General features: G+C 41.5%; 3 protein-coding genes across 6 annotated transcripts; 1 reads left to right on the forward strand and 2 right to left on the reverse strand.

Moving 5' to 3' along the window:
* Positions 1-54,533: 54,533 nt before the first annotated feature.
* On the forward strand, positions 54,534-161,117 carry RTN4IP1 (reticulon 4 interacting protein 1). Of its 2 annotated transcripts, none has more exons than XM_061207696.1 (9): positions 54,534-54,736; positions 119,866-120,017; positions 120,813-120,881; positions 121,795-121,919; positions 133,982-134,030; positions 143,821-143,957; positions 147,209-147,392; positions 151,732-151,824; positions 160,100-161,116. In XM_061207696.1, exons 2-9 carry the CDS (start codon positions 119,892-119,894, stop codon positions 160,205-160,207), a joined length of 891 nt encoding a protein of 296 aa, XP_061063679.1. In that variant the 5' UTR covers positions 54,534-54,736; positions 119,866-119,891; the 3' UTR covers positions 160,208-161,116. The 2 variants fall into 2 exon arrangements, with proteins under 2 accessions (XP_061063679.1, XP_061063678.1); XM_061207695.1 differs by lacking the exon at positions 54,534-54,736 and adding an exon at positions 115,034-115,717 and having other exon boundaries at positions 160,100-161,117.
* On the reverse strand, positions 86,661-114,930 carry QRSL1 (glutaminyl-tRNA amidotransferase subunit QRSL1). 3 transcript variants are annotated; one of them, XM_061207034.1, is made up of 11 exons: positions 114,806-114,930; positions 104,908-105,067; positions 104,236-104,334; positions 102,878-102,974; positions 100,592-100,768; positions 95,922-96,097; positions 95,723-95,835; positions 94,653-94,845; positions 93,991-94,108; positions 89,793-89,998; positions 86,661-87,111 (listed from the first exon to the last, which is right to left on the reverse strand). In XM_061207034.1, exons 1-11 carry the CDS (start codon positions 114,827-114,829, stop codon positions 86,894-86,896), a joined length of 1,581 nt encoding a protein of 526 aa, XP_061063017.1. In that variant the 5' UTR covers positions 114,830-114,930; the 3' UTR covers positions 86,661-86,893. The 3 variants fall into 3 exon arrangements, with proteins under 3 accessions (XP_061063017.1, XP_061063018.1, XP_061063019.1); XM_061207035.1 differs by lacking the exon at positions 89,793-89,998 and having other exon boundaries at positions 87,004-87,111; positions 94,035-94,108; XM_061207036.1 differs by lacking the exon at positions 86,661-87,111 and having other exon boundaries at positions 89,918-89,998; positions 94,035-94,108.
* Positions 161,118-161,651: 534 nt separating the features above from the next.
* Positions 161,652-221,244, reverse strand: CRYBG1 (crystallin beta-gamma domain containing 1). The gene is made up of 20 exons (XM_061207694.1): positions 220,551-221,244; positions 213,159-215,448; positions 210,066-210,113; positions 209,861-209,979; positions 208,062-208,230; positions 204,693-204,832; positions 191,210-191,336; positions 188,349-188,384; positions 186,835-186,983; positions 186,001-186,127; positions 185,764-185,909; positions 177,895-178,021; positions 177,659-177,691; positions 176,632-176,744; positions 174,935-175,064; positions 171,500-171,639; positions 169,611-169,734; positions 169,019-169,177; positions 167,216-167,378; positions 161,652-163,537 (listed from the first exon to the last, which is right to left on the reverse strand). Exons 1-20 carry the CDS (start codon positions 221,237-221,239, stop codon positions 163,449-163,451), a joined length of 5,118 nt encoding a protein of 1,705 aa, XP_061063677.1. The 5' UTR covers positions 221,240-221,244; the 3' UTR covers positions 161,652-163,448.
* Between the last annotated feature and the right edge of the window lie 67,114 nt (positions 221,245-288,358).

Here is a 288,358-nt window from a genome sequence, read left to right on the forward strand (position 1 = left end):
GGTAATCAAGTCAAACGGAAAGGAAAAAAGCTTATTGGGAAAGTCAAAGGGAAAATTGGTAAGTTTAGTTTCACTGTTTACACAATGACTTTTGTTTTGCTTAGTGACACCTGCTGAGTTTGTTTAGCCATCTATGGTGCAACTAAAAAGTCCTGAAAGTTTACTCTCATGTCATCTTTTTTATTGAGAACAGACATCAGTTACACTGTCATCCACCTGGTGATCTTAGAGGCACCCTGGCTGCCCAATAACCCTATTCATTGCCCTAGATGTGCTGAGAATGGGTAAAGGCAGAGGATGGATACCCACGCAGAAGTGAAGCGGGGATAGAACAGCACAGAGAAATCTTTGGAGGACAAGAGCAAAGGCTGTGACAAGGCCGAAAGATGTGAGAGGCGGACAGAAACCCTAGAGAACACTGGCCTAAACAGTCCTTGGTGGGAGGATTCTTTTTAAGAATCTCCAAACCAAGGGGTTTGGTAAACTAGGAAATACGGAGACAAAGGTAAAACTCATGCCAGACTCAGCAAACAACAGCTGGAAACAAGGAAGCCCAAGGACAGCCCTGAGCGTGGAGAAAATACTGCTGGTTAGGCATTGTTCTCGAGTCAGACCACACACACAGTGGGTCACCGTGGAAAGTGAAGGACAACTGGGGCTGGTGTATGTGTCTGTCTTTGAAAAGCAGTATAATGCTTTCTGGACTTATTATAGATTCTATACGTATTTCGAATCTTCCTAATGGCACCTTTTTTTTTTTTTTACAATCCGTGACCCAAACGTACTCAAGTTGAAGCCTCCCCCTTCATCCCTGGTCACTTCTGCTGTCTCTGCTTGCATCGGCCCCCTGGAGAACCTCTGTCTCCTGGCCTGAATTGAAACTCAGCTCTACCCAGAGGGCATCACTTCTTTTGCAGCTCTCCTAAGTATTCTTCTGCAGCCCACACCCCCAGGATGAAGGGTGGGAATAGCCCGCTCCTCGTTCCCTGGCGCAGAATCCAAACATTCCTGTAGAAATGGCTGCTCTCTGAAGTGCTGGTGCTGTTGGCAGCCACTGGCCGCTGGAACACTCCCTCTGCTTCCCTGAGAACTTTGCCTCCTAACTCATACTATTCCCTCACACCTCAACTCTGCCATATTCCTGGAAGACGTGAGGGTACCCACGGATGACCCAGTGCGTACTCTGGCCTCTCAGTTCCTTAATCTACCCTGCCACCTCCAGCACCTACTTCTCTGTCACACTGTGGACTTTGTCATCTGTCAAAACTCCCCTCTGTTCACAATCCCCTCTCATTCTAGTCTAGTCTGCTTGCTTACCTAGTCTGTGCCCCAACCTTACTGAGGCCCTTAGTCTCCTGGCCCCTCTACTTTTTCTTATCCATCAACCCACTCTATCTGTTTCCCTTTGAAGCCACGTTAGATACATGGTCCATTATGTCAATCACTATCTCACCAACACCCTAAACTTACTGGTCTATTTTGTCCTTTTATCACTTTCACCTGGGGAAAAAGTCAATCCTAGAAGAACTCAACAATAGCCCCTTTTCACATCTCTGCCTAGGCAGCAAAGCATGACTGGAGAAGAACCCCCCAGCCTAGCAGAGTCTTCTTCATGATCGCCTCCACCCCTGAGGAATCCCACTGTCCTCTTGTCCACTCACCTTTCAGTCTCTGAACAACCATTTCAAACTTTCCTCTTCAAGTCTTTAGCCCCCATCTCATCCCTCTCTAGTGCCAGGTGTCTTTGTTCCTACTTCACAGAAGAAATAGAGGCCCTCAGGTGGGAAGTACCTCACTTCCTGAAACCTGCACCCTTAACCCAGCCTGCACCTGTACTAGCTCCTGAGCCCATTCTCTGCACCTCCCTCCTGACAAAATGGAATTGATGTCCCTCCTCCCTGAAAGGTCAGTTCCCTTCCCGAGGCCATGGATTCCAACCTTCTCAGAAAATGTGTGTTACCAACCATCTCACCATTTCTAGCCTTGATCTGTTCCCCTCTAATGGATTCTTTTCATCAGCATCTAAACATGCTCTAGTTGCTCCTATTCTTAAAAAATCCCGCTCCCAGACCCCAAATTTCCTTCCTGGTTCTACTCTTTTCCTCTCCTCGCCTTCACACCCAAACTGGTTGGGAGAGTTGTGCATAGTCATTGTTTGCCCTCATTCAGCACCTGTTTACTTATCAGCCCCATCCAACTGGCATCCTCCCCTACTTCTCCGTTAAAACTATTTTTATCAAAGTATCCAGTGGCCTCCACACCCTTAAATCTCATGGACACTGCTGAATTTTCACAGTATTTGACCTCTCAGTAGACTTTAGCCAATTTAACCTTCCTTCTTTGGGAAAAACTATTTTTTCTTGGTATCTAAGCAGCCATATACTCTCCAGGTTTTTCTCCCACTTCTATGGCTCAATTTCTCTGTCCCTTCGCAGATTTTCCTCTTCTAATTGACCTTTAAACATTGGAACTGCTCAGGTTCAACCCTGGATCCTCTACTTTTCTCACTCTACACTGTCTGCCTAAGTCATCTCACCCATCTTCATGGCCTCATCTCTATGCTCTCAAATTTGTACAAGAGCTCAGACTTTTCTCCAATCTCCAGAGCTTCTCGACTACCTGCTTTACATCTCTGCTTAGATGCCACAAACACATTTGTTTAGAACTAAACTCATGGCCTTTCCCATCATGCCAGAGATCTTGCATTTTCCCCTCCAGATCTGCTTTCAACCCAGGAGGCTGATTTAGTTGACTATATCCACTGGCTCCCTTGTCTCTGGCTTCCACTTGGGTTTGGCCACTGGGGATCCCTGGGAAGAGGTTGGAAACTGGGGAGAGAGGGAGGTCAAGGTGTTCACTCCCTTAGCTCCCTGTCTGTGAGGTTGCCAGGAGCTGCCTGATTCTCTTGACTGAAGGTTGCTGCTTCTCTTAATGGGGCGTCTCTGCATGACCCTCCTCCTCAAGTCTAGGGCAGTTCTGCTCAGCTGCTACCAGCTCCTGGTTATTGCTTTCTCTCTTGTGATTTCCCTATATTCTGCCTACACCACTGTAAATAGTTCCCTCTTGAAATTATCCTCATTTGAACACCTGCTGTTTCTTTCTGGTACTCTGACTGATAGAGTAATTGATGTTAGAAGTTGCACCAGGAAATAGATCCTCATAATGTGCTTCTGGGATTGGGTTGATCATGTTTGAGGAGCTGAACGATATAACCTTGGGAGAATGCGGAGGTTCAAAGGATGGAAATGGACGCTCGTCATCCATGCATGCAGTAGTATCACAATCATTCAGATGATCAGCGGTCATAGCACGGCATGAAGAGTAAGTGAAGGGCAAGACATGGGGAGATCAAGAGGCTGTGGCACTTAGTTGCTCTGTCGAAGGAAGTGATTTTAAAGATTATAGAGTCACCTAGGTTTTTCTTACAGCTCCAAAGTACATATATAGGCAAAAAGATAAGAGTATGAATATGTATATGTACATATATATACAATATATTTAAGAACACTTGTAGAGAATCGAACCTCCATGGCAAACTTGAAGAAATCTCTTGTCCTGAAGTTCTTACCGTGAACAGCCAAGCCCTGTGTCTCATTGCAAGGGTTGCAGAGTTAAAGTGCCAATTAAAAGTTCAACCTTTCTAGGTCTCTCATGCGAGTGTAAGGCACTGGTGGGACATGGATAAGGCTGAAAACTTTGAGCTGTAAATGTCCCTGAGCCTTCTTTCTGCAAAACAGTGTTTTCAGTGACTATACCTGGAGCAGTTGCCCTGAGAGCTGCTGCTTATTCTCGGGCCCACACTCTCTCTTCTCTGCCTCCAGCTCTGTAAGAAGAGTTAGATCTCAATATAGCCCATAAGGAGAAATAGAAAAGTCCTGCTCCAGGATAAAATAGTCTACCCACCAAAAGAGTTACAAGATCTTGACACATGGTATCTGGAGGAGTGGGAAGATCATATGTGGGAGGAGATTGTAAGGGTGTTGGGGGAAGATAGTAAGGCTCCATCAGGCTGAATGTATTGACATGGGATATCACCTAGGACTCAGGGTTGGCTGAAGTGCCAGGGAGTGGTGTGAATAGTATGTTGGATTGGATATTAGAGCCTGGAGTCTATGATGGTCTGTGGTTCTTTAGGTCAAAGTTCTGTAAATTCTCTGGCATAATGTAGAACAGTGGTTCAAACAGAGTGGTGACCACATCACCTGGGACCATCAACATCAACTGGGAATGTATTACAGAAATGGAAATTCTTGAATCTTACCCCAGATTTACAGAATTAGAAACTCTGGAGCTGAGGCCTGGGAATTTGCACTTTCAAAAACGAATCAGATGCCCATTAAAGTTTGGGAATCACTGCTGTAAAACAAATGTCAATGTGCTTCCGAGTCACCTGGGGATTTTGTTAAGATGCAGATTCTGCTTCGGCAGGTCTAGGACAGGCCTGAGATTCTAATGTGCTCTCAGGTGATGCCAAGATGCTGCTAGTCTGTGAACTGCACTTTGAGCAGCAAGGCCATAGGAGGGGAAGGAGTCTAGAGGCTCAGGGAAATGGGAATGTTGGAATGGATCAATTTCTCCACCCTGTTCAACCATCACCTCTTCAAATGCCCTGGGATGGGCTTCCCTGGTCGGGCAGTGGTTGAGAATCCGCCTGCCAGTGCAGGGGACACGGGTTCAAGCCCTGGTCCGGGAGGATCCCACATGCCATGAAGCAATTAAGCCCATGCACCACAACTACTGAGCCTGTGCTCTAGAGCCTGCAAGCCACAACTGCTGAGCCCACGCACCACAGCTGCTGGGGCCCGCACACCTAGAGCCCATGCTTCGCAGCGGGAGAGGCCCACACACTGCAGCGAGGAGTGGCCCCTGCTCGCCGCAACTAGAGAAAGCCCACACGCAGCAGCAAAGACCCAATGCAGCCAAAAATAAATAAATTAATTAATTTTTTAAAAAATGCCCTGGGAGGACCCACCAAGGAAGGAAAAAATGCATTGGTAAAGGGCACCAGAATCATTGAAGAGTTCTGAGGTGGCTCTCTGAAGGTCAGAAATAACAGGGGACTTCCCTGACAGTCCAGTGGTTAAGACTTCGCCTTCCAATGCAGGGGGTGCGGGTTTGATCCCTGGTCGGGGAGCTAAGATCCCAGACGCCTCGCGGCCAAAAAACCAAAACATAAAACAGAAGCAAAATTGTAACAAATTCAACAAAGACTTTAAAAATGGTCCACATCAAAAAAATCTTAAAAAAAAAAAAAAGAAATTACAGTGCTGATGTGGCAATGAAATTGGTTTCTGTGGTCTCTGGTTTCCATCAGAGACAAGGTAAATGCAATTACCTTAATAAGCCACAGGGATGGAGAAATAGAGTTTTGTATGCAGGGATCTGTGGCAATCAATGGCTAACTGATCACCTAAAATGAACTCGATGGGCAGTGTACTAAGTTACTTCCTTACAAATGTAGGGAGAAAAATTCTGGCTCTGCTGGGCAGAGACCAAACTTGCATCATCATATTGGGAATATATAGCTTCTTATCCAGTTCCCAGACCTAAGCCAGTTTGCAGACCAAGAACCTTTTGAGAAAGGACCCTGCAACTTACCTCAAGCCTAGAGGGACAAGTGACCATTTATCAGGGTGACTGAGTACAGGGGAAAGGGTACTTATCCATCTCCTTGGGGGATTGTTATTGAGCTTATGCTGATCCCTAGATCAGAAATGCCATCTGGGTTCACTAGAGGAATGGCTACTGAGATCAGATGATAGAGCCTTGACTTGAACTAACAAGGGGTCCAGCCAATGTGATCCCCTGTCCCAGAATGGATAGTTCGAGGAGATGTCCTCAGGAAATGGAATGCTCCCCACGGTGGTTCCCTGAGGGCTATGACGGCAGTGCCACCACCTCCCTGATAAATGATAAGTGCCCTACCCCAAATAGCAAACCAAAAGCAATATTTTATTCCTGTCCCCACTGGGAAACCCCCAAAGCATCCCTCTCCAGCTTCCCTCTTACTCTCGACTCTGCGTTTCTTCTCAGGATGCTCTTCCCTCGCTCAACCCTTCCCTTGATGCCTGTTCCGCTGCAGACCACTCCCCTTTCTACAGCCTTCTGTTCCTCTCTCAGGCTCCTGTGCTTCGTTGCCTTCACTGAAACTTGCCCCTCCACTGAGCACCTCCTTGGGCCCAGTTTGCTTGAGGAGATACAGCTTATACTCTAGAGCAGTTGGTTAACCCTCATGTTGGTATATTTAGTCTCTCCTTACAATTAAAAATTACTTAAATCACAGAAGTCAGACATGTTGATTGTAAAGCACTGCACCAATACAGACTAAATACAGACTAAAAATGGACTCCCTTTTCCCTTCCTTCCTCAGAGGTAAGCAGTGTTAAATTTTCTATTTACTCACATGCACACACAAGCCAATATATGGCTTTGTTTATCACAAATAGGATAATACCGTACCTATTACTTTGTGACATGCTTTTCTCACTCAACAGTATATCACAGACCTCATATTACATCATATAGATCCACCTTATAGCTTTTGAAAATTAAACTTTATGTTTTGAGATAATGGTAGATTCACAGGCAGTTGTAAGAAATAATACAGGGAGATCCCATATACCCTCTAGCAAGTTTCCTCCGATGTAACATCTTGCAAAATTATAGTACAGTATCACAACTAGGATATTGATATTGATACAATCCATCAGTCTTATTCGGACTTCCCTAGTTTTACTTGCACTCCTTTGGGTGTGTGTATGTGTGTGTGTTCTATGCAGTTTTATCACGTGTGCAGTTTCCTGTGTGAACCATCACAGTCAAGGTACAGAGCAGTTCCATCACCATGAGGATCCTTGTGTTGCCCTTTTATACCCACCCCCCTGCCCTCCTGCACCTTCCCTCACTCCTGACTCCTGAGAAGCACTCATCTGTTCTCCATTTGTATCCTTTGATCATTTCAGAAATGTTCTATAAATGTAATCATATAGTTTATAAACTTTGGGAATTGGCTTTTTCATTTAGCATAACTCCCTGGGGATTCATCCAAGTTGTTGTGTGTGTCAACTTTTTCTTGCTGAGTAGTATCCATGATGTGGATATACCAGTTGGTTTAACCACTCAACCGCTGAAGGACAGCTGGATTGTTTCCAGTTTTTGACTGTTATGAATAAAGTTGTTTTGAACATTCATGACAATTTTTGTGTGAACATGAGTTTATATTTCTGTGGGATAAATGTCCATGAGTATAATTGCTGGGTTGTATGGTAATTGCATGTTTAGGGGAAATGGGCACACTCATATGCTACAGATATAAGTGTAAAGCAGAACAATATTTTAGGAGAGTAAATGGGCAGTGTTTATCATTTTTTAAAATGCATATACATTTTAACTCAATTTTGCTTCTAGGAACCTATCTTATAGAAATATTTGTGTGTTTGCTAAAAGATATATGTACCAGGATGTTCATTACAGCATTGTTTGCACTGGGAAAAAATTTAAAACAACCAAAATGGCCATATAATACTGTATGCTATACCTCTTTCTATTTTTATTTTTGCCATTGAGTAGGTGCAAACTGTCATCTTGGTTTTTTTTTTGAGACTGAGACTTTATTTATTTATTTATTTTTGGCTGTGTTGGGTCTTCGTTTCTGTGCGAGGGCTTCCTCTAGTTGCGGCGAGCGGGGGCCACTCTTCATCGCGGTGCGCGGGCCTCTCACTATCGCGGCCTCTCTTGTTGCGGAGCACAGGCTCCAGTCACGCAGGCTCAGTAGTTGTGGCTCACGGGCCTAGTTGCTCCGCGGCATGTGGGATCTTCCCAGACCAGGGCTCGAACCCGTGTCCCCTGCATTAGCAGTCAGATTCTCAACCACTGCGCCACCAGGGAAGCCCTGTCATCTTGTTTTAATTTGAAACTCCTTCTGTAGGAACTAGAGTTTAAGCATTTTTTTCCCCAAGATTTTTGATTATTTGTATTTCTTCTTCTGGCCTAATCTTCACGTTCTTTGCACAAAATGCACACTTGAGTGATTGTTCTTTTATTGATTTTTAGGCATTTTTATACAGTTGATATTGTGGTGTTAACCCCTTACCTGTTGGCCTGCTGCTTGACCTTTGCAACCTAAAACTTTTAGAGTTCTGTGAGATCAAATCTGTCACACTTCCCTTTAAGGCTTCTTGTCTTGTTTGGGTAGAGGCTTTCCTACCTTCCATCGTGGTTTCATTCCTATTTTATTAGAGTTATGCTATAACATTAGTTTGTAAGATGCCTCAGATCCTTTTGAAAGAGACAAGGGATACATAGATCCCATAAATTAAGAAAAATGCTGTGTGCGATCTGAGAAATAATTTTTATTTATTCATAACTGTCATGTTCCTTGACAAATATAATTCTTGCTGTGCTATATACATGTTAGAGTGATGCCGGAAGGAGTAATTATATCATAACTTTAAAGGATTATGAATACCGCAGGGAATGGTGCTGTTTAAACACGCTGCTAATACTGTGTTTGCACATTTTTCAATCTGCTCCAATTACATCCACGTGGCTCGGCAGCCTGGCTTGGACTGGTCTCCTCTGAGAAGGATGGAGAATGAGAGGAGGTCAGAATCTTAATCCACGAGAGGTTGTTTAGGCAAGGAAGTCATTTATCTTGCTGTGGACACAATGAAGAGCTCGCCATCCAGCAATTTGTAATTGATCACAGTTATGTTGCCCAGTGCGGGGCAGAGGAGGAAAATGAAGGAAGGTGTTTGGTCAGAAGATGAGCACAGCTCTCGGAGTGTTTAGTCAGTCCCCAATTTAGGTTGATTTAGCAACAGCAACAAAAATGAAGTCATTCAGAAGAACCCCAAATGAAACAAAGACATGAAAATGGAGATTTATTCCACATGTTGTGGGTTGATGTTTCCTTGGAAAGAGCGGTCAGGAATTTTTGAGCCTTAAAGCAACCACATATTTAAGTCATTTAACTAATTTAGACATGCTTGCTGCTACCACAAAGAAAATAAATTATAGTGAGCTCTAGCCTGATGGCTAAAAAGCCAATTCACCGAAAATGGAAGAACGTTGATGGTACTCATATTAGGTAATCGGTACAGTATGTTAGCCCTAGTGGTCTGGTTAACCAAATGAATGCACATTTAGTGAAATTCGGTATAATCTTTTCCTAGAACTACCCCACTCAGTTACGGCGAAATAGGTTCTACTAATCACAGGCTGCATAACTTGGAGATTAAGCATGGTTTGGGGGACAGAGATGCTTTTTATTATATCGTTTGGTCTTTTGTGGAGCATAACGGAAGATGTGTCAGCGAGGCTAATGTGGTTTCTTTCTTTGCTTTAGGAATCCACTTAAGAGTTTAAGTGATCACAGGACTTGAACAAACTTCAGTGCTCATTCAGTCAACTCCTTTCATTTTACAAAAGAGGAAAGAGGAGAAAAAAGGCTGTGACTTGTCTGAGGTCATATAGTGAGTTCATGACAGCCTGGATGATACTTGGGTCTTCTGACGCCCAGACCTGTGTTCTTAACATTGTAAGAAAATGCACGCTCCAAAAGTCCAGGCTGGATGGGACCTCTGGCCCAATTTCAGGTAACTCAAGACATTTTCAAAATCTTTCCTGGATATAAAGCCATGTTGAGTTAATTCCATTGAGCAACTGGAGGAATGAAGAAGGGATCCAGAAACTAGGTCTCTGAACTTAAGGTTAAAGCTTTAGTCATTTTTCCTTCTTTTTGGAGCTGACTTGGACTCTTTGTTTCAGATGAAGACCAAGATGTGGTCACCTGTTGTGGAGAAGCCAGGTCACCCGCCTCTGCTCTCTCTTGCTTGCTCTCATTTGCTGGTGGCTTTGTAATTAGGAACAATGCACCATGGGCTGAAGGTTGGGGAACTCTGAGCTGGGGTAGGAGTGTCACAAAAGAGGGGAAAAGGGTAGCTAAATGCTGATTGAGCATTTAAAATTTTTTAATTTGCGATTTTTCTTTATGTATTTTGGAACCTGTAATTTCCCCCCGACTCTCAGATATTTCCTAAGGCCCTGAGAAGCTCACGGGCCCTAGGCACTATGCTTGTAGAGCCTGTGAGATGGGGACTCGGAAAGGAGTGCCATCCGGGTGCTGTGATCTTCTCTTCTTAGTTTCTGCAGTCCCCACCCTTCACATCCACCCAGGACTCCCTCAGTCAGGGTTGACTGCACGGTAAAGGGATCACGGAGTGACTCAGACTTGCTGAAAATGACAGACAGTTTAGCAAACATTGAGTCACACGATCTCATCTTATTCAAGTCCATTGGAAAACAGGTTAGCAAATCAGGTTTCATTGTCCTGTCAAATTCCCTTTCCCTCCCCACCCTGTAGGCCCAGGCCAGTGTTCTTTCACCACTTCTTTCCTAATTAACATCTTGGTGTGAAAGGAATGCTGTTGAAGGCAGGGCTGTGGTGAACATGCAGTATTTCTTGGGCTACACGACATCCATTCCCCCTCCCTGACGGCATCTGATTTCTTTTAGGGAATCACCTCCTCCCCACGTATGCAGTCGTAGTGGGGTATAAACCCAGGTGCCTATCCCCCTATGGAAACTCTAGGAGAGACCTGATTCTGCCTCTCCCAGCCCTGAGGGTGGACATATGGTCTAAGCCAACAAATCTGATAAGCTCTTCTGGAACTTTAACCTGGAACTCAGCAATAGTTGGCAGGAAGCCACGCTGAATAGGCTGAAGTGTCTGTTCCTGACCTCTTAGACCCTCCTCGATTCCTGCTCATCTCAAGCCTGGCCCTTGACACTCCTATCCATTCTGTGAGTACCCAGATGGCTTTTAATACATTCCCACTTGGTTGTCTTAGCTTGAACTGGTTTCTGTTGCTTGCAACCAAGAATTCTGGTACAAGATCCCTTTCTGGCTAGACCATCGCAGGTGGGTCTGCAGTGTTATCTTCACATCTACCCTGTCTAGAGTATTCTAGAATTAGCCTAAATTAGCTCTTTCTTCCACTGGTGACACAGCCTCCAGGATTGGTTTTTTAAAGCTGGTACTAATAGAAAATATTCCTCTAGCTTTCTAGCCCTTACAGTTTCTTGTTATTCAAACAAACACAGAACAAAACTCATCAGGACTCCGCTCCCATAGCTATCACTGATATGAGGGCTCCATTCTCCTGCTCAGAACTCCCAGCTCAGGAATCCACCTCTCTCAGGCAAACATATCACAAATATTTCTCTACCAGAATAGCTAAAATTAAAAAGACTGACAACACCCAGTGTTTGCAAGGATGCAGAGCAACTGCAACTCTAATATATTTGCTGGTGGGAATGCAAAATGATACAGTCACTTTTGGAAATCTGTTTGACAGTTTCTAATAAAGTTAAATATATGCCTACTCTTTGACCTAACAATCCCACTTCTAGATGTATATCGAAGAAAAATTAGTGCATATGTTTACAAAAAAACTTGTATAAGAATGTTCATAGCTACTTTATTCATAGTAGCCAGAAACTAGAAACAACCCAAGTGTTCATCAACAGAAAAATAAAGAAATTGTAGTATATTCATACAATGGACTACTAAGCACCGATAGAAAAGACGGATGACTCATACATGTAACAATGTGTATGAATCTCAGAAAAATTGTATTGAGCCAAAAGCTAGGAATTCACATGACTCCATTTACATAAAGTTGAAGACAGGCAGAACTAATCCGTGGTAATAGAAGTCAGAACAGTGATTATCTTTGTGGGAATATTGACTAGGAAGAGGCACAGGGAGCCTTCTGGAGTACTGGAAATATATTTAATCTAGGTGGTAGTTACATGGATGTATAAACATGTAAAAATCCATTAAGCTGTACACTTAAGACTTGTATGCTTTATTGTATGTGTTATACTTCAGTGAAAAAGATAAAAAGAAAAGGTAAAAGAAGAAAATGATCACATGGACATCAGCAGTTCTATAATTTAAATGTTTTGTTAATTCTGCATCCAGTCAAATTAGATGTATCCCCAGTCGCATGTATGATGTTCAGGAGAGAATGGAAACCTTTTGTACTTTTCCCCTCTGTGCTTTGTTACATCAAAGCATTAGGAAGCTAATATGTTTCCCCTTCCAGGAGGATTTATATGTTCAAAGGAAAACCATTGGGAGAAAGTAATGATTAACACAAAGGAATGACCGGTTCAATGGTGGGCTTTCAGGCATCAGTAGAGGAGGTATTTCAGGTCAAGGGAGGGTCAAAGGAAGCTCCTAGCATATTCCACACTGAATGGGTAGAAGTGAGCAATAAAGTCCTAATAGTCATTTCTGCTGATCTACTGGTGTGGTCAACAGCCTTTGGTGTTCCGCTTCTGTGATGGAAAAATCAACTGGCTTGTTTCCAACAGCCGAGAGGAAGCGTTTGTCTCCTGGGGTCAGTCTTTTCCTTTAAAGCTGTGGGGGAGGGTGGGTCTCTCGAGCAGCTTTCCATCTGCATTGAGAACGCGGACAGAAAGCAGGAAAAAGAGAGGCCAGGATAGAGGATGCTGAAGTGAGGGTGAAAGTGGAAAAACGCTGGAGAAAGTGAGTACAGGGCAGCGCCATGGGGAACAAACAGAAGACACAGCAGGAGGGGAAGGGAACCTGGCAGAGAGTGCAGTGAAAACGCAGTCGGTGTGAGTGGACGAGACCCGGAAGCCAGGGCCACTGTGCCCTTGGCATCTGCAGCCTGTGAATCTCTGTGCCCCTCGGGAAGCGGCTGGGTGGGCGAGCTGTCTCCTGGCTTCTTCCTCTCAGACTCTGAGCTCGCCCCTCCCTCCACTGTGCCTACAAAATAAAACCTCATCTGATCACATTAATCCCCAGATTAAAGTTATCTAATAGCTTGACATTATCTCTTTAAAAAGTCCAAGTTTCTTAATATGGCTTACAAGAGCCTTTCATGACACATCCCCGCTGGTTCCTCCACCCACATCTATTTTGTGAATAATGAGTAAATGTGTTAGTAAATTTTAGTTACAATCCTGTTCACAGAATCTGGCTGTCTAGTTCCACTTGAAGAATCCTAGGAGGGTATCGACTGTATTTACCCGGCCCAACTCCAGGAGAACACCGTGAGAGAGTTCCTGAAACAGGGGCCCTGCAGGACTTGATCCCTCCAGCCAGGACGACCTGCACCCTTCCCTGCTGAGTGGGCGCAGGAAGTTGGGATTACCCAATTGAGGTTTGGATAAAGAGATGCATCCTCACCCTCCGACTCTCATCCAGGACCCTTGTTCTGACAGAAAGTTCTCTCTTCTACCTTCCAAATCCTGGCTGCCCTTCAAGACTCACCTCAAATACCACCTCCATTATAGCCCACTCAGGCTCAGGAGTAAGGCTTTCTGGTATTTTGGCAGCAGACCTGGTCTGGGGGCAAAAGGAAGATCTTAGGACCAGAAGCTGACAGGCCTTGGGGTGGTAACGTGAGTGGATGCTAGTGGCCCAAGGTCCAGTTACCTGGGGCCAACAGCAGACTAACAGCTTAGTTCCCGTAAGCATCAGTCAGTAACCTGGAGGGTCCAGCTTCCTGCTGGGGCAGAGAGGCAGACGGTTCCAGCAGGGGGCAACAGCTGAAGTTAAGGGACAAGTCTCGTCAGTGTGGCTCCAGGTAACCAGCTCCCTTAGAGCAGGACCCCACCTGGGGATGTGGAACTACAATTCCTATTCCAAAGCCTGAGGGAAGAGGCAGGCAGGAGCAAGGCAAGATGTCAGGGCCCCAGCCTGGATTAGGAAAGTGACTCAGATCCCAACCATGCAGACCAAACGGACCCACCAGGGAGAGCTCAGAGAAGGTGGAAATTCCACGGGCCCCAGGTGGTAAAGGCCCATGGACACTGCCGCAGTGAACTATCAACAAACTATTCATTCCAGCCTGACCAGCTGTTAGTCATCCCAGCTACAGCTCAAGGACTAGGTATGGCTGAGCTTGATGGGGAGGGGTGCTGTGAGCTGCAGCCATTCTGGGCTGGGAGAGGCAGGGGCTGAACCTTCTCTGGGAACCTGCCCCACGCACCTCTCACCCCTCAACATAGTTGCTGGTGCCTCTCCTCACTTTTTCTGTATCCTCCTACTGTAAGTAACCCCTGCAGCATGTAGCAGAGGGCCAGGCACACACAGTGAATGTGAGTTAAGTTGGACTGAATTGCATTTAGGTGCTTGGCAGTGCAGGCCTTGATGTGGGCTCTGCTGTCTAAAGGAACCCTTTCCCTTGTTTCTTATATTGCTGATCAGGACGGTTACTTCCCATTCTCCTGGGACCCATAAAGAAGTGGAGGACAGTACGTGTACCCCACACCCGCCTTCCTCTGCCATCTCAGAGTTCAGCGCCTCAGCAAAAGTGATCTATTCCTTCTTCCTTTCTGCCCCTAACATCAGTGGAAAAACTTGATCTGGTTGCCATGGAGACCAGCCACTGACTTCAGAGTGCCTGTTTATTAAAGATGAAAGTAATGCATGCCTGGCTGATCTGAGCAGCTGTCAGAGAGAGATTCGGCTGTTAGCAAAGAAAGTCACTAATTTCGAGGCATAATCACTCAAGAGGGAGACGGCCCCCCTTCATCTTGCAAGTGGAGCTGAGCAGTGTGGGTAAGATCTGCCCCAGCAAACATTTCTTGTTCAGGTTTTTTGTTTGTTTATTTTATGATTAATATGGTAACTGTACTTCTTTTCCCCCTTATTTCCTACTAAAATATATAGCTTTTCAGTGGTGTGATAGATTAATTCGGCTTTGTGGGCATGCTCAGGAAACCCAAACCCTCTCATGACGTCGTTTCCTTTGGAAAACGTATTCTGAATTCCATGCCACCTACTTTCCAATGAGCTTGTCTGTTTATTCATTCAACAGTCTCCACCAGGTGTGTGAGAAGAAAAGAGGTGGTGTTGAGAGATACAGAGAGCAGACTTGTTGTGTTCTGTGTGTGCCTGGACAGATGGGAGAGAAGCGGGCACCTTCCCAGGGAGACATACATTCGAAGAGAGGTGGGGAGTCTCCCGTCTCTCAGCCAAAGGAGTTGTGTGATCAGAAAATCAGTCCATTTGCTTCTGCTTTTTGTTCTTTTCATTCGTTCAATGATAAAATCTGAGAGAAAATTTGAATTCCGAAATCCATTATTTTGATTCACCAAGTATTCTCTAAAACCGGCGAAGCAAACTGGGTTAACTCCTGCTTGGTTGTAAAGGAGCAGCACGGTCCCCACTGCAGCACTTTAAGATGAACAAACCGACCAGGGAGGCTGAGTGTTCAGAGAAGAGGCGGCTGGTAGCTGGTCCTTACGTCTAGAAACAAAGATCTAGCCCAGCTGTCTGGTCAGAATCCAGCCAAGTCTCTCATCCTTTCTGACCTCAGTTTCCTCATCCGAAAATGAAGTAATGAGCAAGCTGATCCTTTCCAGTTCTAAATTTTCTTTTGTTCTTGGTAGGGATTGTAAGTGTAGGTCTCCATAAAGAGAAAGAGCTCCTAACCTTGGACAGCTGAGCAAGGGTTAACTCTGGGTCTAGGTCCCTGTGAACCAAGGACAACCCACGCCTCTGGTCAAGGGGGTCTCAGGCCAGGGCAAGTGCTTGTTTCTAGTCTCTCTGCAGCGATGGCCAGGCATTTACGTGGTGGTCTAGGCAGCAGCTTCCACCCCGCTTCTCCTGAGCTGCCTGGTCCGTGGGAACAAAGAGTTTGCAGCTAAGGAATGGAGGTGGGTGTTGTCAGTGCCTTCAGAGCCCAGATCTGCCTGGAGCTCCAGGAAGGAAGCCTCTGGGCAGACAGGCCTCAGAAGTGCCAGTAGCCACCCCACTGAAGCTTTTATTTCTCACCCTCTCCATTCGTAAGGCGAGCAAAACTGCTGTCTCATGTCACTGAAATGCCTTCTCCTGAGCTCTTGCTGGAACCATGTTTCTCCAAAGGACATGCATGGATCTTATGTTTACATGTTTCACTGAGAGAAATTTGAATCCCATTCATGGGATGCCAAGGCAAGTCATAACACATTTTTTACACATTGATTTAAAAATTTTTTATGCCAATTGTATAAAACAGTAGAGAAAGGGAATAATATGCATTCATTCATCCATCCATTCATTTAGCAATGACTTATTGTAGGCACTTACTATGGGCCAGGCACTGTTCTAAGTACAGACCTGCCCTCAAGGGGGATACATTTATTTTTCTTAAAACCAGCTTTATTGACATGTAATTTCTACACAATAAATTCACCCATTTTAAGTGTAAAGTTTGATGCATTTTTAAATTTTTAAATTGAAATGTAGTTGATTTATAATATTGTGTTAGTTTCAGGTGTATAGCATTGTGATTCAGTTTTTTGTTTCTTGTTTTTTGGGTTTTTTGGGGTTCTTTTTGAAGATTATATTCCATTGTAAGTTGTTATAAGATATTGGGTATAATTCTCTGTGCTATAGGTAAATCCTTGTTGCTTATCTATTTTATGTATAGTAGTTTGTATTATTTTTTAGATTCCACATGTAAGTGACATCATGTAGTATTTGTGTTTCTCTGACTTATTTCACTAAGCATAATATTCTCTAGGTCCATCCATGTTGCTGCAAACGGTAGTATTTCATTCTTTTTTATGGCTGAGTAATATTTCAGTGTGTGTGTGTGTGTGTGTGTGTGTGTGTGTGTGTGTATTTGCAAGCCAATTGTCTGTTGATGGGCACTTGGGTTGCTTCCATGTCTTGGTTATCGTAAATAATGATGCTGTGAATATTGTGGGGCATGTATCTTTTTGAATTAGTGCTTTTGTTTTCTTTGACTATATACTCAGGAGTGGAATTGCTGGATCATATGGTAGTTCTATTTTTAGTTTTTTGAGGAACCTTCATACTGTTTTCCATAGTGGCTGCACCAATTTACATTCCTACCAATAATGTACGAGGGTTCCCTTTTCGCCACATCCTCTCTTGTATTTACTGTTTGTAGACTTTTTGATGATAGTTATTCTGACTGGAGTGAGATGATACCTCGTGATTTTGATTTATATTTCTCTAATAATTAGTGATGTTGAGCATCTTTTCATGTGCCTGTTAGCCATCTGTATGTCTTCTTTGGAGAAATGTCTATTCAGGTCTTCTGCCCATTTTTTGATTGGGTTGTTTGTTTTTTTGATATTGAGTTGTATGACCTGTTTGTATATTTTGGATATTAACTCCTGTAGGTCACATCATTTGCAAATATTTTCTCCCATTCCGTAGGTTATCTTTTTGTTTTGTTGATGGCTTCCTTTGCTGTGCAAATGCTTTTATATTTGATTAGGATCTATTTAATTTTGCTTTTATTTCTTTTGCCTTGGGGGATTGATCTAAGAAAATATTGCTCTGATTTATGTCAAAGAGTTTTCCCTATGTTCTCTTCTAGGAGTTTTATGGTGTCATGTCTTACATTTAGGTCTTTAAACCATTTTGAGTTTATTTTTGTATATGGTGTGAGGAAATGTTCTTTTTTTAAAAATTTTTATTTATTTTTTGGCTGTGTTTGGCTGCGCGCGGGCTTTCTCTAGTTGCAGCGAGCAGGGGCTACTCTTCATTGTGGTGCATGGGCTTCTCATTGTGGAGCACAGGCTCTAGGTGTGAAGCCTTCAGTAGTTGTGGCACACGGGCTCAGTAGTTGTGGCACACGGGCTTAGTTGCTCCACAGCATGTGGGATCTTCCCGGACCAGGGATCGAACCCATGTCCCCTGCATTGGCAGGTGGATTCTTAACCACTGTGCCACCAGGGAAGTCCTGTGAGGGAATGTTCTAATTTCGTTGATTTACATGTAGCTGTCCAGCTTTCCTAGCACCACTTGTTGAAGGGACTGTCTTTTCTCCATTGTATATTCTTGCCTCCTTTTTTGTCGATTAATTGACCATAAGTGTGTGGGTTTATTTCTGGGCTCTCTATTCTGTTCCATTGATCCAAGTGTCTGTTTTTGTGCCAATACCTCACTGTTTTGATTACTATAGCTTTGTAATATAATCTGAAATCTGGAAGGGATATACCTCCAGCTTTGTTCTTTTTCTCAGGATTGGCTTGGCAATTTGGGGTCTTTTTATGATTCCATATAAATTTTAGGATTATTTTTTCTAGTTCTGTGAAAAATGACATAGGTATTTTGATAGAAATTGCATTAAATCTGTAGATTGCTTTGCGTAGTATGACAATATTAATTTTTCCAATCCACAAGCATAGGACATCTTTCCATTTCTTTGAATCATCTTCAGCTTACTTCATCAGTGTTTTATAGTTTTCAGTGTATAAATCTTTCACCTCCTTGGTTAAGTTTATTCCTAGATTTGTTTTTGTTTTTTGAGGTGTTTTTAAATGGGATTTTTTCCCTTTCTCCTTCTGATATAACCACCACCACAGTCAAGATATAGAGCACTTCCATCACCTCAAAAAGTTTGCTTGGCTGCTTTGCAGTCAATCCCTTCCCCCCACCCTCAGCACCTGGCAACCACTGATCTGCTTTCTGTCCCTATAGTTTGCCTTTTCTAGCATCATATAAGCAACATACTTTTCAATAGCAAATACAGCTAAAAAAATAAATAGGCATGTGCACTCCCAAATGAGGCAAGAGCTTTGAAATGGGACACACAGACTGTGCTATTGGAGCACAAAAGTGATGTCAAGAAGGGACTTCCAAGCTGAGTGCTGAAGGCTAATAGCAGTTAATCAGGTGAGGAGGAGTGAGAGTAAGAAGTGTTCCAAGCTGTGGGAATAGGGACACATGAGGCCAAGAGGAGGGAGAGTGCAAGGCAGATTCGTCCAGGACCTAAAAGTTTTCATTGCTCAAGGTTGGAGTATGAGGGGGTAGGAGTGGTAAGTCAAGAATCCGAAGAGATAAACCTTCAAACAGACAGGGTCTTGTTTGGTCCTTATTCCCAGATGGGGGGGAGCCATTGCAGGATCTTAAGCAGGAAAGTGAGGGGATCAGAGTTGTATTTTAGAAGGATCACTCCCTCTGCATGTAGGAAGCATGGCAGGCAAGGCAGGAGGCGGAGGCTGATTAGGGGCTGGTGCAGTGATCCAGGTGAGAGGTGCTAGCAGACTGGGCTGGGGCAGTGGCAGGTGGTGGGAATGAAGAGAAGCAGGTAAATATGGGAGAGATTTAGGAGGCAGCAGTAAACAGACTGGGTAACTTACTGGAAGTGGAGCGAGTGAGAGAGAAAGGCATCAAAGAGGACTCCGTGGCTTCTAGATTGGATGCCTGTGAGGAAGATGGTGGCATTCGCTGAGACAGAGCACGGTCAGTGGAGCAGGGCTGGAGGGGCGGGGAGAGGAGACGACGGGCTCTGCTTGGGAAGCGTCGAGTTTGGGGGCATCTAGGAAAATGACTTCCACAGTTGGATATGTGTGTAGAGCTCAGGAGAGAGATCCTCACTGAGATTTCTCTGTAAACTAGCTTCTGGGTTCTTCCATAGAATTGACCTACAAAAGAAGGACTAAAGGTTTCATCCTGTCAAGTGGAACATTTGTTCATAGGAATAGAATTTGCTTCTTGTGTAGTTAGGTCTAGGGAGATTTGTTCCCACGTTAGGAAACTTATAAAACCTGTGAAAGTGTTACCAACTTCCAATGAATGACCTTTGCCCCACTCCCCTTTCCCAGTACAACCCGGGAGTCAACACTTGAGTATCTTTTTGATGAGGAAGCAGAAATGGAGTGAAGTGAGCACACCAAGGCCAATCATACCTGAGCTTTCTAATCCTAAATTACCCAGGGGCCTGGATGTTATATGTTCCATGACGCTGACAGTATTTGGTTGCATCTACAAAATGAAGCCCACAGACATGTTTCAATAAACTGTGTGGATTAGAGGGTCAAAAGAAACCCTTTTCTCTTCCAACCTCCTTTTCTCTCTCAAACTGAAAGACGTTAAGGAAATTCATTTCAATTTTGTTGTTGTTTGTTCTGTTTTGTTAAAGGAAGGCTGGAGAAACCTAATCCTAGGTGCTGCCATTGAGGCAATGACACAGAACTATTTTGGTGCGGGGCAGAGGTTATAGGTTATTACAAGATATTCAATATAGTTCCCGTGCTATACGGTAGGTCCTTGTTGTTTATTTTATATATAGTGGTGTGTATCTGTTAATCCCAAGCTCCTAATTTATCCCTCCCCCACCCTTCCCTTTGGTAACCGTAAGTTTGTTTCTCAGAAGCAGATAGTATTTTCTCTCATCTCAACAAGAACTCGGGCGACCGTGATTTTATCAGGCATGCGTCATTAGTCAGCTTATCAAAGTCTCACACGGGACTACCCTTAAGTGATCTGTGTTTCAAAAGTACCTCTCCCCTCTCCCTCCATAACCAAGAGGACGAGAAAGGGCAACTCAGTCCCTATGCAAACACCGTGACTCCTGAGACCGTGACTCTCTTGCCTGCCTGAGAACTCTAGTGTCTTACATGTTTGGTTCTTTCTCTCCTTTGCACTGACACTCAGGCCTCGTGGCTGTTTATCAGCTGTCTGAGGCTATCTTAAAAGATTTTTGCTTTCATTTATAACATAAGTCACACTCTTCTTGCATCTGTTGCTGCGTTTTCCAAAGGGGTATGTCAAAGGAAATTCAATACCCACTTTTCTCATTATTTGCTCATCAGCTTGCTTACTCATCAAAAGACCAATGCTATTTGATATTTCAGAAGATTATTTTCCCTGTTAGGTGATGTGTCTAAGGGAAGGGGAGCTGGCCCCAGCGTCAGGTGACTGAGTTTTGTTCCCAGTTCTACACTTGACTCAATACATGCCCTTGGGCAAGTCACTAAGCCTCTTCGTGCTGCGGTCTCTGGGGATGAAATTTGCCAACTGCATCATGTGGATTTGAACCTTAGTGGCCTCCAGGATAAAAATACGAGGGAGCCAGGTGTCCATGTGGGCTCAAACTGATGGGAGGAGAATGACCACAGGACCTCAAAAATGTCCTTGAGCTGCAAATTCTGCAACAGGGTCAGGCCACATTAGTGCCCTTGGGCATTTGTCCAGTGGCCTGTGGGGTCAATTCTAGCACTTGTATTTTTCCAGAAAAAAGAAGGAACTGCTTTAACCTCCCAGTTTGCATATCCTGTCTACTCCGTGTCCCCATGCCTCTGTACTTCCCCCGCCACGATGCTCACTACTGATTGTTGCTATTTGCTTGATCACTTGCCTCCTGGATTGGAAGCTTCTCGAGGGAGGGGATCATGTCTGCTTCATGCAACATTGTACCCTCAGTATCAAGCACATGCCTGGCAAATAGACGTTATGCCAGAAATATTTGCTGAATGGATGAATTCAACCGCAACAGAGTATCCCACTTCTGCATCACTGAGGTTGCCCATTCCTAGCCAAGATGTGGTGGGATCTGATTAACCCCATCTCCCCACAGCCCCGCCGTGATGTAATAATGAAAGTAGGTCTCAGACCAAGTGCTGTGACACACACATACGTATTTATCAGTAAGAAGATCTAAAAATGTTCAAGCAGCTGGTTCTGTAAGCTCAGAGAAGTCCCAGCCCTCTGACCTTTTAGGTGCTCTGTCCACACTTTACATGAAAGGTTCTCTTGAGAGTGACAGGGCACTATTCTAAAGACCAGATTTTAGTTAGCATCAGGCAACCAGAATTGTCTGAATCCATGGCTGAACACAGGACAAGTTCCAAATCATGCCTCTGACGCCATTCTGAAAGGTGACTGGTAAAAGTCTGGCTAGAATCTTATTCTCAGCTTACATAAGAGTAGACAGAGAGTATAGCCCTGATGTTTTAGCCAATGCTCATGTCTTGAACACCATTAAGGTTTAACGGTAAAAGCCCATGCATAATATCCTTTATGTTAATTAACAGATCTCTAATTTTGCCAACAGAAGCCATTTCTATCATTCATTTTGCTAATTAGCCAAGCTTCTGATTCCAGAAAAAGATCGTTAAAGCACTTGGGGCAACAACCTGAGTAAGTTTTTTATGGTGAACTAATGGATGCAACAGAAGTCACTGAGACTTTTAAAGAGCAATTAAAAAGGTCCATGGGGACTTCCCTGGTGGTGCAGTGGTTAAGAATCCGCCTGCTAATGCAGGGGATACGGGTTCGAGCCCTGGTCCGGGAAGATCCCACATGCCGCCGAGCAACTAAGCCCGCGAGCCACAACTGCTGAGCCCGCGTGCCACAACTACTGAAGCTGGAGCACCTAGAGCCCATGCTCCACGACAGGAGAAGCCACCGCAATGAGAAGCCTGTACACTGCAACAAAGAGTAGCCCCCGCTCACTGCAACTAGAGAAAGCCTGTGCACAGCAACAAAGACCCAATGCAGCCATGAAAGAAAGGAAGGAAGGAAAGGGAAGGGAAGGGAGAAAGAAAGAAAGAAAGGTCCATGAGACCCTGCTCTTTGAAAATGAAGAGAAGAGCAGCTGGGCCCTGGAGCTTTCCCCCTCGCCGTTCTTAGTGTGCCTACCAACCCTCTGGGGGATTTGGTCTACTCGCTGGCTTCCCCAGGTGGCTCTCAGTCTGGAGGTTGTAACTGGGAGTAATTTACCTTCTGAGTTCCCTTACAACCTCCTTAGCTAAGTAGGTAATTTTGAGTCCCAGAGGAAGATATCAGAGGGGCCCCAGAATCTTTTGGTTCTACTGACCACTTGGAAGGTTCCTCACCTTCCTCCCTTTTTTCTGATAAATACTTACAGCAAACATCAGCTGAAACGTCATCTGTCATGGCTGCCCCGATTCTGTACAAACTGCTGCTCCCTCCTTCTCTGGCCTCTGAGCTCTGGACATGGATGCATGCTGACCCTCCATGCCAGCCGGGAGCCTGAGCCACGTCACAGGCAGAGGTCTCAAGTTATTTGTGCCACTACTGACCCTTGGTGTTATTGCAGCTGATAAGTGTCCCCAGAGTTGTATCAGTGTTCTCCCCTCCACGCACACGTGTGTGCCCCACGCAAATTCCATAAGAGTGGGCCTCAATCTTGCGTGTCTGCCTAGCACTCCAGTTCCTCACTGGGATTAGTGGTTTGCTCTGAACTTAGACAACATGGAGATCCTGCCTTGCTCTGGTTGCTCCTCCCTATAGGACTAGAACCTACCCTGGTTATGATATAACCAATCACTGGCTGTCAGCAGACCCATCACCCAGAACCATGTTATCCTGCCTGACCGGCTGCCATGAACCCATTTGGGTACAATACACAGCTTGAAGCTGCTAACTCCTCTGGATATTGCCCTCCTGGCTGCCCCTGGGGGAGGGAGCCCTGCTGACAAGGGGTTCCCCTACTCCCCATCCTACCTGGTTATGGGTTCGTTTTCCCCACCACCACCTGTGCTGCCAAGCTTGCCCAGTGAATTTGGCTTGTAGTGTTATCACAGCAGAGGGTTAATTTTATATGTGTCTGTCTCCATGGTGAACAACTTATTCACATTATCTGTCATTCCCACTAACCCTGCTAGGGGAAACCCAAAGGAGCAGCTGTAAGTGGTTATGCTTTGTCCCGTATGACCCCACCCCTAGAGCTGATCAGTTCAGGGTGGACACCCAACCAACAATAGGCAGCCAGTCACTAGGCTGGTCAGCAGCTCATTTCATAACCTGGCACACACATGTATAAAAGCTGGGTTAATCCCCATTTCTTTCTTAGAAATGTAAACAGGGAAATGTCAAGAGAAAAAGACTTGGTAGGATGTTTAGAAACAAGGAAATAAGAGTTGAGGCCACAGTGAGTCATAATGAGCCCAAATTACAAAATATTGAAACTATGAGAAAGCAGAAGTGATGGAGGAGAGAAGAGTTTCAAGCCCAGCAGAGACTGAGCTATAGGTCAATAGGCATGACTCCTGCCACAGAGCCCAGCGGTCTCCTGAAACTAGAGTGGCTTCGCAGTGCCAGGAACTTGCCCCCTCCAATGCCTGTCCCTGGCCGTCCGTGAAAGACCAACCCCATTAATGCTCCACATGCAGTTTCACAAAAAAAAAAAAATTCCTCCTCCTGAGCTAGCCGGCCTGAACCTGCTCCTGAGGGTCGAGAACACCTCCAACCCCCACAGCCTTTACTGTATCCTCTCTGTAGGCAAAGACGGCGGCATGTATCTTTGTAGCTCTTTTCCCCTAATACAACGCATGGTAACTAATGGGTTCTCAGGAAATGAATGCTGATTAAGAGAATTTTTGAAAGCCCAAATGAACAGACAGGTTTATGCAATTATTGTCTTAGGTTGCAATACCTTCAGTTTGGCTCTCTCAAAGTTGAACAAAGGATGGCCATGTTTCCTAGCACCCACTCCCCTTCCCCAAGCCTTTCCTATTCCATGAGATTAGAGAAACACTGCCAATTTTTAAAAATATAAATCCTTAATCAGATTTAAAAATCTCCCTTGAGAAGGTAAATTCTCCTATCCTATTCTCAATCTAGTTTGTTGAACTAACCAACACACAGAGACACACGGAAACAGACATGGATAAACACACACACGCAGAGGAATTGTTTTGATTTTAGATGGTACTCAATATTTTTAGTACCCAATTTTGTGGTTCCAACTGATTCATCTAAAAATTAACCAGAACTGGTTTGAGATCATCTTCCCCTTTGGAAGTTATTTATCAACTCACTCTATTGTAACTTTGAAGGACAGTTAATTTATTATAAGGAAGCAGTAACCTTTTTTTTCCCATAGAAATAAAAATTAGTTTGGTTATAAGGAGAGCTTATAACTTGGAGCTATGGAAAATTATTTACTATAGGAGGAACATGTAGCGCTCCCCTAATACAATGATGAAAGCCACGATCCCCTCCGGTGGCTGTCAGTCTACTGGTGGAGGCTGTTCTCTCTGCTTTTCCCCACCATTCCCGGAGCAGAGGTAGCTTTCACTATACACGGCCAGTGGTAGCTTTCACTACACACAGCCAGTGGTAGCTTTCACTACGCACGGCCAGTGGTAGCTTTCACTACGCACGGCCAGTGGTAGCTTTCACTACGCACGGCCAGTGGTAGCTTTCACTACACATGGCCAGTGGGCTTCAGGAGAGGGGAGACAGCTTTCACTACACATGTGCCTGACAAGAGTCAGCAAATGTTTACTGCAAAGCACCAGATATTTTAGGTTCTGTGGGCCTTACAGTCTCCATCACAACTACTCCAATCTGCCCTTGGAGCACAAAAGCAGCCACAGACAACACGTAAACGAGTGGGTACTGCTGTGTTCCTATAAAAGTTTATTTCTGGTCCCTGACATCTGAATTTTATAAATTTTCATGTGCCACAAAATATCCTTTTGATGTATTTTCAGCCATTTAGAAATGTAAGCGCCATCCTTACCTTGCAGGCTGTACCAAAACAATATGAGAGCATAGATGCAGGTTTGAAGCGCCTGCTTCCTGCCCCGCCTGAGTGCTGGGGGTTTGGGGTATAGAATGGGTGCCTCAGATAAACGTGTGGGTAGGGGCTCTCAGGGCAGAGAAGGCTTGGGCTTTCCTCCCAGAGTGAGCCCTGGGGAGGCTGTGATCCCCCTGTGGAAACGCCACATGCCCCTCGGCACAGGCGCATCAGAGCAACAGCGGCCGAGGGACAGGCGCGGACAGAAGGGCCCGGCTCCAGCTCTGTGATAAGCGGCCAGAGCGCTGAGAGCAAAGCGTCAGAGCTCCCGGGGCCCCGTTCGGAGATAGTGTTGGGGGATGCTGTCTGGCAGCCAGCAGATTCAGAGAAGGCTGGGCTGAGAGGAGCGACCTGCCCAGACCCACAGCCGGAGGCCCTGGCAGGACAGGTGACCTCAGCAGGGATGGCAGAGGCAGTGGCTGACGCCCAAAGCCTTTGTGGCACGAGGCTCTCGGAGGAGGAGAAGCAGCCTGCTTCCGCTCCTCCGGGTTCCCCGGAGCTGATGAGGGTCAGGGAAGAAGGGCTCTTCTTGCTTGTGCTAGAGGGACCGGGGGGATTGCATGTTCTGAGCTTGCCAATGCCAGAACTGAAATTGAGCTAGGATCCGGTGTGTCCTCTTAGCAGCAGTATCTGCTGAGGACATTTTTATCCACACACAAGGAGGGATGTTGAAAAGCCACAGCCACCTCTTACCATAGGACAAGGAGGGCTTCCCAGATCAGCTGCAGAATGCCTGGCCACCCAAGGGGCTGCACATTCCGTCTGAGAAAGGGGTCACCTGGCAGTGGCAGGAAACCCAGCCAGCCCTGGTGTGCTGGACGCTTCCTGTGGGGCAGTCACTTCACCCTGGAGACAGGGGGCCGCAGGGAAGAGCTCCCCGTTCTGCAATTCAACATCCTAGACTGAGCAGAGCTCTTGTGAGCAGGACTGTGGTCTCAAGGGGGTTTTTCCAGAATCCCCTCAAGGTACTTGTTTAAATTCAGAGCCAGAATGCGCACCGGAAATGATGCGATTGCCTGCCATTCATTCACTTTGCTGAGAAGCAGAGCTTTTGGTTTCTTTATGCCTCAGTTCCTTTACCTGCCTTACGGTTATGTCATATTTATTTAATTCTCCCAACCCCTCCTTATGAGATTTGTTTTCTACTGCTGAAATCCAGTCTGCAGAAACTAAAAGCTGTAGAGTGGATATGAAATTTATAGAACCACTGTAGTTTGACATCTCAGATGCTTTAAAAGAAAAAAAAGGCAAGTATTTATTTCTACAGAACTGAACTTACTAATTCAAGATAACTTCTGCTTTAAAACTCAGACTCCTCTGAATAAATAGTCAGTTTCTGGATTTTTTTCCTCCCCCTGGTCCACCTTCTCCCTGGAGGCCATCCCAGTTCCTGTGCAGAGGGAGAGAGGGCACTGCAGCCCCCAGGCATTGGTGAGAGGGAGTTTCTGGCTTATTGGCATCCTCTGCCCCCCACTGGCATCAGCTCAGCCAGAATTCATCATGTCTTGTCCTCGTGGGCTGGGATCCACCATTCATGCCCCCAATCCCACCACGACCTCCAGCCAGCAGGCCTCCACATTCACATTCTCTTGATCTACATCTCAGATTCCTTTGGCTCTGCAAGCTGGAAGTGCTTGGCCACTTGGGCACACTTGGTTGCTTCCTCTTGCCCTTGCTGGGGGGTGGGCGTCTCTGAAACACTCCCTTGCCCCCTCGCCCAGTCACTGCTGGTGCCATGCCAGTCAGAGCCATCTCTTATATGCTTGCAGAGCTCCTGGGCCACACCCCGGGAAGTGAAGCACAGTTCCCTGCACGCTTGGTTCCTCCTTGACCAACATGGGATTTTTTAATTGCCCCACCTCCCCAGACCCAAATAAGGAGGCATAGTGAGAACAGGGTTTGGGGCCCGTTCAAAGATATTCATTCATAGCTATCTTAATTTCTTCTCACGATTCTGTCATTTCAGACATATCACGTCTTGGATTGCACAACTTAAATTATAAAGATATCAACTCTCTCCAAATTAATTTATAAATTCAGTGCAATCCCAATCAAAATTCTAGTTGTAGTTTTTTTTTTTTTTAACTTTTTTTAAAAAAAATTTATTTTATTTATTTATTTTTGGCTGTGTTGGGTCTTTGTTGCTGTGCGCAGGCTTTCTCTAGTTGCGACGAGCGGGGGCTACTCTTTGTTGAGGTGTGCAGGCTTCTCATTGTGGTGGCTTCTCTTGTTGCGGAGCATGGGCTTCAGTAGTTGTGGCACGTGGGTTCAGTAGTTGTGGCTCACGGGCTCTAGAGCGCGGGCTCAGTAGTTGTGGCACACGGGCTTAGTTGCTCCGCAGCATGTGGGATCTTCCTGGACCAGGGTTCGAACCCGTGTCCCCTGCATTGGCAGGCGGATTCTTAACCACTGCACCACCAGGGAAGCCCTATAGTTTTTTTTAGAAACTTAATATACTTATCCTAAAATGTATAAGGAAAAATAAGTTTCACAGATAGCAAAATCAATCTAGAAACAGAAGAATAAAGAGGGGGAAATTGCCCATCGGTTATTGAGACACAAAGTTGTTTTTAATGTGGCAGTAGAGTAGAATTGAGAGTGCACTGGTAGCCCTGTATTTACCTGTAAACTTCATCTAACATAGAGGTGGCACCACAGATCAATAGGGGGAAGATGGATTGTTTAGTAGGTGGTGGTGGGAAAACAGGCACTGAACGAAAGAATGGAGAGAAATAAAGTTGGGTCTCTATCTAACCCCACATACAAAGGAGATTTCCAGTGGATTAGAGACCTAAATACAAAAGGTAAAACTATAAAGTTAAACAGGTGAAAAGCGTAACCTGGGACAGGTAAAAATTTCTTAAACCAGACTTAGAAAGTACAAACCACAAGGCAAAATGATAGATCCGATTACATCAAAATTAAGGGTTTCTGTTAACGAGTGGCACCACAGTTGAATTGAATTTAAGAGATTGGTGACAGATTGGGAGAAGAGGTTTATGAGGTTTATGATGTCTAGAAGTGACAAAGGGTAGACATCTAGAACACACAAAGAACTCTTGCAATTCAATTAGAAAGGAGAATACACCAAAAGAAAAACGGGTTAAATACATAAACAGACGACTTAACGAAAGAGGAAATCCAAAGGCTTTACAAGTATATGAAAGAAATTGCTCATTGGTAACCAGAGAAATGCAAATTAAAGTAATGATGAGAGATCACCGTATATTCAAAGGGAGCAATAAGCTATAAGGCTTGCAGCTACTAGCCTAGCATATAGCTAGAAAGCTGGGTAATGCCAAGTGCTGGCAGGGTGTGGGGATAGAGATTCCTCTTGCTGCTGGTGGGAGCACAGGTTGGAGAATTATCTGTCAGTAGCTAATCAAATTAAGTATGTGGATACCTTATAACCCAGCAATTCCCTTCATGGCCTAGGTCCTTTAGCAATTCTCACGCATGCCCATTAAAGGGACACGTAGAAGCAGGAGTCAATTAGGGTTTGTGGGGCTTGAAGTTTATATAATTGGGGAACACTATTTGAGAAAAAGAGTACAGATTATAAACATAAAAATTGGGGGGCTTCCCTGGTGGCGCAGTGGTTGAGAGTCTGCCTGCCAATGCAGGGGACACGGGTTCGAGCCCTGGTCTGGGAAGATCCCACATGCCGCGGAGCAACTAGGCCCGTGAGCCACAATTACTGAGCCTGCGCGTCTGGAGCCTGTGCTCCGCAACAAGAGAGGCCGCGATGGTGAGAGGCCTGCGCAGCGTGATGAAGAGTGGCCCCCGCTTGCCGCAACTAGAGAAAGCCCTCGCACAGAAACAAAGACCCAACACAGCCAGAAATAAATAAATAAATAAATTAATTAATTAAAAAAAAAAAAATTGGGGACAGAGCTTTGAAAAGGATTTGTGCAGGTGAGAAGTCTCAAAGCTTAGGCTTGATCAGCCTCTCTGTGAACGTGTCTCTGTGTATGAGCAGGTTCACTGCAATGTTGTGGGCACAGTGGGGAGTTGAAATCTTCTAAGCCAACTGTGTTATCACACCTATGGGCTCCTTGGGGTAAGTAACAGGTGATACGATCTCAGCATTCTCTTTAATATAAAGACATCTACCTAAACTTTAAAAAAGAATGCAATCCTCCGGTAGGTAATGGAGATCCAGATCCCCCAAAAGGCTCAAATAATCTCCTGTCACTTAAGCCTGAGGGCTACTGGGTGTAAATATGCAAACAGACCCATAGAGATATAGTCAGGAAGTCCCCATGCCCCTGGCATGGCAGGAATATTCAGTCATACTTGTAGAGCGACAATATTTTGTGATACTCCCCAGCTTATTTCTTTTTAGAAATGCCTTTCTAGTAAGGAGAGTGCTTGGAAGAAGGGGCTCTCTGAGATTCCCTGGGATGTGCTGGGGCTTCCTCCACCCTGCAGGCTGAGGGTCTGGGACGTGGCCCTGGACAGCATGCTGAGTTTATCTGCTCCAGTTTTCTTGGAGGGACAGTGGAAGCTGGAAACACTGGAGTCCTCTGAGAAGCAAGGTACCCAGAGAACAGGAAGAAGCTAGAGGGCGTTGGCTTCCCCTAAGCGGAGCTGGCTCTAGAGGTCACTACTTAGGGGACCAGAATGTGCCACTCCAAAATATACCACTTTGATATAAGGATTATTTTGAGCTGAAGACAATTGAGAAACAGCAGATGCCAAAAAAAGCACTCTGCCCTCTTCTTCTATTTGCCTAAAAGCAGGCTTAGACTCCGTACCACCAGGGACTCTTATCAGTCCAGAGACAACAGGAGAGGAATCGACTTACTAAAGCAACCCTTATCTTCTATTAGTTTCCCCCATGTATTCACCTTCCCACAAGTTTGCTGCCCTTGGAAGCCTGAAACCTATTTTCTTTGTCTTGCAGCTTCTCTACAAATTTATTGATCTTTGTTAAGATGCTATATAAGCCCAAGTTCTAACCACCCCTTTGAGTTATGAATTTCTCTCGTGTGTGTGTGTGTGTGTGTGTGTGTGTGTGTGTGTGTGTGTGTGTGTGCTGCACATGTTAATAAGCTCTGTTTGTTTTTCCCTTGTTAATCTGTCTTTTGTCAGTCTAGTTTGCAGGGCCCCAGCTGGAAAACCTAGGAGGGTAGAGGAAAAAACTTTTTCTCTCACCTACACTACACACACACAAATAAAGAGTGAGTAGGAGATGGTGCAGTTATGTGAGTAAGAGTAACTGCAGAAGCAGGGGCAGCCAAGATAAGACTAAATGACCCAGCAGGGACCAGGCTACATTTCTGTGGCTGTGGTTGGTGTGTACCTGGCTTATTTGACACCCAGAACAGATACAGTTTTGTCAGTACTCACTTCAAGGGCAGACACTGCACTGTCTTTCTAGCCTGTTCAGCCTGGGGCTTGAGAAAGTGTGTCTGGGGAGGCCCCATTGGAAGGAGTAGAATGTACACACCCCCACACTTTTATCCACCCTACAGGGGCTGCCTGAGAAAACCAAGCACCAGATTGTGTCAAGGTTGGTGAGAGGGTACATGCTAGGTTTTTAGAGCCTGTTCTTAGTCTCTTCAAATAGATTTAAGAGGATCCCACTTGTTATGGCTTGAATGTTTGTTTCCCCCCAAAATTTATATGTTGACATCCTAATGGTATTAGGAGATGGGGCGTCTGATTACGAGGGGATTAGGTCATGAGGACGGAGCCCTCATGAATGGGATTAGGGCCCCTTCCACCATGTGAGGACACAACAAGGAGACAGCCATCTGCAAACCGGAAGAGGGCTCCCACCAGAACCCAACCGTGCTGGCACCTTGAGCTGGGACTTCCAGCCACCAGAACTGGCAGCAGTGTATTTCTGCTGGTTAGAAGCCGCCCAGTCTACGGTACTTTGTGACAGTAGCCTGAATGGACTAAGACACCACTGCAGAAAGGAGCATTCATGAAGGCGGTGCAGGAGAGCATAACTTGCCACCCCAAAACGTGTCTCTTTGGCACGTGGATTATTTCAAGCTGAAAATATGTAAGGCCCAAAAGACTCAGAAAGAACCTTTGCCCTTCCTCTTAACTGCCTAAAAGAATGTAGACAGAGGACCTGGTCCTCTAACTACATCATGATGTAGATAACTACATTATGAGCTAGATGTGTAGACAGTTAGGAACCCAGTAATGTCTGTTTATTATCATTCCTCTCTGTGTCCCATTGCCTCTGCCTGGCCCAGGAAACATTTGTTTACCTAACATTTGCTCTACCATCTCCATGTGAATTGCCTTCCTCCCTTTGAATCCCGAACCACTACCCCCAACTTCCTTTTTTGTTTTTAGCTGAAGATCGTGTTTAAGGTGTAGCTTCAGCCATTTTGGCAAGTTACTCAGTTTTCCTGGGTCTCCCTCATGTATGCATGTCATTAAAATTCATGTGACTTTCTGTTAATCTGTCTCATGTCAGTTTAACTCTTAGACCAGTCAGTAGAGCCTAGAAGGGTAGAGGAAAATTTTTTTCTCCCTGACAGCTGCCTGCAGTGGACCCAGTGGTCATCCATGCCCTGGGGCTAGTAGGGTCTGTGATATTGCATGTAACAGAGCACCAAGGAGGCACCCCTGGCCATCCTGGGTGGTGCTCAGGACAGATGGCGCACTCTTGTTGAAGGGCTGTCACGGTGTGTTGCGAGTCTGTGTCGTGTGTGTGTCTGTGTGATGTGTTGGGAGGTAGCCATTGCTGCTTCAGCTCCTGAGGATTCACCTCAGGCTCAGAGCACAAGGTCAGACAACCAAATCCAGCTGCCACCTGCTGGTGCAGCTGAAGTATCTCGTCAGGAGCTCAGCCTGCCGAGAAGGAGAAGCTGAGCAGAGCTGGCCAGAGTTACCAGAGCCCAGAGAAGGGCTGGACTCTGGCTTAGGAGTTGACAGCATTAACTGGTAATATTTCACCTGGAACTTGCCTATCAGGTACGGAGAAGGAGGAAACCCCAGGAGCCAAAGTGGAAGAGAGCTATTTTGTGGTCCCATTGGGGAATCCTGAATGGGTGATGGGCTGTAGGGCCAAAATGGTGCAAGAACACGGAAGGGGAATTTGGGGTCGGGTTGGCAAGGTCCTTGAATGCTTGCGGGCCCCAGAGTTTGGGCAATGAGAAGCAACAGAAGATTTTGAGAGAAAAGAAGGGGGGAATTAAATGTTTTAGAGCTATAACTCTGGAGTGGGGAAGAGGGAGAATGGGGGAGGGGAGAAGCTGATTGAAAGCAGCAAGACCTGTTATGAAGGTGTCTACAGAAGTCCCTGGGAGAGGTACCCAGGACCTGAGCTGGGGGCACAAGGATGGAAGGCCCAGATCCCCACTAAACCTGGTGTGGAAAAGATGAGAAAACAGATCAATATAATCAGTCATCAGACAGAGCCATGGGGACTATGGTGAAGCACAGACAAGCACCTGCCTGAGCAGGGAGCTCAGGAATATTGTAAAGAGATGGGGCATAAGCTGCATTCTGGAGGACGATCGGGAGTGAGCCAGGCAGGAAGGCCGAGCAGAAAGCATTCCGGGCAGGAGGAACAGCATGTGTGAAGGCACAGAAGGCCCCAAGAGCACGGGGCCTCCGGGGAACTGCAAGGGATTTGCTGTGTGTGGCTGGTGTACGGGTGTGAGCCGGGAATGTCAGTGGGGCTGTTTCACAGAGGGATTGCACGCACCTCACATGGCTCACTGAGGGCAAGTAGGAGTCACTGAAGGTCGCAGGGTTGAAATTTGGGTCTGGAGCTGACAAGTCAGGTTATGGCAGAAGATACAGAGTGGAGGGTCATTGTAAGCAAATATCCGTTTAGATTAGCTAGAGGCAAACTCCCAGATTTCTTCTCTCTGTGCTCTATTCTTTAAATTCTGTTTTATGTGGCAATCAATTTACTGGTACTTTGCCCCCAGTCTAGATAATTATTAAGTGTATAATTTTTGCCAGTTTGAAATTAACCTGTTCTGGGGAGGAAATTGCTTGCATAGAACAACCTTCAAACTTTGTTTCTATTCTGGCAGCCCCACCTCCAGAGGGTCTCAGGATATGCTGAATGTGACCCTGAACTAAGGCCCAGGTGGGCTACTGAGCCACAGGCCAAGGCTGAGGAGGGGGGTGGCTCCTGCCTTCACAGCGGGTCCTGGGAAGAGGTTCGGGGCCGTGCTGCTCCAATTTGGGTCTAGGCTTTCTCTGAGCTGCTCAGAATTCAAAGGGTCCTGCTGGGGCAAATTGTGGAAAAACAGAAAAGTGAGAGGAATGGGAGAGATGAGGCCTATTTCCTGCCAGTTCCGTATTATACATAGGAGTCGAAAAACTAATTTTTTTTTTTTTTTTTTAGCCCATAAGAAACTCAAACTCAGTGAAAGGGAAAAAACCTTGGCATTGCCTTAGCAAATTTCAAGTAGACTTCACATTCCACGAGAACGATCTAGAATGAATTTGCTAGCTTCTTCTATATTGCAAGTCGCATTCCCCGGCAGGCCAGCCTCACTTGGCAATAACACATTTAAAGAGAAACTGCTTCATCTCTGGGTTCTGTGCTCCAGGCTTGCTGAAAAGAGGAATCAAATTAAAATAGGTTTTGAACTTTTAAAAACATTAAAATGGCGGGCTCAGTTTATGCTAAGGTGTAAATGACTAATAACAATTGAAAATCTTATTTCTATGGAGATATTGGCATTTTGCCAGGCTCAACAGCCAGTGGAAGAGATGCAGCTTAAAATTTCTTGCATCTTCCAGATGGGGAAAATATGTGCACTTGTGTGTGAATCCCCCTAAAATTAATGTATTTATTTAATACATAGTTATTGAAGTCTATTACAGCAAAGCCTTAGTGAAATACGGGGATGGATATAAAAGTACACAGGAAAGAATTCACACAAATGGGGAAAATGTGGCCTGGAAAGTTAAGTAAATGTCTTGCCTGAGATTACCAAACTTACTTCTGCCAATCAATTCATAAATCACTCAAGTGTTTATTGATTATTTCAAGATGTACCTTTCACGATACAAAGAACCAGTGAGGAATATTGGAGAAATGTTACTCAGTCTGTGGCCTGAATTTACAATCTAGTTCAGGTTGCAAAAATAATATACATGAAGCAATTAGCCAGGGAGGCAAAATAATCAGTAATTAGGTGTTAAACTGTGTGGTATTAAAAAAAAAAAAAAAAGTTAGCAGAGAGGAAAAAAGGCCTTAGCATGGGCATCCTCACTACCTCTGCTCACACACCACACACTGGCTTGTTTTTGTCTTTTGAGGAGGACACATTTTTTTTTTAATTCTAGAAAGTACAAAGAATAATGTAATAAACACCTGTGTTCCCGTTACCCAGAATTAACAAATCTTGGCAAATTTTCACTTTTGTTTCAGACACTGTTTTATATGAAAGGAAGAACATTTCTTAAAGTTGACATTCCTTGTTCCACTCCCCAGCATTGCACCTGTGGGGTTCATCAATGGGGCTTCTGTTGATTTTCAGTGCTGAGTAATGGTCCATTGTGTGACTAGAACACCTTTATTCATTCTGCTATTGATGGCCATGTAAGTTGTTTCCATTTATTGGCTATTGCAAATAATCCTGCTGTGAACATTCTTGTACACATCTTTTGATGCCCAAATGCACTGGGTTCTCTTGGGTATATACATTGGAGTGAAAATGAAGCCTCGTGGTATACACATCTATTCAACTTTAGTAGATATTGCCAGTTTTCTAAACTAAATAGGTACATTGTCACCAATACTCAGTATTTTACTTTACTAAGTTTTAGCCTTTTAGTGGGTATATAGTAATATCTCATTTGTACCACCGTGATGACTAATGAGGTTAAGCTCCTTTTCACATATTTTCAGTCATTTGAACTTCCTCTCGTGAAGTGACTGTTCAAGTGTTTTGCCCATTTTTCTATCGTGTTGTCAGTTTTTACTTGCTAATTTGTAGGTCTTTATAGAGCTTGGATACAAGCTCTTTGTTATACGTGTCACAAATAATTTCACCCTCTTTGTGGTTCTCGTAATGGTGTCTTTGGATGAACAGACATTCTTAATTTTGGGTGTTCAATTTGTCAGTCTTTTCCTTTATAGTTAGTGCTTTACAATTCCTGATTAAGAAATCTTTGCCTACCTTGGAGGATATAAAATTATTCTCTTATGTTATTGTCTAGAATCTTGATTGTTTTACTTTTCAAATTTATATCTACAGTCTACCTGGAATTGATTTTTAGTATGGTGTGAGACAGGGGTCAAGTTTCAATTTTTCCCATCTTATTGATCTAGCACTATGTATTGAAATGGCCATTCTTTTACTACTCTTCAGTGCCACCTTTGTCACAATCAAGTGTTCATCCAAGTGAGCATCTGTTTCTGGATTCTCTCCTTCCTTTCCTTTGGTCTGTTTGTCCTTGGGGCTTGACTTCACATTCCAGATTTGTCCCACCAAGGGCTGAGGAATCTGGAATATTTATTCCCCCACTCCTCTTACTCATTGCTTAAAGATTGCCCCTGGGGACGTTGACTCTCTAGTACTGCTACCCTGCTCCAAGGAAAGCCCTTAGGGTTCACTTCCCCACTCACATGGTGGTGGTAGCAGCATATAACTCCTTGTGGTTATAGAACTAAGAGCTTTAGTCTTGGGTTGGCTGTTGGCCAGAGGCCACCCTTGGCTCTTAGAGGATGCTCATGGTTCTTCATTACTTGGCATTGCCCAACTTGGCCACTTACTTCTTCATAGGGAAAGGAAAACTCCAGTACAATGGGCACTGCAGTTCTGTGGAACATAATCACATAATCATGTACACATAATCACATATATCCTGCCACCTTTGCTCCATTCAAGTCACAGGCCCCACACTTACAGGGAGGGACATCCCACAAGAGGAAGAACACCAAGAGGCAGGAATCATGGGGCCACCTTAGGAGTCTATCTGCCACAGAAGGTATGGAAACTATCTACCAAGCTGAAGGTGACCTCCAGGGTGTGCCAAATAGATATTGGCAAGACACTTTCAGGGCCTACTCTATATCTATATCCTAAACCTTCCTGAATTTCAGAAGTATATACAACAGGCTACTTAATATCTCCTCTTGGACATCTAATAGGCAACTCGTCCTTAACACATCCCAAGCCAAACTTAATTCTACTTTTTCACACCACCAGTTAACAAATAGAAAAAAACCCTTGCATTCTTCCATTTGCAAAAATCCTAGGGGACTTCCCTGGTGGACCAGTGGTTAAGACTCTGTGCTTCCACTGCAGGGGGCGCGGGTTCGATCCCTGGGCAGGGAACTAAGATCTCGCATGCCGTGTGGCGCGGCCAAAAAATTAGAAAAAAAAAAAAAAATCCTAGAGGTGTCTTCGATTTTTCTCTTTTTCTTATAAACTGTTGGTTCTGTCCTCAAGATATATCCGGAACCTGACCACTTTTTTACCACCTCTACAGCTTTCATCATGGTCCAAGCCATCGTCATCTCTGGCCTGTTTCTACACTTTAACCCCCGTAGTCAGCGGCTAGAGGGATCCCGTTCCAATGTAAGTCAGAACATGGCAGTTCTCAGGTCAAAAATCCCTCAGTGGTCACCCAAGTTTCCCAGAGTACAAGCCAAAGACCTCACATGCCTACACACCCTACTGCCCCCTCGCATCTTCCCCACCGTCGTCTTCTCTTCACTCTGCTCCAGTCACACTGGCTGCCTTGCTGTTCCTTGTTCACTCTGAGCACATTCCTACCACAGAGGCTTTGTATTTGCTGTTCCTTCTACTAGAACAGTCCTCACCCCGATAAACACAGAGACAGGGGGTCTCTGCTTAAATGCTAGTGAGGCCTTCTCTTACCACGCGACATAAAACAACACCCTATCCCCCTTACTCCACTTCATTTTCCTCCATAGCAGTTATCACATAATGTGACATATTGTGTGTTTATTTTCTTATTTATTTATTATTTTTCACCCCCCATGAAAATGTCAGTTCCATTAGGTTAAGGACTGTCTTTCTAATTCATTATCGTATCCTCTAGACACAGCCTAGAACAATGTTTCACATGTAGCAGATGCTCAATAAATAATGGTTAAAGGAGGACTTCCCTGGTGGCACAGTGGTTAAGAATCTGCCTGCCAAGGCAGGGGACACAGGTTTGAGCCCTGGTCCAGGAAGATCCCACATGCCGCGAAGCAACTAAGCCTGCGAGCCACAACTACTGAGCCTGTGTGCTGCAGCTACTGAAGCCTGCGTGCCTAGAACCCATGCTCGACGACAAGAGAAGCCACCGCAGTGAGAAGCCCGTGCACCGCAACAAAGAGTAGCCCCCGCTCGCCACAACTAGAGAAAGCCCACGCGCAGCAAAGAAGATCCAATGCAGTCAAAAATAAAATAAATAAATAAATAAATACATTTATTAAAAAATAATAATAATAATGGTTAAAGGAATGAATGCTGGGACCTTAGAGGTCATCTGGTCTGGTCTCAATTCAGAGAAGGGACCAGGCTGCTACATGTTTAGTGAGTGGTAGAGCTGGAACAAGAACCCAGGTCTCTTTTTCATTGCTCTTCTTATTCTATGACTTTTTACTCATCCATGGAAGCTCAATACTGATAACTGCTAATTAAGAAAAATAATAGGGAATAGTACCGAACGTGTTCCTGAACATTTTGCCAAATAAAACTATGCTGTTCTTTTAATCTACTAACTTATTGTCCAAAGCAAATGTCAACAGTGAGTGGAAGGGGGCGAGGCGTGAGTTATTATAACTGATAAAGCAGCAGGTTACTGATCAAGTGAGTCATTGTCCTACCCCAGGGAACAATGCTCTGAGTTGTCTGCAAAGGTAAATGACTCTGGTAAAGAACTTGGTTTGCTCCTTCGCTGAACAGGTGACGGAAGGATCTGCTCAACGGCCCCTTTCACTGTGTTCTTTATCTGAGCAGTGACTCCATGAGCTGCTGTTAATAAGCTCAGTGTACACCACGCAAAGCCCAGAAAGGGAATCCCTCCTCTACGAAGTGGCTTGGGCTCCTTTTGCAGGGAGGATGCCTGTGGGGATGCCCCCCACCCATCTCTCTCCAATCCCTTCCTCTGTCCCATCTCTCATTATCCTTTCTAGCAAAGTCTGCTTTGCTAAGACAATTTAATTAAGCTAAAACAACCTCCTAGATCCCCAGGTCATTTCTTTCTCCACCTTGTCTTCACGTGCCTTTCTTCCTCTGTACTCTATTCAAATACATTTTCTGTAATGGCTAAACATGGAACTGGGATGTAAACTCAAAAAAGAATGCTACTATTTTATTTGCAAATTTCCATAATTTCTCCAGCAATATGATGGATGAGAGTAGTGGAAGGGTTTCAGATGTCAAATCTGCAGATAGGATGTGTCAGAAAGTTGTCTCTTTGGTAATTTATAATAATTCATTATAAACACTGTGATGCACATATGTGTAAATTAACTCTAATTTTCACTCTAGGAGTTACGGATAGCACGTGAAGGAAACTAATCAGGAAATCACCATCCAGAAGTGGTTATGTAAGCATTCTCAATATTGTGATAAAAATCTATTCCAGAGGGTATGTCAACTAGCCTAGGTGGTGTAAAAAAGACTTTTTCACTGGCTAAATGAAGAGTGTTCAAGCTTTGAGTTTGGATAGAAGACTGATAGGTCCCGTCCACCTTACATGGAAAGAGTATACATTTCCAGCAAGCCCACGAGCCTTACACGTTGGGGCAGTGCTCCAGGTCCAGAAATCCATCTGACCCTGCCTCCTTCCACTGCCTGGGGGGCTCTGCTGCCTGATTTCTCCAGAAGCCCAGCTGAGCAGCTGTCAGAATATTGGGATGTCCGCTCCTTCTCATGTAAGGTGCGTGTTAGTATCTGAGTGTGTGGCCTTGACCAAGATTAAAGGAAGGATATGATGATGGGTTTTGTGCCTGCTTGCTAACGAAGATTTTTTTAAGTACATTTAAATATTTATCCCTTCATTTGTAAAGTAAATTTTTAAAAAATTGAGATAGAATTGACATTATATTAGTTTCAGGTGTGCAACATAGTGATTCGATATTTGTATATTAATGAAGGTTTGTATGTGTGGCAGAAATTAGCCTAAGAATGACTTTCACCATGATGACCTGCCTGGGGGTGAGATGGTGGGGGAAAGGGATACAGAGGCTCCACCCTCTTCTAACCCCAGGTACTAGCACTATTTACCACAGGGATGCGATAATTACCAAATTGTCAAATGGCTTGGGTCAATTTGCAATCCACATCTTCAGCCGTGTTTTACAATTGTTCTTGATGAAGGTAAGAAGTAAGTAGGTCCTAGTGACTAATGGAGAGGAGCAGGAGGTTGTTCGAAATTTGTCTTTCGATCTACGTAAGGATTCTGATACTCCAGGCTTCTTGGTGCCTTTCATTTCCCTCGTCTGGGAATGTGGTGGACACAAAATGATGGGACTTGGGTTCTCCAAGCTAATAACTGCTATTTCATAAAGAAGAGTTCTCTCAATGGTAAATGTTAAGTCAGGCCTGGGGAGTTCAGGACAAAGGATCAAAATATTATTTTCAAATGTGATTTTTGGCATAGAGGGCATTGGTACCTGAGACCAGGATGGAGCTACAGAAGGAAGATAATGAGATGAATCTTCAACTGTAGCATCATCACAGAAAATGTTCCACCAAGGCACCCCTCCGAGTAGAGTGACTGAGGCATCCTCCTACACACATGGTTTGGGCTGATGAAGGGTGATTCACAGAAGACAAGTGATGACCCTTCAGGAGAGGTCAGGTCTTCAAGGGCCAGATGTGGGAGGGCATCCTTAGTTACAGACTGAGGAAGGTGGTGTCCATGCAGACTGAGTGATACATTTTTACTGATCCAGATGATTCCAAAACACAGAGAGATATTATCTTTGCCATTATAGTATTGGGGGGTGGGCCTTCCCCCAAGCACACTCCCCAAAAGAGTCCAGTGCTGGTGTGTCCCAGCAATTCTCTCTTCTGGCCTGGTAAGTGCGTGGAGGGAGTGGTAGCTACAGGCGGCTTTTTCTCTTTTTCAGTTTGAAACATTTGGGGGCAGATGAGTTGGTATAAAACAAACATAATTACATGTTGACTTCAAAGATGGAAAATACCATGTATGCAAAATTCCATAACCTGCCAGGAAGGAAATTATTCACATTGACCTAGTTTTATTTCTGATGTACCTACCATTGTTTAGAATAAAAATGTTGGTGGTTGACCTTATAATTCAATACTTCTATCAGAAAACATTTTTTTAAATGACAATATATTACAGAATGGAACATGCCTTGCCCCAATTACATATTTTATAAGTAACTGATAATTATGGATAGTGGGTGGCCACTTGGTAGAGAATTTAAAATCTTTTTAAAAAGAAAAACTATAGAATCAGCCATTTTTTGTCTTTAATTTCTTGGTCTTTTATTTTTATCATTATTATTCACTTATCATTATTAATCACTGGTTTTTATACCTTCTTGTTTTCATGCATTGACTCAACCTAGTTTATGTCTAAATTTCTGGTGAAATGCCACATTATTTCACAACAGCTTTCTGGTTCATTTTATTTTAGGTGCTAGGGAAAACACTGAAAAGTAGAGATCAAAGGAATCTTGGCAATCATTCAATTCAATCCCCTCACTCCAAAGATGAAGAAATCAGTGTCAAAAAAACTGACACAGCTTATCCAAGGTTGCACAGCTGGTTTGTGGCAAAGATGGATTTAGAACCTAAATCTCATGACTACTGGGCCAGGGCTCCTTCCCCCAAATGATACTGCTCCCAATTTCCCTGTCCATTCCATATTTTAAAATTCTGACTCTTCTCCTTTGAGTGAATTTAGACCTTTAAAAAATTTTTGTGTCAAGATGGAATTTTCCTCATCCGTACCTCTTGCCTTTTCTCTTCTCATACCTTGTGGGATCTTTGGGAGAAATTAAAAGGAGATTTAAAAAAATTTTGCTACACCTAAAAAAGTCAGGGGAGGGAGATAGCCAACATAAGCAAGACTTGCTTGTCATGTAAATGCTGCAGTTTGAAGAATCTGAAAGACACAAAGGTATTTACTTATTTATTTATTTAAATTGACGTACACTTGATTTACAATGTTGTGTTAATTTCTGCTATACAGCAAAGTGATTCAGCTATACATATATACATTCTTTTTTTTTAATGTTCTTTTCCATTATGGTTTATCATAGGATATTGAATATATTTCTCTGTGCTATATTCAACTATATTGAATATAGTTCTCTGTGCTAGGACCTTGTTGTTTATCCATTCTATATATAAAAGCTTACATCTGCTCACCCCAATCTCCCACTCCATCTCTCCTCCAACCCCCTTCTCCCTTGGCAACCACCAGTCTGTTCTCTATGTCCGTGATTCTGTTTCTGTTGAAAGAAACAAAGGTTTTTAAGATCAGCTAAGGCTCCCTGGTTGGAAACGAGGACACTTAGGTAGGATCTTGAGAACAGGCAGAGAATAATAACAGACCAAGGGGATGCTAGAGGTGCAGTTATGGAAGAGAAGCTAGAAAGAGAGAAGGGAATTGGCTTCCCATCCATGGAGGACCCTGTGTGGATTGATAGGAGAGATTTGGCACCATCCTTTAGACTCCATGTGATTGGGTGATTGGCTAATGGTGGGACTCTCTTTTTGGTAGTAGGCTCTATGTGTACAGTTATGAACCCAATTTAAGAGTTACCTTGAAAATTTAGGCATATTGGTAAGTTTGGGTTTTAATACTACTACTCTGCTATTTGGAACCCTGTACCACTGCAGCTAATCTGGGCTTTCCTAAAGTAGCTCTTATTATCGCTATGTCAAGCTGTCCCATAGGGCACTTGCTTAAGGAGGGTGCAGAGAACTGTACAGGATGCATAACTAGAGTGATGCTTGGGGTGCTTCTTTTTTTTTTTTTTTTCCTCAATCCACCCTTACCTGCTGACTTCTAGACCATTTCACCTTATATGAGCATAATGTAGTATAAAGGTTGTAGCCTTTGGCATTGACAGATCCAAATTCTAATCTCTACTTATTAATTCCTAGTCGAGGACAAAGTTTCTTTACCCAAATCTCAATTTTTTCATTTCTAAAATGACAGTATTGATATATACTCCGTAGGGTTATTGTGAGAATTAAATAATATGGGTAACTGTATGGTCAGGCCACTCAAGATGGCTGTCCTCTTGCTCTTTACGCATCCCCTGCTGGACCAGTCCCTGCTTCACCTGTACCCTACTCACATGACTATCCGATCCTCTTAATCGCAGGGCTTAATCAGTAACTACCTATGCTCTTGCCCCCTGCCCCAGACCCTGGTTTTCCTGGTACATGATAAGCCAACTTGACAACAGTTTCCCCTATAAATAGTAGCCTCCTTCTCCCCTGAGTGGCAAAGGTTCCTGACTGCATCCATACATGGTTGGGTATTGCTCCAGGACTTTGCTTCAGACTTATAAGATTCCCTATCCAATAAATGGTTGATGTCTCTGTCTCTGGGCTCTTTCTTGGGTCTTGCAGCCGGGCAATTACATGGCTTGCAGGCCTGCGGGGTGCAACCTAACAGTAATACACTGAGACAGTGCTTGGCACACAATTGTTGATAAATGGTGACTTTTATTTTTCTGGCACTACTGAGGAGAGGAGGGAGGGAGATGAATGTCCCGGGGGAAAGGGGCAGGAATTTCTTTATCCTTTGAAAGGGGGAAGGTTGGGAGATGGTAGGGATGCCTGGTAGGAATAATGAGTTGGCAAGAAGAAGGAATGGATGGAGAGAGGAAAAGCAGGATAGGAAAAAAGGATAGGGTGGAGAAAACAGACAAGAGCCCCAGAAGGAAGGGCAAAAAATGTCCATGAGCAGGTACAGAAGGTGTTTTCATAGCCCCTTTCTACTGAAAGTGTCCTTGTACTGGCAGCATTGACCTCACCCAGGAATTTGTTAGAAATGCAGAGTTTCGGGCCCCTCCCCAGACCTTCTGAATCAGAATTCACATTTTAACAAGATCTCAGGTGATTCCTGTGTCCACTAATCTGTTGATGTTGTTTTCCTCTGCTGGGGGTTAAACAGATTCAAATCAACAGGAAGGCCCCTGGGGCTTTGTGTGATCTGTGAATTTACCAGGAAGTTGTCCCAGTTAAACAGGTGGGGTCCAAGATCCAGGATGTGTCACTCCCCTTGGCACTCTGATCTGGACAGAGGTGCTCCAAGCCAGAGTCAGGCTGGAGGCTCTGAGGGATTCTTAGAACTTCTCATCTGGATCCAAAGTAACAGGCGTGGAGGAACTAAGGCGTGGTTAACATTCTTTCTCTATGGAGGAAACAGGAAGAGAGTTAGGACTGTCCTTTAAACATGTCTGGTCACCCAGGGGGGAACCCTGCCTGACATGCATGCTGCCACACGTCCCTTCAGCTCCTGCTGCCCTTTCCTGCCCCTGAACAATGGAAGCATTTTTGTCTGTGCCCTGCAGGGAGGGTCTGCATCACAAGTGAGTGGGAAGGAACACTAGGCTCATGCCCTGGGGCGACCACTTCCCTGGTCCCTGTTCCCTGACATATAATAAAACATTAATATTGTGATGCGAGATGCCCAGGGTTTCCCAGGGCAGTGGGGACTGGAACTGTGGCCTTCGGGAGACTGTCCTACTGGATTGCACCCCTAGGTCAGCAGGCAGGCAGGTGGTGAAAATGAGAGAAGTTGCTGGATATATAAAAAAAGAAAGTGTTGGGTCTGGGGTCAACAGGAGAGCACTTGCCGCCTCACAACAGTGGTGGCCTCCACTCAGACCTGCCAGCTGTCAGGGCCAGAGTGGCCAGATGATCTTTTTTTTTTTTTAAACCTTGTTTTTTTAATTAATTAATTTATGGCTGTGTTGGGTCTTCGCTGCTGCGCACGGGCTTTCTCTAGTTGTGGCGAGCAGGGGCTGCTCTTCGTTGCGGTGCGCGGGCTTCTCATTGCGGTGGCTTCTCTTGTTGCGGAGCACGGGCTCTAGGCGCGCGGGCTTCAGTAGTTGTGGCACATGGGCTCAGCAGCAGTAGCTCGCGGGCTCTAGAGTGCAGGCTCAGTAGCTGTGGTGCACATGCCCAGTTGCTCCGCAGCACATGGGATCCTCCCGGACCAGGGCTCGAACCCGTGTGCCCTGCATTGGCAGGCGGATTCCCAACCACTGCGCCACCAGGGAAGTCCCCAGATGATCTTTATTCCAAGAAAAACTAGAAGTCCAGACTTTCATGTTATATTTTCTGATTTTAAAGGCTGATGGTGAATTCATTTTTTTAAAACCCTGTTGCTCATACAAAACACATTTGAGGGCTGGATGCAGCCACAAGCTGCCAGTGTGTGACGTCCTTCCTAAGTCTCGTAAGAGAGGAGAATTGAAATTTTCACCAGACTGGAAATAGGCAAGCGAGACAAAGTCTCTTGCATTGCTGTTTGCCCCAGTGTGGTAGGCCCTGGCGATGACTACCTGATGAGGGTGAAGATGCTGATTTACCTTTCCAGATGGACACAGTTTGAATGAAATATGGCTGTCACACCCTTTTCATTGCAACTAAACCAAAAATACAAAACATTCAGTAAGTCACGTATAATGGGATGAGGAGAGCCTATCATAATTAGTTGATTAATCACAGTCAGCCTCTTGTCGTGTGCTGATACATGAGTAACGTATGTTCGGGGTATTGATTGCATCCAAGCTAGAATTCCTTTGAGGCTGTCACCTGAAGGACACTGTGACCACAGAGGTCCACCTCAAGTTACTGCCTTTTGCAAAGTGATAATGGGGTGCACAGCCAGGTGTAATTTAAGCACATCTTCCTACAGGCAGTGGGGGGTTATGGCTGCACCGCTGGAGCTGTATTGCTTTCAGCTTTCATGGGAATCTTTATTGAAACAGAAACCTAATTCCATTTAGGTTAATAATGTGCCCACTCAATCTTCCTTCGCAGAACTAGCCTGATCTTTAAACTTTCTGAGGGGAGACTGGCAGTGATTCCTCATTGCAGGTAGATATCTCAACAGATAAAGCAGGGTTAGGAAAGGCTTACATTTTTACTCTGAGTCATTTTGATTTTTTTTTTTCTTTCATGGTGAAAGTGCAGTAACTCTCTCTCATCTCTGAATGCATTGGTGCTAAAATCATGGTGTAGGACACAGGAGTTGGCATTTGCCTCCCAGATGGACCAACCTGAAGTTCAGGAGCGGGATGAGCTTGTATTCAGGTTTCAACCCAGGACTATAGCTTTTTTTTTTTTTTTTTTTAATTAATTAATTAATTAATTAATTTATGGCTGTGTTGGGTCTTCGTTTCTGTGTGAGGGCCCTCTCCAGTTGCGGCAAGTGGGGACCACTCTTCATCGCGGTGCGCGGGCCTCTCACTATCGCGGCCTCTCCTGTTGCGGAGCACAGGCTCCAGACACGCAGGCTCAGTAATTGTGGCTCATGGGCCCAGTTGCTCCGCGGCATGTGGGATCTTCCCAGACCAGGGCTCGAACCTGTGTCTCCTGCATTGGCAGGCAGATTCTCAACCACTGCGCCACCAGGGAAGCCCAGGACTAGAGCTATTCATTCCAGCTCTGCTCTTTTAATCAGGGCTCCCCTTGTGTGATTAATGGCTGTGAAAATAAAGTATGGGGGCTGAAGGGGAGTCTGGGAATATAACAACCGAGATGCAACTTTCATCTTTCCTACTCCCAGACCCCCAATTTCTTCCTCTCTGGAACCAAATAAGCTGCTAACTCCTGTGGGTGGCTGGGTGCGAGTGAGGCCTTGGGCTTTGGTGGGTTCCAAGCAGAGAGAATTGTGAGGTTCCTATTTCTCCCAGTGGGTTGGGCAGGTGCCTAGAGAATAATGTCAAAGGCCAGGAGTGGGAGCAGCAAACCCGGGAAAGAGTTGGGCTGTTGGGGATAAAGTCAACACAGGCCCAGCATGTCTGTGCTGGGCTTCCCACCCCAAGAGGCGAAGAAGGAACTGAATGGGGACTGGGTCCTCTACCCTGTAGCTGGGCCAGTGTGAGAAGTCTGGAGGGAAGGGTTTCCTGCAGCTTCTATGAGTCAGCCCGTGGGGACAGAGATTGCTCCTGCCATCTGTGGGATTCTCATCACTTGGGACTCATAAACCACCACGTCCTAAGACGTGAAGAGCTCACACAGAAAAATACCATGCCATCTAAAAGGGGCCAGCAGCCAGAGAGAAAAAGCAAAATACATTCCCAGCAAGATGAAGCTGTGAGAGGCGTGTCTGAGTGGGGGAGGGACAGGGATATGAGCTTCCATGACAAAATAGCAACTGCTGGTGGGTGGAAAGAGAGGGAGAAAAAAAATAAAATTCCAAAAGTCTAAGGGAGGAAAATGGAAAGTAAAATGATTCTAAACCTCTCATCTTATTGGACTGAGGGGGAATCAGAAGAGAGCTGAAGCATCTCTGTGGGGAAATGATGCAAATTGGGGAGGAAAATAATATCTTGTTCTCAGAAAAATATATATATAAATTTTTTAAAAATCTATATAAGAAGGAGTTAGGCTCCCAGGTCCCCTCTCTTGCCTCAACCAGGATGAGTGGCCCTCCACTGCCTCCTGGCCGAAGACTCTCTGAGAGGCTGAACCAGAGGGATTCTGGCCTAAAGGCCAGCAGGCGCTCCGAGGCAAGGAAACCACACTGAAAATGGGGACGAGGAGGAAGATGAGTTGCAGAAAGTTGGGATCCCTGGGCCCTGGTCTTCTTCTGTGCAGCACCTCTCAGACACTAGTAGCCATGCTTATCCCTCTCAGAAGGGAACTGGAGGTTTCCCCTTGGAGGACCTGACCAGCTCCGGGGAGAAGACCTAATGATATTGATAGTTAGAAACCCCCAATGAAACAGCACTGCAGGGAAGCCCACCAGTCAACAGACTCCACCCACACACTGAACTCCTAAACTGCCATCTAGTACAGCATTCTTTTTTTTAAAAATTGAAGTATAATTGATTTACAACGTTTCAGGTGTACAGCAAAGTGATTCAGTTATACACACACACACACACACACACACACACACACACACATATATACATATTATATATTCTTTTTCAGATTCTTTTCCATTATAGGTTATTGATATTCAAGATATTGAATACAGTTCCCTGTGCTATACTGTAAGTACTTGTTGTTTATTTATTTTATATACAGTAGAGTGTATCTGTTAATCCCCAATTTTTAATTTATCCCTCCTCCGCTTTCCTATTTGGTAACCATAAGTTTGTTTTTTGTCTGTAGTACATCACTCTTAAATATGAGCAAATAATCAATGATCACCAGATATGTGAGAAAAATCTAACATGAAAGGCAGAGACCAGAAAGAAAGATTAAAAAATTTGGAAAAAAGGAAAAAGTATAGGCAACAGAAGAAAACTTAAAAAGTCCTCAGTATCTCCGGAGAGAAAAAGTATTGTATTTAAGAAACAAAAGAAGCAATTAAAAAGTAACATTTAGAGAACAATTACTAGATACAGATATATATATATTTATTTATTGAAGTCTAGTTGATTTACAATGTTGTGCTAATTTCTGCTGTACCGCCAAGTGGTTCAGTTATACATATATATACATTCTTTTTTTAAATATTCTTTTCCATTATGGTTTCTCATAGGATACGGAATATACCTCTCTGAGCTATACAGTAGGACCTTGTTGTTTATCCATTCCATATATAATAGTTTACATCTACTAACCCCAACCTCCCACTCCATCCTTCCCCCAAACCCCTCCCCCTTGGCAACCACAAGTCTGTTCTAACAGAGATATATTTTTAATTGGAGATTAAAAATAGGATAGCAGAAAGGAAAAATTCAAGAGAAGAATTAGATGAAGTATTGTCAATTTTAGCAAACAGAAATACAGGACTCTCAGTTCAATCTGAATTTCAGAAAACAACAAATTTTTTCAGTATAAATATGTGCCAGGCAATACTTTGTTTGTCTGAAATTAATATTTACCTAAGTATCCTATATTTTATCTAGTAACCCTAGTTGCGAGATAAATTTGATGAAATCTCCAAGAAAATATAAGCAGAGAGAGAGAGAGGCATAATAAAATTCAAAGATCATTTGAGGAAGTCCAATATTTGAATGATAAGGAGTTCTAGAAAAAGAGAACAGAGAAAACAGACAGAAAAAATTATCAAGGAAATTTCCCAGAACTGATTGAGAGAGTCTACCCAGAGCCAAGCATAAGGATAAAAAAATCTCTGACAAAACACATCATTATGGGACTTCCCTATTGGCACAGTGGTTAAGAATCCACCTGCCAATGCAGGGGACACAGGTTCGAGCCCTGGTCCGGGAGGATCCCACACGCCACGGAGCAACTAAGCCCGTGCACCACAACTACTGAGCCTGTGCTCTAGAGCCCACAAGCCACAACTATGGAGCCCACGTGCCTAGAGCCCATGCTCCACAACAAAGAGAAGCCACTGCAATGAGAAGCCCATGCACCGCAATGAAGAGTAGCCCCCGCTTGCCGCAACTAGAGAAAGCCCGGTCTCAGCAACGAAGACCCAATGCAGCCAAAAATTAAATAAATAAATAAATAAATAAAATAAAAATTTAAAAAATCATTATGAAGTTGCATAGCACTAAGGACAAAACAGTGAAAGATCAAGCCACATACAGAGGATTAGGAATGAGAACGGCAAAATTTTTCTACAGAAAACAAGGGAGCAATGCCTTCTGAATTCTCAGAGAAAATTTATTTCTGGTCTAGAATTCTATACCCCAGCTAAACAGACCATCAGATCTGAAGGCAGAATAAAAATTTTATTCTGGAATCTTTCAAAAAACTTAACTTATATATACCCTTTCTCAGAAAGCTGTTGGAGGATGTGCTCCATCACAATGTAAGAGTTAACCAAGAAAGAAGATAAGGACCACAGGAGAGAGAGTCAGGCAATCCCTAAAATGATAAAAGATGGAGATTTTAGGGAGATAACTGAATAGATATATATACTCTTTTTCAGATTCTTTTCCATTATAGGTTATTACAAGATATTGAATATAGTTTCCTGTGCTATAGAGTAGGTCCTTGTTGTGTATCTATTTTATATATAATAGTCTGTACTTGCTAATCCCAAACTCCTAATTTATCCCTCCCCCTCCCCTTTTTCCCTTTGGTAACCATAAATTTTTTCTATGTCTGTGAGTCTATTTTTGTTTTGTAAATAAGTTCATTTGTATCATTTTTTTTTAGATTCCACATATAAGTGATATCATATTATATTTGTATTTCTCTGTCTGACTTACTTCACTTAGTATGATAATCTCTAGGTCCATCCATGTTGCTGCAAATGGCATTATTTCATTCTTTTTTATGGCTGAATACTATTCCATTGTAAATATATACACCACATCTTTGTTATATATTCATCTGTTGATGGACATTTTGGTCCTAAAAATATTTTAAAATAAAATTTAGCAGACATTCCTAATAAGGTAAATTAGAAACAGAAGAAAAATGATAAAATTTATAAAAATGATAAAACATATTAAAGACTACAAAAAATAAGAACAAATATTATCCTAAATGGCAAAAGGAGAATGGTAGGAGATTTGGTCTTGAGAGGTAGCAACTCCTACATCATAAAGAACTTTTTTGTGCCTGTGAAATTAAGAATGTTAAGCTATTTCTTTCCTAGAGTCCCCAAAATGTGAAGGACCACTTGTATTAGAAGCACTTGTTTTAGGGTCCCAGGAGTCTACATTTCAAACAAGAGACCCAGGTAAGTCTGTTTTGGATCAACTTTTTTTTTAATACTTCTTTTTTTTTTTGCTTTTAAAAAAAGTTTTATTGAGATATTTTACATAGCATAGAATTTACCCATTTTAAGTGTACAATACAATGAATTTTAGTATATTTACAAAGTTATAAAATCATCTACCAGAATCTAATTTTAGAACAACTCCATTACTCTAAAAAGAAGTTTGTGCCCATCTAGTCACTCCCTATTCCCACCTCTAGCCCTAGGCAGCTACTAATTTTCTTTCTTTCTTTCTCTATATATTTTCCTTTTAGGATATTTCACATAAGTAGAATCATACAATAGGTGTTATTTTGTGTCTGGCTTCTTTCACTGAGCACACTTTTGAGGTTTTGGATTAACTTTGAGAACCACTACTTAGGACAACAGAAGTTACCAGAGGGTTCAAACTGAGGAGCAACACGATCGGATTTTCAAAGACCTCCTCCTTCCTCTTCTCCCCCCAGCGCACCCATCCCCACGTGGAGGACCAGTAGGCTTGTTACTCTAACTACACCATTTCCTATGGAAAAGTTGGGTTATGTTGCCATTCAATGCCAGAAAAGTTACTGGAAGTGGCCTTGGTTCCTGGAGCATCAGGTTTCATCTCATTCACAGTAAACAGCAAGATAACATCTTCCTGGGACAGGGACAGAAATAAATGCTGAGTCGTGTCTGAGAATCTGAGCTGGTCTATCTTGGTTTTGAAAGTTTTGTTTTTTTTTAAATTCCATAATAACAAAACTTAAAATAGCTCTCAGAGGTGGTCAGTGTCATTTTTGCAAGTGCTGGAGGAAGAAATCAGGGCAGAGGGAGTCCTCCAGGTGGGTCTCAGAGCCCAACTGTCTTCATTCAGAACTTGGTGACATAGGAAAAGCAGATGTGCCATTTCTAGAGATCTGGGGAGCAACCGTCCTAGAAGCCATAGGGCATCTCAGGAAACTTAAATAGCAACAATGAAAACAAACCGTCTTTCTGATCAGTTGGTTCAACCAAGGGGACTTAGTGAAGCCTTTTCCAGCCCTGGGAGACTTTTTGAACAGAAACTCTAGGCAGTGGTTCTGAAACTTAGCCTATGTCAGAATGACCTGGAGGGCTTGATAAACACTGCTCGCTGAGCACCATCCCAGAGTTTCTGATTCAGTAGATCTGGGTGCAGCTTGAGATTTGGCATTTCTAACAAGTTCCCACGTGTTACCGAGACTTCAGGAATGACTGCCCCGTAGTAGGCAAAAGCAATCTGCTCAGCAACATTTTTTTGCTGGGCAATGGCTTTATGCCCCTACTGAAAGGGAAAACTAGGGATGCCAATGGGAGGCATGTTGGGGTCACACTCAGAGGTCTGCAGGGTTGTAATAAAACACTCCTCTCGAGGCCAAGGAACAGACTTGGACCTACTTGGACCTATGTACTTTTTTACAACAATCAAACCACAAATATCTGATCAGTGACTATCACAACTATAGCTCCCATTTATTGAGCACTATCTGTATGCCAGGCACTCCATAGACATTTAAGCTTCACAGCAGCCCTATGGCTCGCTGCACACTGACCCTGCCAGGCATATCCCACCCCAGGGCCTTGGCACCAGTGGGTCCCTTGGTCTGAAATGTGCTTCCCTCACATAGCTCTCTCTTACTGTCCTTTCGGGTCTTTGTACAAACACCGTCTTGTCAGGGAGGGCTTCCCTGGTCACCCCTTCTAGAATCTCACCCCCCACCCCTGCCCCCAAACTTCCATTCCCCACCTTCACAGCCTTATTTTCTCTCCTGAGCACTTATCACTAGTGTTCTATATATTTGGCTTGTTTTGTTTATTTTCTGCTTCCCTCATTAGTACGTAGGCACCAGGGCAGGGATTGTGTCATTGTTGTTTCTCTAGGGCCTAGAACTGTCTGGTACATAGTTCACAGTCCATACTTACTGGTAAAATGAACAAATGAAACCTTCAGAGCACTAAGCCTTACTTTGCAGGGACATGCAGAATTTGGTAACATGATGATTAGGGCCTGTCAACTAAAAAGCCTTCACATCTGGCATTATTTCATTGGTGCTGTTTAAATGCGAGGGAGGAAAATAAGTAGAAATTAGAACAAAGCGAGGATGGGAACTGGGGGTTAGGGGTGGGAGCAGGCTGGGCTGAGTAGAAGCCCCGGCAGTGGCACAACTCACCTCGGCCCTGAGGGGAGTTGCCCCTCAAGTCTCCTGCCGAGGGTGGCTCTCAGTGGGTGGGTACGTCCCCCGGGGCTCCTACTGGGGGCAGAAAACAGCTGCTGCAGTCGGCAAGCATGGAACACCCTGGCCAGCCTAGTTGCTGGAAAGCAGGACTGGTTTCTGAAATGACAAAGAAGGGTTCGTTGAAAAGAGTAGCTTTCACATATCCCAGCCAGCTGACACTGAAGGGGACCGGAGCTAGGTTTTCACCCAGAAGTGGCAGCTGGCACAGCAGCATGATGGCAGGAAAGACGCAGGGTCAGAGAGAGGCCGGCCGTGAGCCAGCAACCATACCCCTGAGGCAAAAGGAGGAATCGAGACCTATGATTTAACTGCGCAAACAGACTCTGATTGGAAACACTCTTTGATAGCGTCCATGCCACTTGGAAAATATGAAACATTTCCTTTCTTGGCACCTGTTTCTAAAGGACGGCTGCAGTGTTGACTACTTTGTAACAATATATATATTCAGTTCCTTAATGAACTCCAGGCCAACGTGGCTCTTCTCCTGTGTGAACATGAAAAAAAAAAAAGAAAGAGGGCTTCCCTGGTGGCGCAGTGGTTGAGAGTCTGCCTGCCAATGCGGGGCACACGGGTTCGAGCCCTGGTCTGGGAGGATCCCACATGCCGCGGAGCAGCTGGGCCCGTGAGCCACAATTGCTGAGCCTGCGCGTCTGGAGCCTGTGCTCTGCAACAAGAGAGGCCGTGATGGTGAGAGGCCCGCGCCCCGCGATGAAGAGTGGCTCCTGCTTGCCACAGCTGGAGAGGGCCCTTGCACGGAAACGAGGACCCAACACAGCCATAAATAAATAAATAAATAAATGAATAATTAAAAAAAAAAAGAAAGTGGCTGCATAGTTGAGTTCCTGGCGCTGTGCACACCGGCAGGTGCTAGGTCACGCTGCACAGCACAGCACCCCAGGGAAAAAAGAGGAAAAAAATATATAAAATAATGTGAAAGCCAAGAAACAGACTTCACCCACAGTGATCAACTGACCAACAACTGGATTCAATTCGATTTAATTCCACAAACAGTCACTGTAGAAATCAACTCAGGGTGGAAAGTCCTTTTCTAAATAAAATCCAAAGTGTGATAGTGATGATCGGGTCCCCAGTGTTAAAGGTCCTTGAAATGTCTAGGAGGTAATTCGGCAAATCTTACTTCCTGTCTCCATCAAGAGAACACGGAGGACCTACCGTGGACTGCAGAGTAAAGACTGCACGGGTCCCAGAGCGATAAAGGGCAATACTGCGATATGGTAAGCTGAGGGAGGAGCTATGAGGCTAAGGGCTTGGTCTGGGGGAGCGGAACTGTTGATAGAGGTTGTTTACTAAAGGGCGCCCAGGTCAAACATGCAGGGAACACATCAGGTGAAACAGGTAAATGGGTCTCTTTACTGTATTCTTCCATAGGCTAAGGTGCCCTGGGAATCTACGAGAAGACCACAGTATAGAGTGTTTCTCAAATATTTGACCCTAGAAACCTTTTTTCAAAAAACCTACATTAGAAAAAAAAACTGCTCTAAGCCTAGGTATCCCTCTGCACCTGTGCTTGGGAAGAAGGCTGTGGGCTAAATGTGCCGTTTATAAGCAGATTCTACTAGATTGGTAGGGAAGGACTTGTTACCACTGCGTTAGTGAGTTCTTGAAAGGGCTATTAAACTTCCTCAAGCCTCTAAACCTGACTGTGACAAACAGTGACCTGGAGAGGATGCCTTCCTGCAGATGGGAGAACTCAAGCTAGGCCTTTCCTGGATACGTTCTCACCAGGCAAAGCTTCAAACCATGCCATGGGAGTCGAATCTTTTTTTTTTTTTTTAAAGTGCTGTTTGCAACTCACCAAATTGATTTTATCAATCTCTAAAGGGTTGCAATTTGAAAAATACCAAATTCAATCTAAACTTAAGCATGTTAAAAGCCTTAGACCTCTTCCTCCAAAGAATTCCATGCTAATTATCTCCTGGGGTAGAATGGGCAGGATAGGCCTTAGGGCTGGGTTTTTCCTTCAGGAAAAGTAGTACCAAATACCTTCTTCGGGCAATACAAGATCTTGACCAGGCCCTGCTTTTGGAAAAGAACAGGGAAAACTGTGGTTAAAACTGTTATTAAAATGAGGCTTTCAAATTTTAAGTGTGATTCTGTCGTCTAAGCTATAAACAATTCACAGCTGTTCTCGAGATTTGTTCTAATTGAGATCACAGGTGAGAACCCAGATAAGGGGATGATTCGGATTCGGACTACGGCGACGGGAGTCTCCCGGGCAGTCTTACCTGAAGACACTCTTTCCTCCCTTCACCTCATAATTCGTGTCTGAATGCCACTTCCTGGACCCCGAGCCAGGCTCAGCCTCTGAGGGAGAGAGGACCTAACCAAACTGACCTAACTCCGGACCCCAAAAGGCCTCCTGGTGCCTCGAGAAAGGTAAGAAAGATTAGTGATTTTAAAAGATTCTGTTCATACCTTTCTAGCATATCAGAAAGGCCTGGACCCCCAGGGTGCGGTTCCCCAGGTCAGACAGCGCCTTCTCCCAACCCTTTGGTGCACAAAGGGCACGTCCAACAAAAGTTTTTTTAACTACCAATTGAATGTGATATTTTGCAAAGCACTGTGGTTTTTCAAGCTTTACCTTCGAGGGGTCTAGAAAATATTTGTGTTCTCATTTTTCCTTTTCCACTCTCTTCTGTTCTCGATTCGTTTGATTTCCTTCTGAGCATTTTGGCTGCAGCGTTCCCCATGATTGTCCCTTGGAGTAATATCTGGACTCTAAAATACAATCTTCTTGTTTGGAAAATTAAAAAGAAAAATAGAAGTGTAGGTACTGGGGCCTGAGGAGCAGCGGGAGAGAAATGGGGTGGTGTCGGGGGCTAAGGAGAAGCAGTAGCCCAGTTAGAATGGCAAAATCCACTGTAATTTCAAGACTGAAAAAAAGTGGATTTTACCGTGCTAAATCAATTTAACTGTTCAAATGATTATTGTTCTCCTGGTGTTTATAAAAACATGTGAAATGAATGGAGACAGATTCACAGAGACTTGAAGAGTTTTCGCAAACCATGAGTATACCCACAAGGTCTGCTGTAGTTTTGCCCAGTGTTGTGAATCTCATCAATTCTATTGTCTGCAGGAATGAGACAGTAAAGCCTGGTGGTCAAGGGGCGGGGGAGGTGTCTCTGCACTGATTCACTGTGTAACCTTGGGCAAGTCACTTGACCTTGCCAAGCCTCAGTTTCCTCCTTTTTAAGTGGGCATTACTCACAATTGTACCCACCATTTAGGATTGTTGTCAGGATTTAATGAAGTAATGTACGGAAAGCACTTACTACAAAGGCTGTCATATGGTGAATGCTGAATAAATTTTGTTATGAAACGCTACATGAATAAAGCTATTGCAAGTAAACCAAGATTTAGTTTTTGGCAGAGTTTCATTGAAAGCCATCTGAGAGAAGGCCGGCAAGGGGAAAAGTCCTTGTAGGCCTTTTGCTTCGTATATAAGCACAGCAGATTTCAACCAGGAGCCATTTGCCCTTCAAGAGACATTTTCTGTCTGAGATACTTTTGGTTTGTCATACTGGTGGGGGTGGGGAGAGCTACTGGCATCTGGTGGGTAGAGACTGGGGATGCTGCTCAACATCCTACATCGCACAGGACAGCCCCCATGACAAAGAATTATCTGGCCCCAAATGCCAATCATGTGAGGTTAAAAAAAAAATTGACCTAGAACTGTCCCGTTAACATCTCAGGTCTAGGGGTTATACTTTCCTTTATGGCTCCGCCCCAAAAAAAGTTGTAAATGAAATCTCAAGAGAATAAAATTCTCAATTCCCTAAGGGCCAAACCCCACTGGCAAAGAAGAGATGTAGCAAAATTAGGAAATGCAGATTTTAGTATCACCAGAGATAGAACCCTGGTATTTATCCACAGCTGTTTCAGGCTTTCAATGTTGAGGTGAATTGGTGGAATCACAGAGGCCTATGGAGGTAGGTTAGACCAATGAAAGCATGGGCTCACTTTGAAGAATTTAGTTTGGTGGGAAGAGAAATTTGTGATGTTAACTTGGGGCCTGAGATTAAAGCACAGATATGCTGAATCTAAGGGGAATATCTTGGTTGATAATTCCTCAGGCCTACTTAAAAATAAATATAAATCAGGGTAGATCCTTTCAGGAAGACTTGTTTTGATTCAAACAAATTTACGGCTGGCCCTTCATGTCTGTGGGTTCTGCATTCGAGAATTCAGCCAACTGGGGATTGAAAATATTCGGTAAAAATATGTTGAATAGAAGTGGTGAGAGTGGGCATCCTTGTTTTTTTCCTGAATTTAAGCAAGAAGGCTTTCAGCTTTTCACTGTTGAGTATTATGTTTCATGTGGGTTGTCGTAAATGGCTTTTATTATGTTGAGATATGTTCCCTCTATACCCACTTTGGTGAGAGTTTTTATTATGACTGGATGTTGAATTTTATCAGATGCTTTTTCTGTGTCTATTAAGATGATTGTGTGTTTTTTGTCTTTTCTTTTGTTAACGTGGTGTATCACGTTGATTGATTTGCTTATGTTGAACCATCCTTGTGACCCTGGAATGAATCTAACTTGATCATAGTGTATGATCCGTTTTATGTATTGTTGGATTCAGTTTGCTAATATTTTGTTGAGGATTTTGCATCCATATTCATCAGAGATATTGGCCTGTAATTTTCTTTTTTTGTAGTGTCTTTGGTTTTGGTACCAGGGTGACGGTGGCCTCATAGAATGAACTTGGGAGTGTTCCCTCCTCTTCAATCTTTTGGAATAGTTTGAGAAGGATTGGTACAAGGTTTTCTTTGTATGTTTAGTAGAATTCCCCAGTGAAGCCTTCTGGTCCTGGACTTTTATTTGCAGGGAGGTGGGTTTTTTTTTGTTTTTTTTTTTTAAAGCTATTTTAATTTTTTATTTATTTATTTATTTTATTTATTTATGGCTGTGTTGGGTCTTCATTTCTGTGCGAGGGCTTTCTCTAGTTGCGGCAAGTGGGGGCCACTCTTCATCACGGTGCACGGGCCTCTCACTATCGCGGCCTCTCTTGTTGCGGAGCACAGCCTCCAGACGCGCAGGCTCAGTAGTTGTGGCTCATGGGCCTAGTTGCTCCGCAGCATGCGGGATCTTCCCTGACCAGGGCTCGAACCCATGTCCCCTGCATTGGCAGGCAGACCCTCAACCACTGCGCCACCAGGGAAGCCCAGGGAGGTGGTTTTTATTTATTTATTTATTTATTTAGATTCTTTTCACTTCTAGTGATCAGTCCATTCAAATGATCTGTTTCTTCTTGACTCAATTTTGGCAGGCTGTATATTTCTAGAAACTTGTCCATTCTACATTGTTCAATTTGTTGCTTATACAACTCATAATCAAAAAAAGCAAACAGGGGACTTCCCTAGTGGTGCAGTGGTTAAGAATCTGCCTGCCAATGCAGGGGACACGGGTTTGATCCCTGGTCCGGAAAGATCCCACATGCCATGGAGCAACTAAGCCTGTGTGCCACAACTGCAGAGCCTGTGCTCTAGAGCCCACGAGCAACAACTACTGAGCCCATGTGCCACAACTACTGAAGCCTGCATGCCTAGAGCCTGTGCTCTACAACAAGAGAAGCCACTGCAATGAGAAGCACGTGCACCACAACGAGGTGTGGCCCCCACTTGCCACAATTAGAGAGAGCCTGTGCACAGCAACGAAGACCCAGTGCAGCCAAAAATAAATAAATAAAATAAAATAAAAAAGAAAAATGTTAAAAAAAAAAAAAAAAAAGCAAACAACCCAATCCAAAAATGGGCAGAAGATCTAAATAGACATTTCTCCAAAGAAGACATACAGATGCCCAACATGAAAAGATGCTTGACATTGCTAATTTTTAGAGAAATGCAAATCAAAACCACAATGAGGTATCACCTCATACTGGTCAGAATGGCTATAATCAAAACGTCTACAAATAATAAATGTTGGAGAGGGTGTGGAGAAATGGGAACCCTTGTACACTGTTGGTGGGAATGTAAATTGGTGCAGCCACTATGGAAAACAGTCTGGAGGTTCCTTAAAAAACTAAAAATAGAGCTACCATATGATCCTGGGCATATATCTGGAAAAGACAAACTCTAATTTGAAAAGATACATGCACCCCAATGTTCATAGCAGCACTATTTACAGTAGCCAAGACATGGAGAAAACCCAAGTGCCTATCAATAGATGATTAGTTTAAGAAGATGTGGTCCATATATACAATGAAATATTACTCAGCCATAAAAAAGAATGAAATATTGCTGTAACATGGATGGACCTATAGATTATCACACTAAGTGAAGTAAGTCAGACAAAGACAAATATCCTATAATATCACTTATGTGGAATCTAAAAAATAATACAAATGAATCTAATCTATATACAAAATGGAAACAAACTCACAGACATAGAAAACAAACTTATGGTCACTAAAGGGGAAAGGGAGATGGAGGAGGGATAAATTAGGAGTATGGGATTAACAAATATAAACTACTATACATAAAATAGATAAGCAACAAGGATTTACTGTATAGCACTGGGAAATATATTTAATATCTTATAATAACCTATAATGGAAAATAATCTGGAAAAGAATTATACATATAACTGAACCACTTTGCTGTACACCTGATACTAAGACAATATTGTAAATCAACTATACTTCAATTGAAAAAATATTCGAGGAAAAAATTCCAGAACGTTCCAAAAAGTAAAACTTGAATTTGTCGTGCTCCAGCAACTATTAACATAACATTTACATTGTATTTATATAACATTTACATTGTATTAGGTATTGTAAGTAACCTAAAGATGAATTAAAGTATATGAGAATATGTACATAGGTTATATGCAAATACTATTTTATATAAGGGACTTGAGCATCTACAGGATTTTGGTATCTGCAGGGGTCCATGGATACCAAGGAACAACTGCACTAAGTTGTGTGTGATTCTCGCAGATTTGCACAAATCAGATCCAAAGACTTTCTAGATTGCTGTTGACAATAGCCCCAAAGAGGGAGCTGTATCTTTATGTCTAGACAACCTCCTACCCTCTTCAACTTGAGATCAAAACATAAGACGAAGCAGAGAAACAGCTGAGAAATGATCTGACGCTGTGCGTTGTCACTGACTGTCAGGGTGTGAGCCTTATCCCTGGTCATCTCACGAGAAGCAGGTTAATGGACAGTGGGCTGTTCTGTCTTTGGGAGATGCAAACCTGTGTACATCAGAGTCCATCCTTGCTCTTGCCTAGCAGAGAGATGACCAGGCAGCAGCATTCTAGGGTGCAGGTTGGCAGGCCTAGCAGCCCTTCAGGCCATAGCCTCGTTGGCCTTTGCCTGAGTTGCATAAAGGCCAATCTCAGGACTAGCAGAAAGGAGGGTCAAGGATGGCAAGCCTGACAGGGAAAGGAGAGTCAAACAAAACCTACCAAATGGTACATGACCTTCCCATGTTAAACTTGGAATGTCAGTGCACCACTTCAACTACCGTTATAGCTTATTCCTTTTTCCGAAATCCTCCTGAGATGTTTCTTGCATTTAAACTTCTGTTGGAGCTTAACCAAACTCTCCAATGGCGATTTAAGGTTGAGAACATTTCAAAAGGATACAAAAATTGAATAAGCTTCTTGGTTTGGCAGGGGGTGATGGCAACATCAGGGGCACACTGACCTTGCCACTTTATGAGCAGAAGGCAGGAGTGAGCTTTCAAAATAATGTTCCAGAATATACACAGGAAGTGAATAAAGATTACCCTGTTGTCCCATTTGAATGCTATGTCACTGTGAACAGTGCCCAAAAGTTGGATTATATGGTCACCTTTGTTACAAGAATGGGACTTTGAGTGATTTTCATAACATTGATAGAAGTGGGTTCAATAAAATATTTCAAAGCTAGGATGTCCTCAGAGCACTGAAATTTTTGGTCATAGAAGGAAACATCTGCAAGCAGATGACTTTATGACAAGCATTATATTTTGAAGAGCTCCCTAACTGACCATGATATGATAGCGACCTCTATGGAACACTAAGCTCTGGAAAGGCTCTAATGGAACCTGGAAGTCTGTTTGGTCAGAAAAAAGTTTCCTTGATGCTTACAAGGGTGAAAAAGCACCATGGAATAATGCATGGTGGTAAAAAGAGCACTGGACCAAGAACCCAAAGACGGGCCAGCTTCTTACGTACTGCCCTTGCGATCTCAGATATTCTCCGGCCATAGGGTTCAGCCCCATCAGTAAAATGAAGATGGATGCTGGCATCAGCTGTGTACTCTACTGGGCTGCAAACATTTGAGAAAGCTTCATGAATCGTTGACTAAACAATGGGTGTCTTATGTTCTTGTCAAAAGGTAATGAGAGTTAGAATCAAATTGTATCCTATTAAGGAAATATGTTTATAACCAAATTATTTCCTAAGAACTTTGTGTTTCCTGGCATGGTCTTTCATTTCTCTCCTAATATAAAATTTGTCAGGAAACCTACGTTTCTCTGAGTAGAAAATTGCATAGCCAGTAAATATATTTTAAAATGTCTTATTTTACGGTCATCTAGATGTGGTCTTCTGGAGAGGGTCTTAGCCAGAGAGCTTTTTATTACAGGAGACAGAAACACATCCAAGTTAGTTCAAAAAAGAGAGAGCTTGTTACAAAAACAAAAGCAAAACAACAGCAGACCATCTCACATGCATTCCGGTCAAAGTAGAACTATTCCTCGTGCAACTGGGTTTGGGAAACCTCCCAAATCAAAGTGGTGCTTTTCTGTTTCTCGACGGCTTCATGGCTCGTTTTTCTCTTCTATATATCACAAACCCACACACTACAAATGTGGCCCAGCCAATACCCTCAAGTCTATATGACCTGTTGTTTTGAAGGGTAGGAATAGAATCTGAGGGTTTGTTTAGATGTAAGGTAGTTCTATCACCTATGCTGATTCAAAGGTTCAAACTAGGAGGTAGCAGAACCACCTTCCACCCCCTCCAGGTGTCCCCAGAGGCCGTCATCTTTTGGGAATTTGAATAATTGCCAACTCCAGGCCAAATGCACTGAACTCATCTTTTAAACTGGCATGCATGCAGGTGGAGCTCAGCATTGACGAGGGCTGGGGGTTGGGCCTCTAAGTTCATTCCCTTGGTCACTCTTTTTATCACTCACCGTTAGCATTTTTTCCTCTATTTCTCTGTTTCCCGAAGCAGTAAAACCCGTAATTTTCTGTGGGCTGCTTATTTTCCATGTGGGTAGATCTGGAAATTTTCCCAAAGAACCAGCTTTTGGTTTGGTTGATCCTGGGTGTTGTTTGGGGATCTGCTTTCTGCCCCCATGGCTGGGGTGGGGTGGGATTGATAGAGGGAGCGTCCAGGTTGGTGGAGGGAGACGGTGACGGTTCTCAGTCTGGTTGCTTGGCTGCGGCTTGGCCGGCGCTGCTCTCCTGCTCCAGAAATGGCGAGCTCCGGCCTTCCTTCTACACGCCCGCCTCTTCCCCAGAGGGCTGGTGGAGCCCTGCGAACAGCAAGGCGTTCCCACCACAGAGAAGGTGTCAGCATTCGTGCTGGGGGGTGGGAGTTGCCCTGAGGTTACAGCTGGGAGAAGGTCAAGGCCTCTTCCATTCACCAAGGCCGCCTCTTCCTTTGCCCCGACTCCCCATCTGCCATCGTCTCTGCCTCTTCACTCTGACTCTGCCACTTAGCTCTCTGGAAGTGAGACCCTCTCCCCCACTTTCTTCATTCTGAGCTCTAAACGTCTCTGTGGTGCCTTCAGAATGGGAGTTTTTTTTTTTTAATGCACACAACTTCATTTTAGAGGAGCACTTGTCTCAGGGTTCATTAATTAAGACATCACACTTGGGACTTCCCTGGTGGTCCAGTGGGTAAGACTCCGAGCTCCCGATGCAGGGAGCCCAGGTTCGATCCCTGGTTGGGGAACTAGATCCCACATGTATGCCGCAACCAAAAGATCCTGCATGCCGCAGCGAAGATCCCATGTGCTGCAACTAAGACCCGGCACAGCCAAAATGAATAATAAATTAATATTTTAAAAAAAGAAAAGAAAAAAGGCATCATAAAAAAAAAAGACATCCCACTTAACTAGAACGTTAACTCATTCTTGGCCGTGTATGTCCTCAGCGCCTGGCTCAGGACTGGAGCGCAAGCCGTAGTGGCTGAATGGTTCACGGCTAACACCCTGAAGGGAATCGCATCCCTGCTTGAGATTTGGTACTTTGTTTCCTAAGTTTGTCCCTTCAGCCTCTTCTCCCATCACAGACCTTATCAAGAGAAAACAAGAGATGAGTTTCTTAGAAATAGCTTCTGTCAACAGGCAGTCTCCCTCCCGCCCCCTCCTCTGTCCAAAGTGGTGAGGCTGTAAACAGCTTTCATCAGAAAACTGGCACGTGGAAAATAGAAAACCAATTAGGGAACTGCCAAATGACCCAGGAAAGTGTTATCAGGGAGCCAGGAGGGAGAACACACACATCGGACAAGAACCTGTAAGATGTAACCTTTCGGAAGACAGCGCTGATTGTAAATAGTCAGGTTCTAAGTTTAATCATTCACTAGCTACACAACTCCTTTAGATATATCTTCTTGTGCTTTATAAGACTGCTGGAATTTATCAAGGGGAAAGTCTACATAGTTCCTCAGGAAAACATTTTGTGTGATACTCTTTTACCTTGTATATTAACCTGCTCAGGCCGCCATAACAAAATATCATGACTGGGTGGCTCAAACAACAGAAATGCATTTTCTCACAGCTCTGGAGGCCAGAAATCTGAGGTCAAGGTTTCTGCAGGGTTGGATCCTTCTGTGGTGTCTCTCCTTGGCTTGCAGATGGTTGCCCTCTTGCTGTGTCCTCACATGGTGGATCCTCTGTGCTTGTGCCCCAGTATCTCTTTTTATAAGGATATAGGTTATGTTGGATTAGGGCCCACCCATATGACCTCGTTTAACCTTAATTAAATGGTCCTATCTCCAAATACAGTCACATTCTAAGGTACTAGGGGTTAAGACTTCAACCTATAAATTTTTTTTTTTAACATATGAATTTTGAGGGGGACACAATTCAGTTTATAACACCTTGTTTGGAATTCCCTGGTGGTCCGGTGGTTAGGACTTGGCACTTTCACTGCTGGGGCCCAGGTTCAATCCCTGGTCGGGGAACTAAGATCCTATAAGCCGCATGGCGCAGCCAAAACAAACAAACAAAAAACACCTTGTCTGCTTGTGGAGGTGAAGAGTAGCAAAATGTGTCACCCCCAAATATACCACTTTGTCATAAGGATGATTTTGAGATAAAGGCACTTGGAAAACAGCACATGCAAGAAAGGTGTGCTGACCTCACCTTTCTTCCTAAAAGCAGGAGATAAAACTCCCACATGAACGATGCCCTCCCCCCTACCAGGAGGAAAGAAACGTTCTTATCAGCAGAGATGGGAAGTTGAGGCTAAGAGGAATCTGTACAAACAGACCTTGTTAGGATAACCTTCATCTTCCTTTAGCCTCCACAGACATTTTAGTTACTTTTCCACAGTGACTACTTTTTGTTCAACCTAGTATATAAGCACTCAGGCCTAACTGCATTTTGGGTCTTCATTTTCCTGGGAAGGCTCCTATGTGCATGTAAAAATATTAAATAGAACTTGCTTTCCTCCTGTTAATCTGTCTTCTATCAACTTAATCCTCAGGCCCAGCTGGAGGCTGTAAGAGGGTGGAGAAAAAGTTTTGCCTCTCTGCAGAGGCTTGCTGAATTCTTTGTTTGTTTGTTTATTTATGGCTGCATTGGGTCTTCAATGCTGTGCACGGGCTTTCTCAGGGTCTACTCTTCGTTGCGGTGTGTGGGTTTCTCATTGCGGTGGCTTCTCTTGTTGCCAAGCGTGGGCTCTAGGCACACGGGCTTCAGTAGTTGTGGCACATGGGCTCAGTAGTTGTGGCGCACGGGCTTATTTGCTCCGCGGCATGTGGGATCTTCCCAGACCAGGGCTCGAACCCGAACCCGTGTCCCCTGCATTGGCAGGCAGATTCTTAACCACTGCTCCACCAGGGAAGTCCCAGCTGAATACTTTGTGTTGGGTGAAAAACAACACCCTTCCCCCCACCCCGCCCCACCCTGTTTCTGACGATTCCTAGGATTACTGAAACAGAAATGGGTTGTAAACAGGGGAGGGGATGGTACAGGGGACATCCAAGAGGGGATGTGTGAATATGGACACCATTCCAGGGTCCCTGGCCTTATCTCTGCTTTGCCTTTATCTCCCTTGAGATCATGGATTCTTCCCTTGCTCTGTTTGTTAGAGCAAAAGAAATTAGACTTCAGAGTCATTTGATGGGAGTGGAGGAGGTGCAGGAAAACAATTACTGGATCATTAATAATATTTTCAGAAGTTCTGTAGGTTTACCTCTGTGGAAACCCTGTGGGAGGTTGCGTAACAGTATTTTCATTGAGTGTAGGGCAAGGAATTGGCTTATAGCTACAGTTTCTCTGCAAGTCTCAGGAGGGGTAGCATTTCTAGCCTTTTGTCTTGAAGTGCTTTGTGTGGCATTAGAAACCGAAGCCACGCATGAAGGAGAGTCTAGAGCAAGCTGTCATGCGATGCTGCCAACTTGCTGTGTCACAACTTGCTGCCTTGACCCTGCTGCCTAGGAGTTCCCTCCCAGGCTGACCTCCAGCAGAAAGGCCGCCCTTACTGACACGCAGAAACCGCCTGACAGGCTTCACTCCTCAGTGCCATGGAGTAGAATTCAATGAACTATCTATGTCTCAGGTGGGAGGGACTGGAAGGGTTGACTTTGGCATAGATGTGGAAGATTGATTTTTGGTATTGCTGTGGTTATGAGAGCGCTATATTTCACTTCCAGGTCACAGCTAGGCTTTCTCGTTTCTCAAAAGGAAGAAATTCCCTGATAGTTTAAAAACCGATCAAATCTTAGGCAACCAATATACTTTTTTTGAAATGCAGTTGTTTATTTTTTTCTTATAAGAATGGAAAAGGGCATCAGAGAAAAATATGTATGTTTTTGCCTTTATCTTTATGTCAAGAACTGCTAAAATAATTTAGCTTCAGAATCATTTTATCTATAAAAAAACTATGATGACTGAGTCTTACATTTTCTTTCTAGGCCACACAAATACCTTTCTTTTCAAATTATAGTAAATGGAATTACACAATTGAAGCAATTATTTAGTAATGAATATACAAATTTAATCAAGATTTACTTATTGAGGTATTTCTCTTGTGTTTTTGAGAACCATGGAGGTTTTTCATGGAAAAAGACACATCCAGAAATGTTGGAGGAATATGTGTATGATTTTCAACCAAAGACTTAACTCTTATAAAGGGCAGTTTTGATTAATATACATATATTAATATATATGTATATTAATATATATACATATAGATACACACAAACTTGACTGAAAGTAAGAAAAAACTTACGGTTAGGAAAAATATTTTTAAAGAATAAATTTATAAACCGCTCCTTAAAGCTTCATTTTAACCTATATTTCATATGTTTGTTTCCACAAAACCTTCCAAGCTTACCTTGCAGAGGTATGCAAAATTCATTCTTGTTACTACAGTGTTTGATTCTTTTACTTAATTTGATTTTTTTCCTTCATAGGAATGAACTGATTTTCCAAAGCCCACTGGAAAAGTAACAATGATAAAATGATGTGTTTTTTAAAGCTGTTTTCTAGTCTACAGCAGTTTCTAATCATACTCTACAAGAACAATTTTGATTCCATATAAATAAATAAAGGAGTTTATTAATGTGTCAAGGACTTCATGCAAGTGTTACACCTTTAAATGAGAGTCCAGAATAAAAGACCAAAACATACCAATATGCCACAAAGTTCCCACTGACACATGGAGCTTTTAGGGGTCATCCCTGTGTAGAGTCTCCATTCTGTATTCCTAGACTTAGTTCCTCAAAAACTTCTTTGTTGCCGGCTTCCTGGGCTCCTGTCTTAAGATTCAGAGTAAATGCAGCAAGTCCTATGTGATCTAGTTTCGGTTTAAGCAAACTCCGCTGACCAGAACAACTGATGGGAAATGTCGGTAACTCTTGGAAAAGCATGCTAAGTTTAAATGATGATGCATGGAGCGGCAGGGTGTATGTAATGTCCTTCATAAAAATTCTGGTCAGCCCCTGTGAAGATTAAAAAGTATTTTATACATTTCAAGAGATAATGTAGAGTTTTTGCTCTCTGTAGCTTTTATTTATTCATTTTTTATTTAAAAAAAAATGACAGCTTGGGACTTCCCTGGTGGCGCAGTGGTTAAGAATCTGCCTGCCAATGCGGGGGACATGGGATCGAGCCCTGGTCCGGGAAGGTCCCACATGCTGCAGAGTAACTAAGCCCGTGCGCCACAACTACTGAGCCTGTGCTCTAGAGCCTGCAAGCCACAACTACTGAAGCCCGTGCGCCTAGAGCCTGTGCTCTGCAACAAAGAGAAGCCACCGCAATGAGAAGCCCGCGCACCACAATGAAGAGTAGCCCCCGCTCGCCGTAACTAGAGAAAGCCCACGTGCAGCAACGAAGACCCAACACAGCCAAAAATAAATAAATAAATTTATTTAAAAAAAAAAAAAAAAAGACAGCTTTCCTTCAGAACAACTGTATGGAATGTTCCATAAGACCCAAAGTCCATTTCTTACTGATTCCACATGCATCCTGTTTCACTCTTTGGTTCACACATTCTTCCTAACACTAACCATTCATCTAAGCCAGCATTTGAGACAGGAATTGAAATATTTTCAACAAATCCAAATTCAAATTCCACCATATGAGTTTTGGTCAAATGTGCCAGTTAAACAATTATGTTTACTAGGACTAACTCTTAAATGTCAGTAAAGGATTTTTAAAAGGCATAAATGTACAAAACCTGAGAGTGGAAGAAAAAATGAGGTGGCATCCAAAAACTAGAAGCTAGAAGAAATATTTGCACTGAATGATTTAGGTCAGAGTTTCTCAACAGGGTATTGTTGACATTTGGGGCCAGCTAATTGTTTATTGTAAAAAGCTGTTCTGGGCATTGTAGGATGTTTGGCAGCCTCCCTAGCTTCAACCCACTAGATGCTGGTAGCATCTCCTCCCCAATTGTGACAACCAAAAATATCTCCAGTATTGTCAAATGTCTCCTGAGTGCAAAGTTGTCCCTGGTTGATAACCATTGATTTAGGGAATTAGAAAAAACCAAAAGTATCTCTAAGGGAGAGTCCAGAAGCAGGTTTGCTCTCACCAGAGAATTCCCCAAAGGCTAGGAGCAAGAGGCACCAGGCAGAAAACCCTATCCTCTGGCTGCCAGCAATTCATTCTTTGGAGAGGCTGATTCTGAGAAGGTGAAGTAAAGGTTTCATACTGAATGTGGGTATTATGTAAGAATCTAATAAAGCCAGTGGGATTCTAGCCTCTTGCTCGACTCAGCTCTAAGAACGTAGACATCCACATATGCATTATCCAGGCACGTGACTGGAGGATTCTTATGAGAAACTGACCAAGCCTGGCCAGATCACCCTAAGCCCTACAGTAGAATCTATCAGTCAATAATCTCTCCCTCCTCTCCTTCCCCATAGCTTCTAAACATAGATTTTCAGTGCCCCATTCTCATGAAACAGACAGCTGAGGGAGGCCAGGTATTTTAAGAAAACCTCCAGTATGAAAGAGAAAAAAAGAAACAGGAAGAAAGAAGGAACTTGGAGAAAACAGAAATATTATAGGGAGCAGTTGAAGATTTCAAAAACATTATAAGTGAAGCTTCTTTTCCCAGATCTTGGTTTCTAAATACCATTCTCCATGGGACTGGGTACACAGAAACATCTTCTTGCGCCAGAAAATAAAGAAATGCTCAAAGAACGATGAGACCATGAAAAACCAAACAGGAGCTATCTTGAATGGGTGTCTCCTGGCCAAAATGGGGACAATTTGAGCATAAAAATAAGAGTATTAAAATAGGAATCCATGAGTCCAGATTGAGATAGACAAATGAGGGAGAAAGGAAAGCCCTTCCTTTCATAGAATATTAGCTAATAATTGTAGAAGGAATATGGAAATAGATAAGCACCATTTGGCAACCCACTCAGTGGTAGCTGATACAGACGAAGTCATCAATGGAGGCTAAGGCTGGTGGGTGGATGTTTGGTGAGGAACAGATATTGGCATACTCTCAGAATATCTTTGCACAAAGTACCAATCAAATACAAAGGGGGAAGTGGTGACTTCACAGTGGAGAAAACTGGCAGATACCAAATGATAGGAAAACAAGGTTAATATCACCAGTAGTGGGATGGGTCCACATTGTTCACCTGATGTGAGGTACCAAGAAAGAGCACAGCATCATTTTTGTAGTATCCTTTCCAAGAGTCTATGGCTCAAGTCCGGTCATGGGGAAGCATTGGACACACCCAGGATGACGATCAACCTATAAAATGAAAGGCTTGTGCTCTTTTTTTTTTTTATAAATTTGTTTATATTTTTGGCTGCATTGGGTCTTCGTTGCTGTGCGTGCGGGCTTTCTCGTTGTGGCGAGTGGGGGCTACTCTTCGTTGCGGTGCATGGGCTTCTCATTGCAGTGTCTTCTCTTGTTGCGGAGCACAGGCTCTAGGCATGCAGTCTTCAGTAGTTGTGGCATGAGGGGTCGGTAGTTATGGCTCGTGGGCTCTAGGGCACAGGCTCAGTAGTTGTGGCACATGGGCTTAGTTGCTCTGCAGCATGTGGGATCTTCCTGGTCCAGGGCTCGAACCCTTGTCCCCTGCATTGGCAGGCGGATTCTTAACCACCGCGCCACCAGGGAAGCCCCTTAAGGCTGTTGATGACTTGAGAGACAGGGAAAAACTGTGGAACTGTTTTAGACTGACACATAAATATGATTCCATATGAGATTCTAGACCTTAAAAGAAAAAGAGGGGCTGTTTGGACAGTTGGTGGAATTTAAATGGGGTCTAGGAAATATACCACATCTGATACAGCCTCTGTAATCAGGGCTACTTCTTGTTTACATTTAAATAGTCCACTGTTACCCTTCAAATTCTGGTTTTGTTTTTTTGTTTTTTGCAGAGGACAGATAGGTCAATTTAAATGGAGACATTATGGGGTCCACACACCACCCCTGCATTCTTTAAGTTTTTAAGAGTGGCACTAATTTCTGCCAGAGTCTCTGTGATGCAATATTGTTTTTTATTTACTATCTTGGCTGTGTGTGTGTGTGTGTGTGTGTATGTGTGTGTGTGTGTGTAAGTGTAAGAGGTTGGCAGTTTCAGCGCTCTCCACTTGGCCGTCTTCACTGTGATAGCTCTTATCCCACAGGCCAAGGAGGCAGAATGGTGCTATGTCAGTTACTGGGAATGTCTATCCCAAGTATACAGTCAGAGACCAGCAAAGTATTACAGATGGGTCTGCAGACCCAATAGATGCACAGTAAGCCACACCTGGGCTAGAGCTCCATTCATTTCCAGGCCACTCATATATTCCCACTAGGGCCAACTACATACTTTGCAGGGCCCAGCACAAGCTGAACATGCAGGGCCCCTTGTTCGAAAGTTATTAAGAATTTCAAAAGGGCAATATCGGAGCATTAAACCAAGAGCTAAACCACACTTAGAACCTCACAGGTCACACACACATCCATGACACTGGCCCCCACTCTAACAGGGTTCCATGCTGATGTTTCAGGGCTCTGGGCATTAATGTCAACCTGGACCCTGTGTCCAACAGTCCTTATAGTGTTTGGGTCTTCCACTTCCCCCAGTGTAGAGTTACCCAAGTGAATGTCCATGGATCCCATTGGGGAAGGACTAGGAAATCATTACTATGAACACTTGTTGTGCCTTCCTGGGCACCTGGCCTCTCTTAATTGATGAGTTCTGGGCCCCAAAGCTGGCTCGGTTCTGTAAAATGGGCAAGGCATCCTGACTTTTCATTGGGATGACTGCCTTCATCCTCCATCCTTGATTTCTTTTGTTTGTACAGGTTAAGTAGTACCTTCTTTGGCTACTCATGCGTTTGCTTCTGGGAACACTGCACTTATTTACCATCTCCATAACTCTATGTAGGTCAGGCCTCTTGGCTGCCACTTCAACCCTACCGCTCATTACAATAATTGCATCCACCTGGCTTCTGACGGCTAAGTACCACCACGGGCCTCTATGAGGACGGGGCTGGGGCAAAGGTGGGAGTTGTCCTATCCCTCTCACTGCTGTCAGTGAGCCGAGTTCTGTAAAGACAGCACTTCATCCCTGGTCTGTGGAGGAGAGCTACCACTGAAGTCTTAGAGCCATTGGCACCCCTCTTGCCAGCACATCGCTTATTGCTTTGGTAAATCGTGTATACTCTGGTGCCGCCCCCGAGCACAGTCATCTAGGCCTTATAGAGTACATCCACTCTAACACGCCCACTTCTCTGAGCCTCTTACCCCTTCTTCCACCATCTGACAGGGCAATGCTGGCGTTTAAACCTCACTTGATGTGGATCATTGCTTTTTCCTTACTTCCTGGGGTCATCCTGACAGCATGCTTGCACCATCTCCTGGGGTTCCTGCCAGGGTGTTGAATCCAAAGTAATGTTTGCCTGCTTTGATCCAACACCCTCTGAATCCTGTCCCGTGGATTCTCTCCCGGCCCTGCCAGGACCTGTTTGCTGAGTCCTGCACTCCTCAGCTGAGTTGTGTTGTGACTTAAATCTAGTGATTGGCCTGGTGGCCAGGCTGGGAGGTTGGGGCAGATCTCAGGGGGTCGTGCCGTTTCATAGGTGTGTGGCCTTCAAATTGTCTTCTAGAAGAGGGGAGGACTAGCCCATAATAGGGAGGGATGGACCAGTTCTGCAGGTGCCTCAATCCAGAGGTCTCCATCCTATCCTCAGGCTCCTATTGTTGTTTTAACCAGGGCCCTGACCTTGGCAGAGCAAGCCTGCCTTGTCTGAGAGATTGACTTTTTTGGAGCTCTGCTACCCTTATGATTAAGTCCTGAGCCTGGTCCTCAGCTTTCTCTACATCTTTGCTGCAGGAGAAAAAAGGTTTTTTACATGCTACCAAGGAGGCCTTCTGGCTTTCACATTTTCACACTTTATAAAGTCAATTAATCACTCTTAGTCTGTTATCTTTTTCCAAAGCATGAATTGAGTTTAGCGATAGCCACTTTCACTGTCGTTTTATCAATATTATCATTTTCCCCCTATTGCTCAAATGCCTGATACAATGCATCAGCTAGTGCTTTTGCTACCACCAGTGAATGTTTAACAGTTGCACTTGTTACCTTGTGCTGTCTGCTTCCCCTTCCACCAACACTGGGGCTCTGCCAACCAGACGGCAGATCCAGCTCCAAAATCCCATCTTAGCAACTGCTTTCTCAGACCATTTCTGGCACCCACTGTCACAGGTTCCATTCCTTGGAAGGAGCCTCGGAGACAGAGATTGGCGGGCAGGAGGTTTATTAGGGAGAACTCTTGAGATCAATACCTGTGGGAAGGAAGAAAAGCAAGGAAGCAGGATTGGGCAGATGAAAAATTTGGCCTTGATAAAGGCCTTAGCTGAACCCATAGGGAGCTCTAAAGCTGGGCTGGCCCTTGAGAATTGTCCCAAGTTGCAGTGAGGGCCTTTTACCTCCATGCTGAGCAGTCATTGAATGACAGCCACTCACCATGTCTGGGAAGGGGTCTTGACATCGGTGAGCCGACTCTCAGAAGCTAATTCCAAGGCTGCCGGTGGAGAGGTGTCTGCCAGCAGTGCCTCCAGCTGCTGGGGGATATATTCTGTACTAAGGAGGGAGCTGGGTGGCTCACCACAGCATCCACTGCAGCTTACTTGTAATAATGTAAATGCTAAATTTTTATCTAACCAAAAATTATGCTGTAATTGAGAGAAGAAACGTGTGTGTTTTGTGTGTGTGTATGAGGTTGAGGACTGTAAATTTAAAAACCTCCCTTTACATGATAGGAAGCCAATAGATTAGATCTCAAATTTTGTTTAAAAAATTAAAACAAAAAAATCTGTTATGACAGAGACTCCACAAATGGTGTCATTTATTCAGGTATTCCTCTTTTCCCCTTATTACAAACACTGCTTTGTCTACCCACCAGGATAATGTTATTTCTAAAAAATTTTTCCAGTAATTTTTTAATGATAAAGGCATCTTGTATCTAGTTTTAAAATTTTCCTTTTGCTGGACAGAAAGCTAAACCACAATTCAGTGCTGGACACTTGGCAACCTTAGTGCAGGTGAAGACAAAAAGAATTAAACAAATCTGATATATTTAGAAGGGATTAGTTGCCTCTTTGTTAACAAGGAATGATAATGGGCCACTTATGTGGCCCACTTATATTATCTGAACGTAATACAAATATTCTTTCCCATTAACTAAATAGTATTAAATTGAATGTATATACCATGATTATTTAATCATTAAAGGGCCTTCAGGTTGTTTCCAATCCTTTGCTACTATAAGCAAACCTGTAATAGGGCTTTCTTTTATGTTTACATCTTTGCTACATTTGGAATTTATTTTGGAGTAAGAAGTGAAGTAGGGATACAGTTCTTTTTCTAGAAGTCTAGTCCTAACGTGATTTATTGAATAATTCCTCTTTACCACTGATTTGACATGCCTCCTCTATCACATGCAAAATTTTTATAGGTGGTGGAGTAAGTTTCTAGAATTCCTATTCTGTTTTATTTATTATATAGCAGTCTATTCAAACACTTTAATTATTATAGCCTTGTAATGTGTTTTAATATCTTATAGGACTGTTCCCCTTATTACTATTCTTTTTCAGAATTTTCCTGGCCTTTATTGCTTGTTTAGTTTTTCATAGGGCCTATGGAAAATAATTCCAAATTGGCTCTTTCCCTCCAAATTTCAAGTGACTATTGAGGACTTGGGATATGACTAATGTTACTAATCAACCGAATTTAAAATTTTCTTTCTTATTAAAATTTAAATAGTTACGTGTGGCTAGTGGCTGCTGTGTTGGACAAAGCGGTTCTAACAGATTCTTATTTGTATATAGAAAGATTATTTATTTCTGAATATTAATTTTGTGTCCAGCCACTTTATTCAATTTTTGCATTATTTAGAATAATTTTTCATTTGATTCTCTTGAATTTTCTAAGTATGCAATTAGTATAATCTAAAAGTGATCATTTTATCTCTTTCCTTCCAATTAATATAACTTCTGTTTATTTTATTTTATTATTTTAACATCTTTATTGGAGTATAATTGCTTTACAATGGTGTGTTAGTTTCTGCTACATAACAAAGTGAATCAGCTATACATATATCCCCATATCTCCTCCCTCTTGCGTTTCCCTCCCACTCTCCCTATCCCACCCCTCTAGGTGGTCACAAAGCACTGAGCTGATCTCCCTGTGCTATGTGGCTGCTTCCCACTAGCTAGCTATTTTACATTTGGTAGTGTATATATGTCCATGCCACTCTCTCACTTCATCCCAGCTTACCCTTCCCCCTCCCCATGTCCTCAAGTCCATTCTCTATGTCTGCGTCTTTATTCCTGTCCTGCCCCTAGGTTCTTCATAACCTTTTTTTTTTTTTAGATTCCATATATCTGTGTTAGCATACGGTATTTGTTTTTCTCTTTCTGACTTAACTTCACTCTGTGTGACAGACTCTAGGTCCATCCACCTCACTACAAATAACTCAATTTCGTTTCGTTTTATGGCTGAGTAATATTCCATTGTATATATGTGCCACATCTTCTTTATCCATTCATCTGTCGATGGACATTTAAGTTGCTTCCATGTCCTGGCTATTGTAAATAGTGCTGCAATGAACACCGTGGTACATGTCTCTTTTTGAATTATGGTTTTCTCAGGGTATGTGCCCAGTAGTGGGATTGCTAGGTCATATGGTAGTTCTATTTTTAGTTTTTTAAGGAACCTCCATACTGTTTTCCATAGTGGTTGTATCAATTTACATTCCCACCAACAGTGCAAGAGGGTTCCCTTTTCACCACACCCTTTCCAGCATTTATTCTTTCTAGATTTTTTGATAATGGCCATTCTGACTGGTGTGAGGTGATACCTCATTGTAGTTTTGATTTGCATTTCTCTAATAATTAGTGATGTTGAGCATCTTTTCATGTGCCTCTTGGCCATCTGTATGTCTTCCTTGGTGAAATGTCTATTTAGGTCTTCTGCCCATTTTTTAACTGGATTGTTTTTTTTGATATTGAGCTCCCTGAGCTGTTTGTATATTTTGGAGATTAATCCTTTGTCTGTTGTTTCATTTGCAAATATTTTCTCCCATTCTGAGGGTTGTCTTTTTGTCTTGTTTATGGTTTCCTTTGCTGTGCAAAAGCTTTTAAGTTTAATTAAGTCCCATTTGTTTATTTTTGTTTTTATTTCTATTACTCTAGGAGGTGGGTCAAAAAACATCTTGCTGTGGTTTATGTCAAAGAGTGTTTTTCCTATGTTTTCCTCTAAGAGTTTTATAGTGTCTGGTCTTACATTTAAGTCCTTAATCCATTTGGAGTTTATTTTTGTGTATGGTGTTAGGGAGTGTTCTAATTTCATTCTTTTATATATAGCTGTCCAGTTTTCCCAGCACTGCTTATTGAAGAGGCTGTCTTTTCTCCATTGTATGTTCTTGCCTCCTTTGTTGTAAATTAAGTGCCCATATGTGTGTGGGTTTATCTCTGAGCATTCTATCCTGTACCATTGATCTATATTTCTGTTTTTGTGCCTGTACCATACTGTCTTGATTACTGTAGCATTATGGTATAGTTTGAAGTCTGGGAGCCTGATTCCTCCAACTCCGTTTTTCTTTCTCAAGATTGCTTTGGCTATTCGGGATCTTTTGTGTTTCCATGTGAATTGTAAAATTTTTTGTTCTAATTCTGTGAAGAATGCCATTGGTAGTTTGATAGGGATTGCACTGACTCTGTAGATTGCTTTGGGTAGTATAGTCATTTTCACAATGTTGATTCTTCCAATCCAAGAACATTGTATATCTCTCCATCTGTTGGTATCATCTTTAATTTCTTTCATCAGTGTCTTATAGTTTTCTGCATACAGGTCTTTTGTCTCCTTAGGTAGATTTATTCCTAGGTATTTTATTCTTTTTGTTGCAGTGGTAAATGGGAGTGTTTCCTTAATTTCTCTTTCAGATATTTCATCATTAGTGTATAGGAATGCCAGAGATTTCTGTGCATTAATTTTGTATCCTTCAACCTTACCAAATTCATTGATTAGCTCTAGTAGTTTTCTGGTAGAGTCTTTAGGATTTTCTATGTATAGTATCATGTCATCTGCAAACAGTGACAGTTTTACTTCTTCTTTTCCAATTTGTATTCCTTTTATTTCTTTTTCTTCTCTGACTGCTGTGACTAGGACTTCCAAAACTATGTTGAATAAGAGTGGCGAGAGCGGACATCCTTGTCTTTTTCCTGATCTTAGTGGAAATGCTTTCAGTTTTTCACCATTGAGTATGATGCTTGCTGTGGGTTTGTCATATATGGCCTTTATTATGTTGAGGTAAGTTCCCTCTATGCCCATTTTCTGGAGAGTTTTTATCATAAATGGGTGTTGAATTTTGTCAAAAGTTTTTTCTTCATCTATTGAGATGATCATATGGCTTTTATTCCTTAATTTGTTAATGTGGTGTATCACATTGATTGATTTGCGTATATTGAAGAATCCTTGCATCCCTGGGATAAATCCCACTTGATCATGGTGTATGAGCCTTTTAATGTGCTGTTGGATTCTGTTTGCTAGTATTTTGTTCAGGATTTTTGCATCTATGTTCATCAGTGATATTGGTCTATAATTTTCTTTTTTTGTGATATCTTTTTCTGGTTTTGGTATCAGGGTGATGGTGGCTTTGTAGAATGAATTTGGGAGCGTTTCTCCATCTGCAGTTTTTTGGAAGAGTTTGAGAAGGATAGGTGTTAGCCCTTCTCTAAATGTTTGATAGAATTTGCCTGTGAAGCCATCTGGTCCTGGGCTTTTGTTTGTTGGAAGATTTTTAATCACAGTTTCAATTTCATTACTTGTGATAGGTCTGTTTATATTTTCTAATTCTTCCTGGTTCAGTCTTGGAAAACTGTACCTTTCCAAGAATTTGTCCATTTCTTTGTGGTTGTCCATTTTTTTGGCATATAGTTGTTTGTAGTAGTCTCTTATAATCCTTTGTATTTCTGCATTGTCAGTTGTGATTTCTCCTTTTTCATTTCTAATTTTATTGATTTGCATCCTCTCCTTTTTTTCTTGATGAGTCTGGCTAATGGTTTATCAATTTTGTTTATCTTCTCAAAGAACCAGCTTTTAGTTTTACTGATCTTTGCTATTGTTTGCTTCATTTCTATTTCATTTATTTTTGCTCTGATCTTTATGATTTCTTTCCTTCTACTAACTTTGGGTTTTCTTTGTTCATCTTTCTCTAGTTGTTTTAAGTGTAGGGTTAGATTGTTTATTTGAGGTTTTTCTTGTTTCTTGAGGTGAGATTGTATTGCTATAAACTTCCCTCTTAGAACTGCTTTTGCTGCATCCCATAGGTTTTGGGTTATCGTGTTTTCATTGTCATTTGCTTCTATGTATTTTTAAATTTCTTCTTTGATTTCTTCAGTCATCTCTTGGTTATTTAGTAGCGCGCTGTTTAGTCTCCATGTGTTTGTGTTTTTTAGTTTTTTCCTGTAATTGATTTCCAATCTCATAGCGTTGTGGTCAGAAAAGATGCTTGATATGATTTCAGTTTTCTTAAATTTTCCGAGGCTTGATTTGTGATCCAAGATGTGATCTATCCTGGAGAATGTTCCATGTGCACTTGAGAAGAAAGTGTATTCTGCCACTTTTGGATGGAATGTTGTAGAAATATCAATTAGATCTATCTGGTCTATTGTGTCATTTAAAGCTTGTGTTTCCTTATTTATTTTCATTTTGTATGATCTGCCCATTGGTGAAAGTGGGGTGTTAAAGTCCCCTACTATTATTGTGTTACTGTCAATTTCTCCTTTCATGGTTGTTAGCATTTGCCTCATGTATTGAGGTGCTCCTATGTTGGGTGAATATATATTTATAAGTGTTATATCTTCTTCTTGGATTGATCCTTTGATCATTATGTAGTGTCCCTCCTATCTCTTGTAACAGTCTTTATTTTAAAGTCTATTTTATCTGATACGAGTATTGCTACTCCAGCTTTCTTTTGATTTCCATTTGCATGGAATATCTTTTTCCATCCCTTCACTTTCAGTCTGTATGTGTCCCTAGGTCTGAAGTGGGTCTCTTGTTGACAGCATATATATGGGTCTTGTTTTGTATCCATTCAGCCAGTCTGTGTCTTTTGGCTGGGTCATTTAATCCATTTACATTCAAGGTTATTATCGATATGTATGTTCCTATTACCATTTTCTTAATTGTTTTGGGTTTGTTTTTGTGGGTGTTTTTCTTCTCTTGTGTTTCCTGCTTAGAGAAGTTTCTTTAGCATTTGTTGTAAAGTTGGTTTGTTGGTGCTGAATTCTCTTAGCTTTTGCTGTCTGAAAAGCTTTTGACTTCTCCATCGAATCTGAATGAGATCCTTGCTGGGTAGAGTAATCTTGGTTGTAGGTTTTTCTCTTTCATCACTTTAAGTATATCCTGCCTCTCCCTTCTGGCCTGAAGAGTGTCCGCTGAAAAATCAGCTGATCACTTTATGGGGATTCCTTATGTATGTTATTTGTTGTTTTTCCCTTGCTGCTTTTAATATTTTTTCTCTGAATTTAATTTTTGTTACTTTGATTAATATGTGTCTTGGTGTGTTTTTCCTAGGGTTTATCCTGTATGGGACTCTCTGTGCTCCCTGGACTTGGGTGACTATTTCCTTTCCCATGTTAGGGAAGTTTTCGACTGTGTAATCTCTTCAAATATTTTTCAGACCCTTTCTTTTTCTCTTCTTCTTCTGGGACCCCTATAATTCGAATGTTGGTGCATTTAGTATTGTCCCAGAGGTCTCTGAGACTGTCTTCAATTCTTTTCATTCTTTCTTCTTTATTCTGCTCCTTGGCAGTTATTTCCACCATTTTGTCTTCTAGCTCACTTATTTGTTCTTCTGCCTCAGTTATTCTGCTATTGATTTCTTCTAGTGTATTTTTCATTTCAGTTATTGTGTTGTTCATCTCTGTTTGTTTGTTCTTTAGTTCTTCTAGATCTTTGTTAAACATTTCTTGTATTTTCTTAATCCGTACTTCCATTCTATTTCCGAGATTCTGGATCATCATTACTATCATTATTCTGAATTCTTTTTCAGGTAGGTTGCCTATTTCCTTTTCATTTATTTGGTCTTGTAGTTTTTTACATTGCTCCTTCATCTATGACATTTTTTTGCCATCTCATTTTTTTTTTAAATGGGTGGGATTGTGTTCCTTTCTTACTGGTTGTTTGGCCTGAGGCTTCCAACACTGGAGTTTGTAGGCTCTTGGGTAGAGCTGTGTCTTGGTGCTGAGATAAGGAACTCCATGAGACCTCACTCCAATGAATATTCCCTGGGGTCTGAGGTTCTCTGTTGGTCCAGTGGTTCAGACTCGGAGCTCCCACCACAGGAGCTTCAGCCCTACCCTGGGTTCGTGAACCAAGATCCCACAATCTGCCTGGGGCAGGGGGGAAAAAAAAAAAGAACAATAACGAAGTAAAAAATAAAATTAGACTAGGAAACTAACAGATATGTTAGGAAGAATTTTAAATTAAAATATAGATGAATGAAGGTACATCAGTACCACAATAGTAAAAAAGAGAAGGAGGGAAAAGAAAAAAAAGGGGGGGAGGCCTTGGCTGTGGAGGGTGGGGCCTAAGCAAGGGCGAGGTTTGGGTGGTGGGAGGGGCCAATGCTCAGGACCCACAGGGCTGGAAAAGGCCCTGGGGGCTGTGGGGGGTGGGGCTTAGGCTCAAGGAACAGAAGGGGCCCAGGCGTGCCCCCCACCCCTGGTCTCAGAGGGCGGAGGACCTCACCTGGAAGCCCAGCAGGCTTCCTGGGCTCGAGTGGGCAGGGCAAACACCCTCCTCTCTTCTCCTCTCCTGCTCCTCCCAGAGGGCCCCTCCTGCCTGCCTCTCCTGATCTCCCTGGCCTCCCTCCTATGCCCCCAAGGACCTACGTGGCCTGGAGGGGGATCTGAGGGCAGGGGATCAGCCTGGGAGTCCAGCAGGCTCCCTGCCCGAGTGGGCCTGGCGATTGCCCTCTGCTCCTCTCCCACTCTTCCTGGAGAGTCCCTCCCGCCTGCCTCTCCTGATCTCCCCAGCCTCAGAGGCACCAATCCTGTCTGGCCTCCACTTCTCCTCCCCCCTCAGTCCCCCTATGTCCTACCGGTTCACTTTGGGGTTCCTCCCATCTACTTGGGCGTCAGTGTCCCCCACCAGCAGCCGTTAGGCCCCCTAGTTGTGGGGAGACGCTAACTCTGTGTCTTCCCACCTGCCATCTTGACTCCGCCTCATTACAGGTACATTTGATATGTGACGCCAAAGGCAAAAGCCACAAAAACAAAAATAGATACATTAGCCTTCGATAAAATAAAAAACTTTACTGCTTTTAAGAAAACCATCAAGAACATGAAAAGACAATTCACAGAATGGGAGAAAATATTTGCAAATCACATATCTGATAAGGGACTTGTGTCCAAAATATATCTTTTTAAAAACCTCTTAAACTCAACGATAAAAAGACAACCCAATTTTAAAATGAGCAGAGGATTTAAATACACATTTCTTCCCCCCACCAAAATATATATGTGTGTGTGTATATATATATATATATATATATATATAATTGTCCAGTCAGCACATGAAAAGATACTCAATATCATTAGTTATTAGAAAAATGCAAATCAAAACCACAGTGAGATATCACTTCACTCTCACTGGGATTGCTAAAATAAAAAAGACAGACAATAACAAGGGTTAGCAAGAATATGGAGAAATTGGAACCCTCATGTATTGCTGGTGGGAATGTAAAACGGTGCAGCCACTTTGGAAAAGTTAGGCCATTCCTCGAAAAGTTAAACACAGTTGAGGATACGGGGAGGGGGAAGGGTAAGCTGGGACAAAGTGAGCGAGTGGCATGGACATATATACACTACCAAATGTAAAATAGATAGCTAGTGGGAAGCAGCTGCATAGCACAGGGAGATCAGCTCGGTGCTTTGTGACCACCTAAAGGGGTGGGATAGGGAGGGTGGGAGGGAGGGAGACGCAGGAGGGAAGAGATATGGGGACATACGTATATGTATAACTGATTCACTTTGTTATAAAGCAGAAACTAACACACCATTGTAAAGCAATTATACTCCAATAAAGATGTTAAAAAAAAAAAGTTAAACACAGAGTTACTATATGACTCAGCAGTTCCACACCTAGGTATATATACAAGCAAAATAAAAACACATGTACATGAATGTGTACATTTGTACATGAATGTTCATAGCAGCATTATTCATTCCCAAAATGGAAACAATCCAAATGTCCATCAACTGATGAATAAATTAACATGTGATATATCTACAAATTGGAATATTATTCAACCATAAAAACAATGAGATATTGATACATGCTTCAACATGGATGAATCTTGAAAACATATTAAGTGAAAGAAGCTAGACACAAAAGGTCACATGCTGTATGATTCCATTTATATGTTATGTCCAGGAGAGGCAAATCCATAGAGACAGAAAGTAAATTCGTGGTTGCCAGGGGCTGGGAGTAGAGTGGAACGGGGAGTGACTGCTAATGGGTGTGGGGTTTCTTTGTGGGATAATAAAAACGTTCTGGAATCTCGTGGTAATGGTTGCACAACTATGTGAAGTATGACACCATTTTTATTAATAAAAATAGATATGTATATACATATACATACATCTAGATGGTGAGATAGTAAGTGATTTTTATTTTTTTGTGCATGTGCTTTTCTGTTGTCTCCCACCAGGGGAGAAGCATTACCTTTGTAACTAGAGAAAACAAACCTCTTAAAATCAATTCAAATCAAATTCAAAAACTGAGATCTTGCATTTCCTGAATAACATTTTAGGTAACCCAGTGCAGATTACATTCATATGAAATTCTAGAATAAGCAAAACTAAATTGTGTTGGGAAAAAACCCCAGAAGAATGGTTGCCTCTGGAGGGGTGGGAGCAGGAATTAACTAGGAAGGGGCATAAGGAAATTTTCTGGGGTGACAGAAATTACAGTAATGGTGTATATGTTGACAGGTTTATGTTACACAGGAGCATGCATTTGTCAAAACTCAGGGAACATACACTTAAGACTTGTGCATTTCGTTGTATATAAGTTTTACTTAAAACCCATAAACAAATATTGAACTCAAGTTAATGATAGGTACACTTAAGTATTTAGGGTAAACTGTACTTTGAGATATATATTTTTAAAATAAGGTGGATTAATGGATGAATAGGGATAATAGAGGATAGATATGTGATTAAATGAATACAGTAAAATGTCAATGGTAGAATATAGCTGGTGGGTATGTGAGTGTTCAGTGCTTTGTATTTGAAAATTTTCATAATTAAACATGGGGGGAGGAGGGATAGACTTCACTGTCTGTCCTGACTCCCCAAGCTCCATCTGTCTAACTTGCCTCTTTTCCCACTACCTGTTAGGTACTTCTCCTTGATTGTGGAATTCATCTTCAGCCCCTGCAGATCATTCCTGCTTTGCTTGTTTTTATTAAGGTTAACATCACCTTTCTAGTTGAGAGCGCTTCTCAGTATAAAAATCATGTTTCTTTCCCTCCTTTCTCCCATACCCTCGAATCCAATTGGGCTCTAAATTCTTCTGATTCTCACTTTATAATATCTCTCTCTCTTTCCCATTAACACTACCTTAATTCTGCACCAATTACCTGCATTCTAGTGGCCATTTCCATGGAGGACTAAAGTGGGATAGCTAAGAAAATAATTCATATGTAACTTGCTCCATGTCTTTTTACATGCTTGTGATAGAATTGTTCAAATAGTATACTGTATTAGAATTTATTTGGTTATTATAAGCCTTAAAACTCTGAATTCCGGCCTTGTATCCTTTTAGTTTGTATGTTAGTGATTTGTATGTTAGTGATTTAGATGCATACACTCTTGTCACAGAGAACAGAAAGATAAGAATTCTATACTGTGATTGGCCTCTGAAGACAACTGGTCCTGCTATATGAACTATGCTAGAGTTGTCAATTTTCACCTTGGCAGATACCTGATGCCAATTCTATCATATTATTCTGCAGGTCCGTTTTACAACTAATTTCTCTTGGAAGATTCACCAAGGAGTGAAATTGTTTAACCAACAGATGCTCTAGGGGTACTTCATTAACTTTTCCCCCTTTATGGCTAGACTAGCTGGCTGTAGGGAACATCAACCCTAAATTTTTCCCATGTTAAAATAACTGTAGCTAAGATGTAGTATTTCAGGGCCCCAACGATCTATGTATCTATGTGTTGGAATGGAACTAAGTTTTATGAGGAAGAACTTGGCTCTGTCGAAAGCATTTTCCCCACAGGATATGGGATAGCCACATTTTGGGAGGCTTCATTCTTAACATGTCGGTCCTGCTTTCACTTGGTTGGCAGAGCACAGGGGCCTTTTAAAAGACCTCCAGGCAGATGAATGGATAAAGAATATGTGGCACATATATACAATGGAATATTACTCAGCCATAAAAAGAAACGAAATTGAGTTATTTGTAGTGAGGTGGATGGACCTAGAGTCTGTCACACAGAGTGAAGTAAGTCAGAAAGAGAAAAACAAATACCGTATGCTAACACATATGTATGGAATCTAAAAAAAAAAAGAAAAGGTTCTGAAGAACCTACGGGTGGGACAGGAATAAAGACGCAGAGAATGGACTTGAGGACACAGGGATGGGGAAGGGTAAGCTGGGACGAAGTGAGAGAGTGGCATGGACATATATACACTACCAAATGTAAAATAGATAGCTAGTGGGAAGCAGCCGCATAGCACAGGGAGATCAGCTCGGTGCTTTGTGACCACCTAGAGGGGTGGGATAGGGAGGGTGGGAGGGAGACACAAAAGGGAGGGGATATGGGGATATATGTATATGCAGAGCTGATTCACTTTGTTATAAAGCAGAAACTAACACACCATTGTAAAGCAATTATACTCCAATAAAGATGTTAAAAAAACAAAAAAAGACCTCCAGGTCTTTGAACCCTGTGTTAGCCAATTCTTTATTATAGGCTCACGGAAATTGCTTTAAAAACGCACAGTCCATCAGTTCTTCCAGATATTTTAAACTTTATCTGCAGAGGAAGCCAGATCATCAGAGAGCTATATAGCTGGTCTCTAGCATAAGTTTTCAGTAAATTGCAATTTGGCCATGTTAGTTTAATGTGTATCTATAGCGTCCATGGGAAAATGATAATTTCATGATTGTATGCATATATTTATAGCTCCAAACTTTTGAATACTTATTCTGTGTTGTTATGCTGGGTGCTTTAAGTGCATCATTTAAATTTAATCCTCCCAACCCTCCCTTGGAGTAAATATTACCTCCATTTTACAGGTCAGGATACTGAAGCTCAGACAGGTTACACAGCTCATAAATGGCAGTAGTAGGATTCAAACCCAGGTATATCTGATTTTTAAATCTGGTGGCCTTACCCACTAGGAAAGCAATTGGGAAATTTCCCACCATATCACACTGTACAGCCGTAGCACTGTATAAATACCTTGACAAGCATTGTTAACTTGTAATCTTATTCCTGGTTTTAACCTTTTCCCCTATTTTTATCAATTCAGTGATTTCCTCAACTATTTACTTTTACACCATTGTAATAATATATTTTTAATAAAGTTCCTAAAATCCTTTTGGATTTATATTCCATTGAGGTACAAAGAAAAAGAAATGAAAGCCCCTCTGAAATCCCGTAATTACTTCTATATAATGTTGGCTGGGGTTTTCTCGTGTTATTTGCTTTCATTAAATTTTCAGGGTTTTGTTCTAGTGTACACACTGCTTAAGTTATGAAATAACTGAGGAAAGCCTTCTACTTTAAACTGTCCTCTGGTGCTTCTAAACGCAATGAGTAAATTTTACCCTAGGCTCGCACAGGCAACACATATTTAGCCTCAGCATAATCAGATATTTGAGGAAAGGGAGGGAGAGTAAAAGTAGTTAATAAATCGAAGTTCATAATAGAAACTATTGTGAAAACCCCATTAGTTTGCTCCCTTACTTAAACTGGAACAGGGTATGACACAGTTTACAGAATCCCCGAGGTCTACTTTTTGGTGCCCTGTAACCAGATCTCTTTTCACTGTTCTTCAGATCCTGTTCTAAAATCCTAAAGATATATCTTGTCCGCTGTAGAAGATGCAGGTGATTTCCTCATAGGAATCACCATTCTTCGTCATTTTTAGAAGCTCCTCTTCTGTACCATGCTGTCTTTTCTAGATGGCCCACAATCCTGTGTTCCCAACCACCTGGTATCAAATAGCCATTCAAATAGAACATTCTGCCTCCCTGGTTTCAAGCGATTTTCTTGGTAACGCTAAGTGTTGGTCAACACGGACCTGGCTTGGATTTGGCTCTGTGTGGTGTCAGGGTGCGAAGTTTTGTGAACACATCACATTTTTTCACTCTAGCAATGCTTTGTTTTGCTGTCTTATCAAGGCTCTCATCTTACACTTGCAGCCACCTTCGCCTTTCTGACGTGCTCTGCTGTGGCAGCCCTGTTGCCAACAATTTCAGGGTTTAATTAGCTGAGACACAGAAACCATTTTCCCCTTAAATTCCCAGACAGTGATTTGGCAAAATGAGATCTACTAGATTTAGGGTAAAGATGGAAAAGAAAGAACAGATTAGGTATCATTTCATGCCAGTTGGGTGTTATTACGTGAGAACAGTAAATGTTTCACTTCGTTATTTCCAGTTCAAATCTAGTGCAACTCAAGCAGAGATATAGGAATAAGAGAAATTACATAAATATTCTTAGAAAAATTTTTATTTTGAATTATACACACATAAAAAAAAGACGGGCAAAGATTCATCTGCTTGCCATTTGCATCATACTACCTCCCCCAACTAAGAGTTTTCTCGTGTTATAAAGTAAAGCAATTCTCTGTCATGAATTTCTTCCTTTTTCAGGGACTCATGTCAAAATATTTAAGAATCCTAGTGAGCCTATGGGCCTGGCACAGAAAACTTTTATGTAAAGTTTATCAGATAGAGTATTTGGGAGTGGGAGGATCCCAGGGGGAGAGAAAATTATTAATGAAAAGTACCAGGCAGGTTAAACTCCCACCACTCAACATCCTAGTGGTTCCGGGAAGGTTCTGCCTATGTTTTTCCTTCATGTCTTTCATATTTAGAAAGGACTTTTTTCTTACTAAACAAAGTGAATCTGTTAAATAATAATTCAGCTCCCCACTTATACTTATCAACAATAAACAAGTGTCAAATTAGAACACATGATAAACATGAGATGACAATGGTGTTCTGGCAAAGACAAATCCAACGATGAAACTTTATAGGGGGTAAACATATGATTTTCATCAGATTTTTTTTTTCAGATTCTGAATACATATTCCCGTTAATGTTTCTTTGTGCTCAAGGAGCCCAAAGAGAGAGCACTTGTAAAGAAAGTCAAGAGGGTAAGAAAACCATAAGGAATAGAGAATCTGGGGTAAGGGAGGAGGTCCATGGGCTTCTTCTCTTTGGCATCCTCACCAAATTATATACACGTTTTTCATATGGGATCTTACTTGTGTATCTTGAAACTTTCTCACTAAAACCATGCTCCACTAGCTACCAAGTTTCGAGTCCAGTGTGGTCTGTTAGGTCACAACAAATGTCTCTGTGGCATCACTGAGCTTGTTTGTGATGGAACTAGAGTGAACTCAGTGTAACATGGAGTTACTCTGGTTCCTTGGCATGGGGCTCTGGAATGGCAGAAGTGGCATTTTAACTGTTAGCAGGAAAGGAAAAAAGTTCTCAGTCATTGCAGCTCTATTCTTAGAGGAGAGTCCGCACCTGGGGCTCTCCCCCGAGGGAGGCACACCCCCGTCTTGCAGGACTCTGGGCCCCAGCAGGTTGCGCTTCCTCCTGTGCTCAGAGCTCCTCTTCTACCTGCTCTGCTCAGACTTAGAAGTGGATATTCCCATTTTATTGTCTTTGTGCAGTTTTAACATCCGCTGAGGCGGCCTCCACCGCATGTTGAGCTGCCTGTCGGCTGGGCTGTCCAGGTTATCTCTGGAGGTACCACTGACTGTTTTTGTTAGTGCTTTGGTTACAACGATGTACAAGTTTTGAGAGGTTTACTAGTACTTAGATTGCTTACAGCACAGTACAGCACTAGTACTGTAAGCAGTGTTCTTTTTAATGAACATTTTTACAGAATGCATCATTTTTCAGGAACATGTATCTTGTATTATAATAGAAATCCTGTACTTTGTTTCTACTTAGTGGATGCTTAATAAATGCTGACAGATTACTCATAAGTAATTAACTATATCACAAGAATTTTAAAAAGCGATTCCAAGGAATGACTGTGTTGACAGTGAACCAAATTACAAGATCACTTGACTTTTCTAGAATATAAAATCTTTAAAAGTCATTATAATTTGCATGATAGTTATCACTACTATTTTAGAGAAACAGAAGCTAACTTTTCATTTTCAAAGATTGATGAACGATCATCCATTAGTTCCTGAAGCGGAATAACAGGAAACTGTACTCGTTTTTCAAACCATTTGGCAACTGTAAGAAGCTGCTGGTCACAAAATGCACGTCCAATAAACTGTAGTCCGATTGGCAACCCTTGGCTTGAGAGGGCCACAGGGACACTCACTGCTGGCAACCCTGAGGAAAAGAAAGAGACCCATTAAATGTTGATTAATTCTCCACCCTAAGATGCAGAGACCTCTTCCACTTTCCAGTGCCAGTAGGTACAAGACAGGATAAGGTTGATAAAAAAGAATCACAAAAATTCTATGTATGTTTCTGTATCTTCCTTTGTTCACTTAATATATCTTAGAAATCACTCTATATCTGTTCGCATAGACCTTCTTCATTCCTTTTTTATAGTTGCATAGTATTCCATCATGTGGTTTTACCATAATTTATTCAACCATTCTTCTGTGGTTGGAGATTTTGGTTGTTTTCAGTATTTAGCTATTTCATGCCAAGTCCCAGTGAATTACCTTGTGTATTTTTTTGGTATTCCTGAACGTTTCTCAGCTGAAGAGGAACTGTTTCATCAAAAGATAAATGCATATGTAATTAGATATTTTGCCAACTTTCCCTCCAAAAAAGTTGTACCTTTTCAACTCCTATCAGCAAAATGAGTGTTTTCCTACAGCCTCACCTATAGAGTGTGTTGTTGAGTTTTTGAATTTTTGCCAATTTGTTAGATGAAAAATAGTAATTCAGGGTAGTTTTAATTTTAGTTTTGGGGCAGAGAAAGTAGGAGAGCCTGGGACATCTTGTTATGCCATAAAATAAGAAAGTTTTCAAAAATGAATGGGGGCTGGTCTAAAAGATACACAACTGTTGGTTAAATTTGAGCATCAAAAATAATGACAGTTAATTACTTATAATACATTGAATTTTTTTAAAAAAGGAAAGCTTTTTTTAAAAATTATTTTTTCTTTTTTTAAATTAATTTATGTATTTTTTGGCTGCGTTGGGTCTTCGTTGCTGCGTGCGGGCTTTCTCTAGTTGCGGCGAGCGGGGACTACTCTTTGTTGTGGTACACAGGCTTCTCATTGCGGTGGCTTCTCTTGTTGCAGAGCACGGGCTCTAGCCGCGTGGACTTCAGTAGTTGTGGCACATGGGCTCAGTAGTTGTGGCACATGGGCTCAGTAGTTGTGGCACACGGGCTCAGTAGTTGTGGCACGCGGGCTCAGTAGTTGTGGCTTGCGGGCTCTAGAGCACAGGCCCAGTTGTTGTGATGCACGGGCTTAGTTGCTCCGTGGCATGTGGGATCTTCCCGGACCAGGGCTCGAACCCATGTCTCCTGCATTGGCAGGTGGATTCTTAACCACTGCGCCACCAGGGAAGTCCCAAGAAAGCTGTTCTTTAGAGAAGGTTGCTAGCTAACATATGTAGAAGGAATGATAGAATTAGAAAAGTCAGCATTTTGTAATTCTCTAAGTAATACTTAATTCAGGCAAGGATCATCAATAGATGCTAAAAGTGGGTTCAAGTTTATTGAGAAACACTGTCTCAAAGTATCACATCACCACTTGCTTACAACTGACAAAAGGAAAATGTGCCTTTATAAGGAAAATATCTGGTAGTTACTTCCTTAACCAAGGGATTAACTTAGCTTCCAAAAGTGGGACAAACTGATATTTAACTGTTTCTTGACATGAAGCATATGTAGTATTTGTGCCAAAAATTTTTAACTCGACCCAATCATGAGGAAGCAATATGACAAATTCAGATTACAGATGGGATATCCTACAGGTCAAGCGGACTAGACTCCTCAAGAGAGTCAATGTCACTTAAAACAAAAATTTTAAAAGGTGGGGGATTTCTTATCAGTAACTATGCAGGCCAGAAGAAAGTAGCAGGGCATTTTTTAAGTGCTAAAGAAAAGAACTGTCAAATCAGAATCATATATCCGGCAAAAATAACCTTTAAAAATGAAAGGAAAATCAAGACATTCTCAGAAGAAAGCTAAGAGAACTGGTTGCCAGCAGACCTACCCTAAAAGAATGGCTAACTGTTCTCCAAACAGAAAGGATATGGTAAAACAAAGGATCTGATACATCAGGGAGAAATGAACACAGTAAATATAAGTATAGATAAATACAACAGACTTTTCCCTCTGCCCTTGAGTTTCCTACATTATGTTTGATGATTAAAACAAAAATTATAACAGTCTGGTGTGGTTCAGACTGTTATAAAACATAGAGAACTGGGGAACTGTTCTAGACTTTAAGAGATATTATAAACAAATATAATATATCGGGGAAAAAACACCCTATAAAAGGCATTTTTGGTACAACTGAGGAAAGTTAAATATGAACTGTATTTGGAATATTATTGTATTTGTGTTAGGTTTCTTAGGTGTGATGATGGAATTGTGGTTATATAGGAGAATGTCTTTATTCTTAGACGATTCATGCTAAAGTATTTAGGGGTGAAGTAACATGATGTTGAAACTTTCAAATTATTCAAATAAAAGCTAAGAGTGTGTGTGCGTTTGTGTGTGTGAAAGAGAGGGAGAGAGAGGAAGGAGAAAGCAAGTGAGGCAAAATGTTAACAAGGATGAATCCAAGCAAAGGACATATGGGTATTCAGTATATGACTTCTTCAACTTTTCTAGGTTTGAAAATTAATGTATGTGTGTGTGGTAAGTGCAAGCGTGTGCGTGCCTATAAATACACACATGCACACACAAACACACATTCCTAGGCATTCCAGAAGGACAAGCTATTGCGTTTAGGGAACAATCTAGCTAGAACCTAAGTAGAAGACCAGGGTGTCTACCGAAAAATTTGAAGAAAACCAGAATGTTCTTGAGGGATCCTCACCTGCCATATTTACAGCCTGTGTAAAAATATCATCCTGGGCACTTCGTGTTCTATTGTCTTCTCTGATGAACTCCGTGTGTGGCACTGCCTCACTTAAGGTGGTAGGAGTTAGCAAGACATCCACTCCAGAGTTAAAAACATTCACAAAATCACGAGCAATGAGTCGTCTCACCTTCTGTGCTTTGACAAAATAATTCTCATAGTTTCTGTGGAAAAAAGTAGACAACACTTTAAGGGCTTTTTGTTATTTCTTTGAATCAATTCTCATGCATAAGCCTTGTTAAAAAAATAGATGACACTTTAAGGGCTTTCTGTTATTTCTTTGAATCAATTCTCATGCATAAGGCTTGTTAAAGAATCACTGGATTCTTGGCCTGTTGGAGCAGGCACCAGTAAGATTCCTAACAACACATAAAAATGAATTTTGTTCAACCGCGCTGTTACTCTAAAAGTTTGTATATCTGGAATTAATTAAAAATCACCAGTAGGGGCTTCCCTGGTGGCGCAGTGGTTGAGAATCTGCCTGCCAATGCAGGGGACACGGGTTCGAGCCCTGGTCTGGGAGGATCCCACATGCTGCGGAGCAACTAGGCCCGTGAGCCACAACTACTGAGCCTGCGCGTCTGGAGCCTGTGCTCCACAACAAGAGAGGCCGCGATAGTGAGAGGCCCGCGCACCTCGATGAAGAGTGGCCCCCACTTGCCGCAACTAGAGAAAGCCCTCGCACAGAAAACGAAGACCCAACACAGCCATAAATAAATAAATAAATAAATAAAATTAAAAAAAAAAATCACCAGTAGATGCAATTCTGCACATATAATCACAAAATATTAACACTTCCAGGGACATCATTAAACCAGAACATTCATTTTCAGGTGAGGAAAATCAAGTGCATAGCAACTAAATGACTCTCCAAAGGCTGCAAAGATTGACAGGGGTAGAGGAAGGACTAGAACTTAGGTCTCTGGAGGCTCATTCCAATCCTCTTTCTATTATTATAATGTTCTATTTCATCTATAGTTATAATTATTATAAGGACTCTGAAGTTTTGGAAAATTCTAACATGCCATCAGAATTAGACACTAGAAAGCAGGCTCTGGAAACAGTAACTGGGGAAAGTATGCAGTGTTTGCAATTTTGTACTTTACAGACAGGTATAGCCCAGGAATGGAAATGTGAAATTCATGAAAAGATGCTTCAGGCCTGCCTGCTGAATGGGAGAAGATATTTGCAAATGCTATATCTGATAAGGGGTTAATGTCCAAAATATGCAAAGAACTCATTCAACTCAACATCAAAAAAATAAACAACCAATTAAAAAATGGGCAGAGGCCCAGAACAGACATTTTTCCAAAGAAGACATACAGATGTGCCAACAGGCACATGAAAAGATGCTCAACCTCACTAACCATCAGAGAAATGCAATTCAAAACTACAATGAAATATCACCTCACACCTTTCAGAACGGCTATTATCAAAGACAACAAATAACAAATACTGGCAAGGATGCAGGAAAAAGGGAACCTTCGTGCACTGTTGGTGGGAATGTAAAGTGGTGCAGCCACTATGGAAAAAGGTATGGCGATTCCTCAAAATATTAAAAACAGAATTACCACACAATGCAGCGATTCCATTCCTGGGTATTTATCCAAAGAAAACAGAAACACTAATTTGAAAAGATATATGCACCCTTATGTTCATTGCAGCATTATTTACAATAGTCAAGATTTGGAAACCACCTAAGTGTCCATCAGTGGATGAATGGATAAAGATGTTGTATCAATACATATACAAAATGGAAAATTAGCCATAAAAAAGAATGAAATCTTGCCATCTGCGACAACATGGATAGACCTAGAGGGTATTATGCTACGTGAAATAAGTCAGAGAAAGATACTGTATGATTTCACTTATCTGTGGAATCCAAAAAACAAATGAACAAACATAACTGACAGAAACAGAGTCACAGATAAACAAACAGGTGGTTGCCAGAGAAGAGGGCGGTGAGGGGCAAGGAGAGAAATAGGTGAAGGAGATTAAGAGTTATAAACTTTCAGGTATGAAATGTACAGTTTGGGGATTATAGTCAGTAATTATGTAATATCTTTGTATGGTGACAGATGACAACTAGATTTATCATGGTGATCATTTTGAAATGCAGAAAAATATCAAATCACTATGTTGTGCACCAGGAACTAACACAGTGTTGTAGGTCAATTGTACTTCAAAAACAAACTCACAGAAAAAGAGATCAGATTTGTTGTTACCAGAGGCGGGGTGTGGAGGGAGGGGGAATTGGATGAAGGTGGTCAAAAGGTACAAACTTCCAGTTATAAAATAAATAAGTACTAGGGATGTAATGCACAACATGATAAATATAATTAACACTGTGTATGTTATCCACGAACGTTGATAAGAGAGTAAATCCTAAGAGTTCTCATCATAAGAAAAAAAATTTTTCTTCCTATTTCTTTAATGGTGTGTCTATATGAGATGATAGATGTTCACTAAACTAATTGTGGTAATAAAAAATAATAATAAAGGATATGGTTACTCCCCACCCACCCCCCAAAAGAAAAAACGCTTACTTTACTGAAAAGATTAAGGAATTAGCCAGACATAGGCGTGACTATAAGTCAATGATGCAAAGAAAGGGAAAAAGAAAATACTCCTTAGATCCTCCTGAAGCTGTTAATGAAGGCTGGCAAAAGTATTAACCATTCTAACTTCAGTTTCCTCACCTGAAAAATGGATATAACAACTCCAATCTTTCTGAGGACCAAATACAATGAGATAAAAATGTGGAATCTTTTTTATCCTGAAAGAATGCTATAGAAATATCAGATGTCCTTATTATCATTTGACCACAGGATCTACAGGGAGATGAATGCAGGCATCACGTATAATTTACCCAACAGTTGATGGCTTAAATAATGTACTAACAACATCTTTTTATAAAAGAACAAATACTTCTATTAAACTTCTTCCTACTTTAAATATGGTTCAAAAACCCAACTTCTGCTTCCATCAATGATGGGAATATTAGGGATGGATTTACTCTGCCATTTTAAACAACCGAAAACTAGACAAAATGAAACAACCATTTTCAGACATTAGACAACATTAGAAGGAAAGCAAATAAACAAAGCCCTTTGATTTCCCCATTAATCAAATAATAATTTTAGTTTCTGTTTTCCAGCTTTATTGATATAATTGACTATAAAATTGCTGTGTGTGTGTGTATATATATATATATATATATACACACATGCACACACACATACATACATACAATGGAATATTATTCATTATTATATATATATATATACACACACACACTGTATTTTCTTTGTCCATTCATCTGTTGACGGACACTTAGGTTGTTTCCATGTCTTGGCTACTGTGAATAATGCTTTGAGGCAGTGATTTCTTTCCTTCAGATATATACCCAGAAGTGGGATTTCTGGATCATATGGTAATTCTATCTTTAATTTTGGGGGGAATCTCCATACTGTTTTTCATAGTAGCTGTTCAAATAGTATCTTTGGAAAAAGTAATCCTAACTATTGGCCCTGAGGAGATGCACAGATGAATAAAATGCTATGTATGTATGTATGTATGTATGTATGTATGTATCTATCTATCTATCTATGGGACATAGAGCAAAACCCCAGGAAGCTATTCAGTACAACCACTCTTGCTTTTTCACACTTCTCACATCCTCTTAGACAGACCTGGTAGTATGTAAGATGAATCCTATTCACAAGATGGTGAACAAACTTATACTAAAGTCATAGTAATTTAAAATTCTTTTTTGAAGCGAACAGATACACGATGCAAGGGAAAACTAAGTTGATTCACTAAGTTTTTTAAGAGACACCAATGTAACTTCCTGCTTAAGGCTCTCAGAGCAGTCAATGTGGCAATAATAGGGGACATTTAATGAGGCTAAAATCCTTCAGGGCTTCCTACTTAGCTTGTACTAATCATTTAGCTAGAGCATCAATGATTTTGTTTGTTTTTGAATAACCAGGAACCAAAAGTACCATAAATGGGCCTTTAATTATGATTTCTAATTTAAATCATAAGGATTTTGCTTCCTTAGCAAATATCTCAACTTATAAAACTTGATAGACATGCTACTACTTTACTATGGAGTTTTCAAGAATGGGGAAAATTCCTAAGCTGATTATCTTACTCTTTTAATAAGAAAAAGTTTCCTGAGAGGATTCTTTCTCTCACCACATCATTGAACCCTTCTCGTCTGGTTGCAGCATACATGGCTTCAGTAGACACATCAGTGTCACATCTGTGACCTGATAACAAAAAACAAAAACAAACAAACAAAAACCCACAAAACATTAATTGAAAAGGAAGTAAAGTTTTGGCTGAAAAGCAGGTCTAGATTCACATTTGTGACCAATACTAAAATTTCATGAGATTGACCTTAATGGTTTCTCTTTTTTATCTGCCTTTGGACTGACTGACTTGTCAGGAATCAAGGAGAGAGAAGACGATAATGAAGAGGGAAACTTCAGTTGTTCACTCCCTCATTCATTCTTTCATTTTATTCAGATGTTTACTGAGCTCCTACCCTGTGCCAGGTACCACACTGTATGGACTGAGAATACAGAGCTAAAATACTCTACCTTCAAGATACAGTCCAGAGGGTGAGCTGAAGATACAGAGATATTATGATGAATAGTGTGAATGCTAAAATGACAAAGGTAAAAGGATTCACTGATTTACTTCTATAAATCTTAACATTATCCCTGGCAATAATATTTTTTGCTACTAATAAACGAACCTTTCAAATGTTTGAGACAACTTCCTTAAAAATCCAAAATACAGGCAACTTACCATACTCTAGCCCATCAAATCTTGCCATATTCGACGCCACTTCCGATGTACACAATACGTGGTAGCAGACAATTGAGTAACTGGTGTGGGGCAGGGACACTTCAATTACTTTGGCCCCCTCAGACTCAAAGAGATGAGCAGCTTTGGACCAAAGAGATTGTACTTCACTCGACAATTCTGGTGTAAGATATTCCTTAATGGAAAAAGTCAAAATACAGAAATTAGAATATCTGTGTAGATGGTGTTATAAAAATTTGTACTCCAGAAACTTTGGCAATACGTTAGAACATCTGATTAAATTGCTAGCAGGTAGCTAGAAAGATTGAACTAATTTAAGACTGTTTATGGCATGGCAAGCACAGTACTAGATACTGTGAGCTCGATATAATATTAAAGATTGGAGATCTGGTTGGAGAACTTATATTTGTTAAATGTTCATTATATATCAGGCACTCTGCTAGATACTTTCCAAAGGTTCTCTCATTTAATGCTTTTAACAGTCTTACGATGTAGGTATTATCATCCTTCTTTTTATTAATGAAAAATATTGAGACTAGAGAAGTTAACTAACTGTCCTAATGTTACATAGCAGGTAAGTAGAGGATCCAGGATTCTCAACTAGGTCTGTTTCTCTCTAAATCCTTAAAAGTAGGCACACCTATTACCTTAATTGAAGATTTTAAAGATTTTACAGTATTTCTCTACAGCAGTGGTCTCAACTGGGGGCAGTTTCCTCTCCTCTTCCTCTCAACCAGGGGATATCTGATAACATCTGCAGACAGTCTTGCTGGTGGGGCAGTGGTGGTGGTGGGGATGCTACCTCTAGGGTTAGAGGCCAGCGATGCTGCTGAACATCTTACAATGCACAGCACAGTCTCCCAGAACAAAAAATTATTGCTAAGCTCAAAGTTAAAATTTTAAAAGGTTAGTAATTTAACATATCTATTTTCATGTGCTCAGGTCACATAGCTAATAAAAGTGGCAGAGCAGGGATTCAAACCCAACCAGTCTGTTTCCCAAGTCTGTGCTCTGTATTTGACTTGACAGTACTTTTGTAAAGACAGACTTACCTTCGGAATTCCTATACACAGTTTGCTCACATCTGTCAAACTGGGAAGCGTAAATGGTTTAACAGGATCTTGAATTGTGGTAGAATCTTTGGGATCATGCCCAGCTAGTATACCTGTAAGTAGAAATATTTATGAGTGACAGACACAGTACTGAAGTGAAATAATAATGTTGTGAAACTACATGGAATTGCATAAATACCCAACACAATGGCTGCATCATCCACACATCTGGTTAGGATTCCTGGCACATCCATTGAATTCACCAGGGGAATGAGGCCATGACGAGAAACTAAGCCATAGCTAGGTTTCAAACCAACAACCCCACAGTGGGCAGCTGGATTTCTGGTTGATCCTCCTGTATCTGATCCTAAAGCCCTGAAATTTAAATGAAATTCTCTTTAGCAGGATAATATATCTCTAATTATATTTGAAATCTATCTTTTTAAATGTATATTTTAAAAATGTATTTCCTCCTGATTTTACAAAAAATAAAACGTGCTCATCTCAGAGAATTCTTAAAATACAGAAAAGTGTAAAGATGTAACAAAATATTCCACCACCCTGAGGCAAACACTGTTAACATTTTAGCATAGTAACTTCGTCTTTTTTTTAATGAATTTTTCTTTCGTTCAGGTCATTCTGTAATCATAAGTTTCCATCTCTTTTTTGCTTATCATGAGCCTTTTACTATGTCATTAAAATTACTGAAAAATTTAAATATGTATAATACTCTATCATATCAATTGGCAATTCCCAACTGATTCCCAATTTTAAAGTCCATTCTCCTATCAATATACATACAAATCTTTCTCTTAAGTTCTTTATTTTTTTAATTGAAGTACAGTTGATTTACAATGCTGTGTTAATTTCTGCTGTACAGCAAAGTGACTCAATTATACACATATATACATTCTTTCTTATATTCTTTTCCATTATGGTTTATTCCAGGATATTGGATATAGTTCCCTGTGCTATACAGTAGGACCTTGTTGTTTATCCATTCTATATGTAATAGTTTGCATCTACTAACCCCAAACTCCCAGTCGATCCCTTCCCCTCCCCACCTCCCCACCTCCTCCTTGGCAACCACAAGTCTGCTCTCTATGTCTGTGAGTCTTTCTGTTTCATAGTTAGGTTCATTTGTGCCATATTTTAGATTCCACATATAAGTGATCTCATATGGTATTTGTCTTTCTCTTTCTCTTTCTGACTTACTTCACTTAGTATGATAATCTCTAGTTGTATCCATGTTGCTACAAATGGCATTACTTCGTTCTTTTTTATGGCTGAGTAGTATTCCATTGTATACACATACCACATTTTCTTTATCCAGTCATCTGTTGATGGACATTTAGGTTGTTTCCATGTCTTGGCTATTGTGAATAGTGTTGCAATGAACACAGGGGTGCATGTAACTTTTTGAATTATAGTTTTGTCTGGATATATGCCCAGGAGTGGGATTGCTGGATCATATGGTAATTCTATTTTTAGTTTTCTGAGAAACTTCCATACTGTTTTCCACAGTGGCTGCACCAACTTACATTCCTACCAACAGTGTAGGAGGGTTCCCTTTTCTCCACACCCTCTCCAGCATTTGTTATTTGTAGACTTTTTAATGATGGCCATTCTGACCAGTGTGAGGTGGTGTGGTACCTCATTGTAGTTTTGATTTGCGTTTCTCTAATAATTAGTGATGTCGGGTATCTTTTCATGTGCCTATTGGCCATCTGTATGTCTTCTTTAGAGAAATGTCTGTTTAGGTCTCCTGCCCATGTTTTGATTGGGTTGTTTGTTTTTTTTGATATAGAGCTGTATGAGCTGTTTGTATATTTTGGATATGAAGCCCCTGTTGGTTGCATTGTTTGCAAATACTTTCTCCTATTCCATAGGTTGCCTTTTTGTTTTATGGTTTCCTTTGCTGTGCAAAAGCTTGTAAGTTTGATTAGGTCCCATTTGTTTATTTTTGTTTTTATTTCTATTGCCTTGGGAGACTGACCTAAGAAAACATTGGTACAATTTATACACATACAAATCTTATACCTTCTTTTAATGGCAATTTTATAATATGCTTTTACAAACTAAACACACCCCTCCCAGAAATTCAGATACAGCCATTCTACTACCCTATTTAGGATCATGGCTAGAAATGTATTTTAAGTTATTTAAACATTTATGTTGTTGCCAACTAGAATAACTGCATAATAAAGTACTTGTAGGGAATTCCCTGGTGGTCCAGTAGTTAGGACTTTGTGCTTTCACTGCCAAGGGCCTGGGTTTGATCCCTGGTTGGGGATCCCACAAGCCATGCAGTGCAGCAATCAATCAATCAATCAAGTACTTTGTAATAAACACCTTTAAACATAAATCTTTGCCCATATATCTGATTAAATTTTAGGCTAGCTTCCAAGAAGTAAGAGTTAATGGGACAAAAGGTCTACCTGTCATTATAAGTTCTTAATATATTTTGTCAAATTACTTGTCAGAAAGGTTATGCCAATTTATATTCCCAATTGTAGTGAATCGGATTTTTTTATGTTTCATTATCATCACTGAATACTAGCAGCTCTTAAAATTTGGTTAATTTGATAACCAAAAGCTTTGCTAATGTGCATTTTTGAATAATTCTTCACATCTATTTGTATTTGCATTACCCAACTATGAAGTGTCTGTTCATTTCTTTGCTTAGTTATCTATATAGTCTATGTTTTTCTTATTAAAAAAGAAACCTTGAGGACATTATGCTAAGTGAAATAAGTGAGTCACAAAAGCACAAATACTGCACAATTTCACTTATATGAGGTACCTAGAGTGGTCAAATTCACAGAGACAGAAAGTAAAAGAGTGGTGGCCAGGGGCTGGAGAGGTGGGGGGAGGGCAAATGGGAGGCTATTGTTTAAGTGGTACAGAGTTTAAGTTTTGCAAATGAAACAAGTTCTGGAGACTGGCTGTGTGATAATGTGGATGTACTTAACACTACAGAATTGTACACTTAAAAATAGTTAAGATGAGAAATTTTGTTATGTATATTTTACCACAATTAAAAATTTAAAAATTTTAACTATTTCAGGAAAAAAGGTTTTTCTGATTAGAAAAGTATAATGTCTACTGTAAAAATTAAAATATTTTATAACTATATGATCTATAAAGTGAAATTTCTCTTATAATCACTGCCCCCATAATAATCCTGTTATCATTTTTTATATATATTTATGCAGACACTTCCATGCAACTAACATATATACATATGTAATTATTATTTTTAACAGAAATAAGGCATGCTATACATACTGTTCTGCAACTTGTTATGTGTAATTATTACTTTTAACAGAAATAAGGTCATACTATACATACTGTTCTGCAACTTGTTTTCCACTTAACAGTGTATTTTGGATTTCTTCCCATGTCACCACATAGCGCTCTAAATCATTCTTTTTAGTGGTTGCATAGTATCAATACTCCTAGAATCTTCCTGTTTTAAAAACTATTATAAAAGAAACAAATCAATGGGGGGGAAAACAAATCAGAACACCTGACAGTTTGGGACCCATTCAACCTGGAGTTACTTTGGGTCTGTGCCTCTCTTGAGTACACCCAGAGTGAAGCTGTGGACTGAACAAGGCTCCTACATGTCACATGGCCCTTGCGCTCTACAGAAAATGCAAATTAGATTGTCTTTCTTACCAAGTCCACTTGAGCCACAAAATCAGACTGCTGCTTTCACAATTTCTAAAAGGACACATTTTCTTATTAGGATTCCCTGATGGCTGGGTAAAAGTAAAACCTACATTTCCATAGGAATTATGTGTCAAAATGCCATCTTCTCAAAGCACATTCAGAAAGATGAACACTAAGTGGGGTGAGGAGGATAGAAAAAAGCCCCTAATCTTGCAATCCTTGCCTGTCAGAACTCTCATTAATATTAATGTGGTGCTATAAAATTCCACAGAGATAAAATGAAATGGTTTTACTTGTTAACAAGATTTCAGGGAAACTTAAAAACCTGTAGAATCTATATCTCCATAGCTCTAAAAAATATAAACAAAGAGCTTAGTTTCAGTGGATAATTAGGAAGAGATAAAATACATATAGTACTGCTAAAGAAAACATTCTATTTGGTTAAATTGAGAACAATAAAATAAATATAATAACAGCAATATTTATTTACTCTTCTTTAGATGGTTAAGAAATGCTTTACAAATGGGACTTAAGACAAAGCATGATTGATGGATTCTTTCCAAATACAAAGTATGACAGTTGAACAAATCACCTCCCTACAAATTTGAAAAAACTTTATGTACTGATATACATTTTTAGTTGTAGGTTTAGAAAAACACTATTTAATATATTCTATTGATACATATTAGGAGCATTTTCTTCCTCCCTCCCTCCCTCCCTTCTTTCTTTCCTTCCTTTTTTTTTTTAAGTCAGATTTAGCTGAAGGATAAACCACAGCTAACAATTTAGTTCAGCAGCACTCGACTAAAGCCAAGGTATGTTAGTCTCTAAATATCTGTACAATCAGTGAGCAGATACCCAAATAAATTATTTAAAAATGAAATTCAATGAAGTCTATTTAAGCTAACTGCTTTATTCTGTAAAATCATGTTTTTAAGAGGACCATATACTGTAGAGGAAGAGTTTAAATGCTGTCTTAAATTGAAGTTAAATGTACAGAATACACATAAGTGTACCATAAAGTTGAGTGTTATTTAAGATATAATTTTGATACACCATTGAGCACAAGTAGCTCAATAAAGGGAAATAAAAATACCAAGGTATGAACGACTCTATTGTTGAATTTTGTGTATGGTTTATGACTATTTGTATTAGGTTGGGTTTTTAAAGTACAGATAGAAAAAAACATCTTACGCAAAGCACGTGAACGCTGACACAGCCGCCGCGCTCCCTCCTGAGCTTCCTCCAGTTATCAGCCAATCTGAATCCTCATTCTCACCATGAGACTTCTGCTTCCTCTTTTCTCTATATTGTTTTGAATAACTCCAGGGGTTTTTAACCGGTCCAAATATGCCATCTGTGCTTCCGGATCTGAGATGAAGAAGTGAAGCAAGATATCTTAATACAATTCATTTTATGTAAAATTTTCATCTCCTGATTGTATTATTTGCTTCTGACACTGTATAATCCACTATAACTTGAATTAGAAAAGGTAGGAAGCCTGCTTAGATGTACCTTTCTTTAATTAGACAGTTGAGGAGGTGAAGGATGGGAAGTAACAGCATTTGTGGTAGAAAGTAGGAAAAAACTAGTCTGCTAAGAAAAGAAAATTTTTATCCCAATTGATCATCTAATTCAGCTTAGGATGATTTCCTTCGTAAATTAAGGTCTTCCAGTTGAAGAGTGTCACAAAACATCCAAACAGTTAACAAGTAGTCTTTTGAAGGAATTCCTCTGTTAATCAGAAGTTTTAAGAGGCGAATTCCCCAGTGGTCCAGTGGTTAGGACTCCGCACTTCCACTGCAAGGGGCAAGGGTTCCACCCCTGGTCGGGGAACTAGGATCCCACATGCCGCATGGGGAAGCCGAAAAAATTTTTTAAAAATAAAAATAAAAAAGTCAATTACATTTCTATATACGAACAATGTTAAACAATTAGAAATTGAAAAGAAAACACCATTTTCTATAACATTAAAAAAACATGAAATACTTGGAGATAGATCAAATGTGCAAGATTTATATACAGAAAATCATAAAAATATTGCTGAGAAAAATTAAACTCTAAATAAATGGAAAGATATACAGAATTCATAGGTCAGAAGGCACATATTAAGATGTCAATTTTCTACAACTTGATCTATAAATTCAATACCACCACAATCAAAATCCTATCAAGCTTCTCTGTAGAAATTAGTGAGCCAATTCTAAACCTTATATGGAAACGCAAAGGATCTAGCATACGTAAAATAATTTTGAAGAGGAACAACAAAGTTGAAGAACTCTTATTACCTAATTTCAAGGCTTACTATAAAGCTACAATAATCAAGATAGCGTGATACTGGATATACAGATCAACAACAGAATCCAGAAATGAACCTATACATGTGTTCAACTGATTTTTCTTTTTTAACTAATTAATTTATTTTTGGCTATGTTGGGTCTTTGTTGTTGCGCGCGGGCTTTCTCTAGTTGCGGTGAGCGGGGGCTACTTTTCGTTGCTGTGAGCGGGCTTCTCATTCCGGTGGCTTCTCTTGTTGGGGAGCACAGGCTCTAGGCACGCAGGCTTCAGTAGCTGTGGCTCGCGGGCTCAGTAGTTGTGGCTTGCACACTCTAGAGCGCAGGCTCAGTAGTTGTGGCGCACAGGCTTAGTTGCTCCGGGGCACGTGGGATCTTCCCGGACCAGGGCTCAAACCCAGGACCGCTGCATTGGCAGGCGGATTCTTAACCACTGCGCCACCAGGGAAGCCCCTGTTCAACTGATTTTTGACAAAGGAATCAAAGTAATTTAATTTGAATTCTTATACAAATAGTCCCAGATCTACAGGACAGACATATGTAAAAAAAAAAATGAACTCTGGCTTTCTTCATATCATGTACAAAAAAATTAACTCAACTGGATCACAAGTTTAAATGTAAGAACTGAAACTATAAACCTCTAGGAGAAAACATAGGGAAAAAACCTTTATGACCTTGGGAAAGGTAACGATTTCTTTGAAAAGACAAAAACATGAGTCATTAAAGAAAATGATGAACTGGACTTCATCAAAATTAGAAACTTTCACTCTTTGAAAGGCATGTTCAGAGAATGCAAAGACAAGCCAGAGACTCAGAGAACATATTTTCAAATCACCTATCTGATAATGGACCTGAATCCAGAATATATGGAAAAAACTATTATAACTCAGTAAGAAGACAACCCAACTTTTAAAAAAGGGCAAAAGATTTGAATAGATACTTCACTGAAGATATATGGGTAGCAAAATAAACACATGGTGGTTAACATCGTTAGTCATCAGGGAAATGAAAATTAAAACTAAAATGAGATATGACCTATTAGCAGAACATAATCTCATGGAGGGTCTGAGAAACTGGCATTAGAGTCCTCAAGAAATCACCTCACTACTTTTAGGTACCTACACTTAATGAAATTAAAGACACAGATGAAAGAAATACAAGAAGAGAAAATTTCAATTTTACTTACCCCATAGCAAACTCATCTAAGTTTGTTTTTCCCATTAGTAGAGCTCCCTGATCCAACAACTTCTGAACTACTGTAGCATTATAAGGTGGTACATAACCTGAAAAAAATTCAGTTATTTTCTTCTTTTTTAAAAAAAATTGAGGTATAATTGATTTACAATGTTATATTACAGGCGTACAACATAGTAATTCAAAAATTTTATAGATTATACTCCATTTAAAGTTATTATAAAATGTTGGAATTTTATTATAAAATTCCCTGTGCTGTATAATATATTCTTGTAGCTTATTTATTTTATACATAGTAGTTTGTACCTCTTAATCCCCTCCCCTACCTTGCCCCTGTCCTCTTAAAAATTCAGTAATTTTTATCATAGGAAAGAAAACAGTGAACATGTAAATCATATAGAAGAAACAAAATTTTAAACTGCAATTAAGCAATTCGTATTGACATGTTAATTATTCCTAATTTAAGTAGTAGGTTGTACTTTCTTCTGAAAGTTAACTTTTTCTACTGCTAATTGCTATACGTTTTCCAAAGAAAGTCTATATATTCTGTCTTTACATCCTAAAACTATTGACTTTAACAGTTAGTACTACAAAGTATTGAATGAGATGTACCCAATTCATTTGAAACTAATCACAAATCATTATTTTGCTCATTGTGCTTGACTTTCTCTTCTCGATGTGCAATACCATGGTAATTTTTATCTATTTCCAGCAGGAATAGATCTTCGTTGTCAATTAAAATTTCCTCTCTCTAGTGTATATTCCCAGACAATTAACAAGTCTACCTATCAGAGGAACTTGGGGCATACACCTCATAGAATGTTAGTTTTAGTGCGTAGTACCCTAAATATGCTTTTTCCATTTCTTTTTCCTCCTTGGATCCAAATATCTTGATAAATATGATTCCTTTTTGACCTACTAAACTTTAAAAGATAAAACTAAGCTTCACTATACTAAGTATAGTGATAGATGGAGGAGTCAGGAGATAAAAATAACCAGACAGTAGATGCTAATAAATCCTCATACCATCTGCAAAAGAGGGGGGAATGACAGCCACTTTATACTTATTTCTATGTTACCAACGAGTGGGTGTTAGAGGTCACTTAGCATGTTTGTGATCAGTTATCAAGTCTTCCTAAGTAGGATTCATCCATTAAGCAGGCCTATCCCTGAAGAATAATTTTGCATTCTGAAAGAGCAAATAGTAAAAAGGTAATATTCTACCCTAAGTTATTTTCTTTGCAGATATAATCAGTCTGAGAATATCTTGGTGCTTTAGTATCTTATCTTTAATTTAAACTGAAAAATACCTATTTTTATAAAACAATGCTCCGGTCAGTTAAACTTTACCTTTCAGCATGTTTGATGCACATGTTGTCTCAATGCCGGCCGTGCTAAAGTTGTCTTTTACCGCAACAGGAATTCCATCTAAATCCCCGAGTGAGAGACCTGCATTAAAAAGCCAAAAGAATAGAAGACATATTGGGTTGGCCAAAAAGTTTGTTTGGGTTTTTTCATAGTATCTTATGGGAAAAGCCAAATGAACTTTTTGGCCAACCCAGTATCTAGTTCAAAATACAGACATTAACACTAGTTATTAACTACTAGTTTTTGCTAAAGATACGTCTTCAGAAATCAAATTTGTTAGAAATTATTACAGTTGGACATTATACCCGTTAGCCTCATTTTTATTATACCTCATGGCCAGTTCTTTTTTTAAAAAAAAGTTTATGTATGTATGTGTATATGTGTATATATATATATATATTTATTTATATTTTAAAATTTTTTGGCCATGCCGGCTGGCTTGTGGGATCTTAGCTCCCCGACCAGGGACTGAACCTGGGCCCCCAGCAGGGGAAGCTCAGAGTCCTAACCACTGGACCACCAGGGAATTCGCCAGTTCTTTAAATAAGGGAATTTTTTATGTTTAAAGCTCCACTTGCCAAATGGAGACTGCTATAACGAATTAAACTCTTTCTCTCGGGATGTCACAATTAAGTATAATTCAAAGTAATTTACCTTTCTTATATCTTTTCTCTGATTCTTCAGCTTGCTTTAAGGCCACCTCTTCTGATACAGTAATATAAGCATTTAGAAACTTGGTCTTCTTGATAAGGGAGAGACATCTTTGACAGAGCTCAGTTGGAGTAACTTGGCCTTGTTTCAGTGCCGCAGAAACCTAGAGCATACACAATTCAAAAACCCTTTGCCAAGTCTGCAGAAGTTTCAGATGTTACACTGAGGCGGGGAGATAGAGTGGTTAAGTATATAAATTTGAAGTGAGGCTTGGATTCAAAACCAAGAGAACCTATCAAGTCTACACTTACTTAGGATGGTGAATAAGGGTAACACATCGGTCAGCTGAAAGATGGGTTGGAGGACACCACAGTCATAGCCCTAGCTGAGGAACTCTACATCAGGCTTGAACAAACAAGATCACTGGTTTAGGTAAGCCGTCCTGTCTAGGAGAAGTAGAGGCCCAGTGTGGGTGAATCATGGGTTAGGGTAGATTGTGTACAGAGAAAAGCTTAGCTGCAACACAGGCCATCCACAATGCAAAAACCAGAATGAACTAGACAAGGCATTACAGGACTTTATGGCCCCAAATAAGTGATCTTTATTAAACAGACCTTTTTATCTATTGGAGAATTCAAGCAAGAGCCACTACAAATTGAGAGAAATGCTTGTAAAATATGGGTTCAAAAGCCAACTAAAAACAAGCTTTTCTAAAACCCTGTCTTTGATGCATTAGGAAGGCTAGTAAAGAACGCGTTAAAATAAACTGCACTTCAAGTGACCAGAACCTGTATATTGACAGTAAGTAAAGCCTAAGGTGAAGTGCTGACTTGTAATACTTCCTGTAGGAAGTAATAATAAATACTTACTAATTGAATAAAAGGAATGAATAACAAGAAGACAAAGATGATATCAAGTCTTTAGAGACCATCTGAAAAGAGTTGGGTAAGATGGTAGCTCAGACAAGGGGGATGGGGAAAAGTAACATTTGCTGAGTATTTACCAAGAGCCAGGCACTGTTGTTGCTTTAGATTCATTATTACTTTATTTAGCCCTTAAAACAACCACTTAGGGCTACCCTGGTGGCACAGTGGTTAAGAATCCGCCTGCCAATGCAGGGGACACGGGTTCGAGCCCTGGTCTGGGAAGATCCCACATGCCATGGAGCAACTAAGCCCGTGTGCCACAACTACTGAGCCCGTATGCCTCAACTACTGAGCCCGTATGCCTCAACTACTGAGCCCGTATGCCTCAACTAGTGAAGCCCGTGCACCTAGAGCCCGTGCTCTGCAACAACAGAAGCCACCGCAATGAGAAGCCAACACACTGCAACAAAGAGTAGCCCCCGCTCGCTGCAACTAGAGAAAGCCCGCGCACAGCAACGAAGACTCAATGCAGCCAAAAAATAAATAAATAAATTTATTAAAAAAAAAACAAAAAAAACCCAACCACTTGTTAGGTATTATTAACCTCATTTTATAGATAAAGAAACTGAAGCTAAGAGAGGTTAAGTGATTTGTCCAAAGTCACAGAAATAGTAAAGGGTAACTTAACAGGTAGTAATAGTAAAAGTTAACAGGTAACTGCTCCTTCACCATTTCTCTCTGCACCAGTGGAAGCTTAGCTCGTCCTGTATGCTGACTGTATTTCCACGTGTCCTATATAAATCAAGCAATAGGACTTTGCATTTAGGGGAAAATCTGCAAATGATCTGCTCTAGGCTGTTGAATAAATCATCAAAGTGGTGGTATTCTTAGGCCTGAGGGTTTTAAGCCAGAAAAGCAGTGCGAATAGGCCATTGAGAGGACCCCCTAATGCTGATGCACAAGAGGAGGAAAGGGCTGCCATGGGGATGCTGGGGGAGGGGTTCAGGATGGGGAGGGGTTCAGGATGGGGAGGGGTTCAGGATGGGGAGGGGCAGCTGGGCTCAACTTAAAGGAGGTAACCTAGCAACAAGAAGAGATATTTCTGTTGAATGGTTTGTATGAGATGTAAACTCTTTAGAAGACAGAAACTGGAGAAAAAGAAAAGACAGCAATGTATTGTAATATTGTAAACATGGAGTGGGCTTATGTAAATAGGCTGAGTGCAAGCGTCAGAACTAGCAAAAACAGAAAGCTGGAGACACAGAGAGGTATATAAACAGGCCTACTCCAGAGCGAAATTATAAAAATGAGGAAGATTATGCCTGCCATTTTCTCTTCTTCTTTGCCTCCCTTCAAGTCCTCTAATGCCCATTATCCTCAAGTTGCCTTCTGACTTGCCAAGTGATATGAGAATAAGAGGTAAGGAACTGCAGTTATGGTTACAAGGGCAAGAAATTAGACTGTCTGGGAGCATTCTTTTTATTTATTTATTGAAGTATAGTTGATTTATAATGTTGTGTTGGTTTCAGGTGTACAGCACAGTGATTCAGTGATACATACAAATATATCTATTTTTTCCAGATTCTTTTCCCTTATAGGTTATGACAGTATTGAGTATAGTTCCCTGTGCTATAAAGTAGGTCTTGTGGTTACCTATTTTATATATAGTAGTGTATATATGTTAATCTCAAGCTCCTAATTTATCCATCTCCCCCACGCCCTTCCCCTTTGGTAACCATAAATTTGTTTTCTTTGTCTGTGGGTCTATTTCTGTTTTGTATATAAGTTCATTTGTATAATTTTCTTTTTTTTTTAGTTTCTACATATAAGCAATATCATATATTTGTCTTTCTCCGTCTGGCTTACTTCACTTAGTATGATAATATCTACGTCCATCCATGTTGCTACAAATGGCATTATTTCATTTTTTATGGCTGAGTAATATTCCATTGTATATATGTACCACATGTTCTTTATCCTTTCATCTGTTGATGGACATTTAGGTTGCTTCCACGTCTTGGCTATTGTAAATAGTGCTGCAATGAACATTGGGGGGGGGGGGGGGCGTGTATTTTTTCAAATTATGGTTTTCTCCAGATATATGTCCAGGAGTAGGACTGCAGATCATATGGTAGCTCTACTTTTAGTTTTTTTTTTTTTTTTTTTTTTAAACCAAGTCATTTTATTTATTTATTTATTTATTTATTTATTTATTTATGGCTGTGTTGGGTCTTCGTTTCTGTGCGAGGGCTTTCTTCTAGTTGTGGCAAGCGGGGGCCACGCTTCATCGCGGTGCGCGGGCCTCTCACTATCGCGGCCTCTCTTGTTGCGGGAGCACAGGCTCCAGACGCGCAGGCTCAGTAATTGTGGCTCACGGGCCCAGTTGCTCCGCGGCATGTGGGATCTTCCCAGACCAGGGCTCGAACCCGTGTCCCCTGCATTGGCAGGCAGACTTTCAACCACTGCGCCACCAGGGAAGCCCTACTTTTAGTTTTTTAAGGAAGCACCATACTGTTCTGGGAGTACTCATTTTATTTTTTATTTATTTATTTTAAAAAAATTTTATTGATTTATTTTCTTTATTTTTTTTTTTTGGCTGTGTTGGATCTTAGTTGCAGCACGCTGGGTCTTTGTTGAGGCGTGCAGATCTTTCGTTGCAGCGTCGGCTCTTCGTTGTGGTGCGCATGTTTCTCTCTAGTTGTGGCGCGCGGGCTTCTCTCTAGTTGTGACATGCACGGGGTCCAGAGCACGTGGGCTCTGTAGTTTGTGGCAGGCAGACTCTCTCGTTGGGGCACGTGAGCTCAGTAGTTGTGGCACGTGGGCTTAGTTGCCCCGTGGCATGTGGGATCTTAGTTCCCCGACCAGGGATGGAACCTGCATCCCCTGCATTGGAAGGTGGATTCTTTACCATGGACCACCAGGGAAGTCCTTGGGAGTACTCATTTTAAATGGTAATCTTTGTTAGGACCATTTTTAGGAAATTTAGATTTGAGAAACTCAATAAGGGTATTGGAGAAGAGAAATGAAAACAAAGATGCTAATTAGCTAGAATGGATTAGACGTTAAGGATTATGACATATAAATAGTACAGCTCTCCTGGAGCAAAACTAAAGGTATCATATCTGAATATAAGACGAAATCAACTAGAAAAGTTTTCTCTTCCCTCTTTTCTCAAAACCCCCAGCTCATATGAAGCACAGGCCTTGGATAAGATTATATTACTCTCCTTGGTGTGTTAATCTACAGTCTCCCTGATACTCCTTTTCATTCACTGAAGTTTTTAGCAGCTGGTTTGCTGTAATCTTCTTTTCTATGGCTCCTATTGCTCTTTTTGTTGACTTCAAACTTCAAGTCAGGTACACGGACACCTGGCCTCTCAGTTCCTGACCTCACTTCACACAAACTCTTCCTTCACCTCACCCCATTACCAGCTCACATGGTCATTAGCCCAGACTATATCATTACCGACATCTGTATCATCTCCCAAACCTCAGTTCTAATTATCCCACATCTCTTGTCCCCTGAGCTCATTTACTCTACTACCCACATGGTCAGCAAGAAAACGGGGAACAGGGACTTCCCTGGTGGTGCAGTGGTTAAGAATCCGCCTGCCGATGCAGGGGACATGGGTTTGATCCCTGGTCCGGGAAGATCCCATATGCCATGGAGCAACCAAGCCCGTGAGCCACAACTACTGAGCCTGCACTCTAGAGCCTGCGAGCCACAACTACTGAGCCCATGTACCACAACTACTGAAGCCCATGTGCCTAGAGCCCATGCTCTGCAACGAGAAGCCACCACGATGAGAAGCCCTCGTGCTGCAACAAAGAGTAGCCCCTGCTCACCACAACTAGGGAAAAGCCCACGTGCAGCAACGAAGACCCAACACAGCCAAAAATAAAAATAAAAAAATAAAAAAATATTAAAAAAAAAAGAAAGAAAGAATATGGGGACCTCAGTCCTACAACCACAAAGAAATGTATTCTGCCAACCAGTGAGGTGGAAAGAGGATCCCAAGGCATCCAAAGAGACTGCAGCTCTGGCTGACACCTTGATTTCAGCCTTGTGAGACTCTGAGTAGAGAACCCAGCTACTCCATTCCTGGATTCCTGACCCACAAAACCGTGAGATGATAAGATTGTGTGTGTGTTTTAAGACTGTGTTATTTTAAGCTGAAAAGTTTATACTAATTTGTTACACAGCAGTAGAAAAGTAATATACCTTCTTAGAAAAATTAAGAAATCTTCCTCAGGAACCATTCTTCTTAGAAAACAGGGGAAGAGAAAACTGTAAATACATATAATCTAGTAATTTTGTCATTGTAACAAAATTAGTGTTAATAATGGCACTTGGTTCTAGGCATTATCCTAGATGTTTTTTTCCCCTCACTGATAGGTTTTTATTTATTTATTTATTTATTTTATTTATTTATTTTTGGCTATGTTGGGTCTTCGTTGCTGCGCGTGGGCTTTCTCTAGTTGTAGCGAGCGGGGGCTACTGTTCGATGCAGTGCGCGGGCTTCTCTCGTTGTGGAGCACGGGCTCTAGGTGCATGGGCTTTAGTAGTTGCAGCACACAGGCTCAGTAGTTGTGGCGCATGGACTTAGTTGCTCCGTGGCATGTGCGATCTTCCCGGACCAGGGATTGAACCCATGTCCCCTGCATTAGCAGGCGGATTCTCAACCACTGCACCACCAGGGAAGTCCCCTAGATGTTTTATATTTCATTTAATCTTCATATCCACACTAAGAGGCTGACATTATTTCCATTTTACAGATAAATTACTGAAGTTCCTGCTTAAAATCACATAGCTAGAAAGTAGCAGAGCTGGGATTCAACCAAAGCCTGATCTTGTTTCCAAAGCCCATGCTCTGGTCCACTATACTCTACTACTTCTCTATGCAGGCTGTTACAGCATTTACTCCTCTGTAGCAAATAGAGAACATTTTGTTAACTTTACACATAACATCAAAGCTTCACTTAGGAAAAGAACTGTCTTTCAAATGAAAAACTGTCTTGATAAATGCTGAAGGTATAGAAGAGCCCTTGAAAGCTGAGTGTCTGGTTGACTGGTACTCTCTTTAACACACTCATTTAACATTCATGCTTTTTGTCTCCACTGTTCCAAGAAACAGCACATCAAGATCACCAGTAACCTCCACATTCCTAAATCCAGCAGTCATGGCCCAGTCCAGCAGCACTCAGCATTCAACACAAGACATCACTCCCTCCTTGAAGCACTTCTTTTTCACTTGTATTTCAGGACACCAAGCCATCCTGGTTTTCCTCTTGCCTTACTGGCCACTCCTTCAAGTCTCTTTTGCTGGCTCTGCTTCCTACTGCTGACCCCTAAATGCTGGAAAGTTTTAGGCCTTGTTCTATATTTACACTCAGATGTCATCTGACCATATAACTTCAATTATGTCCTCTACTCTGGACAATTTATATCCTATTACCTAGCTTCTTTCTTGATCTCCACATTCCTGTATCTACCTGCTTAACTGACATCTTCACTTGGATATCTTTAGAAGCATCTCAAAATTAACATGTGTTGATAACTTTCTCCTCACAACATGCTCCCTGTAGAGTCTTTCCCATCTTGATAAATGTTACCATTTCTACAATTGCCCAGGCCCCAAACCTAAGCATCCTCCTTGATTCATCTCTTTCCCTCAAATCCCATATCCAATCCATCAGAAAGCCATACCTTAAAAAACTAACACCCGGGTTTCCCTGGTGGTGCAGTGGTTAAGAATCCGCCTGCCAATGCAGAGGACACGGGTTCGAGCCCTGGTCCAGGAAGATCCCACATGCCACGGAGCAACTAAGCCTGTGAGCCACAACTACTGAGCCTGTGCTCTAGAGCCCGCGAGCCACAACTACTGAGCCCACGAGCCACAACTACTGATCCTGCATGTCACAACTACTGAAGCCCACGTGCCTAGAGCCCGTGCTCCGCAGCAAGAGAAGCCACCGCAATGAGAAGCCCGCACACCGCAACGAAGAGTAGCCCCTGCTCGCTGCAACTAGAGAAAACCCGCGCACAGCAACGAAGACACAACCCAGCCAAAAATAAATAATAAATTTAAAAAACCCAAAAACAACAACAACAAAAAACTAACACCCACTTTGCACTACCTCTCCTCCCATCACCCTATCCATGCTGCCATCAGCTCTTGACAATGCAACGACCTTCTAACTGGTCTTCCTGCTTCCCTACTTGCTTTCCTATAAACCATAATCCTGAATAACACGAAGGAGCTTTTTAATTTTTAAATCAGATCATGTCCAAAGACTCACAACTTCCCAGAGGATTTGCATTACATGTAGAATAAAATCCACACTCCTTAACATGGCCTGAAAGGTAATCTGGCTCCTGCTTATCTATAACCTCATCTCCCACTACTCTTCTCGTTCAGTTCTCTTGGGTCTGCTGGCCTTCCTGCTATTCCTTGACCACATCAAGTTTGCTCTTGCTTCAGAGACATTGCACTTTTATTCTTTCCTCTGCCTGTAACACCCTTCTCCCAGATCTTCCCAGGGCTCACCCTTCTCATCCTTCAGGTCTACTAAAAATCACCCACTCAGTGAGCGAAACCTTCCCTGACCACTCTATCTAAAACATCCATCTCCCCAACTAATTCACACACTATAGCCTGCTTAATCTTTCTTCATAGCACCTACACTACCTGAAATTCTATTATTTACTTAAACAAAGAAACTTATTTAATGCCTGCTTCCCCACAAAAATGTAGGCTTCATGAGGGCAGGAACTTCTGTCTTCAATGCTAATCCCCAGTGTCTGGAACACAGAGGTGCTCAATAAATGTTAACTGAATGAATGAATTACTGAGTTGTTTAAAATTTGGAGTCTACTTTCCCATAGAACAGTAATTAAATGTTCTTAGGCTAGACCCCCAAGAAGCCTACTGGATATATAATTAACTTTCTTTAATATAACAATAATCAATTAATATAACTTTAGGGTTAATAATATTAGCCTGGCATCTGGTTCCTAGAAACACTGAGATCATGCCATAAAAAAGGAAGGTGAAAGTAAGACTCTTCCCCCTTACTGAGTGTACCTGGGTAAAATTTACAAGTAGCAGTTTTACCTCCTATTTGGCATTTTACCTCCTTTTAGCGCTTCCTCCTAGGGCTCCTCTACTGCCCTAAGCCTCCACTTAGGCCCCCAAATTGTCTCAAAATGCCATAGTTTCCAGCCCCTCCCTCAATCCCCTCCTCTGCAAAATTTCCCCTTTCTTTAATTGATTATCTCAGCCAGGGTGTGATGGAGAGAAATCTGATTGAACTATTATAATTCACAACAATGGATAAATAAATCAATTCAACCTTCCCAGGCATCTTTACATATTTAAAATAGAATGTGTACTAAATTAATTAATCTCTAATTGGTAGAATTTGGGGCATTGGTACAATGATGTGGAAAAAACAGAGTGGACAGAAGATATATTATGGGCTGGGAAAATAAGCAAATAATGTTTTCCACACAATAGGCATCAATAAATATTTGTTAAAGGAGTGATTAAGTGAAAGTAATCATGCCAAGGCAATTTCCTGACTACCCTTGGGTCAGCTTCCCTTTTCCCCCTTGAGGTAAAAGTTGTTTCTGACACTGGCTCACTGGACATTAGGAAGGGGTGGCACAAAAAAGGTAGTGCTGGGGGAAAGGGCAGAAAAAGAAAATACCGTATTTTTTAGGTTATATTTCATTTTAAAACAAGTTTGAAGTTAAAATTTTTTTAATTTTTAAAAACAAATTGGATTCTTCACTGATAGTATAGGCAAGATACAATTTAGGATGGTAAAACAAAAATGTATTTAGGGGAATAACTATTTATTATTTAAAACCTGTGGATTTAAAGTTCTCATAATTTACAGCTTTCTAAAAGGCTGCCAGCTGGAAAAAGAAAAAAAAAAAAACACTTCCCAGGTGAAGATACAAACGGAAGATGGAAGGCGGGGTAGGTCCTCAATGGCTACTTATCAGCAGAATCACCTGGAACCCAGGTTAAACCATATACTCTGGGCCTTACCATACTAACCTTCCTGAGTGGGACACAGCTGTAGCTTTAAGGCGGGCCGAGGTGATTCTGATAGCAGTGGGCCTGCAGACAGCTCTGCAGGTTGAGAGATCAGAAAGCAAGGAGATCTGAACTAAAGCCCTAACAGCAGGGATAAAGTGAGAGAACAGGTTCCCAACGTAATTTCAAAAGAGAACTAACACGGTTTAGTGACTTACTGGATATGATATGACATATGAAGAAGAATCTAAGGGCAACTGGGATAACAGTTGTGCCGCTAAAAACAGAATATTAAGAATTCCGTAATTAGGTTTTTGTTTGTTTTTTATGATGGAGGTTGAGACGCAAGAGGTGGTTCTGTTACAAGGATGAAGTCAACTTTGGTTAAATTGATCAAACTCTTGTGGGAGTTTTGGAAGAGATGTCCATTAGACATTCAGAAATATAGCCCAGAGTTCAAAAATGATGTCCAGGAAATGGAGACACGGGTAAGAGAATCATTGGTATCTTGGTGGTAGTTGAAGCTTGGAGAATGAATATATCCAGGGGGGGAAAAGCTAAGAATCACTAGTTTGGCTTTTGCAAGGGACAGATTTGCGGGCTTCTTAGTGAGGACTGCATCAGATGTGTGTAGCGGACAAGAGAGACTGACGTGGACCAGCCAAATCCCCCTTATCTGGCAGAGCCCACTTTGAGACCGGCCAGGGCCCCATGCAGCCAGAGCGAACGAATAATCGAGAGAAGCCACTGTTCCCTTCCACCCCACAGCGCGGCGGTGCAGAAGCCTCCCCCGCTGAGATCCTAACTCCTGAACGGATATCAGGAGCACAGCCTAAGGACCCGGAGGTCCGTATCCCCCATCAAGTTCCAGGAAAGAAGGCGGCGAGGCTGACCAAGATGCGCGCCGGCCGGGGGACGCCTCCTCCACGTGAACAAGGACTCCGCGAATCTTCCCGACCTCCCTGGGCCCTCAGCAGAGAATTCCACTCACTTCTCGGAGGGTCCGGCCCAACATGGTCCTGGTGTCCCACCCGCCACCACAGGAGCCTGGTGACAAGGAGGAAAAAGAAAGGTCAGCTGCCGCTGCTGGTATTACAAGGGCGCAGCCATTTGCCAGAGAACCTGTCAGCACCGAGTACTCAGATTGGTCGAATTGCAGCCCGAGGAAGATGATCTTTGCACGCGATTGGCTGGCGCCGCTAAGGAAGTCCTGCGGGGAAGTAGAGCTGGTGGCAAGGAGACTCCGGGGGTCGCGGCGGGAGCCTGGAAGTGTGTGAATTTCTCTGACATCCGGATCGCGAGCGGAGTCGGCTTGTCCCGCAGAAGGCTCCCGGGACAGGGCAGGATTCTAGCGGTTTTGTTTTTGTTTTTAAGGGGAGGGGGTGTAAGGGAGGAGGAGGATGGACAGAATACTGACTGGAACGTTAATTGGAGCATTTCAGATGTGAAGAGTAGAGTAGTTCCATACTCTTCTTTCTTCAGTTGCTCCATCAGTCTAACTTCATTTTTGAATGCTCAACTTTGAAACAGGCCAGAGTGTTTGGCAGAATTTGACCGAATTCAGGTGTGAGGGTTTGATCCAGTATAAGTGCCTTTTAATTAGGGCACGCAATTCAACCACTGTTAACGATGGGATTTCTGAAGACCTGTGTACTTAGAAGAAATGCATGCAATGCGGTTTGCTTCTGGAGAAGACAAGTTGTACAAAAGCCTTCGGTTAGAAAGATTAGTACTACCTCTCCAAGGAGCACTGTCATGCCCGCTTGGGTGATAGATAAATATGGGAGTAATGAAGTGCTTCGATTTACTCAGAACATGATGATACCAATGATACACTATCCAAATGAAGTCATTATCAAAGTTCACGCTGCGAGTATAAATCCTATAGATGTTAATATGAGAAGTAAGTTTCAAAAGACATTCCTCAATCACCTTTTTTTTTCCTTCAATCTCATCAGGGATTAGTTTTAAAAGGTCAGTTGTTATTGACTACACTTTTTGGGTTAACACAAAGGAATTGTTTAGGGTTTTGACAGTATCTCAGTAGATACTATTTTCAAAATTTTTGAAATTGCAATGTCCACGGTATGCTTTAATCTTTCACAAAATATAAGTTTGAATTGCTTCCAATACTACCTAAAAATGTAAATTGGGACTTGAGAATTGTATCCACAGCTAACTTTCTGGTACACTCTCCTGGGAACTTTGTGATATTCTGAGGTCCATCACAGGTTTTAGAGGTATGCTTATGTTTTCATATCAGTTCAGAATTTGCATTTTCATAGTAATTTTTATTTCCCTCCCACTAATCACAGCTTTGTTTAATGGTCCAGTGGACAAAGCAGCAAAACAGGATGCCAAGATATGGACACAGTACTTTCCTCATTTTTGCTGTTGCATTCTGCAAAGTTAAAATACACTTTTCTGTTATGTGCCATCCTCAATGGGAATAATGTTATCTTAATTTCTGCTGGTGAATATTGACAAAGCTTGGAGAGTACTATATTCCTTATGCAATTATTATAGTGCTGAAAAGATTGATTACTATTTGTGAATTACTTTAACTTTGGAAAATAATGACAAAAAATGAGCAATTGAAATGTGGCTAGTCGGGGATGTACAGTTAATGTAAAATATACACTAGATTTCAAAGGCTTAGTAAGAAAAAAATGAATGTAAAATATCTTATTAATAATTTTATGTTCATTACATATTAACCTGATAATATTTTGGATATATTAAGTAAAATATTATTAACATTAATTTCACTTCTTTCTTTTTATAGTGACTACTAGAAAATTTTAAGTTAGCTATGTGGCTTGCATTATATCTCTATTGGACAGTGCTGATCTAGACATGTGAAGAATAACTGTTACGTATTTCTTTGTGGGGAGGGAGTTTGGGGAAAGACTTGGACTCAAAATGTAGCTGGAAAGCTCTATTAAGAATTAATTGAAATGACTTTATGATGATTGCCTCATGAAATACACATTTGTATTCTTTTTGTTTGCTTTAAAGTAATAATTGCCATTACTAGTTGGGCATGTTGTTTCAGTTTATTCCATTTACATTGGGCATGAAGATAATTTAGTTTTTATCGGAATTATCTTTAAGTGGTAGATTTATACCCAGTGACCATTATGTTTTTTTCATTTCCTTGATTATAAGCTCTTTGAAGGTAGATCCCATGCCCTGTCAACTGTAGCCTGTTTCTGTGCTTCACATGTGTAGTTGCCATTCAGTCATTATTTTTAATGTCATTTTATATTTTCATTCTAATTTAAGGTTGCAAACTAAAATAAGTGGTTTTTGTCTTCATTTAGATCTGTTAACTTTTCATTTCTTTGAATGCACATGCACAATTTGTATTGTATACATTTTAACTTCAGTAGAATGGCTGGATCTGGACTTTCTAGGCTGCTATTTAGTGTAATATTATAACACATTTTACTTTTATATAGTATTCTTGAGACATCTTAGTTTTTTATGACTTGACTGGGTAATATTATTTGCAAGTTATCCTCTTTATTTCCTGCTCATGAATTCTTTTTGGAGAATGTGTGATTATCGTTGCAGAAGATACCTGAAATATGGGGAAATAAAATAATGAGTATAAGATCGTAAGCTGTAGGGAGCAGTTATTTCCCTTGACAAGAAAGCAAGGACATGTCTATTTTGAAAGATGAAAGCCGGCTGTTTTTCTGGAGATGTCCACTATTGTTGGACATAAAATCATAAATCATATAAATGGCTAATGAATAATGAATAATCTTAAAATAGAAAAAAAATACAGCCAACAGCATCATACCAACAAAGTTTGGTTTCTTTAGATGGAATTAAAACTTTTGAAACTGATGGCAGATTTAGGATTTTCCAAACCATTCCAACTCTGAACCAAAATGGTCACCTCTAAGAATGGGACAGAGCTCCTAAGGGTTCCCATTCATTGTGTCACCAAGCAGATTCTCAGTTCCTAACTACCAGCTGTTTCTGGATTTGGGGCTAGTTTAGCTGGTACCAATGAGCCAGAGTTACTCAGGTGATATCGAGGTGACCAAGAAAACAACCTTGCCCTGCAGGCTGTGTAGCTTAGAGAGGACTGAAGATTTTTTTTTTTTGCAGCTCTGAAACAGCAGCTAAAATTTGACATGGCTAAATGCCCGCTTCTGTTGATCAAACCACATAGGAATTTCAGTGAATAATTGTTTAATTGTGTTTGAGAGTGGAAAAGGAATGTAAGACAGGAAAGTAAAATGTGACTTTTGTGAGTATTACATGTGAAGTTTTTTTTTTCCCCTGATAGAATGCACTCGTAACCAGCCAGCTGGCAAGTATGTAATATTGGCATGGTGGCCATCAGCTTAGATTTTCTGGGACTTTCCCAACTTTCAAACACTTTCTTCCATGTGTCTTGATTTTTATTAAAAACAACTTCTGCAAGCTACCCTCCTGTCAGCCTCTCTCCCTGTATCCTCTACCTCCTGCTGCGTGGATTAACTGTCATTGCTCTCATCTAAGCCCAGCTCTCCACCTCGGTTCTAGACCCCATGCCCTCTCACCCACGGAGGAGCATTGTTTCAGCAGTTCTCTCCTGCGTCTTCAGTCTTTTCCTTTCCACTGGATCATTCCCATTGGCATACAAACTTGCTGTTAATTTCTCCATTCTTAAAGAGGAAAAAAAAAAAAAAACTTAAAAATCCTTCCTCTATCGCACTGGTCCCCCTCCAGCCACTGCCCCATTTCTCTGCTCTCCTCTGTAAGCAAAACTATTTGAAAGAGTTGAATGTTCTCATGGTCTCCAATTCCTCACTCCCATTCTCTCTGTCACCCCATGCCACAGCAACCGCTCCTATGAAGGTCACGAAAGACCGCTGTGTTGTTGGATCCAATATTTTGTTTTGTTTGTTTGTTTGGGAGGTTTTGTTTTTTAAAAGCCTATTGGCAGCTTTTGACCTTATTTGAAAAACTGTCTTCCCCATCAGCAGCATTTGACTTCTTTAAGTGACCCTCTTCACTTGGCTTTCTGAACACCTTTTCACTGGCCAAGCCTTCTCGGGCTCCTTTGCTGGTTTCTCCTCATCCTAGGATTTAATGAGGATGAGTGGGAGAAAAGGGGAGACTTACTGAGTGGTTTAGTGATTCTGGAGCATAAATTGTGGTACATGGCACTAGAAAGGTAAGCAGGGTGCTTATCTTGGAGAGCCTTACATAGCAGAAATGTTCTCAGAAGGATGTCGAGCAGAAGAGATGACAACAGTACTTTTGTGTCTTAGAAAAGCCATTTTATATGTTGAAGCTGTGTAGTAAACTACTTTGGATTATTATAGATATTATAGCCAATTTATTTGAACCAAAAAAATACTGATCAGAGGAATGTCTTCAGCTCTGTTTAGCTGATATTTATGTAAACGTTCTTAAAAATAAAATGATGTATAATAAAGCAGTCAACCTGATTTAACATATCAGAACTGATGCAGCCAAGTGGTTCTTTTCCATTTGGGAACCTTGCACTTAACCCAGAGATGTTCTAGAAACTTTTTTTGCGAGGCAGGGACAAGTACTCATAGACCAGTGTCAGTGTCAAATACTATACCCATGCCTTATTTATTTGCTTATTAACCAGACAACTTTAACATTATCTTCTTCACCGGACTTGGCTTCAGATGACTTTGTTGTTTAAAAAGTCCATGAATGAATAAATTAACAAAGAATCCATCTTCAAAGAACAAAGTAAAACCTATAAAAGAAAATACTGAAAGTTCTGAAGACAGTTTCAAAATTGGAATTTCAAAAACAGTGATTGTTAATCAACTATACTCCAGTATAAAATAAAAATTAAAAACAGTGATTATGACTTTCCAAATAATTTTCTTTGAAAGGAGCAACACTCATTGTTTTTATGCTTTCTTGTGTGATGGTAAAAAATTTATAAGGTTGATTACTTTATAATCTGCATCTTGAAGATCTAGAATTGTACCTGGCCTATAACCCTGCAGTAGTTTTAAAATCATCCCATTCTTTTGGAAGAAACAAATAAATTGTATTTTATAGGTGGCTATGGAGCTACAGCTTTAAATATGAAACGTGATCCTTTACATATTACAATCAAAGGAGAAGAATTTCCCCTGACTCTGGGCCGGGATGTGTCTGGTGTGGTGATGGAGTGTGGACTTGATGTGAGGTACTTCAAGCCTGGCGATGAGGTGAGTTATCACATTGCACTATTCCTTCTCAAAATTTGCAGATTTAATTCTGCTGCTTTTGGAAATATATTCCGTATCATTTACCTTTTTTTCTTCTTTTCAATAAATATACTGAGCTTTGGCTGGAGCCCTCATTTTCTTGGTTCAGTTCTTCTTTCTGTTGTTTCTAGTTCTGTCACAATAGCTTGCTGTGCTTGAACTTTTCTAAATCTAGTGCTTAAGAATTGCAAGACTTTAAGATATATATGATTGGGACTTTTTAAGTCTTTAAATGACAATGTCTACCTTATGGGTTAGATGGTTTTAAAATAGCTAAAGGTTGATATAATCACCTGTCCCTTGTCACTTTGAACTTTTATACCAAGAAATTAAAGTCAGCTTATAATAATAGCTAGCACTGTTCTAGTTGTTTTTCATAAAATAACTCATTTAATCCCTATGAAGTAAGTACAGTTAGGCCCAGTTTACAGGTGAGGAAATCAAGCTATAAAGAGATCCCACAACTAACAAGTGGTAGAGCCAGGATTCAGGCCCCAGAGACTGTGTTCTTACTGGTACTCTAAGTAGCCAGTAAATACAGCAGGATTTACTGGTATCTACCTCCAAAGTGGTTTGACTTGGTAAATCTAGAATCATACTAAATGATACATTGATATCATGTGAAAATAACTCTATTTTTTGCTGGATTGCTGACTTGTGCTTTTTTTCACAGGGTGGGGTATGTATTGGGGAACACTCTCATGCTTAGCTTTGGCTTAAAAAGATCTGTTTCTAACGAAGTTGTGTGTGTTTCAGGTCTGGGCTGCAGTTCCTCCCTGGAAACAAGGCACTCTCTCAGAGTTTGTTGTAGTCAGTGGGAATGAGGTAACTCACCAGTTCTGTGCTGAAATGCCACTGGAAAGTAGAAACAAAGACTGACAAGTATCTCTGAAATAATTGGAGTCTTTTTTTTTTTTTTTGAGATCAGGTTCAAGTTTTATGGGTAGTTTTGAAAGAACCGAGATAGAGAATAGGAATTTTTAAAAGATCTAAAAAAGTATTGGATGTCGTTTAAATAACACTGCCTGCCAAAGCGTTTATCTTTGTCTTGTGGAACAGGGATTTGGAGCAAGATCTAGAAACCCTGCTGTGTTTCTTGGTTTTATCCAGTATAAATAGTTGAAACCAAATATACCAAGTGGAGCATACCGATTCATCATAAACAGAAGCGTGGAAGTATCAAGCTGTTTCAGATAACTTTCAAAACAGGGGTCTAATCGAATCCAGTCAGGAGGCCTAACAATTTAATTAGAAAGAAGGGGGTTAATATTAAGGAAATTGCCTACAGAAGGGAGGGCAGGAAGGGAAAAAGGATTAGAAAAAAGATAAGATTAGAAAAAGTCTGGAAAGATTACCTTCCAGTAAATGGGGGTAAAGGAAACAGCTGATGACAAAAACAAATTAGAATGTATTTATGAGGGCTCAAGGTTTATTTGGGTTTATTTCTGGGTATAGTTAGGACTAATGGTATTGTTGAATGTGGTCTTTTTATGAAGCATTAAGCAGCAGTATCTGATAATGTAACCTATAAAACCTTACTGAACCTCTGCGAGGCAGGTTGAGTCATTTGGAGAAATTCCTTAGGGATAATCTTGGAGTAGGGTTTGCAATAACCACTGAACCTGGCCGAGTGTTATATCTCTGAAAATAGTTGGATTCCTGTGAAGATAGATGTACTTAATTGTGTTCATAGGTTTGCAAGTCATTGCTTATTTTTGACTGTTATCTTCAAATCTAGGTCTCTCACAAGCCCAAATCACTCACTCATACTCAAGCTGCCTCTCTGCCATATGTGGCCCTCACAGCCTGGTCTGCCATAAACAAGATTGGTGGCCTGAATGATAAGAATTGCACAGGAAAACGGTGAGTATCAGTGGTGGCATCTAAAACTCCCTTCTTTCCTTTGGTGACGTCTTTGCAGGAGATTTGTCAGAAGTATTAAAACTAGGCTCACTTACATGAGCAGAGTTGTGCTAACAGTTAAAACAATTTCCAAAGAACTCTTGTGCCAGTTTGTACTTTCTTAATCTCATTCTGTTGATTCTTAGCTCAATCCATTGAGAATTTTAAAAATACGTAGATGGATGTTAGGAGTCTGAACCTTCTAAAATGATGCAAAATTTTTGTATGTCAGTCTCTGGGAAGAAGATCCATAGCTTTCATCAGATTCCTAAAAAGGTTAAGAATGACTTCCTTACAGGTTTTAAAGAATGATGGAGTTGCTCTCACACTTGAAGGTTTCTATGAAAAACAGATATAAAGGGTTTGAATATTGTTGAGTTCTCTTAGGCTCTGTGCTCTCTCAGCCTCCTTTAGGCAGTTCTGGAGCTTCCAGGACTTGCAGGTGTGCTTGCTGAGTTTGCAAAAACACAGTGAGTGTTAGATGTTTTTGAGTTCATATTCAGATTCTGCTGCTTTCTAGCTGGGGGGCCCACTTGGACACTTCTCTCTTGTGAGTTTTGTTTTAGGGGTGAAATGAGATAACGCATATAAAATCAGTGGCACAGGTTGTGGCACACAGAAGGCACTCAGTACATGGTGGCTACTGTTCTTAGCAATGTAATTACTGTATTCTTTGTGTTTCAGAAAGTTGGCATCATAGAGAAAATGGATGATTTTATTATTTGGTGAGAAAACTAGCTCCTCAGAACCATTCAGTGATGGTGATGAAGGAGAGAGCTGTCGGTCAAATTTTGTTTTCTGGTTGCTAAAGATTGTGCTGGAAAAATAACAAGTCTGTGTCATTCTGTACTCCTGTTGTTATGAAACATTGCACTTGACCTTTAATGTGTTGGATTATAGACATTGAATTTAGTGAACGCTTAATAGCTGTGTTTCTGAAAGCAGTATAAAGGCTATTCATCTAATGAGGTGCTACCCTTCATCGTAGAATTCAAGGTAAATATTCTAAAGGTCAACGCTGTTTATTTTTTAAGCTTTTGGGCCTTACCATTCTTGAAGTTGCCATTTTGGTCCAACACTTTGTTTAAATTAAATCAGTTTGATCATGTAGATTTTTCTAATGGTTTGTCTTAATTAATAACCTTGCAAAAATCGTGTTCAGGATTTTTAGACATTTATTATTATTGTAGGCTCTGCAGTGACATTGATGCTTTGTTTTGTTTTTCCCTAAAAGCATTCAGCTTTCTGTGCCCCCATGACCACTCCAGATAGAGAGCTCTCATTCCTTTTGCTGGTTCAGGCCCTCCAGGCATACTTTTTTTAGTATTCTGTAGAAAATGAGTTAGAAACAGATCTAACTATCTCTTGTCTTCCCAGTTTATCGTTGGCTTTGTAGGTACTATGTTATCTTCTGTTTAAGCAGTAATGGCTTGGAGCTGGGGAAGTAGAGACCTGGGTTCCTCTCTCTACACGGCTACTAACTAATCAGCTGACCACATGCATGCTTTTTATGGTCTCTTTGCTGTTTCCACCAAGGTACTGAGTGTAGGACAATGTAGGCTGTTAGGCGAGCTTTGAGAAGTGGAAAGTTTTATACTTATCAAAGTGATTTATATGTTATATTGAGTTGGGTCAGTTCATTGATTTAGCCACTTGTTAACCACACTGGAATGAAATCCACTGTAAAGAGCCTCACTGGCTCACATCATGGACTTGTGTCACATTCCCACATGTGTGGTGACTCAGAGGATGCCTTTGTTCCGAGTGGCAGTGAGAGCTTGGCCCTTGGTGCTCTAGGAAATTTGTTTACTGAAATTATTACACATGGGTAGTAATAATGGCCTTCCTCTCCAACTCCTTATTTTTATTTTTTTTTAGAAATTTTAATTAATTTTTTTGTTTTGGCTGCGTTGGGTCTTCGTTGCTGTGTGCAGGCTTTCTCTAGTAGCGGCGAGAGGGGGCTGCTCTTCGTTGCAGTGCGCGGGCTTCTCATTGCGGTGGCTTCTCTTGTTGCAGAGCACGGGCTCTAGGCGCGCGGGCTTCAGTAGTCGTGGCTCGCGGGCACTAGAGCGCAGGCTCGGTAGTTGTGGCACACGGGCTTAGTTGCTCCACAGCATGTGGGATCTTCCCGGACCAGGGCTTGAACCCGTGTCCCCTGCATTGACAGGCGGATTCCTAACCACTGCACCACCAGGGAAGTCCCTCCAACTCCTTATTTGTGAGAATCACATGAGAGATGTGAGCACCTTAAAATACTGTAAAAATACTTTTACGTGAAGAAATTACTATTATAGGGGGATTTTACTAACTTAAATGCAGAGGTTCCGGTGTCCAAAGTAACTTTTTTCAGTTTGACTATCCTTTGTGATTGGTGGAGCATATTTTGGCTTCTCTAAGCAATAATTATTCTTTTACTGTTAGCTATTGGCATTAAGGCAGTCTTTAGTCTGCACAAAGCAAATCAGTGTTTGTCATCAAGGACCAACAGTGTTTTTCTAGCCAGTTAATTAAAAAAACCTAAAACTAACAATGACAAAAACACCCACCTTGAAAGAATTTACAGGATTTCTTTGTAACAAACAGCTTTTTGAAATTAAGACAAAGCTTTCTAAGGCCTGGATGGTGTTTTGCTTTTCCTTCTTTGTTCTATAATTATATTTCTGTAACAACTGAGCATCAGTTAACCAAGGGGATAATTTAATACTGACATCATGTGTCTTTTTTGCCCACGCTTTGGTATCACTAGAAAAGTCAAACAAAATGATTTCCCTGTTATCAGCCCATCCATAGTTTCTTCATGATTTATTCCGTAGGAACACATAGATAACTCAGGGTTCTCAAGATGAATAGAACTTTTTTAAAAAGTGGTTACACCAGATATTTTTGGAAAAGGGTTCTATTTGATGGTTATATTTATTGGTAGTGTCATGCTCTGCCTGAAATTCATCTCTTGCTGGGAAGTTGTACTTCACTGTTTGACAGAAGTATTAGAAAGTGTTAGAAATTGAACCATTCCTCCCCCGCAAAATAAATTTCACTTTTAAATTATGTATACTTGAAAATCAGTGAAGTGGATTTAGGAATGCTTTTCCCTCTTTCTTTTTTGAGATTAGGCTTTACGACAATAACACTTTGTCATGTAATTGTAAATTAGGTGTCTGATTAATTCTGTTTATAGAATTAGACAGGCTCAAACATAAAACATTGGATCCCCCCTGCCCATATGCTTATCCCGGTAATTACAACAGCTTCCTTCTTTCAGCGGCCTTCACCTGCCTGTCCTTCCCCCACCCAACCCACCTCTTCCTCCGCCCTCTCCACTCCCACCACCCCTGGGGACTTTGGGTTTTCATTTGCACTTTGACTAGGTTGTACGGGGAGAGGGGAAAGGGGAAGGAGAAAGAAACCCCTGTGGCCTAGTTGCTTGGAGAAATCCTGGGGTTGGGAGGAAAGGCGCTGGCTCTGGGCTGGCTGTGTGCTGCCCATGAATCGCCTCCACCCCAGGCCTGTTTTCCAGGGAGCTCCGGGACGGCTCCGTTAAAGGAATTAGTAGCAAACTCTTTCCGGGCCATTTGTGTTTTACAGATAGTTGCCCCTGTCACCTAGAAAACTATCTTGTGACGTGTAGGAGTCGTTCACTCTGCAGTGCACCGTAACCTCACTTCCAGCTTTGCCGATCAGCTGCAGGTGTTCTCACCGGGGTCATAGCTGACCGAGTTGCCAACCCAACGATACTTTTCAGTTCTTACAATTTGACCTCTGAAGTCTCTGGCGCTGTTGCCCACTTTTGTCATGCTCACTTTTTCCGTGGTTTCAGGGACACTAAACTCCTTTAGTTTTCTTCTTGCCTTTTGGACCAGTTCTTATCATTTTTAAAGGCTCCCTTTCTTCCCCCAGCCCTTGAACTGTACCTGCTTTCCCGTTGTCTCCCTCCATCTTTCCTGTCTCCCAGGGTTATCTCATCTGCTCCCAGTTTCTTTTTATATTTTGGTAACTTGCAGATCCTATTTCTGACCCCATCCTCTCTACTCAGCTCCATCCAGTTAGGTGTCCCCTTTGCAGCTGAAACTCAACTTGTGCAAAACAAGACTTACCGACGACCACCCTGACGCTTCCTCTATATTCCTACTGTCAGTTAACTGTGATTTTCCATAAGCCAAAATGTGGTGTTGTTCCCAAACCCTGCTCCCTCCCCTTCTGCTGTGCAACTCATTATTGTCCATGTCATGTAAAATTTAGGATTGTTGTCAGATTTGGAAAAATGTCTTCCAAGTTTCTTTACGAGTTGCGAGATTCCAGGGCATCTCACGTTTCCTTGTGCAGTGAATAAGCCCAAAATACTTTTGCATTTTAATTGACAACCTTCATTAACTAGCTTGTTGTTGATATCTTCCCTATAGTGGTGTCAAATGACAAAAATAATACAATTTAATAACCAGTTTAATATCCTTTATTCAACGGAAAACCGTCCACAAGCGGCGGAGCTCTCTTCCCAAGGGATTTTGGGCAAGACTGTGTTTTATGCAGCTTTAGAAGTGGCAACACAGAAACAAGGCGTGATTGGCTAGGAGGTCTGATTCCCCTATAAGGCTAGCAGGCCCTAGTTTCTAGGGTGAGGTGAGCTAAAGCTGAGTTGGAGGATGGTGATTAGTGCTAGGTTTCCTTGGCAGTGAGGCAGGCTGTGACATGGGCTGGGCCACTGGGGCGGCCTCCATTTTGTGGGTCCTGAATCACAAATTAACTTTATCAGTGATGTGTTGTAAGTTTTTACATGTCTTTTAATTGGAAGAATTTTCTACAGACCAGCTTCTGGTTCTGTACATTTCAGACTTCGCTTCTCTCTCACTGCTCATATAATCCAATGCTAGGTACCATGATATTCAGTCTTATCGTAATAAAATGTTATGATACCTTGTTGTGTTGACTTAGTAGGAAATAGGAATATTCCTGGAAGGCATTCTTAAACCAGGACAGCCTGTAATAACTTAACTGTACTCAGAAATTACTATGAACCACATCGGTATTTCCCACTAAGCCCAAAGCAGATGTATTTCCAAATCAAATCTAGTGTCACCTGACAAGAGAGGAAGTATAATGGAGAGGAAAGTAGGAGTGGAAAGAGGCAGCAGTTTTACTGATTGTGGTTAATAGGGAGGAAAGATAATTTTCTGTCTACGCTTCAGAGTTCTCTGTGGAGACCTCTGTAACAGAAGACAGGGAAACAAGAGAAAAACAAACAGAAGTTTATTAACATGTGCACCTCACGTATACACGAGAGATACCCAGGAAAAATGAGTAACTCAAAGAGTTAGCTTAGAATTCAGGCCAAAATGCCATCTTTAGTTCAAGACAAAAGATAGAGGAGTGTAGGGAAGGCCAGTTGTGGAAAGTTTACCAGGAAAAGCAAGAATAAAGTTAGTTATGCAAATTTAAATTGGTGCCTTCTCCACTGATAAGGGTCTACAGTTATCTCCAGGGATTAACCTTTGTCCTTCTTGGTAAAGAGTAAAGCAAGCACCTTTGTAAACTTCTGTCCTGCTTTTAGGCAAATAGGGGGAGTACAGAGATTTCTTACACCTACTTCTTCTCAGTTGCCTTCAGCTCTGAATAATCCTTATGCCTAAGTGGTATATTTTGGGGTGCCATATTCTTCTACCCTTCATTAGCATATCTTCTGCAAGTTTTACAAAAGCATATGTCTGTTACCCTAAAACTCGGTTCTCCTCTTGGTGGGTGTCAAGCCAAAAGACACAGCCACGCCAAAGATAAGGAGAAGGAAGGACTTGTAATATTATCACTTGCAGCAAGTAAGGAGAACGCCGGGGCTCTTTCCCAAAGCAGTCTCTCTCCAAACAGCAAAATTGGGTAAGTTTTAAGCTAAGAGAACATGAATATTCATGAAGGGGCTTGGCCTTTAGTTGATTGAAGTCACAAGGGTCAGAAAAGTGCAACATCATCATCCCTTAGGTTCCAGTTCATCTGGTGGTTGAGCGCTTCAGGCTGATCTTTATCATTGACAGAACTGGGAGTCATTACAACTGACATATTATCTTTGCTACTGTTACTTTTCTTGCCTGATAAGAGTTATTTCTGCTTCTTTTGTTCCCTTAAGATCGTTAATTACTGAGACCTGTTCAAGGGCAAGCATTGTGGCCAGGCTTATATCACAAAATGGTTTAGGCCAAAAAATGGCTTCTCTTCGGTCAAGAAAGCCCGGCCTGGTTCGCTTTCTCTGGGGATCCCCTACCCTATCTGCTTACATGTCCATTCACATACATTTCTGGGGCTCTTCTCCAGGCCTTGTGTAAATGGGAGGGACTGAAGCTTAAGCTTCACTGGCTCTGTAGGGGAGGAAAAATATCTCTTTCCTCTGCTCTTTTAAGTCTTGGCTGGGGCCCCCGTAACAAAAGGCAGATAAATTAACAGAGAAAAGCATACACATTTATTTGTTTGTAAGTTTTATGCAACATGGGAGCCTTTATAAGGAAATGAAGACCCAAAGAAGTGGTTAAACCTGAGCATTTTTTTTTTTTAATTGAAGTACAGTTGACATACAGTATTATGTTAGTTTCAGGTGTACGACACATGATCCGACAATCAAATGTATTACAAAACGGTCACCACAAGTCCAGTAACCATCTTTCACCATACAAAATTATTACAGTATTATCGACTGTATTCTTTATGCTGTATATTACTTCCCCATGACTTACTTATTTTATCACTGTAAGTTTTTATCTCTTAATCCCCTTCACCTATTTTGCCCAAGTCTACTTCCCTTCTGGCAACCACCTACTTGCTCTCTGTATCTGTAAGTCTGTTTCCTTTTTTTTTTAATTTTTTGGCTGCGCGGCATGTAGGATCCTACTTCTCCAACCAGGGATCGAACCCGTGCCCCCTGCACTGGACGCACAGAGTCTTAACCACTGGACCGCCAGGGAAGTCCCTGTTTCCATCTTTAAACCCGAACATTTTTACGCCAGCTTTGATGAAGAGTGGAGAGTCGTGAAAAAAAACGTGATAGGACAAACATATGCGCCAAGCGTAGTACACTGAGAAAACTTAGCAAGGCCTGTTCTGAGTCCTCACTGTGTCCCATCTTGGAGATAAGGTGCTCTTTTCCTCCAGGTATAGGGCACACACCTCTCACACGAGGGTCTTATGACCAGCTTCATGGGAGAAGATCAGAGAGTCCTTCCCTCACATACTGTTCCTCGAATTCCTTCAGCTTAAAATATTCAGTCTGCTAAGGTGCTGTATGTTTGGGTGGCACTTCCTGAATCCTGTCACTTCCATGGTAAACCTCCCCTGACCATGCTACTTCTCTCATCCATTCTCGTGTTGCCATCATAAATGAGCCTTCCCTCTGTCTTCCTTCCTCTGTTTTGCACCAGATGGAAGGAACCAGTGTCTTGGGATGGTTCCCACTGCCTGTCCCATTTGGGGAGATGTGTTACCAGTACCCCAGGTTGAAATTCTGAGAACATGTCCCCCAGAACCATCGTTATACTGTGTATGAGGTTCTTGGTCCATTATGGGTTAACTAAGCCTTTTTAAAGGGCTACCCTGGGCATCTTGCCAAGATGTATAAATAGCTTTGTTTTCATGGGAAAATGTGTTTAAAGTTCCGAACAACTAATTTACACATGAACTCTTCTGTAAATCGGGGAATGTCTGCATGAATTATGGAGGAGTAGAAGAAGGGGACACACAAACCCAGGCTGTCTTAGTCATGTTTGGTTGATTTATTTTGTAATTCTATTCCCCTTATTCAGATTAAGTTTCTCACTTAAGGGAATAAATTTAGCATATTATGATATGCTTTGCTATCTTTCACCCATTTTTCCTCTAGATTTAAAAGTAGTGTGTGAAACTAAAAAAGATGAGTTTATACATTTTCAGCATCATCCTTATCTTTTAAAGACCATTTATTTCTACTGATGGAAGATTTAGCCGTATTTAAATCAGCTTTGTTTTGGAGCCATTAGGACTTAATGAAGGGCACTCTACTCTTGTGACTTTTTTTTTCCCATTACAAGTATGTGGTCTGGGGGGAATCGTGAAGGTCATATACTTCTACGTTAGAAAGGTGGAGAAACTAAATATAAGCTTAAATTAGATTGAAAATGCCAATTCGCATTCACTAACACCTAGAGTACACCTCTGTGTTTATCATTTCATAGCTGATGAATATGAGGCCTAGAGATTCAGTTAATGAGAGAGTTGGGACTAGATCCCAGGTCTCTAGATATCTGGCCCTGGCATTCAGAGATTTCTGGGGCTTAGCCAGAATGTAGGAATTTGAAAGGCAATTCCCTACTTCTGGATCGCCTGCTGTTTTGTAGTATGTTTCATATATTTTTTATGTGTAAGGCAATTAGGGTGTTGATGCCTTGTCTCGTAAGATTGTGATACTGAAAAATGTGATTGTAGAGGACTTAGGTGCCCAGATGCTAAATACAAAGTGACTCAGTCATGGAAAGGAAACTAGTTGCTCTGCAGCACGTGGGATCTTCCCGGACCAGGGCTCGAACCCATGTCCGCTGCATTGGCAAGTAGATTCTTAACCACTGCACCACCAGGAAAGCCCTCTCTCATATTTTTACATCAGCTACAATGCAGTTCCCACTGACTGCCAAAGAAGCTTTGTGTGTGGACTTAGGAAGTAAGAGAAGAATGTGACTAAAATTCTTGGCAATTTTGAATTATAGTGCTTTTTGTAAAGAGAGTATTTCCTGGGCCCTTACTCTTTATAAACCAATAAGCAATACGTAGAAGATACAGCAGTACACCTTTCTTCACTCTACAAATAGGCTACTACTTCGGTGAAGTTTGAATATATTTCACGACCATTATAGCAAGCTGGGTAGAAAGTATTCCCACTATATAGCACTGAAGTGAAGGGCCACAGGGGTTAAGCAACAGCAGTATTTTCCCTTTGTATTGAAAGTGCTTTGAAGAGTACAGGAATAGTTCCTTCAGCCATAGGGCTTCAAACCATGGAGGACCAGCTGACTTATTGCTGGCTTGAAAAATATATTTGCCTGCTGTCCGTTTTGGGGACTTTCTTTGTTTAAAGAAAAGTACAGGCCCTGATTGAACCTGCACAAAACATGGAGTTTGCATGACCGGAGAATGAATGGTGTGCCCCCAGGGCTGCTTCACAAACTGACCTGCTGTCTGTAGCGCTTCTTTGGGCTTGCTCCTTGCCTGTTTTGCACTCGCGGGCGCCGTCAAGTGGCACCATCAGGAACTGAAGCTGCTAATGCAGAACCACTCCCTCTTCCACCAAGCGCTGCTAAGAAACACATTTTTGCTTTTTCATATGGAGGAGTGAGACTGCTTTGAATCAAGAGTTACGGGGAAGCTATGAACTGACAATAATGAGTTGGAGATGTGTCTGGCTATTGGATCCTTAAGCAGCCATTGTATTTGGTATCCTCTTAATTCTCAGGGTGAGAATTAGAAATTCATTTCAAGCTTTTCTTTATTGGAAGAAATTTTAATGCAGTCTTTCAAATAGCCAGGTGATTCCCTCATTTGGGGTAGTAGCAATTGTTGTGAATTGTAGGATATAATGCTGATTTAGATTATTTTTATTTATTTAGTTAATTTTTTTTTTGGCTGCGTTGGGTCTTCATTGCTGCGCGCGGGCTTTCTCTAGTTGCGGCGATCGGGGGCTACTCTTTGTTGCGGTGCGCGGGCTTCTCATTGCAGTGGCTTCTCTTTGTTGTGGAGCACGGGCTCTAGGCACATGGGCTTCAGTAGTTGCAGCGCTCGGGCTCCGTAATTGTGGCTTGCGGGCTCTAGAGCGCAGGCTCAGTAGTTGTGGTGCATGGGCTTAGTTGCTCTGTGGCATGTGGGATCTTCCCGGACCAGGGATCGAACCCGTGTCCCCTGCATTGGCAGGGGGATTCTTAACCGCTGCGCCACCAGGGAAGTCCCTAGATGATTTTTAAAGCCAAGCAACATTGATCAGGCATCTGCTACACCCAGGGTAGTATGGCTGGTGCTGGACGTAACATGAGGTCTCTGTCCTCAGAGTCTTGCAGAATGGCCTGGGCAGCAAGCATGTGAATGAAAGTTAACAATGTGTCCAATGCCAAATGCGGGCATGGATGTCAGGCTCAGGGCTATGTCTAGGGTATTGTGCAGGCAAACTGGGATTTGAGCCTTTGAGGGAAGGGAGACCTCAGCAGGCAGTGAAAGGCGTTTGAGAGCCTGAGGCATGGGCCAGCATGCATGGGACTTGGGGTTCCGAGTGAGGGGACTGGGGAGGCTCAGGTGGAGAGTTCTGTTCCAGAAATAGGGGAAATCGGAGTTGCAAAAAAGATTAGATTGTCAAGAACTTAAATGAGAGTTTGACTAGTTACATTTCTATAAGAATGTGCCAAAATAAGAGGGTGAAATATCCCATGGATGAACTAATTTTGGGATGTATCTGTGAAGCAGTCTTAGTGCTTCTCCTCTCCCCCACCGTGCCCCCATTTAGGAAGCATTAAAGCTATTAAATGTGTGAATTGAAGGATTTTGGAGGAGTTGATCTTTAAAATTTCTTTTATTCTTCACAATTTATAATTCCATGAAATTAAAAGTAACTCTTCTAAAAGGAACATCATTTTCAAAAAGACTTGTCTTAATTACATTTGATGGTAATTTGGTGGTAATTTCAAAGGGAATAGCTGGCTTACAAATATTACTAATAACTTCTAAGATCTAAAGGGTGACAACCAGCCTTCTGTGATTTGGGTAAGAGGGAAAAAAAAATAAAATGAAACTAGAGTTAAGATTGTAGACAGAATGTATGTTCCAGGTGTACCTGATTGAGATAGGTGGCAAAATTCCCTGCACTTTCCAGCAGCCAAGTCAAAGAGGGACCCACAACCTGCAGTTACACAATTTGCAGTGACAGATAAATAGAAGCATAGCTACTGCCACCAACTTAGTCTTCAGAAAAATGTTTTTTTCCTGTGGGCACTCATAAAGCGAATTCTCAGGAAGAATTCTCTCAACAGTATCTCCTTAGCTAATGTAGTGTCCAACATCAAACGGACACTTTTTATAATGTCTCTCAGCCTAGACTGGTAACAGAACACCAAAGTGCAGTTCAGTACAAACAATTTTCTGAGGACCTGAATCTGTGCAGCCTGGGGAAGGCAGTTCACTGGAGCTCTAGCTTAATTCAGAATAAAGTGTGAGAATATGTAAAGCAGAGATTCTTGACTAGTGATTTTCTTTTGAATCATGCCTTCTTTGGGAAATTGATGATAAGTCTGGATCCTTCTTCTTCCCAATGCACATATGCATGATCTCACCAAACTTTGCATGTTATTTCAGTCAGTTCACAATTTCACAGGGTTCACACCCTCACAGCTCTCACCAGCACTCATCCACAAACTCCAAGCTGCACATCCTTGGTCTAGAGTGGCAGGAAGACTACATACAGTAAGGAAACATGGTAAAAACCTGGAGCACAAGCATGTTTGTGCTGATAGAACAGATTCATATGCTTAACAAGAAGCCAAATTGAGATAAGATTGGTTTCCATTTATGAAAGCTGGTGAGCATGATGGGACGTGCCTGAACAAAAGACGTTTATTCCACTTTGGCAAGAATGTGGTCAGGAATGTGATTTTTCTTAGAGAGCAACTGAATATACTGTAACACACTAAAAAGGATCCCAAAGCTCCCTCTTATAGAGAAAGCTATGGTAATTTAAGCCTAGAAAAATTGTAAGACAGATGTTACCAAGAAGCATCTGAGCTACTTTAAAAAATACAAATCATTGGTATTTTTGGTATATTGTATTCTTGGCAAAGAGTTCATAGTATGTCTAACTTTAAGCACTTATAGGTTCTTGGTGAACCTAAAAAATCCTTGTGTAGTAGAATCTTGGGAAGCTGAATGATTTTGTTTGCTTTGGGGATTATCTTTGAGCCAGTTACATGTTGAAAATGTCTTGTTTGTTTATCCAGTTATGTTGGCTTAATATTTTCATTAGTTATGGTTTTTTTGCATTGCAGTGTTTTAATCTTGGGTGCTTCAGGCGGAGTTGGTACTTTTGCTATACAGGTAAGACAATTTCTTTATCTTGTGAATAGGAAGATTATTATTTTCATGAATTTATAAATTTATATATTGTGAACTATTTTTCCTTGAAAGGTGAGAGAAATTACATTCATTGTGATTTCAGCTTGCTCTTCTAAGAAGGAAATTTTCTAATGTAGAAGGAAGTGTTAACCTTTCCAGTTGTTTAATATATGAGAGAGTTTGTGGCTGTCCTATATAACAAATGTAGGAAAGCTTTTAAGGAAGAAGACCATGGGCAGTGAAAGTGGATGGAAGTTGGCAATTCTGTAGAAATTGATAAGCTGGTTCTAAAATATATATAGAAATGCAATAGCCAAAATGCTGTATAAAAATGACAATACTCCCCCAAAGTGATCTACAGATTCAGTGCAGTCTTATCAAAATGGCAGCTGCCTATTTTTTGCATAAATGGCCAAGCTGAACCTAAAATGCATATGGAATTGCAAGGGACCCCAAATTGCCAAACAATCTTGAAAAAGAACAAAATTGGAGGACTCACACTTCTCTAATTTAAAACTTACTTACAAAACTACAGTAATCAAAACAGTGGTACTGGCATAAAGATAGATATATAGATCAATGGAACAGAATAGAGCATCCAGAAATAAACCTATGGTCAGTTGATTTATTTTTTAAAGGTTTATTTTATTTTATTTTTGGCCATACCACAGAGCATGTAGGATCTTAGTTCCCCAACCAGGGATCCAACCCGTGCCCCCCTGCAGTGGAAGCACAGATTCTTAACCACTGGACCACCAGGGAAGTCCCAGTGGCCAATTGATGTTTGACCTGGGTGGCAAGACCATTAAACAGGGGAAAGAATAGTCTTTTCAGTGAATGGTATTGGAGCAACTAGATGCACATGCAAAAGGATGAAGTTGGACCTCTACCTCACGTCATATGTGAAAACTAATTCAAACTGGGTTAAAGACCTAAATGTAAGAGCTAAAACCATAAAACTCTTAGAAGGAAACATAGGAGTAAATCTTCGTACATTGGATTTGGCAATAGATTCTTAGAGATGACACCAAAAGCACATGCAAAAGAAGAAAAAATTAGATGAATTGGACTTCATTAAATTCAAAACTTTTGTGCATCAAAGGATACTATCAAGAAAGTAAAAAGACAACACACAGAATGGGAGCAGATATTTACAAATCACTTATCTAATAAAGGTATGGTATCCAGAATATGTAAAGAACTCTCACAACTCAACAACAAAAAGACAATCCAGTTAAAAAATCAACAAGGACTTGAATAGACATTTCTTCAAAGAAGATATAAAAATGGGCAGTAAGTCGATGGAAAGATGTTCAACATCATTAGTCATTAGGGAAATGCAAATCAAAGCTGCAATTGAATGATTGGCTTAAGGAGATTGTGTGTGTGTGTGTGTGTGTGTGTGTGTGTATACACAATGCAATATTACTCAGCCATAAAATATGAAATATTGCCATTTGTAGCAACGTGGATGGACCTAGAGAATATTATGCTTAGTGAAATAAGTCAGAGGAAGATAAATACTGTATGATATCACTTATATGTGGAATCTAAAAAAAAGTAATACAGATGAATCTATATACAAAACAGAAACAGACTCACAGACATAGAAAACAAACATATGGTTACCAAAGGGGAGAGGGGGAAGGGAAAAATTAGGAGTATGGGATTAATAGATACAAACTACTATCCATAAAATAGATAAGCAACAAGGATTTACTGTGTAGCACCGGGAATTATACCCAATATCTTCTAATAACTTATAATGGAATATAATATGCAAAAAAACCCCTGAATACCTGAAATTAACACAATATTGTAAATCAACTACACTTCAATTAAAAAAAAAACAACAGTGAGATATCACTTCACACCTACTAGGATGGCTATTAAAAAAATGGAAAATAACAGTGTTGGCAAGGATGTAGAGAAATTGAAACCCTCATATATTGCTAGTGGGAATGTAAAATGGTGCAGCTATAGTGGGAAAAAATTTGGCAGTTTCTTAAAATTCTTAATTCTATGTTGAACATAGAATTACCCTATGACCCAGCAACTCCATTTCTAGGTATATACCCGAGAGAAATGAAAACCTATGTTCAAACAAAAACTTATATACAAATGTTCATAGCAGCATCAATATTCATAATGGACAAAGAAATGGCAGCAACCCTAATGTCTATCAACTGATGAATAGAAAAACAAAATGTGGTATATATACACAATGGAATGTTATTTAGCCATCAAAAGGAGTGAAATTCTGATACATAATACAACATGGATAAACCTTCAAAACATTATGCTAAGTGAAAGAATTCAGACACAAAAGGTCACATTTTTGTATGATTCCATTTATGTCATGTCCAGAAGAGGCAAATCCATAGAGACAGAAAGCAGATTAGTGGTTGCCAGGGGCTGGGGGGAAGAGGGAATGGGGAATGATTGTTTGATGGGTGTGGGTTTATGTTTGGGGTAAGGGAAATGTTCTGGAATTAGATAGCGGTGATAGTTGCACAACACTGTACTAAAAGCCACTGAATTATACACTTTAAAATTGTTAAAATTATGAGTTTTGTGTAAATTTTACCTCAAACAAAACAAACAAAGCAAAGTACCCCAAGCCTCTAGGAACAGGATGGCACCTAGTGGCTGCTCCCATTGTGGTCACATGTTTAACTGGCCGGCTGCTGGGAGAGCAGGCTTGATTAAGCCTCCCTCAGGATGAGGGGAGAGGCCCTTTCCGCAATAGGGGCTAGTGAGCGCACTCAGAGGCTCTGCCACATGGCTTTACAGGAGGGAGAATTTGGGTGCTATCCTCCTCCCCAGACCCTGCCTCAGACCTTTTGAGGACCAGGATAGTGCTGGAGTTTCTCATCCACCCGCTCACTGAATTGGAAGAGAGGGGAAAGGACTCCCAGGAGATGCACACCTTGACTTCTTTCTAATTCACCATTAGATACTGCTATGGTCTGAATGTTTGTGTCCCTCCAAAATTCATATGTTGAAGTCCTGATGCCCAAAGTGATGGTATTGGGGCCTTTGGGAAGTGATTAGGTCATGAGGGCAGAGCATTCGTGCATGAGATTAATGCCTTTATGAAAGAGGCCCAGCAGTGCTTCTTAGCCCTTCTGCCATGTGAGGACACAGAGAAGGCACTGGCTATGAACCAGGAAGAGGGCTCTGAACACATCAAGGTGTTGACACCTTGATCTCGGACTTCCAGCCTCCAGAACTGTGAGAAATACGTTTCTGTTGTTTATACAGTACCCAGTCCGTGGTATGTTGTTATAGCAGCCCAAATGGACTAAGACAGATACCCAGGGCCTAATCCACAGATTGTCAGTAAATGTGGGTTAATGAATAAGTAAATGGAAGAAAGGAAAAGAGGGAGGAAGGGAGGGAGAAAAAGAGAAATATCATACCCTGCTGATTAGAGTGTAATTGGTACAACCAGTTTGGAAAATAATTTGGCACCATCTAGTAACTCTGAATATAAATTGCTCTATGACAACCTAACAGTTTTACGAATGTACTCTGTAGATAGGCATATGGTCATCCCTCAGTTTACCAACCTCAGAACCAACCTCAGATTGGTTCCAGGATCCCCTTGGATACCAAAATCCACGGGTGCTCAAGTCCCTTATATAAAATGGCATAGTATCTGTATATAACCTACATACATCCTCCTGTATAATTTAAATATTCTTTAGATTACTTGTAATACCTAAACACAATGTAAATGCTTTGTAAATAGTTGCAAGTATACTGTTAATTCAGGTTTTGCTTTTCGGAACTTTCTCAAATTTTTTTCCCAAATATTTTCAATCCCTGGTTGGTTGGTTGAATTCAACAATGTGGAGTTCTTGGATACAGAGGGTCAACTGTACATGCATGTTCACCAAAAGATATGTACCAGAATTACATGTATTATCTCCCAACTGGAAACAACTCAAATGACCATCAACAGTAAAATGGGGAAGTAAATTGCAGTATATTCTTACACTGGAACATTACACAGCCGTGGAAACAAACTATAGTTGTGTGCAATGAAGTAGATGAATCTTACAAGTGGGAAGAAGTCAGAAACAAGAGTACACCTTATATGGTTCCATTTAATGACACTCAGGAATGGGTGAAACTATACAATAGTGTTTAAGGCTGCTTATCTAGATAGTAAATCTCTTTACAAAAAGGGGGGGGTAGTTGGGGGGGAGGCTCATGTAAAAGTCCTGATAGTTATTGCTTCTAAGGGAGTGAGGGGGGGGTTTGACTGGGAGGGGGAAGTGAGGAGATGTTCTAATTCTTAATCTTGAGTGATGCTTAAGATAGTGTTTGCTTTATAATTGTTAAGCTGTACATTTATATTCCATGCACTTTTCTCTGTGTGTTATGTTTCACAATGAACATATTTTAATAAGATTAAACAGTTGAGTAATAGATAAATATCAAGGTAGAATAACGTATCTACAGACAATGAAAACACATTGGAAAACATCAAAATGAAACCTGCAATTTCAAAAACAAGCTAAAAAAAAGATTAAAAATACGATAGAGGGCTTCCCTGGTGGCACAGTGGTTAAGAAGTTTCGAGCCCTGGTCCAGGAAGATCCCACATGCCACGGAGCAACTAAGCCCGTGTGCCACAACTACTGAGCCTGCGCTCTAGAGCCCGCGAGCCACAACTACTGAGCCCGTGTGCCACAACTATTGAAGCCTGCGCGCCTAGAGCCCGTGCTCCACAACAAGAGAAGCCACCGCAATGAGAAGCCTGCGCACGGCAATGAAGAGTAGCCCCGGCTCGTCGCAACTAGAGAAAGCCTGCGCAGCAACAAAGACCCAATGCAGCCAAAAATAAATTAATTAAAAATAAACAAATTAATATATCTAAAAAAAAATACGATAGAGAGCATGAAAGAACGAAATAAATCATAATTGGAAAACTCAGAAAAAAAGTAAAACAAAAATTATTTAGCAATGAAGACTAAACTAGAAGGAACTCAATAACAAACACAACACATAATGCTGGCCTGATAGAAACAGAATGTGTAAACAGGAAAAATTGTAAATTACGAAAGAAAGGAAGAGATAAAAACAGATTCAGAGAAAGTGTCAAATATTGAAGACAGGAATGAAGATTGCTATATGGATAATAGGAGTTTCTGAAGAAGAAAACCAAAACAAGGGGATAGAACAAATACTAAAATCAGTAATTCAAGAAACTTCCCTGCTTTCCTGAAGTTAAATGATTTGAAACTACATATTAAATAACCAAAGCACTTATCTAAGAACATGGACCAGAATGAGCAATATCCAGGGGAACTCTAGTAAAATTACTGGCACTTAAAGAAAAAGGAGAAACAAACAAAGAAAAGCTTGGGACATTTTTTTTTTTTGGCTGTGTTGGGTCTTCATTGCTGCGCGCGGGCTCTCTCTAGTTGCGGCGAGCTGGGGCTACTCTTTGTTGCGGTGCGCGGGCTTCTCATTGCAATGGCTTCTCTTGTTGCAGAGCACGGGCTCTAGGGTGCGTGGGCTTCAGTAGTTGTGGTGTGTGGGCTCAGAAGTTGTGGCTCACGGGCTTAGTTGCTCCGCGGCATGTGGGATCTTCTCAGACCAGGGCTCGAACCTGTGTCCCATGCATTGGCAGGCGGATTCTTAACTGCTGCGCCACCAGGTTTTTTGTTTGTTGTTTGTTTGTTTTACAAGGGGAGGAAAGTAGGTTTATTGAGTACATACTAGATGCTAGATACAGTATCCTGGTGCATTTAATTATTTTAATGTCTAATCCTCTGACAAAACTATAAGGTGGGCATTACTATTCTTATTTCACAAATGAAGAAACCAAAGCTGACAGAGGATATAATGAAAGGGACTTGGAAAGAAAGATAATTAAAGTCAAACTTGGTCTTTATGATCTAGAATTGAGTCAAGTGGTTAAGTAGAGGAAGTTTCTCCATAGTACTGCCTTCACATTTCCCTTTTGGGACCGATTCTTTTTTTTTTAACATCTTTATTGTAGTATAATTGCTTTACAATGGTGTGTTAGTTTCTGCTTTATACACCAGGTTTTTTTTTTTAAGAAAAAAAAGCAACGTTATTTTTTTTTAAAAAAAGAGCATGTAACATGTAAGTAAAATTCAGTTATCAGCAGACTTTTTGACAACAGTGCTTTAATGCTAGTGGAGGGAGCAGGGATAGAGTAACATATTTAAGACACTTGAGAAGGAATATGCTAAGAATTTTATATACAGCAAAACTGGGCTCCATACACTAAGGGGCACATACGAACTGTTAATAACATTCAAGAACTTGGGGAATATGTTCTTCTGATCCCTTTCTGAGAAACCTGCTAGAAAATGAGCTTCTGAAAACTAAAATGGCTAGAGAGACATCGAACCAAGGACTGGTGGTAAATGTTAAATATAAAGTTATCTGTAGAACTAAAACTAAATGAGGGCTTAGAAAAAGAGAGTATAGTGTGTAACAGCCATATGCTCTGACAAGGTAAACAGTACAGCTGTTTTTAAAAAGCGGAGGAACAGAGAGCATATATTAAAATTATTTTAATCCTTTCATTAATCATATTGGTAGTGATATTAGTACTATTATTCAGAGACTGTTATGTTGTAATATACAATGGAACAGTTGGGTATTTATGGCATATTTTAATTCTGTCATCCCCTTTGTCTTTGACAACCAGGATTTTAGGAGTGGAGGAAAGGAGATACAGATGTAACAGAAAAGAGGTTAAGTAAAAGCTTGACAGTCTGGAATTTGAATTGGAAGTATCAATATGAACTCAAGAGATATTTTGTATATGTATGTATGTAAAGCTGTCTCTTGAAATATCATTGCTTACACACAGAAAAAAATGCAGCGCCTTGGAGAAATGGCGGATTCCAGATCTAGGGCGCAAAATGTACGAGAACGAGCCTAGAATATATTAATAGCAAGGAAGTTAGTAAAGACTAGTTGAGCCATGTCAAAAAGACTCAGTACCCAACTTGAAGAAACTCCCAAAGATTGTCAAAGAAGACAATTTGAGCTTCAGTAATCATAATGATAATTACAGTGGATTGAAATCCTTCAACTATATTTAAATCCATGAGTTCATGATGATATTTTTTAAAAAGTGGTCACTTTTGGAAGATGACAGGAAACCAATTTATTATTTTATAAACTGAAAAAAGGAAAAAATTATTTGCCTCTTCTATACGAACTGTACACCTGAGTAAACTAATATATGAGGAGAGGTGTTTCTTTATAAAAGTATTCCAACTAGTAAATGAAAAAAGGAGAGAGAGAATATCACCATTTTGCAACCACCAGTAGACAGCCACTGAGATAATAAAAAGGGCAACAACCAGATATGCTATGCATCCTATAATTTTGCCAGACACTATTCATAGTCTTGCTAAATGGATTGAAACAGAAGATACAGAGGACAGAGTAACAGGTAGAACTGTCCCAGGTGTGCAATCAGAAATTCCAGAGTTTCCAGTGGGAAAAACTCTGCAGGTCACATGGCCTAGATTCTTTCACAGATAAATTTTAAGAAAGTGAAGGGGATAGGGACTTCCCTGGTGGTCCAGTGGCTAAGACTCCGCACTCCCAATGCCGGGGGCCCGGTTTGATCCCTGGTCAGGGAACTAGATCCCACATGTTGCAACGAAGATCCTGAGTGCTGCAGTTAAGACCCAGCACAGTCAAATAAATCGATAGATAGGTAGGTAGGTAAGACTAAACTATGGTATCTAGGGAATGCATATATGGGTGATAAAACCTTTTTTTTTTTTAAATGCAAGGAGGTGATTACTATAAATATCAGGGTAACGATGACTTTTGGGAGAGAGGGTCTGGTGTGGAGACCGGGCACAGGGAAGAGCTTTTGGAGTGGCAGCCAGCTTGCTGTCTCTGTCTGAGTGGTGTCTGCCTTACAGACGTCTCTTGTACTTGTGTTTTAATTTACATAAAATAGTAAAACAACTAAAGCTGTTTTAAAACCTTTTAGTAGTGTGCAAAGATATTAGATAGTTCAAAGTGGGAGAGGAAAATCTAGAAATTTGGAAAAAAATTCATTGAACTGTTTCAAGATATGACAAATTCTTCCTGAGGATTTAATACTGTTTAAGGAAAACACAAATTAAATGTAGGTGCTTAGAACACAATTTCCTTTTTCCTTGACAGTTTCTTTTTTTATACAGATACTGGATATTCATCTTGGATTGTATTCTTCACATATTTGAATTTAGTTTGGGACTTGCTGTTGAAAGCAACATGTCATTATACTCAAGTGTCTCTGTTTGTGGCCCATAAACATAAACTATCATACATCATGTCAGTCCTAAATGTTTTAATTCCCCTCAGATTTCCAGGGCATATTCCTTGGTCAGTATTACTTTTTAAAAGTGAGAAATTAGATAAGATTTTGAGTAGTTTTTAAATCCTTTATTGTTTTTTGTATTTAACAGATCTCCAGCATCTGTTTGTACCACAGAATGGGGATTCAGTAGTGAACAGAACAAACACAGATCTCGTATATTCTAGTGAACCTCTGCAACTTATATTAAGGAAGTTCAGGAAATTGATACTGAGGACAGGAGTGAGAAAACAGCTGATTTGTTATGACCTATTACTGCCCATTTGAAGGTTTCTCAGTGAACTTCAAGTAACTGTTCTCAAACTTTGCTGATGATGGCTCCCTTTTAATTCTATGAAATTGTCATTATAGAAAGGAACTGTAGTAATTTTGGAGCATGATGCTTTCTGGATACTTAATCCTGAATCCTTCTTTTTTTTTAAGTCTAGTTATTTTTAAAATATAAGGTATCTGCATTTTAAATCCTCCAAACCATTTATTTAGGTCTTTTTACTCCAAAGGAGAGGACCTGATGCATGTTTTGAAAGTAAAATGGCCATGTTTTCTTCCCCTCTTTTTTTTTTTTTTTTTTTTTTTTTGCCTGTGGTGGGTCTTAGTTGCAGAGCGCGGGCTTCTCTCTAGTTGTGGCTTGTGGGCCTCTCTCTAGTTGTGGCTTGTGGGTTTTCTCTCTCTAGTTGTGGCGCGTGCGTTCTGCAGTTTGCGGTTCACGGGCTCTCTTGTTGAGGTGCGCGAACTCAGCAGTTGTGGTGCGCGGGCCTAGTTGCCCCACGGCACATGGATTGCTAGTTCTCCGACCAGGGATCAAACCCGTGTCCCCTGCATTGCAAGATGGATTCTTTACCACTGGACCACCAGGGAAGTCCCTTCTTCCCCTCTTTTTAAGAGCACCTTTCATTTATTACCCAGTACCTGATTACCCAGTTGTCTGACTCAAGATTATACTAACACTTACTGGAGATGCAAATGAAGAGATGTTGTGTTTTTATGTTCTGGGCGCATTTTAAATATTCATTTTCTGAGGACATGATTTTTTTTTTCCCATTTACCTTTGTCATCATTGAAAATGCTGAGCTTAAGGCCATCAACTCCTGTCTTTTCTGATGCTGGTGAGGCACTGAGCCCTTCTGTAATTGGATTGGTTATAACTTCATGACAGCAAGGTGACTAACTGTCTCGTCCAGGGAAAATGAGATCTATTTCTTGGATTTTTCTTAGTGAACAAAAGTTTAATCATTTTACTAGTCTCTGGCAGATAGCTTCCTGTAACTCTTGTTAAGACAGAGCACTTAGAATTGTCTAGAGATTAACCTGATATATGTATACATGGTGCCAACTATTTTTTATTTAATTCAGTTTTTCTACTCCCCTCCCCCCCTTTTTTCCTTTTTTGGGCAGGTAATGAAAGCGTGGGATGCTCACGTGACAGCAGTTTGCTCTCAGGATGCCAGTGAACTTGTAAGGAAGCTTGGGGCAGATGATGTAATTGATTACAAATCCGGAAATATGGAAGAGCAGTTGGAATCTTTAAAGCCGTATGTATTCAAACAATGTTCATATTGGGAAGGTGGGAACAAAGACAGCTGATAATGCAAGCCTGAGATGGTTGGGTAGCCTTACAGTCATGTTGGAATCTTAGACAAGAATCTACGAAAACACTCCGTGTCTCTAGAGGTTATTTAGGTTGGTTTATGTTTTAACTCCAGATGTTAATACAGCACGATCATGTCATGTAATTTGTACTGAGGAAGATATTTTGCTTACCTAGACTTCTGCTAATTTTTAAGTTAACTTCCTTTTATTGCTGGTGTGTAACAGGTCTGAAGGCAAAATTGGAAGTGTGTTCCCTCCAGGGGCATTGGACACCACAAGAAGAACACAGAGCAGTACGTGAAATACATGATTAGTGTTTTGGCTTCATAATGAGGGTTCCAGAGAAGCAAAGGCAGTATAGATATCAGTAATGGGAGTCCGTGGAGGTTCCCGGTGCGTCTGAATGCCAGGCCGTGGTTTGACGGAGTGTACCGAGTGAGAGCGGATTCAGGAATTCTCTCGGGCCCTGTCCCTCCTGACTGTGGCTCGGGCAGAGACGGGGGTGCTTAGGAGGAATCTGGTCTTCACCTAGCCCAGGCAAAGCTGCAGCGGAGAGCGTGCCTGAGGAGTATTTGGAAAGCTGTTTTACTGCTTCTATTTCAAAGATTTTTCCTTTTTTAAATTAGTTTTCAGAAGCTAATTATTCTTGCCCACTTTAAGTAGAAGTATATTTTCATGGGTTTAAAAGAAAAGGAGACAAAGGGAGCCCCTATCTGACGCAGCCCAGCCTCTCAGCCAGCACCCCAACTGGCAACAGTAGATGTTCGGCTGTGCAGCCAGGAGCAGCCGGCCACTCGTCATCCTGGAGCTGTTTATGGCACGTCCCTTCCTGCTCGGCGGTGCTCTAAGCACAGGCTAAGACGCAGTGGCGAACAAGACACGTTGCCCCCTTTCGTGGGCTTGTATTCTAGTGGTTAGTGCCCTCAAGAACACTGATGCAGGGAAAGGGGAAAAGAAAGACTGTTTTGGAGGGAAGAGGCTGTTTGCGATGGGGTGGTTGAAGAGTGCCTCTAAGTGAGGCATTTGGGCAGAGGCTTCGGGGAGCGAGCCAGGAGGATAGGACTATTTTTTTTGTTGGGGGCAGGGGTCTTGTTCCCTGCTGTATCCCCCCCGACCCCGGGATGGTGTAGTGACCTACAATCGATATTTGTTTAATGACTTGTCGAGGGGATCTAGGAGAGGAGCACTTGTTCCAGGTGGAGATAACACCAAACGTAAAGCCCCCGCGGCAGGAACACGCTCTACGGCACATTTGAGGGCTAACGCTGTCCCTTGCGGAGATCCTGCCTGTGTGGCAGGACCTAGGCTTCCAGACAGTGGTAGTTTCGGTCAATCACCTCTCTTCTGCTGCCTCTAGGACTAGCAGCAGAGACAGCCCAAGGCCCACCCTTTCCCGCCATCCACCTTGAGTGTTTTGCACGTCTGGAATCTTTTGCCAGAGAAGAGAGGCCCTGCCGGGTGAAGGCGAGAGTGCCCCCAGGTGCCTCCCGCCCGGGCGCCTCCCGCTCTTCCTCCGCGTCTCCGCCCAGAGGCCCTGCCCCTTCTGCTTGCTCTTGCCCAGTCAGGGGACCTCACCAGCTCGCAAATGCAGGCTGTTATTGTTTTAATGATCGCTGTAGTTAAAATTGATCTTTGTAACTTCTGCCTGGAGGTTAGCCTCTTAATCCACCTGGAAGAAATTTGTTCCTCCTTCCAAATAGCAGCCGTTTAGATTTCAATCCTAGGGTTTTACAGCAGGAAAGGGCTTTGAAATCCTTCAGTCCTACTCTATGGCGTTTATAGTCGAGAAAATAAGGGGCAGAGGATTTAGGAGTTTTTTTCTTGCTCAGGGTCATGCCACTTAATCATTAGTGGGAGAGCTGGGTCTACAGCCTGGTCTCTGGACTTCTTTTTGCAGGCAGTGCCAGTTCTATAATACCAGGCTGCCCTTAAGTTTTATCTAAATTAAGTGTCATCATGTTTGTTTATCCAAAATTTGGGAATGAAATAGGAACTTAAAAGTAAAAACTTAACCAGAAACTTAAACTCATAAAAAAGAATTTTTCTGTTCCTTTCTAATGAGAATAGTCATCTAGTAAGGTCATTCTCCTGCACTTCATATCTTTTAATTTTTATTTGCCCTTCTTTAGTTTAGTCCCATGAAAGACTCAAGAGCCACAAAGTTGGCCAAAGCTGGTTTTAGAAGCTTTGATGTTTGACTTCATCCAGATGAATTTAGGAGGGAAAAAGGATTTACCAAAAAGGAATTCCTCTGTTAATTTGCTTAATATATAAGCGTGCATTCTCTAAATAGATCTTTGTTTTCTAAAGTATTTTAAAGCTTCATTGGGTTTTATCCCCTTTAAGTAGAATGTAGCGATTATAGCAATTTTAGATTAGATTTAAGGAGTTGAATATCTGTCAGTTCCTGTGGATTCCATTATGACTGGATTTTTTTGGCATGTTAGAGCAGAACTGAAGACTGAGAGCAGGCTGTTGATTTGTCTTTTGCATTGTGCTGACGTGCATGAAACCAAAAGAAGAAAATTCCATAAGGTGAAGAGGATGCTTCTACAAGCAGTTCTGATTGTGGAGGGAATACAAGCAAATGACTTGTGTGGGTCAAAACCTAGTACACTTTTCTCTCAAGTATTCATGTGAACGAAAGAGTACTTTGACTTACATTGGATGGATAGCTTTGCAGTTTTCTATACAGCTTGAGTCAGGGTTTCTCAGCCTTGGCAACCTCAGTTTCTCAACTACTGACATTGTGGGCTGGATAATTTCTTGTTGTGAGGGGCTGTTCGGTGCGTTGTAGGATGTTTATCATCATCCCTGGCCTCTAGATGCCAGTACCCCCTTCCCACCACCTCCCCCAATTGTCACAACTAAAAATGTCTGTAGACATTGCCTTATATGTCTCCTGGGGGCCAAAATCACCCTTGGTTGAAAACCACTTGTTTAAGTCATTCTTAAAGTATTTGAAAATAATGATTTTATGATTTAAAAAAATGACATTGACTTACGGTGGAGAAATCCCAGAGATCCAGTAAGTGGGTGTGCCCTTTTCTCCTTTGTCTGGGCATCCACCCCCTGCTGTCTGCGAGCTGTCACGGAAACAAACCCTGTAGCTAACTGGCGCTGGGAGTGAAGGCAGCTTGGAGCCCTGGATAAAGGCTGACCAGGATGTTTTGATTTGATTCTTCCTCTCCAGGTTTGATTTTATCCTCGACAGTGTTGGTGGATCCACCGAAACGTGGGCTCTAAATTTTCTCAAGAAGTGGTCAGGAGCCACGTATGTGACTTTGGTGACTCCTTTCCTCCTGAACATGGACCGGTTGGGCATAGCGGATGGCATGTTGCAGACAGGCGTCACCGTGGGCTCTAAGACGTTGAAGGTAGGGGGAGAGTCTTGGTTGGTGAGAGCAAGCAGGCACCTGGGGCTTCTGGAATTTGGTTTCCTCCTAGCCAGTTTCTTTTCTCGTGGAGCCAGCACAGCACAGTGGCTGCCAGCAGGGCTCTGGAGTCACGTACTGATGGGGTACAAATTCTGGCCTCCACTTGGTAGCTGTGTAGCCCCGTGCAAGTTACTTATCGTCACTAAGCCTCAACATCTTCACCTGAGAAATGAGGCTAATGGTGTATCTCCCTTACTGTATGTTGTAAGGATTAAATGAGATAATCCACCCATGTGAAGAACTTGGCACAATGCCTGGTACCCAAGACGCTCTTATTAAATGTTAGCCTTTATTTATTTATTTATTTTTTAAATTTATTTATTTATTTATTTATTTTTGGTGCGTTGGGTCTTTGCTGCGTGAGGGCTTTCTCTAGTTGCGGTGAGCGGGGGCTACTCTTCGTTGCGGCGTGTGGGCTTCTCATTGCGGTGGCTTCTCTTGTTGCGGAGCACGGGCTCTAGGTGCGTGGGCTTCAGTAGTTGTGGCACACAGGCTCAGTAGCTGTGGCTCGCGGGCTCTAGAGCGCAGGCTCAGTAGTTGTGGCTCACGGGCCAAGTTGCTCCACGGCATGTGGGATCTTCCCGGACCAGGGCTCCAACCTGTGTCCCCTGCATTGGCAGGCAGATTCTCAACCACTGCGTCACAGGGAAGTCCTGTTAAATGTTAGCCTTTATTATTAGCTATTATTACCGCTCCTGATTCCATCTGATACACCTTCCGCTTTTTTCTTGTCTGCACCTGATGGCTCTCTGTTTCACTGTCTTAATACATACAGTCTCTTGTATATGAAGGCAGAAGCTTCATTAAGACAGCGTAGAGCTGGCTGTTTTCATGGTAGTAACACTGGGATATTCCAGTGATTCCCAGACTGGGGCTTTCGGACCTTAAGAGGTCCATGGGAATTTTTCTGAATTTCAAAAGCCTGAAGGAAGGGGCTTCCCTGGTGGCACAGTGGTTAAGAATCCACCTGCCAATGCACGGGACACGGGTTCGAGCCCTGGTCCGGGAAGATTGCACATGCCATGGAGCAACTAAGCCTGTGCGCCACAACTACTGAAGCCCGCGCGCCTAGAGCCCGTGCTCCGCAACAAGAGAAGCCACCGCAATGAGAAGCCTGCGCACCACAACGAAGAGTAGCCCCTGCTCACCGCAACTAGAGAAAGCCCACGTGCAACAACAAAGACCCAACTCAGCCAATAAATAAATAAATAAATAAATAAATGAAGGAAGGAAGGAAGGAAGGAAGGAAGGAAATTGTATTCTTCCGTCACTGAGGCTACAAAGACTAATGGAACCATCGTGCTTCTTCTGGAATTGTATCAACTTGTCTTGACAGTACATGTCCCATGTGAATCAGAAACTCTATTGATGGCATTCTGGGGGTTTCAAAGATTTGATTAGTCAGCCTGATTTTGTTAACAGGGCCGTAAGGAGCTATGTCACCCAACTGAACACATCCCGTGCATGGTGGGCCTTGAAGACTAGAGCAGATCAGCCCTAGTACAGGACTGATAGCAGAGCTTCAGAGTCTGCTCTCTACCCGACATGACAGTGGTGACAGAGGCTTATAATTTCATGTTATGCACTGTTGGTAATTATAGCTTATTGGTTTAAAATCTGAATTAGTGTTGAAATGGAATAAGTGACAAGAAAATATACATTCTGTTTTTTTTTAATTAGACAAAATACTTCAGGCTCAGGAAAAAGGCAGTAGAAGGTTCCTCAAGGGTGAAAAGGTTGTGAGTCATGTCGACCTAGCCAGCGCTGCCATGTATTTGCAAGATGACTGGCTTGATAATTATCCTTAGCTTCTCCTTGATTCTCGAAATTAATTTGGAACCTTTTGGGGGGTGAAGTTTAGGACTTTGGCCTCTTGAATGCTGTGTACTAAGTCCCTAGAGGTGGTGAAGAAGAGCTGTGATGGAGGAGACTGCTGCTCAGTCCTTAGGAGCTGGGTCTGGGTGACAGGAGTGAACAAACCGGGCGCTGTGCTCCGGGTTCTTTAGTTTCACTTGGTTCAGACAGCAGCCAGAAGCAGTGTCCACGGGGCGCTTTGTGGTGGAAGAAGGAATCTTAGCTGTCCTTTGTCTCTTCTTTCTCTTTTCATGAAACTCGGGCTTCCCAACTGCTTTAAGATATAAGTTTAAGTTTTCCATAAAATTTCACAGTTTGAATTGCAGTGAGACCTCTTACAAGTTAAGCTTCAGAGCTATCCTCTGAGAGTAAGACAGGCATAGCTCTCTTCGTTTCCCTTTCCCCCCGTCTTGAAAGATGATAGTGGTAATCTCACGTGAAAACCTTTTAAGTAGTTTCTGATGTCTTTCTGAGAATGTGCACAGTTAAAGCCTCATTGTAATGCCTGCCTGCTTTGGTTTACTCTCTCCTGTAATGGCCTGGAAAACCTACACAGACCTCTTAGAGCAGAATATAAAAATTCTGCTGTTGCAGACCAAATGTTTCACTTTACAGGGCAACCTCCTGTAAAGAATTATAGATATGGCAGTTATGACCACCACTGTTCCTCTTTAAAACTCTAAACAATGATCAGAAGGTTTTAATTATAGTCTATAAAACCAGTCCTATGGAGAAGTACATGAGCAGGTCTTCTGTGATTGTAATTAACTGGACCTGCTCTAAGCTTGGGACAGTCCCAGTGCCTCTGGTGTCTAGCCACCTAAGCCTTCAAATGTGTTTTGTTTGTTTGTTTGTTTTTAAGTTAGTTGTCTAGACCAGTGCTTCCTGACCTCTTTCATGCTCTGACACACAGAGAAAATGATAGTATTTGGATAGCGTATCGAGACCACTCTGGGCCAAGAGCAAACTACCTGGAGACTTGCGTTAGCCCAGGCTCTGCCCTGCTACTCCGAGGGCTTGTCATACCTATTCTAGGGTGAGCTTGGCTCTATTTACATCTGTGGTCCTGAGATAATGATCAATGGTGACCCCTTTAACTCTTACAGTTGTTCCAGGTTAGACAATAAGGGTCACTCAGCCAAACCAGTAAGCTGTTCCTGGCACACTCATTGCGAAGCTCTGCCTAGACTACAGCTTGGGTTTGTCTGTCTCTCCACAATCTTAAACTCTATTTGCATTGCTCCAGTCTTTCCTCGGTAAGCTTTACTTTCAGCACTAGGTAAATACTTATCGAATATTTTCGACGTGTCAGGCACCTTACATACATTCTCATTTAGTCCCTCCAGCCCCCCTGTCAGCTAGGTGGTGGTACCTCCATTCTACAGGCCGGGAAACAGGCTGAAAGTGGTAGCTTGACCTAAATAACACAACTATCAAGGCCTGAGGTAGGGTAGCAGGGGAGTTCCACTGCACCTGCCGGCTTCATGCCGTGATGGTAGCTGATCATCATGCTGAGGTTGTGCGGTGAGCTCAGTGGAGAAAGTCTGAGCTCGCCCAGCAGTTGGGGCAGGTGCAGGGAGGGAGGCGGCGGGGAGGTACTGGCTGGCCCCCCTCCTGCCTCTGGGTCGCTCCCGTCTGATGAAGTTTAGTTGGGCAGGTCGTTGAGGTATCACTGAGAACCTCAGCTCACTTGCTGTTTTGATAATGGCCTACCCTACCTCCGACATAATAATAATCAAAGTGGCTATGGCAGTAGAGCGGTCATGAACCCTCTTGGTGTAAGATTTTTGCCTAGCTTCCCCAGGGGGCATTTTGCCCCATGGTAGATTAGGTGGCTTGGGACTTGCTATAACTATGGGGGAAGATCCAGCCATGACGCACGAGGAACTTTATGCTTTGTTTTGCCTTTAAAGCTGTCTTAATTCCTCTCAGAGCCAGAAAAAAAAATTTGTGATTGGATTTCTTGTTTAAGATCATATTTTGGTGCCTTATTGCCCTTAAAGCATTCTTGAATTAGGTAAAAGCTCTTTTCTGGTGCCTCAGGGCTTTATTCAAACCTTGGTAGAGAAAGTCTAGAGGTCTCAGCCCCTCATATGTCCTAGGGAAGAAATTGAGTGTGTAAGATTAGACTGTCATTTTAAGAAGAGCTTTCCTGTGCTTACTTGCTTGTCAGTCACAACTTGGGGGAGAAGCCCGAGTTCACATGGGTATATCTCTGTTCATTCACTTATTTATGAAACATTTATGGAGCACCCACTGTCTGTCAGTCACTGTGCTGAGGTGCTGGGTGTACAGCTCATTGTGGCAGCAGGAGATGGGAAAGCAGTTTGTCTGTCTTAGTCATCCAGGCAATACTTTTCCCTAAATTTGCATTTAGTCAGATTTCATCCTTTCCTACATTTGACACGTTTTGTTTTCTTTTTAGCATTTCTGGCAAGGAGTCCATTATCGCTGGGCTTTTTTCATGGCCAGTGGTCCATATCTAGATGACATTGCAGAACTGGTGGATGCGGGAAAGGTAAGTGTATTGCCAGGGCATCCCTTGTCATCTTGGTGACCTGCCCAGCAAGCCTAGTCAATGGGAACTCTGCAGAGGTAGGCTCGGCCAATGTCCACGCTGCCTTACACGCCGAGTTTAAGTGCTGTGTTTTGGGTTCTGTCTCCACGGGAATCATAGCCATAGACTGCTGCATGTGAGACAGCGTACACCATCTAGTGCAACCCCTTTGGTTTGTAGATGAGAGGCAGGCCTAGAGGGCTTATGTGATTTTCCCAGAGACACTTGGTTAGATGGTAGCAGAGCTGGGATCTACAGCTGGGCTGCTGATATTTTCATAATGGTCCTGAAAAGAAGGCACCATGAAGGCAATTGTTGCACAAAGGTGGGGATACACTTGTGAGTTTACAATTGAGTTGCTTCTTGAGCTTCTTTAGTCCGAGGGTGAGGCTGCTTTGGAGGCAAGCAGATTTCCAGATGAGCAAGGAGATCAAACACTGTGGAATCTAAACAGAACTGGACTAGAAGTTAGGTCCCTGGGTCTCCTGTTCCCAGGCCAGTGTAATAAAATCGGCGAATAAATGGTACGTCTGAGAGGGTCAGTGGGCAGGATGTGATTCAGGACTGATGGCAATTTTGGTAGAGACAGCTGGTTGGTGTTTCTGTCTATTCGAGTCTGTCCTGCAGCGGACTTGGTGGGGAGCGACTACTGCTTGGAGCCTGGTCAGCCCTTTTTGGGTGTCGAAAGGCCTCTTAGGGCTGATGGCAGTTGAAAGACTCCTTAGCTACCACCTGCCTATTTAACTTCTTACATGGTTTTAATGGCTCAGACATGCCATCTCTGGAAGAATAACCCAGAAGGCAAACTCATATTCTGGCACTGATATTCGTGATTTTATTGAGAAATTATATGGAATTATAAATGAAGGGAGGGCTTCCCTGGTGGTGCAGTGGTTAAGAATCCGCCTGCCAATGCAGGGGACACGGGTTCGAGCCCTGGTCCGGGAAGATCCCATATGCCGCGGAGCAACTAAAGCCGTGCGCCACAACTACTGAGCCTAGGCTCTAGAGCCCGTGAGCCACAACTACTGAGCCCACGCACCTAGAGCCCGTGCTCCGCAACAACAGAAGTCACCACCATGAGAAGCCCGCGCACCACAGCAAAGAGTAGCCCCTGCTCATCGCAACTAGAGAAAGCCCGCAGGCAGCAACGAAGACCCAACTCAGCCAAAAGTAAAAAAAATAAATAAATAAAACAAATAAATAAATAATAAACAAATGATTGGAGAGGCTTATGCACCCTAGAGGGTTGCATGAAGTCATAGATGAAATGATTCTCATTTTATAGATGAGAAAACTGGCTCAAAGGGATAAAGGGACATGCTCAAATTTGTAGACGTGGGACCAGAACTCATACCTCTGACCCCAGTCCTGTGCTTTTCCCTCCTCACCATTAAGCTGCATTCTTCGTGCTTGAAGCTGATCTAGGACTTTAGCTTAAATTGACTTGTCCTTGTCATTTTACACTGGGCAGGGAAAGGGTCTGGAGCAAGTCCAGCATCACACCACGTGATCCTTGCTAAGCCATATGGGAAGAGCCCCTTGAAATGGGTTTTCTTGTGCTGGCACCTGACCCTTGCTGGCCCATCTCATCTTTCCATTTTGGTTTGGGAAAAAAAATGTTTTTAGGAACTACTGGCTGCTTTTTGTGCATTTAGTTTTTTTATTCTATTTCAGCCAAGGAACTTATGATAGAAAATGGCCCACTACTATTTCCCAAATATTTTGGTTCCAAGTTTGCTTGACTCTTCTCAGACTTCTAAGTCTTGATGTGTACTGGGTAGACAGGAGCTCAGCCCTGTTGTGACTGCAAGCTGTCAGCCTTGTTGCGGCTGCAATGTGCCTCTCTGTAGGGATCTCCCCATATCCCACAGGGATGCTTATTTTATTTCTAGGAAGAAGGAAATGAGCCATCATCAGATAATATGGCCCATAGTTCTGCATAGTGCTGAATGGGGATGGAGCCTCGTCATTAGAGAGGTCCCTGTCCTCCAGAAGTCACCACACTTGTCCTGATGTCTGTTCCAGACTGTCCACATGCTTATCATTGCTCTTTTGTGTTCAAAATATTGTGACGCTCTCTCTACCTAGAAATTACTATTTATGCAACAGAGAAGAGAGGTGTTTGTGTACATGTCCCTATTGAATTTGGTAGATAACTGGTGGAATGGCTAAAAGAGGACATGGTAGAAATAATGATGCCCTTCAAGTGTCCTCCTCCAAGGGTGAGTGAGGAGATGTTCCTTTGGCCTTTGATTCTCTTCTCACCAGGGTTATTTGGGCTCGGGAGTCATTTCTGACAGTGAAGGGCTCTGGGACTATGGTGGTTGATATGTGACACTGGATCCACGAAGGGGTCAGCTGTGCTGTGCATCCTGCTTCTTTGTGGGTGTGAGAGGTTGTTGCCTGTCTACACTGGAAAGTTGGAAAGGATAACAGAACAGATCTGCTTACACATTGTGTGGTTAGTAAAGACTGTTAAGTTGGATGAGGACACTGAAATCCTTCCAAGCTTTGGCTGAGTGCTTAATGAATCTAATTAGCAGGTATCCGATAGAGGAGCTGGAGTTGTTTTTTGACAGTGTGAGGCCATGAACCAAAAGAGGCTACTCTTTTAAAATACTTTAAGCTTTGGAATGAATAATACATTTGTAATATTCAAAATCCAAAAGGTAGGAAAAGTTATTTCATAGACTCTTCCTTTGACTCCTGTCCCTCGGTCATGGAGATTCTCCTTGTCAGGGCCCCAACATTACCAGTTTTTTGGGTATTCCAAAGATGTTTTGTGATTCAGTAGGGTGAAACAAAAAAATGATTTATAATTAGCACAATGAGTTTAATGGGCTGCTACTGAAACTGTGCCTTATGCCTGAAGTTTATTGGCATTTTCTCCTAAGCACAATAAACATTTCCTGTTTTTATACTATTTAGCAAACTGTTTTTGGTGGGGTGCCTACCACAATGCATGGGGCACACATATACAATGGAATATTACTCAGCCATAAAAAGAAATGAAATTGAGTTATTTGTAGTGAGGTGGATGGACCTAGGGTCTGTCATACAGAGTGAAGTAAGAGAGAAAAAGAAATAACATATGCAAACGCATATATGTGGAATCTAAAAAAAAAAAAAAAAAAGGTACTGATGAACCTAGTTGCAGGGCAGGAATAAAGAGGTAGACATAGAGAACGGACTTGAGGACATGGGGTGGGAGGGCGAAGCTGGGGCGAAGTGAGAGTAGCATGGACATATATACATTACCGAATGTAAAATAGTTGGCTGGTGGGAAGCAGCAGCACAGCACAGGGAGATCAGCTCGGTGCTTTGCGATGATCTAGGGGGGTGGGATAGGGAGGATGGGAGGGAGGCTCAAGAGGGAGGGGATACGGGGACATGTGTATGCATATGGCTGATTCGCTTTGTTGTGCAACAGAAACTAACACGGTATTGTGAAGCAATTATACTCCAGTAGAGTTCTATTAAAAAAAAAAACAAAACATGAAAGAAACTTGAAATACTGGTTGCTGCACCTGAGAGGAACTAGACGGCTGGGGATCAAGTATGGGAGGGAGATGGTCCTTCATACCCTTGCATCTTTTTGAGTATGTGTACGCACGTGTGTGTTCCTGTACTTATTAAGGCCATTGGAGTCCACAGGTCCATTCAAGATCCTAGGTGACCAGCCAAGCTTCTTGGTTGAGCGATGATGTGAGTATCTCGGTTTATTTATTTTAGCCAGCATCAGAATAGTTCCTGTGGAACTTATTTGAATTTAATTCAAAACAGTTACTGAGGGCTAGTGGGCACTTTGCTTCGCCCAGTAGGGTGTGGAGAGATGCGCTGGTCATGCTGAATTACATCCTGAGCAGTGCTGGCCACTAGAACTTTCTGCAGTGATGGAAATGTTCTCTGTCTGCATTGTCTAGTGTGGTAGCCACTAGCCATAGGTGGCTGTTGAACACTTGAAATGTGGCTAGTGCAACGGAGGGACTAAATTTTTCATTTTATTTACTTTTGATTAATTTAAATTTAAGTAGCCACATGTGGCTGGAGGTTAACCATTTTGGACAGTGCAGCTTTAGAGACAGTGTAATAAGTTCTGAGGCAAATGATTTCCCAGACCCGCCTTGGGATGGCCAGGCCCTAGTTTTGCAATGAACTGTATTCCAAAACTTTAAACTCCTTATTTGCAGCTGGATTTTTTCTCCCATAGAATGTAACAGCTAGGGACTGAATCCCTGGGACCACTTTGAAAGCGTTATCTTGCCAGATGTGGTAGGTACCTCACAGCCTTAATGCTACTGAAGTTTTCAGATGCTACTGAAATTGTTTCTATGGGGAAACATAGGCCGAGTTTCTCCCCTCACCTTCTGGCTGGAAGGAGTGCCTATTTTCAGGGGTGCCTAGGGACAAGTCCTGGGATGCACATTTACTGCCTTGGAGAGTACCCCGCCCGCCCAATCTCACCTCCTATCTTCCAGCCTTGAATTTTCCATCTGGGGCCAGGAAGTTCAGAAATAGTGAGTCCGAGCAAAGCCCACCTTTTCCTTCTTCATATCTGCTTAGTTTAAGCCCCCTTCTTCCCCTTTATCCCGACCCAGGAAATACTGATCCTGTGGCAGAGCTCGGGGCCATGACTGTCCGAGAGGTGGTGCTGGAGCTGTGTCCTGCCGCCCTGCGCTGGGGCCCGTCCACAGGTGTGTGGACAGGGATCGCCAGGGGCCTTTAGGTCTCCCTGGGTCTCTGTCATTGGTCTCTTGTCTCCTCACACTCCCCATCCTCTGAGATCAGTTTCTGTGCCCCGTGGAGGCTGCGGCCGAGGGTCTGGGGAAGAGGTGACAGACTCGGGCTTCCCTCCCCAAAACACCCCCATGCCATGCAGTGATGACATCGGCTGTCTGGGACCCTCAGTCTGCTCCTCTGCTAAGAGCTCTGACCTTGCACTTAGCACGTAACCACCTGCGCTTCCGTTTCCTCATCTATCCAACAGGCTGGCTCAGAGGCTCCCCCGCTTTAAGCTCTACTGTTCTGTGATTTGCGCAGGGAAGTGGGGATTGAGGGAGAGCCTCTCTGCAGGCCACTGTGCCTGCCTGGGTGCCATCCTCTCTCCACCAGCTCCCCGAAGCTCCTGTGCTGCGGGTTCCTGCCTGAGAAGCAGGGAGGCTTGCCCAGTGGCTGATGAGCAACAGTGTTCTGAGGCCACACCAGGGAGGCTGAGGTTCCCATGGTCCCTATTCTCATGGAAGGGACGTCAGGCAGCAGGTGCCAAACCCCGGGGCCTGGTTTTGTGCAGCCTTTGTTTAGGAAGGGAAAGGACAATCAGGAGAGCCTGAATTTGGGTCTGAGACTGGGATGAATGCCGCAGCCGTGGGCTCCCGGTCAGCTGTGCGCCCCGCGCGTCTGCGTCGCCCTCGAGTGTGGTATCAAGCCCGCCGCTTTATATCAGGGCTCCCTGAGCCGACCAGACTACAGCAGTGTCATCACATAAATGTCCCCACCTCACCGTGAGTAACCTTTCTTTCCCCTCTCTGGGTTTTTGCTCTGATCCCTTTGTCCATAGCAAACAAGCATTCCAGGTCTGATGTGAGGCTGTGTGTAGACACTGCCTCATTATCCCATTAATCTCTGTTTGCTGTCATATATTCAGCCAACAGTGGCATTTGCCTGCCTGTTAATTGAAAGCCTCTTTTTCATTGTCACTTACGGGAAGAACTGAATGCCCGTTATGCTACAGTCAGCCCTGTGGGATTATCCGCCACAATAGGCCTGACCAGCCAGATTAAAGTGCGCCGTCGCTGCGGGCTGCCTGGGTCATCAGTTCAGGGTCTGTCTCTCCGGTCAGGTTCTAAAGTGGACGGAGCTAGGTGGGCGGGCCGCTCATCCTGGAGTGGAGCAGGTGGATTCCCGCTCCTTTGTGACCTCTCGTAATGCCGCTGCTGGTGTCCGGTGCTCAGTGACAACGAATGGCTGTTATCACCTCCTTTCTTTTCTTGATGCCTCTCTCCGGTGCCTGCTTTGTGTGCCTGCTCTGCGTCAGTGCCTGGCACTTAGAAGGCAGACATTTAGTCTTTGTGGAGTGAGTGAATGTGCATGATTCAAGTCAGGAACCCTAAGCATAAGGCAAAAGGCTGCAGTGATTCCCTCCCTGATGTGCAGAAAACTCACCTCTACCCCTAGAGATTCTGATTTAGTTGTTCTAACAGGAGACCAAGGACTCTGCATTTTAAGCATGCATTCAGGTGATTCCTTTTCAAGTAATCAGCATCCAAAAAGCACCGTCCCAGCAGCTTGAAGGAGAGGGACGGGTTCGGGAGGTTTTGGGTGGGACATGCAGAGAACAACTTGGATGCATTCCACTCTTTTACCAGACAAGGCAAGCAGGTTTCCTCTAACAAGGCAGCTCAGATCTGTTCTGTTCACAGTGGCCGCCGTGCTGGGGGAGGTTGAGGTCACCCTCAGCTTGCTGGAGAGGGCCACGATTATTCATCAGTGGTGTCCTCCACAGGTGCAGATGGGAGTGGTGGCCTATGGACCATGCATCTGCTATCTTGGTGGCCTGGAGACTGGCTCCTCAGGTGGCGCAGTCTGTTAGCATGAGGCAGGCCAGCCAAGATGCAGGCTGTGATGAATCATTATAATCCTTGGCTACCTTTCCCTCCCCTTAAGATTTTAGGAGTAGATGTAGAAAGCAGCTGCTGATATATGAAAGGCTAAGTGCGTAGTGGAGAGAGCACAGACTCTAGCACCAGCTTGAATCCTGCTTTACCACTTAGCAGTTGTGGGACGTTGGGCAACTTATTTAACTCTGTGCCTTAATTTATTCATCTGTAAAATGGGAATAATAATAGTACCTACCTCATAAGGTGGTTGTAGGGATTAAACGAGGTAAAATATACACAGCACTTAGAAGAGTGCCTGGCACATAGGACAGTATGTGCTAGCTGTGACTTTTATGAGCTTATTGTGGTTTATGGGTACAAAAGAATTTTCAACTCTGGAGAAGGGAACTTTTGGAGTCTGAGACGCTCTCTGGTGGCAGGGCTGTGAAATTCACACAAGAGGAAGGTCCATCGGGTGCATCTGAACACCACAGAGCACGTACTCCTTCCTCTTGTAAAAGGAAAAGGGTTGTGAGATGTAGGCTTGTGCCTTCTGACAGCTTATACCTGCCTGTGGAGCAGTGGCAGGTAGTTCACTGAAAGAGCCAGTGGATAGTTACTGATTTTTGCTTGAAGTTTTGAAAAGGATGAGTTCAGTTGGATTCGTGCATAGGGAGAGGGCGCTAACTGGTCCTAGTTTCAAAGGAGGTTGCTGGCAGTACTAACGATACAGTAAAAAGAACCAGCAGCACTCAAGCCTTTATGCGCTGGCTGAGCTGGCGTTCCCGTAAATTCCAACTAGCTGCTCTGTGGCTTAGCAAAGCCCCCAGGGCAGCTGCAGCCAGGGAAGGGCCACAGAGCCCACACAGGACTCTCACTTCCCAGTTATCTTACTGGTTTTCACCTAAGTGACACTTGTTAAGCTCCTGCTGTGTGCCTAGCATTGTGCTGGGTGTTGGGGGGGCGGATACAAAAGAGGTGACTAGCCCACAGGTGCGCTAAGCTTTGACTGAGTAGACGGGCCAGACATTCAACAAACTGAAACAATCCGTCCCTCTTCTGTGCACTGCCTGTGAGGGGCCACGGGGACACACGCAGCGAGAACCTTGGGACGCCTTCTTTGGCATTTACCACGCAGGACGGTGTAGCTGAGACGGGCACTGGGCTGTAGCAGGCCGTCTGTGAGGAGGGCCACACAGGCCCTGCGGCGGTTCAAGAAGAGGACGCGCCGCAGGCTCGGGTTGGGGCACACACCCCACGCTCAGACAGTGGCAGCTAAGCCCATCTTGGTAACGCGGGGTCCACGGAGGGCGGAGGTTGGAACGGTAGTGGCCTCTGGATGCTGGCCTCGGGCGCCGTGGAAGGGCTCTGAGCAGGAGAGCGAGGCGCCCAGCGTGGAGCTGGAGTAGGGTTACTGGTCGGGCTGGGCTCCCTTACACAGGAGACGCGGAGAGGCAGGAGAAGCCGGGGGGCAGCCGTCGTGCCGGCCCGCCTTGAGTTCCTGACCCGGGGGCACCACGCAGACCAGAGAGAGGCCCGCCCGGGCTGGGCACGCGACGCAACAGACTACCGACGTCACCCGACTTGACCCACACGGCTGTTCTCACCTGCTCGTCAACCTTTCTTGTGTTTTACAGATTCAGCCAGTTATTGAGAAAACCTTTCCGTTTTCTAAAGTTCCAGAAGCCTTCCTGAAGGTAGAAAGAGGACACGCACGAGGAAAGACCGTCGTCAGTGTCGTTTAAATAAACACTCAGTTTGGTGCCTGTGGGCTCTTATTTGGTGAGTGCCTGTAGGCCCCAACTCTTTTCTAGCCGTCCCTTTCCAGCTTAGACCAGAAGTGCCATGAAGTACATTTAGCACACACACACGTTTCTGCCAGTCATTTCCTGTCTTCTGAGCTGAGCAGAGACGGATTTTATAGCCCCAGCCCCACCCTGTCATCACCCTGCTCTGCCCAGAGCGTTCTCGCGTCACCTGCCCCGACGCGCCCGCGCACTCCTGTCCGCCGAGCTCCTCCGTGCCAAGCGCAGGGGATACACACGTAAGCAGGGACACGACATGAACATCTCTGCCCTTGGACTTGTCTATAAAGTTGCTGAAAAGTGCCTATTGTGTTTTTCAAGCTGTTCTTTCACAGCAGATTTGCAGATTGTGGCAGCACCTTCTGTTCTAGTAGCTCAAACTCTGTTTTATCATCTTAATGATTGTGAGAGATGAGAACTTTCAGCATGTGGAGGGATGGCAGCATGAAGAGCTTACTTGAAGCTAATTCCTTCTTAGGGTCATGGTGAGCACTTTTCCCACTGGCCAAAGTTGCCTTTGATTTTTATTCCATCCGCTCCAGTGTGCGGTCATAACAGCCCTCAGAGTTCTGAATCTCTTAGGGTCATATGTAAAAATCTCGCCAGCGATTTGGTTGTTTACGCTTTTAGAAAATGAAAGGTGATGTAAAGTTTGTAACTTTTTAAAACCCTTACTTTTTTGCATAAGGCTAGTCCTCTTTCAGCAACTGAAATGTGCTTCTCTGGGGACTTTTCCATGGAAATTACCACCATTCCATTGGGGACCAAAGTTCTCCAGTTTGACCTGAAATGCCTGCGTTTAAGTACCTCGCCAATAAACCCGTTGCGGCTTTTGAGTCTCTCTCTAGTCTGTGCCCTCTGATCACTGACGGTAAGTGTCCAGTTCCCGCCACGATCCCCCCATTACTGCAGCTCAGCTGCTAGCGTTTGGCTTCTGAGGTAGACCTGTCTGTCTGAGTAGCCGTCTACTTGGTTTCTTCCTGCTAGACACTCGTTTGTAGTGTTGCATGAGGGTTTTTTCTCTAGAATTGCTGTTCTCACCAGTACAAATTTACCTCAAAAGCAAGATGTTTTTCCAGGTGTGAATGAGCCACTTTTGACTTCTCTGAATTCAACCTCAGCTCTTTCTCTTGGAGGCCTCCCAGTGGTAGTGAGGGGCACCTCTCGAGGGACGACCTCACTTACCCTCATGTCCACTCAGAAGAGTGGAGTGTGCCCCTTCACCACTGAGTCTGGAAGGAGGGTAGTCAAAGATCTCCCCCTGCTGTTATTCTAGCAGCTCTGAAACCCACCTTGTCCAGATCAGACATTTGTTTCTAATCTGCCTGCTGACCCTCTTTGAAGTGTTACGAGGGCTAGAATGGACTCTCTCGGATTTCATCAATACAGTTAACCAGAAACAAGTTTATTCAAGAGATGAATTCAACACAGACTAGACAGTCTTTCTTACCCCACCTTACTGTAGTGAGACACACAAAGGCCTAAGGCCAGAGCTGTGCACCTAAGAACAAGACGCGTGGCAGCTGCTGCTGGACGTGTGCGAACATCTTAAAACTGAAGGTAAACTACTCTGATGGCCGCCACTGCCCACCACAGGCTCCAGAGGATCAACACTTTACAACTGGAAACATACTGAGTAGCTGAAAAGGAAACAAGATTTGTTCTTCCACGAGGACAACGACATGAGGACAAAAAGAGGAAGCGTGTATTCAAGGAATGTTTGTTTAGCAGTTTTGTTCAAACTAGAATCACTGCTTGTTTGAACAGCACTGACCGACTGGGCCAGGGAGTGTACAATCAGCAGCTAATCATTTTCAATTTCCACTGAAATGCTTGCTGCGTCTCAGGGTTCTGAGATTTGGCCAACTAGGATTGCTTCAGTCTCCTCTCTTTCGCTTTCTGGAGAGAATTGCTGGTCATCCTCTTGAGCCTTCCACACCTCTCGTTTCTGCTCCCAGAAGTACATGACCTGAGGCTGTCCCCCAGCAGTCATAGCAGGTGCGGGGCCGTGGAGCCTCAAAGGGAAGGCAGCCCCGTGCAGGCCTCGTGCCAGTGCAGCTGGACAGGAGGGCAGGAAACTGGGCTAAAAGACCTGAGTTTATTTAGCAAAGGCCTGCGAGAACTACCTGTAGATGAGTGAGGACGGGCTCATAAATTAGGTCATGGTAATACTGTTTCAGTAGCATCTGCAAGAAAAGCACTACTCACTCACATGTGACATTCTAGAGTGGGTTAAAATAATCCAGATCCTGCTAATAAATGTTAGCAGACATGGACATGCTATCTTTGTAAATTTACTAGTTTTTTTTTAATATATTTATTTTTGGCTGCGTTGGGTCTTTGCTGCTGTGCATAGGCTTTCTCTAGTTGCGGCGAGCAGGGGCTACTCTTCGTTGCGGTGCGTGGGCTTCTCATTGCAGTGGCTTCTCTTGTTGCGGAGCACGGGCTCTAGGCACACGGGCTTCAGTAGTTGTGGCTCACGGGCCCAGCCACTGTGCATCATGTGGGATCTTCCTGGACCAGGGCTTGAACCCGTGTCCCCTGCATTGGCAGGCAAATTCTTAACCACTGTACCCCCAGGGAAGTCCCCTAATTTTTAATATTAACAGAAACATTTTGTTTATACTTAGTTGCTTAAGGTAGGTCTGACTAGATAAGGCTTTCCCCACTTTGCTATACGGCATAATTAATAAGTCCAGAAATCAGAAGATCAAGGACCAAAATTACAGGCCTAATAAATTATTTCTTCTCAGATGCTGAACAATCTCCTACCTTACAAACTTGAGCTTCTGTCCTTCCCTTTAAAGTGTACAGGACTTGTAGGTCTGCAAGGTCGGTAAGTTTGTTCTTGTTCTCTATCTTTGGAAATAATTTAAAATGTACATAATCTTGCTGCTAATGAGGCAACCTGTTTAAACAGCTACTGAAAAGAAATGAAAGGGATGAAACAAGAGGAGGATAAATGACTGGTTTAAAACGATTCCAGTCTTTTGAGAAGATGGGTGGTTGTCCTGGTCACGGTACTGTGATTCAAGAGAGAATTTAGAGTTGTTGAAGGAGCAGGTCCACTTTCTTCTTGGTGCTTCTGTCTGCAGTCCTTGTTTTTTCTGTTTTTTGTTTGTTTAAATAAGGTAGCCGAAAGACCTCCAGAAATATTCCTCCTGCATTCTTTAATTCAGGTCTATAGGACCATGGCTTCCCATACTTGTGTTAGCTTCTCTTCGCTGACACTGTTGAGGATAAGGTGATTGTGATCATACTGTGTACCCCCTGAAAGACAGAAGAGGAAAATGATAGAAGGAAACATGCCCACATGAAGGGGCTGTAGCAGACACAGTTTATCACAACACCAATGTAACAAGAGTAAGCAAGGTGTAAAACTATGTGCCTCGAGGAGACAAAGCAGGGAGGAAAGCCCAGAAACACACTGAGGGCTGAGAGGTTCCAGCCTCTGGGGGGTGATGTGTTAAAGCCCCATCATATGGCACCGGGTGGGGGGGGGGCAGAATCTAGAAATGGGAAAAGGAGTAAAGAGATTGTGACAAATACTCAGTGGTGGGGTTGTGGATTTGAGATTCCAGCAAAAAAAGCAGGCGGGCCTGAGTAGAATGGTCATCGGAACAAATTTTGCATGAACAATGAAAAATAGTTGTATTAGGTCAAAGGGGAGGTTTGAATGATACCCAGAAGTATAGGCAGGGCAGCACTCCCACTTCTGGGAATCCACAGGCTGTGGTGTATAAAAATTCATTGCATTTAACATGCTGAGTTCCATTAGATTGTAAAACTAGTATGGTTTCCCTTTCACCAGAATATTTTTTTCCAAGGGTGCCTACTAGATATTTCAGATTCTTCAGCCTCATGGCCTCTTCTTTCGGTGGAGAAGTATCATTAACAAAAGAAAGGGCCATGTGATTTTTTTCCAGTGTGGAGTAAACATCCTTTCAGATACCTTATCCTTTTCAGCATAAGCCTCTGTACCAACGTTATAGCACCAAGGACTCCATCAAAATTAAAATCTGTTCATCTCACTGCAGGGTAAGTGCGACTGGTATTGAAATCATAGTGCAGCCTCAGGCCAAGAGAAATTAAACGTTCTCTTTTAAAGCATTTACAAAACATCCAAAAGGTCTGAAAACTTACACAATAGATTTTGATAGGGAAGAAATCATCTCTTATGCATGCCCCTCTTCTAAGAAATTGGTTTATCATCATGATAACTAAGAGCCTCTGCACAGCTAGGTATAGGACAGAACACAAAGGCAAGGTGCCCTGGGCATTTTATGCTTAAGTTTGGAAAAAAAAGTCACCACCACCACAGACCCCACCGTCTCCACTGAGGCACCACACACAATACTTGCTGAAATCTCAGTGGAGTATAATCTTAAGGTCACAATGTCTTTTTCATTCTTCAAGATTATAGTATCTTAAACATACTTTCTGTGTATATTACATCATAATTCTAATTAGAGTCATGACGACTAGAAAGTTCTTGAGAAATAATGATTCATTCTTTGCCTTTGGGGAGGATTAAAATCCTCCCAGACTTTTTTAAAGTGAGTGTGAATATGCTGGTATCTCTTACACTGTTGTTATAATGTCTTTGGTCTGGAATAATACACGGATGTCTACCAAAACACCAGGAGATAGGTTAAAAGAAATAAATCTTACGGAAATATTAGTAGGTAACAAATGGTCAACAGTTGTAGCCAGTGAAAGTCACAGTCTCCTATTAAGTGCCCCTAAGAAAGAGATGTATTTCTATCCCCCTTGCACAGTATGTGGGATGTGTGGTCCTAGTCTCTCTTGTCCACAAGATGGCATCATTCTCCCACATTCTGAGACGTTTAAACCAGTTTAACAAGTGATTATTGTAGCTACCATACTCGATATACTGAGAGTTCACAAACATACAGAACAGTATCCTTATTCCAAAGGCACTGGACTAATTTATATTGCATTTTAGGAAGTGACCTTGGAGCTTTAAAGCGAAGCACTAAGGAGGAAGTTCCTGGAGTCCCACAGTCCTTTTCAGAGTCGAAGACTAGAAAGCCAGGTATCCTTACTCCTGGTCAACTGCCAGGGTAGCAAGTGGGGGAAAATCCCATATCCTTGGAGCTTCCAGAATGTAAGCGCTCTGAAGCCAAGGTACTGTCTTTTTTTTTTTTCCTTTCACTTTGATACCCCCAGTGTGTGGCACAGAGCCTGTCACATAGTGGGTACCCAATAAATACATGTTGAAAGAATAAAAGGAATGCTCTAAGAGACTAGCTCATAAAGATTACAATGACCTTAACCCTGGACATTGGAAGCTGATCACATCTGTAAGAAACATGGGTCCGTATTTTCCCCAAAATCCATGTTTCCAATTCAGTCTAGTCACATTTCTTTGGCTTCTCTGGAGGTTTTGAAACTCTATCTTGTATAGACTGAGGAGCTCCAGTTTAACAAGTTGTTCAAAATAAGAATAAAGATAGTGACTCTTAACAGTTTGAACCTCAGGTTGACCATCTAGAAAATGGGTATCTTACTTGTGTACATACTGACAGATCTGTCGTGCCAGCCTACAAGGCATTTGTCTCCTGCTTGCATTTTATACAATGTACGACTTTGGGCCCCATCCAGCCTGGAGTTAGATATTGCTTAGTGGTGCTCCCTAAATGTAGTGCCCTGCCTTTGCCTCATTAAACTTAGTTTGCCTCTGGGTACCTTTCTGTTCCTCAGATTCTTTGTGAATTCTAATCCCATTGTTAGGTGGCTTGGCCACTCTCCCCACCTGCAGATCCGAAGTGACAGCCACTTTTCTCCAGGGGCAGTCACCAAAGCCCCTGATGGAAATGTTCAGGCTTATTCTCCATCTTCCACAAAAGTTATTTTAAAACCAGGTTGCAGCTGTTTCTTTACCACTATATCTTAATTTTTAATGACAGCTTTGGCTCAGAACCCTGACTCAGGTAAAATTGAGCCAACTTTCTAGCCATGATTTAAAGTGGTGTGTGGTAATAGTATGGTTCCACTAAATTGATGAACATAACCACACTGGTTTCCTGATAGGGGATAGAAAGTCTCCATTAATAATTTAAAGCAAAATTACCCCATATGACATGAATAAAACACACTATCATCATTTGCTTGTCTATAGCAACAAAGGTTCACTGAATTCCCATGTCTACTTGAGGTCAGTTTTTTTGCTTTATGTTGTTTTAAAATTAATTATCATCAGTAGTTCTCGTAGACAGGCAGCATGGGCATTACCTGGGAACTTGTTAGACATGCAGATTCTTGGGCCCTACCCCAGACCTACTGAATCAGAACCTCTGAGGGTGGAACCCAGCAATCTGTGTTTTTTAACAAGCCCTCCAGGGGATTCTGATGCAGATAAAGTTTGGAAACCCCTGGCCTAAATTTATTTGCTCTTCCCCAAGCACCATCAATCGGTTTGCTCTGGATTAACTTCACTGAACAAATGTTAAGTTGAAATCTTTTTGGCTATGTTGTTTGTTTTAATTCCTTTTCAGTCTTAGATCTTTACAATGGAAGTTTACATGCATGTACATGAGAATCATCAACTATACAGACTGAGATCAAAGCCTTTTAACTTGTGAATTTTAGTCTAACATTGTTATAATAAATGGTTTAAAGTTGGCCCATGTCCGGATTCCACCTCAGCACTTAATGGGCGTGAGATTGTGGCCAAACTGATTAACTCCTCTGAGCCTCAGTTTGGGGGCTGTGAAGTGGGGGGAGGAGGGATAACACAGGCCTCTTGGGGCTGCTGTGAAGATCACGTGCGATAACGTATGTACAGTGTATAGCATTGAGGCTGGCACATAGTAAGGGATCACTTACTATTAATAATAGTACACGCATCATTTTGAAAAGTAAAGAAGAGCTTTTTAGTTAACTAAAGAAAGACACAACAAAGAAAATAAAGGAAACGATCCTTACCTTTGATATCTAAAACTAAATTTGGCTTCAGCTTGCTATAGATCCTGCCGTCAGACTTCATGCTCCAGAACTGACTGTCGACGCTCTGTTCGAGCGCCAGGCCCAGTTTAGAGCCAGAGGTTACTAGGCTCCCCGCGATGGTCAGGCAGCAGTCTTCTGCTATCTGCTCAGTGGAAAAGACAAGGTACCTTAGACATGGGTGGATATACATTCAGGTACCATTGTAAGCAATTTCCTGTGTGAGCTGATTTTTAAAGTTATCTTAGCCCACATGAGGAATTTCAGCTTTTAGCCATGGTAACTGGGATCAAACAAATATTTATGCCCTTCATTTCAGCTGACATAAGTGATAGAAAGTTCTCAATTCTTGTCCATTGTTAAGAGATTTATGCCCTTTGTGAGGCCCTCTGTCTTATAAGTAAGGGAAGCCTTAGAACACTAAAAATGCCCATCATGATATTTCCCCCCCAGAAATCACCATGATCTGAGGCTGGGTCTGTAGCTAATCTCCCCGACGTATCCACTCCACTCAGCCTGACCCTTCCGGAATATGACTGCATCTCTAATTTTGAAGGCTGCTGTGGCACTGAAGTTGCTAAAAGGGCATTTTATCATTTTAAAACTTGGAATTCCATTTACTAATTTCTCTTGTCTTCCTTCATGAGAAATGTCTAAAATTTTCTAAAAAGGCATGCTATCCAAGTATAAAAAGAGAAAACACAAATGCAGTAGAGTGTGTTCTAATGCAAAGATCTTATGGGTCCTTCTATGAACTGAATCTACCCTTAATATAATATAAATAAGGTATGATAGTCATGTTCATATGGCATTCACACATATTGCTATAGAAAATGCTTATGAAAAGTGTACTAGTCTACAATATATTGAGATAAAAGGATTGTGATAATCTAGGACACTTTCCTTTTTCTCATTGACCTACCAAATTCAAAGCTGTTAAAATAGTATCACTGTAATGTTCATTAGAAATAATTGCGGAAATATGCCATTTTCTTGAATTAAGATAATTCAAAGGCAGAAGTTTGCTTTTTCTATGCCTCTATATTAGTTACTTCTGTTTCTCATGCTATTTCTTCTATGCATGTCTAAATAGTACTTCTGTTTACTGAAAGGATGATTCTCCCTCAAGCACAACAGACCCAATTAACAAGTTGTACTTCTTTCAGCAGGCCGTAATGCCTTCTGCTGACTCACGGGGCACCAGGATTAAAAAAAATCAGGAGCAAACAGTCAAGCCCATAAAATCAAGGAGTTAAAAAGAATATGTACAATAGAAGTGTGAGCGTCTCTCATAAAATCTTACAACACTCAGCTTTTAAATGTGCATTGTGGTGGGAGTGATAGGAGGGAGATGGGCAATTTTCCATTTTACAAGGTGTGACAATTAGGAAATGGATTGTGTTGTACACAGGGTGGTATCTCTTCACCCTTCAACCTAGTCTGTGGGGTCCTCCAAAATGGAAACAAACCAAGAGTGATCTGTGTTGATAATGATGGGGCTTATAAATTTATTTCTATAACAAGTAGGTTAAGGAAAAAGGGGAGGGTAACACAGACACTTCCTTTTTCTATTACTGTATAAAAATCAAGTACAGATGTAAAGATTCTATCTTGGATCAGTGCTAGATTTACCTCCCGTTTAGGTTCCTAGACAGGTTCTATCAGAACTAAGAAATAGTTTCATGAAAAACCTTCTTAGTTCTGAAAATGCTCCAGGAATCGTGAAGTAGCATCTACTTGAAGAAAGATACTATTATAGACCCTTGTCTAATCCAAAAAGCTCACCCTGCATTTGATGCATCCTTCTTGGTAAATCCAAATCTGATCCTCAGCACCGACATCCTCCATGACCTGTATTCTGAGAAGCTTCAGATCCTCTAAGTTTCCATTGGTTGACATGAATAACCCTGTTGCTTTGTTTCGAAGTCTGAAATAAATTCGTTTCTAGAAGACAAAACCCCAGCAATAGTCATATACAAGCTGTACTTTAGAAGCACTGAACAAGCATCAGTAGCAGGGGCAGAATCCCAGATGAGGCTGGATAAGGGAAAACTGCTATATCTGAGAGTTTCAGAGGCTTTAGGATTTTCTCAATGAGGAGAGGTTGACAGAATTTCAAAGTGCCTGGGGCTGGGAGCCTGCCTATGGACAACCCAGGGCTTGGGACATACCACGTTTTGATGTCAGGTGTAATAACATTTCTGAAAGCAGTCACAACCTTTTGGCACCAGAAACACAGCCGAAATTCAGAAATTCTCGGGGGTGGGGTTGGGGAGAGGCCAATTTCACACTTAAAATTGAAACTAAAAAGTTAATTACATGTACAAAAAAGATTTCAGAGAAGAGTCTATTCAAAGCATGCAGAAGAAGAAAATACCTGAACAAAAGGTCGTAGAGAACCTATTTGGTGACAGCCACTGAATTCATACCAATTAGGTACTTCTGCTGGTGACAGTAGGAACTGTCGACCCCTGTAATTGCCATATTCATAAGTAACCCATCTAGAAAACAAAAGGAGATAACCACAGTAAGTAGCAATATCCATTTCACAGTGGGCACCAACTATATTTTCAGAACACTTTGATTTTTAGACTGAGCTTTTTATTTATTTATTTTTAATTTATTTTGGCTGTGTTGGGTCTTCATTGCTGTACTTGGGCTTTCTCTAGTTGCGGTGAGCAGGGGCTACTCTTCATTGTGGTGCGTGGGCTTCTCATTGCGGTGGCTTCTCTTGTTGCAGCATGCGGGCCCTAGAGCGTGCAGGTTTCAGTAGTTGCAACATGTGGGCTCAGTAGTTGCAGCGTGTGGGCTCAGTAGTTGTGGCACGCGGGCTTCAGTAGTTGTGGCTCATGGGCTCTGGAGTGCAGGCTCAGTAGTTGTGGTGCATGGGCTTAGTTGCTCCGTGGCATGTGGGATCTTCCTGGACCAGGGATCGAACCCGTGTCCCCTGCATTGGCAGGCGGATTCTTAACCACTGCGCCACCAGGGAAGTCCCTAGACCGAGCTTTTTATACTTTAAGTATATGTTGGAGGATTAAAAAAAAGGAAGCTACCTTATTATCAAAAACAGCTACAGCACCCGTGTCTTGACAAATAGCAAATTCATGGTACATGAGTATTTATGCCCAAAAGTTCCACTCTTGAAGAGAAATAGGTAAGTTTTTTCTTCAATAAGGCAATGAACTAGAGAGAGTCTTTTAGCAGGACAGCCCAGTACTTCCTGTGAACTTTACATAAAACATCTTCAGTTGTAATAATGGACCTTTATTTAAATGGTTAATACTTGTAAAGTTCTTACACAGGGTAAGTGCTATATAAGGGTTAGATAAAAATAAATAATAAAGTTTTGCTTAAAATGAGAGTAATCTTCCTCAATCCAGAAAACTACTAAAGATACTCAGGTCTCTTCCACACAGAGATGCTGGTACCCACACCTGAAGTCTGGGTTCCAGCTCAGACCAGCATGCAAGCAACACAGCAATCTTTCTCTCTGGTTGATGTATTACATCAAGGAAGAATGTTCTCTGTTTTTAACCCTGGAACTCTAAAATGTTATCATCGTAGTCATTTTATCATGAAAACAAAATATTAGTTTAAACCTGTTGGAAAAAAAAGTCATGCATAAAATTCTATCACCCTAATAATCCGAATTTGTTTTTTAAATAGCTATAGTCCTCTCCAACATTTGATGCCTTCAAACTATACCTATTGTTTTTGTGAGTGAAAGAAAAATACTTTTGTAAAAACACATTACATTGATAGTCCTTATTCATTTTTACATCTTAATTTCAAAATTATTCGAAGTTGAGAAAAATCTTCCCATGTTGACATTAAATCATTTTGCCTATAACATCTGCTAGTCACTCCTAGCTGAAGGAAAATCCCAACCATTACTCCAAAATCAAAGGACTTGGTCTTTCAAAAGGATAAGCAAAATCAGTTCTCTTTCCTACTTGCTAAGGAAGTGCTCAGTAAATTTATTGCAAAGCGTTCACCTAGGAACTTCGAGAGTCCTTATCTTAACTAAAAATCTGGATGAAGAGATGATGTCCCACACATGGCTTTTCCCAATAGGAAAAGTATACTATGAGGGAACATAAATATTAACACTTACAGAAAAATACTAAGAGGGAACATAAATATTAAGCCTTACAGAAAAAAAGGGGTTATACGTCAATTTGGTTAAGGTAACATAGAAGAGAAATATGATCAAACTTAACTTTTAAAATCTATTTTACTGAATAAACAAGTAGGTAACTCACTTACATGCCACCAATCACCTGAACAGAACGTATGTGCGTGTTGAATCCTAGGGATCGGAGATTAACTATTTCTGTACTAAATTCAATCTTTTTTCCTTTGAAGTCTTCTCTTTCAAAAAGAAGAATTGTTGGTTCAGAAAATTCCTGTTTAGGAACAAAAATAATGTTCTGTTACTCATCCTTGATAGTAATTCGAACTTAATGTGAAAATCATCTTGTTACAAGGACAAAGCACAAGATCTGGCCGGATTTGGCCTGCTCATATACTCCGTTTTCCAGAAAATCTGGGTGGTTATATACTCCAAAGCTAAAGCGAGGAAGGATGGAGGGCAGAAAGTTTTTCCCTTACATAGAAAGGCAGGTAAATGTAAAGTATTATAAAATGGGGAAAATATCCCAGGCATAAAGGAACAGGTATATATGCCTGGAATATCAATTCTAATGGAATTTATTTTCAACTTTTCTGTTTTCTATTGAGATAAGAAGGGGCTGGAAAGCCAAGGACATAAATGGCGAGGGTCGGGGGCTGTGGTGATCTTTGGGGGTCTAGTGGTAATCTGCCTAATAAAGGAACCTTCCCCTTGTATACATTTTCAGATGTCTTTTTGTTGTTGTTTTTAACTGTCAATAAGACAATGATTCTGTGTATTCCCAAACTTTCCTGTAGGAATAATTGTTAGGAGAGAAAAAATAGGATGGAAACCCCAAGTTCAAGTCCACTGATTTTCAGAAAAATGAAAAGTTGGCAGCTTATGGTTGTTTTTCAAATTACAGACCCTTATGACCCTAGACTAAGCTCTAATGATTATAATCCTAAAATCATAAATGATACATGAAAAATTCCCTAACTTGCTTAAAGTTTTGTGGCAACGGTGTGGCACCATACTGCTTCATTTATGTGGATGTGCTCTGATGTGTAGAAAGATCTTGACCAGTAAACAGAGCAGATCAGTGTGTAGAGGGGGTCTATATGGTCTAGAAATTAGGTTGTATAAACCATACAAGAAGGAAATGACAGAAACTGTAGTAGTATTACTACTCTGCACTTTCACTGCACTTTTCTCTGAGATGGTGTGCCAAAACGTTCCAAGCACTCTAATCTAGCGACAACCGCCAAACGATTTTGAAGTACTAAGTCACAATTAAAATATACGTTCTTAATATGGGTAAAGTATTCATTTCATCATAATCAAAACTTAAAAGAACATCATCTGTAAATGTCAAAAGTGATGTGAGCATACATGCTAAGTTCTGCTTGAAGAAAGGCATTTGAAAGCTTTAAATCTAAAGTGGGTTTGTTTTTTTTTTAAATATTTGTAGGTTGCTTTTAGAATTCCAAGCAGGTTAAATATCAAATTTTTAGATATTTTATTATTTGTAAGTTAATGAATCTTACCACATCATTTTATGTTTCGCTGCTACTATTTTCACATCTCAAGGAAGGTCAACATTTTTGTTATTTGAACGGGCAGGAGGGGATGAGAAAAAGCCAACTCACATATGTTCCTTCTACCTTTAAAGCTAAAATCACCAACTACATATGTTTAAAGCTTTTTATGAGATATCAGCTACCAAAAACTAACAAATACTTCCCACACTGTCAGATACACCCAGACTTTAACATCTGAACATTATTTTGCAGTATTGTTCTATTGAATATTGCTTTGTCTGCATTAAAATTAAAGATTTCTGGTCAAAAAGGAGCACTATAATCTGGATTGGCACATACATGAGAAACTGAGAAAAGTCATTTAATTGCAAATCTCTAAAACAACAGAGGAATAGATTTAAAAACTATAAGGAATTTCTGCAAATCAATAACAACAATGACAGGAAACTAAAGAGCTGGGCAAAGGATATAAATAGGCAATTCACTGAACAGAAAACCCAAATGACTAGTAAGTATATGAGATCTTGCCAACAGTGAAATGCAAACTAACACAACTTCTACCCCATTCTTTCAAACTGACAAAAGTTAGAATGTCAGAGACTACGCCATTCTTTCAAACTGACAAAAGTTAGAATGTCAGAGAATACTCAATAATGGCCATGATGCTGAAAACTGGAATCCACATGCACGGCCAGCAACAGTGTAAAGTGGTGGAATTCGGTGGTACTTACTGAAGGTTGCATATTCATGAATGTGAGATCCAGTAAATCCACTCTTTTTTTGTTTGTTTTTGGCTGCATTGGGTCTTCGTTGCTGCCCACAGGCTTTCTCTAGTTGCGGCGAGCAGGGGCCACTCTTCATTGTGGTGCGCGGGTTTCTCATCGTGGTGTCTTCTCTTGTTGCGGAGCACGGGCTCTAGGCGCGCAGGCTTCAGCAGTTGCGGCTCGCGGGCTCTAGAGCGCAGGCTTAGTAGTTGTGGCTCACGGGCTTAGTTGCTTCGCGGCATGTGGGATCTTCCCGGACCAGGGCTCGAACCCGTGTCCCCTGCACTGGCAGGCAGATTCTTAACCACTGCACCACCAGGGAAGTCCCAAGTCCCAATCCACTCTTTAATATATATCCCCAAAAGATCCCAGGGTAATCCATTATGCTGTATGTACATCTAGTTAATGATTATATATTGTATATACATATTACATCATGTGCACCCATTAGAATCAATAACTAGATGTACATACAGCATAATGGATGGCTCTCAAAAAATTTAATGTAAGGAGAGTTTTTATAACATGATGAGAACTATAGCATAATACTGTATATAAATTAAAAGCCTGTATACATATTTTTTCAAAACATATATTTTATAGGAATCCAAGCTGTACTCCAAACACATTAGAATGGGTACCTCTAAAGGTAGAGGTATAGAAGTAGGGCTCAGGGGGACTTCCCTGGTGGTCCAGTGGTAAAGAATCTGCCTTACAATGCAGGGGACACGGGTTCAATCCCTGGTCGGGGAACTAAGATCCCACACGCCGCGGGGCAGCTAAGCCAGCGCCCTGCAACTACTGAGCTTGGGCACCTCAATGAGAGAGCCCGAGTGCCGCAAACTACAGAGCCCACGCGCCCTGGAGCCTGCACACCACAACAAAAGATCCCGCATGCCTCAACAAAGATCCTGCAACTAAGACCCGATGCAGCCATAAATAAATAAATAAATAAATTAATAATAAATAAATAAATCTTAAAAAAAAAAGAAATAGGGCTCAGGTGTGAAATGGAAAAAAACAAAACGGAAGGGCCTTGAACTAGCCCATGATTGTGCACTGTGCACCATGACTGACCCAACACTGCCCCTGAAGTCTGAGAAAGCAGCAAACAGTTTACATTTTAAAGATCTGGAAAGAGACCAGGGTAGAAAGTTGTCCACGCAACTATTTTTTCTGCCTCCAACTTTGTCCTGAGTAAGCCTACCTGCTGGTTCCCTTGCTCTGTCTGTCAGCTGTGCGACCATACATCTCTGTAACGCTATATTCACCCTGACATACTTACGAAATCTATAAAACGAACAGACTTGAAAGTTGCTTCAGGCAGGCATCCCATTGCAGACAGCGAAGGATAGTGGCCTTCCTCCAACACGTACTGATTACCCGAGAAATTTTCTCCGTCATATGCAACCCAGCTATAGAGGAAAAACCACACACGTGTATAAAATGTAATTTGAGTCTTCCTAGTCAAGAAGTCTGATTTTTAGAGGTAGCTGCCATACAATAAACACAATGCTTATGGCTAACAGTGTTCTCTCTGCAAAAATGTCTGGATATATTTACTGCATTTCATCTTGTGGCAAGTTAATATTCATAATAAGTCATTTGGGAAATAAAACTTTTTTCTCCATGAAATTATTAATGCTTTCACCTCTCCACCTACCAGCATTCCTTGCACCTCTCATGGTGCCACCATTCTCCCAGCCAAGGTGGTTCTGTCAAGCCCTTGAGTCTTCAAGTCTTTTCTGGATATTCCTTCAACCTTCATAGCTAGTCAGTCACCTGGGTCTACTGTTTTCTCCCCAGATTTCTTCCTCACCCCTTTATCCTCATTTCCAACACCCCTGCACTGGGCCAGGAGTCAAAATACCACAGTGACTTAGACAAGTCACTTAGTCTCTCTAGCACTCAGCACTATTGATAAAATGGTGATTTATCATGCTTCCCTAGAGGAGTTGGGGGTCTTGTTTTGTTTTTGTTTAACCCAACACATACTTATTGAGGAATAATTGTGTGTCAGGTATTTTTCCACTGCTGGGGATATAACAAGACAAAGTCCCTGGTATCTTGAAGTTTACACCCTAGTGAGCTGAGACGGACAATAAATGAATACCAAAAAAGTACATGTCTGGTAGTAATAAATGAAGCAGCATATGGGACAAAGGGAAACTAGGACAGAGGTGCAGGTATGTGCTAATAAACAGTGAAGCTTTATATAAATCTATGCATTTGAATGCAAAGCCGGTGCTCTTTCCACTTTGCATTGCCAAATGGCATGATGCTGCTGTTTAGACCATGAAGAACTATATGATTAAAGGCATTACTACCACTACTGCTACTACTACTATTACTATTATTATTATTCAACTTAATTCATCACCTTTTGCACAGATTGCTCCAAGGGTTTCCTGATCTGTTTCCCTGACTTTGAGCTCCTTGCCTTGCCCATCTTGTGTTTTCCTTTGGCATCCATCTAAATTCATATGCTCAGGAGACTCATCACCTGAGCCCACCCTCCCTGTCCAAACTCACTTCCCCTCCCCCCAGTACAAAGACCTCCCAGCTAGAGAGGGCGGTGTGCCCCTCATCAGCATCTCCACTCCAGCCATGCACTTGCCTATCATGCAGAATGCCTACCCTACTCCTACCCACCTGTAAAAAAAAAATCTATCTTGGGAGGTGCCTTAGAGATGATCTAAAGTCCCTTTACAGATGACGGGAGAGGCCTAGAGAGCAGAGAACCTGGTCTGAGTCCCATTGCACAACGAGGTGGTGATCTTCAACTTCTCCCACCCACACTGATGTCCATGTCCTCTGACGCCCAGCACTCAGTGCTCTAAAGTCCACTTCAGTACTCGCATGGTCTTGTACTATGTGGTGGTCTCATGCGGTACCAAGCTCCTACAAGTGCATTTACTTGCTGATACGTGAATCCTGTTTTCTCCCACTGGTTGGCCTCTGCCAGTCCACTGTTTTGCTTACCTGCCTCCTAAAACTCTGCAAGACTTGGCAGAAAATGACTCATCAATTTGACTTGTTGTTTCTTCAAAACACTGACTGCGACCTTGAAACTGTGGTTCCGAAAACAAGTGAATCTTTGAAAAAGTAAACGGAAATACATAAAATTCTTTTCCTAAACACATTAACTCATTCAGCCTCTGAAATGATAACCAAACATGACCTGTTAACTTTTGTTACCATAAACTGGTATGAATTTTATAAACCCTTTAATTTTTCACTTCTACATTAATGATCAATTAGAAATACTTTGACTGCACCATTCGTGATTGTTTAATTTCATTCAGAGACATCAAAGGATAGTCCAACAATAGAGGCAGCTTTCTACAGAACACCCTCTTGTAACAAGCTGCAAGGCATTTTAAAGCTTTATTGTGGCCAAAAGTAATTGTTCACAGTTCTAACATTTACAAGAAACTATATTTTGGAAACATGTAGTGCAGTTTTCCTCCCTCTAGATGGAAGCTACCTGCTGACTTATTAGACTCTTTTGTATGCCAATAAAGGAGGCTACAGTGGTGTTTGTGCCTCTGTAATTATGGCTCTCTGAACACTTCCATTAAAAAGTCTTTAACGAATTTAACACTTCAGTTGATACAGAGAGTCAGCATTCAAAAGGCTTAAGTGAGACACCATATAAAAGACACTATAAAAAGCCTAATGCAGACACAGCAAATATGAACATTCATTTTACTGTTTTCCACAATAACTATATGCTATTGTTTGAAATACTAATCCTAGTGTATTAAACTCTGATCCACTGTAATGATATAAAAATTTAACTTTTTATAAGAAATATTTAGATATGGGTCAGTGCTATCAATTAAGCCTTACTGTAAGCTTAAATCTAATTTTAAAATATAGTTATGCTTTCAGGCACAAAAATGGGTAAAACTAACAGTATGTTCCCAAGTGTATGATGTTTCACACATAAATTCAGAAGGTTTTTAACAGAAGGTTTTTAATTATGAAAGATAGAATGTTAAGTTACCTGATTTCGTCTCCCTGGGCTGGTGAAAGAATCCTAAGAATTTTTAAAGGGAAGAGAAAAGGAAATGAGTAGGGCAGACATCTTGAAAATTTTTTCTGTGGATCATTAACAATTACCATTAAAAAAAAATAATCTCAGGATAGTTTCTATAGTTAAGTATTACATGAACCAGAAGCACACATTAAGGGAATCCAAAATTCAGTTAAATATTCTCAGAGAAAAATGTAACTCCTTACCAAACATATGGGTTGAACAGAAGAGATCTTACAATTTTTGCCTCCCCAGTCCTCAAAGCTGGTATAAAAGCCTTTATCCAGTATATACTGTTCTCCTGTGAAGTCAGGATTTTCATAGGCTACCCATCTAAAGAAACAAAAAACACTGACTCGTTATAGTTCATAGTTTACATTTACAATAAAACTATCACACCCATTTGGATAAATATACATTGTATAGCAACTTTCATTTGTTTTACTAATAAGTAATCTGAATAATTTTTCTGGTTCTCCATTAATCTTTTAGGAGCAGATAGATTTGTCTGTAGGACGAATCAAAGTGGCAAGTGAAAGAGTACCTTTACATGAACCTTTTGGTGTTCTCGCTTGTCAAATCTTATTCCCTGAGAAAACTCCAGTAAGGCTATTTCGCTATATTTCTTTCTAATTCTAGTCTAAGGAAACAATCTGGACTTTCAAGAAGTAGCTGTAAAAGTTCTTTTAATAAGCAAGTAAGAATTCTTTTTGTTATCAACATTAAAGTATTTTTCCAGAAAGATACTACAGGAAGCTATGTCTCTATTACACAACAAACCACACTGGAAAAAAAAAGCTGACATAAAAAAATGCTTAAAAAAAAAAAGATCATATAACAGCTAAATAATGAAAATTTTGTTTCAATCAGGATTTCCAACATGACACAACTATGTAATAAGCAAAATTGAACAAACTCTTGAGAATAATAAGAATGAATCTCTTTTGGAATGTTTTCATAATTGTTATCTTTGAAATGATCCACACTCAGAGAGGAAAATCAACAAAACCAACTTATTGATGCTATTTCTTATCCAAAGATAAAGTCTTAGAAGGGAAAAGAATTTTTCAATTCTGTTTTATTCAGGAGGTACTCAGTGTTTCCTCCTCAGTTAATTCATTGCCCTATATTGATCCTCTCACAGCTTAAAGGAATAATACCTTTATGCCCATATATATGCTCAGAACTTTCCGAAATGCATTCACATCTATTATCACATTTAATCTTTTTAGGGATGTAACACAGAATAACAAACCTGACTCCGTATTAGACCTAGTCCTTTAGCTCTAACCTTTGTGCTCTGTTGCCTGTGCTTAGTCATGCTGGCTCTGCACCTTTGTAAAGGAATGCTGCCTAGTGCCTGAAATATACATCATGGTCCATTCTCAAGGCTCTGACCTTTAAAGCTTTAGTGTAAAACTTTTCCATTCACATAGAGATAAATCAAGTTGCAGAACAGAAAATAACAACTGTCTTGAGGTTTCTAGGAACACTGTGACCAGATCTGCGTGGACAGCTGCAAGAACAAAGGATTCCAGCACCAAGAAGTTGGCAACAACCTACCACAGCCCCTCGCCTTTTAGTATAAAAGAAGCCTGAATTCTAAGTCGGGGAGGATGGTTCTTTGGGCCACTAGCCCACCATCTTCTCCGTCTGCTGGCTTTCTAAATAAAGTCACTATTCCTTGCCCTAACACCTTGTCTCTCGATTTACTAGCCTATTGCGCGGCGAGCAGTACAAGCTTGGACTCGGTAACAGGGAGGTACTGGTTTTCACATTTTCCTGAAAAGAAAACCTAAAGACACAGAAAAAGTAATTCATTTATTCATTCAACAAACTGACTGGCCATTTACCATGTGCTGGGAACTAGACTGGCACTGGGAATGCAAGATGAAAAAAAAGACAAAATCCTTGCCCTCTAAAGTTCAGAGATGGGTAAGAAGCATCAGGTGGTATTATTTGTTGGTGTTTGTTCTGAATGGGAAGTGACCTGTCAGTTAGTGGCCAGGGATGAATGAACCCTTGACCGAGTCTCCTGAGGCTCACCAGGTCTCTTCACCTTGTGACCCGAACTGCCACCTACCCTTGTAGTTTTTTCATTTACCTTTCCATAAGCCATACCTAAAACAGCCCACATGCTTCACAATTAGAACAGATTACAATTTTACTATCTAAAGGGCTTGACTTAAAAACTCAAGTGCAGTTATTACTTGGAAATGAGCAGCCATCAAGAAGAACACTGTAAAAATCTCAAGTGATAATTAGCTATGACAGCTAACATCTGTGGACTCATTTCTGGCCAGCTGAATGGAGAAACTGCTATAAGCACCAATCACAGTCTATTTCAGAAAATACCGCTTTCCCACTTCAGAACCTCATAAGCAACTTTAAAATCCTATTCTTCAACACTGTGAAGTGAGGAATTAGGTAGGAGGCCTGGTTCTAGGTGTGGTCATGACATTAACTTTCAGATAACTTTAAAGAGGTCATTTAACCTTTGTGAAAGTCCGTATTTTCATTTTTAAGTAAGGGCATTGACCAAGATCCCAGTGTTGACAGGGCGGGAGGCTGTACAGCTCACAGGTGCCTCTGTGTGTGGCCTCTGTTCACACAGCCTTTGGCTTATCACGAGTCATGAAGAGAAATGACAACAAAGCGTGAGCCCAGAACACTGCTATGTGGGGACGAATTTCTGCAGAGCAAGTAAATCTACTTTACAAAAGCCAAGACCTAAAAAAAAAAATTAAAGAGGATAAGACATATGACAAAAAAGTATTCCTGGCAAGGCTCTGGGTCTGTAGCAAGTTAGAGGGAAACAGAGGGGGTAAAGTCCTTTTTGCTTGATTGTTTGACTTTAAGGTTTAGAGGGAAAAAAGCCAGTGAGGAGGGAAAGACTGAATACGCAGGAGAGAAGGTGACAACTGAGCGAACCTTGGATGACACTTTAGCCAGTGCTTTTTTTTTTTTAAACAAGTGTGAGTACTGTATTTCCCTATAAAACTAAAATAAGTTACCTGTAAGAAAATACCCAACACCCAAGTATGCCTATCTAACCTGCTGAAGTTGAAAAGGAAAACCATTTATTAAAATGTCACTTGAATTGACAATAGTGTTGTTTTCCTTCCAAGATGCAGCCCCAAATCCAAAATTCATTTCTGAGATTCTCTGGTATATCTACGATCTAGAGTCTACTTATAACTTATACCTGAAACTCTTAAGAAAAAAACTCCTTCCTGTCCTTGTTTAAGCATATTCTGTACATGTGAATCAACACTTCTCTGTCTATCTATAAGATTGCCGAGTATAAGTACAAACAGGTCTCAGCCTGCTGGGGTCACTGCTCAGAATTTAAGGGCAGCAGGGCAAACCTGCCCTTCTGTGGAGGGAAAAGGAAAAAAACTCAAAACCAACACTTTTTTTAAAAATCTGGACTCTAGAAATATTTCATTTTGCTGTTGAGTTTTAAAAAAATTAGCCCAGTTTCCACTATTTGAACAAGAGGACAGCACAGAACTAGAAAATGATTAGGAGGGATGTGTAAAGGCATCTCTTTTGATGTTTCAACAAGAAACAAAATGCGGTTCCTAAATCCTCATTTGCTGGATTTGTGAGGATCCTTCCTGAAGCCTGTTCTCGGTTTCAGAGCTAATAATGAGTTTACCACCCAGGGAATTTATTACGCATGTGATAGTGGTACATCTCAACCTTCCTATCCTGAAGGGCTCAATTCCAATGCTACCTCCTCCAAAGTCTTCCCTGTGTCCAAACTGGAAATTAATCTCTCTCTGCCGTGGATCCCCAAAGCACTTAATCTTTGCGTATTTTGTAGCAATAATTAGGTTTCATATAAATACTGTAACTTCTTTGAGGATATAATACAATGCTTTGCACATAATAGACCTCAATAAATATTTATCAAACGTTCGACTGAATGAAATATGAGGAAGCAGCTGGCCCTGGTAAGTACAGAAGTGCTTCTACAACCACAGAATTTAAAAGGAAGTTGTGTGTGTGCACGCGCACACATGCATGCCTCCTTTCAACTTCCTCCCAACAACAAAACTCAACTGCTACAACCAAAAAAAAAAAAAAAAAAAAGCCTAAGCCAGGAAATCTAACTAGAAATGACTAAAAATAGAAACATATAAAAGCAACATTTTATAAAGGCAATGGATTTTAAGTAAATAAGGGCTGGTTAAAAAAGTGAGACTGGCTCCAGGCACAATAATTCTACAGGTGCTAACAGCATAATCCACATAAATGCCCTGAGGGAATTCCACCCAGCATCCTTTTGCTTCCTCTGCTAGGGTACATAACTGGGCTCTGACTAATGAAACCAGCACACCTGGTGAGTATGAAAATGTGCAACTGTTTCCCCACATTTGGCCATTGTTGGTCATCGTATTTTCCCTCTAAATAATTCACTTTAAAGGCAATCAAAAATACTATAGAGCCACAGCAATATTTCAGATAACTTCTGAATGCCGTATCATACCTTTTGTCTATGGCAGATTCTAACATGTTAGGGTTCCAGAACAGGACCCAGGAGAAGGCATTTCCTGCTAAGAATGGAAGCCCCAGAAGTCACTGAAGTCATTCTGTCAAGATGGTGCAACCAACACAAGAATTTAGTGAACATGACTAACACTAAAACAATATTACATTGTAGACACATCTCAAATATCCAGGGCTATTGTGGGAAGCCCCTTGAAATACAGTAGAGTTGAGGTTAGAATGACTCATAGTCTATGTTACTCATAGCATAAGAGCCTAACGCCAAACATTTTCAACAGAATCATTGTCAAATGATTTCATATGACCATTTAAGAATACTCTCACTTATAACAAATTATAACTGACATCAGCCTGGACCATAAAAATAATTGTGTAACTCACTTTAACAGACATCTGCTTTTGCCAATCCAGTATCTGTACCCACTCTTTCTGATGTTCCTGGGGAACTCCTCAGCCCTATTATACACTAGTAGTCCCCATGGGACTGACCCTGTATCTCAGCTGCAGGGCTGGGCATGTAACACAGGCACAGCCATCTCCTTGGCTACAGTAATTGGTTCAGACAGGTACACATGACTTAAGCATACAGAATCAAAGTCAAACCTGGAACTTCTGTGGGAAAGAGAAGCTTTCCACTAGAAGCAGTGAGATCTGAGAACAAAGCAAGATGCTGCTGCCACAGGTCCCAGATAGAAAGTATAATAGGGAAGAACAAATCTGACTCCATATTGGATCCTTTTCTTTACTTTAACCTTATTGCTTTTGCTACAAGTTAATCCCTAAAGGGATGTTGCCATAGCTTAAAGTAAACAAAATAGCCCACCTCTGGGAACCCTGCCTCCCATGCCCAAGTGTTAAGCTAAAATACTTTTGTTTGAGTTCACAGGAAACATCCCCACCAGGTCCACCTGACTGCAGAAAAGAAGAAATTAGCACATCCCTCGGGGAGGCTGGTTGGAACCAAGAAGTATCTGCAACAACTTATCAGCTTTTTTACTTTACCTCCTCACCTCCCCGTTTGTTCTATAAAAGAAACTAGCATCCAAAGCCCAGCAAGATGGCTCTTTTGGACACTGGTCTGCCGTCTATTCAGTCTCCTGGCTTTCCAAATAAAGTTGCTATTCCTTGTCCCAAGACCTCATCTCTCGATGTATTGGCCTGTTGTGCGGCGAGCAGTAGGCACTTCAACTCGGTAACAGAAAGTACCTGCCTGAAGTGAAGCCAGCATAGCAAAAGCGCAGTCAAGAGACAGCGAGAGATCAAGTCCTAATGACAGTGTCTGAATCCCTGCATTAGCCGTGACGGAAGCAAAATCCTTCCCAGGACTTTTCAGTTATGCACGTCAATATATTACATTTTTATCATTTATGCCAGTTTAGACTGACCTGCAGTCACTTGCATCCCAAAGAGTCTTGACTAATCATCTTTCAATAAAAACTTACTTTAGCATTAGTAAAACATTCAACTGCTAATTCCAGGTACACTGAAACAATTATTTTTATATTAAAATAACATAGAGCCCAGAAATGAACCCACCTACATGGTCAATTGATCTACGACAGAGGAGGCAAGAATATACAAAGGGGAAGACAGATTCTTCAATAAATCATGTTGGGAAAACTCAACAGCTACATGCAAAAGAATCAAATTGGACTACTTTCTCACACCATATAAAAAAATAAACCCCAAATGCATTAAAGACTTACAGGTAAGACCTGAAACCATAAAACTCCTAGAAGAAAACACAGGCAGTAGGCTCTTTCACATCAGTCTTAGCAATATTTTTTTGGATGTGTCTCCTCAGGCAAGGGAAATAAGAACAAAAATAAACAAAAGGGACCACATCAAACTACAAAGCTATTGCACAACAAAGAAAACTATCAACCAAAGGAAAAGGCTGCCTACTGAATGGGAGAAGATATTTGCAAACAATGTATCTGGTAAGGGGTTAATATCCCACATACACAAAGGACTCATACAACCCAACATCAAAAAAGCAAGCAACCCAATTACAAAATGGGCAGAGGACCTAAAGAGACATTTCTCCAAAAAAGACCTACATATGGCCAAGAGGCACATGAAAAGATGCTCAATATAACTAATCATCAGGGAAAATGCAAATCAAAACCACAATGAGATATTGCCTCACACCTGTCAGAATGGCTATTATCAAAAAGGCAACAAATAACAATTGTTGGTGAGGATGTAGAGAAAAGGTAATCCTTATGAACTGGGTGGGAATGTAAATTGGTGCAGACAATATGGAAAACAGTATGGAGGTTCCTCAAAACGTTAAAAATAGAACTACTATACAATCTAGCAATTTCACTTCTGGGTATTTTTCCAAAAAAAAAAAAACACCAATAAACAAAAATACTAATTCAAAAGGATATGTGCACCTCTATGTTCATTGCAGCATTATTCACAATAGCCAAGATATGGAAGCAACCTATTTATCTACATGGATAGACAGATGTGGTGTGTGTCTATATATATATATAAATAAATAAATTATATTAGCCATGAAAAAGAATGGAATTTTGCCATTTGCGACAACATGGGTGGACCTAGAGAGTATTACGCTAAGTGAAATAAGTCAGACAAAGACAAACACCACACGATTTCATTTATATGTGGAATCTAAAAAACAAAACAAATGAACAAACATAACAAAACAGGAAACAGTCACAGATACAGAGAACAGGTGGTTGCCAGAGTGGAGGGGCGGGGGAGGCTTAGTAAAATAGGTGAGGGAAATTAAGAGGTACAAACTTCCAGTTACAAAATAAATGAGTCACGGGAGTGAAATGTACAGCATGAGGAATATTATCAATAATTATGTTATATCTTTGTATGGTGACAGAAGGTAACTAGACTTATCATGGTGATCATTTTGAAATGCATAGAAATATTGAATCACTATGTTGTACACCACAAACTAACATGCTGTTGATAGTCCAATTATACTTAAAAAACAAACTCATAGAAAAAGAGATCAAATTTGTGGTTGCCAGAGGTGGGGAGTCAGAGGGGAGGGGGAGTTGGATGAAGATGGTCAAAAAGTACAAACTTCCAGTTATAAGATAAATACTGGGGATATAATCTAGAATATGATTAATATAATTAACTCTGCTGTACATTATACATGAAAGTGAGAAAGTATAATGGAGCAGGTGTAGGACCATAGGAAAATCAAATGGGACTTTGTCCCAACCTCAGGTTTCTAATGTTAGATCACTATTATTATTTGTTTCCCATCATAAGTAATTCATGAGTTCTTTCCATGAAGAATGACAAGGGAAGTGGATCTGTAGATTTCTATCATGAAACTCAAAAGCCTGCTCCAATGTTACATTACACATTAAAAAAATACTATATGAGAAAGATTTTAAAAAGCAGCTATAAAAATATAGTGGCAGTAATTATTAAATGGCTGACTTAATGTTTAGTTTTTGAGATATGTACTTATTGAGTGCTACTCTGGGTCAGAGACTCCATTACTTTAAAACAAACCAAAGTGAAACCCATATTTAAAATCCCAATTGGGTTATTGCACTTACACTCCACTCAGTACATTAACAGACTGTGTCTTCACTCCGTATCCAGTCTCCTTTAAATTAGCAACAATTCCTAATACATCAATACTGGAACCTTTGGATCCAAAGTTTTTTTCACTGTACATTATCATGTGAGCATTTGAAAAATCCTATTGAGAAAAAAAAATTCAAAATTCAAAGGCTGGCCGTTTATTATCCCAAAACGCTCAAGTATTAGCCATTAGCTTTTCTTTAACTTACACCTAATATAGGTCGTAAAGACTGAAGTTCTCCACTGTAGCCTCCCCAGGCATTCCAGTCCTTATATTCTCCTTCTTCAAGCAAATACTGATGACCAGTAAAGCCAGGCTTCTCATAAGCGACCCAACTACAACAAAAAGAACATGAAGGAGTAGAAATTTTCAGTAGTGTTAAAGTATCAGTTTCACTGACAAATATAAATAGCTATAAAGCTACACATGGACTCATGCATTATGACTATTGGAATGCTTCCCTAGCATTTAAGAGACTAACAGAATGGCCCCAAGAAATCAACCTAAGAAGCATACACCAACGTTCCGAAAAGGAGTATAGTGGGGTCAGTGTGCATGCGTACATGTGTGTCTGAACGTGTATGTTTAAGAACTGACTCAAAAGAACTTCAGCAAATAAAACTGAATGAACTTTCTTCAAATAGTAATTAAAATACTGTATATTTTGGGCTATTTACAAGCCATTTTCAGTGTACAATTCTAAAGGAAATATGTTAAGATCTATAAAGTGCAAAATATGATCCTACAAAATAGAAAGCAAACTAACAGTTCAATAGTTTGGAGCATAATATTAATAAACAAGATTGTAGATTTGATCAATCTGGATGGGCCAATTTATCAGCCTTGCTCAGCTGAATGACCCCAAACCAGCCCAGCAAACTGCTGTGTCAGATCCAGGTCACAACCAGCTGAAGAAAACATGTTTGAAATTCACTCTACCATACAATCTGGAATGCTATCTTTGGGAGAGAGAGAACATGTTTCTTTTACTTTATTAAAGGGAATCAAAAGAAATCCTTTCATGTCACTCCTGTCTACTTACATGCCTCTTAGAACTTTCATAGATCCCACTGATGTAAGGGGCAAATGTTCATCTCCAGTTGTTTCACCTTCTTCCATGATAAAATTACACACCTCTTTTTCTAGTTCCATACATTTTCCTTCAAAGAAAGGCTTTTCATAAATAACTACCTATAACATAAATGAGATATGCTAGTAATTTGTTAAAAGTTAAATATCTTAATAGCCAAACATTAAATTAGTCACTTAATATCACTAAGTCCTGGAAAACAAATTAAAATTTTCTAATCATATTTTTTAAATTAACTAAATAACAGTATCTTATAATTTTTTAATAAATTTATTCATTTATTTTTGGCTGCATTGGGTCTTTGTTGCTGTGTGCAGGCTTTCTTTAGTTGCAGCAAGCGGGGGCTACTCTTTGTTGTGGTGCGCAGGCTTCTCATTGCGGTGGCTTCTCTTGTTGTGGAGCATGGGCTCTAGGCACACGGGCTTCAGTAGTTGTGGCACACGGGCTTAGTTGCTCCGTGGCATGTGGGATCTTCCCGGACCAGGGCTCGAACCCGTGTCCCCTGCCTTGGCAGGCGGATTCTTAACCACTGCACCACCAGGGAAGCCCCATGAAATGTAATTTTAAAAATCAGAGGGCTTCCCTGGTGGCGCAGTGGTTGAGAGTCCGCCTGCCAAGGCAGGGGACACGGGTTTGATCCCTGGTCCGGGAAGATCCCACATGCCTTGGAGCAGATAGGCCTGTGCACCACAGCTACTGAGCCTGTGCTCTGGAGCCCGCAGGCCACAACTACTGGGCCCACTCGCCACAGCTGCTGAAGCCCGCACGCCTACAGCCCGTGCTCTGAAGCAGGAGAGGATACCACAGTGAGAAGCCCGCGCACAGCAACGAGGAGTGGCCCCCACTCGCCACAACTGGAGAAAGCTGCGCGCATCAACGAAGACGCAGTGCAGCCAAAAATAAATAAAATAAATAATTTTTTAAAAAAAAATCAGAATTTTTTTTCTGCTGTGGTGTAGCCTGAAGTCAAGGTTCAAAAGACAGTTTATGCATAATTGGTTTTTGTTCAATGTCTAGAACTGATATGTAGAATTTTGCTCAGGCCAAACTAAGGAACCAAAGTATTCTAAGTTGCTTTAAAAATGAAACAAACTACAGATCAAACTATGTGTCACAGATGTGTGAAGTAGAACTAACAGAAAGAGCATTTGGGAGTAGGGAGAACTTGTCTTGAAAAGTGAGGTTTTTCCTTGCTGACTGGCAAGTAGCAACAGGTCCTGCAGTTAGTAAATACAACCACAAACTACAAACTTAATACAACAACGAACCCTTTGAGCCACGGCTACGCATACTGTTAGGGATAACTGGTGCCGTTAGCATCACCTTCCAGTCTGAAGGATGCCGTGTAAGTTGGACAACTTCCTTTGGCTGCAATTATGTTTTATGGAAGCTGATATGTAAAATCACACAAGTATTACCTTCATAGAGATGGAATGGGAATAAATTTTTTTAAATATATATATTACCTTTGGATCTATAGGGAATTCAACTTTACGGCCACCCTGAAAAGAAAAATAACATAATAAGAAAAGCGGTTTGTCACTGATACGTTACCATTTTCTATTACCCACAGCAGTCTGCGGTAAGCCACGGAACTGCAGAGCAACCACATTCCTGTTTGTTTAATCAATGTTGAGACAGTTCTAAAATTACCAAAAATGCAGGGAAGATATGAGGAAGACTGTCTAAAGCAGAGTCTCACAGAGGCGGTCTATAAGCTGAATCTGTACGGTAGCTGTGCTTTTTAACCAAATAAGTGTTAGGGTTTTTTTTGTTTGTTTGTTTTAACTCAGTAAACTTCTCAAAAAAAAATGCATATTTCTCACTTACCTTAAAAAGCAGTCCTAAGATCTGACATCTCTGGACCCAAACTCTCACAGGCAGCAACCTTCACCTTCTGCACTTATTAATTGGGCTCACCCTCCAGCCAGGATACAGGCTCCAGTTTGCCTGTCTCCACCTCTTCCGCAGTTTAACTCCCTGCCAGCCTACTCACGCCTATTTGCTGCCTGGCCCCAGAGGCATTTGATTTTGCAACCGCTGGCTTACAAAACTGTTGAAGTTCCCTCAAGTTCACAATATGATCTGAAGGACTTTTGAAATAACCAGGTAAACTGTTAGATAAATTTAAAACATCCCGAAGGATGGGTCAATGGGGGTTGCTATACTTTTATAATAAAAATGTTTTTTTAATCTAAAAATCTTACTAAAAATAAACCATAGAAGAGGTATCTCATACAAATATTAAATAGGGTAAAAGTTAAAATCAGCAATGGGAAAGTAAGAAGGATATTTTTCACCTATATGTTTAAAAGCCTTAAAAAAAAGTACAGCCAAAGATGCTCAAATACGGCAAATGACCTGTAATTATAAAGGAATGTGGCTGATTTTATCAACAAACCAGGGCTCATACAGGCAAGTAAGTACGCTTTTCAAAAGTAATCCTTTTTGAATGCTGTGAACTTCACAGTGCTGCTGCTTATCATTAAAAACTGCCTTCAACCCACTACTGAGCATGTACCCTGAGAAAACCATAACTCAGAAAGATACCTGTAGTATGGGGTGGTGGTGGTAGGATGAATTGGGAGATTGGGATTGACATATATACACTAATTTGTATAAAGTATAAAATAGATAACTAATAAGAACCTGCTGTACAAAAAAAATAAAATTTACTTACGTAAAAAAAAAAAAAAAAAGGATACATGTACCACAAATGTTCACTGCAGCGCTATTTACAATAGCCAGGACATGGAAACAACCTAAATGTCCGTCGACAGACAAATGGATAAAGAAGATGTGGCACATATGTACAATGGAATATTACTCAGCCATAAAAAGGAACGAAACTGAGTTATTTGTAGTGAGGTGGATGAACCTAGAGTCTGTCATACAGAGTGAAGTAAGTCAGAAAGAGAAAAACAAATACCGTATGCTAACGCATATATATGGAAATCTAGAAAAATGGTACTGATGAACCTAGTGGTAGGGCAGGAATAAAGATGCAGACATTGAGAATGGACTTGAGGACACAGCGGGGAAGGGTAAGCTGGGACCAACTTAGAGAGTAGCACTGACATATATATACACTACCAAATGTAAAATGGATGGCTGGTGGGAAGCTGCTGCATAGCACGGGGAGATCAGCTCGGTGCTTTGTGACCACCTAGAGGGGTGGGATAGGGAGGGTGGGAGGGAGACGCAAGAGGGAGGGGATATGGGGATATGTGTGTGCATACAGCTGATTCATTTTGTTGTATGGCAGAAACTAACACGACGTTGTGAAGCAATTATACTCCAATAAAGATGTATTAAAAAAAACTGTCTTCAAAACCTGAGGCGATTCTTTCATACATTCATAAAGCTAACAAAACTTTGTTCTTTGAAAATGGATTTAACTTTAGAAAAAAGCCCAACATTATTTGCATGAAGACCAGCAGACATCTAGATAATTAGACTACAAGCTTTGGCAGGAGGGGTAAAATTAAGATAAAAAAATTATCTTCCTGCCTTTCTAATTTGTCTCAAACTGACTCAGAAGACAATCACAAAGTGGAATTTCAAGAACACGTCTGTAACAGGAGCCTCACTCATGCGGTAGGTTTTTAGTGAGCACCTACTACAATGCAGCTCAACATGGGGTCAAAAACAGGTGCAGCCTGGATCCTCCCAAGGCTTAGAGTCTTGCAGATGAAACAGACAAAGAACAAGGCAAAATACAGGGGAAGGAAGCACAGGCCCTTTCTAAGGCAAAAGCTTTGGAGAACAACACTCATTCCGACATCCAGCTCCAGGGCCCCCAAAGCTGCCGCCCAGCCTGGCCTCCTGTCACTACAACTACAACTGGCTGGTCCGCAGCAAGCCCCGTCCTTGCCCAGCTCCGCCCTGGATCATGCAGTGTACTCTGACATCTCCATCTAAATTAATCCTGCTTCGTTTATAAGACCCTCTTGAATTATCGTGCAGCTCTCCCAATTATCCCCCTTCTCTTTTCTACACACCTACAAGTTGGACTTTATCTGTTCATCCTCCTGTTTTTCCACAAAGGTTTAATTCTTCACTTTCTCATTTCTGCTCTGGGCTGAGCTTTGCACACACATCAGCAGCTCTGCAAGGCCGAGAACACCTTGAAGGCCAAGGCCATGGGCTTATCCACATTTTTTCATCTGTAGCATCTAGCAAGTTAACCTTTCTATTATTTCTATCTAGCAATAGGTCCCATCTTCTACATGTCTACTTTATTGCTTTAAAGTCACATCCCATGAATTATCAAAGTTAAGCAAAGAATTACTGATTCTAAGAACACATCGTTGGATTCCATCTTTACCATTTTCAGAGGCCGCATGGATCCAATGTACGCCTCCTCTGTATCCCAGAAGGATAAGTCAGGGTATTCACCAGGTTCCAGGATAAAAGGGACACCCTGAAATCCAGGCTCTTCATAAATCAGCCATCTAAATAAGTACCAAGGAAGGAAGAAATAGAGACAATTCATCATTTCTGTCAGTGGAACACAGCACCCCACTGATGAGAGAGGAACAGAACAGGAGAGGATGTGGATCTGGATGATGTACAGTTACACTTAGGTAATAGAGCAACATTAAACTCAAGGAGGAATAAGACATTATATGCACCTCTTCTTGAGCTTTTACTAGTCTCCTTGGCTTGGCTGTCTTTGTCCACTTATTTTACTTTCTACTATGAACTGCTTCAAAGTATAAATGTCTCTATTACTTCCAAGTAATAGAAGTAGTTATCTTTTGCACTATGTGTGTTTAGAGAGGCTCTACCCAGGAGATCTCAAAAGTTTTAAAAGGTTACATCTCATTTGTAACCAAAGAATAGGATGTTCCACCTAATCATTTTTCACAGTCAAAAATTAATAACATCTAGCAAAAGAGCTTACAAGGAACGCCACTCAGAATTCTCCGTAATCCTCAAAACAATGCTATTGGGAAAAAATACTATTGTCCCCATTTTACAGGTGAGGTTAAGTAAATTGCCCAGGGTCACACAGCTACAAGTACCAAATGCAGGGCTGATCCTAGCTGACTCCGAAGCCAAGCTTCCAATCATTCTTTGACAGCAATGCTTCTCCTTCCAGAGTGCACTGAACGTAATTTCACAATGACTCAAGGTCATCGCTGTGAGCATGACTCAATGCACGGTGATGTCTGTGGGGCTTTTGAAAGTCTAAGGCTGCTTGTTCCCAGGCCCAAAGCTTTTTGAGTTCTTGGACGTGATTTTTATGGCTTTTCAATAGCACACCCTTCTATCAGACTTGTCAGCTGTCACTTCTGCTGCAGTCAGGAAATCAGAAGCCTCACCCTCCTCTTCATAAACAAATAAGGAATTCTTGGTGATCACTTACACTCGACAATTCTTTATTAGTCTTGCTAAAGCATCCTAGTTGGGGTAACGTGACCATGTTTCCCAGAATACTGAACCAAGAAGAGGATGGCTGTAAAGGCAATCTTTTACCAGCAAAATGATTCTGATTCTCCCCTCTTTGTTTTTCTCTTGTTCACAATTTTGGCCCAAGGGCATATTTTTGGTGATGGTTTTTGTTAAAGATTCCCCTGGATAAATCAGTAACTTCGTTCGACTAATTATACGGAGTTTTATAATCAAAATCCCACTGAAGACCTGTCAACATACACACACATACACACACACACACACGAATGCTGAGAGGCTGTGTGTGGTGTATGGGTGCGGGATCAAAACTAATCCACAGGGTTAGAAGTCAGGATAATAGTTACAAGGACAACCAGGAGAAGGCAGGAATGAGGGGGAGCTTCTAAGATGCTGGTTATGTACTATTTCTCGATCTGAATGATGTTACACTTTGAAAATTCACTCAGTTTACACATGTATGATTTGTTGTGTACCTTTTAATACAAATGTTATATATACTTCAATAAAAAATTAAGGGAAAAAAGAGACATCTTTTAAATATCACTGCAATATCTCTAAACCACAATAAAGTAGAGGCTAAAAGTGGGGTCCTCTAAACCTCCTTTTGTTTAAAGCATGACAGTTAAGGATGCATTACATCTTTTTTGGAGCTTAAAGCTCTCACAGGCACACCACACACTGATGCCCTAGCTAAATAATGGCAGCTTGTCATAAATTGTGGTATTTGGCTAACTAGCCAAGGGCCTTGAAGTCTGACTCTTCACAAGTAAACAGGATGAATTTTTCACAAACACAATGGACAGCTCATAAACCAGTGATTCTGAGATTCTGACATGATGCTTACTGAAGTACCCTTTCATTAAGTCTTTCCTTCTATAGTTTGAGTTCCGAGGGTATGTATTCATCTGATACTAAATATCTCACTTTCCTTGAAGCACATGGTTTAGTCACAATAACATTCATAGAAGGAAGGTAATTTGGGGCAAAGGGTAATTTATCAAAAAACTGAACACATAAGCTGGCACACTTGAAAAGACTGCTGTTCTGAGGGTCCCTCCTCAGTGAGTGAGTGCTAAGGGCCTCCTGGGTAACTGAAACAGACATTTATGAATGTTGGGTGGACTTTGGAATTTGAAAACTCATATACAGAGTGTGATCCTTTTCCCCTAAATTCTATTCCAACAAGATACATTATTCACGAGGTGCTCAAGAGAGGAGGAAACTACCTTCAGGCAGTGTTATTTCATTTTCTAAAGGTATTCTTCTATTTTCCCATGTACTCAGGTAATGAGCTTTTGCCTATATTATGAATAAACAGTATGACTATAAAGAACTTTTTAAAAAATAACAAAAGTATACATACAAATGAATATTGTTGAACTAATAACAATGGCCATCCATTCATTAAAAACATTTGCATAATTACTCTTTCAGAAATACCCTTTGAGTCAGACAAGAAAAATTGGTCTTATCTTGTTCACTGTTCTTAAACAAACAAAAAAATAGTATTTCCGGCTGGATCCTAAGTCTTATTCTCCAGACATGGCTGCACATGAATGCTGGCTACGTACAGAAACCAACGGGGTACTCAAAAGATTAAGTATGAACGTGCCAACTTTGAGGTTATTCAAAGGAGGGTGAGCTCTGAATCTCAAGCGGGGAAATATGCCTTTACAATGGGGAGATGTGGGAAGCACCAATTTAACCAAGCAATCAAACTTGGGATCATTAATGAGAAGCAGGCTGGCATGTACCACAAGTTGTGATACAGCATGAATATACACCACTACCTATAGGAAGTAGCAACCTTGTCAAAACTCTTCAATCTGCATCTGATCATACCTGCAGACCTAACCACCTGTATACAGAAAATTCAGGCGACAGAAGAACGAGTTAAATGATAACATGAGGAAACACTCAGAAAATCCAGAATGTAGCACATTCTCTAAGCAGCTGATCTAAATTCTTCAAAAAGTCAGTGGCTGGGACTTCCCTGGTGGCGCAGTGGTTAAGAATCCTCCTGCCAATGCAGGGGACACGGGTTTGATCCCTGGTCCGGGAAGATCCCACATGCGGTGGAGCAACTAGGCCTGTGCGCCACAACTACTGAGCCTGTGCTCTAGAGCCTGCGAGCCACAACTACTGAGCCTGTGCTCTAGAGCCTGCGAGCCACAACTACTGAGCCCGTGAGCCACAATTACTGAAGCCCACACGCCACAACTACTGAGCCTGAGTGCTGCACCTACTGAAGCCTGCGCGCCTAGAGCCCATGCTCCGCAACAAGAGAACCCACCGCAACGAGAAGCCCGCTCACCGCAAGGAAGAGTAGCCCCCACTCACCGCAACCGGAGAAAGCCTGCACACAGCAACAAAGACCCAACGCAGGAGATTGGTTCAAGATGGCAGAGTAGAAGGACGTGCTCTCACTCCCTCTTGCATGAACACCAGAATCACAACTAACTGCTGAACAATCATTGACAGGAAGACACTGGAACTCACCCAAAAAAGATACCCCACATCCAAAGACAAAGGAGAAGCCACAATGAGATGGTAGGAGGGGCGCAATCACAGCAAAATCAAATCCCATAACTGCTGGGTGGGTGACTCACAGACTGGAGAACACTTATACCACAGAAGTCCACCCACTGGAGTGAAGGTTCTGAGCCCCACGTCAGGCTTCCAAACCTGGGGGTCCGGCAACGGGAGGAGGAATTCCTAGAGAATCAGACTTTGGAGGCTAGCAGGATTTGATTGCAGGACTTCGGCAGGACTGGGGGAAAACAGAGACTCCACTCTTGGAGGGCACACACAGAGTAGTGTGTGCATCGGGAACCAGACCTACCTGGTAGTGTTGGAGGGTCTCCTGCAGAGGTGGGAGGCAGCTGTGGCTCAGCAAGGGACAAGGACACTGGCAGCAGAAGTTCTGGGAAGTACTCCTTGGCGTGAGCCCTCCCAGAGTCCACCATTAGCCCCATCAAAGAGCCCGGGTAGGCTCCAGTGTTGGGTCGCTTCAGGCCAAACAACCAACAGGGAGGGAACCCAGCCCCATCCATCAGCAGACAAGCGGATTAAAGTTTTACTGAGCTCTGCCCACCAGAGCAACAGCCAGCTGTACCCACCACCAGTCCCTCCCATCAGGAAACTTGCACTAGCCTCTTAGACAGCCTCATCCACCAGAGGGCAGACAGCAGAAGCAAGAAGAACTACAATCCTGCAGCCTGTGGAACAAAAACCACATTCACAGAAAGACAGACAAGATGAAAAGGCAGAGGGCTATGTACCAGATGAAGGAACAAGATAAAACCCCAGAAAAACAACTAAATGAAGTGGAGATAGGCAACCTTCCAGAAAAAGAATTCAGAATAATGATAGTGAAGATGATGCAGGACCTTGGAAAAAGAAGGGAGGCAAAGATCAAGAAGATGCAAGAAATGTTTCACAAAGACCTAGAAGAATTAAAGAACAAACAAACAGAGATGAACAATACAATGACTAAAATGAAAAATACACTAGAAGGAATCAATAAGAGAATAACTGAGGCAGAAGAACGGATAAGTAACCTGGAAGACACAATGCTGGAATTCACTGCTGCAGAACAGAATAAAGAAAAAAGAATGAAAAGAAATGAAAACAGCCTAAGAGACCTCTGGGACAACATTAAATGCAACCAACATTCACATTATAGGGGTCCCAGAAGGAGAAGAGAGAGAGAAAGGACCTGAGAAAATATTTGAAGAGATTATAGTCGAAAACTTCCCTAACATGGGAAAGGAAATAGCCACCCAAGTCCAGGAAGCGCAGAGAGTCCCATACAGGATAAACCCAAGAAGAAACACGCTGAGACACATAGTAATCAAATTGGCAAAAATGAAAGACAAGAAAAAATTATTGAAAGCAGCAAGGGAAAAACGACAAATAACACACAAGGGAACTCCCATAAGATTAACAGCTGATTTCTCAGCAGAAACCCTACAAGCCAGAAGGGAGCGGCATGATATACTTAAAGTGATGAAAGGGAAGAACCTACAACCAAGATGACTCTACCCAGCAAGGATCTCATTCATATTCGACGGAGAAATCAAAAACTATACAGACAAGCAAAAGCTAAGAGAATTCAGCACCACCAAACCAGCTCTACAACAAGTGCTAAAGGAACTTCTCTAAGTGGGAAACACAAGAGAAGAAAAGGACCTACAAAAACAAACCCAAAACAATTAAGAAAATGGTCACAGGAACATACATATCGATAATTACCTTAAATGTGAATGGATTAAATGCTCCCACCAAAAGACACAGGCTTGCTGAATGGATACAAAAACAAGACCCATATATATGCTGTCTACAAGAGACCCACTTCAGACCTAGGGACACATTCAGACTGAAAGTGAGGGGATGGAAAAAGATATTCCATGCAAATGGAAATCAAAAGAAAGCTGGAGTAACAGTACTCATATTAAATAAAATAGACTAAAATAAAGGATGTTAAAAGAGACAAGGAAGGACACTATATAATGATCAAGGGCTCTATCCAAGAAGAAAATATAACAATTATAAATATATATGCACCCAACATAGGAGCACCTCAATACATAAGGCAACTGCTAACAGCTATAAAACAGGAAATCGACAGTAACACAACAATAGTGGGGGACTTTAACACCTCACTTACACCAATGGACAGATCATCCAAACAGTAAATTAATAAGGAAACACAAGCTTTAAATGACACAATAGACCAGATAGATTTAACTGATATAGGACATTCCATCCAAAAACAGCAGATTACACTTTCTTCTCAAGTGCACACGGAACATTCTTCAGGATAGATCACATCTTGGGTCACAAATCAAGCCTCAGTAAATTTAAGAAAACTGAAATCATATCAAGCATCTTTTCTGACCACAATGCTATGAGATTAGAAATCAATTACAGGGGGAAAAAATGTAAAAAACACAAACACAGGGAGGCTAAACAATGTGTTACTAAATAACCAAGAGATCACTGAAGAAATTAAAGAGGAAATAAAAAATACCTAGAGACAAATGACAATGAAAACACGACAATCCAAAACCTATGGGATGCAGCAAAAGCAGTTCTAAGAGGGAAGTTTATAGCTATACAAGCCTACCTCAAGAAACAAGAAAAATCTCAAATAAACAACCTAACCTTACACCTAAAGGAACTAGAGGAAGAAGAACAAACAAAACCCAAAGTTAGCAGAAGGAAAGAAATCATAAAGATCAGAGCAGAAATAAATGAAATAGAAACAAAGAAAACAATAGCAAAGGTCAATAAAACTAAAAGCTGGTTCTTTGAGAAGATAAACAAAATTGATAAACCATTAGCAAGACTCACCAAGAAAAAGAGGGAGAGGACTCAAATCAATAAAATTAGAAATGAAAAAGGAGAAGTGACAACAGACACCACAGAAATACAAAGCATCCTAAGAGACTACTACCAGAAACTCTATGCCAATAAAATGGACAACCTGGAAGAAATGGACAAATTCTTAGAGAGGTATAACCTTCCAAGACTGAACCAGGAAGAAATAGAAAATATGAACAAACCAATCACAAGTAATGAAATTGAAATTGATTAAAAATCTTCCAACAAACAAAAGTCCACAACCAGATGGCTTCACAGGTGACTTCTATCAAACATTTAGAGAAGAGCTAACACCTATCCTTCTCAACCTCTTCCAAAAAACTGCAGAGGAAGGAACACTCCCAAACTCATTCTATGAGGCCACCATCACCCTGATACCAAAACCAGACAAAGCTACTACAAAAAAAGAAAATTACAGACCAATATAACTGATGAATATAGATGCAAAAATCATCAACAAAATCCAACAACACATTAAAAGGATCATACACCATGATCAAGTGGGATTTATCCCAGGGATGCAAGGATTCTTCAATATACGCAAATCAATCAATGTGATGCACCATATTAAAAAATTGAAGAATAAAAACCATATGATCATCTCAATAGATGCAGAAGAATCTTTTGACAAAATTCAACACCCATTTATGATAAAAACTCTCCAGAAAGTGGGCATAGAGGGAACCTATCTCAACATAATAAAGGCCATATACGACAAACCCACAGCAAACATCATTCTCAATGGTGAAAAACTGAAAGCATTTCCTCTAAGATCAGGAACAAGACAAGGATGTCCACTCTCACCACTATTATTCAACGTAGTTTTGGAAGTCCTAGCCACGGCAATCAGAGGAAAAAAAGAAATAAAAGGAATACAAACTGGAAAAGAAGTAGTAAAACTGTCACTGTTTGCAGATGACATGATACTATACATAGATAATCCTAAAGATGCCACCAGAAAACTACTAGAGCTAATCAATGAATTTGGTAAAGTTGCAGGATACAAAATTAATGCACAGAAATCTCTTGCATTCCTATACACTAATGATGAAAAATCTGAATGAGAAATTAAGGAAACACTCCCATTTACCACTGCAACAAAAAGAATAAAATACCTAGGAATAAACCTACCTAGGGAGACAAAAGACCTGTATGCAGAAAACTATAAGACACTGATGAAAGAAATTAAAGATGATACCAGCAGATGGAGAGATATACCATGTTCTTGGATTGGAAGAATCAATATTGTGAAAATGACTATACTACCCAAAGCAATCTACAGATTCGATGCAATCCATATCAAATTACCAATGGCATTTTTTACAGAATGAGAACAAAAAATCTTAAAATTTGTATGGAGACACAAAAGACCCCGAATAGCCAAAGCAGTCTTGAGTGAAAAAAACGGAACTGGAGGAATCAGACTCCCTGACTTCAGACTATACTACAAAGCTACAGTAATCAAGAAAATATGGTACTGGCACAGAAACAGAAATATAGATCAATGGAACAAGACAGAAAGCCCAGAGATAAACCCACGCACTTATGGTCAACTAATCTATGACAAAGGAGGTAAGGATATACAATGGAGAAAAGACAGTCTCTTCAATAAGTGGTGTTGGGAAAACTGGACAGCTACATGTAAAGGAATAAAATTAGAACACTCCCTAACACCATACACAAAAATAAATTCAAAATGGATTAGAGACCTAAATATAAGACCGGACACTATAAAACTCTTAGAGGAAAATATAGGAAGAACACTCTTTGACATAAATCACAGCAAGATCTTTTTTGATCCACCTCCTAGAGTAATGGAAATAAAAACAAAAATAAACAAATGGGACCTAATGAAACTTAAAAGCTTTTGCACAGCAAAGGAAACCATAAACAAGACGAAAAGACAACCCTCAGAATGGGAGAAAATATTTGCAAACGAATCAACGGACAAAGGATTAATCTCCAAAATATATAAACAGCTCATGCAGCTCAATATTAAAAAAAACAAACAACCCAATCCAAAAATGGGCAGAAGACCTAAATAGACATTTCTCCAAAGAAGACATACAGATGGCCAAGAAGCACATGAAAAGCTGCTCAATATCACTAATCATTAGAGAAATGCAAATCAAAACTACAATGAAGGGCTTCCCTGGTGGCGCAGTGGTTGAGAATCTGCCTGCCAATGCAGGGGACACGGGTTTGAGCCCTGGTCTGGGAAGATCCCACATGCCGCGGAGCAACTAGGCCCGTAAGCCACAATTGCTGAGCCTGCGCGTCTGGAGCCTGTGCTCCGCAACAAGAGAGGCCGCGATAGTGAGAGGCCCGCACACCGCGATGAAGAGTGGCCCCCACTTGCCGCAACTAGAGAAAGCCCTCGCACAGAAACGAAGACCCAACACAGCCATAAAATAAAAATAAATAAATAAATAAGCAAAATATGGTTAAAAAAATATATTAAAAAAAAATAGAATTACCATATGACCCAGCGATCCCACTACTGGGCATATACCCAGAGAAAACCACAATTCAAAAAGACACACGCACCCCAATGTTCATTGCAGCACTATTTACAATAGCCAGATCATGGAAGCAACCTAAATGCCCATCGACAGACGAATGGATAAAGAAGATGTGGTACATATATACAATGGAGTATTACTCAGCCATAAAAAGGAACGAAATTGGGTCATTTGTAGAGATGTGGCTGGATCTAGAGACTGTCATACAGAGTGAAGTAAGTCAGAAAGAGAAAAACAAATATTGTATATTAACACATATATGTGGAACCTAGAAAAATGGTACAGATGAACTGGTTTGCAGGGCAGAAATAGAGACAGAGATGTAGAGAACAAACGTATGGACACCAAGGGGGGAAAGTGGCAGGGGGTGGTGGTGGGATGAATTGGGAGATTGGGATTGACATGTGTGCACTGATGTGTATAAAATGGATGACTAATAAGAACCTGCTGTATAAAAAAATAAATTAATTAATTAATTTAAAAAAATTATCACAATGGGGATGCTAGTTTCCACTTAAGATGGAGAAAGCTGAGAAGAGTGTTATCCTAACAAGAAGGAAAAGCTGGATAAAGTAGAAGATTACAAAATTTCTTGAACCCATCAGAGAGCTGAAATCTAAGAAAAGGTCATGCCTACAAGTAAGGATGTGTATGAGCACAGGTCCACCTGGGTCAAGGCAGAGAGGAAGATGGGGCTCCCATCCAAGTGGGCCTTCTTTCAATAGATGACAAGTCAACTGAAGGTACAAAATTGAGCCACACCTAAAATGTTAACCTAAAAGCTACCTTCAGAGGATTAATATTTGGAGCTTGACTGAATTCATTAGTCATAATTTTTACGTGTGGTTATAGAACATATAAAACTTTTAAACAATTCTAAAGAAAAGATCAATTCTTTATAGCTTTCTTTCAATGCAAAACATTTCTAGAGGCTAAGAGTCCTGTGAATAAAGTCCTATTTAAAAAAAAAAAAAAAAGACCCAATGCAGCCAAAAAATAAATTTAAAACAAACAAAAAGAGCAAGTACAGATATACTCATCAATATCGGTAATCTTAGAAACAATGTAGAGAAAAAGGAACAAGCCACACGGAAGTTTGATAACATATTTATAAAGTTCAAAAGCAAGCACAACTAAAACAGTGCAGGGACAGATACTATAGGATGAAACTATAAAATAAGGGAATGAGAAAAACACAAAATTTCAGAGAGGGGTCACACACGTAGAGGAGTCAGGGGGATGGGAGCAGGCGGGCTATGCCAGGTCCTGCGGCAGCAGTGGTAACGGTGAGGTTCTCAGTTGGGTGATGGGCACGTGGGGGCTTGATTACTAGGTTTCGTAATTCACATATACATATATTCTTATATATCAAATATTTCATAACAGCACTGATCAAAGAATATGTGGCTATTAAAAAATGTCCCTTGACTTCAGAACACCTGCATTCCAGTACCTGTTCTGCTGACGACTAATCCTAACAACTAATCCAACTTGAGCAAGTGACCAAAACCTGTCTTCCTTGGTTAAATGATGGTGTTGGAACAGATGCTCATAATGCTCCCTTTGAAGTTCTAAAATTCCTTAGCTTTGTTTATTGGAAATATACTCAAAAAAAGATGCACCCTCACCTCTACAAGGATGGGTACTAGGATTAGCCAGCTGCTTTAAACAAAGGTTTAAAAACAAATCACACGCAACAGAATCTGAAAGGAAAAGTGAGTTAGAAATGTCTCACTTTCCCAAATAAGAAACTGACAAGTAATACTCTTAATTTGTGTATGTGTAGCAAAACCTAATCCAGAGTGAATAGGCCCTGAAATAAATCTCCTAATGGAATCTAAACAAGTGCTGTGCCCCCTACACCACCCCCAGCAAAGTCTTCTCTTACAGCAGTTCAGGGGACTGCTGCACCAACAGAAGCAGCATGAGCTTGGGTATACCTGTTATCAGCTGAATTCTCCCAACCCACTGAGATTCTCCTTGGAGATCTATAAAAGTACTACTGACTTGGTCCCAAGATGACCAAGTTCAATGACCCCAAACTCTGAGCTGACATCCAAGGCAGCTTTCTATTATCCTAATGGAAATAAAGAACCAGGAGGAAAAAAAAAAAAAGTCTACTGCCATGCAAGCCCATCAAAACTTGTAAAACATTACTGGTTTGTAACTACCACCTATAAAACTAGGTTAAACTTACTGTCAAGGTTAAGAAACTTTATTTCAGTGTAGCTCATTATGCTTCCACATAGCCCAAGCCTGAGTCATGAACCTTCCAGACATGGAGATTAAAGTATTATGGCAGACGCCTATTTCATTCTTCTAAGGAAAGTGATATTTCTCAACATTAAATGCTTTGAGAAAAAAGATGTAGAGATCTCTTTGATGTGAAAAAAGTAAAAGGCAGCAAGAGATGAAGACACTTGTTTTGTTTAGATTCCTCCTTTTCTTACCAATCACTAGATACAAAAGTGCCCGAAGCTCAGATGCCTTTTCTGCTCTTTACACCCACTCCCCGTGAGATCCTGTCTAGCACCGGGTTCCGTGCTGATGACTCCTGATTTTATCTCCAGCCTCACCCCAACCCCAAGTTCCAGTGTCATGCATTCAGTCACCTTCCTGACCTCTTACCTGAATGTGCAGTTGGCATCTCCAACTTAACCTCACAAACTGAACTCCTGGATTTCATTCTCCCTCCTAGTTTTCTCCATTCCGGTAAATGCTGGGGTCCCAAACCCTGTACATTCCTCAGCCCCTCACACCCCACATAAAATCTGTCAGCACATGTTGGTTCTGTCTTCAAAATGTATCCAGAATCTGACCATTTTTCACCACTACTATCATGCCAAGTCACCAAAACCTCTTGCCTATGTAAATGCAGTGACCTCCTAACTGGTTTCGTTGCTTCCATTCTTACCTCTTTACAATCTATTTTTACACAGCAGCTAGAGTGATCCTCCTAAAACACAAGTTAGATCAAAATCCTCCAATGAGTTCTCACGTCACTTGGAGCCACCTAAAATCCCTCCCAAGTCCTTCAAGGTCTGACATGACACGAGGCCTCTCTCCCATCACTGGTCCTCCTAGCTCACTCTACTGCAGCCAGACCTCTGACCTGTTGCCCACACATCCCCAGGAGGGCTTTGCAAATGCTGGGCTTCCTGCCTAGGACACTCCCCTGCTCCGCCTCCCTCAGATGTCCCACAGCTGACTCCCTCACTTCCTCAGGTCTCTGCTTAAAGGTCACCAGGGACCTTCCCGACCACTCTCTAAAGTAGCACTTCCACTGTCCCTCTCCATAATTTATGTTTCTTGCAGTATTTACCTTCGGACTCATTACATATGTATTATCTTACGCATATTCCATTAATAAAATCTCTTGAGCAGTCTCTGAATATATAATATTTATAAATTATATATATAACCAGTGAACATATTATGAATTGATTAGAAAACATACACAAAGATAAAATTTGAAAAGAAGATTTTAAATAATATATAAAGAAGCTTTAGTGTTTTTTCCTGCATCTCAGTGGATGTCTGTCACATGCCCTGGGCTGTGCACTCCACTGCAGAAGCCACAAGCTTCAGTTCTGCAACCTGCACTTTCTAGCCTAATTTCTCCTCTGAGATATTCCCATTTCCTTCAAAATACCCTTGCAATTTCCTGTGATTTTTGAAACCAACATTCTAGGGGCTTTGGAAAGCATTGTGTGAAAATGTTAAAGGAAGTAGCATGCATGTTGGCCTCCATCCCACCTGAAATATCAGGGGCACACATGCTTTAATTACCTCCTTTGAATTACCCTGAAAGTATAATCTGCAACTCAGCTTTGAATGAATCAGGTTCCTTTGCAATAAGGAAATCCCCACATTAAAAATGCAGTTTTTGGACTTCCCTGGTGGTGCAGTAGTTAAGAATCCGCCTGCCAATGCAGGGGACACGGGTTTGATCCCTGGTCCGGGAAGATCCCACATGCCACAGAGCAACAAAGCCCGTGTGCCACAACTACTGAGCCTGCGCTCTAGAGCCCGTGAGCCACAACTACTGAGCCCGTGTGCCACAACTACTGAAGCCCGCGCGCCTAGAGCCCATGCTCCGTAACAAGAGAAGCCACCACAACGAGAAGCCTGCACACCACAACAAAGAGTAGCCCCTACTCACTGCAACTAGAGAAAGCCCGTGCGCAGCAACGAAGACCCAATGCAGCCGAAAATAAATTAATTAATTTTTTTTAAAAATGCAGTTTTCTCCCTGCACTTCCTCCAAGAAATCATCATTGTTTATAAGAGAGCTGAATCATAAGAACACAGGTAACACAGTAACCAAAAATATCAGATTTTTATGTGCCTTATCAAAAAAATAATAAAACCTTGTAGTCAATAATTACTCAACAGGACAACAAATCAGAGACAGAGTATCTTAAGTCCTCTTTTTACACTCAAAAAAGGGCTTCATTAAAATTGTATTGGAAATAAAATACTCACGTGCCCCAATGTACTTTAATGGAACAAGTCTTCTGCATCATACCAAACCCCTGCATTTCTTCAGTATCATCAAAGTAGGAATTTAGAAGTCCTAACCCTTCTGGCTCAGTAAATAAGTCAATTTGACTAACTCTGTAATCCTAAAAAAAAAAGAAAAATGAATACACGTATACATGTATAATAGTACACCATGTATTAAACACTACAGTGAGCTCATTATTCTTCTTTTCAAATAATTAAAAGAAGCTTTAAATATACACATAGATTGCACAGATCACCTGCCACTCTATCCCTTTCCTATTTTCACCCATGACCTAATAATATATGATCTTTCGGGGCAGACACATTGGTTTAGTCATATATCTCAGTGTTACATTCAAGCAAAGATCACCAGAAATGTATTTTAGAGTTTCAGAACATAGTTATTTCTCTCATCCTCACAGAAAAAAAAAAAAAAACTGCTTTGCTTTCCTTGGTAACATGAGTTTTAGTTCCTTTGCTCTCCTGTGACCGTCCACATCCAGAGATACTGGTTTATAGAGTGGTTGCACTTGGAATCTTCCTCAGCTGTTTTGTGCCCATAAGCCCCCTGCAGTAACTCGCCTTGACTATGATGTCGGCTTGGTCTAAGTCATAAAGGCAAAGGCACACGTTTATGGTGATTTAAATCTCTACACTTTGGTCACTATTCCATGCACTGCATGTCCATCAAACACTCTACAAAAGGCCTCCCTTGGCTGAGTGCCTGAGCCGTGATCGAATGTTTTTTGAACCTCTTCTGTGTTGCAGAGCGAGGTGAACTGAAGCACAGAAAAAACAGTAACACTTGGGTCAGTTTAGGGGCAGCTCTTTCAAACATTAACAAAAGGAACAAATTTAGTGAACTGAAAAGGTGACCCCCTTGAATATACGTTGTGACTTATGTTTATGTGTCAAGAAACCATAAACACAATCTGTAAAAAGTTACAATTCATCACATATTAGGAGCCATAAAAGTATTCCTTCTCTTTAACATGACACCATTCAGAAAAACTTACCACAAGGAAATAAATCAGAAAATGTATACATTATTAAATGCACAAAAATGTTCATGCAGTATTATTTAAGGTAAGTTTTTCCCTAAGTCCCACAGTAAGAAGAAAGGTAAAATAAATGATAGCGCATCATATCAATGCAATATGATGCTCAGTTAAACCCCAAACCATGTAATAACATGAAAAGCATTAATTCACCTTAGGTCTGCTATTATCAGGGGAAACAGGAGGCCTCTTTACCAATGTGCTTCATTTCCCTTAGCCCACCTTCCTGGATCCCTAAATCCCCACCCCACCAGATCCTAATATCTCCCCCAGTTGCAAATCATTGAGAGATGTTACAAATGGGAGTGTACTTCAGGAAAGTGGTATGGAGAGAGAAAAAAAGGATTGAGAATCACAGTTTTAAAGGAAAACAACACTGTACCTGTATTATGATTACAACTATAGAAACAGCAGATTATAACATGGCCAAGAAAGAGTAGAGAATTCAGAAAAATGAAGGGAGGACACTTCATGAGAGATGGGATTTTGGATGATAGTTTAAAATATTGTTTTATTACCGATATTATTTGAGTAATAAATAAAAACTGCAGGAAAATTATCCCACTATGACATTTTAAAATGGTGTTTCTCATGTCTTACATAAGGTTCATCACATTATGTACTTAAAACTAGTAAGAGATAAATCGTTTAGAATACCAATATTACCATCTAAGTCGCTCAGAAATGTTGACCCAGGAAACAGGTGACATTTTCCTCCGCCAAAAGCTGTTAGTCATTCTTACTCATTCTCATTTTGGAACGTGGCTTTTTTCCCTATTGTACCCCAACACCCATGTCTAGTACACAAGTGGAGTTTTTTCACTTGGAAAATACCTTTTCCTTTTTTAAGAGGTAAAGAATCATCAAATCCCAAGAACCATGAAGAACTGATACAAGTTCCTCAACAACGAATAAGGGACCAAGAAATTTTTACCCAATACATAAAGTGGCCTTAAATACCTATTTTTCTAAAAACCCACATGAAACGCCAGAGTTGATCAACTGAATTATCTTTGGATTATTTATTTTTCCAAAACAGAACTCCTGTAAGCCACTCAAGGTAATAAGAACTCGCACAGCAACCAAAAAACTAAGTAAAAGAAAAATCTGGCCTGTGCTCCGCAACAAGAGAAGCCACCGCAATGAGAGGCCTGCGCACCACAACGAAGAGTAGCCCCCGCTCGCCTCAACTAAAAAAAGAAAGCCCGCACACAGCAACGAAGACTGAATGCAGCCAAAAATAAATAAATAATAAATAAATTTTTAAAAAAAGAAAAGAAAAATCTGTTCAGGACTTCCCTGGTGGCACAGTGGTTAAGAATCCACCTGCCAATGCAGGGGACCTGGGAATATCCCACATGCCGCGAAACAACTAAGCCCGTGCACCACAACTACTGAGCCTGTGCTCTACAGCCCGCAAGCCACAACTACTGTACCCGCGTGCCACAACTATTGAAGCCCGTGCACCTAGAGCCCGTGCTCCGCAACACGAGAAGCCACCGCAATGAGAAGCCCGCGCACCACAACAAAGAGTAGCCCCCACTCTCCGCAACTAGAGAAAGACCACGCGCATCAATGAAGACCCAACGCAGCCAAAAATAAATAAATAAATTTATTTTAAAAAAAAGAGGGCTTCCCTGGTGGCGCAGTGGTTGAGAGTCTGCCTGCCAATGCAGGGGACGCGGGTTTGAGCCCTGGTCTGGGAAGATCCCACATGCCACGGAGCAACTAGGCCCGTGAACCACAAATTACTGAGCCTGCGCATCTGGAGCCTGTGCTCCGCAACAAGAGAGGCCGCGATAGTGAGAGGCCCGCGCAACGCGACGAAGAGTGGTCCCCACTTGCCACAACTAGAGAAAGCCCTCACACAGAAATGAAGACCCAACACAGCAATCAATCAATCAATCAATAAATAAATAAGAACGTGAATTTCTTAAAAAAAAAAAAAGAAAAGAAAAATCTGTTCATACAGAACTCATCAAAACTAGGTTATTAAGTAAAATACATTTGCAGATGGGAATGGGGGGCTGGAATGAGAAATTTAACTTCAGGATTTATTGTGAAAAAGATGACTAACCAATTAGAATGTTTCTTAGTTCTAATTCATTTAACATGTACAAACGTTTAAAATACAGAAAATACATCCATAAAACACCAAATATTTGTCCCACTTTTATCATAAAATGAAACTCTCTCTCAAAAGAATCATACCCAGCATTCAATAAATATTTGCTGAAAGAACGGATGAAATCCAGTTTGCCTTTATTAAAAGCTTACTAATTTTACCTACCTGGACCACAAGTCTGATTGAACCAATCACCACAGGCTTAGCCGACTCTGCCTCGTCATCGCTTCTTTCCAAAACATCTTCTATATCCCAGAGACCAGACAGTTCCAATTCTCCCTCTTCTAAGGGGATGGAGTTTCCTTCAAAATTTGGTTTCTCATACAAAATCCAGCTAAGAATAAAACATAGCAAAACTATTAGCCAGTCTTGGCTAGAGAGATTTTGAATACGCAAATATTCTGGCCAATAGCCACTATATATATACCATATATTAGTGGCCAATTCTCTAGCAATTAAAACAGCAAAAACTCTCCCTAAAACTAAAATTTCAGTGGGCATAATTAACCTCTGATAACTGAAGAATTTTATCAGGATTTTACAGAACTTTTGACTATCAATATGAACATTATAGAGCTACTAAAGTTTTATAGAATTGCCAGTTGGTGGAGACTTAGTAATGTGTCAGATAAATGGACGTTTATTGTAATTTTTTGCTTTTTATGTATGTAAAAAACACTTCTCTTGAGGGATTTTAACTTATATATTAGAACCGTATCAATGGATATATCGATACAAAAGACTACTACATGCATGTTAATGGAAAGCATTTTTCCAGTTTTATTGAGATCTAATTGACATATAACATTGTATTAGTTTTAGTTGTACAACATGATGATTTGATATCTGTGTATATTACAAAATGATCACCATAATAAGTTTAGTTAACATCCACCACCTCACAGTTACAATTTTTTTTCTAGTGATGAGAACTTTTAAGATCTACTCTCTCAGCAACTTTCAGATATACTATGTAATACTTTAACTTTAGTGACCCAGAAAGCATTTTTAAAGTATTCTTCCCAACAACATCCAAACACTAAAGAAAAACCTCATGACAATATATGACAGTGCTGGTCTTAAGAGAGAAGTCAACAAAAGTTGAAGAATCACTGTTCATTAAAAACAAAATTGTAACTTTCAGTTTTCAAATTTAAGAACAAAAGCTAATTGTATTTTTCTAATGAATATGTTGACTATACAGAAAAATATATTAAAATATCTAAAACCTAAGAGGAAAGATGCTGCATATTTAATCAAATAGAGACCTAAAGAAAAGCTTAATAATTTTTTAAGCCATAAATGTCTAGAGTCCTACACTCTTTCTTTTAAACAAGTTTATAAATAGGTACTAAAGATAAGTATTTATGCCAGGTAAGTGATTTTTTTTTAAAACCTCTTTTCTTTATTCAATTTCCTGTGTATTTCCTCGAAGCAATTAAGCTGGTAATATAATTGTTTCACCGGTTTCTTTACTTAATAAAAACTATCTGCTGTCAAAAAGTTAGAAAATAAAATTTAGATTAGTCCTTCACTGAACTGTCATTTAAAAAGTTAGCAAAGATGTTTTTTCTTATAGAATTTTAAAAATTCTATCAACATGACTATGACCTATCAACATGAGTAGTGCAATTCTTATCAACCTCATTGAAAATTCAAAAACCAAAAGTATATTATGGACTCTGGTGCTCATGAGTCCAAACCAACATTATGTGGGAAAGAGAAACTTATACTGTTGCACTTTTCTGATTTTTCTAACAACATGCATCATTCCTATAATCAGAAATAACATTATAAACCATATTTCTTAGACATGAATTTCTTTTAGTATTCACTATGACTAGTATTGTCTGCCCTTTACATTGCTAAGGGCATAATTTAAAATAAGTACTAACGACCAAAAGGGTAATTAAAAATGTGAAACACACACCCTCCAAGTCAGAAACACAAAGTGTCACTCTTACCATCCTCTAACAGCTTTTACCAGTATCACAGGAGAGAGGCTCCAAGAGCTGCAATCCTCAATGTCACTGAACACTTCAATGCACTCCTCTGAGACGTCGGGTTCGCCGTATATCACCACCTAAAGAAAGTGAGAGTGGTAGCACGTTTTACTGCACTTTAACAGATCAAAATGAAATCTAGACTAGGAAAAGAAAATAATCTTACCTTTCCAGGTCGGGGATTGATTTTATTCTGGACACTTCCTTTAAGTGTCTGTAATCAGATGAACAAAAACACAACAAATAATTAAACTTTATGTAAAGTCCTCTTTTCTCCTCCCGTGATCCTTTAAGATCGTATTTGCCTCGTATTTGTCAATTTGGAAACATGTCTACCTTGATCTATGCCAAAGTTGCCTTAAAACTCTCTTTGACGGGACTTCGCTGGTGGCGCAGTGGTTAAGAATCCGCCTGCCAGTGCAGGGGACACGGGTTCGAGCCCTGGTCCCGGAAGATCCCACATGCCGCGGAGCAACTAAGCCCCTGCGCCACAACTACTGAGCCTGCGCTCTAGAGCCCGTGAGTCACAACTACTGAGCCCGAGTGCCACAACTACTGAAGCCCGCGCACCTAGAGCCCATGCTCTGCAACAAGAGAAGCCACCGCAATGAGAAGCCCAGGAACCGCAACGAAGAATAGCCTGCGCGCAGCAACAAAGACCCAAGGCAGCCAAAAATAAAAATAAATAAATAAAAATGAACAAAACAAAACAAACTCTTTGACTCTATTAAAATAAGGGCTTTTTTTCCCCCTCTAACTGTATTTGACATTTCAATTTCTGCTCATTTAAATGCCTAGGATACTTCCACCAATCTGGAAAGTTCAGGGTACAAGAGTCAGACCTATGTTTTACATCAGTTCACAGAACAAGAACTCAGCTAAGAGATTATAATTCAAACAATCTCAGTATAATTTCAAATAAATAGAGAAATTCTAATGGATTAATCACTTATCTAGAATGAGCTGAATCCATTTTATGTGTTCATATACACATCTTATCTGAATCTATAATTACCGTTTTTTCATCACATAACTAGTCTAAATAAAGTGTTTATGGTATATTTCACAATGTACATTGCACATGGTTACTTTAATCCCTCCTTTCTGATGAACAAAATATATTTTTATATGGCTCCAAAACTAATCATTTTCAAGACCATCTGACAAGACCAGTAAAACCAGAAATGCCTAAGATAATAAAAATAGTAATTACACACGTAAAAATGTTATAAAACATGGACTACTTCCACTGCTGAACAGGATGCCTATTCTAAGGACTGCCTTTGATCTGATCGCTCTTGCATCACACCAGGGTGGAATATGCCTGAAAGACCATAGGAAGGGCCTCAGTAGAGCATTATTACAGATTAAAATGCCATATGCTTATTTATATATGCACATTTCAAGAAGACAAGCTAAAGAAAAAGCCTGATATTTAAATAAAATTCAGGTAAGACATTAAAGGGAGAATAGTTATATAGTCAACAAAGCCCAAGGCGTAAAGAAAAACACAAAGAAAAAAATTTTTTTTTAACCATAAAAAGGCCTAGAGAAAGTATAAAGTACTTTGTGTTTCTCCTTTTTACTCCATTTGATTGGGTTTTTCAAGGGACTCCATAGGGAAACTGTATATTCTGTTGTCAGACTCGTTGTCAAATAAGAGAGGTGATCTAAGAATGATTAAAAAGAGAGAATAATGTTGTAATGAATGGGAAGTAGACCAGTGGCAATTTTGTGCTTCAGAGAAATACTCAAAAATCTTAGGATTTCTAAGTGCTATAGGCTGATTCAGTTTTATCTGTTTACAGCAGTGGTTCTCAAAGTGAAATCCAGGGGTCCCTGGAGGGTCCCCAATAATCCTGCAGGGAGTCCATTAGGTCAAAACCATTTTCATAATAAGAAGAGGTTATTTGTCTTTTTCACTTTCTTTCTCTCACAGGTGTAGTGCGGAATTTTCCAGAGGGTCCATGACATGTGATGACATCATTGCTCTGATGGCTACAGGAATGTACATTTGTATGTTCTCATTTTTCTCAGTATTAATTTCTAATATAATAGATGCCAATAGGCATAACCCATATCAACAAAACTCTTTGGGGTCCTCAATAATTTTTACTTTATATCTACATCTCTGTGTGTGTGTGTGTGTGTGTGTGTGTGTATGGCATCCTGAGAGTAAAAAATTTGAAAACTTTTGAGAAGAGGGATCTGAGCCTCTGCTGGAAATCCAACTATACATTTTGAAAGAGCTTCCAGAATTGTATTCCATGATAGGCTTGTAGCAAAAGCTAATACAACAAATTCAAACATGGGGCAGTGCCCTGTACAAATGAGGAAGGGGGCAAGATATTTTCTGCCTGGATAAACTGTGTTGGATGTTGATCTACACTTGCCAGGTAGCCTGGTTCACGGGGTGGGCAACAGGAATACAGAGGCCCACTCCTGTTTCTGGGCTTAGCAGAGCTGAGCTCTAAACCTTATCTGCCTCCCTCTTTCAACTTGAGTATCAAGCTTGGTAACGGAAAGCCACAAATTCACATCAAAAACTGAGTAAAGAAAACAACTTCTAGCAGTCAGATAAAAGAAGATGGAGAAATCTTAACTGTTTCTCAAAATGGTATTTTGCCATCCTTTCTACTCTGTTACAGGAAAGTGCCAATGGAGACCAAATTCTTTACTCCCCAACAGCTTTGCAGGAAAATAATATTTCCCTAATGAAAACTAATTCCAGATAAAGAGAAAATACTTTATCAACCATGTGGGATAAACATCTATTGCTACTAAGGGGAAGAAAGAGTGAATCTCAAAGTACAAGAGAAAGGGTTAGGAACAAGATTCCTCGGTGGAGGCTTTTCCAGATAAAGGAAGCTGCTTCATAAATGTTCAAAATTCTAGGTATAGTATTGAGCATTTTTACACAGAACTAGGGAAGAAAAAACACCTTGTCTGTCTCTGAGCTCTCAAGGTACCTTATCTACACCTTTCACAGTACAACACATAAATCCACAAGTGCCCTAAAATATTTGTAGCTTATTTTCCTTGCTAGACTACAAATGCCTTGAGAACAGAATCTAAGAACCTTTTCTCTTGGACTCTAAAATCCCTTGTACATAGTAGGTTTTCAAATATGTGATGAATGAATAAAAAACTATCAGACACGAGCATAACCATTTTTAAACAAATAACATGAATTGCCCATCCTCCCCTTCTCCTCTGACTTAAAAATACCCCACATAAATAATACTATGTTGCTACTTACTGTTGTATCTGATAATGACATTCCAGAAAAAGAAATGCTTGGGTCAAACCGGGTGGATTTGAAAAGACCGGGGAAGTCTGTGTCACTGCTTCCATAGCTCGGCAAGTTCGATTTAAGAACACTTTCAATATCATTAGCCTTTTCCATATCACCACTGTTCTTCAGTTTTGAAAATTCAGAAAATGTAGTTTTTGGCACAGGTAGGTTGCTTCGTGAATCCAGATCTTTTCTGGTTTCCTCTTTTTGCAGGTACTTTTCCACGGAGCTCAGACTTTCCAATCCCGAATGAGACGTATCTGACGAGTTGAAATTGAAGACCATTATGTTGCTGGGTGGCAGATTTGGCTGCTCTTTCTCTGAACCACAGGGTGGGGCACCCTCAGCCACGGGCTGGAACACGGAAGGCCGAGAAAGAGAACTGTTGTGAGTGGTGTCGAAAGATGTGGTCATGGTATTGACTGATGTTACAGAGGGAGAAAAGATTTTGTCTCGTGGTAAAGAAGATAACATGCTTGAGAAAAGTGCACTTTTTTCTAGCCTCGATCTCTTGACTCCACCGTTTGTGACATCCCTGTTCTCCTTGTCATTTACTTCTGGAGCCGCCAGAGGCTCGCCTTTCCCATTAGTGTGAGTTTGCAAGGACTTGAAAAGGACACACTGTTCGGTGGATGAACGTTTGGGTCTCAGTTTGGATTTGGTGTCAAGATTCTGCATCAAATGTAAAGCCGGTGACATTTCTGGCTGGCCTTCCTTTTTCTTACCCAAACCAAAGGTAAACACGTTGGGATCAAACACCTTTTCTAAATTGTCCTCATGAATAGGAGGCATGGCGAAGTGAGGGGCGGGGGAGTTTGGCATCCTGGCCTTCTTTTTCTTCTGGGGCACACAAACTGCGCTGTCCATCTTTTTTATAATCTCAGTGAATTTTTCCATATCAGAAGAAGAATCGAAAACACTATCATCACTACCAGCAGAAATGTTCAAAAGGCTGGCAGGACTGTCCTGGCCATTTACAACATTTTGATCGGGTCTTTGAGGGGTTTCTAAATGATTTCTGTTGCCAGGGTAGTTGGTGGTGCTGGATTCAGTCTTCAGGGGTTTTCCGTTGCCCTGAATAGGCAGAGTTTTTTCTGATTCAGGCGGCATGACTTGTGGGCCAGATTTTGCTACATGTTCCTCTGTGCAATGAATGTGTTTGGGTGATGTGCTCTTATTGCCCTGTACTTCCTCTTTCTGGGGAGTACAACTTGCAACAGAAACCACTTCAGGTTCATTATTGTGACAGCTTGGCAACTGTGCTTCTCTAACTTCAGAGCTATCTGAGATGATCCGAGAGTGGACATCCTTGGTGTTCTCCACAGGGAGCATGAAGGACCTGACCTGGACAAGGACCTTGGATGAACACTCATTTCCCATAGCTGCCAGGCTGTGCTCTGGGGACAAAGGAGGGCTTCTTTCTCCCCCTCCTCCTCCTGCAAGTCTGGAGGGGGACATCTTCTCATTATTCTGATGAGACACAGGCAGAGTACATCCATTATGGTTTTCTGACACTTTTAGATCAGTGCACGGAAAACTGCTTACAGGAGCTTGAGCACATGTGTCTTTGGGATCATCCACAGGAATGGGGGCAGCCAGTGAAAGAGAAGGTCGATTAGATGACCCAGCTGGGTGCTGTGAGTCAGAAAATCCATCCTGTGGCTTTGGTATGGCTGTTGGAGGTGAATCTTTGGCCTCAAGAATGGCAGGGCTGTCTTGTGCTGTATCAGTCATATTTTCACGTTCAAGTCTTTTGCTGTCAGCAGCCTTTGAGTCGTCCTCTCCTAAGAGCTCGTGGTCCTTAACAGGAATCCGAGCAGTAGCCACTGGTTCAGAAGGGCAGCCAGCATCTGTTTGCCCATCTACCTTATCACCTTGGTTAAGCTGAGAACCAGGAGTCTCCTCTTCAGGAACAGTAACTTTGGCTTCTGCAGAGGTTTCCTTCCCCAGCACACCATTCTGGTGACTATTTGGCATCACCTTCTTTTCAGGCTGCTCCATTTCCTTGGCTTTTTTGACTAAATTCAGCTGTGCCCTCTCGACAAATGTTTTATTAGAGGCAGGAGTGTTCCTCGCACCTCGAATGTCAGTGTGTCTTGGGCTATTGTTTGGCCGCTTGTTTTCAAATAAGGAGATTTTGGTGGCAGTGTTTCCTTTGTGAACTGGCTGGCTAAATGGATTATGCCCGTCTCCCAAACTGCCAAGATTCTTAGGGGTTTTAAGATTTAGTTCCACATGTTTGGGCTTGGCAGGGCTGCAAGAATAAAGCAGCAAGATAAAGTTATTAACCTTCGTTTTAAAGTGAACATACCAATTTACTACAAAACTGTGAAAATCCAATATCTTTCTGATCGGTAACATTTTTTCATGAAACTATTTTTAAACAATTCTAAATATACTATCAATTACCTTTAATGGATGTTTTGCTTCCGTACGAGGGATGAAAAATTATATAGCTAAGAAAGGCTAGAGGTGAGAGGGTAACAAGTTTTCTAATAAGTTTATCATGTACCTAGTAGATAAGTACAGTGCTTGGCACTAGAGTTGGCACTGAAGAACATTAGAACAAATTTAAATACTTCATGCACTCCCATACTTTAAATATGTAAATGATTTCCCCAAAAATCAACTGTGTGTGTGTTTTTTTTTTAATTTTATTTATTTATTTATTTATCTTTGGCTGTGTTGGGTCTTCATTTCTGTGCGAGGGCTTTCTCTAGTTGAGGCAAGCGGGGGCCACTCTTCATCGCGGCACGTGGCTCTCTCACCATCGCGGCCTCTCTTTTTGCGGAGCACAGGCTCCAGACGCACAGGCTCAGGAGTTGTGGCTCACGGGCCTAGTCGCTCCGCGGCACGTGGGATCTTCCCAGACCAGGGCTCAAACCCGTGTCCCCTGCATTGGCAGGCAGATTCTCAACCACTGCACCACCAGGGAAGCCCGTGTATTTTTTATCATAACTTTTTTTAACATCATCTCAAAAGCGAGATTATAAAAAATATTTATCTATTATTTACCTCTTTGGATAGTTTATTCCCTTCATCCTTCCCCCATAAAATTTTTCTCTGACTACACAAGTGTGTTCACTATAGAACATTTAGAAAATATAAAGACAAAAAACCACTCATAATCCTACCACTCAAACACTATCCCTGTCAACATTCTAGTATACTTCCCATCTTTTTTGTATGCATAGGGAAATATTTTCAATAGAATTGAGATTAGTCTGTTCATAGAGTTTGGTATCTTGTCTTAAAAAAAAAAAAAAGAGATTTAACCTTATATTTAATATTTTTAACATTTTTCAAGTTACTAAAAAATTTGAAAAGTCTTCATAATGTCTGCATAAAAATCCATCATATAGATGTACCATAATTTACTTATCAATTACTCAGTTGTTGGTTTTGCCACCATTCTGGGGGCAAAGAGAGTCTCCCTTCTTTCTCACATTTCTTGGGTGTAATTACCCCCAATGGAAATTTTAAGTCTTTGAATGTACATACTGTTTTCTGAGGAAAAAAGTGTCCTCTGGCTCTGGTCCTGGCTCTTATACCAATTATCTGTGTGAACTTGGTCAAGCTACCTTAACTCTCTAAACTCTACCTTCTCTACCTGTAAAAATAAACAAAAAACTAGATAGTTTAGAACATGTGTGTGTACTGGTTTACACACATACATGTTATCATTGAAGATATCCTGTGGTTCTCTTCAAGGGCTGCAACAGGGGACAGTAGAAACTGGGGGATGGAACTGTTGGCCAACCACCCTCCTTTCAACCAGAATCACTCCTACTTATCTGTTTTATATATCACTCTTATATAAGCTTTCCAAGAAGAACAGACTCCAAAGCTAAAAACAAAAATGTCTAAAACATTAGTCTAGTGGTTTATAAAATGTAAGAGATAACACCCACTAACATCCACTGATCGTCAAGCACTTTCTATGGCTTGCCTCATGTGCAATTTTACACATTCTCTTTTAAGATGAGGAAGTTGGGGTCTAGAGAAGGTAAGTACTTTGCCTGAAGTCACACAGCTAGTAAGTGACAGAAGCCAGGTGTTCTGGTTTCAGATGCCATGCTCCCAACAACTCTACAATTCTGCTTCCCCAGATTGGATCAGACTAGATTCGCCTCAATGACCGCCTCTGGTTCTTTCCAGCTTTATGATCCAAGGAGTCAATAAATTATCAAGAGAGCTATAAGATAATCATACTTTAGAGGCCACCTCGATAATGAGAACACAAAGAAGGGAAGCATTAACATCTCACACTGTCTCCTGCATGGACTCACTGGCCTTCAAGAAGGCTGGGCCTGAGGAGCCTTTTGAAGGAACAGGCAGTAGGACCTTGGACGAAGACACTTTATCCTTCTGGAGAAAATGATTAGACTGAGAAGACTTGAGATGTCCTTCCCAAATACAGCATTAAGAATTCGATGTTCATTTTTAAATATTTTATTTAAATACTAAATTTGATATATTCTCATGAATTTCTCCTCGGCATTGCTTTCCCCAATATCTCCTTAAGATATCTAAGCTCCCTCACGGTGGGCCCTTATCTGAAATTCAGAAGCAAAATTAACTTACGAGCACTTCCTTAAAGATTAAATTCTAAAACCAGCGAGAGGATTAGAAATAAGAGAACTTACAAATGCTATCAGTTAATGAGGGATGTTCACATAGCAGGGAATATACATTTAAAAAATTCTCACTAATCAGCTCAAGGAACAGTCAAATATCAAAGTAGATCTTATGATGTAAATGGAAAATGCTCCAGGTTAGCCAATAAGCTACGTTAAAGACAGGACACACACATCTGCACATTAAACATTTACACCAAGATCAAAATACATTTTACAACCAAATTTTCTGTGCTATTAACTTCTGCTACAGAGAGTCACTACAATTAACCTGGTTCAAACTGATTAAAAGGAAGACTCCTATAATTCACGTTGTAATGCCTTCATTAAGATGTGAGAAGGGAAAATATCCTGGAGTCTAAGAAGCCATGGCTATAATATGAGAAGAAAATTCTCCTTACATACCATTTTAAGAATCTCAACATTCAATACTTGGTAGAACTGAAGACGTAATTTCTCTAACAGCATCAAGAAACATGCTGCTTCACAGTGATTATTTTTCAGGGAATATAAAATGGTTTTAACTATAAAATTTTAGATTCAAGTTGTTTTTAGAAATAATCCGTGTAACATCTCCAGTTGAAATACAATCAGAGGAAAAACTAAAGGGTCTGAAAAAAATCCATCAGTCAAACATAAATGGGTCAAAGGATGAGAAAGAATTATTAATTCTCCATTCCAATAGTTTGCCGATTCACCAAGTGCAAGGCCGTGCGCAAAACAGAATTAAACTGAGCCTCTGGCAAAGGAAAATTTTACGTCGGAAATAATCACTCCTTAGAAAAAGACATTTGGTTTAGTTCTGTCACAGGAAACAGCACATGAAAAAGAGTTTCATTGCAAGATTGCTTGGTTTGTTTACCCTATCCCTTAACAGTGTAACATTTCCGGTTTTTCCACTGGTGTATTCTGACTGGAAGACAGGGGAAGCACCCTTAATCAGGTACACAGCATAGTTTCTCTAAGGCTCACACTTAGGAGGTCTGAATGTTCAGTCACACTGGCCTTCTACAAATAATGGGCATCATTCACTCAGGTTATTTCTCCGATGCTGCTGTTGCAGAATAAATTGCTGACTCTATCAAAGTTCTCCAGGTTGGCAGCTGGTGAGGTAGCTCAAGTTATTCATTAAGCAGGATTTCCTCCCCAGTGTTTACCAAGCGGACTGCCTACTCTTAAGCTTACTTATCAAAGAATTCAAATAGAATGAATCCATTCAGTTTAAGAATGATAATGCTGTGGACTTCCCTGGTGGCGCAGTGGTTGAGAATCCGCCTGCCAATGCAGGGACAGGGGTTCGAGCCCTGGTCCGGGAGGATCCCACATGCCGCGGAGCAACTGGGCCCGTGCGCCACAACTGCTGAGCCCACGTGCCACAGCTACTGAAGCCCGTGTGCCTGGAGCCCGTGCTCTGCAACGGGGGAGGCCACTGCAGTGGGAGGCCCCCACTCACCACAACTGGAGAGAGCCCACGCGCAGCAACGAAGACCCAATGCAGCCAGAAATAAAATAAATAAATTTATATATATAAAAAAAGAATGATAACACTGTGAAAATCTCAGCTCTTTTAATAAATGTGTGAATGTAGGAAAAAGTTTAGATACTCACTTTCCACATGTGCTGAGAGACGGAGGAGGATGAGTGTGGGAAGGGGGAGGGTCTTATGAGTTTTCTAGGGTGCCCTCCCTGTCTTGTCTACCTATATAGATCACACTCACCATCAAGGCACAATCCCATTTCCTCCAAAACACCAACAGTGATTTCTTCCTCCTGTGCACACCCCCAGCCTTGGGGATGGTAACATCCATTTGGCAGTTTAATCAGATTATCACCTCTTATAGTTATTTGATTTGTCAGCATCTTGGGTGCCAGAATGTGCCATAAACTTTTCAAAGGCAATATATACTGAAACACAGTTGTGGCTTTTTTCCCATAGTTCCTAGCACACTACCATGCACAGAAGGTACTCAATAAATATTTGAGAAATCAATAAACTTAACAGCAAGTGGTCACAGTCTGCTGTTGAGCTTGATCCTTCTAACGTGTCCTTTCATTTATCAAATAGTCTCCCAGTAAAAACACTGATCTCTCATTTCAATAATTAAAAATTACTTTTCGACCTGGTGGCAAAAATATCACAAAACTACCTAACATTATAAAGGGGAACCAAGATACTCGTATTAGAGAATTTTTGGTAAAGCTTTAGGCCAATAATGCACCAAGTTCCATAAAAAGTTCTGTGAATTCTCTTAAACTCAGACACATCAAAGCTACTGGGTATACAGTACATACTAGTATTTGCTCCCTGTTTTCAAATTCATTTGTTTTAAGAATGCCCCACCCAGGAATGCTGGTGCATATTCTGAATAAAGAATAGAATTAGCTCGTCAAGCCATCCAGTCTTCTATTATTATTTTTTTTTTTTAGTCTTCTATTATTTATGTAAACACTGAACCTCCAGGGATATCTCACTTTCACATTCATTGAACTTAAAAGGCTTATATTAACAGGAATTAACATCCAACTAAGGCCCCGAATGGGTCCATCTTCTTAAACCTTAACTGTGCTAACTAGCCCTTCACTATCTTAATTTCACCACCGAGGAGAAAACCCAATGCACAGTTCTTCCACAAATGCAAAGAACCTGCGCCGCTCAAAGAGGCCGCCCAGCCCGCGTGCGGCCACCGCGGCTCGCCGGCCCAACCCCGCAGTTACTTACATGGTCACTTTAGTGGTCACTGTCCATCTGCCCACACCGAAATGGTTCCTGGGCTTCAAGCCGTCGGCGTCAGAACCTCCGACCGATCTGCCCAGCTCTTTGCTTCGACTTCCCTCTCCCCGGCCGTCGAAGAGGTTGGGGAGCGGCCCGCTCTTGGGCTCGGGCTTGATCTCGGGCAGCAGCGAGCTGCTCTTGACCATAAGCTTGCGGTGGATGACCCGGGCCGCCTCCTCCCCTCTCTCCTTGGCGGCCGGGCCGGGGCCAGGGCCGGGGCCGGACGCCCTCCTGGGAGTGGAGTCCTTGGCCGGAGCCCGCGCGCCGCCGGCGGGTGAGGTGGGCACGGCCTCCGGAACGCGGCTCCGGCCCCTCCTCTTGGTGGGGGACGAGGCGGGCGCCGGCTGTTTGCTCCGCTCCGACTCCCCTAGCGGCTGCCCTTTGGGGTCGGGGCTGGGCTTGGACTCTAGGCCGGAAACAGAGGCAACGCCCCCGTCGGGGGCCGCCCGCGGAGATTTCACTTTCTTTTCAGCAGAGCCGTTCTCGGCGGCCGCGTTTGGCGCCACCTCGTTGTCGAAGACCGCGTCGTTCCGGGGCGCGCAGTCGGGCAGCGGCGGGTCAGCACCGGGGCAGTCGGTGGATTTCTGCGACCTCCTCCGCCTCCCCAACTTTCGGCCGCTCGACCTCTTCTCCATATCTTCGCAATCGCCGCAATCTTCAGCCCCGGGACTGATCACGACCGGCTTGTCCACCCGGGCCACCTCAGCCTCACTCAAGTAGATGTTCAGAGTCAACACTTTGGCGGGGTGGGCGCGCTCGCGGGGCCGACAGTCTCGCCCCGGGGGGTCGGCTTTGCTGTTTGCAGGCGCCGAACCCGCCTGGTTCTCTGCGCCCTCAGCGGGACGGTGGCCTGCAGGAGCCGATGCGTCCTCGGGGGGCTGGCTCGGCGCGTCTTGGTGCTCCGGAGAGCCTCCTTGGGCACACACGCGGGCGGCCCCGTCGGCCGGCTGCTCCCCGGCGGGCGAGCCCGGCACGCCCCTCGCTCCCCGAGCTGGCTCCTGCTCGCGGCCAGCGCCGGGCGAAGCGTCCTCCCCCGGAGTACGGGCGAGCGTCTCTGCGTTCTCCTGCCCGGAGGAATTCTCTAGTGAGGAATGAAGCTGCTTGGCAGCGGTGGTGGCAGCTGGGAAAGTCTCTCCCTCTGCCTCCATTAGTTCTAATTGGGGTGAATCACTTTCATGGCCCTGCTGCACAGCCGCCTCCTTGGCACGGCTGCCCAAGCCAGGTGACCTCTCGGCGTCCGGGTGGGCCGCCTGGACGCAGCCCTCGGGGCGCTGGCCCTTCGGCTCCTGGCACTTCTCCTTGGGGGAGTCCTCCTCGCACGTGTCTGTCTGCTTTCGTTGGCTGCCCCGACGTTGACTCTTCTCAGTCTCTGTTTCGGGGAGTTTGGAAGAGGTTACTTCTTTGGGAGAGACTGATTTGGCATTTGAGCTGGTGGGACTTTCTAACCCGTTTCTGGTGTTCCTTCTCCTTCCTGCCGTGAACAGAGTGCCGAGTTTTCCCAAAACTGGTTTCCTTTTATTCTCTTCTGGTGGTTGTGCGCTGGACTGAAAAATATAAGGGGATGGGAAAGAGAGAACCTGAGAATCCGTTTTTTTCCTTTAGTAGTTAAGTATATTATGGAACTACAAGCCAAAATGATAATAGGCCAGAGTTTCTAACTGAAAACGAGATTTGTTTGGGAATTCATTCCAACAAAATAAACTCTTATTTTACCTTTTGAATTTTTCTCAAACACCATCTATGCTTGGCACTACTGAAGAGTAACATTAACTATAGAAAGAAAATTATGAAAGAAAATTCGGAAGGTCCAAATAATCACTCAAGCAAAATAAGCAACTCCCAGGTCTTTCTACGTTTTGCTTTTTACCTCCTTCCTCCGTAAAGATGCAATTGCAAAACAGCCATGCGTGACTACAGGGCAGCAGTAAACATACTAAAGGCGGAATTTTTTCTGAAATGCCGCCTTTTCTTTTTGTAGGAGGAAAGGAGTACGGGGAAAAACAGTCTTCTCCAGAACTGAAGGAAACCACTTGGGTTCAACATGACTGCAAACGAAAAACCTTGAGAAAACGAGAATTCGAGCCCCTGGGCGTGCCCTTGGCCAAGCCCGAGGTTCTCGGCGCGCCAGGCAGCGCTCGTCCAATGGGAGAAGCACGTGGGCATCAAACGCCCGCTGGTCCTCATGGAACACAGCTGACCCCTGCCTAGCTCACCCGAGAGGGTCTTCTCCGCGGGGAGTTCCGGGGAGTGTCAATACGGCGAGCACGTGCGCGAAGGAGGGCGAAGGTGCTGGGCGACCGCCTTCGCAGATCCCCACCCCCCGACCCCACCCCGATCTGGCCGGGGCTGACGGAAGCGCGCGGGGCTCTCCCACGCCCACCTCGGCCGGGGGTCGGTCCCTCACCACCCCGCTGGGCTCCGGGTGCGCACCGGGGGGGGGGACCCCAGGGGCCGACCCACCCATGGGAGGGGCCCTGGCCGCCAGCGACAAGCAGCCCGGGTGCCGGTAAGGGGAAAAACCTGCGCCTGTTACAAAGCCTGGGGCAAAACGGCCGGCATCTGGCGCCCGCGCGGGAAACCAGGAGGGCGCTCAGAACAAATCAATTAAAGCAAATCGGCCAATGGGCGCCGCGGCGCGCCGGGAGCCGGTAAGCGAGGTGCCCAGGCGGGCAGGAAGAGGAGGGGGCCCGCCTGCGGGAAGGAGGGAGCGCGAGCGGCGAGCCCAGCCAAGCTCCTAGCGGAGGGAAGCCTATTCCCGGTAACGAGCCCACGGCAACCCAGACCACACGTGTGGCTACAATAACTTAAGAATTACCTCTTCCACCTAAAACTCAGGAGCTAGCTTGGTCCCCACCTTTCTCGGAAGGTGAAGACTCAGGGCAGTTTTTACAATATTGACTGTTTACAGAGGGGTTCCTGAATCACTCTTTAAAGCGACTCCATTTCATTTGAATTATATGCAGCCAGTGGACGTGGGAGATGGTGGGAAATAGGAAAGACTGTAAGATAAAGCATGGAAGTAGCAGGGTCCACAAGCATTTACTGAGACAGTCCTGGCACTGTAACATCATGTCATTCTGCAACAGCCACGTGAGGTGCTTGTTACCCCACAGCAGAAATAAGGAAAGCAAAGCTCAGAGCAGAGAGACTTAAGGTGTGTTAGGGGTGGGGGCAATAAAGTCAGGATCCAAATCCAGGTCCTCAGCTTCCAGCCCGAGCACCCCCAACTCCCCACAGAGGACATGGCAGTGCAGTGGGCATCCCTGAGCCAGAGTCAGCCCAGAGGAGTAGACTGCAGGCCACACTTGCCCCAGAATCGGCTCCTGAGGAAATGCTCCTGAATCAGATTTACTGACAAACTCCAGAGGTGATTCTTCGTGCTTGAGAAGCCCCTGGTGGGAGCTTTGGAACTAGACAGCTGCTGCATGAGGAGAGGGACAATCGAATGTTGCAGCCACGGGGAGCTTTTGTGACTGAGTTGATACGCTTCTAAAATCTAACCAGATTTTGATTAATAATTATGCAGTGGTTATGTAAATAATATAGGAAGAATTCACTGTGTAATTTAAGAAAAAATACATTAAAATATTCTAGTCTCCTAAGGAATATATTTGGACTCTTTCACTATGAGTCAAAGGTTATTACGTGGTTTTTAAACGTAATAATTCCTTATGCACTAGACTTACTAAGTGATTTACATAGATTCTCATCAGAGACAGCCCTGAAGATAGGTAGTGTTTTTATGCTCATTTGCCAAGGTTCCTTATCCCTGCTCAAGGTCCCACAGCCAGTAGTCTTTCTAACTCTGGAAATGGAGCTCTTTGTCTCTGCTGCCTGGACAGGCCTTCAGACATATCCTAAAGAAGTAGCCAGGAATAGGTTTGAGTCTTATTGGCTCAATTCTAGCCCATGTCCATAGAAAAGACTGATGGGGGCCCATCAGTCTTCTTCCTGTGTACATGTTATCCTGTCCTGCCAATGATGTTGCAATCCATTTTTCCCATGCGGTTGAAAGGCATCTGATCAGCAGTCTTCTCTGCTCAGTACAGGTTTTTGTTTTGTTTTGGTTTTCATTTTTGGCTATAGCTGCTTTTTACAGAACCGGTTGTTCTTTGTAGTTTGATCTCATCAACTACTTGACTCCTTCTCCCCCCAGAGGGGCAGCCAGTTTGTCACCTGCCAAGCTGCTCTGTCTGTTGAACTTACTAGAATTCCAGACTTTTGTTTAGATGTGAATGTTCACAGCAGCTTCATTCATAATAATCAAAAACTGGAAACAGGGGCTTCCCTGGTGGCGCAGTGGTTGAGAGTCTGCCTGCCAATGCAGGGGACGTGGGTTCGAGCCCTGGTCTGGGAAGATCCCACATGCCGCGGAGCAACTGGGCCCGTGAGCCACAATTACTGAGCCTGCGCGTCTGGAGCCCGTGCTCCGCAACAAGAGAGGCCGCGATAGTGAGAGGCCCGCACACCGCGATGAAGAGTGGCCCCCACTTGTCGCAACTAGAGAAAAGCCCTCGCACAGAAACGAAGACCCAACACAGCCATAAATAAATAAATAAATAAAAATTAAAAAAAGAAAAAAGAATCACTTAGATCAAGTTGACATGTGTAGTAGTGGTAGTAGTAGTAGTAATAAAAAAAACAAAAACAAAAAACTGGAAACAACTTAAATGTCCCATCAGCTGGTGAATGGATCCAATAGTGGTACACCCATACAACAGAATGCTACTCAGCAATAAAAAGGACCAAACTTCTAAAACATGTAATGACATGGATGAATCTCACAAGCATTATGCTAACTGGAAGAAGCCAGACTCAAAAGGTACTGCATGATTCCATTTATATGACATTCTAGGCGATGCAAATCCAATCTGTAATCGTAGAAAGTAAATCAAAGGTTGCCTGAGGGCGGGGTGGGCAAGGAGGTGTGACTGGAGACAAGCACAAAGAAACTTTGGGGGATAAGGGCAGTGTTCCATATCTTGATTGTGGTGATGGTTACACATGTGTACATATCTTTCAAAACTCATCAAACTGTACACTTAAAATGGGGACAATTTTTATATGTAAATTATCTTAATAAAGTTGATTTAAAAATAAAGCTTTTTCCCTGGGAAGTAAAGAGCAGAAACACAATCCATCTGGCTCAGCTGCCCATTTCGTAGTTCTTAGTCAATGGGGGCCTCAAGTTGTTTCAAAGGCTACTTTCTCATTTACAGGGGAATGCAGTCTTCCCCCGAGGGGTCGGGGCCCTGCATCTCCAGCATCAGATCTCTGTGTAGGATCTCTGAGAGTTCAGAGTGCACCATTCCTCCTGAGTAAAGTTCACAGTCACATCTTTGAGGAACACCCCTTCTTAAAACAGGATACGTTTCTTTTCAGCCAGGGATTATTTCATTACAGTGTTCATGGAGGAAGGATGAATATAGTAGATGGAAAACAAAAATGAGATGGCCTGGGAGTTGTCTAGAGAGTAGGCACCTCCTTAAGTAGGAGCCTTTGCACCTAGAGTTCTAAACCTAGAATGGGAGGCCAAAGACCCAGCACCTTCCCCCTCGACCTTGATGATCATCGGTTAGGAAGGGGAGTGTTTTGCACAGAGGCCATGGGGTCCCATCAGTCTTCTTCCTGCTCCCCCAGGCTACTCCCCAGGCTCTCCTCCTGGTGTGGTCAGGGTCCTGAGAGTTCTCAGGCTGGGTGTTCTCGGACTGTAGCACAGCCATGCAAACCCGGGACCTCCTCTGTAGTTAGTTTTTTACCCTGTCCTTTCTGCCCACCTCGCTGTGCAGAAACCTGCACCTGGAATCCTCCTGTCACCCATGCCCTACTGAGATAAGCATAATCCACAATAGGATAATGTTAGAAATGGTCCATGGGTTGTGTGCTGGGATTCGTTTTAGTGTTCTTGTTGGCAAACATTACATGTGGCTCATTAGGGGCCGTGTGCGAGTATCTATAACAAGACCACAGCCCAGCAGTGTGTAGAGGCCCAGGCAGTACTGGCTGCAGTGTTGTTCTCTGATTCTCAACCTTCTTGGTATGGCAGCACCTACTATCAGGAGCTGCCACTAAATAAAAGCTCCTTGTACTGTTAAAAATAATTTAAGAGATCTCTTCTATCTGCTCACTGGTGGGGAACAAAAGGTCAGGAAATACAGGATAAATTGTTAATATACCAAAATGTTTGGATTACAGGCAAAATAGTTTATTGCTTTTTAAAGATTACCTTGAAGTCGTTGCTTTAAATTTAGAAGTGCTTCACCTGAAATCATGTTTGGAGGTTGAAGGAAAATACGTTGAGCATATTATTTGAAAATGTAACGAACAAATTGTTTAAAAATAAGTCTTTCATATATTTCCCATCTTTTCCTTGCACAGTGGAATATAAGCCCCTTAAGAGCAAGAAAATTGACCTATCTGTATTCCCAACACCTAGCACAGGGACTTACAGTAGACGTGGACATAAATTATTTGATGCTACTAAAGAATTAGTAACATCCCCACTCCCTTCCAAAAAGGAGTCATCAGCACTCTTGCAGACAACTATAAACATGGTTAGTTCTAAACAAAACAAAAACAGAATGGAAATCTTTTCTGCACAAGACTTAGTGTGGTTGTGAGCATCATACTCAATGGTGAAAAACTGAAAGCATTTCCACTAAGATCAGGAACAAGACAAGAATGTCCACTATCGCCACTCTTATTCAACATAGTTTTGGAAGTCCTAGCCACAGCAATCAGAGAAGAAAAAGAAATAAAAGGAACACAAATTGGAAAAGAAGAAGTAAAACTGTCACTGTTTGCCGATGAAATGATACTATACATAGAAAATCCTAAAGATGCCACCAGAAAACTACTAGAACTAATCAATGAATTTGGTAAGGTTGCAGGATACAAAATTAATGCACAGAAATCTCTGGCATCCTATATACCAACAACAAAAAATCAGAAAGAGAAATTAAGGAAACACTCCCATTTACCACTGCAACAAAAAGAATAAAATACCTAGGAATAAACCTGCCCAAGGAGACGAAAGACTTGTACTCAGAAAACTATAAAACACTGATGAAAAAAATCAAAGATGACATAAACAGATGGAGAAATATACCATGTTCTTGGATTGGAAGAATCAGTATTGCAAAAATGACTATACTACCCAAAGCAATCAACAGATTCAATGCAATCCCTATCAAACTACCAATGGCATTCTTCACAGAATTAGAACAAAAAATTTTACAATTCGTATGGAAACACAAAAGACCCCGAATAGCCAAAGCAATCTTGAGAAAGAAAAACAGAGCTGGAGGAATCAGTCTCCCTGACTTCAAACTATACCACAAAGCTACAGTAATCAAGACAGTATGGTACTGGCACAAAAACAGAAATACAGATCAACAATACAGGATAGAACGCCCAGAGATAAACCCACACACATATGGGCACCTAATTTATGACAAAGGAGGCAAGAACATACAATGGAGAAAAGACAGCCTCTTCAATAAGTGGTGCTGGGAAAACTGGACAGCTACATGTAAAAGAATGAAATTAGAACACTCCCTAACACCATACACAAAAATAAACTCCAAATGGATTAAAGACTTAAATGTAAGACCAGACACTATAAAACTCTTAGAGGAAAACATAGGAAAAACACACTTTGACATAAACCACATCAAGATCTTTTCTGACCCATCTCCTAGAGTAACAGAAGTAAAAACAAAAATAAACAAATGGGACTTAATTAAACTTAAAAGCTTTTGCACAGCAAAGGAAACCATGAACAAGACAAAAAGATAACCCTCAGAATGGGAGAAAATATTTGCAAATGAAACAACAGACAAAGGATTAATCTCCAAAATATACAAACAGCTCAGGGAGCTCAATATCAAGAAAACAAACAATCCAGTTAAAATATGGGCAGAAGACCTAAATAGACATTTCACCAAGGAAGACATACAGATGGCCAAGAGGCACATGAAAAGATGCTCAACGTCACTAATTAGTAGAGAAATGCAAATCAAAACTACAATGAGGTATCACCTCACGCTGGTCAGAATGGCCATTATCAAAAATCTAGAAACAATAAATGCCGGAAAGGGTGTGGTGAAAAGGGAACCCTCCTGCACTGCTGGTGGGAATGTAAACTGATACAACCACTATGGAAAACAGTATGGAGGTTCCTTAAAAAACTAAAAATAGAACTACCATATGACCCAGCAATCCCACTACTGGGCATATACCCTGAGAAAACCATAATTCAAAAAGAGTCATGTGGGCTTCCCTGGTGGCGCAGTGGTTGGGAGTCTGCCTGCTAATGCGGGGGACACAGGTTCGAGCCCTGGTCTGGGAGGATCCCGCATGCCACGGAGCGACTGGGCCCGTGAGCCACAGCTGCTGAGCCTGCGTGTCTGGAGCCTGTGCTCCACAACGGGAGAGGCCGCGGTGGTGAGAGGCCCACGCGCTGCGGTGGAGAGTGGCCCCCGCCTGCCGCGGCTGGAGGGGGCCCTCGCGCAGAGGCGAAGACCCAGCACAGCCAGAAATAAATAAATAAATACATTAAAAAAAAAAAAAAAAAGAGTCATGTACCACAATGTTCATTGCAGCACTATTTACAATAGCCAGGACATGGAACCAACCTAAATGTCCACTGACAGATGAATGGATAAAGAAGATGTGGCACATATATACAATGGAATATTACTCAGCCATAAAAAGAAACGAAATTGAGTTATTTGTAGTGAGGTGGAAGGACCTAGAGACTGTCATACAGAGTGAAGTAAGTCAGAAAGAGAAAAACAAATACCGTATGCTAACACATATATGTGGAATCTAAAAAAAAAAGAAAAAAATGGTACTGATGAACCTAGTTGCAGGGCAGGAATAAAGAGGTAGACATAGAGAATGGACTTGATGACATGGGGTGGGAGGGTGAAGCTGGGGCAAAGTGAGAGTAGCATGACATATATACACTATAGAATGTAAAATAATTGGCTGGTGGGAAGCAGCAACATAGCACAGGGAGATCAGCTCGGTGCTTTGCCATGACCTAGAGGGGTGGGAGGGAGGCTCAAGAGGGAGGGGATAAAGGGACATGTGTATGCATATGGCTGATTCACTTTGTTGTGCAACAGAAACTAACACAGTATTGTGAAGCAATTATACTCCAATAAAGATCTATTAAAAAAAAAAAAAAAGACTTAGTGTGGTCAAGAATTTGCAGCTCTGTTCTGCCCATGTGAGGATTCTGCACGGCGATGCAGCTGCTGGCACACAAACTTGGATTTCTTCAGGTTTACTGCTGGCTCCCAGCCTGAGTCTGACTTGAGAAAGCAGATCAAGATCTTTTACATGTATTCACATGTGCCTCTTGCTAACATGTGGTCGGTGATGTACAAAAGTAACTCTTTCTTTTTTTTTAAACACTTGTGATTCCCTGTGAGCTCACTATGGACTGAGATTTTGAATAGGCATTTAAAATGATCTGCTGTGCTCTTCATCACTCTATCTTTTTGGTATTGCTTGTGCTAATATATATGGCCCACTCTAAATAATACAACACACACGCACACAAAATGCAAAAGAAGAAATGTTCACATAAATACACCTTGACCTATTAAACACTGAAACTTTTCATTTTAACTTTTTAAATATTTTTTTTCACATGTTATCAAGTTCCCTCCCTCAGAGTATACTAAATATAATTTAGCTATGGCTTAATGATTCTGGAGACAGAACTATTTACATTTGTGCTATAATCATGATTTCTTCCGTGGCTGTTACAATGAGTATAGACTAAGGTTTGCACTAAATGACCCACAGACTATAATACTGTTTAATCATAAGCAGGCCTCTTACAAAGAGGCACAGGAAATTACTGCATTCAACCAGTTTTGATCTATGTACAATTTCATATGGCGCAACCAATAGTACATTGCATCAGACCTTCAGAGCCCAGAGCCTCTCTCCACTCTCACTGCTCCCCTGTCTCTCGGGGGGGGGGATGCTTGCCCCTGTGCAGTTTTCAATATCTGTCAGCATCCCACTGCCCACCCCATCTCTACTGCTCACCATTGTTCTCTCCTTTTTTTAAATCTCTGTCCTTTCTATTTCATGTGACACATACTTCTCTACTTACAACCTCAATGTTTTTTTTCTAATGCTGTCACTTCAAACCAAATGGCAATCATATCCTGTTGTATAGAATTATAGGTATACTATTATGTAAAAGAATAGGAGCAGACTTTTTTTTTTTTAAACTGTCAGGTTTAACAGCGTCCTGAAAAAGAGGTGTTATTGAATATGAAAGCCATAATTTAGGAAATAGTTGTATGTTCGTTATTCCAAAAGTATTCCCCACCCTTTCAGAGGGTTTGAAGAAGTAAAGAGTTTCTTTTAAAAAGTAGACTCCCAGTTCCAGCTAAGGATTGTCTTTAGGTCATTTACTGTTTGACAGAAGCAGAGTGAAAGCTAATTGTTTAAAGCCACTGACACTTGATCAATTAGAAAGGAAGGTAAGATCATAGAATGTTTGAATTGTAGGGTCGTTTACTCATTCATTCCGCTAATAATTATTGAGAGTCTGCTTTGTGTCAGATTTTCTTCTTACCTTAAAGAAGCAAACTGTGGCCCAAAGCATCAGATAATTTTCCTAAGACACAAGTCGGGCTTTCTAAAAGTTAGCTCAGTAACTTTTCCCATTTGAATTTATAGTATATCATTAGGAAAATAAGATTTCGTTTACTAGAATATGACTTTCGTACCACTTTTATGTACGTACTGACCATATAGAGTATGTTACACCTGTGTGGCATGCTTCCTCCTGAGCCTTGCAACATAATAATGGCCGGGATTGAGCTCTCACTTATGATGGAGTGCTGGCTGTAGAATCAGGTAACTCTGTAAACAGTGGGCACTTCTGTTTGCTCACCCTTTGTCACCCTTCTCTGTGCCCCAGGCCCTTGACCATGAGGAATATACAAACAGACTCCCTTACCCTTTGGCTTTGATAGGTTCAACCAGTAAAAGACACTGACAGGAAACCAAAGGGAGGGACTAGAGTGAGGTCAAGGTAATTCCTTCCCACCCCTCCCTCTCCTTGTTAGGCTCTGGGTTGGGTGTGGTCCAGCATGACCATGGCATCGGTCAGGCAGCCACCCTTGCAGCTACACTTCTGTCGCCAGGTCCCAGTAATTGCTTCCTTCTCTCACTCCTCCAGGCCTGGGATGTAAAGGGTCTCAGTGGTGATGGCCTGACAGTGCTTCACTATCCTTTGCTTGGGGTGGAACCAGGTTTTTTTGTTTTTTTATTTTTGGCTGCCTTGGGTCTTCGTTGCTGCGCGCGGGCTTTCTCGAGTTGCAGCGAGCGGGGGCTACTCTTCGTTGTGGTGCGCGGGCTTCTCATTGCGGTGGCTTCTCTTGTTGTGGAGCATGGGCTCTAGGCGCGCAGGCTTCAGTAGTTGTGGCACGCAGGCTCAGTAGTTGTGGCACACAGGCTTAGTTGCTCCACAGCATGTGGGATCTTCCCGGACCAGGGCTCGAACCCGTGTCGCCTGCATTGGCAGGCGGATTATTAACCACTGCGCTACCTGGGAAGCCCCTGGAAACAGGTTTTGTGGGGCATGAAGCATATATAATTTTGAGAGCTTTCTTTAAGAAGACGACGACATAATATTAGATTACAGATTTAGGGACAGAGCCTTGGAAGAGGCCTTGTGAAGGAAGAAATCGTGAAGCTTAAGCTTCTTTTGCCTCTTGTGGTTTCCTTAAAACTTTGCCCATGCTTTGTACATAGCCCCTCTTACTTAACTCAATCATCCAAGTTGACTGTGCCCTTTCCCATGCTGGGATCCTGACTAATATTTACTATGTGCTCAATCATGGGTAACAGATAACTCACAATGTTTCTCTCTGTGTAAACTGAACAGTTTCCCCCAACATTTTTTTTTCTCTATCACACTGAATTAATTTGCTTTACAGTAGAGATGTAAATATAATCCTAATTTGGTGAATATTTTTTTCCCATGTATAATGTATAAATTACAGGAGATATGGGAATTTGACATGGATAGCAAATATTTCTTACTACCTCCTGGATTGTGGGCATATTTCGATTAGTATATAATCAAATCACTGGCTAGCTAGTTCCTAGTTGGAGTAAAGAAGCTTAGCCAAACTGGAAAATGGAAGTGTGCTCATTGTCAAATTAGTTCCTTTTTTATTGACTCAGAACCAAAAAAGCATGTCCTTTATATATTTTAAAAAAGAATGACTTGTACAATAACTCAGGCCAAAGATCAAGAATAAGTACTTTAAAACACTAGAAAACCATCAGTGCATTGCCGAATCCAAGCGCTCAAGTCCCAAGGATTAACTTCCAGTTAGGTCATCCATATGTAGACGATGTGATGAGAGGGATAGGGATATTGGGGAGATGAGGGTGAAGCAGCCCAAGAGAGACTGACACAGCATGCCTGTCTCCACCAGGCACAGCTGGCAACCAAGAAGTCCACTAAGGGGACCAGGATAAGAGAAGGAACTCGGAGGTAGCAGCTCTGTAAAGAATGAAGGAGCCTCTCCAACACAGCGCTGTCAACTCCAGGCTCCCTCTGAGGCTTCTAGTGACCTTGAGACCTCATAACTTGAGGTTAGTTTAACCACATTTAAAAGTATGGCAGAAAATAGTGGGTTTTTTCCTAGAAAATAAATTTATTTCTTTATCTTTCCAATTAATATATACTTCCCAGAAGTATCTCCGTTTTCTGCAATTTCTAGTGAGAATTATTGACTTCCTGGCAATTCATTTCAAATTAAGAAGGAAAATGCATGCTTTCATAGAGAGAACTCAGGAATACTACTAAATAGGGATCAAATAATTTGTCTTCTCAAAAATTCCTCTTCTGTCATCGAGGGTATTGAGAAATTCACGTGAAATGATATATGTGAACATGCTTTGAAAAGCACAAAGTGCCTAAGACAGTGATGGCTGGCATAATTCATAGTCTGATATTCTGCTGATGCTTCATAACCCAAGTTGAAGCTGACTAAATAACAGAATTAATTTATGATTCTTGGTGAGATGGAGATGAACATAGAATATGATAGACATGCAGAACTTGGCATATCGCTGCTCATGAGCACTCATCTTCAATGTGTCATGACTAGAATAAAGAAAAACTGAAGTCTACCCTTCCTTGTAAACATTATCTTTTCCAGATCATAAAGTATAGAAGATATGCAACTAGGTAGAATGAACACCTCTGGATCACCCTATGTAAAAAAAGCACCTCACTTTCTATAACCTTATGCTCCTTTATTTTTCTTCATAGCACTTATTATTACCTGAACTGAAAGTACTTAATATTTATTTGTATACTTTGTTGTCTGTCGTTCCTCATAGAATGTAAGCTTCATGAGAATAAGAATGTAGTTTTGTTCACCACTATGTCCCTATTCCTTCCTCAATGTGTGGTACCAATAGGCACTGAATAAATATTTATCAAAAGAACACATCAACCATATTTTCCAGAAATCTCTCAGTCTCCCACAGACAAGAGCCAGACAACATTGTGTAATGGTACAGCCAGTAGTTTGGGGACAATGAATTATTACTGAGGCCCTCAGTGAACATTCTCAGACAGGAACAAAGGCCTGTCTCTAGCCTTGGCCCCCTTCTCAAATGATTCCCTTAAAATCCAGTTTCTGAAATGCTCATCCTCTGGATTGTTTGAGGATCAAATGAGATGTCTGTGAAACACCTAGCACAGTCTCTGGGGAAGAGACAGAGAATGGGAAAGGAAACCTTAAAAAATATATATACATATTCATATTTGAAAGTCAGACTATATAAACAAGTACAATGAAGAAAATATAAATTATCCTTTATCTTTTCTATCCCAAAATACCACTATTACTATTTTTTCTTTCTGGCTTTTTGTCAGGGCATTGTATAATAGCATTTTGTACCTGCTTTTTGGTATATTATTCTTTCACTGAATTCATGCCAATAAATATATTTCTATAACAATATTTTAATGGTTGCATTAAATTCTACCATGTCAGTGTACCACAGTGCCTACAGTTTATGTTATTTTCAATGCATTGCAGACTGCAGAAACTATATTTGTACCTTATCTCTACACACATCCTTAATTATTCCCACAGGATATGTTCCTAATTAGTAGTGAAGGGAATGAAAAGGAAAACCACAATGAGATATCTTTACAAATCCATCAGATTGGAAAATAATTAAAAAGAGCAATGATTCCAAATATAAGAGAGGCTGTGGAGCAACAGGAACGCTCATACACTGGTGATGGGAGTGTAAATTGGAACCACTACTTTGGAAAACACTTCGGCATTACTGAATAGAACAGAAGATATGCACACCCTATGAGCATAGCAGTATATTCCCTAGAGTAGCAGTCCTCAAAATTTTGGTTTCAGAATTCCTTGACACTCTTAAAAAATTAAGGCCCCCAAGAGCCTTTGTTTGTATGGGTTATATCGATCTACACTTCTCAGCTTAGAAATTAAAACTGAGCTGTTTTTAAAGTTCAACAATACTCAGGACACATTCTATTAGTCATCAGAGCGAGCCATCATCGCATATCACGTTGCCTCTGGATCTTCACTGTACCCTTGTGATAGGATGCAAGTGAAAGGCAAAAAACATCTTAGCATTTTTATGAAAATAGTTTTGACATTACGGACTCCCCTGGAAGATCTGGGGAACCCCCAAATGCCCCCAGACCTCACTTTGAGAACTGCTGCCCTCGAGAGGCTCATGCACATTGTTCAAGGACATGAGCACGAGGATGTTCCCAGCAGCGTTGCTGGTACAAGCCCCCAACAAGAAACCGACCCAGATCCCATCCACAGCGAGATGAATAAGTTCATTGTGGTTCATTCATAAAACAGAATACTCTACAGCAACAGAAATGAATGAACTTCGGCAGCGCAATCGGTGGATGAATTTTATAAACATAAAGTTGATTGAAAGAATCCAGACCCGAATGAGAACTTAGGATATAATTCCATTTATATGAAATTCAAGAACAGGTAAATTAATTTGCACTGTCTTGGGATACATTCATAGGTGGTAAAATTATAAAGAAAAGAAGAGATACGACGATTATAACAGTTAAGAGAGTAGTTACCTCTTGTGGTACAGAGCCTCTCTTTATTTAAAAATTCGATATTTTGTTCACATGGGTTTTTTGCATTAACTTTTGTTTTTAAAAATATTGCAATAAAAGACTGAATTGAAATATTATTTACCTTGATTACCGAGTTTTTTGGCACCCCGTTAAACTTTGCTCCTGAGGCAAGAGCCCCACTCGCCTCACCCTACTACTGGCCCTGATGGTGAAGGAGGGGAGGGGGTGTGATCAGAAAGAGACCCACAGGAGACTTAAGAGGTGGTAGCAATATGCTATTTCTTGACCTGCGCCTAGTTATTAGAGGTGCTTGCTTTATAATTATTCATTATACCTTACATGTATATTTTATACACTTTTCTGATGCATGCTGTATTTTACAATGACTAGGTAAACTTCATTTCTTTGCTTTCCAATGGGATTGAACATGTTTTATATCCTTATTGGCCTTTTATCTTTCCTCTTTTGTGATTTATTTCAGCTAACATTTAAGAACCTACCACGTGCCAGCTACCTCTTAACAGTCCTGTGAGGTGATAACTATCATCCTCATTTTACGTTTGAGAAAACTGCAATGTGAAAAGTGATTTGCCCAAGGTCATGCATAGCTGGTGGCACCAGAAGATGCATTGCGATGTTTGTGCTATTTCTCTCCTTCTCTTTCCTGCTCTGTTCCTTTGGGTTACACTGGTTACACACACACACCACACATACTTAAATATGAACAGAGATGAGGGAGGTCACCCCAGACACAGAAAAAGCCGAGAAGTAAAGCGTGCTGCTAAGGAAGGTGGGGAGGAGGGGCCCTGTGAGGACAGGAAATGGCTGGGAGGGGCAGCTCCAGGGGAGTCCAGAGAACAGCACTGAACCAACAAACTGCAGGGGGTGGGGGGAATTCACACATTAGCTCGCTGGGGCCTATACAATTATGGGTTTTCATCCAGCGTCGAATGAATATTTTTTCCACTTTCTGGGTCTCTGACCCTTCCTCTCGCTTCCTTTTTACCCTCCCAAGGAATTTAGCCTTATTCTTCACTGGCTCCACTAGACTGTCATGGGGGATTGGGACTGTGTGTGTGTGTGTGTGTGCGCGTGTGTGTGCGCGCGCGCGTGCGTGTGTGTGCGTGCGCGCGTGCGTGCGCTGGGAGTGGGAAGACTGTGAGAAAGTTGCTGCTCATTCAATTTTGAAAAGAGAAGCATTTCATCACCTCTCACCACTCTGTTCCTGGCGGGCGGCAGGAGCCTTGGATGCCACTCTCTGCCTCAGCTTGCAGGTCTGGAGTGTGTTTTGCAAACACTGCTCCTGTACAGGCTTGAGGCGGACAAGCCTGTGCACCCAGGTTGAGCACTGCCCTAGTCCTAATTATGCCTGGAGACACAGGCAGCAGGTTCCTGCCCATTTCAACATCTGAATTAAAATGAGAATGTCGGCTCACTAGCCACCATGCTCTTAGCACTCACAGTGCCTTCCACGTACCTTTATCTCATATCGCAGAGAAACTCAAGGGAAAAGCAACCTTCAAAATTACCAGCCTGGCCACTACACTTCCCCCCACTGTCCTCCCCACCCCACCCCAAGCTTACTTACCAAGGTGCATAGGCTACAGTTACATTAATCTGCTTAGTGCATTTTTAGATATTTACAGTTAGGCCTTAATAAGATGGTTGACCAAAACATCAGAAATTTTACTTATTAAACTTAAAATGTTTTCTGAAGGTTTATAGTCATAATGCTCTTAAACCTAGATGTTTATTATTTTTTTTTAATTTGGCAAATTCACTTTAAAAAAGGCATTTCTTGTAAAACACAAGGTATTAATTCTGTTAAGATTTCTAGGGGAGGATTAGGAGTTCATATCCTAAGTGTAAAGACTATTTGTCCATGTAGTTATTAAGCCACTGTGTCTAAAATATCAAAGGATAGGGGAAAGTGATAAGAATTAACAGAGAAAATGATGGCAACAATGCCCAACACTTATTTGGCACTTTATATTTATGCCTCTTTGAGCAAAGTAGTGAAGCAAAGTTTAATAGACTCTTACATAAACTCCTTTTTCTGAAAAGTTTACAAGATTGCTTTCTTCTCATAACTTACTTTAAGCCATGGCACTTCTAGAATGATAGGGTTGTAAGAAGCCCAGTCGCTCCTATAAATTTCTGTGTCCTAATAAAATCTCATTCGGGGAAAGTACGTGCAACACATAGTAACGTGTTATGGGGACAGGCCCGCGTGAGAAGCAACAGCTGACACCCAGTGGAGAACGTATTTGAAAGATAACCTACATTTTAAAAGAAAGTGTAGTAGAGATCTACCTTTCCCTACCATGATGAAAAATAAAAATCAGTCCTTAGCACTCGACACAATGTTTCCCAACTAGTTTCTTCCAAGGGGCTAGATGTCAGTTTGCCTTTGATATTTGGAAAAGGGGTGGGGAAAAGATTCTTTTCAACTCCAGGGAGAAAAAGGATTAACTAAGTTCTTTGCAGCACACTCAGCAACAGGTCTATAAAATTGACCTCGTTAGAATGGCTGATGGAACTAACTCAAATATAGTCAGCAAGGGCAGCTTGTCAATGATTACCTGCAATAATTTAAAGAACCTCGAGAAGGGCAGACACAGTAGATCACATACTAGTGTTTTCATTTCTATTTCAAAGTCTCCAAGGCTACTTAGCCCCCACTCTACTCCTCAGCCTCCTACTATATTCCTTCTACTCACAATTGCTCACGATTTTTAAGCCCAGAGAATTTACCAGCTCTAGACAATAAACACACTGTGAAGTTAACTGATGTCATTAATAATACTACTACATAAATTCAAAACAAAGTCCCGGTCCGTGGGCTTCCCTGTTGGCGCAGTGGTTAAGAATCCGCCTGCCAATGCAGGGGACACGGGTTCGAGCCCTGGTCCAGGAAGATCCCACATGCCGTGGAGCAACTAAGCCCGTGCACCACAGCTACTGAGCCTGAGCTCTAGAGCCCGCGAGCCACAGCTACTGAGCCCATGTGCCACAACTACTGAAGCCCGCGTGCCTAGAGCCGGTGCTCCACAACAAGAGAAGCCACCGCAATGAGAAGCCCGCGCACCGCAATGAAGAGTAGCTCCCGCTCGCCGCAACTAGAGAAAGCCCGTGCGCAGCAACAAAGACCCAACACAGCCAAAAATAAAAATTAATTAATTAAAAATAAAAAGTCTCGGTCAGTGAAGAGATAACAAAACTTCACTTAGTTTCTTACCATGATGTGGCTTCTTTTTTCCTTTCTATAGACACACCAAGAGAATATGAGAAGTACAGTGTAGCTCCGCAGGCATTACCAAGATCAATCTTGCTACTTCTCAGAATAGCCTTGTCTATCCTCCTCCTTCCAGATGACTGTGTTTAACTCTCACCAGCTCACCTTCCTGGCAGTGCTGCTCTCTCCCAGAGCCCGAGCTGGATGACAGATACTGACTGTTTATGCGAAGAGCACATTTAACAAAGGCGTGTTTGATTCAAAAGTTGCAAGGGTTAAAGAGGTGTGCCCTTTTTTGGGTGTGACACTGACCCAAAATTGCTGAAAAGACAACAGAGGAAGTAGTAGGCAGTTTGGGGAAAGTTGCCCTGAATACATTAAATTGGAAAACCTGATAGGAAGTAGAGCGAGAAGGATCTCTTAGCTTTGATTTTCTTTCTCTGGTGAACGAGGTCAGCTTTCTTTAATGCCGAGTTTTTGTTATGTCTCGTTTTAATTCCACCTTCTATTTACTTATGCTTTCTTAAAAAGATATAAATTATATCCCATAAGCCACATACCATGTAACATTACCAAAAATGAAAGCATGCAGCATAATAACAGAAAATGTAAAAATTATGTCCACCTCATTAAAACCCAAATAATTGATACCTATTTTCTTCAATAAGTAGAATTCAATAATTGCAGATTATCATGACATTTGTTCCAAAAGTTTCTAGTTCATATGTCTGATCAGAAGTTTTCAGCATTTGGTAACAAGTTTATTCTTCAACAAAATAGTCACACTACTATTAGACCAATATTTCTTAAGTCTTTGTTATTAGGTGACATCAATCATAAAAAAGTGCTCTCCTAATTTTTTCATCATGAGCATCAGTATTAGAAACATTTATTGAGCATCTACTGGCTCATTTGAATGTGCAAGTTTGTATTGATGATGGTGCATGTGTATGTGAGGTACCATTACTCTTTTGTATATTTTAAATTTTCTTTTAAATTATGGTAAAACGCACACAACAAAATTTACATCTTAACCATTTTCAAGTGTACAGGTTAGTAGTGCTCACTATATTCACACTGTTGTGCACAGATCTCTAGAACTTTTTCATCTTGAACAACTGAAGCTACATACCTATTGAACAACAACTCCCCATTTTGCCAACCCTGCAGCCCCTGGAAACCACTATTCTCCTTTCTGTCTCTATGAGCTGGACTATTTAGGTACCGCATAAAGTGGAAACGTACAGTACTTGTCTTTTTGTGACTACCTTATTTCATTTGGCATAATGTCCTCACGATTTGTCTATGTTGTAGCATAAGACAAGATTTCCTCCTCTTTTAAGGTTGAATAATATTCCATTGTACGTATGGATCACATTTTCTTTATCCATTCATCTGTTAATGGACATTTAGGTTACTTCCACCTCTTGGCTTTTGTGAATAATGCTGCAATGAACATGGGTGTACAAGTATCTCTTCAAGATCCTGCATTCAATTCTTTAGGATATATACCCAGAAGTGGATCATATGGTAATTTATTTTTAATTTTTTTTAGTAACCATCATACTGTTTTCCCTAGCAGCTGTACCATTTTACTTTCCCACCAACAGGGCACAAGTGTTCCAATTTCAACACATCTTCACCAACACTTGTTATTTTTTGGTTTTTTGGTAGTGGTCTTCCTAATGATGAAGTGGTGATTATTTGTTTTTTGTTTTGTTTTGTTTTTGAGTGAGAGTGCTATTCTAAAGAAAAGCTATAAGAAGTAGATGGCTATACTTATTTAAAATATATATTATAAATTTCTCTAGGCTTGGCAAACTCAGCTGTAATTTCCTCTGTAATCATCTATGTAAAAAGATAAATTTTGAATAGATTGAAAGTTAAACTCTCCAAAAAGTACAAAAAAAAAATTATCTTAAATAACTACTTAAAAAATATTAAAAGGTTTATTTATAAAAAGACTCAATGGTCATTTGCCAACCATAACTGTATTTATAGAGTGTCACACTCATGATTACATGAGGGCTCTTATAGTTCACTTATTCATTCAACAAGCAGTTATTGGTTGCCAACTCTGTCAGTTTCTGCAGATTCAGGAATTAAAAGACAGTCTCTGCCATCAAGGAACTCACAGTTTGGGGTAAAAGGGAAGGAAATAGGACAGATGTGTGCAAAGACAGAGCAAAGCAATGTTATTGTTTAGAGGTGTGTATAGGATGCAGTGGGCATCTGATGATAGCTACCATTAATGGATGGCCTGTGTAGAAAAAGTAGTGCTTTATAGAAGGGGTGGCATTTGAATTGATACTTAAAATGCATGTATCCTAGTTATGGTACTGTGGTTGGTAACAGATAAAACCCTTATAATCTAATATTAATTCTGCAGTTTAATATAAATCATTTATATTAAAAATATTTACCTGGTGATATGGATATATATATATATATATATATATATATATATATATATATATATATATATAATATGAAAATAAGAATTCTTCTACTGACTCAACCTGGACAGAAAAGCCATGAAACAATTACTATCGTCTATAAGTACCTACCATGTACTCACTCGGTGAGAGGTAGAGAACATAAGGCTTATTTTGACTTCTAGAAGCTTATAGAGTTGTCTATAAAACAACCACCAGTGTGCAGACAGGCATATAATTAAGTGCTAAAATGTGTAGAAGAGATATTTGTAATGCTTCAAGAATTCAAAGAGGAAGAGAGGAGTGAGAATGTGCCAGAAGATTGCAGGGAGGACCTAGGACTGCCTGGAAGGATAGATTTAATGAGGCAAGGGTGGAGGAACAGCATTCCAGGTGAGGGGAACAGCCAGAATAAAGGCAATGAAGTGACAACAGGCATAGGGGTTCGCTTGAGTGACGGTGCATAATGAAGGTCAGTGGGATAAGTAAGTAGGAGGCTGAATAAGTAAGAATAATTTAGTTTGGTGAGGGCCTTGAAAGGCCAGTCAAGAAGCCTAGGTGTGATGTCATGAGAAATATGAGCTCTTTGCAGGTTTCTGAGCAGGGAAGTGACATGATTCAAAGCAGTGTTGGAGGAAGACAAGCATGGCAGGCTGCGGTGGGCCCAACTGGACGGGGACCTGGAGTCAGCAGTTGAGACATGAAGGGCTGAGTAGCCTGAAGTGACCACCGACTGTGGAAACAGAGGGAAGAAAAGAAAGGACTGCAGGAAAGCAGACACTGAGAGAGAGAGATGACTCCAAAGAACTCCGTGATGCCTCGGAGAACCCTGGGAGCTCCATCGGAGCTCAGGAGTCTGGCATGAGTCATGTTGAACTCAGAGCACAGTAAATATTTCCACATGGAAATGTCCACAAACCATCTGGAACAGAACTGGAACCCATTTCCATTTTCAAAGCTACATATCTACACTGTACCTGAAGCCTCAATCAGTCACATACCAGATCACAATTTGGTAGGAAAGATATAAGTGACAGTTTGTAACTGGCATCACTGGCTCTATGAAGGGCCAGACGTGCTCTTACTCCCTGTAAAAGAGATGAAAGACACCTGTATCTGTCCTCAGCTGCCATCAGTGCTTTACCGATCTGGGTCAGGACTCAGTCTCTCCAAATGTGCCTCATCCACACATGGCCCCTGCTGAGCCACCTTTGTAGTGAGAAGTGCATTAATAAACGTAAGTAATAACCACTCTGACATGACATCATTTTGTTTAAATAAAGTGTTTGAAAAAAGGTCATGCTTTGTGATTATCATAATGAATGAAGTAAAAACAGCAAGCGTGTAGTTTTGTTTTGAAACCAATGAAAATCCTCTTGTGAGAGGAGACTTCATTAAATTAACATCACACAGAGATGAGAGGAAGAGCTGCCAGTTTCATTTACTTTCCAGCCTCACTGGAGGTGCTGTACTGTTTCATTACTGTACATTTTTTTTAAGTGCAACTTGAAAAATAGTCAGACGCTCAGAGCCAGCAACAGGACTCCTCACAGGGCGTGGGGAAAGGCCTGAGAATCTGGCAAAGGCCTGAGAATCTGGCAGGCCTCCCTCCCGCCCCCTCAGCCAAGTTCCCCAGTTCCCCAGGGGTCATTCCAGCTTCAGGGCCTTTCCTCACCCACTCATTCTCTACCTGTGGGAGTCTGTATTCTGGATCAGGAAGGCAGGAATAGGAATACGAAAAATTCCTGCCCCTGACTCTATGGCTGGGTCTCTGAAGAGCACAGAGCAGGGGCTAAATGCAAAAGAGAGCAAAACTGCCAATGCCTGACTTTCCTCCCACATTCATTGGCCCTGCCCTTCTGTATCACACTGGAAAATATTCACATCAACATATTTCAGCTACTAGTCACAGAATAGGCATATGAATAAATGCAGAGCATGTGTTCACAAGGCCCAATGAATCTTCCTAGTGCAAAAATTCAATATGTAAACTTTAAAATTTTGCAAAAGAAATTCATCTTTAGGGGCTTCCCTGGTGGCGCAGTGGTTAAGAATCCGCCTGCCAATGCAGGGGACACGGGTTCCAGCCCTGGTCCGGGAAGATCCCACATGCTGTGGAGCAACTAAGCCCATGCACCACAACTACTGAGCCTGCGCTGTAGAGGCCGTGAGCCACAACTACTGAGCCTGCGTGCCACAACTACTGAAGCCCGTGCACCTAGAGCCTGTGCTCCACAATGAGAGAAGCCACCACAATGAGAAGCTGGCGCACCGCAACGAAGAGTAGCCCCCGTTCGCCACAACTAGAGAAAGCCCGGGCACAGCAACAAAGACCCAACACAGCCAAAAATGATAAATAAATAATAAAATAAATAAATTTATTTTTAAAAAAAAGAAATTCATCTTTAAATTGCCACCCTCTGTTTTTTTTAATCTACTCAATCTATTGCTTTAGGTTCTGACCAATTCCTCTTTCATAATCCTCCTGGTGAGATGTCCCCCTCATTAACTGAATTGTAGAGTTTTCCTTCTGTGCTTATTCCTTTAGGAACCATCAGACCAGTCACAAATCTGATTTAAAGATGGTTATGCCATCGCTGTTGATTCCCCAAAGCTCACACTCTTCTAGGGGAAAGTGCCTCCATTCACACCAGCATTAACTAGGGATTCTCCTAGCTGTATTAAGAAACCGGCAGCATTACACCACCCCATCTCTGTGGATATATTTGTTTTTGTTTTTAACATCTTTATTGGAGTATAACTGCTTTACAATGGTGTGTTAGTTTCTGCTTTATAACAGAGTGAATCAGTTATACGTATACATATGTCTCCATTATCTCTTCCCTCTTGCGTCTCCCTCCCTCCCACCCTCCCTATCCCACCCCTCTAGGTGGTCACAAAGCACCAAGCTGATCTCCCTGTGCTGTGCAGCTGCTTCCCACTAGCTATCTATTTTACGTTTGGTAGTGTATATATGTCCATGCCACTCTCTCACTTTGTCCCAGCTTACCCTTCCCCCTCCCCACATCCTCAAGTCCATTCTCTAGTAGGTCTGTGTCTTTATTCCCGTCTTGCCCCTAGGTTCTTCATGACCATTTTTTTTTTTTTTTTTTTTGTAGATTCCATATATATGTGTTAGCATACGGTATTTGTTTTTCTCTTTCTGACTTACTTCACTCTGTATGACAGACTCTAGGTCCATCCACCTCACTACAAATAACTCAATTTTGTTTCTTTTTTGTGGATATATTTGAATAAAAAGCTGGGTGGGATTCTGAGAGGGAAACAACACTGTAATGTGAGCTCATTAGACTAAGGACTCCCCTCTGGTTGAATTTTCATGCCCTGCTAGAGAAATTAGTCTCTCCATTCCAGACAAAATCTTCCCATAGTTCTTTACCTGTTCCTCAATCTATGCACTTTTTAGACATTTAGTCTGTTTCCTCACTATTAATTAACAAACTCAACTCTGTCACTTACACAGGATAATTTTGTGTTCTTGTGTACAGACTGAGTAAAATGAACTGAAACCAACTCTAAACAACATAAACTACAACCAAACTAAAATGATTCAAAATAATTATTGTTTTCCTTTTCAATCTCTCAAAATAGTAATTAATTTGAAATTTTTCCTATTATTTTGAAGTAATTTGGGATCTGTGACACAATCAAATAAAAAACACTCTATTAAGACTGTTGCTCAAAAAGTATTTGTGGTAGGAAGAAGTCTAAGATGGTTCCCCAAATTCCCACCCTCGGTACACGCACCCTGTGTAATCCCCTCCCTTTGAGTGTGGGCAGGTCCTATCAATATGATGGATGTCACTTCTGTGATTAGGTACATTATGAGGCAAAGGTGAAGGGATTTTGCAGATGTAATTAAGTTCCCTAATGAGTTGACTTTGAGTTACTCAAAAGGGAGATTATCCTAGGTAGACCTGACCCAGTCAGGTGAGCCCTTTAAAAGAGAGCCCAGAGGTCAGAAACTTGAAGCATCAAAGGCTCTCCCCTGATGACTTTTGAAAAGCAAGCTGCTATGAGTTCTACAGCAAGGAAGTGGAATCTTGCCAACAACCACAGGAGCTTGGAAGAGGACTCCTAGCCTCAGATGAAACTGCCAGCCATGATTGCAGGTTGTGAGACTCTGAGTGGAGAATCCAGTTAAGCCTTGTTCAGACTCCTGACGCATGGAATCTGAGACAATAAAATCCATGTTGTTTTCAGCTGCTAAATTTATGATAATGTTATGCAGCAATAGAAAACTAATTCAATATCAATAAATATTTATTGGCCACTTTTCGCTGGGCTACATTTTGCAATACATTTTTTTAAAGTGTAAGGATTAATCCATGTATTTGAGAAACTTTAATCTACTGGGGTCCATAATATAGGCAACTCTGTGGGGACAAAATAAAGCAGCATGTATCTGATAAGTTGTAGGAATTCTTAAACTAGGAATGTGAAGGAGGAGAGCAATCAGGGAAGGCTTTGTGAAAGCGGTGGCACAAGCTGGAGTTTGAATAGTTGTGTTAGGTAGAAATGGGGTAGATCAGCATCCCAGGACAAAGGAAGAGCGTGAGCAAAGCAGAGATGGAAAAGTGCAATGTCTATTTAGGGAGGAGCCAATGAAACACTCTGGCTGAGACGTAGAGTTCCCATAGGGGTTGCTTGGGACTTTACTGGTGATCAACAGGCAGCCTTTGAAGGCAAGAGAGGCACATTTTGTGTGTTAACAAGGGTAGCAAATGTTTGGCTCTTCATCTAAGTGGAAAGGTTGACTGCTTTCTTGGTTCAGAAGATAAGGGAGATCCTTTGCTCTCTCCTGGCTTTTCAGATGTTGATACTGTTATCTCCCCTGCTTCCTGATTCGAGCTATGCAGTAAACGCTAAGGGGCTTATTTCCTCTATGATATCAAATATCTTGTTTACTAACAGAAAGGAGATTTCCGATCTCTGCAACAAAACTTACTGGATCCATTTCATCAGGAGGTGGAGGAAGGGCACGCAGCAGCAAGCTCAGTCTACATGCTCTCCTCCATTTAAGAGACTCATATCTAACAATAATCAAATTATGTGGAAAAGAAGATAATCATTTCAAAATCTGTGCATTTTAGTGAATAGATATCTCAAATAAGATGGCCCTTGGTTTAGAGAAATTTTTAAAAGATTTATATATTGGGGGCTTCCCTGGTGGCGCAGTGGTTGAGAATCTGCCTGCCAATGCAGGGGACATGGGTTCGAGCCCTGGTCTGGGAAGATCCCACATGCCACGGAGCGACTGGGCCCGTGAGCCACAACTACTGAGCCTGCACGTCTGGAGCCTGTGCTCCGCAACAAGAGAGGCCGTGACAGTGAGAGGCCCGCGCACCGCGATGAAGAGTGGCCCCCGCGTGCCACAACTAGAGAAAGCCCTCGCATAGAAATGAAGACCCAACACAGCCAAAAATAAATAAATTAATTAATTAAAAAAAAAAGATTTATATATTGAAAAATAGGACAGATTAGGGTAGGAAGCATAGATCTTCATGGGAAAAAAAAAAAAAGGAATTTGGGGGATTGAAGACTGGCCTCTAAAAATAGAATAAAGGTTGAGACCGAAAAAAGGTCAGTGAGTCATTCCCAGTGTGGAGAATGGCTGAGGAAATTTTATCAACAGTAGTGATCAATATATGATTTTCAATTGCTGGCCATACTGTGCCACACCCTCAGTAAGAGTTTTCTGTATGTGACTGTGAGGGTAGTGGTGTTTCTGGGGAATCAAGAAGGGAACCGAGGTCCACGTACAGGCTGACGTGTGGCCAAAGGAAACATGGGGGGAGAGGTGAGAGAGGGAGTGGACACTCTGAGAAGGGTCAGAGCCAGAGGTGGGGGAGGGCAGGGAGGCCTCTGGCTTTGCCTAGCATGTGGAAGGGGGCTTCCCTCTTTTTATTTGAGCATTGAAGGACAGGTGTCCTCCTATGGCTGGAAGTCTTGGGGGACACCAAATAGCAGATATTTGTATTATATTTTTATAAATTTCAACCATAAGGGTTAACTATGTCCCAAACACGTTGCTAAGTGCTTTATATACATAATCGCATTGACTCTGAAGAGGTACTTGTTACTGTCCCCATTTTCAAATGAGGAAGCAAGTTCAGAGAAGGTAAGTAACTTGCCCAAGGGCACAGAATGAATCAGCAGTGTCCAGATTCAAACCCAGTGCTGCTGGGCTCCGAATCCCATGTTCTTACCCTCTGCTCTCTACACCAGCTTTCACCACACTGCTCTACCGGGAACCACTCTGTTTCTCTGGTTCCCCCTTGTCTTCCCTCACAACCCTCTTGCTTGTCTCCCTTTATCAATTTCCTTTTTAATCCCCCCTCCACCTCAAATGTAATTTCTGCTGTCTCTTGGGAGCATCCAGCCATCTTCTGGGGGCGTCTCTCTTGGTACGTTCCCACACCACAGATACCGTGTCACGTTCATTGGATAGATAGACACTCAGCCTCCTGGGATGGGTTAGGGAATGTGGCTGAGGCCACACAGGAAGAGGCAAGGCTAGTTGCTGATAAAGGTAATTCGTATATTGGGGCCCATAAAATGGAGACCGCCCCAGTAGCCTAGCCCACGTCACAAATCTAAGTCATCCTGCTCTTACAGGAAACACCTGTCAAGGAAACCTAACACCAATCACAATTCTCCAACTCAGCTTTAACTCACCTTACCCTAGAAACTAGCACCTGCTAGCCTTATATGGAAATCACCACCTCCTAGCCAATCACATCCTGTTTCCTTGTTGCCACTTCTAACGCTGCATAAATCTCGCTCTTGCCCAAAATCCCTCAGGAAGAGAGCTCCACCACTTGTGAGGCACTGCACTTCCCCAATCCAGTCCTTTCCCTTGAATAAAGGACATCAAACTTGTTACTAAATTGTATTATTTTTGTCATTTGACAGTGCTATCTAGGGACCCTTTTTCCCTGGTCACGCTGAATGGTGATCCTTTTAAAACCACAAGTCAGATCATGTCTGACACTCCCCTGCTTAAAATCCTCCAATGGCTTCCACGATGTTCAGAAAGAAATTCAAAGCTCTGACAATGGCCATCAAGCCCCTGCGTAATCCGGCCCCTGCCTACCCCATTCGCTCCCCTCCAGCCCCTGTGCTCTTGTTACCACTCCTTAACCGAGCCAAGGGCCTTTGTGTGTGTTGTTCTTTCTTCTGGAATGCCCTTCTCCCAGGGAGCCGCATGGGCATTCTTCACTTAACTCAAGTCCCTTCAGGGAGGCCTTCTGTGACTGCTGATGCTATCTAAAATAGCACTCCCTGCCATCACTTCTGCTCTCTCTGCCTGTGCTGTTTCCCCCAGCACCTACCACTAGCTAACGATACAATGTATCTACTTGATTGTCTTCTGTCAGAATGCAGGTTCCTGGAGAGCAGGGACTTTCCCTATTTCACTCACCCCAAACCCCCAGTTGCCTAAAAGAGCTGGCTCATAAGAGGCATCTCACATACATAATAGGTACTTGAAAGACATCTGCTAAATGAATAAAGGCACTCACAGATAGTGAAAGGCTTGATTCAGGTCTGGTCTGCACATACATGCCTGACTGGGAGAGAAGGTGTATCAGCCAGGTGTAAGTAAGTACAGGAAGAGTGGGAGAATTTGATGAGAGTCTGACAACAGGGCAAAGGTGTGGGCAGGGCGCGAAGAAGCTTATGTCCTGCTCCAAGGCTGCTAACCCGTCTGAAGGGCAAGGAGGGAGCAGATACCAGGACAGGCAGAGCAGAGGGCTGTGCTGAGTAGGACACTGAGAGCAGCCTGCAGCCACCCCGGAGGGAGGGGATCAGGGTGGGTAGATGCCTCATCTCCCTTCCCTCCCTCTGATCTCCTGGTGTGACTCCCTTTGACTGAGCTCATCAGGAAGCCAGAGGCCAAAGCCAGACCTGGAGAAGGGTGGAGAGGAACCCAGAGGGCCCAATGGAGGGTCTCCAGCTGAGAAGGCAAAGGAATCTCTGGGGCAAGAGTAAGCCTCGCCTCTCCCTCTTGCTGTTTCTGAAGGAGATGCAGCTGAGATTAGGGAAAGGAAGAGCTGGAGGCCTCATCATCATAAAGACTAGCATGGAGTACTGCAGACATGAGTCATGGTCTAATTCTACTGGCCGGTAAGAAGAATCACCAGCTGGTAAGGGTTTGTAATTATTCTCTTCCTAAATTTACTTTGTCAGAGTGACAGAATTCTTCTAAGCTGAACTTTCATCTCCATTGTAGCAGCCAAGTTTCCTTTAATACTCAGATCCTCTTGATAAATGCTAGGCTGCATTGAGCAATCCTAGCTTGGTCACAGGGTCAACCAGGCCCCCCTGTGGCCCACACCATCTTTGCCGGCCATACTGGACCTAATCAGAATCACTGGACCTCAGACCTTATGAGCTTTATACTTCCCTTAAGTCCTGGCAATCATTTCTGCAATTATGTCTTCCCTGACATCATGCCACTGAGAAAATAAAGTATAATTCTAGCAAAAAAACTGGATGATGACCCCTATTTCACCCCATATATAAAAAATAACTCAAAACTGATCAAAGACCTAAATGTAAGCTAAAACTACAAAACTCTTAAGAGAAAACATAGGTGTAAATCTTTGTGACTTTAAATTTGGCAATGGTTTCTTATAATATGTAAAGCACCAAAAATATATACAGATAAACTGGACTTCATCAAAAATAAAAACTTTTGTGCTTCTAAGAATACTAGCAAGAAAGTGAAAAGATAGCCCACAGAATGGGAGGAAATATCTGCAAGTCACATATCTTGTAAATCAAACATCAAACCACATATGGGGGTTTAGTATCCAGAACTCTTAAAATTCAACAACAAAAATACAAATAACCCAATTTTAAAATGGGCGAAGGACTTGAATAGACATTTCTCCAGAGAAGATATACAAATGGACAGTAAGCACATGAAAAGATGCTCAACATCATTAGTCATTAGGTAAACACAAATCAAAAGCATAATAAGATACCACTTCACATCCACTAGGATAGATACAATCAAAACAATGACAAATTTTGGCGAGGATATGGATAAATTAGAACTCTTATATATTGTAAAAGTGCAGCCAATTTGGAAAACAGTTTGGTAGTACCAGTTTTGGTACATAAAAGTACCATATGACCCAGCAACTTCACTGTTAGGTATATACTAAGAGAACTGAAAACATATGTTCACAAAAAAAACTTGAACATGAATGTTCACAGTAATATTATTCATAATAGCGAAAAAGTGGAAACAACCCAAAAGTTCATTGACTGATGAATGAATAAACAAAATCTGGCATATCCATGCAAGAGAATATTATGTTGCAATACATACTACATACTGCAAGAACCTTGAGACCATGATGCTAAGTGAAAAAAGCCAGACACAAAAGACCACATATTGTATAATTCCACTTTTATCATATATCCAGAGTGGGCAAATCCATAGAGACAGAAAATGGATTAACGGTTGCCAAGGATGGGGCGGGGGTGGGGGGGGGGGAGGAGAGGGAGTCGGGAGGGACTATGGATGGGTTTCTCTTTGGAGTGCTGAAGATGTTCTGGGATTAGGTAGTGGTGATGGCTGTACAACCTTGGAAATAAAAACCACTGAACCACTGTATACTTTAAAAGGACAAATTTTATGGTATGTGGATCATTTCTCAATTTTAAAAAATGGATGATAAACAATAATGAAGTGAGACTATTTCCAGTGTCCTTATTGCTCCAGTGCAAGGAAACTAATGAAAGTAAAATAAAATCTCAAGTTGCAAGAAAAAAGTTATGGGGCCCTGGAACAATGCTAAGGCCAAATCTATGAAAGTGCTATGGAAGGCCTTCTCACTGTGTTCTAGTGGCAGCTGCAGAAAGGGAAATGGAAAGAAGGGAGGATGGGAATTAAGGTCCAGGAGTGCCTCCTATGAGCCAAGGACTTCGGCAAAGCCTGAGGTCCCTAACAAGGGGCAGGAGCACAGCAGTCAGCCCAGGGCTCACATACATGAAGGGCCTCAGATACAAACTTGTATTTGTAAATGACATAAAAGACTCAAGTACATGGAGACAATAACAGGAATTTTTGTCCCTTATAAAACAACATCTCACGAAATATAAACTAACATTTTTTAGCATATCCTTATCTTGCAAATACATAATTATATTTGTGTATGCTAAGAATATTAATTTTTAAAAAGTAAAAATTTAGAACAAATCAGTATTTTCATAACCCTATTTTTGACATTTTGACATTTGACTTTTGGTTGTTGTTGTTGTTCTAATGTATTAGGAGTTTCTAAAATGGGAGTGAGCTCAGCCTCTCAATTTCTGAGGAGCCCTGATCATATTTAAGCCCCACAGCCACCCCAAGAGGTAAATATTATGGTCCCATTTCATAAGTGAGAAAACTGAGGTTCAGTAAGACTAAATTAATTGACCTGTCTTGCAAAGTCATGTGACTGGGGTTTGAATCCAGGTCTGTTTGATACCAGAACTCATGGTGCCACTTTCACATGTTAAAGAAGATGAAGGGTGAAAATGTAGGTTTTTCTCCACTTAAATGCACCAGAGCACCCCCTCTGCCAAGGTCCCCGGGACCACATGGTGCCCTTGTGTACAGTCTTGCTCACAGCCAGGCTGCTGGAGGAACTACTCACATCCTGCTAGAACCCTTCCGCAAAGCTCTGCTGCTCATGAAAATGTTTCAGGACTACTTGGAAGAAGGACACACAACTGAGAAACTTAACTCCAGGCCTGCATTTGACCAGAAATAGAGAAATATCTTTGCAGGACCTTCCCTACTTCCTTAAAGAGAGGACCACACATTAAATAGAGCAGAAAAGCCATCTCCGGTTGCTTGCTAATCGAGAGCAGGGCTTAATATCGCCATGCTGGAGCATATTCGGAGCACCTGATGTAAAGAGACTCTTCTTCATGGTGGGAGGAGAGTAGAGAAGGAGTGGGAAGAGCCCAATCCCACCGGACGCATGCCACATGAATGCAAAAGGCCAAATGCATTATCCTCATTTTCTGGAGGAAGAAACTAGAGGTAAGAGTAACTTTTCCAAAGTCACATGGCAAGTAGAGCTGGATGGAATTCATCCCAGGTCTGCCTGACTCCAGAGAGGATGCCCCTCCCTCTACAATAGCATGTGAGGCAGCATAATGCAGTGGTCAGGAGCACACATGTAGCTTTGTTACACAGGTTCAAATCCCAGCTCTGACACTTACTACTGAGTGACCTTGGGAAAGTCGAGAGACCTCTATTCCTCAGGGTTCTCATCTGGAGAAACAGGAGTAATAATTGTATCTACCTCATAGAGTTGTTATAAGGATTAAATGGAGCTTCTGGGTTGTGAACATGTGGAGGTGCTGGGAGAGTGGTGTGCTTGGAGAGGGCGTGGAAGCTCTGTGGTCCCTTCTCCATACTTTGCCCTGTGCATCTCTTCCATCTGGCTGTTCCTGAGTTGTACCCTTTTATAATAAACTGGTAATCTAATTGATCTTAAATTGGAAAAACAAAAAACTAAAAATGAATGAATTGTCATTGGAATCAGAGTATGAGAAAATAAAGGACTCCACTTTTGATGACTGAAAGAACATTCAAGGACCCAGGACTCAGGAAGATCCTGACCTCTTTCAAGGACAAAATCCAAAAATCCTTACGACTAAGAAACTTGACTGTGCTGATTTTTTTTTTTAATAAATAAGTTATCATCAACTGGGATTCCCACTACATACTCTTATCCAGTGGAAAGAGAATTCCAGACCTGCAGAAGCCTCAACGAGAGTAGTTTGACGGCAGATAACCTTGACAAAAAGTTAAGTACAGGTTTTTATCCTTTCCGACACTTCCATTTGCAAATGAAAATAACAACATTGGCCACATGTATTTTATACCTCTCAATAAATATGTGAATACTGTTATAAAAACAAAAACACTAAACAATGCCAGGATTAGAACAGTGCCTGGCATACAATAAATGCTGTGCTATGTAAGAATCTGCTATTATTGTTTTATACAATTTCTCCACGTCAACACAGTACAATGAGCAGGGGTTGTAAAAATACTTATCCTCTATATACATATGTAACAGGATGTTGAAATGGAATGCTTTTTGCTCAGTTTCAGGTACACCTCAAATCTGAGAACAAACCCGTAGTGCCAGGTACCTGCACATTCCAAAGTGAGGTGCATCGACTGCCTACACCAGGACTTGCAGAGGTGATGTCTCAGAGCCAGTATAAGAAATTTTGAAGTCAAAGAAGCTGTGAAAGAGATTGCATTTGGAGAAGGCTGCTGCAGGGTGGAATTTTTCTTCCCTCTCTCACTTCCCCCATGGAAGAGAGAACACAGGTGCTTCCCCTCCCTCAAGCCTAGTGAGAGAGATTCAGGGGGACAAATGGAGAGCTTCACGTGTGTCTCTTGGAGGTTGGGAGACACAGAAGACAAGTGTCTGCCTCACATTTGAGAGATCTAAAGTTAAGGGGCTGAGATTATTGGAGAGAAAGAAGGAGGCACTGGTATTTGGACTGATGGTGAGGGAAGTTTTCCATGGAACAGATGTGGACCCCGCAGGAGAGAGCCAGCCTGGAGCAGTCTTAACGGAGGCTCTGCCTGAGAAGGGGGAGGCTGTGGATCGGGACTCTAGCAGGGTCAGTGTGGGGTGGACTCAACGCCTGAGGGCTAAGGGGCAAGTTCTGGCCATCCTGGGAATTACAATGAGCTATATGTCCAACAAGAGCCCTAGAGAAAACCACAAAAGCCCTTGGAAAGAAAGAAGCAGCTATAAATATCCACTTAAGCCAGACAACACCTTCAACATAAGACAGTGCCCCTTTTCCACCCAAATCCCCACTCCGTCTGGGCCTAACCCACAGAGAATGAGTGTGAGCTGGGACTGAATAGTAAAGGGGTAAAATCGGGGAGCGGGAGGAACAGAGCAGAAGCCGGCTACCCCCTCCCTCCCTGCAGGGGGCCCCACCCAAAACCCACCCTAGCTGGGCAAAGGGAGAATGACCACTTGGATGACATTTAGAATTTTAACTACGACATTGGGCCAGACATTTAAATCACTGAAATTAAAGATTTATACTTTCTAAGAGGGAGTGATAAATCCAGGGCGTGGAAAGGAAATAGTCCATAGAACTTTTTTGAAAAGACAGTGATGACAAGGAATAATCTTGATTGTTTCTGCTTTCACATACTGAGTCCCACCCAATCAAAGTAATGCCACTCAGATGAGCAGCCCTCCTCACAATTCAGAAAGCAGGGCTGAGTTGCGGGTCCAGGTGGAGGGGGTGACCTGGACATGAGAAATGCACAAATGATAAAATACGCACCTTCTAGATTATAAGGGGGGGGGGGAATATGAGATTCAAATAGAACAAGGTGAAATCTGTATAACATGTAGCTACTGCTATAAGGAGAGTGAACATGCAATCACAGAATACATGTAAACCACCAGGAAGGATACAGATGTTTCACTGGTGGAAATGATTTTCGATTAAAGTATATGCTCTTGGTGTCAAAGCCCATGAGAAACTGGGTTCATTCATTCATTCCTTCACACATTCATTGAGCATCAACTATTACCCCAGCAAGGCTTCTCCTGTCCTGTGTTTATGTCTATCAGAGGTGCACACTGATTAGAAAAGGCCTGGGAAAGGCATGGTCTCCTCAGCCTCAAAGGGTTCAAAAGTAAAGCTGGGGTCAGTATTCAAAGTATGCCTGCAAAATACACTTGACATGGGCATCCTTTCCATTGATTTGTGCTCTGTCAAATGTCGACCTGTCCTTAGCAGATGTGTGAGAGGCACAGCCCAATCCTTCAGGCGTTGTCCCACGTGGCAATTACTTTCAGCACAAGATTTTACAATTCAGCCTGTGCATCAATCAGTTTCTAGATTGTAGCTGTCATCAGCCTCAGCCCAAACCACAGTTTAACTGGCTTTGTCTGGTTACAAACATAATTGGAATTAAAGGTTTAGAAGGAGAGATAAGATAGAGCTAATCTTCTTAACATAAATAAACACACACACACTCATTTCCTTTTTCATTTTCCTGCACCCTCATTACAGAGCAGCTCTTCCACGGCGTGCAGATCTAGCCTCGGAGGGCAGCGTATGAAGGGTTCTCCTGGCATCTTCTAAACCTAGGGGGCAGTCGTGGAAACCATCGCCGTCCCTCCACACTTTGTCTCACATTGTGGACGGCCACATCCCAGCTCAGGAGGCACAATTCTGGCACTTGAGCTGCTGTCAGGCTCCCCGCCAGGGAGCACAGTGTGCCCTCCTCCTTTGTGGAAGGACAGGAACTCCTACAGAGGCTCCCCTGCCCTAAGGGATGGAACTGGTGCCTTGGCACACCTCTCCCAAATGGCCCAGTGCCCTGCTCTGGCTCCACCAAACGGAGAATGAAAAGACCTTTTCATGGCTTGAGATCCTTCAGACAGGAAGAAAGCCTTCACACCCTCTTCTGATGAGCCCCATAAACGTGGTTCCCTCTCAGCTAAGGAACAGAGAGACTTCAGGAAAACCTCAGCAGAAAGTTGCTCTCCAATAGGGCAAGGGTCTGAAGGAAGGGTGGGGCTACAAGAAGGCCCATTGTCCACCTCCCTCTCTCTTTATTTCTTTTCTGGCTATTTGGTCAGAGCTCGGATCACCAGGGATGATTGAAAGTGAGATGTTTTGCTAGTTTTCTAAAACCCAAATAAATGAAGCTTAATTTGAGGTAATCTGAGGTAATCCATTAGCTATGAGTCGAAAACCAACCTCAGTTTGTTATCTAAGATGAAGTAGCCTGGATGGGGCTGGTCTTAGAAACCCTGACTCACTGCTTCAGCTGAACTTGAAATTTTAGTTCCTCGACCTATAGCAGAATTTTCCCCCAGAAAACACCTTTTAAAGAATATTCACTATCCACTGGAAGCACAATGCTAACATAAGATCCACTTCCTTCGTTCTGCCTCTAAACCTCTTCTTCCTGAATGTTCACTGCAGAACATTCCTTCCTGAAAGTAAGCATACAGAAAAAAAATACATTCATCTTTAGCAAACCGCAAATAGGATGAAACAATGATGAGAACAGTCATTTTTTTGTGGCTTTGGAGTTACAATCCGACCAATACAAAAAATCATTGCAAAAGTGGCTGAACTGATCTTGAAGGAGATAGGCTGGTCCACATAATTACGTCTCCAGCTCTCCATGCCAGGGTGCCTTCCTAGATAAATAGCTTTATTCTTGCCTTGTCTAATAATAATAACATCTTACCAAATCCTTGTGGTGGGTGGTGTTCCAGTGCTTTACTCGTAATAAACTCACTTAATCCCCACAGCAACCCAATGAGGCAGATGAGTAAACAGAAGCACAGAAAGGTTTAGTAACTATCCCAAGGTCATACAGCTAACAAGTGGCAGAACTCAGATTTGAACCTGAGTTGACGTGACTCCAGAATGTATGCTTTTAACCAATTTACCACACTGTCTACAGGGAACTGGCCACACTTCCTGTCCCTCGTGGGCAGTGCCTAAAAATTTCACAGAAGGAATATCATCCATTAAGTTATATCTACACGCTAACCCATTTTTAACGGTGATTCATGGGGAAGGGGAAATACCATTTCACATACTGAATGACCTAATAACCTTGATATACATCCAACATTAAATAAACAAAAACAAAACAAACAAACAAAAACTCTACCTCAAGTTTCCCTCAAATTAACTGTAGATAAATCCATACTTGAATTATTCTCAGCCACCAGGAAACCTAACCAGAGAGTCTGACTCAAAGTATATCAGAAATCCATTTCATGAAATGCTCTTTTGGTGTTAGATCTAACTCCATAATTATAGAATGTTAGAGCTGAAAAGGGCCTTGGAGTTTTTAGAATTTAATCTCCTTAAGGGAGGCTGTCTCAGAAGGATAAAGAAGTTGCTCCAGGTCTTAAGAGCCATTCGGTGGAAGGACCATCACCAGAACAACCTCACAGACCCCTAGGTTCCAATGTCTTTTTCCTCTTTACCACATTGCTTGCCTCAACCGATGTGACATTTTTATATATAGGAGTGACATGTTCTCATTACCTGGGGCTAAAGACACTTTCCTATGCTCTGTACAGACAAGGTTAACATAATTATATTCCACCAGTTGAATTTTGTAAATATACTTGAACTACTTCAAATATGACTTAGGTGGTGCTTACCTTTCTTCATTTAGAGAAGCAGACAGGTAAATACAAAACACTAGGACATGGAATATGAGTGTGCTAAGTGGAAAATGTATATTACTTTTATTTTCTATTATTCCATTATATTTCATCACAAGTCATTTGTTCCTGGTGGAAATTGTTGCTGATATTTCTGAAAACCATCAGGAAATGTTTTACATTCTGTGAAAGAGAAAATGTCTCTTTTTCAGAATGTCTGATCCCTGGCCTGTTCTCTGGTCCAGGAGCTCAGGACCTCCTGCCAGATGGTCTGCCTGCCTCTCATCTCTCTCTGCCAGTGCGTCTGAACACAGCCATTTGTTCGTTCCTTCCAAGTCACAGATTTCATACTATCATCTGTATCTCAAAAACCTTCAGCAACTATCCACTGTCTACAGGGTAAAGCCCAAACTTTCAGAACCCTAAACAGACAGTACTATATATCTTTCAAGTCCATCTGCCTTTGTGTATGATACAAACCGTCCTCTCCTGCCAAATTAGTAAGTCTCCAGTTCCCCCAAACACACGTAGTGCTTACCTGTCTCATGGTACCTTAGCCCATGTGGCTTTTCCCTCCCAGGATATCACCTCATCTGTCTGTGCCAATCCCATTCTTTTTTTTTTTTTTTTAAACATTTTTATTGGAGTATAATTGCTTTACAATGGTGTGTTAGTTTCTGCTGTATAACAAAGTGAATCAGCTCTACATATACATATATCCCATATCTCCTCCCTCTTGCGTCTCCCTCCCACCCTCCCTATTCCACCCATCTAGGTGGTCACAAAGCACCGAGCTGATCTCCCTGTGCTATGCGGCTGCTTCCCACTAGCTATCTATTTTACATTTGGTAGTGTATATATGTCCATGCCACTCTCTCACTTCGTCCCAGCTTACCCTTCCCCCTCCCCGTGTCCTCAAGTCCATTCTCTACGTCTGCGTCTTTATTCCTGTCCTGCCCCTAGGTTCTTCAGAACCTTTTTTTTTTTTTAGATTCCATATATATGTGTTAGCATACGGTATTTGTTTTTCTCTTTCTGACTTACTTCACTCTGTATGACAGACTCTATCTCCATCCACCTCACTACGAATAACTCAATTTTGTTTCTTTTTATGGCTGAGTAATATTCCATTGTATATATGTGCCACATCTTCTTTAACCATTCATCTGTCGATGGACACTTAGGTTGCTTCCATGTCCTGGCTATTGTAAATAGATGTGCCAACCCCATTCTGATTCACACTGCAAGGCCCAGCCTGGAGGCCTCCCTGACAACCCAAACTTCCTGAATTCCTTTTCTGAAAGCATTTATTACTAGTAACACTGACTTCATATTTGCAGTCTTACTTTAATTCTTCCATGTGCATTTCTCTTGCCTTCCCATCCAGTTTATCCTTTAGAGCAGGATACCTTTTTTAAGACTAAAAATATTTCCTCTGCATTAAACACATAAAGAACTAAGTATCAATAGCTGGTTATTTAATTTCTTTTCCATTTTCTTCCTCCTCCCCCAATATTCTCCTTGAAGAGCTGGTATTGAAAACATTTGGGATGATTTTATACACTTATTCTAAAAACTGAAAAGCTTATAGGATATATCTTTAAGTAAGAGCCTTTTACCTATAATTCATGATTAAATTCAAAGATCACCTGTTAGAGTACTTATTAATAGGTTAAGAAAATTAAGAAAATAGGAACAGATGAGCTTAATCTGTTTTTGTTTTGTTTTAAAAATCTACCCAAATTTGCCCCAACATTGGTGGCTAAAGGGGAATAAGAATATAAATTGAGGCTCACTTACTATATGTTTAAATATTTCAAAGTTATAAATGAAGCTAACAAACTATTAAAGTATGTTCTAATTTCTTGCCTTTAAAAATACACCTTCAAAATGACCTCAAGGGCTTCCCCGGTGATGCAGTGGTTGAGAATCTGCCTGCCGATGCAGGGACACGGGTTCGAGCCCTGGTCTGGGAAGATCCCACATGCCGCGGAGCAACTAGGCCCGTGAGCCACAACTACTGAGCCTGCGCGTCTGGAGCCTGTGCTCCGCAACAAGAGAGGCCACGATAGTGAGTGGCCCCCGCTTGCCACAACTAGAGAAAGCCCTCGCACAGAAATGAAGACCCAACACAGCCATAAATAAATAAATAAATAAATAATTTTTAAAAAATGACCTCGAGCCCAGCTTTGCCTCCTTCTCTTCCCTCTCCTGTCTCCATTCTGCACTACAAGTGGCCTCCCACGTTCGCAAGTGGATATTACAGCTTGCTTCTCCATCCCTGCCACCTCTCAGGCCTGGGGCTACACACCGTGGTAGCAGGGCCTGCCCTCAGGGAGGAAGGCAAAGAAGAGTTCTTTTTAACGTGGGGCCATTCTTGCCCAGGTCTAGGGGAGATATTAAATCTGTTCTTTTTTACTTCTTAACCTAAATTCATTCAGAATTTATAGCTGCATTCAAAATACCAAATAAATGTAAAAGCTTTATGACTTTAAAAAATCAGTTAAATTAAGTTTCATCTTCTTAAATGTAAAAGCACTTTAAAAAGAGAAATATATAGTACAATTATAAATATTAGCAAGTTACTACACACTATAACTATTGCTAGGAACATATCAGTGTGTGAACAGCCAGATGGTTAATATTAAAAACACATTGGCAAAGGTGTCACGGTCACAACCAACAATATCTGAACATATAACTTAAAAAATGACCACAGATATATAACTTAATGAACAGCAAGACACAGCTTCTTTTGCATTGTTATTTTTTTCAATCCTTCTACAGATCAGCTTCTGAGTCATGGAGTAGTTAGGCAAATGTAATCATAGTCGCCATCTTTTCTAAGCAAGCAGTGCTCTTCTTATAAAGATATAATCATAAGTCAACTCCCCATGAATTAGATTCCTCACTGAATATGTAAATACATGTTTGTCTCAGTTTATGCAAGACAAGTCTATCTTTCATGGTTAGTTCAGAAGATGACAACAGACCAAAACATGTTTTGAAATTACATGTCCAGAAAATTATCTTATGTACCACAGAAGAAAAAAGAAAAAAGAAAGAGGACTCAATCTTATTCTGATAATTTTTAGTTAGTATTCATAGTAAATAAAGAATCCAAAAAAGGGATGGCAAAACAGAGATTGTTTAGGTCAGCAGTTATTATTACTGGAGCACAGAATATTACTGACATTCTCTTCACTGTATGTATCTCTCTCTCTCTCTTCTCTTTTTCCTGTTGTCCCCTCTTCTTTCTTTATTCACTTCTGCTGCATCCATTACCTGGTTCTCTCTTCTCTTTTGTTTGTGCCTTAAATCTTCCAGTGATAGTCACCCTTGCTGGAAATGTAATCCTCTTCCTGCTATTTCCCTCTTCTGGAATTGACTTTCTTAATATTATGACTATACACTTTTAACGATTAAAACTTTACCAGTGTCATATAAGCCTAATAAATTGATGTTTTTCATTTTTTATATTCCCTTAATATAATTTTTGCAGAGATGCAATCACAGCACAGACAATTATGACACTAGCTGAATAGTTAGTTGTCATGTCTCCTTAGACGCCTCTTGGTCATGAGTGACTCCCATTGGTTTTGATGACCTTGACAGTTTTGAGGAGTACGGGTCTGACCTTTTGTAGAATGAGCCTCTATTGGAATTTGTCTGGTGTTTTTCTCATGATTAGACTGGGGTTATGGGTTTTGGTGAAGAAGAGTACAGAGATCAATGTGATTTTCACTGTATTATATCAAGGGTACATACTATCAACATGATTTGTGGCTACTGATGTTGACTTTGGTAATGTTTGCCAAGTTTCTCCACTGTGAAGTTACTCTTTTATCCCCCTTCTATAGCGTACTCTTTGGAAGGAAGTCACTATGTGGAGCTCACACTTACAGAGTGGGGCTATTTTGTTCCCCCTCCTTAAAGGTACAGTATTTACATAAATTATTTGAAATTCTGCATTGGAGCTTTGTCTCTTCTCCTCTATTTATTTAATTACTCACTTATTTCTATCAGTACGGACTCAACAATACTTATTTTATACTTTGAGTGCTGCTTTACTTTATTGCTCAACTTGTTCCAGTTTTGACTATTGGGAACTATTTCAGTTAGCTTCTAGGACCTTTTGACATATCTCTATTATTGCATATTCGTGTGTGTGTGTGTGTGTGTTTCGCACATTTTTACTTTCTGGCACTATAAGACATTCCAGGCTCATCTTGTATATTTTGTGCTCCAGTCCTAAAATCAGCCATTTTTTCAAGAAGCCCTGGTTTATTTTACTGGAGAATGGTATCAGAAACCAAGATCTGGGTTCTAGGTGTGCTTGTTGCTACTGTAGTGTCATTGCTTCTAGACCTGCTCAGCTGACAGAGCAAGGAAATATGTGTGTGTATACTAACTGGTGTATATACAAATATATCTAAATGTTTCCATATGTAACCACCTGTATCTATATTAAGCTAAATATGAGTTCATACTAATGTTTAAAGCAGTTTTTAATCCAGCTGTAAGGTGGGAAAGTAGGGGAGGTGTAGAGAAAACAAGACTGCCCAGAAGTTGGTAATTGTTGAATGGTGTGGTGGTCCATTATGCTATTCTCTCTACTTTTGTGTAGAGAGAATAATAAACACAAAAAAATTTTTTTATACATAATAAAAAATTTTTTTTAAAATAAGAACAGTTAGAGAAGGTAGTCTTGGCCTCACTCCAAGCCCATTTACTCTTCCTTTATACAAGTTCTAAAGAGCATTGTTAGCTAATTTCCAAACATATAACTAATCAAAACACTGTAAACATTTTAAAAGATATTTTTAAAGTACACAGTGACAAAAGTAAGAAATGACAGGTAATAAGGAAACTTCTAGAAAAAAAAGAATAATACAGAAATAATTTGCTGCAATAGCAGACAGAACAATACACTTCAATAGGCTCTCAGAACATTATTGTGTTTCCATAAAAAAGCTATTATCCATAATAATCATGCTTCATCAAGAAAAAGCTAAATTTTAGCATATTCTGTTTTAAAAAAGAAAAAATAAGTAAACATATCTTCAGATAGTTTTTATTCAAAACAGTAAAACTTTAAAAGTTTCCAACTTACAAGGATAGACACTAAGTCATCTATAAAACTCAGCTGTTTAGAACAACTCACTTCCCAAAGTTCCAGACGGCCAAGTACCACAGTTCAGGCATAGACACCCAGTTCTCTAAAATATCTAAGTAATTTATATTTCCACAGAAACACATTTAGTGTTCATGGCAGTCTCAAATTTACCTTAAAAAGAAAAAAAAATAATTCAACAAAATTAGTTCCCACTCTAATAACTCTTTGAAGGAAAAATACTACTTGACTTTCATTCAAATTCCACGTCTGATTAAAGATATAAAGCAGATATCATCTTATGTTTGCAAAGTTTTTCATAGAATACTGTGATCTTCTTCTCTCCCTGCAAAGGAGAAGCTAAAGCCGTACTGATATGCCTAGTGTCAGAGAGTAAGTATCTTTTGCTTAAAAATACCCTGAATCAGTGAGCAATTTATTGGCCAGCCCATTCTGTTGAAAGAAATGTTTCGACAGTTACTATTAAACTTCTCTCTTAAGTCAGACCAAAGATAAGAGATAGAGGGTGAAAGATTCTCTGTTTTTGTCTATTCTGTTAGCTATTATCTATTTTTACTTATTCTATCCTTTTTGTCTATGGCATGCAAATAAAGAGGACTCTTTCTTTTTTGAGTGCCTGACATAAAGAGAGCTTAATAAGGCTAAAACATGCTTGGGAAGGGGAGAGGCTTGGAAAACTGAAACAGTTCAGAGGCTCCTGCTCACTCCTAACCCGCATCCCACTTGTCACCTGGCTGGTAGTGCTGTCGCCTCCTTGGAGAGTAACTTGCATTCAAGAGATTGTGCCAAGCACTCCCTTAAGAGGACTCTTCTTGGGGTATGATGTTCCAGAAATTAATCCCCAGGTACTTTTTACCTATCTGGTACAGAAAGGCTTCTGAGCTCATTTGAATAATTTAGAGATGATTAAAATAGAGATGATCCTGTGGAAATATGAATAGTGAAACCAGGTCAGCATTACCTCTCAGCAGACCAGGCAGCTACCTCTGAAATGCCTGCAGAGAAGACCCGCTCATTGATATACACACGTTCCCTCTGTTTTCATAGCTCATTGTTCTGCCATTCCTGGTGCCGGGATATTGCCTTTAGTCAAGATTTGTCTGCTTTTTTTTTTTTTTTTTTTTAATTAATTAATTAATTTATTTATTTTTGGCTGTGTTGGGTCTTCGTTTCTGTGCGAGGGCTTTCTCTAGTTGTGGCGAGTGGGGGCCACTCTTCATCACGGCGCGCAGGCCTCTCACTGTCGCGGCCTCTCCTGTTGTGGAGCACAGGCTCCAGACGCGCAGGCTCAGTAGTTGTGGCTCACGGGCCTAGTTGCTCCGCGGCATGTGGGATCTTCCCAGACCAGGGCTCGAACCCGTGTCCCCTGCATTAGCAGGCAGATTCTCAACCACTGCGCCACCAGGGAAGCCCCAAGATTTGTCTGCTTTTTGCTTATAGGATTTATCAGAAACATTCTGGAAGGGGAGGCCACGTTGCATGTTCAGCCCTGCTCCATGGAGACCAACATAACTTTCAGACCTAAGAGACATCCTCAAAAAGCTTAGTTCAAGTAACTTCTCTCTAAAGACTAGAAATCACATGATGCCTGTCCCTTCCACTTCCCCATGCCATGCCCCTCCTCTCCGGCCCCTCTCCTCCAGCCCCAACTGTGCCAAGCAGAGAGCAGCCTCCCTTCAGGTAGAAGACCACAAGGGCGGGGCCAAAACACTGCAAGAACAACAGGTATTTGGGTCATCCATTTGACTGTGTTTGACAATGTGATACGTTGATCTACAGTGCAGGAAACCCAAGTTCAGGAATTCCAGGATTCTTTATTGAGCCCAGCAGCACACTGCTTGGAGTCTAGGCATCAACACCCTTGCTTTTTCTTGTTTGCAAAGGAGAGATAATGATACCAACTCAGGGGCTCATGTATGAGCTAATTAATGATTGCACAGGGCTAAATATAAAGAGGCTTCATGGTACAGGCAGGTAATATGTCCCTTTAGGAATAACACATGGTAACTACACTGTGTGAGAGCCCACTAAAGCTGTGTCAATCACTGAGGAAGGTGGTCTTAGTAGACCCACCTCATTTCTTTATGATTATTTACTTGTTTTTTGGTTTCGTATTTTATTTTTATTTTATTTTTTATTTTTAAAAAAAATTTATTTATTTATATATATATATTTTTTTATTTTTTTGGTTGTGTTGGGTCTTCGTTTCTGTGCGAGGGCTTTCTCTAGTTGTGGCAAGTGGGGGCCACTCTTCATTGCGGTGCGTGGGCCTCTCACTATCGCGGCCTCTCTTGTTGCGGAGCACAGGCTCCAGACGCGCAGGCTCAGTAGTTGTGGCTCACGGGCCTAGTTGCTCCGCGGCATGTGGGATCTTCCCAGACCAGGGCTCGAACCCGTGTCCTCTGCATTGGCAGGCAGATTCTCAACCACTGCGCCACCAGGGAAGCCCCTCCTATTTTATTTATTTATTTTCTTTATTATTATTATTATTTTTGGCTGTGTCAGGTCTTAGTTGAGGCACGCAGGATCTTTTTCGTTGTAGTGCTTGGGCTCTTTCATTGTGGCGCTCAGGCTTCTCTCTAGTTGTACCGCGCGGGCTCCAGGGCACATGGGCTCTGTAGTTTGTAGCACGTGGTCTCTCTAGTTGAGGCGCACGAGCTCAGTAGTTGTGGCATATGGGCTTAGGTGCCCTGCGACATGTGGGATCTTAGTTCCCCAACCAGGGATCAAATCCGCTTCCCCTGCATTGGAAGGAAGATTCTTTACCACTGGACCACTGGGGAAGTCCCTGGTTTCCTATTTTAGATTCATCCTTTTCATGGTGCAGAATTATTGTATTTATATTTCTTATTTAACTCCTTACCTATGGCTGGCTTTCAGTCACTTCAGAGCATTGTGTTTACCAGGCTTCCGCTGGACAGACTGGATGGGAGTGACTACACTAACAAGCTGGGGACAAAGGGAAGCTCCATGTCCAGGACTTGGCCTGGCAGCCTGAGTGCTATACCACCACCCCCAGCAGCACATGTGACAGCTTACTATCTCTGTATGTGTAGGCTCTATGGGCCTTGGGGCAGAGTCGTCAAAGCTGTTTGTTACAAAACTGGTTCCTGACCAAAAATACTGACTTTCTGTTATGTAAGATAGCTGCAAGGTCCTTTTTATGCCATTAATTGGGTTAGAGGATGGGAAGGTTGTGGCACAAGGGAACAAAACAGGTTTCAGACTCGACTGCCTAGGAAACACTGCAGGGATGGTTAATCCCAACAGTTACAAAACTGTAGAAAACAGAAGCACTGTACTTACAGTATCAAATTGAAATTAATAAATCAAACCAAATTAATAAAATTGAACAAAGTGCTGAATACCTACTAAGTAGTCATTAAAAAATAAAATAGCTAAGGAAATTAACTCGAAAGTAGAAGGTACAGAGAAACATTTATTCATTCATTCAACAAACATTTATTGAGCACCTAGTGTGTGCCAGACATTGTGTTAGGAAGGGGGGTACAGCAGTGAACAAGAGACAAAAATCTCTGCTTCACAGAGTTTATATTGTAGGGGAGAAAGACAGAAAATAACAAGCAAACAAATAAGCAAGAAAATATATAGCAATCTGTATTGTGCAGATAATTCACACAGGTTGAGGTGATGGTGACTGACCTTTCTGCACAGGTGACACTTAAGCTGTGAAGGATGAGAAGGAATCAGTCCTGTGAGGACTGGGGGAGTGTGTTCCAGGCCAGGCAAACAGGTAGGGTCCAGTTCTCAAGACAAACAAAGGGTTCAGCACATCAAGTAACTGCTCCAGTGTGTCTGGGGCAGAGCTGGGGGAAGTTTGAGCTGGGCAGGGGAAGGCGCCAGTTCACAAAAGGCCTGTAAACACGTATAAAGACCTGAGTTTTCTCAGGAGAAAATATCTGCAAAAAAAGCAACTGACGAGGAATTATCTTCAAAATATACAAACAACTCATGCAGCTCTATATCAAAAAAACAAACAACCCAATCAAAAAATGGGCAGAAGATCTAAATAGACATTTCTCCAAAGAAGACATACAGATGGCCAAAAAGCACATGAAAAAATGCTCAACACCACTAATTATCAGAGAAACACAAATCAAAACTACAATGAGTTATCACCTCACACCAGTCAGAATGGCCATCATCAAAAAGCCCACAAACAATAAATGCTGGAGAGGGTATGGAGAAAAGGGAACCCTCCTACACTGTTGGTGGGAATGTAAATTGGTACAGCCACTATGGAGGTTCCTCAAAAAACTAAAAATAGAACTACCATATGATGCAGCAATCCCACTCCTGGGCATATATCCAGAGAAAACCATAATCCAAAAAGATACATGCACCCCAATGTTCACTGCAGCAGTATTTACAATAGCTAAGTCACGGAAACAACCTAAATGTCCATCAACAGAGGAATGGATGAAGAAGATGTGGTCTATGTATACAATGGAATATTACTCAGCCATAAAAAAGAATGAAATAACACCATTTGCAGCAACATGGATGGACCTAGAGATTACCATACTAGGTGAAGTAAGTCAGACAGGCAAAGACAAATATCATATGATATCACTTATATGTGGAATCTAATTTTAAAAAATGATACAAATGAACTTATTTACAAAACAGAAACAGACTTGCAGATATCGAAAACAAACTTATGGTTACCAAAGGGGAAACATGGGGCAGGGGGAGGGATAAATCAGGAGCTTGGAATGAACATACACACACTACCATATATAAGACAGACAACTGACAAGGACCTACATAGCACAGGGAACTCTACTCAATATTCTGTGATAACCTATACGACAAAAGAATCTAAAAAAGACTGAATATATGTATATGTATAACTGAACAACTATACTCCAATAAAATAAAAAAAAACAAAAACCCAGAGTTTTCTCTTCTATGTGTGATAGGAAGCCCTTGGAGAGTTACAAGCAGAGAAATAGTAGGATTTGATTTATGCCTTGAAAAGATGACTCTGCTGCCCTATGCAGAAATAATGGTGGGGGTAAGAAGGGGGGCAGAGAGACCAGCGAGGAGACGACTGCAGTGTGGCACTTACATCCTTAGTCCCGGGATAACTACTTGCTCATTGTTGGGAAAGCAAATGACAAATGATCATATTGTGTGCATCAATTCACATGTCACATCTACATGTCTGCTGGGACATAGAGCTATCCCACTTTTGTGGACTGGGAAATTTTAGATCACATTAAATAACAAGAGAGCCATGGCCAAATGGTACTCTGTGTACATCTGAATTGTAGATTTATGGTGTTTTTACTCATCCTGGCCCTTTTGACACCCTCGGTTTCCTGTTGACTTCTTACCATACTTTTGTCAGTGGTTACACCAAAACCACACTCAATCATCAATTCTCCCCCAGACCCATTTTTTGGGGTAGTGACTTTCTTTCTCTACAAAGAAAAGTGAAACTCTTCAGCAGGAATTCCTTCTTGTGTCAGCTTCACATTGTGATAGCTTCCTCTTAGTTTGAGAAGATGTCTCTCTTCTCCAAAACTACGGACCACCTGAGCTCAAGGTCTGTCTTGCAACCAATATGCACCTCCCAAATGATGCCCTCACTCTGAAGCGTTTTTACTATAGTCCCTTCTCCTTTTTTCTCTTTTCAGCTTCTATAACTGCCTTGTCCTATCTTAACAAGCAGCCCTTCCCTCTGTGCTGCTCCCCCTTTGACAGTCTCTCCCAAATCTTCCCCGTCCAGTCTTTGCTCTCCTTTAACCTGTAAATAAACCTCAGGCTCTCTCTCCAGCTGCCAGTGCCCATTTTCCTCTACTCCCATAACCTTTAAGAACTGTATGAATTCAGCTATATCCTTCTTTTTGCCAAATCCATTATCCCCTTCAACTTGCTTATTTCTTGAATTCCCTCTTTCAATTTTACTTTCTACTTGTGTGAACTATAATGTTTTTCTTTTTAAGTTTAATCATTCATTCTCTTGTCATCTATTCAACCTTACAGACAACTCCCAGTTATGGATGATTCTGTCTTACCCCATCACTGGCATTCTTTCTTCAAACTTACAATCCCTGATGCAAATCCCATTGGGGTCAGAAGTATTTTAAAAGTAAGAATCTTCAGATTTTGGAAAGGTAATATGTGTACGTACTATAACACATTAATATTTCTGTAGCAAAAATGTATGACAATTCACTGTAAATGGGATAATTAAAGATAATAAATTGCCTCATAAGCGTTCAGGTCAAATTTTGCTGCCAAATGAGTTTCAATGTCAATTTACAAAAAAACCAAAAACAAACAAACAAAAAAATGAAAGAGAGAAAGAAAGAAAAGTAAAACAGCTGAAAATTTTCCACTTCTCATTTGCTCTGATGATAGCACAAATCTATTTCTCCATACTGCTCTCTCTTTTATTCTAAAACTTTCTACCTGGTTTTCAAGTTCCTACTTCAAAGTCAACATTTTCTAAAAAGAACAAATCAATTTTTCCTTGCAAGCAGTCTTCCTTTCTAAAGGATTTCATTTGTCACCAGGAACACCATTTTTTCTAGCCTCCCAAATTAAAAACCTTAAAATCTTTCCTTCTATCCACTTTTGCTCCTACATGTAATGCATCACCAGATCTCTTGACTTCACCCATTCAACAGCCTCTACCTTATACAAGCCCATACTGTTTTTTTTTTTTTTTTTGGCTGCATCGGGTCTTCGTTGCTGCGCGCGGGCTTTCTCTAGTTGCGGTGAGCGGGGGCTACTCTTTGTTGCGGTGCACGGGCTTCTCATTGCAGTGGCTTCTCTTGTTGCAGAGCACAGGCTCTAGGCGCTTGGGCTTCAGTAGTTGTAGCACGCAGGCTCAGTAGTTATGGCTCGCGGGCTCTAGAGCACAGGCTCAGTAGTTGTGGTGCACGGGCTTAGTTGCTCTGTGGCATGTGAGATCTTCCCGGACCAGGGATCGAACCTGCGTCCCCTGCATTGGCAGGCAGATTCTTAACCACTGTGCCACCAGGGAAGCCCCAAGCCCATACTGTTTTAATAGCCTCTTGGGCAGTTTCTGAGATCCCAGTCCCCATCTCTGTTCACAGCTTTTTATATCCCTCAACCCTGCCCTTCCATCACACCAGGAATATCAATGCCACTACCTCTGAAATATTGCATTCATCATGAATGCTTCTTTCCTCAAGACCTTACAATAATTTCTCTGTATTTAAAGACTGGACCCCACCCCACACTTATTCCTGAAAAAAATTCTACTTCCTAAGTTTCCTTTCTGTACCATTCTCTCTAACCAAATACATTCTATCAATACTTTGCTTAATTTATCATCTCACGTGTTCAACTATTGCCTCAATTCTGATGCCTTTCCTAATTGTAAGACAGAACAACACAGTATCAAATGTAATTGGTACACTGGGTCTTATTTTTTGTCTTAAATAAAATTAGTTTGTCATTTCTTTTAGGCTTGTTTTAGGGTAAGTTGGTAATTTGTGAGACTGAATTAGTCAGTGTACTTCCAACAATTCCCTTTTCATTCCCTTCCATTGAAAGGAGAAACTCCCATGCCTGTACCTCATTAACAAGCATGAAATGAATAAATAAATAGCACAGGTACCAAACATAAGGAACAAAGGATAAACCACCCGCAGAATGTTAGCACTACAACTACAGATGCACTAGGGACGTTTAATGAGCTTTGAATGAACGCTGAGCACATGGGTATTTGAATCTCTTTCCTTATTTCGTGTACTTTGACCTTCTCCTGCTTCTTTCCTTTTCTCCTATAACCTACCTACTAATTCCATCATTACTATCTATGCTGTGAAAATATGTGTTGCTCTATTTAGTACTTTAGATGACCATCAATGAATATTTACTCACAAACTTGAAAATATTTCCTCTCTCAAATATCATTTTTAAACAAGATGAGGGTCGAGAAGACAACTCATTGCAAAATCAGCAGGCACCATAGGAAGGTCGGAATATCAATTTACTCAACCATCCCTTTCCCAATAACTCCAACCTGAATACCATTCTACTCAGTGACTTTATAAATGACCAGAAGGAAGTAATCAAGAATATCTTCATCAGATTTATAGATGAAGCTAGATATTCAAGGTTGCTAATGCTCAGAGAGATAGGAATGAATTTCAAAACAATTAATTAAAATTAAGAATGATTTTACAAACTAAAGAACATTCAGATTTTACAAAACTGAAGAACATTCAGATTTAAAGAGTAACTACAAGGTGTAATAGACAAGCTGGCTGAGCACGAAATAGAACAGAAAAGACTTGTATGATGGGGGGTGGTGTGGGTATAAGTAAGAAGTCAGTGAGAGCAATGTGCTTATCAAGTTTCTCTTAAAAGACAATATGAGGGATTTCCCTGGTGGTCCAGTGGTAAAAAATCTACCTTGCAATGCAAGGGACGGGGGTTCGATGCCTGGTTAGGGAACTGAGATTCCACATGCCGCGGGGCAACTAAGCCCGCACACCACAACTACTGAGCTCGCGCGCCTCAACTAGAGCCCGCGTGCCACAAACTACAGAGCCCACGCGCCCTGGAGCCGCGCGCCACAACTAGAGAGAAAACCTGCACATCACAGCTAGAAAGAAGCCTGCGCTCCGCAATGAAGAGCCCGCGCACCCCCAACGAAAGATCCCTCATGCCTCAACGAAGATCCCGCGTGCTGCAACTAAGACCCGACGCTGCCAAAAATAAATAAAATGAAATTAAAAAATAATAAATCTGTAAAAAAAAGACAATATGATAAGATGAATTAATAAAAATGTTACATAAAATTACAGATACTAGAAGTGGAAGAACATTATATGTAATCTAGTCCAGTTGTTTTCATGATTTTATCAGCGGTAAAGCATTTTATTCAAAAGAAGTTGTACAGGGATTCAGCCATATATAGAAAACAGATATAAGTGAGCATCTCTGAGTAAAGACAAGGCGTGAAGCTTGCAAGCCTGAGTTCCTCTCCCATCCAGCTTTCCATCCATCCCTTTCTTCCTGTTGCAGCCTCCAAGGCATCTCAGAGGATCCCTAGGGTTCTACAGAGCACTGTCTCATCCAACTCTCATCTCCTAATTTACAAATATAAAAGTTGAAATCAGAGCTCTGGTCTTTGGGCTACATTCTGTGCTTTATAATTCACTTTTCCAGTTATTGCAATTACGTGTATTGAGTGTCTTCTATATGGCAGGCACAGTACTAGGTGTGAATAAGATGTGAATGTGAATACCCTGCCCTAGAGAAGTCTAGTGGAGAAGAGATATAATTTCTGAATAATAATATGGAAGAAATCGCTTGGGATATTATAAAATTCCATGAGAACATGAGCGATATCAGACAATACCAACTGAGAATTCAGGGAAACTTCACAAATGAGATGATATTTAATTGGGGTTTTAAAGATGAACAGATGTTGATCAGGCATAATTTTTTGCATTCACAGGTACTTACTAGATTACTTTAGCCAGTTTGGATTATCACAGTTTTAAAATAGAAAATCAAAGAGTTTTTTTTTTAAGGGTATTTATCATTGTTACAATGTATATTGTCATTTTGGAAAATAGCTGAAAAAATTCAATATTTTGAATTAACATATACATTATGATGGAACGTCACTTAATTGCGAAGCTCACAGAAGTTAATTCTTAGAAGTATTTTGATATTCTCTTTAGTTATTTTGGGCAAAGCTTATGAGAGAACTCAAGGGCAAAGTCCTCTGCACTGGTTTGAATGACATTATCACCAATAGGGAGATGCTTTAAATTAGGAATTTTAGCATCAGTGCCAAATCAGTCCCTACTTGCCTCATCTTCTAAGTTGGTTGATGTTCATTTTAAGATACTAATAAAACAAAATCAAATAAGAAAAAAGTTCCACATTATTTGGGGTTCTTTTTTGGATCATTTTGGTGAATAGCATGTTCAAGTTTCTAAGATCTACATTCAAAGTCAGCAGGGAATTAGGTGAGATGGTCCACTGTTCATTGAGATGACCCAGGTTGCCTTGGAGAGATTCACTTAGGTTGCAATTGTCATAATCACAGAGATCTCTCATAATCACATGTTACCCAAAGGCTCTAAGCATTTAAGTTAGTGTTATCTGGTTGTCTTCCAGTCACAAATTTTCGTTATTTCCCATGTTTTTCTGGACATTTTTTCCATATTGCTGGTTGAAAGTCATTAAAAGTACCCCCTGGTAGCTGATAATGAACCACTAATTATCAGAGGACACAAATCTATAATACTGAATTTTTGACCTCTCTATAGATGGTGTTTGACTAAAGCTTCCAAAAGAGAAAGTCACTAGGTAAAACGGCAGAGAGAAATCAAAGCTCTGCTAAGAAGAAAAGACAGTAAAATCAATAATTATGGGAATAAACATAGAATAATTAAAATACTAAGTCCCTTGTATTCAAGTCTGAAGATTTGAATACAAGAAACAGCTAAGAGGGGTCCATCTGACCAATGTGGTCTGCAAAGTACTAACTTCAAATGTTTAATTCCACCTTCAATTGTCACTTCAGCATTTAGATGTTCTTCAAAAGTGTGTGTGTGTGTGTGTATGCGTGTAACACACAAACATAAATATATATGTATATACATATATATACACACATACAAACACATATATATATTTAAATCTATTACCCATTTCATTAAGTTATGGGTTACATTCTAATCAGTACCCTGAGGAAAACTGTAGGTCAGAAGTATATACAGCTTGCTTTTTCTAAAGCACATTACAAAACTAGTCTGACATACACATTCTACACATTCCATTCCAGTAGCTTCAAAGCTATCATGTGCAAAACAAAGCAGATGTATAATATTACAGGTGGAGAAGAGGGGGATGAATAAGCATCAAAGCCAAGCTCAGGCTGGTGGTGCTGGCCACCCCACATGTTACAAAGTAGCACAGATGATCTACTACTGAAACAAAACACTGGCTTTAACAAACAGGGACTGGGGATAATGAGTGACCACTGGTGTTGAGACCTTGAGTCACCTCTCAATCTTAAGACAACATCTCCTGGGACTTCCCTGGTGACACAGTGGTTAAGAATCCGCCTGCCAATGCAGGGGACATGGGTTCGAGCCCTGGTCCGGGAAGATCCCACATGCCGCAGAGCAACTAAGCCCGAGCACCACAACTACTGAGCCTGCGATCTAGAGCCCGTGAGCCACAACTACTGAATCCCACGCGCCTAGAGCCTGTGCTCCGCAACAAGAGAAGCCACCGCAATGAGAAGCCTGCACACCACAACGAAGAGTAGCCCCCGCTCATCACAACTAGAGAAAGCCCACGTGCAGCAACGAACACCCAACACAGCCAAAAATAAATAAATAAATTTATATATATATAAAAGACAACAGCTCCTGTCAAATTAGGTCCACGAAAAGCAATTCTGAGCTATTGATTCAGAATCTTAAATGAATCATTCCACTGTTCAAAGCACCTTTATGTGATTTAATATCTGATTCAATTAAGAACTTGGTAAACTGCAAATAAGCTCAGCTCAAAGGAAAGTAGCTTTTGAGAGAATGTAGGGTAGCATGGTTCTCTCCCAGCATTCGAAGTTCTCAAAAGCCTAAAGTAGAGAAGACTAAGTCTCAGAGAACAGTACCCAGCAGGAGCTACCTTCACCGGCATTGACTTTCCCAGTTAAGCTCTAATCAACTGCAAAAAAAAAAAAAAATTGTTTAACACTCAGAAAAAAAAGTAAGGGAGTATGTTAATAAATAGTGCCCAGGATACTTTCAAATATATAAGACTACCATGGCATTAGCCCTGTGAAACAGTAACGCATACTGATTCACAATCATGTACCTCGTACTCAATTGTTATTAAAGAGACATTGGACAAATCCATATTCAGAAAGATTCCCTCAGCAGGACTCACCTCTAGATCCCGGTTACAATACCTGTTTCTGGAATTTTCATATCTATTCCGGGAGTCGGGGCACCTATTCCGAGAGTCTGCCCTCCCGCTGCGACTGTTGGCACACCAGCTGCACCTGCCACAGCCAGAACAACGGCAGATTTGACCCCCCATTGAGGCTCTGGATTAGGCCAGTCTTCAGATTTTCCTCAGCAGAAGTAAGTATTGCAGAAGAAGTGCAGTGTCCAGAGCTACATAAGCAACCAGATCTGGTTCCAATTGGCCCAAATGTCGTCAAGTGTAGCCAGAGGGCTTTGTTCTTGATTAAAGAAGGGATCCCCAATGAGGGATTCCTGACCTAAACAAATATTCTATGATTAGAATATTCAAAAGAAGGACCCCCCCCCAAATTGTCTTCTCTCTGGCCAAAATGACGACGTGATCCTCTCTCAATGTCTTCAGGAAAACAAATGAGCATCACTGACCAGTGACTCCTCTTTATTTTGGGAATGATGTCACAAGAACTTTAATTTTCTCCTGTACTACATTGGCTGGTAGGAATTCAGTTTGAAATTTAAGGATGTCAGAGAACAATAACAATAATTACTACTTATAGAGAGCTTTGTATATGCTCTGGGCTTTACAATCACTAATGATCCTTACAACAAGACAGGCATGCTGGTCAGGATGATCACCAGCCAGGGATTCCTGATGGAAATGGATCTGTCTTGACTAGAGCTAGACACAGAATCCTGAAGGACTTTAACTTAAATATTTTCAGCCCTTGATACTTTGAGTCTAAGACTGTTGTAAATATTTTTTATAATAAGTGAAAGAAATTCATTTGAACAAAGGGACTGAAAGACATACAGGAGCAGGACTGCAGTGAATGAGAGGGAAAAACATTTCAGTAACTCTTCTGAGACTGTCGTTTAGTTCCATTGCATGAGTGACCAAAAAATATTATTTCACAAGTCCCATTCCCACTCCCATCTCCTCTGATACCCACTCTCTAGTTAGAGCAGAGAAGCATTTCCGGTTTTCACTACCTAACAGTTCCAGCCACACAAAACTCCCGCCCCTACAAGCACACAACAAATTTAAACCTTAATTGGATAACCGAACACTAAGTTATTTTAAATAACTTAAAATAACTTTTTAAAAGAAAAAGAATACAAAAAGGTTAAAATGTCACCTGTAAAAACACAATTTTTAACCAGTTTGAATACCAATGATTATCACTTTGTCACAATATCTTAAGCAAGATAAACCCAACACATAAATGAGCAAAAAACATGAAAAGATAATTCACTGAAGAAATACAAATGGCCAGTAAACATTAAAAAAGAGCCCAACCTCATTCTTAATTGAAGAACTATAACTTTAAACAATGAGATACCAACAGAACGACAAAACGAAAAAAAATCAATTACATACAACATTTATGAAGTGGTAGGAAAATAGGCACATTCATTCACTTTGGTTGGGAACTTAGGTTGATAAAACCTTTTTATGGGCAATTTGACAATATCTATAACATCTAAAAATAAGTGTGCTTTTGATTCAGTAATTCCATTTCTAGAGAATTTATCCCATAGAAATACTGACAAAAAAACACACAGAGGACAATGTTTATAAAAGAAAAAAAAAGTGGAAATAACTTAAATGTTCATAAATAAAGATTGGTTAACTATAGAATAGTACAGCCATCGTAATATACATATGGAATACTATCACGTAGTAGTTCAAAAGAGGCGTATTTATAGATACTGACCTGGAAAGATGATCACAAAGATTGCTTAGTAAAAAGAAACAAATTAGAGAATTGTATGCATTGTATGGTATCTTTTGGTTGGAAAAGCACAAATACACTAACTCTGTTTACATAAATACATAACAAAAAACTCTGAAAGTATACACACCAAACTAGTTACCTTCAAGTGTAATGGGAGAATTTAAGTCTTCATTTTGTATGTTTCACACTCTTGGAAATTTTTTGCAACAAACAAATATAATATTTAGAAGAAAAATAATAAATATATTACCACATTTAAAAAACAAATAGACCTCAAAACCCTACCACAGACAAAGCTTTCCAGTTTGGGTTATGGGGAAATGGACTGGCTAATATATACTTATATATTTATTTAAACATATGTGAATAAACAGCACCCATAGTCACTACCTCAAAGGAAGACAACACATGTACTTGGGGTGTAAAAAAAAAAACAAACAACAAATCACTCATTGATCTCCTGCTACTTCCTTGTGACCACGGTACCTTCAAATGTATAATATCACAGATAGTTATATCCATAGGCTTGATTTTCCCAAAGCCAGCTATGCATAGGCAATCAATCTTTTTCTTATAAGGCCAGACATTTAGCTTTAATGAGAAAAAGAACTGGTATACCATATCCTGCTTTTGTAACGCCACTCTTGGGATATTAAAGCAACATTCTCCAGCCCATAGAATGCCCAACATGTGAAACTTCCAATGTAGGAAAAGCACCTCTTGCTGCATCCAATAATACCAGGCTTTTTCAGAGGAAAAGTGCTTCCTAGGCCACTATGCTCTACCTTGATCTTCGCGACCCCACAGCCCAAGTGCTGGAGAAGGAGGGTGGAGTCATGCTCCGGAAACAGCCACATTCTCTTTCTGCTGCCCACACATGGCTTACTTATGTGTATATGCATTTGGTGAGCTTTCCTTCTCTACCTTCCAGGGCGTAAATAAAAATTCAACTCATACGGAGCTGAAATGCTGCACATTTGCAATAGCATTGTTTTCTACTACTTTTTACTGCAAATAGACAGCATTCCATTCATGCAAAATTTATAATGTTCCAGCCATACAAATGCAGTCTGACCCTTAGGGCCTCCTAGTCTGGTAAGGAAGGAGACTTGTAAATCAATATGGTAAGTGTTGAGTTCATGATACATCCAAGGTAAATAAACAAGTTTTTGAGGGCAGGGATCACAAAGAAAGAGCTGTTTCAGCAGGATCTTAAAGGATGAGTAGAATTTTGCAGGTAGACAAGAGGAAAGACTTTCTAGGCATGGGAAAGAATATGGGCAAAGGCAGTAGAATGGGGCAATAAGAAATCTGGAAACAACAGTAACGTCCTCGGGAAATGCAGTCAGGACTGGTAGAGTTTACAGCAAATCAGAGAATCATAAAGAAATCACACGTGCATACCTAAACCATTTCAATGTGACTTTAATCACAATATAACTTAAATCATATCTATTCATTCCTCCATCTTCAAAAAAATTTTGAATAGGCAATACTTTCAAATAGTTCAAAATTCAAAATCTGAAAAGATGCACAGTAAAGTCTCTCTCCCACCTGCATCCCCTATCTACTCTTTTCCCCCACCTCTATCACAAGTAATTATTACTAGCTTTTCATGTATCCTTCCATAATTTCTTAATGAATCTACAAAGATATATCTATATCTATCTATCTATCTATCTATTCTAATCCCCCTTTTACACAAAATGTAACATGCTGTACACATTGCTCTCTATGTTGAATTATTTTTCCTAACAGTATATTTAGCCTTTTAGATCAGTACTTATAGAGCACAGAGAGATTCCTGCCATGCAGCCAGTAGGGAAAGGGATGAGAGATTGAAATTGGGCACTAGGCCTACCTGTGTGGCTAGGACAGGTCCCAGGGTGGGGTGGGTAAAATGATGTCAAGATCTGAAGGACGATGAAAGCAGAGATTTGGGACAAGGTAGGTCTAAGGGGCCAGCAGTCCCTCATCACACACCAGATGACATATGCAAGTGTAAGACAAAGTGCCAATAGGAGTGTGGAATGCAGAGTTGGAACAGATGGATTATACTCTTAAGTCCTTCAAGGAAGTCACTATTGCGAAGGACTAACCTTAGTAATTAAATGCCTCCGTCTCAGGATTGGGGCTTGGGGGTCGGAACTTGGATTTCGAATCTCTTACTACTTGCAGGATAATTTCAGAAGAGTCCTTGGTGAGATTAGCAACATGGGTGATCTGAGACAAAATGTAGGAGCCCAGCAACCAATGTTCATGTACTGTGTCCTAGGCCAACCCAACAGAAGAGAAGACCCAACACTGGGCTGCATGGGATGGGGCAGCTCAGGTGGACAAGTCTGAGCCCTCTTAAGTACTTCATATTTTGAACTTAGTCCAACCTAAGAAATGAGGTAAGCCTGGGGACTGGGCATCCAGAGGAAAATCAGTGGGCCCATGTGGAGCAGCTAGAGAGAGAGAAAGGAGAAGTGATAGAGTTGGGAAGAGAAATGGGATGTCACCTCTCAGAGTGTTCAACCACCTGAGAAACATGGAAATGAACATGTTAGGAAATGTTTTGTCCTCTCTGCTACCTCGACAAATCCTTGTTGAACTGAATTGTTATCCTTATTGACTGAACTAGAATAACCAGGCTGGAAGCTGGACAACACTCCACCTTGACAATTACAAGATTAATTGGGCGATGAAAAAGCTGTCAAAAGCAACTGTGGTAGAACCATCTCTGAGATACTTGAGACTAAAGCAGATACCTGTCTTGGATGATTTGGGAGCATCCCAATCTCAGGAGTGGGATGAGAGCTTCACAGATATCTCCTGAATGATGAGGCAGAGAAGCATTAACAAGAATCAAAATCTGTACACATGACTTCTGAAGGAGCAGCACTGAGTTGGCAAAATTCTTTCTCCTCTATAGATTATAGTAACTTTGGTTTGGGGGTGTGGGGCTTATTTTTTCTTTTAAAAACTACACATACACACACTTATACACATGCACATGCAAACACACTTACAGGCGATGGGAAATAGAGGCTTTATCCAAGTCAAGAATGAAAAAATCCAAACGGTTAAAGCAAAATAATTCTTTTCTTTTGCTTGAATTAATCAAACAATTGCTGTGCCCACTTATTCCTTTTTACTTGTTTGAACTTGGCTCCAGAATGATTGAAAATGTGACAATTTTACTTATCACTATTGTCAGATACAATTTTCTAGATCAAAATAAGTGATTAGAATTGAAGGGAAATTAAAAGATTTTCATACTAGAAATCACTGAAATTCTCATTAAGGTAATTACTCGCTTTGAAGACGCTAATTTTAATTAACAATATTTTGCTCAGTATTCTTATTCTCTTTTTTTAAAGAAATGCTTTAATTAATAAAGGGTGTTACTTCATGTCCTGGAAATATCTCTATGTAGTGGAATTAAGACATTTTCATTTAAAAAATGAATTAAGTAGTAAATATAGTAAGTATATAATACAGCAAAACATATATTAATCTACAATGTTAATCCTTTCTTACATGCAAAGAAAGAATTATTCAATATAATTATCACGTATGATATATGTTTTCACTCAATGATACCACTTCCTTATGCTTTTCTCTCATATTAAAAGTCTGTTACAAATATAAATATTTGTGGGCTTCCCTGGTGGTGCAGTGGTTGAGAATCTGCCTGCCAATGCAGGGGACACGGGTTCGAGCCCTGGTCTGGGAAGATCCCACATGCCGCGGAGCAACTAGGCCCGTGAGCCACAATTGCTGAGCCTGTGCTCCACAACAAGAGAGGCTGCGACAGTGAGAGACACGCGCACTGCGAAGAGTGCCCCCCGCTTGCCGCAACTGGAGAAAGCCCTCGCACAGAAATGAAGACCCAACACAGCCATAAATAAATAAATAAATAAATAAATAAATAAATAAATAAATAAAAGAGTGCATTTCTATATTCATGATAAAATATATATATATAAATATTTGTAACAAATATAAATATTTACATAAATATATCTTCTACTCTAAAGCTGACTAAAGGTTTTACACAGCCGTTTAAAGGAAAAATTGTTTGGTATAAATAAATAAAATCCCTGATGATTTTTCTCATCTAAGATTTAAATTCTAGTAATATTCTCCTTTGATTTGTAGTTGCGCTTTTTTTCCTAGTTGACGCATACATGCATTTGAGAGGCAATACCAGCTTTATAATTATAAATCCCTATTTCCGTTTATACAAGCTGAAAGAACAATGTCTTCTTTTAATTGAAGGATTCAGTACAGTATTGCAGCTCTAAAGAATGTCTAAGGAATGTTAACAGCATGTTAAATAAGTAAACAAACAGTAACACAGAGTGTATGGAACAAATATAGAGAATGAATAAATCTTGGTTGTTTGGGGGAAGGCACATGGCTTCACTTCAATGAAAATAAAAAATTTAAACATTCATCTGAGTAAATAGATGTAACTTAGAGGGCTAGATCAAGTCAGGTATCTTAAGAAGAACTGATGGCCTTCTGCCTGGGAAAGACGCCAAGGGTGGCCCTGATACAACTTCCTAGTAAATCTGCTGAATCCTGCAGGAAATGACCAGGCTTGCTGCAGAGAGTAGATTAAGAGAAGAGTCCTTTGGAAGGTATGGGAGGCGCCCTGGCATGCTGGCACTCACAGTAGGTACGAACTACCCAGAATCTACATGGAGTTAGCTTCTGTTTCCCAGCACTACTGGCCAGGCTGGTGGTGTGGGGCTGTCCTGCACTTCTGAGAATGGTCTGGTTACTCCTCTCAGCCATGATCTCAAGAGACATAAAGTTGAGAACACATCAGTAGGCAAGAGAACGCCTGTTCCATGCCTCTTCCTTTCTCCCAGCCATAGTAGAATATGCAGATGAGAAAGATCCAGAGAGCTAGAGCCCAGAGCAAGCAGGAAGAAGAAAGAGGGATGATGGAGGCGGGGAGCGGGAGAGGGAGAAACAGGCAGATCCAGAAGTGGACCCGGGAGCCAGTTCTTCCTGATGTGGGCATTTGACCATCTCTGAGCAGGAGGGTGTGGTACAGGTAGAGAGTACAGGCGGTGCCTGGCTGACCCCATTTCAGGCGACACGTGGAAACAGTGTAGCCAGAATGCCATTTTGCCTCTGCTTGCTCCTTTTGTCCAGTTCCTACCCTGCTTCTATCTGCCCTGGCTCCCTTCCTACACTGGGTTCCCAGTTCATCTGTTTCTGGTCCCAAGCCTCTGCCTTCCCCAGGTGTACCGACTGGCCTCTTTCTCCCTGCCAGCCTTCATGGGACTGAGCTCTCTGGCTTGGCCTTGGGGCCTCTCCCATGAGCTGCCTGGTGCTCAGGGCTCCTTGACTGCAGCCTGGGACAGCAAGCAAGGGTTGAGAGAGCATGTCTAGATGGGATAAGGGTACTGTGAAGAAGACACGGCTATTGCTGAACTGCAGACCAAGGGAGGGGGCACTGCAGACCCTTCACTGCCATCCTTCTCAGGGAATTTACTTTTTGCCCCAACTTTGAATGCTGCCACCAATTGTTTCCTGGACTTCAGTAAACATCATAGGATAGTTAATGGCATGATACTTGCAGAATTATTTTTATTTTAAGTTATTAAAGGAAAAATGTAGAAAACAACTCGAAACTCAGGGCCAGTGACTGGATTTATCAGGTTTTGTTTCCAGTCATAAACTATTTCTCATAGAGAAAGAAGAACAAAATGCAAAACCAATTTGAAAGTGAGTATAAATTATAGGAAGCCAGGTTATTTAATTTTTTAGTTTAAATTTGATTTTTTAATTTCAACATTTTATAAAATTTAATTTTATATTTCTGGTACTCTGATTGATATTATGCTACTTTGAGTTAGAAAGCATTTTCTGTTGAATTTCCCTACCTACTTTTGTCATTTTCTAATAAAATATAAAATATGAGTTTATAATTGCATCATGTCCTTTTTTCTTACTGCTTTCCACCAGTAAGATATTTTTTCATTTTAATTTTTAATTGTGGTAGAATACACATAACATACAATTTACCATCTTAACCATTTTAAGTATACAGCTCAGTAGTCCTAAATACATTCACATTGTTGTGCATCCAATCTCTAAAACTTTTCATCTTACACTAAGTAATTTTTTCACTTTTAATATATAGCATTACTAAAGCAAATTCCTTTGGGAGGGGGATTTCTTTCATGACAAAATATCTTTCATTACTAACCATCAGTGATCTTATAAGAAGTTGTAACAAGAAATGTATTATACAACCTTTGGGCTTCCCTTGTGGCACAGTGGTTAAGAATCTGCCTGCCAATGCAGGAGACACGGGTTCGATCCCTGGTCCGGGAAGATCCCACATGCCGCGGAGCGGCTGGGCCTGTGCGCCGCAACTACTGAGCCTGTGCCCTAGAGCCTTCGAGCCACAGCTACTGAAGCCCGCGCGCCTAGAGCCCGTGCTCCGCAACAACAGAAGCCACCGCAATGAGAACCCGTGCACAGCAACAAAGACCCAACGCAGCCATAAATAAATAAATAAATAAATTTATTTAAAAAAAAAAAAAAGAAATGCATTATACAACCTTCAAAGCCTGGCAGCTAAACCAGCTCTCACACTGTGACTCAAGACTTTATTCTACTTTGTTGCCTGCAGGCAAGGACAGGAGCCATGTCTTTTCATGGGTGAAAGGATGCAGTTAACATGCATAAACATTATCTCCCACTTTGGGGAAAACTTTTCTTTTAAGGCAATATAGTTAAGTCAGAACTTTCTGTGCAAACATCTAGATATTAAGATGTAACTACTGATAGAATGGTAACAACTCTAAATGCCTTACAGTAGGAAGTAGTAAAAATGCCTTTTATGGGAAAGAATCACTTTTTCCAAATATTGATGTCATTTTATTTTGTATACCTTTGAGTTAAAGGTATACAAAGGGAAAAAGGCAGGCAACAGGCACCCAGGACAACGAGGTAGAACATTTGAAGGCAGCAAAGAGCAAAGATTCAAACTTATCCCTTGATCCTTATTTATTATCTTGGTGCATTGATATATAATGACCTTTTTACCATCTACGTTCTTTTCAACTATGTGTTTTTCAATCAGACAGGGGTTATTTTTCACTTTTTAATTCATTAAAGTGTTTAGTCCTGGGAGCCAAATACTGGAAATAAAGCATTACCTTTTTAAACATTCCAGACTCTGTAGGTAAAGGGCCAGGCACCTCACAGGTGGTGTGAAAGAACCGGGACTCCCCGCAGTGCAACGTAAATTCTTGGCACTCTCCAGCCACATGGCCTCCATCCACTACCTCCAAAGCTCTGTAAAGAGTGGAAACAACAACTTATCAAGGATGCTGGAAAATCAAGAAGCCCAAAGGCACACTTCCCTGTGTATATTTCCAATCAACCAAAATAATGAATCACTCTTCAAAACCTACACAGGATTGCAGATAACTTGGTACTCTCATAACACATTTATAAACAGAATTCTTTTAAACCCTGTGCAGAAAACAAATTGAGATAGATAGGTAAATAGGTAAATTGCTAGATGGTTAGATTTTGACATGAAAGCAATACAATTTCATTTTATATTTGTTTGGTTGCTCTGCTGTCATTGCTCTTAAGAGAAAAAAAAAAAGACATTTGTATGTTTCCTGCACATTGGAAATAAAGTGGAAACTGACTCCCAGTTCGGGGAGGAATCTAGGCTATGCCAGGCAAAGGAAACTGTTCCCAGGATTATAATATTTATTAGATTTTAAAGGAATGCAAACCAACGAAGGCAGAGAGTTTTAGCAGACATTGGTGGGTGCCTAGCCCAAAACCATTTCCTTTATCTAAACCCCCAGCCTAACTGCCACACCCCTAACACACATTTTCTTTGCTAATAACCCTGATTTTGTTCAGATATCCATGTGCTCCAGAGGAAGCTGCTTCCTGCCCTGATAATCAATCATGATTGGTCTAATCCTGGTGTCCCATTCCCCTCACCAGTAACTGACTCAGACATATGCCCATACATATCTGTCTTGCTGATATCACCACACTGCTTTAGGTCTACCTGACCCTTAAAGTGTTTGTACTTTGCCCTACTTATCTGATGCAACTCTGGCCACTGATATGAGAGAGACATCTGCTGAAGGAATCAGTAGAAGGTCTTTCTCTTAAAAGGTTTACAGAAAGCAATAGTTCTTCCCTGAAGGCCAGTGTCATGACTGCATGTGATGAAATGTGACAGCCATCCTGGGACCAGAAGTGGCATTAGCCTACGGAGAATAGATGGAGGAGAAAGCAGGGCAGAAATATGAGAGCAACTTGAGTCTTCAAATACATTGTTGAGTAGCTGAATTAACCAACCCTAGACCTGCCCTAGCTCTAGAGTTCTTGTTATGTTGCATAATAAATGTCCTATTCTTTAAGCCACTTTGAGTCACATGTTCTCTATTATCTGTAGTTGAGCAGCGTTATAACTGATACAAGGGTTGATATATTTCTTTTTCGTTTTAAAAAAAATTATTTATTTTATTTTTGGCTGCGTTGGGTCTTTGTTGCTGTGCGTGGGCTTCTCTAGTTGTGGCGAGTGGGGGCTACTCTGCGTTGTAGTGAGTGGGTTTCTCATTGCAGTGGCTTCTCTTATTGTGGAGCACGGGCTCTAGGTGTGCAGGCTTCAGTAGTTGTTGCATGCAGGCTCTAGAGCGCAGGCTCAGTAGTTATGGCGCACGGGCTTAGTTGCTCCGCGACATGTGGGATCTTCCTGGACCAGGGATCAAACCCGAGTTCCTTGCATTGGCAGGCGGATTCTTAACCACTGAGCCACGAGGGAAGTCCAGGTTGATATATTTCTTAAGCATATAATTAAGGCTGAGAAATTAAGGCTGTATGGGAGTAATTTGAAGAAATCCATCTTGCACCTCTTTGTTTTAGAAAACATTATTCTTTGTGTTATAGAAAATGTGAAGATATATTAGCAGCAACAATTTCTTTTTGTCTTCTCCATGGGAACTAAAATAAAAAAATAATTTCTTTAGCCCAGTCACAATTTCTCTCTGCATAAGTAACCACTCTGAACTGTTTCCTTCCTGCAACATTTACGCCATATATAAGGACTTAGAAAAAAAAATTTCTACCCTCTGAAAGAAAGCACTGAAGTTCACCTTTGAGGAAAATCTCTCCTTAGGAATTACAGAAGGCATGTATAAAGGCATAGAAAAACACACCTAGCTCCGGAGAATCACATAACAACTGAAAAGTATCTTAGAGTTGAGAAGGTGTTAAAGACTTAACCACACTTATATGTCTGCATCGACTTATTTTTACTAATTGGTCCACTGACCCTAAACCACAGTCCTTGGCCTTCTTCTGCTCACAAATAAGCCAAGAAGAGCAGCAAGCAAGTGAAGACCACTAGGACTATAATGGGGAAAAACAAATCTGACTCCATATTGGATCTACTTCTTTTACTTTAACTTTCGTATTCTATTGCTTTTGTTACAAGTTCATCACTAAAGAGACATTGCCTATAGTTTAAAGTATACATAATGGCCCATATCTGGGAACCCTGCCTCCCAAGCCTGAAGTGTAAGCTGAAATACCTTTGTTTAAGTTCACAGGAAACATCCTCACCAGGTCCACCTGTAAATGGCTGCAGGAAAGAAGAAATTAACACACCCCCTCCAGAGTCTGGCTGGAATCAGGAAATATTTGCAACAACTTATCACCTTTCTAACTTTACCTCCTCTCCTCTCACTCTTTGTTCTATACAAGAAACTAGCATCCAAACCCAGGCAAGATGGTTCTTTGGGACCTTAGTCCACCATCATTCTCCAGCTGCTGGTTTTCCAAATAAAATCATATTCCTTGCGTCAACACCTCATTTCTCGATTTATTGGCATATTGTGAGGTGAGCAGTATGAGCTTGGACTCAGTAACAGGACAGAAAATGGATTCCAACCACTGCAGTTTTATAAATTGTAAAAGTAACAAGAAAGGTACAGAAAGTCTGCCACTTTTAATATTTTTTCTTTTTGAAGAAAAAAATATATGCCATTGAATGGATCTAGAGATGCAGTGATAAACTTGAACTACATGTGCTTCCTAAGCTTTATATTGTTGGAGGTGGGCAGAGTTCCAAAACGGAGTTCTCCCTTCCTGCTAGATACTTATGTATTGTGTGATGAAAAGCTAGCAAGGGTGTTCTTTTTTCTAAATTTTTCTTGTGATCCAATCCCTGCCTATAGTATAGGATTCTTTTGCCTGCAAGTAACAGAAATTCCAACTCACAGAAGCCTAATCAAACACGAAGTTTATTACTGCATATAAACGAGAAGGGTGGACTGAGTTGGTTTAATCAGTTTATTCAGTTGCTGCTGAATTGAGTGGCTGCTACAGTTCTGGTCATTACATATAGATATGATAGATATGATAATTCCAGGGGATGAAAAGACTATCCTTTCCTGTGTATCTCTCTCAGAAGTAAGGAAGTCTTGGGAGTTTGGGATTGACATGTACGCACTGCTATATTTAAAAAGGATAACCATCAAGGACCTACTGTATAGCACAGGGAACTCTGCTCAATGTTATGTGGCAGCCTGGATGGAAGGGGAGTCTGGGAGAGAATGGATACCTGTATATGTATGGCTGAGTCACTTTGCTGTGCACCTGAAACTATCACAACATTGTTAATCGGCTATACTCCAATATAAAAAATATATATGTGTGTCTGTGTGTGTGTATATATATACATATAAAGAAGTAAGGAAGTCTTCCCTAGAAACCACCTAGCAGACTTCTCTGCGTGTCTCATGCCTACACCAAAACAATCACTGGACCTACCCCCTTGAGGCTGGGGCCTGAAGGACATCACCATGCAGAGAGTGGGCACCAGAACAAGCTGGGGTTCTATTAGGAAGAGAGGAGTAGGGGGGGGAGTGGACATGGACGTTGGTGTGTGTCACCTCACCTCCCTGTCTTACAACACGTTCCCCACGCTTACTACACTGTTGGTAGACGTGGAGTTGATATATACTCATGGTTGAATTTGAGTTACCAAAGCAGAAACGTTCATGACTCTGGCCTCATTACATGTTGAACCCAGGCAGTGTACTTGCCCTCCTGATTTGGGGATAAACTAACAAGACTTAGCCTGCTATCCAAAGGTCAATTCTATATGCTTTGGGTCATGATCTCAGAAGGCAGATTTAGCTTCTCAGTGGTCAGAGGAAGGGGATGACCCTCACAGGTAGTCCAGGCAAGGTCCTTGCTTCATCTGCAATTCCCAAGCCAGGAATTGCTGAGTTTGTGCTACAGCCAATGACCTCTGACCTCCCTTGGAGGGGAGGGGGATGAGGGGTTGGCTGAATTCCTTTTCTTCCAGATCCAGATCCAAGCAGTCCTGCTGAGCACCTGGTCACAGGTGTCATTATTTCAAAGTTGGCTCCAGGACTCGGTTGGGAGGTGAAGAAAGGCCACAGGATGTGTGGGCTGAGAGGGCTTCACAAGCCAAGCTCAGCTTTGGGAGCTTCTTCCCCCAGACGCTCAGGCCACCCTGTGAGCATTTTCTAGTTTCTCTCTAATGTCAGACACAGAACTTCTACTCATGGCAAACGTATTACACAAGTGTGTCTCCTGAATCACAACCTTTGCGAAACATGACACATATAATACACCTAGAATCATGCTGGAGGGACCCCCAGGCCCTGCATTAACTTTGAAATAATATCTAGCTTTCATTCTTTCAGCAAGCATTTTTAGATTTCCTGCCATGTGTCATGTATCCAAGGACACAAAGGTGAAGAAACCCACTCCAAAACCTCAGGATATCAAGGTCTAGTAGACATAGGAGCTCATCACGTGGACAAAATATTTTAATTGTGAATA

This window comes from Eubalaena glacialis, chromosome 12 (genome assembly GCF_028564815.1).
Source record: "Eubalaena glacialis isolate mEubGla1 chromosome 12, mEubGla1.1.hap2.+ XY, whole genome shotgun sequence".
NCBI classification, from domain to species: domain Eukaryota; kingdom Metazoa; phylum Chordata; class Mammalia; order Artiodactyla; family Balaenidae; genus Eubalaena; species Eubalaena glacialis.

Excerpts from the sequence above, each read along its gene's own strand:
- QRSL1 (XM_061207034.1), bottom strand. The coding sequence starts at position 114,829 with ATGTTGGGCCGGACCCTCCGAGAA. Across the intron at positions 105,068-114,805 it reads TGGGCCGGACCCTCCGAGAA|GTTTCTGCGGCACTGAAACA; the intron begins GTGAGTGGAATT and ends TGTATGCTCTAG. Across the intron at positions 102,975-104,235 it reads TGCATCAAACATGCTGAAAG|GTTATGTACCACCTTATAAT; the intron begins GTAAAGTTTAAC and ends AATTTTTTTCAG.
- RTN4IP1 (XM_061207695.1), top strand. The coding sequence starts at position 115,444 with ATGGGATTTCTGAAGACCTGTGTACTTAGAAGAAATGCATGCAATGCG. Across the intron at positions 121,920-133,981 it reads AAGAATTGCACAGGAAAACG|TGTTTTAATCTTGGGTGCTT; the intron begins GTGAGTATCAGT and ends TTTGCATTGCAG. Across the intron at positions 143,958-147,208 it reads CAGTTGGAATCTTTAAAGCC|GTTTGATTTTATCCTCGACA; the intron begins GTATGTATTCAA and ends CTTCCTCTCCAG.
- CRYBG1 (XM_061207694.1), bottom strand. The coding sequence starts at position 221,239 with ATGGAGAAGAGGTCGAGCGGCCGAAAGTTGGGGAGGCGGAGGAGGTCG. Across the intron at positions 209,980-210,065 it reads TCAATCCCCGACCTGGAAAG|GTGGTGATATACGGCGAACC; the intron begins GTAAGATTATTT and ends CACTTTCTTTAG. Across the intron at positions 191,337-204,692 it reads ATTAAAGTACATTGGGGCAC|ATGGCTGATTTATGAAGAGC; the intron begins GTGAGTATTTTA and ends GTACTTATTTAG.